The following is a 288,358-nucleotide window of genomic DNA, read 5'->3' on the forward strand; positions in this document are numbered from 1 at the left end:
GATTGCTTCAAAAGTCCTCTCATTTTTTGCATGTGGAATGGCATGTTCATTTTGAACATGACCGTGTGTGTGTGTGTGTGTGTGTGTGTGTGTGTGTGTGTGTGTGTGTGTGTGTGTGTGTGTGTGTAGGGGGGGCTGCGTTCGGCCCTGTGTTGTGTAGGAGGGGTGTGATCGCAGTGAGCGCGAGCATGACGCTCAGAGCTGCTGGACAGCGTTCAGTTCCTCTGCGGAGCAGTCTGTCCTCTTGTGCGCTGAAAGTGGTGCGCAGACAGACACGTTACAGTGACCTGACTCATGTGTGTGGCAGGCTTCCCCCAACGCTGCCCAGGAACTGTGTCATCATCGCCATCGTCGTGGTCGTGCAACACACAGGATCCAGAGAAAATGAGTCCTGAAGCCGTTGGCCACCATTTTGAAAAAACAAAACCCTGGCAGCTCGTGCAAAACGATGGCTGGCATGCGAGAAAAACTCATAACTGTGACGTGTTTCAGTTGTTTTTCACTTCAGATGAACCCACTTTTATAAATCTGTGGTTTCTATTGTTAATGTTACATCATCTAATTATAAGATATCATCAAGTAATGGTATAAAAGCACTCAACTTATTTAAAATATTTTAATTAATATTTCAATGGAGTACCACTCTATTTCAAGGGTTAATTTCCTCATTTCCAAGGCTTTTTTCCCCAATAATTTGCTAATATATAACTGTTTAGTCTTAAAGCATTTCCTGGAAACGGGTTTTGGTAGAAATGGAGACTTTGTTTTCCAGTTGAAAATACTTTCTCATTATAGAGTTTTTAAGAGAGAACGTATGTGCTGATGTGCAGTTTCGACACGCATTCAGTGTGTTTGTGAATTACAGATCAGCAACTAAGCACATTAAGTTACCAAGTGGACCCTCAGTCAGTTAAAGGATTTCAAGAATCTCAGTTATTGGGTTTTTGCTGCTTGTGAAACCCAAACAATGTGTGGGCACACTATATTTTACATTCTCCTTATAATTAACCAAATTACATAAAGTTTAAGGTTAAATATATAGTCTTTTATACCATATTGTTCAGATATCCTCATCCCTTATTTACAGCCTTTTAAGTTTTATTTTTATTACATTTCTTTCCCTTTTTAAACACTTATTTTCATATTTTTCTGGTGGACAAATGCTCCAATGTAGACATTATGATTGGAGTCAGACAATCCGTCCCTGAAAATATTTGAGAACTTGGAAAGGAAGGGATCTGACTTGGCAACCCCTCCCCCCTCCCTCCCTCCCTCCCTCCCCCCTCCCCGGCCGCCTCGAGAGAGTCCAGTATATTAATGCAGGCTTTTGTCCTCTTGTGGTCACTCTAACACAATCTGAAAATGGAGGATGAAAGTCTTTCCTCATTGTCAAGACTGCACGCTCAGGAGATTTGCACGAGGGTGTAGAAAAGCCTTGAGAGGCGTGGAAAATGGAATAAGTTCCAAATGTTAAGGCGGATAGAAAGATACACAAAATGGTGAAAGTCTTATGAGCAAAATAAGAGTAACTACACCTTAAAATGCTACCTTTATTTGTCTGTTTTCCCATTGTCATGTTTTTTATTGGTTTATCTCTACTTTGTAGGTGATCTTTCCAGAGGAAATAAACCCATGGCCCTAAAGATATTAAAGTGGAAATCAACACAATGTCTTGGACACCTGTGCAGCCCCTGATTATGTCAAATACTTTAAAAATCCCCAAAAAAACTTTAAAAAGCACTCCGTTTTTTTATTTTATTTTTACGAGGTATTATTCACACTCAAGGAAAACCTCTGATATTACCTAACAGTCCTTTACAAAAATATGATTTTGTGTGAAGTGCTCCTCATGCTGACCCGTCATCCGTCACACTGTGAATCACACAAACATCTGGAGGTCAAAACAGACTGAAGGCAGGATGTGTGATGTTAAAAAAGAACTTTTAAAGTGCATAAATTAATTATTTCTAAGCTTTCAGCACCAAGAATTATTCACAGTCTGTCAGGTTTTTTTTCCTAAAAAATGTGATTGTTTTCCCAAACACTGGAGGCTGCTATCCATTCTTGTTTTTATTGAAATATGTGTGAAAACTCTTGACAGCATGGTGACACGATTGCAGTTGTTTTTGTCTTTTGAGTAGTGACAGTATCAAGTGACAGCATCTTGGAAAAAGTTTTGTTTTTTTTCCACAGGAGACAAGTCGATAGATCGGAACTAGATTGTTAGTCTGGCGAGTTTCCCCGGCTTATTGTGAGAAAAATTTCAGAACTCAATGCTAGATTGGATGACCTGTTCAGATGAACGGATTTGGCATTACAAGCCAAGTGAAGCCTTCGTCCAAAATACAAAAGCTCGAAAACAAGGTGAGAAAAACAGGACACTGTGATAAATGTTCAGAATGTTCAGAATGTTTAGTCAGTCAAAGTAACAAAACACAAATCAGTTAAAACTTTTTTCAATCACCATGAAAACATGACTATTATGCACTGTTATCCAGTTTTAGTGCTAACTAAGTATTTAAACTGTTTCAATGGCCCACTAAAATAAAATAAATTGACCAAATCAAACGTGATATATATTTGATGGGCCTACCGGTAGTGTCCTTCATATAAGAACTTGTATGCATTGTATTGCCTGCATTAAGTGATTATGGCCACTTGGGGGCAGCAGAAACAAGCTGTAAACACAACACAGAGTCGATATGGCTAACGTGTTAGCTAAAACTTCCTCATTTATACATCCAGCAGTTACGGAGCAACATTAACCCGTTAAAAAGATGCTAAAACTCCTTGAAGAGCTGCGCTAGCGAACGCTAACTGTCAGATGATACTTCTCTGTGGGCGCGTTACTTCCTTGATTAACGTAGCTATTTGATCCATTGTTAAAATACAAATATTTATTATCGCAAGTTGAATAAATGTTTATGTGATAATAGCATCTTTCACATTATTCTAAACGCATACGCTTTTGTTGACAGAAAAAGGTGAACATTCCCAGTTGTCAAAATGTCGATAGTACCACTAGGTGGCGCCAAACATACATCCATGTTTAAATGATACTGTAATTTCATTCCGATTGTAAAACTAAAATAGAAAGAATTTCAAAAGAATGAGAAACAGGCTCATCGCCAAGTAGGTTTTCACACAAATATTATGACATCATGATAGTTAGCTGGTTAGCTTCTCTCTGTGTCTTTTACACACACACGCACGCACACACACACACTCACACACACACACACACACACACGCACACACACACACACCCCTGGTCTGACAGAACTATTTGTGATAATGCCCCTTCTGAATCACCGCACCAGTTAACTGATATGCTTCTAAAATTATGAATATTCACAGTTATGCTAACAGGCTATCTTCTCTCCTGCAGTCCCAGTGTTACTTCTGACTCACACGAATGCCTTTGTACAACTTCGTCACACACACACACACACACACTCGGTAACACACAGCTCTCACTTCCTTGTCACTGGCCCGGAGTGCCATCGCTACGGCGCTTTTTGCAGCAGGCATCAAAACGGACACCTGTCATCAGTCAGCAGGCCCCTGTGCCCACTGTTGCCCCCTGTGGATACTTATAGCCCACTGCAATTATGTTGTTCCATTAGTCATCCCACGCATGCACTGATGGGCTGCTGGCTATACTTAGCCAACGTCATGGTCACTCGTTCTGCAAAATGAGAGATTTACAGTCTGACGCTTGTGGCTTTGGCGTCAAAAAGAGATGAATAACAAAGTACACAGGTGTTGACTTGTTGTGTTTAAGACAACGTTTGTTTGTGAGGAAACAACCACTGGTTATTAATGTGTGGTCAACTGTTGCTGTGCATGTTTATGTCAGAGAAAGTTGCTTCATAAGGTTAAAGCTGCTATCTATTTAGGAAGTATACTAAAAGCAGCAGAAAGGCAGAATTGAGTACACTTTTCTCCAGCAAATTTCTCCAGCTTATTGGGGTCCTGTCAAGGCCGCTACTTTAACAGATCACATGCATAACAGCACCACAGAAACCCTCTTTGAGAAAACCCACGAAGTTACAGGAGCTCGTTGACCTGCGTCCAGTCAGGAGAGGCAGCGGGACGTTGGCTCTTTATGGAGGATGATTATGAAACGCAGCTGGAGAGCCTCCATACCAGCTGCTGAGTGATGTTGATCCGCTTGTTGAGGTGCACCTGTCGTACACCGAGCTTGTACACCAACTCTGCGTCTTTGCTCCGGTTTAAAAACGCCTCTGTTGCCCGTTGCCTCTGCAGAGAGTTACCGACTCCAGTACGTTGACGTTAAGGACTGCAAAAGCACTAGTGAGGTTTGGGGTTCACTTTCCTTTCTGTCATAGTTAGAGGTGAAACTGTGTGTCCGTGTGTTCGACAGACAGTTTGAACGTTAATTGAGTCATTTCCTTCAGTGTACAGCTGAGTTACGTTTGCAGCCACAAAAGTAAAATAAGAGAAATACACACTGGCAGTAAAGTACAACCTGTTGAATGTAAAGAGTACTGTAAACATATAAGGGCTATAAAACAATACGACACTTTATCTTCTTTCAATAGAATCCTATTGTGCTGAAATCACATGTCCAGATATCGTCATACTCTAAATTGATGATGACAAGCACGTACTAACACAAATCTCGAACACAAACGAAAGCTTATAAGAATATCAACATTTAAAAAGATGAATTAAAAGAAGTGTGAATTTGCGGTGCTCGTCAAAACTCTCCAGATGGAAATAGCGTATGTAGGATGTGTCGAGGAGCAAAGTGCACGACGTCGCAGTCTGTTTTCTCATTACATGTCTGTTGGCTGGAGGTTACATTCGTGGAGGAACACGTTGTGAAGACTCTTGTGTTGCATCTTGGGTGACGAAGCAGAGGCTGGAGACGGTGTGTGTGTGTGTGTGTGTGTGTGTGGCTGCATCGGCTCGGTGTCGAGGGGGTGGAGGATTTGGTTTCCTCCTCATCCTTCCTGTCTCAGGAGCCTTCTGCAACTGTCTCCACTTCTTTAGTTGTGTTTTGTGTTGCTGTGGATAACTGGCGGAATGTAATGAGCAGTGCAGATGATTTATATCACTCAGCCGGAAATTGAGTTTGCGTGAACACATGAACCGTAAACATCAGCGGCGTCATTTCTCGTCTCGGTATTTGCAAACTAACGATCAGAAATGATCTTAGAAGAGATTCATTTCTCCTCTGGTTGTGTCCTCAAGAGACCAGAATGCATTGCGCCTAGAATATGTGTCGTGTAAAGTGTAACGGGCAGTCTTTCTTCACTGGAACCCATATTATCATTATGGCTACAACTACCTACACAAAATACTGCACACAAGCTCATGTGCACGTGGAGGCTGCTGAAAGTAATTCTGGGAAATGTAGGAAATGCCTGACTGGAAAATTCCAGCAACATGTAAAATACATTTGACTGTCAAACTGATGTGTTTTGTGGCATTTATAAAGGTTAACACGAAACACTTTTCAAGGAGCACTTAAGTTCAAATATAAAAAAGTGAAACAAAACATAGGCACCATCTTGCCATGGGCGCGACGCCTTGCTGAGGACCATCCACTCCACTTCATTCACCACCGTCAGGGAAGATCTGGAGGTGGCACCAAGTGTTGAGAGTTTTCTATTGAGGTTGAAACCGTCGATCCCATGATCCTTTGGGGGTGGCGTTGTGCCTATCTGTAACCAGATGGGGCACTGGTCTGGAGGTGGGCCGATCTGTACACCACGATACTGTCCATCTGCACCAGACTGAGCTTCCCGGTGAGCAGCTGCTCGCTGTCACTGATCTCCTTCATCCTACACTCTTCTCCCAAAATCCTTGCGTTTTTATCCTCCTCCTCTTCAGCCTCATTCAGGTCCATTTAACTTCCGCTTCACCTCACGCCCCTTTGTTTGTCTTTTATCTCTTCTACTCTCTCTAAAATAAAAATGTATGTCTGTCGGATGAACAGATGCGTGACACTTGGGTGTGATGAGTGACGTCTGGTGATGTTTTCTTATTCTTTAGGCTGCACCAATCCTTTCCAACACCTCGAACATGTACAGGAAAATGCAGTTCGACACTGATACCTATAGCACCTGCTCTGTTTTCTCAGATCTGCTGAAAAAACAAATTGTATTCTGTGAGCGCTTGAGTCACTCCATCGATCCGTCATCACTCGCTCAGCCACCATGTCGGTCCGCCCTTCTGTCCATGTTTTGCATCTCTTTTTCCAAATCTCTCTTCTGCAAAAACAAGAAGAAGGTGTAAACTATAGTCAGGTTCTCTGTAGCAGTCGGTCAACATTTGCACAATGAGATCTGATGTTCGCTTTCCAAAATACCCATTCAGCAGCCTGCTGATTTGTGTTTTTGTGCACTAGAAAGTGCTCCAGATCTGCCCTGCACGAGCCAATTCCCCCCTCTACTGAGCACGCCTCCCAGAAGATGCAACGTAATTTAAGGGGGGGGGGGTTTCCGGGACTCCTCTTCCTCTACTCCCTTCATCCTCCTTCAGACAAGTCTTGGCCTAACTGTCTTTTCATCTCCTTGTCAGTCCTCAGCAGCATCAGACTCCCTGGTCTTTGCTGCTGGGTTGCTGCCGCCCTCAGGTGCAAAAAACACCGAGTTATAGATATACAGTGCGTGTCTCCTTTCTGCTTATTACACTTCCAGTCTGCCAGCTCGAACTTCAGCGCTGCAGGCGTGAACGCTGGAGTTGTGATTTCCTTACCCAGCTTTAATTTCCAGTCCGGGCTTTTCTCTACTCTTTTCATCATGTTGTCTTTTATCTGTTTCTCTCTCTCTCTGTGGCTCTCCTTCTCTGAGGGAATTACATAAGTCTTTCTGTGTGTGTGTGTGTGTGTGGGCAGCGTTGCATTTTATGTAAGGCGGACCTGGAAATGGCTAGCGAAACACAAGGGTCTTGCTCTCTGTTTTTATTTGTTTCCTCTCGCTCTCTCAGCGCGTCTTACAGCCTTGTATGGTTGTGTGTGTGTGTGTGTGTGTGTGTGTGTGTGTGTGTGTGTGTGTGTGTGTGTGTGTGTGTGTGTGTGTGTGTGTGTGTGTGTGTGTGTGTGTGTGTGTGTGTGTGTGTGTGTGTGTGTTGGGTCATCGGACTGTGGATGTGCGTGGTGGTTGGCTCCAGATACACAATGAGGTGACCCTGCAGGCCCACACTCACACACTCACACTCGCAGCTTCTTCTTCTTTTTTTAAAGCACACCTTGAAATAACCAAAGAAACATTTGACTCCTAACATGAAGATGATGATGCTTGTTGACTTGTAGTCAAGTGTTTTGAAGGGAGGAAGTCTGAAGTGAGTCTTTGAGGGTTAAACAGTCGTATTGTGCTTTATATTTATTTGCATTCGACAGTTTTCTCTTCGTGTCTTCGTGTTCAATCTACAAAGTCAGCATTAGAGCAGCTAATCTAAGTATTGTAATACATATTATAAATACATATGTTGTATTTCTTCTAACATAGCCCTTGAATGGTTTTGGTTGCTTATCACAGACCAAACAGACTTGTTCAAGCAACACAGTGAAGATGACAAAGCCTCCGTCCTTCCTCTAAACTGACAGTGGACGTGTCAGTCGTCCTGATCAGGTATTTCTCTAACCCGACCTGTGAATAATTGCCCGTTGGCTTTGGGAGAAATGCTACGTTACCCCAGTTTGTGCCTCCAGTCAGAGGTAACCATCAGACAAACTCACTATTCAATCCATTCCTTACATATCGTCTCTTATATTTGTGGTCCTTATTTTGTTGTAAAGTATGGCCTGTCACAGTTGCTAAGCTATAATTGGACAGCTGCTCTTTTAGGGTTTAGCGAACTGTAAGTTTTCTCGTTTTTCAACAGAATTAAAAAGTTCTCACAGCTGCCAGAACAAACCTGTGATTGTTGCATAGCACCGACCCCCTCCTTTGATCGATGTCTGCTGTACTTGATTTCTAACCCCTCTAATGCTATTTACCGCTCACCGCTAATGGTTCCCTGGGAGGAGGGGAGCGTTATGTGATAAGTTTGCAGGAGGTGATGAAAAAATGATGGGAGAAATTCAAATGTGTTATTGAATGAGAACAATATTCAAATGCTTCCTCTAATATCACTGAAACAGGCATCTGACTTCAGTCATTGCTCATGAATGTACTTTGGTGCTCTGATGTGAGGAAAAACAAACGACATCACTTTTGTTATTTTTTCATTTTCATATTGAAAAGCTTCCTCGAAATAACACACCTCTGTACCCCGGAAAAACCTGTCACCTTTTTAAGATGGTGTGTGTGTGTGTGTGTGTGTGTGTGTGTGTGTGTGTGTGTGTGTTTCACTGAGTGGGAATGCCTGGTAGGATGTGTAGGCCCATGTTGCTATGGCAATCATCTGCTGCTACGCTCACAAGCGTTCGCCGGCAACCCACACAGTGTGACATCCAGCGCCCATCTGAGAGAGGGGGGGGGGGAGAGAGAAGGAGAGCGAGGGAGGGGGAGGGAGAGAGGGAGAGAGAGGGAGGGAGAGAGAAGGAGAGCGAGGGAGGGGGAGGGAGAGAGGGAGGGAGAGAGAGGAGAGAGAGATAGAGGTTGAGGTTTAAATTCCTTTTCTTAAGGAGACACCAGATCACTGTCACATCATCAATTCAAAAAGATAAATAAATACAATAAGGGCCAAAAAATAAGGAAAACACAGAGTTCACACTGAATGATTGTAAAGGTGCATTTTATTCCAGTCTTTTTCAAACACATCGATTTTTCTGAAATATGTTGTGTTTTCGGTTGTGACAGTGAAGACAGAACAACAACAACAACACGTTGATTAGAGATTGAACAGAAGGATGTAAAGCTGCTGAAATATCCTTTTGGAGCTGTGAAGTGAAGTTTGGTGACGGATGAGTTGGTTCAAACCTTCAGACTGCAGGTGAAGCTTAGCTGAGAGGTTAAGATGACGATCATGAACCACAACGTCCTCTCACTCATGTTGGAGTTTTGCCGATAAATCCAGTGCGATATATATCGAACAGATGGGATATTGATCGAAGTAATAAAGGCACGATGTAGCGCTTGCGACATGTGTATGTTCACCTTCACACTCACACAACTCTTCACAGTATAAGTACACTCGCGTAGTGCGTAGGTTTCACTTCAGCTTTAAGGGCCACGGTCTGGGCACAGGTCTAAAGGAAAATCTGTGCAAACTGCTCTCATATAATAAATATAAAGACTTTACTCATTGCCGCTGAACTCATTGACAAAAACATACAAAAAGAAAATCTGTATGTATGACAAAGACCTTGTGGACATACATCTAGTCGTTGCAAAGCTAATCTTGTGATTTATTTTGTCGAAACGGATGTTCAAACGAATTATCTGCTGTTTTCTTTTTAATAATAACCTTGTACTTCCTGTGTTCCAGATGCAGGAGATGGGCAGCACCCATCGAGGCCCTCAGCGGGTCTTCAGCGTCCTGGATCGCCTGCTGCTCACACATCCCGTGTGGCTGCAGCTGTCACTCAACAAGGACTCCGCCCTCTACGTCCTGCTGAGGGAGCCTGTCGGGGTGCGGACTAGTCGGGTTATTTCAATCACAGGACCTCATGAGTTAAAGGAACACAGGAAAACAATTTGGGGCACATTGATATATTTCAAGAAACTAAAGAAAATCATAAAACTGTGGGATTTAACTAATTAAGCTTCAATTTCCCCAAAGGTGAAAGTACACTTTTGCTCATCCTAAACCAAAGACATGGACATGTGTCATTTTAACAAAGACACCAATCGTTTTGGTTTCATATGGCTTCTCTGAGGCTTTGACTGCACACTGATAGCTGAATATTCATGATGTATCTTGCTTATTATTTTGTACATTACGTTGCTATTTGCACCATCTGTGCCTCCTCCGGAATAATCTGTGAAAAAGAAAATGTATTTTTAACGTGACTGCGCTTTATTCCTCTTTCCTTGTGGTGGTTGTTGGCGCTTCCAGACCTTTTTGGTGCGTAAATGCAGCTCCAGCCAGAGGAAGGTGCTGTGTTTGAGTGTGACGGCGGACAAAAGTGCCTCCTCCGTTAAGGAGTGCTTCATCTGTGAGGACGACTCCAGTGAGTATGAAAAGAAAGCTAGATCAGCGCGTGTCATCCACGCAACAGCTGCGGCTCACACACTCTCCGGGTGAAATGGTGTAGGACAGAGACGAAGGGTTCTCCGCATTATTTTTCCTGCTAGGTTTGAACAAGTGTCCCACTGCCTTCCACAGCTGTCAGTCACACTCTGTCTCTTCCACAACCAGCATTCGCCTTGGAGAACTCGGCGCTCACCTTCCCTGACCTGTGTCGACTGGTGGCCTTCTACTGTATCAGCAGGTGATGCATTGTGGGAACTGAAAACACAGCATGGCCAAAAAGCATGTGGACAGCTGGGGGGCTGTTTTGCATGGTTTCCCCCCCGAGTTCCAATGAGGGGAATTCCTGATAACATAACAGTTTAGAGAAGGCCGTTTGTTGCTACGTGGCAACGCCCCTCTGAACAAATCGAGGTCCATACAAATAGTTTTCCCAGTTTCCTCTTCTTTTGATTGGCTCTGACCTTTTCCGACATTTTTCCGATGAACTGTAACGTCGTCTTATACTCTCTGGGCTGAATGGCAGCAAACCTCTTCAGCCAGGTCCCAAAATATTGTATAAAACCTCCCCAGAAGAGTGGAGATGTCGCGCGTGGGTGTCCACATACTTCTGGCCATGCAAATGCACCTGATGTCACTCAGCCAAGACCTTCTGGACATCTGGCACGTGTCCTCGGGGGGTTTCATTTCATTTCTTTTTCGTGTCGCTTCTACCCTCGTCTGCAGAGATGTGTTGCCCTTCCCGCTGCAGCTACCAGAGGCCATCGCTAAAGCCACAACACACAGGCAGCTGGAGGCCATCTCACACATGGGACAAGGTACGGTGAAGGCCTCTCGTCCGAGTACAGACATCCATGCCGCTCCTCAGGATGAATTGTAATACCTTTGGTGACCCCCTGACTTTTCATCTGGCATTAGCAGCAGGTGCTAGCCTCGCAGCAATGCTAGCATGCCTGTTGACTCACTTTACCCACCAACTAACCAACTGAACTATACCTGAGTGACCCGTCTTCTGGAGTGTCTTCTTAGCAACACATAAGCATAAAAAACAAAAACTGCTCCTTAATGTTATGTAGTGTTGTTACTTACATCTTGCAAAAGAGATTTTTAATCTCAATGGGACTACCTGGTTAAATAAACGTTTAAAAAAAAAAGAAATTCGAACGGTACCGAACCGTGAGCCTCGTACCGAACGGTTCAATACGAATACGCGTATCGTTACACCGCTAATATTTATATATTCTTTGTGTCGCTAACTATCAAACTAAAGTTCAGCATCCTTAACATACCGCCTTGCAGCATTGGATACTGTGAGCATGCATTGAGCTTGCTCTGTAGTGGCTTCTCCTCAGCAAAGTGTTTCAAATGTTTAAAAAAAGAGTAAAAGGATTAAGTGACTATAGTAGTGACTGCCAGCTGGCATCTATTTTAACACGGTAACGTACTTATATGCACCAGCAGAGAACGAGGTGTGACTTCAAGTGGCAAATGACACGAGTAAGACACAGCATGTGTCACGGACTGCAGCTCAGAGACAAAAGACTCTTTCTCACCGTGGTTGTGCAAAAGCAGTGTGCTCCAGTCAGACAAACCTACATTATACATTATAGCACATATTGTATCGCTTTTCTGTTTCTATGTAACACGAGTGACTCATTCCCACATTGATTTTTAAATATGTGCGCAACTGCTGCACACAAAAAAGATCAAATTAAGCTACAGTCATTGAACGTGTAACTGCAAAACGTTGGTATCCAAACTCTCTTCTTCTCCCTGGAGTAGAGTTCTGGAGAACACCGACGGCTTCGGAGATCAAAAACGGACCGGTGTACCCGGTGGCGTCAACCGGCGTCAGCCAGGGCCAGACGTCGGCGGCCCAGGACCTGCGTCTGGCCCTGTGCAGACCGGGCAAACTCTGCTTCATCAACCCGCTCTTCCTGCAGCTGGAGGTCAGCATGGTAAGTAGCGACGGTGCTATGGTTACGTGAGCTCTCGGAGATTTAAAGACTTAAATGTACCTGAATCTATAGAATCAGAACCTTAATAGGAATGTCAGCCACGTTTCTTGTAGGCCTGAAAACGTCACTCTTTTAAAGTTAAGTCCATTACAACGGCTCTGAATCCATCCTCCTATATGACAGCTAATGGAACTACACTTCACTTTATACCCTTTGAAAAACAAACAGATCAGAAAGCCACTGCCTCTTGCGAGATGAAGGACCGAATCGACTTTTTTTTCCTTTTCTGCAGCAGCCACAACTCATGTACCACAGTGCCGCCAATAAACGGCACCGCTTCAAGCGCAGCATGCGGCTCCGGCTCTCTGAGTCCTCCATGAATCTGTCCCTGGAGGGGGTCGGCTCCTACTCGCCTCCCTCGTCACTGGAGCTTCCGGGCGGGTCGGAGAGGCTGCAGAAGGCCGGCAGCAACCCACAGAGAAAGGTTCACCCTGGGGCGAGCGTCCTGAGGAGAACCACCGCCGTATCACCGGGTTCTGCGGACGAAGAGGACACGATGTCTGTCTATGTGCCACAAGTAATACGTGTTTACATCTTTGTTTCTCAGACCGTTCCCTCACTTCTATGTGGGACTGTGAGTTTTAGAATGTTGAAGAAAAGCATCTCTACAGCAGCATTTTCATGTTTTGTATTGATATTAACAACCATCAATGTCTCAAATTAAACATGCTTTCTTATTTCTTTTTAAATAAACTGACACACTTCTGTCCCAATCAAGACATCTGCAAATCTGGAGGGGCCCCCACAGGCCCGGCAGTCCATCCGGGCAGAGGACCAAGGCATCGAGGTGGCGGTTCTGGCCCTGGAGCGCCGCCCGGCTCCGTCCCTCGCCGAGCTCGACAGCAGCAGCTCCTTCAGCAGCATGGACGAGGACACCGACTCGGACTCCGATCCAGAGAGCACGGCCCAGGCCCAGGCTCACGACTACCAGCGTCCGCCGCTCGTGCGCTCTCGAGGCCGCGGCGGGCTGCACCGCATGAGCGAGGCGTTCGTCTGTTTCTTCGCTCCGGACAAGCGGCTGACGCGACTGGTGGAGGAGCTGTCCAGGGACAAGCGCTCCATCTTTGGCGGCATGGTCCAGGACTTCCTCCAGGCACAGAGAGAGGTGCTCAAATCCCTGGCTTCCTCTTCCTCTTCCTCTTCCCGTGTGACCCCTGTGCAGCTCCTGCAGGGTCTGCGCTTCTTTCTGTCTCAGGCAAAGTGCTGCCTGCTGGACAGCGGAGAGCTGGAGCCTCCCATCGAGACGCTGGTGCCCGAGAACGAGAAAGGTAAGCAAAACACGAACCCGGTGAACGTGTCAATACACAATACAGCTGACATCAATTTGAATGATAGCATGGACATGTTTTTCTTAAGAGTGCATACGTCTTGTGAGGCAGTGAAGTAACTTAATTCCCGTTTTCTTGCACTTAGTAAAGTAAATGAGTAATTGCAGGTCAAGAAGAGATGGCCCACCATATCTCAACGATATATAGTGCAGCCTTAGGCCTCAAACAATCTGATTGGTTGATCCAACTTCCTGTCATGAGGAAGGTTCATGTTGATGCAGCAGAACTAAACTCGGACAGATTTAATTATACCCTGAATCTGTAGAAGTGAAATGTAAAGCAAGCATCTCCTACAAGGTATACCTTATTAGAAAGTGTTTTATATTTCGTAAATGTGGAACTGTGCACATAAAAGTCATTCTCCACAATTGAAACCGAAGAAATAACAATTGTATTTCATCTGCAAATAGAATTTAGCCGACTGTGCCGGATTACATTCGGAACTCAATCTTCTCAACCTCGTGACAATTTCTGGTTTGCGTGATTAAGTTTGTCACATCGAGAACGAGGAGACGGTGCAGAGTGCACCGGGGGACAGCAGGAGGCAGAGAAATGTGAAGAAAATAAGCCGTACTGTTAGAAAACACTGATTCAATAGAGCACGGTGCCAGAGGACGCAGGTCTATGGGAACAGACAGCCTTTTTCTCATAAATGGTGGGCTGCCCAGGCTCCACTGAAAGGCACTGTCAACACAAAGTAGTTTGCGTGGGGGGGGGAGCTCATATTGTCTCTGGTGTTTAGAAAACAGCATTAGGAAAGCCCTTCACTGACGCGGCTGCACTCACATCCATCACATTCAAAGCGCGATTCTTCTGGTTATTGTAAAGGCATCGCAGGGTGCTAACTGGGAGGATTCTGGTTAGATCTTTTGACACAGTCCTGTGCGTAGGTTTGTCTTTTTTGGACTCCTTTGAGTGCGGCCGAGTGTGTGTGTGTTCGCAGGTGTGTTTATGCGTGAATGTGTCACGATGGATGGTTGCCTGGCAGTGCAGAGGCTTCGGGGGAAGAGCGGTCGGCCGCTGCCTTCCTTCCTTCCTCCCATCCTTCCGTCCTGCGCTCTGTTTTCTGATTTATCTCGCATTGCGTCGGTGGGAGGCATTTGCATTTTTTCTTTTTTTTTTTCTTCTCCCCCTCGTTTATCATAAAAAGATATCACAGTCCCACGCTCACTTGAAGAGCAGCACGATTCAGGGGAGGGTGGGAGGGAGGGATTGAAATAGGCAGGATACTTTGAAACTGTAATCAGTTACAGAGATCTATGGGTAATAGCTGGAAAAAGACCGTTTTATTCCTCAGAACTAGCCGGTAACTAACGAGGCTGTAATCGCATTACATGGCATCTGTTACTCTGAAGAGCTGGTAAAAGAGAGAGGGATGCTGGGAGGAGAGGGAGGTGGAGAAACATGGAGAGCATGGAGGGTGTGAATGATTAATCATAAGGGAGAATGATATAGTAAGGTAGCTGGGGGACGGAGGGGGAGGGGGGCGATGTTGGGGGATTATACAGGAGGGAAACATGAGAGAGGGAGAGGAGGATATTGATGACGAGTGGAAAACAGTGTGCACTGGAGAATTATTACCCACTTAGTCAGGACTGCCCACTGACTGCAGGAGAATCACTGTGTGTGTGTGTTTACACGTGTGAGAGCATGCATGTGTAACGAAACCCCAGATTGTTTTGCATTACACATCACTGTTGTCAGGCCAAAAATGAAACTGTATCTCCAGAATGTTAGCTTTACAGGTGCTAGGAAAACATAAACAAGGGGTTAAAAAGAGGCCCTGGAAATGTATTTTTGCCTTTGGCTCCCAGCATGTAAATAAATATGTGAACCTGTGGGTCTCTCTCTGATGAAGAGTCACCGTGTATGAAAGAGTACTGTAGGAATGTATTCTGCTGTTGGGGTTTGACTTTTTTTATTCCTGTCTTGAGAAACTGACACAACCGTTCCACATTGAGCTGCCTGTTTAGAGTAACTAGCTCTAGACTAACTAGCTCTAGAGTAACTAGCTTTAGAGTAACTATCTTTAGAGTAACTAGCTTCAGAGTAACTAGCTTTAGAGTAGCTTTAGAGTAACTATCTTTAGAGTAACTAGCTTCAGAGTAACTAGCTTTAGAGTAGCTTTAGAGTAACTAGCTCTAGAGTAACTAGCTCTAGAGTAACTAGCTCTAGAGTAACTAGCTCTAGAGTAACTAGCTTTAGAGTAACTAGCTCTAGACTAACTCGCTTTAGAGTAACTAGCTCTAGAGTAACTAGCTTTAGAGTAACTAGCTTTAGAGTAACTAGCTCTAGAGTAACTAGCTTTAGAGTAACTAGCTCTAGAGTAACTAGCTCTAGAGTAACTAGCTTTAGAGTAACTAGCTCTAGAGTAACTAGCTCTAGAGTAACTAGCTTTAGAGTAACTAGCTTTAGAGTAACTAGCTCTAGACTAACTCGCTCTAGAGTAACTAGCTTTAGAGTAACTAGCTCTAGAGTAACTAGCTTTAGAGTAACTAGCTCTAGAGTAACTAGCTTTAGAGTAACTAGCTTTAGATTAACTAGCTTTAGATTAACTAGCTTTAGATTAACTAGCTCTAGAGTAACTAGCTCTAGAGTAACTAGCTCTAGAGTAACTAGCTTTAGAGTAACTAGCTCTAGAGTAACTAGCTTTAGAGTAACTAGCTTTAGAGTAACTAGCTCTAGAGTAACTAGCTCTAGAGTAACTAGCTTTAGAGTAACTAGCTTTAGAGTAACTAGCTTTAGATTAACTAGCTTTAGAGTAACTAGCTCTAGAGTAACTAGCTCTAGAGTAACTAGCTCTAGAGTAACTAGCTCTAGAGTAACTAGCTTTAGAGTAACTAGCTTTAGAGTAACTAGCTCTAGAGTAACTAGCTCTAGAGTAACTAGCTCTAGAGTAACTAGCTTTAGAGTAACTAGCTTTAGATTAACTAGCTTTAGATTAACTAGCTCTAGAGTAACTAGCTCTAGAGTAACTAGCTTTAGAGTAACTAGCTCTAGAGTAACTAGCTCTAGAGTAACTATCTCTAGAGTAACTAGCTCTAGAGTAACTAGCTCTAGAGTAACTAGCTCTAGAGTAACTATCTCTAGAGTAACTAGCTTTAGAGTAACTAGCTCTAGAGTAACTAGCTTTAGAGTAACTAGCTTTAGAGTAACTAGCTTTTGACACATTCTATGTTGTGTGAACGTTGCTATCCTCCAGAAATGAAATGTCCTGATGAAAAGAATGAAAAGAAAAATGTCTTCGGTATTTATTTAAACATTTTTCGACAAGAGGAAGAAAGCGCCTCCATTTCCATTGTTGACACTTTCATTCAGTTAAATAATTCAACAGCACTAACAGCATACCTGTCTGGGCCTCTTGCCAGCGCCTCTAGACATGTTTCTCCACCTGCAAATGACAAAAGAAATAAAACTCTGTCTACAGGGGGAAAAAAACAGCCTCACAGGAGTACAAAAGCAATGTCTCAGGCTCAGCCAAACGATGAACCCCTCTGTCCTCAGACCTGGCGCTGGAGCGGGCCATGTTCTCCTGCGTGCTCCGGCCCCTGAGGTCCCACCTGGAGAAAGCTCTGGTGGCGTCGCACAACCAGGACGGCACCAGCCAGCGCCTCACCCAGAACATGATCCGCCTGAAGGGGGACGGCGCCATGGAGCAGCTCGGCGTGCGGACGGGCGTCCCCGACAGCCGCGAGGTGGAGAGGGTGAAGCAGAAGCTGCTGCTGATGCAGAGGACGCACTCCCCCATCGACAAGGTGCTGCTGCTGCTGCAGGTGTGCAAGTGTGTGCACAAGGCCATGGGGTCCTTACACGGTGAGAACATTCACACTATTTCACTGGATTTTAAAGGCTCTAAAGTAAACAAGTAGTCCTAAAAAAACGACTCTGATTTCAAGAAAGCTTCCTTGAAAAAAAGGAATGGAGGTCAACACAATCTTTGCAAAGGCGAGAGTGTCTTTTCACTCTCAAGAGCTCCACACTTCAGGCGTACTGTATCTCTGTGAGCTGCAGCACGACCTGTCTGCCTCTCAGCACCACCGGCTGCAAAAGGATGCATCATCGGGGTAGTAAGGCTGAATATTGGCTGTTTTATATTTTTACCCAAAAAAACAACTTTTTTCTCCTTTTCTGTCCATACAAATTGCTATGATATGTACATAATATTATCCAAATGATAAGTAACTTACGTCCTGTTGTTGTCTTTGCAGGACAGGAAGTGAGCTGGGAAGACTTCCTGCCGTCGTTGTCCTACGTGATTGTGGAGTGCAACAGGCCTCACATCCTGATAGAGGTGGAGTACATGATGGAGCTGCTGGAGCCCTCCTGGCTCGGAGGAGAGGGTACGACCTCGGCTCTTAATGGAGTAACGATTGACCTTTTACTATTCACACATTGGAGTCTCATAACATATGGGACAACCTGTATTCAGGTAGATAGGATACACCCCCCTCTAATTCAGCATGTGTTGACTTGAGTTATGTGACTTAAGCTTGAGAGTCGACTACTCTTGGCCAGTAACTTGGCTGCAACTCAAGATTCTTTTCACGATCAATAAATCTGCCATTTATTTTCTCCATTCATTGATCAATATTGTGTTAAATGTCCGAAAATAGTGACAAATGCCCACAAAATGTCACTACACCCAAGTGGACATACATATTTAAATTGCTTGTTTGATCAACACAACAGCCCAAAAAACCAAACATATTTAATTATATATAAAGTACGATCATAGAAGACTAAGAAAACCAGCAAATACAATTGTTTCCGAAGGAAAATTACTGAATTTATTATTGATTCATTTTATGTGCATCGACAAGTAAATAAATTCAGCTCTAGATGTTAATTACTTGCGACTAATTACATTTAGGTCATTTCATATTTTACTATCTGTATTTTCTTACATTCTTACTGGTAAGAAAACGCACCAGTATTAAACCAATATGTTGCTCTGCCTGCTCATGAATCTGCTCTGAAAGTCCTGCTCTGAACTGTTACTTCAGACTATTTGTTATCTACAGTGACTCGAAGTTGTGTCCTCTTTTTATTGTTTGCTTTTGGCTCCAGGTGGGTACTACCTGACCAGCGTGTACGCCAGCCTGTGTCTGATCCAGAGCCTGGACAGGGAGCAGCAGCTCTCAGGCTGCCTGACCCCGGAGGCCCAGGAGGCTCTGAAGGAGTGGAGCTGCAGACGGAGCCGAGAGGCCCGGAGACAAAAGGAGAGCCAGCAGAGCCAGGTCGGTGCAGTGCCAGATGGTTGTTTTTCTTTATTGGAGTAGCACAACACAGAAACACTTGTAGTGTTACGGCATGTGTGGGTTTGCACAGTAATCTACTTTATAGCTGTCACACATAGCTGCCCTGTGCGAAGAGCTGATTGATGTGCGGAGCGTAGGAACTCCTGCTTGTTATGCAGTGAAACAGTTCTATGGGATGTTCTCCAAAAAATCTATTTAAAATGTTTTACGTTTTGATGTTTCAGTGATTTACTATTTGCTTTCTCAACGCTCTCAGTACTTTGGATTATGAGAGTATTCACAGAAGAGAGAGAGAGGTCCCATGCTTTGTGATGCTGGAGGGGTAGAGTGATTCAGAGCTTCCTAAAATATAGACTGGAACCTATTTTGTGTGTGGATCGAAACAACGAGTAATAAAAAGTGATTGACAGCAGGGGCACCGTACAATCCTTTATTGCAGACGTTGCACAGGTAACATAATATCTCGGACTTTTGGAACCACAAAGTTCAGTCTATCACCTTAAATCCTAAAAAAAGAAATCAACTTAAACCAGGAAGACACTGCATGATGTAAAGGGAGATCATATCTGGGACTCAACCATGATCTGACTGATTTTCAAGAGTCTGTGTAGGTCAGGTCACCATTGGTTGGCTCTTAACTCGTGTCTCATCTCTCATCTTCTGATGGACCAATCAGGGTCACAATAATAAGATGAAATGCGGACAGATTTATTCCGAAATTCCAAAAAGACACTACGAATAATTGACAAACTGTTTCCACATTTCGTGATTCAAACCTGAACCTGTGTCGTGTTTCATTGAACGGCCACAAAAAGGCAGAACGCAAACGAGGCGATAATCCCCCGAAAGAGATCAGACTTTACATTAATTACACTGATGGCGATGCAGGACATCAGATTACCGTATTCTACAGCTGTGACAGCGACAGGTGGGCCAGAAACGGGCAACAGCGACCCGTATTTGACTCAAAGTTGATCTCAGGTATTACTGAAGTCGAGGGCAGCACTCAAATATTCCTGAGGTCGAGCAAATGGTGGAAGCGTGTAGTTCATCCGTCAGAAATGAAACGACACATGGGTTTCCCTCCTCTCTGCGTTTCCAAATTCATCTGTCATTAGTCGTGAGCATTTTTAGAGGTAATCCGCTGATCTGGCTTACGACGGGGCACTAATACACCGACTTTCACCTACACTCTATTACTACACTACTATTGTCACCCTCCCGGCCCCAGATCTGGTAAAACAGTCCACCAGATGCCATGGTGGGGTGGTGGGGGGGGGGGGGGGGGGAGGGAAGGCATTGTCATCCACAACGCTTCTGTCTCGTCACGTGGTGCCTCTCCTGGCTTCAAATAGCCGATCTAACTCACCCGGCAGCCAGTTTTTCCACTGACACAGGCGGGATCAGTGAGCCAAGTGCTATGAAGAAGTGGGCGGTCAGATAACATGAAATTTATTGAGCTGCATCTACCCATCGAAGCAGGCAAACACAATATGCACACGGACAGCGAGGAGCTCAGTGACTCTGTAAGTTTTTGATGATGGCAGACCTGTTGATTGTGTGTCTTTCTTTGTCTTTTTAGAGCATATTTGGCTGCTTGTGCATCTGTGTGTGTGTGTGTGTGTGTGTTTGGGGGGGGGGGGTAGTTGTGTGTTGTGTGTGCAGGTAGGATGTGTGTGTGTGTCTGTGCGTGGCTGAGCAAGCTGGTTTCTCAAGCTTGGATGTTTGGTGAAAGGATTATGTTGAGCAGGTTTTCACTGTGTGTGTTCTGAGGAGCGCTGTGAGGGCGTCTGTAGGTGGCTGAATCTGGCGTTATATCATCGCTCAGGTTAGGTGAAGTGTTTGAAGAGTGGCAATTGTTGAGAGGGACTCGTTAGTTGCGTGTTTGAGCGCTTTCTGTTCTTTTTTGAAAAGTTTGGATGCAAGTGTCGGGGAAAAAACTTCACCAGAACACCAGAGGGAGCGAGCTTAATGGATGATATGTGGTGAGCTCGGATCGTGGACGCGCTCCACTGGATTGATATTGGGAGTTTGTCAATGAAGCTGTAATATTGCAACAGAGAAAAAAGAGCAATTTCCCGAACACGACTGTTCATACGAAGCTCTCGGACCTGCTGGTTGTGTGTGTGGGAAGCAGGAGCTTTCTTTTTAGAGAGAGAATGTCTTTTATGAGCACCATTCATCACGGTGGATTATCAGCCTGTGTGCTCGCACAGCTCTCGCTCGCTCTCCTCCCCCTCTTTTGCCCTCACTCCATAAGCCCCTTGACCTCTGTTTTGCATGAATACAGTATATATTCACTCTTGTTTTCCCCTCTCTCTCCTCCCTCCTTCCCTCCAGAGGTGCGTTCGGATACTGTTCCAGGACGGGGAGCAGAGCGCCGTGCGGACGTTGCAGTGGAGAGCCGGGGAGACGAGCGAGGCCCTGGCGCAGCAGTGCGCCGCCACTTTCGGAGTGTCCGACCCGCAGCAATACATCCTGTACTGGCGCAGCGGCGGCGAGATGAGGGCCCTGCCGCCTCAGGCCCAGCCCCAGGACCTGGCCAGCCACAGCGAGGGGGGGCCCTCGCTCTCCTACCTGAGGACCGACCACGACTTCAGCAAGATGCGGCGGCTCACCAGAGGTGGCGCCGTGGACCTGAGCGAGTCGGTGTGTGAGGAGTGAGTGGGAGGAAGGAGGAGGAGGAGGAGATGGATGGTTGCTCTCGCTTTCTCTCTCTCTTTCTCTCTCTCTGGTTCTGTCTCTTTTTTTCTCCGGGCGGTGTGTTGTGTCTCGTCGTGGGTTCAGGACTCGTTTTTGAAAAAAACCCCAACCCTTCTCCAGACTAGGAGCAGACCTTTAACGGTAAACTCTTTCCTGAAAAAAATGGACCAACAATGCCGAGCACAGCAGGACCAACGGTTGTACTATGTACCGCTCAGTGTGGCTGCTGGTGTAAAGCAGTGTACTACTATTTGTGACATGGAAAATGTGTAATAAATGGATTTTGTTTTGTTATTTGAAACGTGAACCCAGAGTTATACCGCGATAGGGATTACATCATTAAAAAACGTGTGGAGGCTCAAATCCAAAGACAAATTCTGTGAGACTACTGTTGCCTGGAAACGAAAATCACTTCCTGTACGCACACCGAGAAGGCGAATAGTCCACCGTGGTGATGTAACCCTTTCACAGTATAGTTCTGGGCAACAATCTAAAAAGACACTTGGATGTTTTATTACTTCACTTTTATGTTGGATGGATACCACGTTGTTAAAAGGCTTTTTTTTCGGTGCTCCCTGGAATACAGTTAGACAAAAAAAGGGTGAGATGCGTTATAGCCGAGACCAAACCTCAATACCAAAGTGACAAAGAAGCACAGATAAAGAGAGGCCATCTTGTCATACAACAGGTGTTTACCTTGAAAGAAATGTCAAGCTCGAGGGAAGCTTTTAAATCAGCTGTTTATTTTTAGAGTCGACCACGGAGACAATTTCATTTTTTTTGCTTATTTTAGTGCAGACTCTCCTCCCCGCTCGCGTATTCTATTAAGTGTTTTTTTGGCAGGTGGAGTAATGAGCGAGTAGGAGGGAAGTGGCAAGAAAAGCATCGGGCTCTCTTGTTTTTTAAAACCCGAGTGAGAAACAACATCACATCGACGCGCCGAGACAACCTGCGACAGATTTACTGAATGACTCGCGAATGTATTAAAAACAACGTGTCAGACTTTAACCCCTTCACAACTGCATTCATTTCACCTTTCAACTCGCCGCTTTTTTTTGAGTTCTACTGTTCCTCTTGGCCGTACTGTAAAATAACGTCACAACCGGTCTGACCAATAAACCAGGACCTCTCGGTGACTGGTAGAATGTAAATGTCAAAGGTCACCAGCTTCTGGTGGCCCCTGCTGCAAGTCATCACTATCAACTGACTGTTCTACTCCGTGTCATTATCAGTTATCACGTTGTGTATTTTAAAACTAACTTTTAATTGTTCAACTCGTCGGGTAGATATCAAACCTAAGTATGGATTTTCAACATATCGGGAGTTTTTAAATCAGCTGAGGGGGTTCATTTTGAGAACTATGACTCTGTGTTTTGAACATTATTGCATGCTTTTTCATTTAACGTGAAGGTTCTGCGAATGTGGTGCGCGTGAAGCATGTGTTCATTGTGAGAGCTCACTATTTATTTTTCTTGTGTGAAAAAACACATGACTGTATTTTGTCAGGTAACTCCGTATCGCAATAAAAAAAAAATTGCAATATCTGTTGACAGTGTTGCATTCAGTTTGGTTCTGTTTGATTGTGATTGGATGTCTTAAAGGAATTCAACCACCAGATGGAAGCAAACACCCTTTTACTCCTGCTGTTAAACCACCAGCACCCTCAGATGTGCGGTTTATTCAAGAGCGACGACATTCTAACCTCATTTTTTATTTTTGGACTTTATTGCAGCTTTTAACAAATCAAAGAAAGAACTGCTCACTTTTCACAAAAGCCTTCATTTTGCATGTTTGATCAAATTTATTTGAAAGTTGGTGAAGCAATCCTTAAATCTGACGAATCAAATACTGATATTGCCCAAATGCAAAGAAAATATCAAGACAGAGAATATCTTAATAAGCTAAGTATTGATTACAATGAGCTAGCAAGCTACTTTGTTTCTCAGGTTTATGATTATTTACCATTTAAAATATTTCACATTTTCTACATCAGTCAGTGGCGTTTCCCAGCATTGCAGTAGCCTTTTAAAAAGCACAATATTGGGTTTCACTTTTTCGTTGGATGTAACAAAATATTTTCAGTCTGGGGATTGATTTTCTGTTACAAAACCTCAACTCAGCAGCAGCTAACAGTTATTTATATTATTAAATATTTTTGAGATGAAGTAATGAAGTCTATGACATGTCAGAAAACTCAAACATGTCCACTTTTAAATGATATAAAGAAAGGAAAACTTGGCCATCAAAGACAATTGTCACTTTTTTGTCAGTCGATTAATCGAAATATTGTTCCAGCACTAGCAGGAATGAAGGAGCGCCATTTCCCGTGAAGTACATTGAGTACAATATGTTTCATCCAGCATGCCAGGCTATAAGAGGTGAGAAGTTGATATAAAAGCTGAAATATCTGGGTGATGCTGTCATTTTTTATCTGATTCCACCTCCCAGTTTTTGCAGCACTCCCAGGCCTTTCTCCTCGTAGTCTGCCCGGCTCAGCCAGAAGGAGTCCTTGTCTTTCATGATGTTGGCGAGCACCGCGCCGCCCAGGAACACCATGTGTTTACGCCGGGGAGGGTCCTCGATGCGGATCCGAAACTTCTACACAGGTGAGGGAAAAGGAGAGGTGAGTTCTCTCTATGAGTGTATGTGTCTCTCTCTGTTTGTTAGTTGGAGCACCAGACTGCTCCCAAGGTCCACTTACTTTCAGTATTGGTCTTAATGACCATGTGATGTGCTCAAAAGCTCCAGAACAAGCGAGTAAGTGGACCTCAGGCTGAGATTGTTTTGTCAAATGCAATTTCCATTACAAAAAGAGTAAAAGAGCTCTATTGTCAATGCTATTTAACATGTATTGAATGACTGGAACATGTTTTAACATTGTTGTTATGATTTTATGCAAAGGTATTGAAGAGATTTTTAAAGTTCTAAACGATAACCTTATCCAACATTGTGTTGCTGCTGTGTTTTAATAAACAGATTATCTCCCCAGCTGTATCCCGACTGCATCATTCTCCAGTAGAGCAGACATGTTGTCAGTGGATGCTAAAGTTCTTACTGATAGCTTCTTAGTGTCTCCGTCCAGCACCCTCTCCAGGTAGAGCTGCTTCATCTCTCTCTCTAGTCTGGAGGGAAGTCCCGGGTACATGGTGGACCCTCCTGACAGAACAATGTGCTTATAGAAGTCTGCCCTGCACAGAGAAGAAGAAAGACAATGACTTGTCTACATCCCCCGTGTGTCTTCTTCAGGGCGTCAGTACTGACGGCAGTGAGGAGACTCAGACCTGAGGTCGATGTCTGCAGCCTGGATGGTGTTAAACAGCAGCTCCGCCACTCCTGCTCCCTCCACGTTAATGAGGTGAGGCTGGAAGAGAGCCTCAGGGGCCCCGAACCTCTCTCCACCCACCTTCACCTGCCGGCCGTCAGGGAGCTGCACAACAGAAAGGAACCAACTTTAGAAAGAACAACATGGCAGCAGCGTGCCGCAATGTCTTTTCTTACACAGCATCAAAACATGTTTAAATTATTCTTATAGTGGCATTACATTCATTTTTTTATATTTGGGAAAATACACTTATTAATCTATTTTCTTGCCAAGAGTTCGATAAGAAAACTCATACCACTCCCATGTTTGTATGCTAACTAAATAGAGCTAAGTTAGCATAAACCACCCCATAACGCCACAAATTATTGTTTTTACACTTACAATACTTTTACTTTTTGAGCAGATTAAACAAACAAGACATAACTTGTTGGTATTCTTTTTTTACTTTTGGTGCCTGGCTAGCCATTTCCCCCTCTTTCCAGTATTTATGCTAAGCTAAGCTAACCAACTGCTGGCTTTAGCTTCATATTTACCGCACAGGTGTAAGAGTGGTACCGATCTTCTCGTCTAACCCTCAGCAAGAATTTCCCAAAATGCTGAACCCTTCCTTCGACTTAAACTAAAATGTCTTTCCTGGGATTCAGTTCGTCACCATACCGTGAACGTCTCCACCAGGTAGGTGGTCTCCAAAGCCAGGCGCTGCTCCTGCTCGATGTTGTATCCCACATAGCAGAGCTCCTCCTTCAACAAACGCACAGTCTCAAAGTCGGCCGTGTGGTTGAAGGCGTAACCTCGGAGGAGCAGGAGCTGATGGCGGGAAGACAAAAAGGTGAGTGGTTTTGTCGTTTGTCTGTTATGCATATTTTTTCCCCTCATTTCTTCATGTGCAATATGGAGCTGGGAGTCTCCCGGCTCACCTTGATGAGGTACCGCGTGATGTCCCGTCCTGCGATGTCCAGCCGGCGTGTGAGGTGGGGTAAAGAAAAGCCCTCATACACGGGACAGATGTGGGTGACACCGTCCCCCGAGTCGAGGACCACACCGGTCAGCAAACCTGTAGACGGGAACAATTCCCAAAAGATTATTTAATGAAACATTTCCAATAATCCTGGAGGTCTGACAGAACAGAAAAGTTAGAAATTAGACTTCTTGAGTCTTGTTTTTAAACGCTGAAACACACGATTATTACAGTTTGCTCCCAGAAACAACAATTTAAGATCAAAAAGTGAAAATGAAAGAACGATTCGAACGATTCAAACGACTACATATTGATATATGATTGGACTTGATGTCTTACCCTGAGCATACAGAGTGAGCACGGCCTGAATTGCCACATAAATGCCGTGGAACTGGTACGTCTCAAACATGACCTCCGTGATCTTCTCCCGGTTCTTGGTGGGGTTCATGGGCGGCTCGGTCAGCAGGATCTTCAGGAAGAAACAAATGCAATACAAACTGAGGGAGTTCAAGCATACGTTTTTAATTCTAGGATACAGAAAGAGAGGATAATGCTGTGATACCGAGCACAACAATGTAGAATTCCATTACAATGCAGGCTTCTTGCAAACCTCCGTAAAAGCTGCACACAACATTTCGCAGCTCTAACATTTTGCAAGGAAACGCGTGCAGCTTGTATTGTTAGAAATGTTAATAGAGTACAACATCTGCCCAGTTGTGTTCTACCTTGCATTCTGGCGGGTTGACGTCCAGGCGGTCGGGGCCGAAGGTGTAGTCCCACAGGTGGAGCATGTCTTCCCAGCTGCGCACCATGCCGTTCTCCATCGGGTAGGACACCTCCAGCATGGAGCGGCACTCGCTGGCCTCATCACCCACCATCAGGTCCTGGTGGGAGAGAGCGGGAGGAGGTCAGCAACGGGATGAGAGCTGAGCTTTCTGTTAAATGTCTGTTTGTTTACATTTTTAGGAATACAGGATTAGGGTTATTTTTTCTTATGAATAGGGGGAAGTTGTAATGTGTGCACTCTACAGTTAGTCTGCAACTGTGTTGGTCTTGCTTTGTGTTAAAAAGGACGAGGACTTGGTATTGTTTCTAAAATGTCATTCCTGATACCTTAATTTAGGCACAGATGCAAAAACAATACTTTTTACAACACCATATATTGGGGAATATATACATCAATGTATTGTCTTAACACTTGCAACCTTAAAAACATTTTTGTCAGAATATAGAATTTAAATCAGGTGACATATGATCAAAGGATAATCAGACTAAGAATCAAACTGATGATAACTTTTGATACTGTCTTGGGGGAAAAGGAAGTTGACCAAAAAAGACAGACAACTATCTTGTGGACAGTGATGTCTTTGTTTTGACTCTGCTGTGGATTATGAAATGAAGCCAACGTGGCCTTTGCACTCCTGCTCCACAAGATGTCCCGTGAGGATTACGAGGAGTATAAATCTGAGTGCTCGGCACGGCCTCAGGTTACGTGAGAATATGAATTTAACTGTGTCTTACGGGCAGCTAACAGGTGTACCGATCTAAGACACGGTGATACGTTTGAGCTGCGAGGTAAGAGGAGCTAGAGGAGAGGAGGTAGGTCAGGTGTTTAATTAACTTAACAAGTCTTATAGCGTGTGTTCAGACTTACCAGGCAGGCATTCCCTTCGCTTTGACCAGAATACAACCACATAGAGTTGGTGTTAATAAGTGACAAAGAACGGGGAACATATGCAAAGCAAGACATTAGAGTGATCCCACCTTTATCTCAATGTTGCCCACTTTGGTGTTGGATCGTATGATCGGTCGACCCACCATGGCAGGGAAGATGTGGTCGGGGAAGTTGGATCCAGCGAAGCCACACTTGACAAACTGGGGAGGGGTGTGAGAGTGAAACAAACGTGGACTTTTTTGTGAATAAAGTTCTCGTTTATTTCGTGTGTTAACTCACATTAATTGTACTCCGACACTAAAGGCTTTTGGAATGGATGATTTCCATTCATAAATCAATTACATTCAGTTTAATCCGGCTTAATCTGTCTGTCCCAGAGTGTGTTATTATGATGCATTCACCAGATTATTCATCAGAACATGTAAATGCAATTTCATTACATTTTTAAAAGCATGTGCAATAAGTCATTTGGCATAAGTATATTGTTGCATTGCTTTTAAATGGCCTGCTGCTTCTCTGCATGTCATGACTACACCTCGTACCGTAGTGTCTCAACTTGTCTTTATGGACACATTCCTTAGCCTGAAGGGGTGAAATGCATTCCAAAGAGAGGCAAACGAATTAGGTCACAAGTTTCTGACTGCAGGTACGGTTCATTACTCACGTTTGTCCTCACATATGTCAGTATCTTCATGCCACAATACAGTATTTAAGAGCCACTCCGGATGTTTTATATCTCAAATCTCTCGTCCTGCTTTTCATCCAGTTGTTGCTCAGTTCAAAGCATCACATCCATTTATGGCTGTGTGTGCACATACAGAGAGTGACAAGTCTAGACAGATGTGGAATCAGGCTACAGTATGCACACAGATTCACACCCTTCAGATGTCAACCATTGCATATGATCCAGAAGTAAACGTTTACCCTCTTAGAGCAGCTACTTTTAAATAAAACAGATGTTTAACACAGCTGGTGTAGGTTTGCATGAGACATTTTTGAAGAAAACACTTTGAATATCAGCTAAAAAGTTACTGCAAAAGAAAAAAGACAATAACCAGTTATGTTGATAGACTGTTGGGTAACGGCATGGTACAAAACAGACACTACTTGACTTACCCCTGTCCCATTGTCACAGACCACCACTTTTCTCCCCTCGCTGTCCATGCTTAAACCAATACAGCTCAAGATACTCCCTCCTGTCAGGACAGGAGTTTCACCAACAAATGACAAATCCAAGACTGTAATGCATGAATTTAGCAGTGACTACAACTGACAGGTAAGCAGAAGTCTTCTTGCTACTGCTTCCTGCGTGGGCGGGATCGCTGAATGGGTGGACACCCATTTTCTGTGATCTGGAAAGAGGGGAAGGACTTAAACTTCACTCTTTTGTAGGCAAACAGGTAGCTTTCTTTTGAATGAGGTAACTCATTTTTAAAGTTGCAACAACAAAAAAATAACATTTGGTCCATTTATTATGTAAATATCTATACTCTGCCTACTACTGGTGAGATGTTACTAACGTTACATCTGTTCACTGTTATTGAATCGTCCATGCACTTTTAAACTTTTGTCACTGAATGATACTTTCTGTATTTTGAATAGCTTCACAGAAAATAGCAGTAGTCTAATAATAATCCTCCCTTAAGTTCCTTCAGCATCACGTTAGTTTTGTGCCTCCTAAAAATAGAATAACGGTTCCTCAGAGACACTGGATGGCGTCGTTCTGCCCCCGTGTTTTCTACCGTTAACACTCGTTGCGCTACAAAACGAGCAAGAAGTGATGTCACTTCCGGCCAGAGATGAGAGAGGGTAATATAACTGATATATTAAAGAAAAGCTTTGGTGAAGAGTGTTGGAAGCCTCTTTTGGAGTTTTTGGAGTCAACAAGTCTAGTGAATAGAATTTGAGAATTATATTTATTTTATTTTGTTTTATTTTGTGTTTGTTTGTTTGGTTTTCGTATTCGAGAATTACTTTCCTTAGTCCACACTCCAGATTAGTGGGAGGCGGTAATGCACCTAAAAGTTGTTGCCAACCGCCATTAAAAACAAAAGAAGAAGAAAAATTCACTTCCGGTCACCATCTTTGTTTGCTTTAGGAAACAGTTGCAACTCCGGAACAGGTAAAAACATTCAAAATTGACCCACAGAAATTATATTTTTTCGTTTAAGCTGGGTAGAAGTCTTTTGGGAACCTGGAATGTCCTCAAAACATTAGTAGGTGTTTGTTTTGTGTGACTTGTATTATTTAATTGAAAAACATGCCAGTGATTTAAAGGTTTGTCTGTGAAGCTTTTAGTTGTCCCTTATGTTAATTAGATAACAACATGGTCAACAACCCTTCCAATTTCATACTAAAATTTACACTTAATATACACAACAGGGGGCACACTCTGGACCTAATCATCACCAAAGGTGTAAACATTTCCAAGGTTGCTGTGACTGATTTTATTTCTTACACTGTTTCTTTAATTGTTTTTAAATCTCCTTTTCTTTTGCCTTATGTTTTGATGCTTTTAATGGTTTTATGTGAAGCACTTTGAATTACCTTGTTGTTGAAATGTGCTATACAAATAAACTTGCCTTGCCTTAATCTCAAACTTTTCCTGTGAAACGTAAATCAATGTAAGGATTGTTTCAACAATAACAATAACTACATAATCCCTTAAAATGTTCGGCAGTTGGGGCATGTAAATTAGCTTATATTGACTAAATATGAAACATTTCTGCTCGGTGTTCAATCGCGGAAAACCGGATTGTTGGATGAATTCATGTTGCACTTTTGTCTTTTATCATTGGTGCTTTAAAAAGCTGATTTGAGGAATCTTCCTCTGTTAAAGTGAAGACAACATTGTACTGAATGGACTTGTACGTGGCCCATAACTCAAGTCTTGTCACACATCATTGCTGTACTGTAACACAGTTTTGAACTCACAAATACAGCGAGTCAGTACAACTTTGGATAAAAATAGGTTCATTTATTGACATAAAACATTTACAAAATACATCTTTTCATTTCAGTAATGCGTTTTGAGAAATGATTGTTGTAAAAAAGACAGCAAACAGGCCGTTGAGTGTGTGTTTGTGACAGGACACAATCTTATCCTGCCCATGCAGGTGTCACTGTTCTCAAATGTAATAGGCACATTGAGTTAAGACTGACTCGTGCTTTACAGTCTCGCTGTCTCGTCTTTTTCTGTTTTCAGCTCCTGCAGGAATTCATCAGAGCAGCTCAGGAGCGTTTACAAAAAAAACAAAAAACTACATATTTTAAATGGTAAACAAACACGGACTGAACAGGTAAAACACAGCTGGTAACAAAATGGTTTTGTATTTTAAGCAGCGCGTTTGCATCATTACTTCCATAAAGTCTTTCCAAACTTATGCTGTTAATTGGTTTTCCGTTGTAAAAGAGTGATGCCCTTAGTTTTTAAGGCAGTGAAATGTGTTTAATTGGTCTGTCACTATGTTTACATGCCATTATAACAAGATGGTTAAAGTTGATATTGTTTCGTAATAGTGCCATTAGATAGGTACATTTTGGAGATGTATTCAAACTGTATTGCTGTAGTGTGATGATAATAAAGTTATGCATCTAAATGTAGTGACATATATTAAAAGCCTACCCAAGGCATTGTTGATTGTGTCCTCACAATTTCCATACAAATGAGTTATGTAGCTTAGATACTGACTATTAGAAAATAATCTATCCAAACCAAAAGTATCAAAAACCTGAAATGTTATTACTCACATTATCTAAAGACCATGCTCAGCAGTAAACTAGTTCATTTAACAGTTGAAGTCATGTGCCATGGTGCTTTTTTTTTAAGTGCTGGTTGTTTTTGCACGTCATTGCCTCACAATGTCCACTCACAGCCTCCTCCTCCTCCCACTGAGAACACCTCAGTGTTTCCAAACAGCCTCGGCCAGTTTAAATGTCTTTATCTGGGTCTGATGATGGACGCCGCTCTCGCCCCTCCGCAGGGAACGAGAGTCTCGACCCTCTCAAGACTCGAACTCGCTGTCGCTGCTGACGGAGATCTCTGGGGTGGAGGCTCCAGTTCCTTGCCGCTCGTCTGTGCTACAGTCGCTGGCCTCCGGGCTGCCCAGGTGGCGAGGAGACGGAGGCAACAAGTGGCCGTGATGGCGGCGGTCCTGGAGGGAGCCGTTAAGGGAGCTCCCAGAGGGCAAGAGGGAGGAATCCTGCTGCATTCTGGGTGGAGGGAGAGATGAGAGACATGAGTTCGGGCTCAACGGATGGATGTGCTGGAGCTGCTCTTCAGGCAGATGTTAATACTCATTGCATACATTGGAATTAACCATATGTAAACGTTGACATACCTGTTTTTTGCGGCCGCAGCGCGGTCTCTTTGGCGGCGGTTCTTGAACCAGTTGCCGACCTGTGTGGGTGTGAGTCCCGTGGCCTGGGCCAAGTGGCGCTTCCTGGACGGGTTGGGGTACGGGTCTTGAAGGTACCACTCTCTCAACAAACTGCGGGTCCTTTCCTGGAGAACACATAGAAATATATGGAATATTTAGGCTGCCATTCATTAATCTCATGTTATATTATCTCCTGTTAAGTAGACAACACAACGTACAATCTATTAGCATGGAATAGCACTTTGATAAGACACCAGGTGGTGTTTTAATATCCTATTACACCACAATAATCTCATGATGCTCCGTATAATCACATTAGACTTGATTTATTAGTACAGTAGATTATTGGAAGTATACATAACAATTTATAGCCACCAAATTGGATCATGTTAAGGGGCTTAATAGGCTGTCGGGGAGGCTATCCCTCCCGAGGGTTGGAATTACAGATTACCATACTTCCCCCCCAATGTCACATGAGGGCGATCACACACATAAACACACAACTTAATCTTTGAATCCTTAAAGTTAATTTCTCTCTCGTGACATTTAACAGAGTATCATAACAGTTATCATAACTTAAAGACAATCTATTTGCTTCCAAAAGAACCACTCATGCTGAAATTCAGTGTTTGTGTATATTTCTGCATGTCTGCAGGCGAGGAGCTGAAGAGTTCAACATGGAGTGAATGTCTGTGTTGGCTCCTGGATAGCAGATAGATAGGCTCGTTCAGATTATTGCTCATACTGTGGTTTAATATTTTAAATGTTAGCTGCTAATTACAAATAAGATTAAACTCTAATGGAACCTGCAGAAATCTGGCCTTTCAAGGTGCACACAGTAAATTATGCTGAAGCGTCAATTTTAAATCAAAAACAGGTCAAATAATAGGCTGTGTGACATCATATAAAGTTGGTATAAGATATGACGAAACTAATTAAATGAACATGATGTATTCACCGATAGATTTACAAGTTGCGCTGGAATCAGTGCTAAAACTACTGATTTGGCATCTTTAGGAGCCGTAATCTAACCTTGTTTGTCAGTATGTGAAAGCCTGGATATGCTGGTCAGAAAGTATTCACCAGACTTGTACGAGACTTCTGATCTTGCAACAGGCCACCAGGTCTAAAGTTGTGTAAAGTCACAGCAGAAGGCAGAGGGATAACCAAAGCTCTGGATATTATCATCTTAACAGCTCAAAGACCAGGCTGCTCCATGCAGCAGGTTAAAAGTCACCTGTAGAGAGCTGCTGGTGGTCAAGTTTACAATGTTAAGATGCACTTTCCTACGGTCTGAATGCATGTTATATATAATTATATATAATGATGCAATCGATATAGTTTTCGTCCTAAGACGAGGGGACACGTGGGTTGTACCGCGGGGCACAAACTCCATCGCCCTGTCACCAGCAGCCGTGTGGGTGAAATTCTAGAACGCGTATCATTGTGTTTACCTTAAAGCAATGCGTCTTCTGCTCGCCGTCCCAGATGGTGCGGGGCAGGGGGAACTTTTTCCGGATCCGGTACTTCTCCACCGGGCCCAGCGGCCGCCCGCGGAGCCTCTCCGCCTCTCGGTAGTGCGCGTCCAGCCACAGGTCCTGGAGCTTGGCGTGCGACTCGCGCGTGAACCGGTGACTCTGGAGGATCTGGTAAAGACCCTCGAAGTTTCCCCCGTGGAAGGCGACCAGCGCTCGCGCTCGCATCACGGACTCGTGTCGGTTGAGCGCCTCCCCGGCGGAGCCAGGGACGGCCGCGGGCAGCGACCAGAGGAACCTGCCGAGGCGCTCGATGTCCCCGGTCTCCTCCAAGTTCTCACACACCCGAGCGACCTGGTCCGACGTGAACATCGGCAGTGGGAACATCTCGGCTATGTGCCTTCTCTCTCCCCCCCCCCCCCCTCCCCAGCAGTTCGCCGAAGAAGATATGAAATGTGCGCATGAAGTGTTGTGTCCAACCGTGCGTAACGCTCCGTGCGCTCGCTGCCTCTTTTTTTTCTCCAAGATGATGGCAAGATTTTTGACACTGGCAGCATCTGTCCGCCGCCTCTCTTAAAGTAGCCGAGTCTTTCCCGGTATTTGGGCAAATGTTTCAGAGACGCTGGTGCGCAACGGTGGCCGCAAGCTAAATAAAGAAAGAGGACAAGGAGTCGACCCGTATTTATAGCGAGATACAATTAGCATCTCTGTAGTTGTTTTGAGAAGGATTATGCGTCCGGGCCATTAGCCTCTTAGTGGGGGGTAGTGTGTACAGAGGAGAGGTGACTGGCTGATCAGCTTGTTTGGCTTATAGCCTGAGGATACATTGACTGCCGGGATGACTGCAGCGAGCAAACAAGCGGGGATATGTTATTTGATGACGGATCTGGTGGAGATGGAGACAGCCATGGACAGGAGATGATGAGGGGAGAGTAGACGTGGAGAGAAAACCACTCCACGGTTTTTTTTTGACAGCAGGCAAACCCAAGAAGATGTAAGGAGAATGCCAAGAAGTGAGGGTATTCATACTTTTAGGAATGAGTGGACACTTTAAAGTCGTAGTGAGGAATGGTTAAGCCTGAACGTTGATGGCACAATTACATCGTGGGGTCATGGTCATGAAAATGTGCCTGGACATTTGATCGCGAGGACACGTTGGGACACAAAGATGCACCCCGACCAGCTAATACCCATGTAATTAAAAGAGATACGGTTCCATCGTTCATCCTCCGCGACCTCTTGTTAGGACAAGGCATAATAAAAACGCCCGAGGCATCGATGTATGGAGCAACTCCGGGATAAGGAATTAATGATCTGCTGCCCGGTTCAACCCCTCTGATCTCAGCTCATTAATCAGGTTTAGGATCATTTACTTATTAATCAGGTTTAGGATCCTGTCAGCATCTGTCAACAGTAATACAAACACGTTACACTTCATTTGCACACCATAGCTGAGAGGAAATGTGTATATATATACATATACATATATACATATATACATATATATATATATATATATATATATATATATATATATATATATATATATATATATATATATATATATATATATTAGCAATTTAACTTAAAGCCTAAAAGAAACGGCGCTGAAGGCAGACATAGATTAATCCCTGGAGTGCATATGAGGCTTTGGATAAAGGTTGCAGTCAGGTGAAGGATCGTCTGGTTTAATATAAAGTGAAGTGGCTTAAAATTCGTCTACAAATCTGTCTAGAATACAGATAATATCTATGAGCATCAGGTTGTGTTGTTGGGATCAATACTAAACAATACATTTTAATAATTCCTCCAACAAAACCAGTTTGTCATCTTAAATACTTCTTTAGTGCTTTAACGTTTCAATAATCTATTGTAGAAGCAAATGATCCATCTATTATTGCAGACATAGAAATACAGACAATTTAAAAGAAAATGCAATTGAGACAATATGAATCATACATTTTCTTTCTTAATTTGGAAATAAATGTATTAAAACATAAATTCCATATGAGCATCAAGTAAATAGTGATTCTCAACATTGTAGTTATGACTGAGGCTTCATCATCTCTTCTGCATTATAATATATATAGATATATATTATTCATTTCACAATAATATAAGACAGAGAAAAGTAGAACATTCTCTTGTTTGAGCAGCTGAGATGAGCAAATATGTAGATAAATGACTCTAAGCAGTGAATCAATTATCAGAATCAACACTCGTTAACTTACAGTCAACTAGATGCTGTTCAGTGGAGTTTAGGGTCTAGAAAGCGTATAGAATGACTCTATAAGCAGCAATCATTTGATACGTGTTAGAGCCTAAATCTATAGCTTAACATACCAGGTGGGATTGGTAAACTAATGCAAAGGGGGTTAGGTGTGATTTTATGTGTGTGTGTGTGTGTGTGTGTGTGTGTGTACGTATGTGTGTCCGCCACACTCTTTGGCACAGAAGGGGAGAAATGAGCTCAGTGAAGATCATGCTCACAAGTTAATCTAACCCCTCCAAGTTTCAGACACTTTGCGCCCCTGCCCACCACCACCATACTTACGTACACGCGCACACACACACACACACACACACACACACACACACACACACACACACACACACACACACACACACACACACACACACACACACACACACACACACACACACACACACACACACACACACACACACCTTCAGTACAAGAAACACTTTGAGAGCAGACTGAACCAAAATCTGCTTAAGCGCTCCCGATCCGTTGGAGCGGGATGAATGATAAGATGGTGGTGGACTGAACCGATTACATACGTGTTTGTAGAAGGGGGGGGGGGGGGGGGGGGTCATATATATACATCACATCTTATACTTTAAATCTTTGTAACGTAGAACATCTTGACATCACCAATCATGCTTTTGTCACTACTGCTCTCAATTATTATTGAGAATGTACGTATAGTGATTTAATGTGTTTCATTTATATCCGATATATTTTTCCTTTATGTCACACCGTGGCCATGTTTTTTGGACAGCTGTAATTATACTTGTCTGTAACAATTTCAGACACTTATTTTGAAATTTACACCAAAAATGTAAATACTGTTGTACTTTAAAATGTCATTTTATTCACACTAGTGTTAAATAGCTGCTATGAACGTTTTGGAGAGGCATCCTTAAAGGGAAGCACTTAGGAAGTTCAACTTTATCTCTTCATATAATAGTCCTGAGAGTTCCTCTGAACCGCTGCCAAAGATAACCCATCTCCATCCAACAGCCCACAAACAATAAAATGCTAATTCTCACTGTCACTTCACAGAAGGGTTTATCTGTTATCTGCTTGCCTTCAAGTGTTTGGGTTAGAACTGGAAAGCCCAAATTTCTTGTAGATGTGACGGTGTTTTGCTGTTTCCTCCTTCAGGTGGTGAACCGCCCGAAGGACACGGCACACCTGATCCAGAGGCCCGGACTGAGCCGACGCCTTTACCCCTAAACTACTGGTGCATTCGGGTTGCTCCTCGTCAACTCATCGGGTGAGAGACTCTTCATGTTTACGACCAGTTATTTCATTATAAAGTAATAATAACGATAAAGAATGCAGAAAGATGTCAGAAAGACATTTTTATCTTCAGTAGATCTAAACCTTTAGTGCCATTGAATTTGTGTTGTTTGGTCACTGTTTAACTGTGTTTTAAGTTAAGAACAAACTGGAGAATGTGTAAAACTTGTTAGTAACTACAAATGAATGTACACACACACACACACACACTGCCTCATTGGCTGGACCTATAGATGGTGGAACCCCACTTGGCATAATTAATTAGAGGATTAACCAGAAGCCTCCTGCTTAAAAAAAATGACCTGTTGATTTTGCCAACGGCGGGGGGGGGGTGGGGGGGGGGGGCATGCTGTGTGTGTGTGTGTGTGTGTGTGTGTGTGTGGAATGGGGGCTATTACCATGCTGTATAAATCCACACCAAGCACAATTAACAAGCAATTGGGAGGAGAAGTAATTAGTATTATCTGCTTATCACTGTCGACCCCTATTCTCAGGAAAATGGGTTAAAAAACTCACACACACATACACACTCACACACACACACACACACACACACTAATTCCCTCCAGGCAAATGTGTAAGGGCTAATTACAAGCTCATTTGCAACTCAATAGCAGTATCCTCCCAGACAGGTCTATCCCCCGTGCTCTCCCCCCCCCCCCCGCCCTCAACATACTGTGTGTTAGCTTTACCTCTCAGCCCGCACTCGCCAAACAAACGCCAAAAAATGAGAGAGAGAGAGAGAGAGAGAGAGAGAGAGAGAGAGAGAGAGAGAGAGAGAGAGCTCCTGATTCAATAGACACAGGTGATACATGGGGGATTTCATAAATTTCAATTTAATGCATTTGAATATATATATATTATTAGTCTTGTAATTTGTACATTTCTGCATTTACAGAAACCTTTCCATGAGCACCCTAGATCAATATGAGATGGATATTCACAAGAAGGAAAAATAAACTGGGCTTCCCTCGGGAGAAGCTCCACACGCACTTTGGTTTCGCGGTCACGACTCAGTATGTTTTGGGGAACAGCTGGGAAACATGTTGACTTACAAACTTAAAACTTTTAAAGTTCTTATCAGTAAAATTGATTGATACTTCTCACTTTTCGACATGGACTAGCATGAGGCCGGGGAATCGAACCTCCGACCCTCTGATTGAAGGACGACACCGCCGCAGTCGCTTCGCTCCATCATCACCCGTAACAGGTGTTAACTGGAGTTGTTTAGGAACCCTGAAGGATTTAATTTGGGACTTATTCTTTCCTAATGCTATAATGCTCATTAATTCCTACTTTGGTGACTCCCACTGATCCTCTCTGGTCGGCCCGGCCCGGCCCAGAAAGAAGCATTGGGAAGGACGCTTCGTCTTTTCGAGGGACGTTAAAGAGGAAGAAGGCGGGAACGCGGGGTTGTAAGATGAGGGTACACATCTGTCATGACCCACAGAGCGGCGTGTTGGAAGAAACAATCACTCCTGTTCAGGCACTTTGGACTGTTTTCGCCTGTTCGGTGGCAGAACTAGCGCTCTGACAGCGCTGTCAATCACTAGGTCCGCAAAAGGGAAGAAAATCCTCAGTAGAAGTGCAATGGCACACAAAATTCGTACGCACAATGGGGCTTTTTTGGGGTCTGTTTTCAGTACAGCTGACAAAAGATTCAATTTATACATTTTTGCCAAAGCTAGATTGAACAGCATTTCAGTTGTGTAGCATTTACAGTAATATGTCTTCATGCTAAAGAAGCGTTTTTGCTACTACCGTCACAGTCATCTGTTTTTACAGTTACTATAAAACAGGATTTGAATAAACATTTTGTCTTCTTGTACACACTAGAAGTGACAAAAGGCCGTAAGTTATTTATTTGTATCGTGTGCAGCTTTAAAGCAGCTCATTTACTTTGTGTCGTACATTCTGGCACAATACACTCAAAAGTCAAGTATCAGTCTGCGTACTGACTCCTTAGAGTACACCAAGTATTCTTAAAGTATACAAAGTATCTGTTGCTGTTCCAGCCTTCTACACATACTCAAACTTCAAATGAGTCGCATGAAACTAGGACACAGGCCTAACGTTAGTATTCACTAACAGTTCAATTAGTCCGCTGCATGTCGGTCAACTCTCATCCAGTTGGTGTCAATATTTCGCTATTATTCACCAATTCTCCCGTTCCTGTTCAACAGCATCTGCAAAGATGTCCTACAAACTCTAACAAGCAAAGAAAGACACTTAAACAGCAGTGAAAGCAGTCACCCTCACTACTGGCTTATATTGATTTTGTCATGTCGTGTGATCCTTCGCTACGAGGGCTGAAAACTGAATCCGTCATATAAATCCCACTTAATCTCCCGTGTTACAACTGCTTTATTAAGTATCTTCACTGGAGTCAGTGTCAAAGCCAGGTGGGTCGATACCAGAGCAGCTTCTACGCAGTAAAATCAGCTCATTTGAATCTTTAGTGCTACTTTTTAATCGACTTTTTCTGAATCAGAATGTTTGATTTGTCTTCATTTGGCTCATGTGACAGCAGGGGTGGGAGACTAAGAGCTTGGTGAGAGGGATTACCTATGTCTGTTCGGCCTCCTCCCCCCTCCGACAGTGTCACGTCTCATTACTTCTGTCCTCCAGCGCGGACAGTCTGGCTTTAGCGGGATGCATTTAAGATGCGGGCAGCCTGGGCGTCCAAGAACACCGGGTTTAGAGGCACGGTGATATGCGCCGCCCTTTGCCCGAGAGGCTTTTGTTTTTCTTCTTCTCTCTCCAGTAAGCAGACAGGTAGACGTCTCCCAAAGCTGGCATTGACCGCAGTTAAGCCTTTACTTGTTAAAGTGACACTGTGACACTGAGGGAGAGTAGAGAGGAGTTCATAGAAGAAGACATTGTCGAATATTAGAGCAGGAGAAATGCTGATATGGATGTAAAAAACACGTGGTTGTAGCTTAGAAATGAAACATCTTAGTGTTTATTCTTCTTACTTTTTATTGGACAAGACATTTGAGGATGTCAAAGGCATCTTTTTTACTTTTTATTGATTGATTGATAGTGAAAATAATAAACTGGAACTACTTCAACAGTTCTCCCACTTTGTGATTTTAAAGAGAAGAAGAAGCTTTCATCCTGCAACGTTTCTAACGCTGAAACAGTTCGTCGGGTCAAATGTGACTCCTTACTTTCGGACTAGACGCGGCCGGCTCTTGCGCGACAAATACACACTCGTGTAGTTGCAATCTATTAGTAAGTCAGTATTCAGACACAATGCATTCTAAATCCCCCCTTTTCAGACACACAGTGAGCATGTTCAGTCAATAAGATCTCTTCGACCATTTCTCTAAACCTTTGGGCCTAATCACTTGCACATCCTTCCAGTCAAGTGGCTCATTACAAGACATCCCCGCTGTTAAGCCGAGAGGCGTAACTATCCTCTATGGTCCTCTGTTTTTCTCTCTTCAAACTGCAGTTAAACACGCTACAGTGGACAAACAACCAACTCGTTTGTAGCCACGTTTTTTGTTCATTTTGCGAATTCCTTTCATCGGCGTGGGTCATTGAATCTTTCATTTCTCCCCCATTCGCTGACCCAGAAGACCCCGCGTGTCTACAACGCCTGCACGTTGACCCCTTTACTCTCATGGCCCCCCCCCCCCCCCCCCTCATCTCGCCCTCCAGCTGGTTCCCTGCACTGCCAGAAGCCGAGAGCAGTTTTCCTGGCCCTTCGCAGGGCGGCTAATCTAGATGGCGGGAGGCCTCCCTCCTGCTAGCGGTGCACAAGAGAAGGCAGCCCTAATTGCTTATGTCGTAAAGCTCTCTGACCCAGATAAGCCTCCGCTCCCCAAATCTGTCGATATAACCCCACTTTACCTCACCAAACCTGCTTGTCCTGATCCACGCAGGCTAACGCCTCGAACGTTTCTGCACCTTCTGCCACATTACTAACACCCGGGACACGGGGAGATTGGGACGGGTTGATACCGACAGCTTATTGCTGCAGGGAGACAACGACTTAAAGTGGTATTCTTTCATTTGTGTATTTGTCGACAAAGAACATGCCATAACGTAGGCCTCGTGTATGAATCCAATGCAGTAGTCCGTCTGTTAATTTATGTATTTTGATACAAACCTTTTAAGAAAATGTAATTCTGTAGCTCAAAGGAAAGTGGGAAACAAACTTCCCGAACAATACAAAGCTTTTTATAGATGCATGGATACTCTTTTGGTGAGATCTTTGAAGAGGAAGGCTTGATGGATTCACCGGAAAGCAAAAGTCGCAGATATTCTACGCACTACTTTGTCAGGTGGAGGGTGATTATAGGTGCGCTCAATGAAAGCCAAAGCAGCGGCGGCGTTGCGTGCAGCTAGCTCTGGCAGCTAATGCTAAAGCTAAAGCTTAGCCACCAAACGCCACTGTGGCTCTGGACAAGTGGCGAATGTCACACGTGCCATGTTACACCACAAGTAAATGTCAAGCGTGTCAAGTGCTCGGTGAACGATACTCCTGCTGATATCTTGCAGTTTTTTCTGACAGAACTACAAATTCCATCATAACGTTATGCTCTTTAAGCCCTGTAGTTCGTACTGTAGCTCGTATGATTATGATAATATCAATAATACAAAGTATAATGACAGTTATGGGTCAAATAAAAATCACCCTGTAGGTTTAATAGAAATTCCAACAATACAAATCAGGCAAACAAAAAATAGAGAAGAAGAGACACGTGAGACATAAAGTACCACAGTATCACACAATATGCTGAAATTGATCTCACTCCAAAAATACCAAATGAAAATGATTTAAAGTGGTTCTAAAACTAAATATTCCAAACCAAACATCGTTTTTTTTGTCCCGCACCAAACACTATTTCGTGCTAGTTTTCCTGCTTAGGGTCATTTCAATAAAAATATAAAAATGTAACCAATTCCAGTTGAACTAAAACATTTTCACAATAAATATATCAGTGTTCTCCAAAAATCAACAATTACACATCGACTTAACACTTAAAAGGATTAGTGTACACTTTACAGTGCTGTTTATAAGAAGAGTGGTAGTTCATGTGTAATACCGCATGTACCACAGAATAACACGAGTATAACGTGTAAAATCAATCGTCTGATATCTTCTAGTGGTGCTGAGGGTTTCCACTGTTTGGTTTACATTGTGATTGTGCAGTTTTCTGTTTGATCCGCGCTACATTTCTACATGTAGCCCCACATCATGAAGTCTACTTCAGGAGAAAACCCCCAACTCCAGATGACCTGATACCAGCGTCTGTGCGTTTACAGCCCCGTGAGCGCCAAACAACACCGGTGTTGCGTAATCCCCGTGTTCTGCTGTAGTGCTTCAACTTCAATATCTGTATGATGCAACAGTGATCCCAACACTCAAGTGCCTGTTGCCACCTGGTGGTCGGACCGCATCATTGATTGGCACGACGTTCAACAGAAATAAAGTGATATAAGCGACACAAAAACTAACTCGGGAACCAAAAGGGAGAATTCTATATTTTTACAGTTTCATGATTGTGCCTTCATTTGAATGAACCAGTCAGACGGCTGTTCATTCTCATATCTCAGTCATTTTAAACCACATTCGCAGCACGCAGTTCTATCTTTAGGATAAAAACTATGAACTTGACGCGTCGGACACCAAAAAGGGACGAGTGAATGTGATTTCTGTCTTTGATCGGCTGTCGGTGAAACGTTGAGCGTCTAACTTCGTGTTGGTGAACTCTCAGGGTGTGAATATGTAGACTCGGTGTCTCACAGGGTCTATTTTTGTATCTGGACCGGCTCAAGAAAAAGTACCTCATATGCTTTGACATTAATGTCGATCAAATGGCATCTAGATTTTCGGATTTGCATTCGATTTCTAAAAAATCCGCGAGCCAGACTTCCAATCCTTTCTGACTTTCAGTCCCAACCAGCAGGACGTTCTCTGAAACCTCCAGAGAACCTTTCCCTGCTGCTCACTTCAAACAAACCCCGAGCGTCGGATTGGATTAAACTCCCACTGTGCCGTCATCACGAGAAATCAAAGAAAAGCGTGGCCGTGAAGCTAAATCTGGTTAAAATCACAAACACCGTCATTGTCATCAGAGGCCGGACGTGTGGTCCTCGTCACGTTTCAGCACCGTCGGTTGGAGGATGGGTATTTGGTTTTCAGGCCCTCTTTGAAGCTGCGGAACAGAACGCGGTTGCGTTTGTTCTCCTCGTCCTTCCTGGCGTGGAACTCCCCCTGGATCTTGAAGCCCCGGTGCACCACGAACGCCGAGCTCAGCACCGAGAACCTGTATCCGGCCACGTGGAGCTCGCAGGCCTGCGGGGAGACAAGAAGACACTTGTGGGGAGGGATGAGGGAGGAGGAGAGGAGGTGAGAATGATAGATGAGACAGAAGAGGTGAGGAAGACAAGTAGAAGCACGATGAGGAGAGAGGAGATGGAAAGAGGTGTCGAGATGTTGCCGCGGGAAGCACAGATTCAAATAAATCAGCAACAAAGTTGATTGTCCATTAAAGGGGCAATCTCAACATGTTTAAATCGCACAAACCTGGCTGATACGATTGAAGCCATATTGCTTGAAGCTCTCGTCATAGAGGGGCACAGTGTGGGGCCCGATGTAGAAAGGCTCCCAGGGGTCCGTCCAGGTGAGCGTGTGGGCGACTTCCATGGTGCCCGTCTCTCTGACGTGGCTGTTGACCCACTGCGAGTAGTTGGTGGGGGCCTGACAGCGGGGACACAGCTCCTCGTAGAACGGCCGGACCTCACCGACCTGGTAGAGCTGGACCAGCTCGGCCTTGTTGGCGGGCATCTTCCGGGCGTGGCGGATCTCGAAGGCGGGCAGCACGAACACCTCGGCGCCGGTCGACTCGCGCGTAAAGACCAAGGCCATGAACTGCTGGTGCAGGTCCGCGCTCGGCATCATGTCGATGTCGATTACCAGGATGTAGGAGGACTCGGTGCCACCCCGGGCGACGTTGCGCAGAAGGTTGTTGGGGTAGGAGACGTTCCCACTGATGGCATAGTTCTTGTCTTTGTCCCGGTGGGTCTCCAGTCTGGAGAACACCGAGGCGCAGTCATCAAGACCTGCAAAGTGCTCCCGGTCCTGGTCAGGGAAACTGGCCATCTCCCCGGACAGGCAGACCAGGTGGAAGTCCACCAGGGATTGGATCTGAGGGCAGAAGAAGTTGAGTGCGTAGACCAGAGCTGTGGCAAACTTGACATCTTGCCCGTGCGCAAATATGGCCACAGAGAGCAGGTTGTGCCACCTCTCCAGGAGGGATTCCAGGTGATGCAGGTTGTTGATGGTCGTGTGTGTGGCTAAAGCCAGGACGCTGGAGCCGGGGTCAGATCCCGGTTTGTGGTTCGTGGTGAAATCACTTTTGATCAAGTTCTTGTACACCCGGTACTGCCCGCTGTTGTCGAAGATCCCACCGGTAGACAGCGAGTACCTCAGACGCTCCTTCCGAGAGTTCTTCTCGGGGTGCCCATTCTTCTTGCCCCCGGAGCCTCCAAAGAGCTCAGAGTACAGGTACCGCTGCTGCTTACCGTAGAACTTGGATAAGAAGGACAGGTATATGAGCTGCAGGAGCGCCACGATCAGCAGAGCACTCAGCACCACTTTGAAGACGGAACATTTCTTGGAGAGATGCATTCCAGAGGAACTGCAAAACCGACCAAACTGGTGCACACAAAGCAAAGTCCGAACACCGGAGGAGCGAGGCTGGGCTATTTCTGTCCGAGCGTACCAGCTAACATTAGCCACATGCTAACGCTGCAGCCTGCTAGGCTGGAAATACAACGACCACTTGCATAATTTCTGCTGGTTTGCAGCACAACTGCCCCAGATGTTTTCACCACGGGCCTCGACGGCGCGAATAAAACGACGAATCTCATCCGGTTTTCGTGATCTCCATCAAAACACAACACGGTTGTTGCCGTTTCTGCTGCTGTGACGGCGGACGCATGTTGATACGTAACGACCGTAATGTCGGGAGTAAAGGCGCCACCGAATTTGGTCCCGGAGCACCGCTTGTTGAAGTGTTTATTAACAGGCACGAGTGGAAATAAAGAGCTGTTGTCACTACAGGGTTAGTGTCACGTGACAGTGAAGATGTAAAAGCTACAATGAGTGTGTCTGGAGTCCTATAAGATGCTGTTTGCTGAGTGTATGGAGTCCATAAGACGAGGTGGCCGAGTGGTTAAGGCGATGGACTGCTAATCCATTGTGCTCTGCACGCGTGGGTTCGAATCCCATCCTCGTCGACAGTTGGTTTTGAATTTTTCTTTTTTGCTAAATAATCACATGGGAGCGGACCGTACTCGTATATCTGTATATATACGTATGGCGTACTGTATCATCGTCATACAGAGTTCATATTAATCTTAGCAATAAAACAAACTCAATTAAAAGCGGGGTGTCCCAAAAATGTAGTAACATTTTCCACAAACCAACAAAAAGGGCAACATTGCAAGTTGCTGCTATCTGACACCCATTTAAATGCAAGCTTATTTAACCACATATGCCCATCATAGGGACACACAAATACAATCTGCAATTGTATTCAGTTTTTATCTTTAATTAAAGAATCCAAATTCACTTGTCATTCAAAACTCTGGCCAAAAATAGAACAAATGAAAAAATCACCAAGAAAACCACGAATGTTAATCATGCCTAATATATATATATGTATTTATATAACATATATAATACACTATTTTCATACTTAAACTTTCATGCATCAGTCAAACTCGGACTAACAAAGATGGAAATCTGTCCACCCTTCCTTAATTTGACTGCATTATTTGCCATTCATGGGTCACATTGTTATATTTATGCAATCTAAACATGTTATGTACCACACATGCATGGGATACTGCTTGAAGTTAAAGCGGTGATGTTTAGTTTTAAACACAGACGCCACACAAAAAGCACAATTGTGACATTCTTTTATTCATGAATCATCAACAAAAACATGTTTGTCTTAACTACAACGTGAACCGTGCAGACAGCACACATCAGGTCCTCGGCCGCAACAAATTAATTTAACCGAGCTCAAGCATGTGCTGCAGATCAGAAAGAATAGGACAACTTCCATTGTGTTTTCAGTGGCTTCATTCAATATTGTGGTGGTAGCTCTGACTTCTGGTCACTCACTGACTGACCTCACATTACGAATTCAAACCAGCCGTTCTGTATCCGGCTGACGTGTGGAGACAATTTGATGTGTCGGGAGTCGGGACACATTCATTTTGATGTATAGTGACATGTTAACGGTTTAACCTCTTGTTGATGCTCACAACAGATGTTTTTGAAAAGCTCAACCTACTTAAGAATCTTGTGAAATCAGCTTTTTTCCACCTAATTTTGAAGCTGTTAGTTCAAAATTGTAAGTCTAAATAATGCGTGTTGACTTAAAAATGCACTGTGATGTAGCTTTTAATTTAATAACCATGTGCACTCAGTATGTTTTAGGCATTTGACTCTTTTTTTTTTACTGTGAATCTTTAATCTTTAACATAGCACCTTTGGGATATCTTAATATGGGGAAATTATTTTCTGTAATCTGAGACAGTAAAATATGTATTTGCTCAGGTGTAAATGCGAGTAAGACTAAAACAAGCACTTGAAATGTAATTGTTTAATTTACGCCACAATATTTCAGAAATAAAAACGAAAAGGCAGATGTAAGACAAACAGCCTCGGTTGTTACACACACAACACCATGTATCGTGAGTTTGTGTCGGTTGCAAAGAACTTCAACACCAAGTGAAGTATGTTAAGCGGAAATTTAATCAAAACCAATGTTTTCCTGTGAAAAGTTCCAATTTTGAACCCTAGATTTCATCGTTCCAAACATTTTTTCAGTACTGCAGAAATCATAAAGGCCCTTCATCACAAACTACGACACTAAAACGCCGGCTCCGCTTTTAGACCCGCCCCCCTCGCTGTCCCTGGAAGACACTGCCGACTGGCCTTGAGCCTCTCCTTCACCCTCTCCCATCAGCCGGATGTTGTAGCGCTCCCTGTACTCCGTCAGCTCGCGGCCTTTCTTCTGCATCTGTGTGTTGATGGTCTCGATTATTTTGGAGATCTGAGGAGAAAACAAAAGGGGGCGGGGGGGGGGGGGGTGAGATCAGTGGATTAAAAGGTTACAAGTATGCACTACTTGAAGTTTAAATACATTTATAAACAATGCAGCACTCATTTTATAGATTTGGTTTTTCACTTTCTCATCCATCACCTGTTCTTTGTTGGTTTCCAGGGCTGGTAGAACTTCTTTTACCGTCCGCTCCACCAACACTCCTCCGATTAGACGAAAGCATTTCCTCGTAGGGTCGACTTCCCTCAGGGTGTCAATTACTAAGCTGAATGGAAAAATAAGGGAAGTTAAAAAAAACAACAAAACGACAACAGATCCACTCAGTGGATCAGTTTTTTCGTGATGTATTTGTGACTCAGCACACATTCTTATGTTGTTGCTTTGAGTTGAAGGCTGCAGATGTGGGAACATCTGCCACCAACCTGTGCTCGTTGATCTCCATCTCCAACTCTGCAGATTTAGATGCCATACCGCGCTGCTCCTGACGCATCCTCTGAAACGTTGCCACCACCTGTCACACAAAAAACACACCATCAGCAACATAAACAGATATTTGTTCATTTTAGTTTGAGTCAGTACTGTAGTGATGTCACCATTCCAGTTATGATCATCAATTAAACAAATTAAATATTTATACGTCGTCATGTATCTTTATAAATCAAGTACTTTGGATGTATAAAGTTAGGATTTCTACATTTCAGTATTACATAGTAATCTGACTACTTGACGTTAGAATAAGGTTTGATGGTGTCCAGTGATAAAAATAGGTTCTCACACTTCCTTCAACTGGAACACACCGACCCATTAGAGGCGTTACGTTAATGAAATATACATAAACCCAAATTCATTGTCAAACTCTTTATACATGTAAATACTATTGAAGGCTTCACACTGGCTCGCTCTTGTTGTCACGTTTGGTGGTGAGAAAGCAGAATGATGGGCGATGGGGAAGCTAACGTTAGCATTAGCCAACAGGGAGTCAGATTAGCGGCTCTATCTTCACTGGACTCGACTCAACAACAACAACAACGAGTGTACCGACTGAAGCAGCCCGAGGTGGAGGTTAAAGTACCTGCTCGGCTGACGGGCCGGACGGTTTTCCACCGGCGCTGTTGCTGGGTTTGCTGCCCGTGCTGCTACTGTTGGCTGCCATCTTGGAAGGGTGTTGCTCTGAAGGACCCCAGGCTACATGTATAGAGCTGTTCCGTGTGAGTGCCTGTGTGGAAATGAAGCCCAGCAGCCGGTAACGGTGGAGCTGATTTGAATTACTTCATACACTGCTGGGTACACTTGAACACTACTGAACCAAACACATGTGACACTAACACGGGCTAAACGTGACGTGCTGTCTGGGTCACTTGGACCAATGTTCATGGTCAGGTGCATTTTGGGAACTTGTGCAAAGACTTTGGCCTCTCTTCCAGTTTGGAAACAACAGATCAAGCTACAAAACAGGTAAGCTTACTATCCTGACAAGGGAGTGTATTGTTATGCTCTCTAACAGCTGTCCCTCTAAACAAGGGACCTATTTTGTGTTTTGTAGAGCTGCGCAATATTGCACAATGAATATATAACAAAATAACCGGTGCAGTTAATGGTCAACCATGGTTGTCCTTTGATCTTTGCATGCAGCGTCTGTGCTGTGGACATAACAACAACCTCTCCTCTCCCTGCAGGATGTCGACTTCACCTCACCCAGTGGCCGCAGTGTGTCAGGTGACGGTCACCCCGGACAAAGAGGCCAACTTCTCCGCCTGCAAGCAGCTGGTGGAGGAAGCCCAGGCGCGAGGCGCCAGCATGGTCTTCCTCCCCGAGGCCTTCGACTACATCGGATCCAGTCTGGAGGAGACGCTGTCGCTGTCTGAGAGCCTGACGGGGGACACAATCTCAAAATACACTCAGCTGGCCAGGTAGACAGAACCAGTCTAGGTTGAGTACATTTATTGTTGCAAAATGTAAATATGTATCTATAGTCAACTCTGAATCCATCAGCAGGCAGCTACTCTACTACTGTCTCATGTGGAGGATGTGAATAATTGCCATTTCTTCAGGCATTTTAACCCGTCCTCCTTCCAGGAAGTTGGAAGTGTGGCTGTCTCTCGGAGGATTTCATGAACGACAACATGACTGGGAGTCTGACAGACGAATCTACAACAGTCACGTCATAATTAATGATAAAGGTACCGCTCATTAAACAAGCTCTCTGTACGTTCTCTCACTCGCAACAAACGCACTCGTGAAAATCATTGTCACATTGTCGTTACACCCACAGGTGACATCGTCTCAGTTTACAGGAAGTCCCATTTGTTCAATGTGGAGCTGCCAGACAAAGGTGTGTCCCTTAAAGAAAGCGCCTTCACCATCCCGGGACCCTCCCTCGTGTCTCCGGTCCAAACTCCCATCGGCAAGGTGTCATTTTATGAGATAAGAATCGTCACAGAGTGGATCTTTAAATGCACAATCTGTTTGTGTTCTGTGTCTTTGTTCTGACTATTTATATTTTGTGGCCACAGGTTGGCCTGGGCATCTGCTATGACCTGAGATTCCCGGAGTTATCGCTGGCTCTGCGACGGCACGGGGCAGATATTCTGACGTATCCATCAGCCTTCACTGAAGCAACAGGAGCTGCTCACTGGGAGGTGGGATGAGTTCACTCACGCTTGCAATGAAAGGACAATAAACCCAAGCAAACATGAATCCCGTGTCTTTTATTCCCAGGTGTTGCTCCGTGCGAGGGCCATCGAGAACCAGTGTTTCGTCCTGGCGGCGGCGCAGGTCGGCCGGCACACCGAGAAGCGGCGGTCGTACGGCCACGCGTTGGCGGTGGACCCGTGGGGGGAGGTGCTGGCCGACTGCGGGGGGGAGAAGCCGGGCGTGGTGCTGGTGGAGATCGACCCGGAGAAGGTCAGCAGCACCAGGAGGAACATGCCGGTCCAACAGCACCGCAGAGACACTGGTTTCTATCACAGTCTGGAGAAGACTTGACCACGAGAGAAGTGAAGAGCCCATCAGGAGCACTTCAAGTGACTGAGCTTATTATCGGTATATGGTTCAAAATCAGCCTTCTCCTTTTTTACTGCTTACTCAGCTGTTCTGGTTTAACTTTTAATCGTTTTCTCATCACTGCAGTAGATAATCTCACCAAATGAGTATAAAAAGTAGATGTTACTCATATTGGCCACTAGGTGGTGCTGGTGGGTCGTAACGATATTAGAAACAGGAGGAAATGGTGGTAAATTACAGATATATGTTGTACTGAATGGATATGTTCATATTATTTAGATTAAGTCCTGTAAAAAAAACATCACCTACACTTTGTTTGTCTTCTGTTTCCAGTAACAAAATAAATCGTTAAATTGTGAAAATGCATCACTGACTCTGAATGATATCAGATTATGAGTGAAATTAAGTTTTTAATCTCTCTAATGGGGGCCCAAAAAAAGAGTTGAGATTTCTGTATTTAGCCTAAAATCAATCAATACCCTTAATACTTAAACCCTCGATTCTAAAATATGAAGAAATTAATGAAAGGACAATAATAGGCAAAACATGGATATTAAGTAAATACCTTGCATATGTAAATATAGAAAAAAAACATGTATACAACTACTTTAAAATTGCACTTAAGTACAACTTTGAGGTACTTGTATACATGATTTTTGTGAGTATTTCCATTTTACTTCCTGTCCAGTGAAAACCACGTGTCCACAAATGTGTTGATTTTGAATATTTGTGATAAATATAAGGATGAAATGTTTCTTTATGTGTTGAGAAAATTCTTCTACTTCTTAAGCTAAATAAACTATGAAAACCTGGATCAGCTGGAAAATACATCGTCACAAAACAGGTCACATTTTTTTTAGTTACTTTGTTCTCACGGGACAGTGACGCTGCAAACATATGGTGATCTCACAGAATATGACAGATTAAACTACCCTTTGTACATAAATTATAAATGAGCACTACTATAATAATCTACAGCACCACAGACATTAATGCAGCAAAAATAGTAATCATATATAATAGAAAAACACTGACGGAGAACATTTTAATGCACAATAAGTACACATTTGATACTTTAAGCACATTTAGCAGATAATACTTGCATATTTTAGTACTTTTACCCAAGGATATGAGTACTTCCTCCACCAGAACCATGCAGTAACACTGTCCCCGTTATGATTCATCCCCTCCCGTTTGATTTGCAGTGACTGGATGAATTATTGATCATATTTCTGCCTGTTTTACCATCACACAGACTGGGTGGGAGCTGCTGCTGTTAGGATGTGAGGATGGGAAACAGGAAGTGAACGTCACTGACACAGGAATGGGACTGAAAAAAGAAAACACCATCATGATGAGGAGAATGTCAAATCCACTCGTGTAAAGGAAACACAAATACCCCCGTTTCAACCCGACAAAAGGATGAACTGTCGTGTCCGAGCTGTAATTGATGCATCACGAAGGTAACGTGCGTTCTTCTTTAACGGTTATGACGGTTAGCTGTGTGTTTCACCGCCCGAGGCCGTGTATCCATCCGATGCCGTGCAGTTTGAGTGATATTTAAATAGGGATTTACCGTAAAATGTGCATATTTTGTGGATATAACTTGTCGTTTGTGTGGTTCTCAGGCCTTTGGCTGCTTGTCGAAGGGAAACTGAGGCTACACAAACCAACGTTGCATGCAAAACGGTCCTATTTTCACCGTTAAATGTAAATGTGACAGTCGGCTAACGGCTGTGCGCGTTCCGCAAAGGACTAATGGGAACTAATGTTGCCATGCTCACTGTGTCGTGGTTGTTTTCCATCATTAGATAAGCACACTAGTCTCGTGCTTGTGAACTCCTCTCTTCCACAAACTCATCCTCAACACATTCATATTTATTCTGGTATTTTTTGTAACAATGAGACTTCAAAGCAACACTTAACATAAGTTATTTTTTTTTATATATATATATATATATATATATAATGCAATTTACAATCTTAAGTTATTTCTGAGGCAAAAAGTTAGTTATTTAAATTTAATTTAGTTGGTTTTCTTAGTCTTTTACGCTGACTATCTGGACATTTTCTTGGATTAATTAAGCAATTAAAATACAATATAAAATATCAGTTGTAATGGCTGTTTTTCACCATGTTTGAGACCAAACAATTAATTGAGAAAATGTGTTTATTTCATGTTTATTTGTAAAGGGACGAGTATATTCACACGTGCCACATGGCACAGCATGTTATTGCATGTCTTTAGACTGCGAAATAATACAAAAGTTAGTTGTAACTCTGGTATTTTGTGCATTAAATAAAATTACATTTAGATATGAAGTTACTTCTGCTGAGGTCTGATAAGGAAATGACAATTGACTCTAAATTTAAAAAAACTGAGTCCTTTGAGTCAATGCGATGAGTTATGACCCTAAACATGACGTATCCACTTTAATATTCATTACATTACATTTCACACAGCCCCATCGTCAAACTAGGACCGTACCTGTCGACAAGATGTCACACTTAAAGTAGTGAAATGTTAAACTTAAGTTAATGTTTCCCCACTTTTACCTATTGGCTCCATCACTGTTCAGTCAATCAGTTTATGTTTAAACCACTCGTGTCCTCTGTTAGCCTCACACAGGCGGGTCAAACCAAAGGCCCTCCTCATTTGATTTGCTCTGATTGTTGATTTAATCAGCGCTGCTGATTGTGTTAACGTCTGTCTGGAGTGTTTCGTCTCGGTTAAGCACGACCTTAGTTTAATTCACGGACGGACGGTCGCGACGCCTCATTTAAGTGTTTACCTCCTTCCCCTCCATGAGATCATGTGAAGCACTTGTCTTGACAACAATTACAGCGTGATGAGATACCTTTACTAACATGTCGAAAGGTTTACTTGAATAGCTGCATTTCCGTTACTGCATGGCTGCAGGCCTGACATGTATTATTCATAATTCAGCATTACTTTTGTAAGAGTAGGAGCTTCCCCTGTCTTCTGTGAGGCTTGTTGTGTTTTAATATTTTATTGTTTTTAACTTCAGTGTCTCCCCTTTAGAGACAGCAGCATATATTGACTGATATTCAGTTTCCCTGTGTGTTGTTTTCTCAGACTGACACCACTACATGGCTGCACATCTCCAAGAGTTAGTCAGGGCCCACGTGTTGTTGAAGTGCTGTTAATTGTGATGACTGAGCGCTCCCTGTAGTGTTGGAGAGCTGGTGTACGCTGGATGTTTTTGATCCATATATCGATCGCCATGTTGTCTTTTTGAAGGCTGGGTGTCGACGTCAACAGGAGGAGGTGTCAGCCTGCCCGCTGAGTCAAGTCCCGGCAACGGTCGCCTGGGCAACACCTCCATAGTGACCAGCCGGAGGAAGATAACGGCCCTCGTTGCTCAACTTAGTTGCGTAACATCAGTGGTCCCCGCAACGTTTTGTTCACCTCGCTGTTGATTATGCTGCTGTTATCGACCGACACACACACACACACACACAGATACCTACACACACACACCCACACACACCCCCAGCTTATCCACGTCCTCAAACAGCATAATGAAATCTGGCTGGTAGGATAGTAGCTCCTCAATAATCAACATCCTCTGGTCTCGCTGGCGTAATTACTGTTTTGATTACTGTTGCAAACATGTGAAGGGAAACATGAATTAGTGTTCTGCAGGCTTTTCATAATTATAGCTTTCTGTTCAGAGAAGTAGCACAAAAGATGACGAGTGTAATTAGAGCAGCCGTCGTTAAGAGGCTCAGAAGCTTCATATCGGAGCTGTCTGTCTGTCTGCAGGAGCGAGTCCTAAAACCTGGAAGTGTAGTGTTTTTAGTATTTAGTATTTTTGCCCCTCCGGTTCCCTCGTCTCAATGTCGATGTTGTTTTGGGGATTAAATGCCTGACATAAGGTCTGTAGGTAACACACGCTTTAGAGATTTTAACGTTCTAACATCTACAACATAAAATACATTCCCACTTGTGAATTTTGTGGTGTTACCGTCATAACAAAGTGTCTGGATTCATTTGTTAGAGGAGAGCGACTTTCACCGCAACACCCGATGAATCTGAATTAGAGCTTGAACTCTGAATTGTTTTTATTTTTTGAGAAATCCACTTCCTAAATCAGTCTAGCTGTCTCCAACGTTTCTTTTCCTTCACTTCCTTTTCATGGTGCTGCAGGAGAAAGAAGAAGTATGCAGTCTAATCCATTCAGGTCGATATGAAGGGAGTTTATAAATCCTCTATTGCTCTATATCTTCACAGAGATATGGAGCCGCCCGTCACACTGTAAAGGATTAGTGAAGATCAGTCTGGCGGCGGCACGTTAAATGTCTATCTTCCTCCTAAACTCTCCTCTTTGTTACGTTGAGACGGATATTCTATAAATCTTCTCTGTCCGGATCCTTCGGGTCACAGATTCTGGTGTAGTTTCCGCCTCCTCCACAGGGGGGCGGTGTTTGATCACAGCTGAGGTGCTGAGTGTTGCTCTGCTCTGTTTGGTCCATCACTTTTAGTACCATAACCATCCTCCCATGCTGAAAACATATCTTCAAACTTTAGATTGGCTTTCACACTATTGATGAAACACAGCTGGACTGTGTTCTCGTTCCGCTCCTTGGATCTCTGCTGAAGTGGTCCAGATGTTCGTTCTCGATCACTCCACCTCATCGCCGACAGTCCGCGTTCATCTTAAACTCTGATGGATGTCCTGAGTCCCTTCCCTCTCATTCCGTCCACACCTTGTTCCCTTTTGTTCAATTCATCTTCCATCACCGGTTATAAAACAATACTGTGATAATTTATCTTGTAAGAAAATAGACTAAACTTGCTCGTTTGGTTTCCCAGTGAAGACACCAGTTGCCTCATTGTCCAAATATAACTGGACAGAAATGCGACGGATGAAATGACCGACCGTGTGATCAGAAGTTCAGGTTTTTGTTTGTTTTTCTTGAGAGGAAGCTCTGGAAACTGGTTGTGTTTCGATGTTTTTTTGCTGGACCATAAATGGATGTACGACTATAACCTCTCCATCACGGCCTCACTGAGCGCCCGTCTGTCAGTATGCGCGTTACCATCCCACCCTGACCCACTCCACCTTGCAGACTCTCTAATCCAGCATCCTCACAACACGGTGTGTGTGTGTGTGTGTGTGTGTGTGTATATCTCCACCACTCCCCTCCCTCCCTCCTTCCCTCCCTCCTTATCATCCAGGGCACCGGTGCGTTGCTAAATGGAGTCGGAGCAGCTGTACCACAGAGGCTACTGCAGGAACAGCTACAACAGCATCGCCAGCGCCAGCAGCGACGAGGAGCTGCTGGATGGAGCCGGCGCCATCATGGACTTCCACACCACCGAGGACGACAACCTGCTGGATGGGGACGCTGCCTCCCCAGGTAGGGAGAACAGGACACCTCCAAATACCCCCCCCCAAAGCTGTTTGATTGGTCCTGGACCTTTGTGTGCTTCTCCTCCGTGACCCGGGCCTCACTAAAACAAACCAGATACCTTTCCCTGAACTCTCAGTGAGCTTCCCACCGATTCTCCCCGTTGCTGCGTCTTCACCGCCGATGTCAAGACGCATCAAGTGTGTGTTCTCTCGTGTGTGTGTGTGTGTGTGTGTTGCTGTCGCTCTGCCATCTGCCCCACCCTCCACCCCATCATCTCCATCCACGCCCATCAGCTGCTCTAAGTGCCGTCTTGTCACACCCTACAGACAACGTCAATGGTTATAAAACTATTCAATGATATTTAAATGGTAAATGAATATGGCTGTAGGCAGCCAAAGGCTCTTTGCGTTGTCCAGTTAAACATCAATCAACGAATTGCTTTATAACCAGTTTTAAGGCTCTCTAAGGACAGTTTGTTTTTTAGAATTTAAAGTTCTTTTTGTGTTTTGCACACCTTACTTTTCTAATGTTTCCATCCACTAGCTTGAACCTGGTCACCTTTTAAACGTTCTTGCTTCCTGTTTCCTGCAGTCTGTCTTTTGATCCGCCTCCACTTTATTGTGTGCTTTGGCTTCTACTCGTTGTTCTTCCTCTTCCTTTGTCCTTTGTCGTCAGGTAGCAATGATATTCATTCATTCATTCATAGTTAGACGGCTACTACGACTGATCTCTGCCGTGCCTTCATCCTCCCCTGGCTACCATCCACGCTACATTACAGTCATTCCTGTCATTCCACTGCAGTCACCTGTTTCTCATTCATTCACAAACTCCGTGGCGCTCTTTGACGGATATATCTGGTGTCCCATCGACATCCGATCTGCAGCTTCCTGTTTGTTCCTCCTCGTCTTGAGTGAAAAAAATGCTGATTCCTCTCTTTTCGGTTTTGGCTTGCGTCTGATTGGACAGAAAGCACAAAGGTTGTGTCGGAGGGTGGCGACTGAGCTTGGCTCTTCAAATGTTGAAGGAATCTGATAACAGCTGTTAACCAGGTTGTAACAAAGGCCAGCAATCCTTTACAGCCACTACTGTATCTGGCTGCACCTTTATTTGTGTGTGACACCCGTACGTGCTCCGACATTCCCACGCACCAGTTTGGCTTCCAGCCCGTGTGAGCTATAGCGCTTCAGGAAATCTCTGGTGGCCTGGTTTCTCCCTTGAAGCTGGTGTGCCGCCTGTTTTCTACCTCCCCGGGGCTATTTCTGTGTGCAGTAGTGAGAGGGACTGGGTTAACTGGAGAGTTTGTAAAGCCCTCCTCCGGGTGAGCACGGGGTCTGTGCTCCTGTGGAGACTGTTTTCTAAAAGTTTTTTTGTTTGCGTGGAGGAAGTAAAGCTTTGGGAACTACGGGTCCTTGAACTGAAAGAGATTCAGTGTTCTGTTTCCTTTTAACTCGCCGGATTACATAAACTCTGGAGATTTTTCTGCTTCAAGCTTCATGTTGTTTTTCCGCCGGTTTGACGTCCTGACTGGGACTTGTGGAGCGGTGACGGTAACAAACTATGGCTGACATCACCGGTGTCAGGAGCCCTGCTGAAAGGTAAGGGGGCATGGAGGTCTCGCATATGACGGACTGCTTTTATTTCTATTATAGTGAAAACAAACGGCGTGTGAATAATCCGGGTCCCGTTCTTTAGACCTGGAAGCTGCATTGTTTCATATAATAACACATGATCGCACCATGTTTACAAAACACCCTCTGTCTCGCTTTTGATTATTTAACCCTTGAAATCCACTTCAGTTCAGATGGGTTGGAAAGTAGAAATTGAAGACACCATTTTTCACACAAAGGGGAAAAACCCAAAGTCTCATTTTAGCATCTTATGAGATAAAGAAAGCAGCAAAGTCAACTGATTGGCTTATATTTGCAGCTCTATTTCTTTATTATCCACAGTAGAACTTCCAGTACTTCTTACTTTAACCCCCCCTTCACTTGCTCAGAATAGAATATTCTATTATAGAGCTTGCCCTATCAAACACACACCCCTCTGGCCCAGCAGCATGGTCTCTCCCATCTGATCTCCCCTAGTAACCGACCGGACTGGTGTGCTCGTCTTTCCGTTTGAGAGTGTGTGTGTGTGTGTGTGTGTGTGTGTGGTGACATCACCAGTCAGCTGCTGCAGTGGAGGGAGAGTGTGTGTGAGAGAGAGAGAGAGAGAAAGAAAGAAGGGGAGGGAGAGAGGACACACACACTCGCTCACTCACAGCCCCTCTTATCTTCCTCTGGTAAACATGGCAGCGGCGGCAGCGACTGACACACAGTGCGTAGTGAAGCCTAGCTTAGCTTAGCTTAGCCTAGCCTAGCCTCAGCTGTCAACATGGAAGAGGAGGACGCAGCGGCCGACCCCTATCTGCCCTACGACGGGGGAGGGGACGCCATCCCCCTGCAGGAGATCCCTAAAAGAGGTACGCCACGTCCTCTTCTTCTCCTTCTTTCCTCCCTCTTCCCCTCCGTTTCCCTCCTTTCCTCACACTGCTGTGATGACGGATGCCATCCTCCTCCTCCTCCTTCTCCTTGGACAGTGAGTGCATGTCGCCATACGGTGGCTTCACCATGTTATTGGTGTCTGAAATCAGGGTGCCAGTATGGATTTGAAAGCTATCGACTGCATGTTTCTTGGGAGCAAAACAGCCACCTGCTCAGCTCACCATTCACCTCTCTGTAGATGATCAACCGTGTGTGTGTGCGCACGTCAGCCAGAGAGCCTGTAAGCAGCAGCGACTGAAGGCAGACACCATGGGCATCCATTTTAATTCCCCCCCCCCCCCCACACACACACACAGAGAGAGAGAGGCACAGTCAAGGCTTTGGAACTGGATGTTCGTAGCCGTGTCTCGTTGAGGAGTCGGACACCTGTTTGCCAGATTCAGGCCGTCGCCTTACGTCACATCACCCATAACGAGGTCCTCGGGGGGTGACGGCAAATCTGAGTTCTCGCACCGCGTGTGTGTCCTTGTTTTTCTCTCCCGTGTGGCCTTCTGGGAGTTTTTTTTCACTTGCCTGTGCGTATGTTCCTACAGGCCTTGTTAGATTTCTTACGGTGAGCGAGCAGAGACAAAAGGCCCCCAGTGAGTCCACTTTGTGCAAAGGGATGTCCCTGAATCCAAGCTTCTCTCCTTGCAGACGCGTGCAGACGCACAGCGTCGTGCGTAGTTTAGAGTCCAGCTTGTGATCCTCTCCTTTCTTCGTCACAAGAGGACCACATCCAACCGTACATCCACCCCATTATATATATATACCTGTTATAGCCCAGATATGTTTCTGTGACAGTTTCCTGCTTTAATAACCCGTAAACCTCGTCATAGTGTTCGTACAATTTAAGGTCATTTACCTTAAACACTGTCCTGAAACCAACACCTCGTATGTAAACAAACGCAGCTGGGCTTTTTTCAGACTTTGATTCCACCAGTCTGGTCAACAGGCCCAGCGTCGGTCTATAACCGGGGCTTCCCGTCCTGTAAGGAGGGTTGTGGGGGTCAGTTTATGATTCTGATCACATGACTGCTGAGCAGACCAACCCAACTCCAACCGGGGCTGATCCAGGTCGGCCCAGCCAGCTGCCTTTTTTGTTTTAAAGCTCTCTGATCAGATTTACTCAGCAGCAGTAGAGTAGGTCCAACACAAAGGAACGCTGGGAACCTAGAATGTCTCCACCCGTTAGACACAGAATCCACCCTCATTGATCATAGTAACACGGGAAGGCTGCGTCGTCGTCATTTAGAGAAGCGCTGTTCTTGACCTGCGTGTGCACTGACGTGGCTTTTTCTCCCCGATGAACAGAATCGCCGCGTCGCTGCTCTAATGGGAAAGAAACCGAAGCCTCATCTTCACACTCGTGTCTCTCTGTCGGTGTAGCGCGATGCTGGCTAAAGCGCTCGTACGCAGTCGCTTTTGGGGGTGTTCTGTTTTCCTCTGCGTCACCCTGATGGGTGCCAGTAGTTCTGCATCATCAGGACGGTCTGATATATATGTCATCAATCAAAACTCCACCTTTTTTCCTACTGGAAGCTGAAAATGTTCCTTTCTAAATAATCCTAAAATGTTGCAGCAGTTCCTGCAGTGTTGAGCTGCAGTGTTGTCGTGCTGTGTCAAACCAATGAAATTATACATTACAAGCACTCACTTTGTAGCACGAATATGTTCACTGGCACCAGACTTTGCAGATGTTTTTGTTTTTGTGTCTGCATTCCTGCTTCTCCTTTATGTATAGTGTGCTTCCTAGTGGATATCCTGTTGGGTTTTCCATCAACTTTGTTCCACTTTCGACATCAAGACGCTGACTTTATGATGGGTTGTGATTCTTTAATTAGTGAACGAGTGAAATCTGTGACACACATGAAGGAATTTGTTACACACGCACCTTAAAGGTGCACCAAGAACACCGTAAAGTCTTCAAGCATTCATTTTGAATCAACCAGCGAGGCAACTGTTGTCATTTTTGTGCATTGAGAAATGCCTAATATATCAGTAAAACTTCTGCTATGGAGTCCTTTCTACTAGCAACAAAATGTTCAGCTAAAATATGAATAAATAAGTGTTTCCCTCAATAAACCAGAATCCAAAGCAGCCACAAGACGTGTCGCACATTTCTTAAGGGAGTAGGTTTATTCTGACTGAAACGACTCCCTCTCTTGTGCTTACGATGCAGATGTGCAAACTGATGACTCGAAGGAAAGTCGGTCTTACAACCACGTAAACATTTCCTTTGAAATAGTTTGTTTGGGGGAGTTTTTTTTGCCCGCAGATGTCCAGTCTGACTGTTGATATGTTCAAAAAAGGTCACATCTCAGTCCTGTCCGAAAATACAGACCTCCATATCAGACTTCCCTTCTCACACACACACACACACACACACACACACACACACACACACACACACACACACACACACACACACACACACACACACACACACACACACACACACACACTATCCCTTTCACTGCTGCTGACTGTACAACAGTTGCGTACACACACTCCCTTCCTCCTCTCTGCACAGGATACGTATCTGCCGGTCAGATGAAAAGCAACACTTGGCCATTTTGTCCCTGCGTCTTCACGGAATTCTCACCGAACTTATTTCTCCTCTTCGACATCCCGTCGAACATCAAAGCCCCCCCCGATGAGAGCTAATAAGCTGCACTTTCTTTTTCAAAGGCCGTGTCATGGCCCACATTCGTAGTGTGGGAAATGGGGTTTATCTTCTGTTTATGTAAGTTATTGAGGATAAAAGCAATGAAAACTAAGATGGATGTGATCTGATACGAAGCTCATTTATTATATATGGTAATGGCTTTTGTATTGTTGTAACAGCTGCAGTGTAGGGATGCTGGGAGAAGATGCATTGGTGTCATTGTATGATCCGTTTTAAGGGATTTTTAATGTTAAATCGGAGGGTTAACGTGTATGAATGAGGCCTTGTTCGCCGGTCATGCCTCTGCTCCAGTAGTTATGCTCAGGAGATTATGAATGCGTTGTGGACTGGAATGTGTACGTGTGCTGCACACATTTCTGCTTTCATATCTCAATGAGAGCCGCTGAGTTTGAGCACGTTGAGGTGCTTTTGTTTCAGATCACACCCGTCACAAAATGACGTGCAGGGAGCGAAATTATCATTTTAACTTTTACCATTTTTTGTTTGCGTTCTCTGCGCTTAAGTGGTTTTTGGCAGGAAAGCAACAAGTCATTCAATGGTTCCTTTTTTTGTTTTTGTACTCTACGGTTATCTTTATCTGATAAAATAGTAGAATTTCTACCCTCGGTCACATCCTCTGCTGTCAGCATCGGTGTCTTATCACAGGATGTTGGAAAACTCAGCAGCGACACGTCGGACTGATGTGTGACGGGCCGTGCGGCATTGAGAGAATGAACGAGTGAAGTCGAGATGGACCGTTAGAAACTAACCGTGTAAGAGCGCTTGAGGTCGGTTTCAAAGAGCGAACCGGAAATATTTGTTTCAGGGAAACAAAATTAGTTTGTCTTCCGGTAATTTCAATTGCAGTTGTTCTAAGAATAACTCAACACTGTCACACAGCGACATAAGATTTGTTTCTAGCTCGTATCTCTTATTCATGTGGTAAATGTTCTGCTATCTCTTGGTAAACGTCATCCTCCGACGTCTGATCCCTCCAAGTGATAAACTGCCCATGTATTCCCCTTTAAGGTATACATATACGTTAAATAACAGCTTTTTACCATATTTGTATGACTGGATACTTTGTTTGTTAGGTGCGTTCACAGAGCAGCGTTCGTCACTAGTTAGCTTCTGTTAACACATCGTAGTTACACCTGTTTTCATATTAAAGAATCTGATATTTGTGAATGTGCACAGACTGGATCAACAAGTTGTGATGCGTCACATAATCCTTTGGACAATTGCAGTATTTTCCGACTGTTGCTCTCTTGTCGTCTCTTTTGTCCGTGTTGCACACTGAACTGCCTTTGTGTTGCAGATAAAGACGTCTCGCATATTTGCGTCGTCACAAGTGGGAGGATTTCAAATGTCAAATGATCAAACATGTGCAAGTTAAAGTTGATGATGATGATTTTGGTTATCCCCCTTTGTTGTCTCAGAGCTATAACATGGAGACATTTTCTGATCATGCAGCCAGGAAAGCCCCGCAAATCCTGAGAGGTTTTCCGGACAACGGGCAGAGATAATTCTTCTTTTTCCTCGCTCTGTTATATATTGTGTGTGTGTGTGTGCTGATGTTAGTCTTATGTTTTGCTCACCCTTTTATTGAATCCGTGCATCCAGCCGGACCAGATCCGATCAACCAGAGACATTTAGTGTCTCATGCTGTTGTTATGAGCATTGGATAATAATCTATTCATAGTATCTGGACAGCGTTTGCATTGTGTGCTTTGTCGTTACATGCGATACGCAGCCTATGCTGTGACTAATCGTACTCATGTCGAAGTCGTTACTGAACTAACTGCCTTTAACCCAATAACTACGGGCAGTCATGTTGTCTGGCGGCCTAGAGGCCGATAATGAGACCTCCAGGTTCTTTCTTTAGGGCGTCAAGAACAGCTGTTCAGGTTGAGCAGCTTACTTCACCACGAAGGCTCCTGCGTAGGTGTGAATGTGGATAAAAGTTGACCCCCCCCGTACATTTCAGGGTGTGGTTTACTCATCCAAATGTTCTGGCGGTGCAGATAAATGTCAAGTCCCTCGCTGTGTTAGGTTCCACATGAGGGGATGGACTGCAGGCCTTGTGGGGTTTGTCTCAGAGGAGCTGTTTTCATTGTCTCTCAGCGGTGACTGTGTTGAATCGCGTTGGCGCTACATTTTTATACCATGAGCTTACTCTCATCTTTCCTCCTCAGGGTCTAACTACGTCATGTCTAACGGGGGCGGGGCGCCCAGCAGCACCACCCACCTGCTGGACTTCCTAGAGGAGCCCATCCCGGGTGTGGGGACCTACGACGACTTCCACACCATCGACTGGGTCCGTGAGAAGTGCAAGGACCGCGAGAGGCACCGGAAGGTGAGGAGACCGAGGCCCGGCTGACGATATTTAACCTCAAGGGTCTCAGTATGCTTCAAACCAGCTCGTGTGTACGACGTAAAAAAAAAGCCACATTGGCGAAAAAACATCCTCTGCTGAACAGGAAGTGATGTATGACACACTTCTTGTGGAGCAACAGTTTGTTTGGGTTGCACAAATGGTGGGTAACTGGGTAATTATGCAGCATCAGCAGTTTTAGAGGAGGGGAATAGTTCAATCAACCAACAGAAAATCCAAAGATGCATCATTTAATATCTATAAAATTAAGAAATGTTGGTTTTCACTCGCATCTCTCAGTCTTCATCAGCATGAACTTATGAATGAATCAGAAAACAGACTGTCGGCCTCCTGCCCTTCATGTCCAGGTCACAACCTCTCTGTCAATACTTTTATCCAAATATTGACTCACAGCTACAGCCCGCGCGCTCTCCTGGAAATGATAGCTCTGAGAATTTGAATGTTATTTGAACACTGAATACTCAAGCATTGTTTTACCTGCTTGACAGGAATTTTATCGTTTTATTGAAGCAACAGTGGAAACGCAGCCACCGCAGCAGATAACTGAATTGTTTATCATTGGGGAGAAGTTAAAAACCTTTGACCTACTTGCATTACTGCCACCTTAAGTCATTTAATCATGCTCATCCTAAGATTATGAATGTCGTTTTCTGTGTTGTTTATGTATTGCATTTAGCTTTTGTTTGCTAACTGCGTGTGTGTGTGTGTGTGTGTGTTTTAGATCAACAGCAAGAAGAAGGACTCGGCATGGGAGTTCACAAAGAGCCTGTACGACGCCTGGTCCGGGTGGCTGGTGGTGACGCTCACTGGCTTGGCCTCAGGTAACACACACATGCACACAAACAACACAAACACACGCCGTCTTCTGCTCTGCTGGTGACTCGCTCATGCTTTGCCTCGGGCAGCTCGCGCTCAGTCTCTCTCTCCGTCTTTTGCTCTCATTTAACCGCCGACGGAAGCATTTCCTGTCTCCTCAAAGCAGCAACGATCCTCACAGATAACAGGCTCATATAAAACAATGGTAGCATAACCAGCAAGCTAACTCCCTCTTTTTTTTCCTCTTCTCCCACGTCCGCTCTCCTCCCTGCCTTCACCTCTTCACCCCTCCTTTCCTCCCCGGTTCCCTTCTCCCGTCGCCAGGTGCTTTGGCCGGCCTGATTGACATTGCTGCCGATTGGTTGAACGACCTGAAGGAGGGCGTGTGCCTGAGCGCCATGTGGTTCAACCACGAGCAGTGCTGCTGGACGTCCAATGAGACCACCTTCGCTGAGCGGGACAAGTGCCCCCAGTGGAAGAGCTGGGCTGAGCTAATACTGGGGCAGGCCGAGGTAGACCAACACGTTAGGGACATCATCGCCCGCTAACGCAGCCTCAAAACGTCCTCCGTGTTTACAGTCAAATGTACATCACATGAGTTTCAAGGAGTTGACTCCTCTACTTCCTCTCCTCTCTGCAGGGCCCCGGCTCGTACATCATGAACTACTTCATGTACACCTACTGGGCTCTGTCCTTCGCCTTCCTGGCTGTCTGTCTGGTCAAGGTGTTCGCTCCCTACGCCTGCGGCTCGGGGATCCCTGAGGTGAGGAAAACCCCCTTTTTCAGGTACACTTGAAAGACGCTTGCAGCTGCATGCAGGGACCTTGTTTACACCTCTTGTGGGAAACTCCAACATCCAAGAGAGTCGGCTTTCAAGCAACATTTCAAACATTACATTTGTTTGACAGATATTCATTTGGTAAAAGATACTTCCTCTTTAAGTCACACAGCCCAAAAATACTTTCAACCACAAAGCAAACTCCTGAGGTTCGCCGGCTCTTTCCCGTCTCTCTGCTTCAGAGCGAGGGAACGAGCTCGTGCACATTATAGATGTTCTGTTTCATCTCTCGGGTTTTCTCATTTTCTCGTGTCCAATCAATTCGCTCTGGGTGTCAGAAACGCAAAGAAGCACATGAGATAGAAAGCCGATAAATTTCTGCAGCTGACTCCGTGAAAGCGGTCTAATTAGTTCCATGCACTCTCTGGGGTCCCCGAGGCGTGTCTTCATTCGTATGGGGTTTCCCTTTAATGTCGTCAAGTGGCTTAAAAATGTTCACTCGGTGGGCAGCAGGGAGATGTGACCGGTTTGGAAAAGAAGCCGTTGTGAGTGGAAAATCAAACCTACCCTTGTAGCTAGACTTCAATTTGAATCGTTACCTCTTCCTGTCTCCCCAGATCAAAACCATCCTGAGTGGGTTCATCATCCGGGGCTACCTGGGCAAGTGGACCCTGTTGATCAAGACCATCACTCTGGTTCTGGCCGTGGCGTCCGGCCTCAGCCTGGGGAAGGAGGGCCCCCTGGTCCACGTGGCCTGCTGCTGTGGGAACATCTTCTCCTACCTGTTCCCCAAGTACAGCAAGAACGAGGCCAAGAAACGAGAGGTGGGACAGAAGGAAATTGAAGTCGATGTTTTTAGCTGTAACGTTAAATTGTCTGACAGTCTTTGATGTATTCATTATTAAGATATGTGTGTGTTTTTAAACCCCATCACATCAGCTGAGGTGCGTTTGTTTTCTTCTCTCAGGTTCTCTCGGCTGCGTCGGCGGCCGGGGTGTCCGTTGCTTTTGGAGCCCCGATTGGAGGAGTGCTCTTCAGCTTGGAGGAGGTACGCTTCACGTCGACTGTTGAACTGATCAAGCGTCTCTCCATGCTCCAAAATCACAACATAACGCTCACTCTAAATGGCAGGATGACGATTTAAAGTGATCCTCTCGCTCTCTCGTGTCCAGGTGAGCTACTACTTCCCCCTCAAGACGCTGTGGCGCTCCTTCTTCGCCGCCCTGGTGGCGGCCTTCGTCCTGCGCTCCATCAACCCGTTTGGGAACAGCCGCCTGGTGCTGTTCTACGTGGAGTACCACACGCCGTGGTACCTGTTTGAGCTCATCCCTTTCATCCTCCTGGGAGTGTTCGGAGGCCTCTGGGGCGCCTTCTTCATCCGAGCCAACATCGCTTGGTGCCGGCGGCGCAAGTCGACGCGCTTCGGCAAGTATTTCAGACTGGGGATATGCCAGCTGTTTGCACTCGCGTCAGTATGTGATTGGAGGTCCAGGTTGAAGGCACAGCATGCTAACAGCCTCACACATTATAACGTGCTGCATTGTCCGTGTCTTTAGGCAAGTACCCGGTGTTGGAGGTGATCTTGGTGGCGGCCATCACGGCCATAGTTGCTTTCCCGAACCCGTACACCCGTCAGAACACCAGCGAGCTGATAAAGGAGCTATTCACCGACTGCGGCCCGCTGGAGTCCTCGCAGCTCTGCCAGTACCGCAGCCAGATGAACGGCAGCAAGGCCTTCACCGACAACCCCAACCGGCCGGCAGGGCCCGGCGTCTACGGCGCCATTTGGCAGCTGTGCCTGGCGCTCATCTTTAAAATCATCATGACCATATTCACCTTTGGACTCAAGGTGATGGCTGGATGTTTTGTTCCTAACGGGGGGGGGCACAGATGTCTTTATCAACACTAACACCACTTCCTGTTTCTCGTCCGTAGGTGCCGGCGGGTTTGTTCATCCCCAGCATGGCCATCGGGGCGATCGCAGGGCGAATCGTCGGCATCGGCGTGGAGCAGCTGGCCTACTATCACCACGACTGGTTCATGTTCAAAGAGTGGTGCGAGGTGGGAGCCGACTGCGTCACTCCGGGGCTCTACGCCATGGTGGGGGCCGCGGCATGTCTGGGTGAGTCAGCGGATTACAAAGCGATGGTGTATACAAAAGTGAAATTTCTTCTTCAGACTCTTTTTGTCTCGAGGTATGTTCATGTCTCGCTCTCTTCAGGCGGTGTGACCCGTATGACCGTCTCCCTGGTCGTCATCGTCTTCGAGCTGACCGGCGGGTTGGAGTACATCGTCCCCCTCATGGCCGCCGTCATGACCAGCAAATGGGTGGGCGACGCGTTTGGCCGCGAGGGGATCTACGAGGCCCACATCCGTCTGAACGGGTACCCGTTCCTGGACGCCAAGGAGGAATTCACGCACATCACGCTGGCCAGGGAGGTGATGAGGCCTCGACGCAGCGACCCGCCGTTAGCGGTGCTGACGCAGGACGACCTGACGGTGGAGGAGCTGCAGAGCACCATCAATGAAACCAGTTATAATGGTTTCCCTGTGATCGTGTCCAAGGAGTCCCAGAGGCTGGTGGGCTTCGCTCTGCGCAGGGACATCAATATCGCTATCGGTAACTGAACTTCTTTCTCCGCACAGCACCGGTCCTCGGTAAGGGACGGCCTTCTGATCCTGATGTCTTTTCTCGTCTACAGAAAATGCTCGTCGCAAGCAGGAGGGCATCATGTTGAACTCCAGGGTGTACTTCACCCAGCACGCGCCCACCCTGCCGGCCGACAGCCCCCGGCCCCTCAAACTGCGCTCCATCCTGGACATGAGTCCCTTCACGGTCACCGACCACACCCCCATGGAGATCGTGGTGGACATCTTCAGAAAGATGGGGCTGCGCCAGTGTCTGGTCACTCACAACGGGTAAGTAGGAAGTTAAAATCCTCCAAAGAGGAAGGATGTGCTGTAAGAACGGAAGGTAAATCCTTCTCACGTCCTTTTGTCTTCTGGCTATGATTGACCCGTCTGAGGTCGACAAACTTTGCACCGACATGTACACACTGACCGGTGTTGCATGGGCTCTAAAAACCCCTGTATTTCCCCTGTAATCTGCATGGCCTGGCCTAACCGCTGTGCTGCACCTCCCTTACCCCCCCACACTGAGCTGCCGAGACTAACGAACTACATAACAGGTGTCACGTTGGGGAATACAGTCAATAACGTCTGCCGACGTGTGCTCTCATTCTGAGACGTGATAAAGACACCTGCTGATGAGATGTAGGAGTTACAAGACGGATTGTGTTCAATTCTCCTTTATTTACAGATCACTTCTCTCAGTTTGCTGTGACAATCAGTTTGTTTTCATTTACGTCCTTATGTTGAACTATTGTTATTAACTTTTTAAAGGATAAGGCGCGCGTTATTAATCAGATTATACGACCAAAACCAAGAATGGAAGAAGGAAAAAGTTATGTTTTTGATTGACAGACGACACTTACTAGTGTTATGTGATTTATTGACATTAAGAAAAATATCACCAGGCTAATTTTTCTACATTTCAATAAATCCAAATTTCGTGCAATGTTTCCAGAAAATCTGCAAAATAACACACAAATGAAAAGTGCATCCTGTTGTGTGAATATTGGGAATCCCGTGCATCGAGATAAATGACTGTAGAAGAATAGGACGCAACAAAATGACTTTAATACTTCAAACTTAATACCTTCAGATTAAAGACATATTAGTTTAATAGATGAGTCATAAACGATCCACCACTATACATGCAAAGTTCATTTATAACACAAAGTTTTGTTGTTTTTGTGTCAGTTGAGTTACATTTTTTAATTTTGAGTTCTATTTAATTTACGTTAAGTTGCAACCTGTTCTGTATGTTTGTGTGCTGCTGCTGTCTGTTCTCTCCCGGTCTCTCTTCTGTTTGTTGTTTTCCTTTATTTGTTGTTTTTTTGGGCAGTTTACCGAGTAACGAGTGTGTGTTACAGGATTGTTTTGGGCATCATCACAAAGAAGAATATATTAGAGCATCTGGAGGAGCTCAAGCAGCACAAGGAGCCCCTGGTGACTAACCCCGCCCCTTTACACATGTGACCCCTCCCACACTTTCGCACCTGTCTCGTAGGCTCCGCCTCTTAAGAGGGCTGCATGAAACTGTTGACAGTTCCCGGCTACACATTTAGCCGTCCTCCTCTTCTTCTTTCACCTGCTGTTTGCTCTCTGTTGTCCATGGGTTGGTTTGGTGTGGATTCACCTCTAATGCAGTCGCTCATCGTAGAGAAACATCTGTAGATGGACGCTCTCTGGCCTCCATCTTCATCGCCGGCAGCAGTCTTCACCAGTCGTCCTATGTAGAAGTGCTTCCTTGTGTTTTTCTGGGTCCTGCAATGTCGGACCTCTCTGGGAACTGTCACCCACATCACTCCAGAGCCCCTTTCAGACGTGTGCCTCGTTACGGAAACATGCTGGCAATCCAACACTTTGACGTGAACGTTGTGACAGCGCTCTCCACGAGCATTGTTCCTGCTGCCATGTCTGAAACGGGCTCAGTAGAGTAGAGCAGCTTTGCAACTCGCCCCCATTAAAGTGCATCTGTAGCTTCTGCTGCTTAGTGTTGTGTGAGCTGCGTCATGCTAGCACCTTTTTAATAAGATGTCCACCGAGCTGCGTCTCGTTTTTCTCATTAGATGTGGTGTCATTGTGTTTTATCCTCTGTAGACTCAGCGGTAGATGTAACATGCATGTCTGCAGTTGTGTGTTTCCCCATCTTCCTCTCACAACAGTAGTCGATCATTTCATTTTGAGAATTCACCCTCAATTTTCTACCTTCGTTATTGACTGCTTTTTCTTCCTTTGTTTTTAAACGCCCTCTCCCCTCGGCCGCTCCGTTTCGCCCTGGTTCTCCACAGATTGACGGCATCTGACTCGTCTCCTTTTACACCCACTTGGCGAGTAGCTGGCGGACCACCGTTGTCTTACTGTCTTTAGAGGGTGGTGTTGTGTTCCTAGGAGGGAGGGAGAGAGGGAGCAGACCTCTAGTGACACGATTCATTCCCGGGTTTCCCTCATCCTGTCGTGGTCGTGAGCGCTGTGGTGCAGTGACGTCCTGTTGACTGGTGCTGGTGGTGAGCTGGCTAGTGATAACCTTAATGAAGGAATTACTAATCCCGTGCTTTAACCTGCCAATGTTTCCTCTTAACCAGCCGTGTCCTCCTCAAGAGAGAGTGAACAGATGTATCTTCCCATAGGAAACGTTGATGCTCTCTGCAGGCGAGGGACACAACAGACACACAGGTTTGCGAGCCAATTAAGCCCATCAAAAAGATATCGCAAATTAGTGAAAAGGATTAAAATACATAAAAACATGAATTGGCTACAAAAACAAGAAACTAAGATGGTGTTTGAGTAGATTTACCTTATTTATTCTGAAACGCACAGCTCACTCTCCAGGATTTGACAATAAAAACCGCTCTGGACTCTGCTGGCTAACGAGCAACGTTGCGTTCACTGACCCGTCACACTCTGATCTGCACCCGGCATCCCGAGCGCTTTACGACTGCTCTCGTTTATTTCTCTGGTTTTTAAAAAATAAGTGAGACAGTCGTAGATCTCAGCAGCTCACCCCGGGTCTGATGTGTGTGTCGGCTCTCCGGTGTGTTTTTGATTTCTCCTGTTGCTCGAGTAGCTGTAGCTCTAATCCCCCTTACAGGTCATCTCAACTCCTCTCCCTCTGACCTGGCTTCAAAGGGTTATTTTCTCACTTTGTTTGCACTTTATTCTCTTGTTTTTAGGGTTCAAATGAAGCTGAAAGTCTCGTGAACAATACATGCACATATGACAGTCTTAAAACAAAGCCTCCTGAGCTTTTTGTTGGACTCTGCTCTCCTCTGGCTCTGCAGCAGCTTCAGACGCTCCTCTTCACTTGACCTCAGACTACGTTTCCAGCTGCGTTCAAGAGCACAAGAATCCTGTTTAAACAGCTGGCGAAGTCAAAGCCATTTTACATTTACGCAGCCTGCGATGTGCTCTTGAATCAGCAGGATGAACGTTGAGTATTTAGAGGCGTGTCACCAGCTCTTTGTTAGCGGTCGATCAGGTAAATGTGCTTTACAGGAGAAGAAGAAGGAGGCGGCTCCGTCAGCTGAGTCAGAAATCTCGTTGCATAAGAAACACAAAAGTAGCAGATTGATAAGTTCTAATACAATTAAAAGTGGTACATCCTTAAAGATGAAATATCCGTCCTCTTCAAAGGTTTCTGACTCCTGTGACGAGGTCGTCTCCTCTTCTCCTTCTCAGAGGTTCTAACTCTTCTCCACGTCCTGTTCACTACTTCCTGTCTCCTTGTAGGATCCAGGTTTTCCTTCCTGTCAGCCTTTTTGGACCGATAACAGAACGGTTGTGGCAGCGTGTGACATGGCACCCTTCCCTCTGGTAGTTTGGTGCTGCTTCACACCTGCTTTCACTCCTTTTCCTCCCTCCCTCCTCTCCTGCTGCTCACTTTTGTTTCCTCAGGGACTCGTGTTTTTGTTGGCTTTCCGATCGATCAATGTCCAGAAATGTATTTTATGATTCCAATAAAAATCTCGCCATTTGACCAAAACCTGCCAACAAAAGCATGACGTTTTCTCTCCTTCACTCCAAAGCACCGGCACCTCCTCACTCCTCTAACCCTCCTCCTTTCTCTCCTTCCTCCCTCCTTTGTCTCCCTCTGCAGGCGGCTTCTTGGTATTATCACAAAAAAAGATATCCTCCGTCACATGGCTCAAATGGCAAACCTAGATCCCGAGTCCATCATGTTCAACTGATCCGCTCCTTCCAGGACGGCCGGGGGGGAGGAGGAGGGGACGACAGCGAGGAGGAGGTGCACCTCCTGGACGGCTCCAATCTCTGACATTCGGACCCCGTTTAGTCTTTTTAGTTTCCAGCTCTGTAGACCCTGGACAATGCGGACTGACTGGCCCCCAGAGACTTACCGGCCGTGCGCGATAACAGACCTAATATGAGACTTTTATTATCGTGATTCTGGCTGCTGAGGACACACGGAGTTCACGGGTTGACGGCAAACACATGAGGAATGCACTTTTTACACACAACACACACGTACAGAACCACACAAGAAACACACTTTCGCACTTGCAGACACCTCCGACATGCATGCGCTCTCTTCACATACACACAACCTGTAAAGAGACACCCATTTGCACTCTTCATGTGCCTCACCCTTGTCTCCGCTGAGGTCGTGGTAGACGTCGCCTGGCAGGGGTCAAAGGTCAGAATGAACCGCCGATGAGGGACGCGATGAGGGACCTTGGAACCTCCAGGCGTCTGTTCAAGTAAACTCACTTTCCTCTTCCCCAGACCCGTCCGTCCTCCAGAGGAATACATTGTTTACCTGTGATTTAAATGTGTGAGTGTGTGTGAGAGAACACGTCTGTTTGTTTGTGTGTGTGTGTCGCTTAGCGCCACTACATTCCAGCCAGGTTACCATTGGAAGTGAGAGGACGTGCACCTGCTCCTCACCTCGTCCCTACAAAATGTGGCAGAAAGCCATGATCGCATGGCTGCTTCTCCCGATGCACGTTGGTGTATATGGGAAGGCTTTAACAAGGGTGTGTGGGTACGTGTGTGTGTGTGTGTGTGTGGGTACGTGTGTGGGTACATGTGTGTGTGTGTGGGTGTGTGGGTATGTGTGTGGGTACGTGTGTGTGTGTTGGGGGTCAGAAATCGATGGGTACTGTATTTCAAGAACAAAAATGTTCCCTGTCAGAAGGAAAACAAATGGAAAAATGAAGACCCTTGTGAGCATGTGATTTCCTTTCTGAGCCAGCTTCAGGTGTGTGTGTGTGTGTGTGTGTGTATGCGTGCGTGCGTGTCATTCTTGTTGAGTCATTCAGTGTGAAGGCAGGTCGCGTGTGTACGTAAAGGAAACAAAAAAAGAAAGTGTCCGTTGAGTTCTCTGTTACAGGAAACTAAATATATCAACTTTCGTTTTTCTCCTCAAAGTCTGACTCTTGCTATCTTTTAGACCTTTGATCTTCCTGTAATCAATGAAGTTTTTATGGCTTGAAGGAAAACAAAACTGGAAATCTGCACTGGTTTGAGTGAGTGGTGGTGGTGACTTCTTTCTCTGAAATCTGTCCACGTCTTCGGGTAATAACGTGTCTTATTTTCAAGCAAGAACTAGTGTTTGTCATATATTCTATTCCCCCTTTACTTTATCAGAGGAAACACTCCAGCTATCAGAAAACATGGTTTTCCACTCACTGAAAAACAAACTGTAAAGAGATATTGTATCTTACCGCACGTTGATTAAATGGCATTTCCCAACAGTTGATAGTGTTTGATTTGAGCCACAGTGTGAGCCGGATGAGTTTAAACAGACATTAATAACACTTTGCTTTAAAATGACAAGATACAGGAAATCAAAACCAATATAAGAGGTCACTAAATGTTCAAACAAAAACACATTGCGATTTTGAAAGTTTGAAAGCTAACAATTATTAGATTTATTGGTCAATTACTCAAGTCCAAGTTTGGATAAATGCCCCAAATTAACGTCTCTTAAGTTGCAAACATCCAGCTACATCTGCACGCTGCTTTCAGTCTCGCTACGTCTCCTGAGTGCCTGGCAAAGGTTTTCACACCTGTATTTGAATCCCCAAAAACTGAAAAAGAAACGCCTGCTACTCGCACATGCATTCCCCTCTTTGTCCTCAGAACACGGAACGTGTCGCGGCCGGTTTTTTAGTGCAAACGATGAAGGGAATTGAAGTGATTGAGAGATGATGAAGCATGTGTGTGTGTGTGTGTGTGTGTGTGTGGAAGGTCGGGTTCATCCTGTGTACTTGTTTCCGTCATGTTTCTACAGGCAGCAGAACATTTGTTAACGAGTGGTGTTGCCTAACATTGTATTTCATACTGATCTCGATGTTTTCTCCTTTTCTTTCTTTAATTTATGGGTAGTGTCGATAGAGTTGTGCATTATGATGAAGAATTTTATGTATGACTACATTGATTGTTTGATTGTACATTTAAAACAAAAATATGTGAAGATTAAATTTTTGGTTTAAATTAAAAGGAACAAAACGTGGCAGAGGGTGGTGGTGTGTGTGTGTGTGTGTGTGTGTGTGTGTGTGTGTGTGTGTGTGTGTGTGTGTGTGTGTGTGTGTGTGTGTGTGTGTGTGTGTGTGTGTGTGTGTGTGTGTGTGTGTGTGTGTGTGTGTGTGTGTGTGTGTGTGTGTGTGTGTGTGTGTGTGTGTGTGTGTGTGGTGGGGGGGGGGGGAACTGGCGACATCTAGTGGTGAGGTTGCAGATTGCAACTAACTGAGACTTCTCTGGGCGGAGCGTGTCCATTCTAGGCTACCGTAGAAACATGGCGGACGTATGTGGATGTCAACGGCTCATTCTAAGGTAACAAAAACACGATTCTTATTTCAGGTGATTACACACTAAAGAAATATTCCATCTCTGCCAATAGATTCCTCTAAATACACACTACCTTTAATTGTTTGTTTTTCTTGGGTATTACAATTTTACAATATTGGCGGCAACAAGATATTCCTATAATGTAAGGAATATCATGGTTTTTTTTGTGTCTTTTCTCCAAAACAATTTCCACTCAAGATCCACTTACTTGCTTGTTTCTGGAGCTTTTGACTGCATCTTGTGGTCTTCATCAGCAGATTAAAGTTCGCTGCTCTTTCCAAGATCCAGAATAAAATGTCATGCTGAACAGTTAAGCTCAACATGAACAAGAAGTCTTGGAACGCTCCATAACTGACTAAACTTCATCTGCTGAGGAAGACCGTGTGATACGCTCAAAAGCTCCGGAAAACAAGTGAGTGAGTGGACTTTTAGTGGAGTCCTGCATAAACTCTGCTTAACAAAATATGAATAAAACTATATGAGGAAACACTTGATCAAAACTAATTAGTAAGCAAAGAATCTGACTGGTTTAGATATATTTATTTTTTTGATGTTTTGGAGACTATAAAATGGACACTTCCAGAAAAAGTTCATCTTTAAAGGAACAGTTGACCAATTTTAGACATGAAGACCAGTTTACCCATCCCGTTTTTAAAAGTGGGCACATGGAGTTCAAAAGTAGTAGGATTCTGTATTTTTTAAGGTTAACACTTTTCAGAGACTAAAAGTCAAGGAAACTAGTTCTCCTGCTTTGAATTCGAAGATTTATTCTCCAATCTGCATTTCTCAAGTCCCACAGCTTTATGTAAACGTGTTCGTTTACCACTGAAGTGCATCTTTAACGCAGATAGCATCCTGCACCAGTAGGTGGCACCAAAGGTCTACCGTTCCTTCAAATCAACAAGCCTTTATCTGCTTTACTCCTTCCTGTTTGCCGTTTATGATCCTGTTTCTAAAGGAAATACTTCACACGTTAAGGAAGAATAGTCCCGCACGATGAGCTTCTCTGTTGTAAGGTGTTTCTATAGTTTTGTCCACCTTCTGTTCTCATGAACACAATAGTTGTCTTTATTAGTTAACAGTGGCTTTACTGTTGGCACCCAGGGGTGGGAGTGAGTTAGGAGAGGTGACGGGGTCCGCCACTTCCCAAACACAGACCAGCCTTTGTAAAATGAAGTCCTCAGAGTCTGACACCTGTTGTAGTGTCAGGTTTGACGTTTTACCCGCATGTCCGAAGTAAGATTGTACATCTTTAGGACCCTTTTCAGAGGAGACGTTTCAGTCCATTTTAACCCTTTCCTCTGTCACCTTAGTGTCTCATGAGAATACGAGCTGAAACAACGTAAGCCTCGTTAGCTGTAGCCTACATACGCCTCGATTTAACATTTTGCCTTTTACCAATTAGTATTAGTGGTGTTATGGACGTAGTACCTCGGGAATAATTATATACTCGTTAGTTAAAATCACACTTAATCAAGAGATGTTTATCATGCGTGAGTTATTTGCGTTTTTTTAAAGGCTGAAAGTGTTTTAAAGCAGCTGATTTTCACCTCCTGCAGTATCTTTGCCTTTAAGATTTAGAGATTTCTCTTGTATACAAATGTATTGAGTGCAGTTACTCGGATTCATTCCAACTCAAATGTTGTTAAGCATCTGTCAGAGTACAAGTTTAACAAGGAAAAAGTAGTTCAATTCCACAATTAAATAAACTTTTACAGAAGGATGAGACATGAAGTAATAGTAGATGTACTTGTGTTTATAGCTGGGTGATACTACTACTACGACTAAAATCTAAATAACAAATAATTAATTGAGATACAGCAGACATTTCTGACCAGGTTTTAAATGTGAGACTGATGGATGAAACACAACTGACTCAAACGGTTGAAACAATGTGTTTTTTTTAACACAACACAGCATTTTATTCCACTACAAAAAAAGAAGCCATCTCAAGCGGACCAGAAGAAGCAGAACAGCATCCAGTTCATCTCCTCCACCAGACTGGACCGTTAGCCAAGCAGAGAAAGAGAGAGTCCTTTAGTCCCGCTGCCTGTCCACCTACACATGCAGCACAAATGCAACTCTACTGTGAAGCCTCTGCAGAAGCAAGACAAACAAATACCTAAAACTGCACATGGCGGAGAAAAAGAAAGCTACTACAAGACAAAAGATCTGTTTTTTTAAACCGCTGAAGCTAGCTGAGAACTAAATCACACCACAATGGGTAATAACAATAATACTAAAAGGAAACGGACAACAACTCTACCCAGAGGTGTGTTTGACCCAATCAGGAGATATACTGTACACACAGATTCACCTGGCTTACTTGTTTTTTGGTAGAGATACAGTAGGCCGTACAATCATGAAATGGTGACCAAACTTTTAGTTTTTTTTCCAGTCCAGCGTGCATCTGTCTGTGAGCAGGATGTTGCACAACAGCGGATCAGCTGTAACAGTAGCTGGAAGTGAATTCTTTGAGCGGATGAAGGAAGCTTTCATGAAGAGCAGCTTGAGGCAGATTTCTGGTGTCATAATCATAAAAACCCGAGAACTTTAAGAAACTAAAAGCTGAAGAATCATTTCCCCCGTTTGAGTCGAGTACCCTCGTTCTTTAAATAATAGTCTGAGCTATGAAATGCCCCTTTACAAACGGCTGCTTATTACATTATAATATTATTGATTACCTCTCGAGTACATTCAAGCACGATGGTCTAGAGTGAACGAGCTGCTCGAGGCTCTGAACACCGTATGATTTATTCTGAGCAGCCTGAAAAGGTTTCTGTTCCGCTTCGGAAAAAGATGACTAAAAATGTGATTGTTTCTCTCCAAAATGTGAAATAAAAAATGTTTGGTTGACCTTTTTTTTTGTTGTCTTCAAGTGGAAATGCATAGCAGGATAAGCTCGTGGCTCCTCCGGGGTCGGGTGGTCTCGTCACACGTGGCTCTCGTAAAACACCTGGCAGGGAGGGGGGGGGGGATTATTTGCTTCTGTCGGGTGCAGCCTGCTCGACGTCCGGCTCCTCCTCCTCCTCCGTCGCCTCCTCCTCCTCCTCCTCAGTCGCCTCCTCGGGCTGCTGCTCCTCATTGTCGAGGGGAGCGAGCGGTGGCGGGGGGGAGGAGGAGGGTGGAGGAGGCGAGCAGGGAGGCGGCGAGCAGGGAGGAGGAGAGCAGGGAGGAGGAGAGCAGGGCGGAGCCTCTGGCGGAGCCGGGGCCTCGATGCTGCAGTAGTTGGTGATGGCGAGCTGCGGGTGCACAGACACCTGGATGGCGATGTGCTGCGGCTGCTCCTGGACCGAGGAGTTGTCCGAGTCGGCGGCGGGGGACTCGCTGCGCTCCCTCTCCCTCCCCTGCCCGAGCTCCCTCTCCTGCAGGAGGGTGAAGACGTCCCTCCCCCCGATGGCCCGGCTCACCGTGTCGCGGAACCCCTCGGGCCCCTGCCTCACGAAGGTGTGCCTCATCTCCTCCACCCCCACCACCTCCAGGATCTCGTCCATGAAGGTGCGGCAGTTCATGATGAGCGGCGGCAGCGGGATGCTGCGCGCCAGCTCCTCGATGTACCGCGCGAACTCCATGGTCTTGAACTGCGTCACCTTGGCCAGCTCCAGCGTCTTGGCCGAGGTGATGATGGGGATGCGCTTGGCGATCTCGAAGGCCTTCTGCAGCTTCTCGGCGCCCTCGGTGCGGAAGAACTCGTTGATGGCTTTCTCCGTCTTCTTCAGGTGGCTGCTCATCATGCAGAGGCGCGTGATGTTCAGCGCCATGATGATGGTGAAGGTGACCAGGCAGACCACCATGTAGTACACGCCCATGTCGCCTTTGGTGATGACCACGCGCAGGGTCACCGTGCAGTTGGAGCTGCCGTGCACGTTGGACGCCATGCAGGTGTACTTCCCGCGGTCCGCGAACTCGATGCCGGTGATGTTGAGGACGCCGGGGTCCAGCAGCTCCCACTTCTCCCCTACAGAGAGAGACGGAGGAAGGACATGAGCACAGAGAACCCTGAGTAAGATTAAAGGAACTAAAACAAATCCATTACTTGTGGTACCAGGCGGTAAAAAAAGAACTGCTGACCTGCTTTTAAAACCATTTTTATTCACAGATGCTACAGAATCCACTAAACACTAACTCGCTTACAGTATAAATCGTGTGTGTGTGTGTGTGTGTGTGTGTGTGTGTGTGTGTGTGTGTGTGTGTGTGTGTGTGTGTGTGTGTGTGTGTGTGTGTGTGTGTGTGTGTGTGTGTGTGTGTGTGTGTGTGTGTGTGTGTGCGTGTGCGCAGACTGACTGCCATGTGTTTGGTGAGTATGCCATTGTTTGCTTTGGTTATCAGCTCTTATCAAAGTGATGAGGTGGTGATTTTGACCGATTAGGTGATTCAAATGAATGGTCCGACATGTTGGGGTACGGGCTTATTTACTTTCTGGTGGGGGGTTAGATAGATAAGGAGATTGAGGCCGTTCTCGTGTCTGTCTGTTAAAAGATAAAGCTGAGGGCGGCAGATGGGATGGTTAGCTTAGCTTAGCACAGAGGCTAGAAACGGGGAAAACTGTAAATAGTCGTTTTTACACTTTGGTTTGTGAACGGAATATACACATTTTGGTACCTTCGAACGAAGCCATGCCAGCCGTTTCCCCTTGTTCAGTCTTTATGCTAAGCTAAGCTAACGGGGCTGCTGGCTGTAATGAGTAAAGATGGACAGATTTCACAGAAGGCGTCTGTAAATCTGTAGTCTGGAAGAGGCCGTAACATTTTTCTACCGCCTTCTACGCTGCTCGCACGATCAATTCTCCACATGGACGTTCAGGAAATGCAGCCCGGCCGAACAACAACAACCGTCACGCCGGTCCGCCTTTTCCTGTGAGAGCGAGATTTTCTAATTTTACCTCCGCCACCGGATCATGTGACGTAACTGATGTGCTGCCCAATACTACGAGCTAGTTTGAAGACAGACATCTGCAGAGAAAACAAGCGAGGGCAGGCTTGTTTACTGCTGTGGGTGAAAGTCTCCCCTTCCCTAATTCTATTCCTGTGAGAGGCCGCGTGGTGGTGCAGACGCTGCTCTGGGTTTGTAGGTCATAACAACAATGCAGGTTTCAACAGGCCAGCTCAGGAGAAGCTGCTTCTCTTAAGGTCAATCACGAATATTCAAAACGAACATGAGGACTAAAGATTTTATAAAAAACGGCGTACATCAGGCTGGAACCAGGACTAAAATCATCACCGTACACAAGGTCTTCAGTTCCTGTCTTTTCGTATCTCGCTTCCCTTTTGTCATTATCATGATCCCTTGAATACACAACATAATATCTCTTTCCCCTGCAGAAGAAGATGGCTTCTCAGGACCTGACATGAATGTATAAGATGTGATAGCTGCATTCATGACCCAGCACAATGACTGTGAAGACACTCGACCAGGAGTGCACCACCGCCCTATTTTCCAGTGACGCACCCATATTTTCCATATTTATGTGAGCATCCTTCTCACATTATCTTCCTATTGTATACATTAGGTCTGCCAGTAATCCCACTGACATCAAACATGTGGTGTGGGTGATATGTAACATGATATACATTCATAGACCAGACAATCTGTTTTCCTTACCACCTCTGAGACACTGTTCCCTGAGGGAAACCAACTGTAGTGTGCATGTCAGCGTGTTCTGACTACTAACTAACTTGCTCCGATAGCACATAAATGTCTAATTGTTAACCCTCACAGTAAATAATAAACCTGTCTTGCGTCTCACCGTTTATCTCCGTGTCCAGACGCTCTCCATGGGAGTTGAACCACTGAACACTGGGGAGAGGCTCTCCGGTGACGTTGCAATCAATCACGGCGCAGCTCCCCTCGCGGGCAATTATCTGGTTGACTTTAGTGAACACAACCGGGACAAATCCGCCGTCCGTCCCGTTGATGTTCTCCGTGTTGTTTCCGGCCCCGTCCCCCGATAGTAGGGCCCCAGTAGCGTGGGAGGCCACGAGGGACGCCAGGACCAGAAGAACGTATCCACCGGTCTGGTGCATTTTCTCCGACTGTCGGCGTGTCATTCCTCCTGGGTCTCCATCCATAATAGCTAACTGGCTATCTCTTGGTGGTAGAAGGCAGTTTGGTATTCAGCTCTGTGGCTCGAAACATCTCTCTAGAAAACAAGAGAGCGGTATTAATCATGGTGCAGGATAAAAACAACCCGTTCACTTGATGCTCTGCAGCTGGATAAGCCACCGATAAGGAATGTTTTTATAACTAGTCGTAAACACAGGATTGCACCTAATCATCATTAATACCCATTTAGCCTATAAGGGAGAAAAAGTCTCCAATTGAGTTGTTTTGTGTCACCAAAAGGTCCAAATCCATATATATTTAATTTGCAATGATATAAAAACAGAAGCAATGAGTCCTCGCATGTTTTCCTTGTAAAGTTATTGTATTGATTACTGATTTAAGTTAAGTTCTTTTGCACACAGTTATTGCAATAATTCCCACCCCTTCCCGTTAAAGCTGTCAGGTATTAGACTACACCTCATTAAAAACAGCTTACATTTGAAGCCACCCACGTCTTAGTCAGCACAAAACAGACTGGCAAATGTCCTTTTATATTTGCCGAACAAACAGATCATTCATAGTTGGCAAACATTAATATAATGTATTAATCAAGGTTTAGTCAAGATAATCTAGATAATACGTGTTCACACTGCAACATAACGGAGCTGTGTGGGCTCCGTCTACTTTCTGGTTCGTTTCGTTGCACAGACGACAGATGGCATCGATAGCTATTTGGTGTCAGTAAATTGTTGTAACGACTTATTAGTTTATCGTACATATTAGTCGTATGTGAGATTGCTTTAAAGATTCCCTCGCCTCGAACGGCACCGTTTAATAAAAAGACATCACAAAACAAGGGCGTGGGACACGGCTATGTGCTGGAGTTTATATCACGGGACCCTAAAGAACAGAGGTTGCACTTTTAATATTTAGCGGCACAACTAAACATTATTTAACGTTTAGCTACACGTAAAGATAAATATTACCGCGGATATAGTGTATATAATAATCGGTATCATCGGTAGGGAGCGTTAAAAAAACACACTTTATCCCGAGAAACGCAGTAACGTCCTTAGCGCGAGACCAACGGTCCAGCAAACGGCCGGTTTAGTGTCGACGTTAGCGGCTCAACCGTCGACTAGAACCAGTTAAATGTCACAACATCCCGGTGGATTAAATAACGGGTTTCATACTCACATCATGGTCCGTCGCCGTTAACGTTTAGTGGGGAACACCAGAGTCGATCCGTCGTCAGCTGTTGTTACTCCGCATCTCCATCCTCCCCCTACCGCTAGTCCACCTCTGTGTAACCAGCAACGCGGCTGCGCTTCAGAACAGACCGGGGTGGCAACATCGCCCAGTTGCTTGGGTTGCATTGCCAGGCTAATTATACTATTACGACAGTTAATTAGAATCTCAAAAATAGTTCAACATCCATGTAAATACTACAGTAGAGTACATTTCAAGAGGAAATACTTGTAGTTTGTCCTCTGAACAGATAGTTAAAGGAGCTGTATTTAACATTCTGAACATTAATATAGCAGCAAACTGCAGGCCAGTGACATGTTGAGAGCCGTTTAGAGGCAATCGAAATGCTCCCAATTACATATAGACGACTACTAAAGTTTGTTTTCCTCTCAAACAGGTTTAAAGCTGCATTCGTTTACTTTTTGGCCACTTGGTGGCAGCAGAACAAGCCGTAAACACAATGCTGAAACGTTACGCACATTAAAACATTCATTTCGTCATGTTCCTGGCCAGCTGACCACTATAAGTCCAACATTCACTTTGTTTAGTAACTTTTACTGTTTAAGTCCTGAGGGTATTATCTGTGTGGGTGATCATGTCCTGTGGGGTTGTCATCATGCAACCTCTGTCCCACTACTAAGTGCAGCTTTAAAATCGCCCAAATCTCCGAGAGATTTTATGCCTAAATGGCTCTTACAAAGACTGGGGCTAACTGTAGCACTTTCGGGTTGTTATGTATCTTAATTTGTCACCCATCTGTATTCATGTAGTGTGTTTGTGCAGCCTGGCCTTGAGGCCGCCCGGGAGGATCTGGGGCCGCTTCCCAGTGTGCCATCGAACCACTATAAAGACCGAGGGGGCTTGAAACGCTGCTCACGTAAAAGGTAAAAGTGCATTTCATTTTCAAATAATGACAGAAACACAATTCCCATTGAAACAAAACCCATTCCTGGAAGAAATGAAGGCAGAACTAAAGCGCCTCTAAATAAAGGCTGAGTCGGGGTTATCGCGCCACTTGTTCGTGTGCCAGAGTTGATAGCTCACTGACCTTGAAGCCACAGTTAGTCTGAAATTGACACTCTGTACCAAGGCCTCAGCAAACAGTCAATAAATAAGTCAATAATGCTCCGTCTATGTACGGAAATATAGAGGGAACGTTTGTGTGCTGCTGTTTATCAAAGATCATTTGCTTTCACTGTTCTTTCCATTTTATGAGATCTTCTTCTCTTCACAGTTAAGTGTTGCAAAATCCAGATTATTTTTTTTTTAAGCCAGTCCTCTGACCCGGTTATTCCTTCACGGATGAATGCTTCAGCTTTACACAAAGGGCCACAGATTAACACACCGGGGAGAAAGTCTGTACAAAAGGAAAAGGAAACACACAGACCCGATTGTTGTCAGCAGGTACTGTTACAGTTCATCATCGCTAAGCACGCAGGTTTGTTTTTCTTCAGGTCATCATGAAACAGAGAGGGTTGACTTCAATCATAACTCCAGGAATAACCCTTGTGTCCGTCTCTCAATACAGCTATTCTTGATGTTAAGTATTGTTAGAGTTTTGAAGAAAAGCATCCCAGCTAAAAGATCAATTCGTCCGGTCGAATGCAGGAAGAGTTCGTGATGATCAGGACTGTCAATCATCCCTTAGTACTGCCTTTTTGAAATTACACCTTTCATAAACACGCCTGTTGAGCCTCGCTAGATTACATTAAAGCGGCATTTGATCGCAAACATTGTGCGATAATAGGAGAAAAAGAAGAAAACACATCACGCTTAAACGAAAGAAGTTGCTGTACAATCTATCACTGATGGGGTGGGAGATTTCATTTTGTGTAACTGTAATTAACATCTTTTTAAGAGTTCCTGTGGAGCAGCAGTCACAAAAACACTCAAGACAATATGATTTGTTTTGTAAAGTTGACTTCTTTTGTACATGTAAAACACAAAGACATCCTCACTGTAGTGCAAATCATAGGATTTTTCTTCTTTTGTAAAACTCAATCCTTGCTACAAATGGCCTTCAATGATCCAAGTACAGTTCCTCCTCTTGACTATATAGACATAATCAGAGGTTACACAATATCAACAAATATTCAAGCTTAATAATATTTGAAAATAGAAGTCTTTAACAATAAGTTAAAAAAATGCAGCATCTTCCAGGGAGAAGTAGATCTTTGATCACAAAGCCTCTTTGATGAGAGACGAGAGTCTTCTGAAAGCCTGTTGAAGTGACCGTGAGAGATTAGAGTCGTTATAGATTGTGCGTGTGTGTGTGTGTGTGTGTGTGTGTGTGTACCTCGTCCATCTGCTCTGGTGTGGAGAGAGAAAAGGACGCTCTGACGTAGGGACAAGGGTCACTACTGTTGATCATGAAGACGCCTCCAGGAACCAGCAGTACCTTTTAACACACACACACACACACACACACACACACACACACACACACACACACACACACACACACACACACACACACACACACACACACACACGGAGTCTTAAAAACTGCTGTGAGGAGGAAACTGCAGAACCGTGGAAAAGCCTGATTGTACCCACTCTTGTTTATCCTCGGCTAATCAGCTACCCGCTAGCAGGGATTTACGTGTGTGTGTGAGAGTGTGTGTGTGTGTGTGTAGGAAATCACTCCGTTGCTAAACCCACTCACAATGGCACAATGGCCACTTTAAATACACCATCCTACTGTTAAGGCCACAACTTCTGGACACAGGGAGAAATCGCCCCCCCCCCCCCTGCAGCCATGCTGTCTCAATCGCCTCCAAAACACAACAGCAGGTTAAAGTAAAAATCAAATGGATTTATTATCCAAGAAGCATAAAAACAGATACAAACTGTTACAAACCGAATCACACAATTATTAACAAAACAAAGCTACATATAAAATCAAATGTCAGATCCAATCCGAGCCACCCAGAAGGCTGGTCTGCCTCCTCGGTGGCCAGCAGAAGATCTGAAAACCCCCCAGAGTTTCAAACCCTTTGTCCCCTCAAAGTTGCATTCCTCAGCTCATCGATCAGCTCACTGATTGGCTGAAGTCCAACAAGCCCCACCTGGGCCTATGCCCCATTGTCCTAAACTTCACACCTCTCCCTGCCACTTTCACACCACCCCCACTCCAGCACATTCCTCAAACCCCATCTCACAGACACTGAATGCATGAAATAAAACTTAAAACCCTCACACTACACGCTATTCAGACACAAAACCAGCCTGATGCGAGACAGAGAAATGCATTCTGGGACAGAGTTAATTGGGTTTTGTTCCATGTGAGGGTTTAGACTGAAACACAATCGGAACAGAACGTGTGCTGACCTCTTTCTCCAAAGCTTTCTGCATGATGAGCTGTTGGGTGTCGGCTATGCCCTTCAGTTTGATCCACAGGAACATACCTGCCGACGGGGTGTGCCACTCTGCTACATCTATTAACACGCACACACACACAATAGGAGAAAAAGAAGAAAAGCCTGGGTGTGTGCTTGTCTGAGTTCACATCAGGATTTCCCTTCTTTGGTCTTTGTTGTCTGCTCATCTGTAAAAATGATCATCGCTGTAACTACATCTGGACTATTACGGTAGTTTACACTTTCACAAATGTAGTGGTTGCTGTTACAAGTGACATAAAGCAACACGTCAATGTGGAAATGACTTAACGTGTCGTTCCTATAATGGTGCCGGCTACAAGAAAACTGTACCGATGTCCGTCTTTACAACACACAAACTCTAACAGTCATGTTTACATCAAGTGTGTGTGTTGCTTTTTTGACTTTCTCCACAAACCTTTGAGCCACTTGTCTGCAGAGCTGATCATGGCGTCGCGTTGTTTCCTGTAAAACTCAATCACTCTGTGAGAGGAAACAGAAGCTGAGAGTGAATGACTTGTGTTGTTGGCACTGTGGGCGTTATCAAACTGATCTTCATTTAACAAGTCAAACCAGTCACGCAAGGATGCGACATACCCGTCGATGTGTTGGAGGAAACCCTCTTGGCCCCAGCTGTGCAGCAACTGAGACACCATGAGCTGGAAGGAGGAAGCACGCAGGTTGTCATGTAATGACTGAAGAAGCCACATTATTTGACTGTAAAATGACCCTTTCTATCAGCACAGTGCAGTTGGAGCACGACACACCTTTCTTTCTTGATAGAGCATATAAATGTGTGTGTTGTTGAGGATTGACTCACAGCAGATCCGAATTAATCTCCCTCGTCTTCCTCATTTAAAACTCCTCTGCAGCTGCTGCTGATCCAGACGCAACGCAACGTCTTGTTTGGCTTCAGCCGTAGCGTGACCTGATGTGTGCTCGCTGCTGCACGACGAAGCAATGTAATAATAATCTTATTTTGTGTTTTTGTGTTGTTTTGAGACGCCAAGTTGATGAAGGATTCCACACAGAAAGCATCAAAGATGTTAGCCATCCAACGCTACGTAGACAACGGAGTTTAAAATGAATAAAAGTAAACGAATAAACGGCAGTTGCTCAACACGGGAGTGCAAGATGTTGACGGAGCAGTGGGGGTGTGGGATTAATGTCTCATTCACCTGCGTGAAGGTACTCGTGTGCATTGTCGAGGCCTGGATGTGCAGCACCACCCGGTCCACCAGCGGTTTGGGACCGGTTACCAAACCGATCCTCAGCCTGGAACACACAGACACACAGGGAAGCAGTCAGAGACACACAGACACGCTGGTGCAGTTCTGCATAATGTGGCTCAAAGTTAAGATTTACCTCAACCAGAGCCAACGCGTAAAACTGAAAAAAACAGTCCCCGACCACAAGTACACCAAAGGCAGAGGAGAGAGGTGTCACACAGACGCTCACCCTGAAGACAGGATCTTGGAGAAGGAGTCTGTCCTGATGATCCTCCCGTCGACGTCCATGGAGAGAAACGTGGGAGCCCACGGCTGCCAAACAATAACAATATTAATCAAAACACAGTGGATCAGTTTGGATCGTTAACGAGGTGAGTGAACTTTGTACCTTGTCAAACTGCAGGAAGTAGTAGGGGTCGTCCTCGATGATGAGCACGTCGTACTGCCTGGCCAGCTATTAAACAGACGGGGGGACGTTAGTGGAAACCAGCCTCATAACAAGCTCGAATTAGCAGGGTCAGCATAAATGAAGAGAAAAATGATTCATAAATCATATGCAGTGTGTGCATCTAGGGCTGAATGAGTCTTTGTTTTGTGACTTTGCAGAGAGAGGGGGGGGGGACAAACCTCGTACACTTCCTGCTTCCTCTGAGTGGTCATGGAGGACCCGGTGGGGTTTCCTCCGTTGGGGATGGTGTAGAGGACCTTGGGGGCGGTGCTGCCGGGCTTTTGGACCTCTGAGGGGTCCCACCGAAACAGAACCTCCTTCAGGGCTGCGGGTATCATGCCGTGCTGATCGCTGGGAACGTTGATCAAGTTGCAACCGAGCGGCTGGAGCTACAGAGGAACGAAGAAGGTGAGAGGGTCACGGAAGGTTGAGTAACTCTCTCTGTGTGTGTGTGTGTGTGTGTGTGTGTGTGTGTGTGTGTGTGTGTGTGTGTGTGTGTGTGTGTGTGTGTGTGTGTGTGTGTGTGTGTGTGTGTGTGTGTGTGTGTGTGTGTGTGTGTGTGTGTGTGTGTGTGTGTGTGTGTGTGTGTAAAAAGAAAGCGCTCTCACTGCTGCCAGTGTGCCTGAATACGTGGGTGCATCCAGCAGAACGTTGTCTCCGGGGTTCACCAGCATCTCAAACACCTAAAACACAAAAGCATCCGAAAGCACTTTCAAAATCATGTTTATAAGCAATTTTAAAAAAAAGTATGTTTTAACAGAATATAACGTCTTCATAAGATCCTTTTGTTGTTAACATTTGTCCCTGGCTACACAAACAGCATGAGGCAGTAAAGGGCAGCGCCGCAGCTGGTGGAGTCGGCACCTTGCAGAGTCCTTCCTGGCTCCCCGTGGTCACACACATGTCCATCTGGGTCGGCGGGTTGTGGAGGTCCTCCTGCAGGCTCTTCATCCACGTCAGCAGCTCGGGTACTCTACGTAGGAATGGAGATTACGCTCGCATCTCTCTCACTGAATTGAATCTGCAGGTGGAGCGAGTCAGTCGAGGCTTTGGAGTTCACAGAGGTTGTAAAAAAAAAAGATAACGGCTGTTTGTAGAATGATAACCTTTACGATGTTTACAGATCATAAAGCCCTCTGAGGCAAATTTCATGATTTTGGGCGATACAAAATAAATTGAACACACTGTTCTGGTGTAGCTCAAAGTGTCTCTGTACCGAGGGTTCCTTGTGTTGATGCCTCACCCATTAGATGTAGAGTACTGCAGGGCCCTCTTCATCGTCGTCTCGTCGAAGGTGAGCGTCGCTCCGTCCTTCATCTTGATGGATGCCGACTGGAAGGGGAAGGTGTTGGGGTTGGGCGCTCCTCCGGCCAGAGAGATCAGGGACGGAGGCGACCGTTGCTGCAGCTCGGCTTCATGCGGGTGGAGAAATAGATGAGACGGGGAAAAATGGAATACACGTTTAGGCAGTTAATGTATTTATTAATTGTGTTTTAGATGACTGCATCTCTGTGTGTGCAATCAAAATATGGCTCAGTTTTCACCTCCTACTGTGTGTCAACTGGCTTGTGCTAAATACATTGACATGTGTTAGACCAGGGGTCTCAAACTCCCGGCCCACGGGCCAAATCCGGCCCGCCACGTCATTTGATGTGGCCCGCGAATCCGCCAGCAAAAAAAAAGAATTCTTTTTTTTTGTTTTTTAAGTTAGACTAATAATAATAAAAATATCCCCATCGTCGAAATTATGAGATAGAAAGTCGAAGTTATTAGACAGAAAGTCATAACTATGATAGAAAGTCATAATTCTGAGATAGAAAGTCAAAAAGATGAGATTGAAAGTCAAAAAAATTAGATTGACTGTCAAAATTATGAGATTGAAAGTTAAAATTATGAGATTGAAAGTCAAAAAGATGAGATTGAAAGTCAAAAAAATGAGATTGAAAGTCAAAATTATGAAATAGAAAGTCAAATTATGAGATACTTAAACAGTTAGAAGCAGCTCTTTGGCTGGTTACTGTACATTTGACATGGAAATGTATTGTGAGCACATTGAAGACAACTTTAAACTGTGAATGCAGAGAGTTATTTAACAATATGTTTCGAGTAGTTACATTTACAACCGGCCCTTTGTGGGCGACCATGATGCTGATGTGGCCCGGAGTGAAGATGAGTTTGAGAGCCCTGTGTTAGACATTATGCATCACCAGTGGCGGCTGGTCAATAGAGGGCCATGGGGCATGGCCCCACCATGAGCCACACAAAAAAGGAAAAAAATAAAAATAAAATTATAATAATCATAAATTATACAAATTGTCAATATTTGTGTTTTTGAACTATGGAATGTACCCAGTAATGTGTGTAAAATATGATATCTGCGCAAAATATATTCTTTTCCTGCTCGTCCTCTCCGCCTGTGTGCACGACACTCTGAGAACGCGCAGCTTGGGGGGCCTGATCGTTTTGGCCCAAAAGAGACGGGTCTATGAAGCAGTTTAGCCAATTGCTGATTCAAGATATAAATGAGTGACATACAATTTAGCCAATCAGCGCCCTCAAATAGATTCAGCTGTGGGCCAGAACGATCTGGCCCATAGCTGCGCGTGTCAGAAGAAGTCTCTACAGGCGCCCGCGCCAGCGCGAGCACTCCTCCTCCAACCCCCCTTTGAGAGGAGAACTTTGGCGGAGATTCTGCAGCCAAAGAGCTGATATCAGATCAGCCTGACCTCACAATCAGACAGCAGACTCGCGGGAAAGGGAAGCAGTACATGCAAAGCTTCTGTACTAGCTGTACACCAGACAGGTTTGGCTAGCTGGATGACGTCATGCTAATCATTTATTTAGCTTTTTAAAACAACGGGGACGGATCCAGCACGGACAGTTACGGGAGTGAGGGATGAGGAGGTAAGGAAACATGAGAACACCAGGACACACATGAGAACTCTGTCAAGCTACATATTATTAGACAAAGTGAACATCTTTTATTCTACATAGTTGTCCTCAGTCTCATCTGCTTAACTTGGTCATGGAGGCATCACCATTTAATAGAGATGTTAAATTAACAGTGAAAACTCATCATAGCTTAATTTAACATCAGTATTCATAATTACACTTCATGTTTACTTCTCCTGATCTTTACCTCCTATAACAAGGTCCATAGGGGCATCTCAATAAATGAACATGTTATATTATATTATATTATATAAGTGTTATTTACTGATTGTTTTCGTGTTGGAATACATGTTAAATATTTAACTGCCAAGTAATAATGAGTGTTTGATACTTACATTTTTTTTGCATTAAATCATACTGGGATGTTTGCTGAAATTGATAGGATGGCCCTACATAGAACAATTTCCACCTGCCGCCACTGTGCATCACTAAAGACTTACATTCACTGACATGGTAATGGCGTTCAGGCAGAAAGCTGCATGCACCGCACTCGTAATAAAGAAAAAAACTTACTCAGCATCCGGATAGGTGAGGGCTTTCTAGCTGCGCTCACAGCGGTGAGAAACCGAGCGTAATTCATGATTCCTGCGAAATTATAAAAATCATAAACATTTAACCCTCACATATCAATTCATAAACTGTTTGTTTATTATAAAACGTTGCAATTTATTAAATAAAAACGTATAAAGGTTACTCAACTGTAATCCCGACTTTGAGAAGATAAGAGCAGCAGCACCGTAACGTTTGATAAATGTACAATAAACTGTGTTAAAGTGAGACACGAGCACATGAATATACTGAACGATTTTCCGAGTTTAACTCGACCACATTCAACTGAGTAACTGACCTTGCGTATCTCGGCTGAAGCGCCCCGGTGGCTTCTGGGTAACGTATTTCTTGAAACGCCAAGATTTCCACAGTAGTCATCTACGGCGTTCGTAACGTGAACTACATTACCCAATATGTTTATCAAAAAACACATTTATAGCTAGCAATTCATTTACTTCGCTGACATTTTGTACATTTTCTTGTTGAAGTCGATGTCGCATAACTCGTTTGATTCATTCACAATAAAGAAAACCGATTTATAACCGCCGGTTATATAATGTATTTGTTCTCCACTAGATGGCAGTCAATCGAATGTAACGGCTCAAAATGACCGGACGTGACGAAGCGGAAGAACTCCCGTGTTGTTTTCTTAGCTTAGTCGAGCTAACTAGCTACTCATGACAAACCGTGTAACGACAGCTTCATTTACAGTTTGTGTCGCGTCTATTTATTTCAACGCGAATCTTTTTATTCGATGTGAGTTTTGTTCAGGCGTTGGGGGCATGCTAGAGAACGTGAGCGCTCTCTCGGCTAAATATGGTAACGTAAAGCTAACGGCCATGTTCAAATCAACCTGTATCATTTACTAAATATATAGACAATAAATCAGCCGTTATGGCTTTGCTAACACACCAGATACAGCACATTTACATGTACTTAAATCCACGTGTTCCTTCTTTATCAACGCTGCATTAAGAAGTGTTAAGATAACAGGTGTGTTTCTCTCCTCAGGTAAATAACGTTGAGATGTCTGCTGCCACGTGAAGCTGCAGACGGACGGTCCTGTTCTTGGCTTTTACATCCCCGTCGTCGTTTCAATGGGGAAAAGGAAAGACATGATTCACCCCAGGTTCCTTGGTGAGTATATTCCTCCATTCATGTTATAATGTTGAAGCTGTTTTATGTGTTGGTACAACTTTATTGTCATTTTGAAGGTTGTAGTTGCTGTTTTATTGTATTGCAGTTATGCTGAGAGGTGTTTCTAATAGTTTGTCCACCCCGTATGTATCAGGTTAGAGGGTAGGCTGAATAACAAACACCTCTCACCTGTATAATACAGTTTAACATCATCACTAACTGCACAACATACAGTTGAGTCAACACCTGTTTAAACTGCAGAATTACTGGTTCTCTCATACGTTTGAAAGATCCACTCTGAGAAAAAACACATATGTTTGATGCATGTATTACAGTATCACATCATCCAGTGTTTATTGTATTCATGTGTTGCTTTCCTCTCGTCCTCTGCAGGTGAAGGCGGCTCCAGCCTGCACAGCGTTCACAAGCGGAAACACAAGAAGCACAAGAAGCACAAGAGGAAGCACCACAGCTTCCCCGAGCTCCCGGAGCCCGTCGTGGTTCCTCGTCCTCCTCCACAGCTCCGCCTCAAGATCAAACTGGGAGGACAGATGCTGGGGACCAAGAGGTGAGGCGGGACGCTGGAGGTGGTCCGTTTGGTAGTGAACCTTCGTGTCGGCGCTCATTTCCATCTAAACCAACAATCACTCGCTTCTGTTTCCCGTCTATGACAGCGTTCCCACCTTCACCGTGCATCCCGGTGTGGCTTGTCCCCCCTCTCCCTTGATGATTATTAATAATGTCGATGATGATGATGACGACGATGATGAGGACGATGAAGACGACGATGAGCCCTCTGTGCCTTTGGAGCAGTATCGGGCCTGGCTGGGTAAGTTACAATAGTTTAATACTGAGATACTTTACACTGAAGCTTGATGACAAGTTATATTCTGTTATTGCGATTTTGATTCATGGGTCAAACTATTAGTGAATGCATAGTTGTCAAGCTGTTACACTGAAAGAAAATAAGACTACAAAACCAAATGTGCCAGAGAAAATGAATGTTTTATCCAAATTAATATGCAAAACTATTTCTGTATCTGACATAGTTCGTCCTGATCAGGAGTAGTGTTCCCTTCTCCTGGTCTTAAAGGCTTCATTAAATCTAAAAGAAGCAAGTTTCTAAATGTAGTTGGAGCTGATGTAAACAATCGATAACGTTATCTGCTCTCACCCCTTGTTCATTTAGTTTGCACTGTCTCAACAAGTTGAGTCAGTTCATACTGGATTTTTTATTTCCAACACAACAATCTGAGACATACAACTCTCTGTACCAGTCATGTCCACACGGAGGTAACTTTATTTCATCTTAAGTGGTCACATGGCAAAACAGTTGGAAAACACTGTGTGGAAGTGAATGGCGCCCTACAACAGTAGGGAGAATACATCTAAGAGCATTAACTATATCACAACTTAAACACGGTCTAAAACACCTCTAACATGGATGGCATGAATAGTTGTACATATTTACATGAATGAAGACAACGTCCCCTGAATGCTAAATATAATTTTTAATGGATAAGTGAATATTCTCCTTCATTCAAATCAAGAATGCAAGTTAACTTCATATTCGTGTTTTTTAATGTAGCATGGTCGAGACAATGTTCTGGCCGTGGTTAAACGACACATTCATGTTTGTTCTGTATCAGATGAAGACAGTAACCTGGCCACATCCCCTATGCCAGACATAGACTCAGACTGCATGCTGGGGGTTCCTAAGGACGAGGAGGAGCGGTGGCTGGACGCTCTGGAGAAGGGCGAGCTCGACGACAACGGGGAGCTGAAGAAGGAGTTGGACGAGTCTCTGCTCACGGCCAGACAGGTGAGGAAGCAGGAAACGTGTACTTCGGTCCACCATATTGTCGCTATAATCGTATATCCCTGAGCGTTTGTGTTTGTGTACAGAAAGCCCTGCTACACAAGCAGCAGAGCCAGCCTCTCCTGGAGCTGCCCATGGGCTACAAGGAGAAAGAGATGACCGCAGAGATGATGCAGAAGCGGGAGGAACGAGCCCGGAAGAGGCGCCTGCAGGCGGCCAAGAAGGCGGAAGACAGCAAGAACCAGACGATAGAGAGACTGACGAAAACCAGCAAGGCCAAGATCAAAAGCATGCGAGAGAGGAAGTCCAAGCTGAATCAGTGTCCCATGATCCGGTACAGCGACTGCGTCCAGGGCATTGCCGTCTCCTTTCCCTCGGGGGTCCCCCCGCCGGCACCAACGGCTCCCCGTCCTCCACCGGCAGCCCCGGTGAGCTGCGGGGTCAGCGGCTGCACCAACCTCAAGAAGTACTGCTGCTCAAAGACCGGGGTTCCTCTCTGCAGCCTCCAGTGTTACAAGAGGAACCTGCTGCTCGAACTTTAAAGGGACGAATGAATTACAAATGTAGCTTTGTTACTGCGCCGAGATGTGATGACGGTGGGTACCGTCCACGTGGTCGTATTGATAAAATGTACACTGTACAGATGTGTGTAATTTGGACTTTACATTGTCATATTCATAATAATGGTTTTCCAAGCAGAGACGCTGGCTACACAATTGAATTATGTGCATTATTAAATGTTCAGAACTAGAAACCTTGGTACCAAAGAAATTATGACTTCTATTTGTGCAGTGTCTGTTTGAAGACATCAAATTAATATTTTTGTGAAGTTGGGAGAAAGAGTACTGTTATCTCCACTTCCATGGTTTATTTATCATTTTGTCAACAATGTAAAATGATGTTTAGAGATGCGTGAAGGTTGTTACAGAACAAAAGAGAAACTATTCCTTCTTTAATCTCAATTTTGTAACAAATGACTCAAATTACATACAAAACTGTGCATCTTAAATTGGGTAACAAATTGTGACAATATCAACACAACCTTATTTGTCCGGTCTACATGGAGACTCGTGCGTAGTTTTAATTGGTCCAGCTTAGTGAACTTTACAGCCGCTAACTGCTCTAAGCAGAGGTTTACGCCAAAGTGTCTTGAGTGTTCATGACCTGAGTGGCTTTCCATCTACACACAGACTCTTGCACACATCTATTGTGAGCAATGAGGCCAAAAAAAAGCAGTTGCTATTTGCGACAACCATTGTAAAAATTCCTGTTCTCGGGTTCTTTCAAGAAGCACCTCAGTTTTGATTTGTTCTCTTGAGAGTGGAAGAGAAGAAGAAACATTGTAGTGTGAGAGTCCATTGTCACGGATGTAGTAATCACAAGGCCAGGCCAAAGGAGAGTCTGAAGGCCATCTCTACGGGAACTTCTGCCACCGAGTCATGGAAACACACGTAGAACTCCTGAGGGACGGGCTCGAGCAGCATCCGTCTGGACAAACACGATTGGCACATGAGGAAAAGGCTCGGACATGGCAGAGAACGCTGCAGTTTGTGGATAAAAATAGTGAAAGCTGACGTACCCGATGACCCAGTAAGTCATGGTGGGAGCAGGCTTCCTCTGGTCCGTCCAGTTCTCGGGTTTACACTGAAACAGGACCCCGTGTTCCTTTACGGGACCCAGACCCCAACCACCGCCCTGAGGCCGGTCTGCAGCCCGACGGCCCTGCAGGTGGAAACAACACGACGCAATCAGTTGATTCATTAAAAGCATCGATGTAGAGAAGGTTCTTTCTCCATGAATGTTGACGGAGGAGATTGGCTGCTTCTCAAAGCATAGCCGACCTCAGGAACATTTTGACGATACTATTTTATATTTTTGAATCACATACTATACTATGACTTTATGACAAATGTCATAAATATACCATCTGTATGAAATGAAACATTTGAAATTATTACATGCCATAATTTTTTTTTAATTAACCAGAAGACGTGTTATAACTGAGTTTTGTGATCATTTGCACCTCTACAGACCAGGGTTCGATTCCCCGACAGGGAGTATTAATTTCACCAAGAAGCAACTTTACCATTAACCATGTTTCTTTTATCAGTTCTCCATGTTGCAGAAGTAAAACTAAAACTGCAAGACATAGGAAGTAGTATGTTGAATTCCTCCAACTACCAGTCACTTCCATGTCTGTCGAAAAAATTAAATAACATGTCTTAATTAGCATATGAATATAGCCAAAACGTGTTTTGCTAGCTCAAACTGACATTGACCTTTGTCCACCAAATTCTAATTGGTTCACCGTTGAGTCAAAGAGGACCTTTGTGCCAAATATCCCTCATGACGAGATTCTACTTTCTACGTTAGAATGGGGTAGACGTTCTTAGGGACAGACAAAGGGACGGATGAAACATAATAAAAAAATGTGTAGCTGTAGTCATCTCAGCGTGTATGTCATAGTCCTATGTTGTCCATATAATTGACATGGTTGTCTCTATAAACTTTGCCCTTCCTAGTTAGTATAGTGGACAGTATCGCCGCCTGTCACGCGTAGGCGGAAGACCAGGGTTCGATTCCCCGACGGGGAGAATTTATTGCCCGAGGAGCCACTGACGCTGTTATTCTTGAGCACATTAGCATTTCTCATGGTTGCAGAAGTAAAAAGATGCAGATAAGGCTCTGAAAGACTGTTTTGACTCTACTGTGTGGGAAGTAGTCAGTAAGAGCCGACATATAATTAGCCAAAATATCATCTCGTTTCCTCACTCCCTTTTTGGAAAAATGGACTTCCTTCAAGCATCATGTTAAATCGTACATCATATCCAAATCACAGATATCCAAAGCAGTTGAACCAACATACTCTGACAACAGTATCCAACAGTGAAAGAATATATGAAAGCCATTCAGAAGCTTCGGGGAGCAGAAGGATGAATAAATCGTGATTTTAACAATGAAGAAAACATTAAAAACTTGCAGTGCAGAGAGTAGTTCGAAAATGTGTAACAAAAATCCTAAACTAATGCTATACTATGACGGTTTTTGACTTTTTGCGACGTGCTATACTGTGACCGTTTTAGACTTTTTTTGACATGCTATACTATGACCGTTTGAGACTTTTTACGATGTGCTATACGATGACTTTTTTGGACATGCTATACTATGACCGTTTTTGACTTTTTTGGACATGCTATACTATGACCGTTTGAGACTTTTTTGGACGTGCTATACTATGACCGTTTGAGACTTTTTTTTGACATGCTATACTATGACCGTTTGAGACTTTTTTGGACATGCTATACTATGACCGTTTGAGACTTTTTTGGACATGCTATACTATGACCGTTTGAGACTTTTTTCGACATGCTATACTATGACCGTTTTTGACTTTTTTCGACGTGCTATACTGTGACCGTTTTTTGACATTTTTCGACGTGCTATACTATGACCGTTTTAGACATTTTTCGACATGCTATACTATGACCGTTTTTGACATTTTTCGACATGCTATACTATGACCGTTTTAGACTTTTTGGACGTGCTGTACTATGACCGTTTTAGATTTTTTTGACATGCTATACTATGACCGTTTTTGACTTATTTCGACATGCTATACTATGACCGTTTGAGACATTTTTTGACATGCTATATGATGACTTTTTTGGACATGCTATACTATGACCGTTTGAGACTTTTTTGGACATGCTATACGATGACTTTTTTGGACATGCTATACTATGACCGTTTTTGACTTTTTTGGACATGCTATACTATGACCGTTTTAGACATTTTTGGACGTGCTATACTATGACCGTTTGAGACTTTTTTTGACGTGCTATACGATGACTTTTTTGGACATGCTATACTGACCGTTTTTTACATTTTTCGACTGTCAGAACATTTGACCGTTTTAGACTTTTTTGGACATGCTATACTATGACCGTTTGAGACTTTTTTCGACGTGCTATACGATGACTTTTTTGGACATGCTATACTATGACCGTTTTTGACTTTTTTGGACATGCTATACTATGACCGTTTTAGACTTTTTTGGACGTGCTATACTATGACCGTTTGAGACTTTTTTTTGACATGCTATACTATGACCGTTTGAGACTTTTTTGGACGTGCTATACTATGACCGTTTGAGACTTTTTTTGACATGCTATACGATGAGTTTTTGGACATGCTATACTATGACCGTTTTTGACTTTTTTCGACATGCTATACTATGACCGTTTTCGACATTTTTCGACATGCTATACTTTGACCGTTTTAGACTTTTTTGGACATGCTATACTATGACCGTTTGAGACTTTTTTCGACATGCTATACTATGACCGTTTTTGACTTTTTTCGACGTGCTATACTGTGACCGTTTTTTGACATTTTTCGACGTGCTATACTATGACCGTTTTAGACATTTTTCGACATGCTATACTATGACCGTTTTTGACATTTTTCGACATGCTATACTATGACCGTTTGAGACTTTTTTGGACATGCTATACGATGAGTTTTTGGACATGCTATACTATGACCGTTTGAGACTTTTTTCGACATGCTATACTATGACCGTTTGAGACTTTTTTGGACGTGCTATACTATGACCGTTTGAGACTTTTTTTTGACATGCTATACTATGACCGTTTTTGACTTATTTCGACATGCTATACTATGACCGTTTGAGACATTTTTTGACATGCTATATGATGACTTTTTTGGACATGCTATACTATGACCGTTTGAGACTTTTTTGGACATGCTATACGATGACTTTTTTGGACATGCTATACTATGACCGTTTTTGACTTTTTTGGACATGCTATACTATGACCGTTTTAGACATTTTTGGACGTGCTATACTATGACCGTTTGAGACTTTTTTTGACGTGCTATACGATGACTTTTTTGGACATGCTATACTGACCGTTTTTGACATTTTTCGACTGTCAGAACATTTGACCGTTTTAGACTTTTTTGGACATGCTATACTATGACCGTTTTAGACTTTTTTTTGACATGCTATACTATGACCGTTTGAGACTTTTTTGGACGTGCTATACTATGACCGTTTGAGACTTTTTTGGACATGCTATACTATGACCGTTTTAGACATTTTTGGACGTGCTATACTATGACCGTTTGAGACTTTTTTTGACGTGCTATACGATGACTTTTTTGGACATGCTATACTGACCGTTTTTTACATTTTTCGACTGTCAGAACATTTGACCGTTTTAGACTTTTTTGGACATGCTATACTATGACCGTTTGAGACTTTTTTCGACGTGCTATACGATGACTTTTTTGGACATGCTATACTATGACCGTTTTTGACTTTTTTGGACATGCTATACTATGACCGTTTTAGACTTTTTTGGACGTGCTATACTATGACCGTTTGAGACTTTTTTTTGACATGCTATACTATGACCGTTTGAGACTTTTTTGGACGTGCTATACTATGACCGTTTGAGACTTTTTTTGACATGCTATACGATGAGTTTTTGGACATGCTATACTATGACCGTTTTTGACTTTTTTCGACATGCTATACTATGACCGTTTTCGACATTTTTCGACATGCTATACTTTGACCGTTTTAGACTTTTTTGGACATGCTATACTATGACCGTTTGAGACTTTTTTCGACATGCTATACTATGACCGTTTTTGACTTTTTTCGACGTGCTATACTGTGACCGTTTTTTGACATTTTTCGACGTGCTATACTATGACCGTTTTAGACATTTTTCGACATGCTATACTATGACCGTTTTTGACATTTTTCGACATGCTATACTATGACCGTTTGAGACTTTTTTGGACATGCTATACGATGAGTTTTTGGACATGCTATACTATGACCGTTTGAGACTTTTTTCGACATGCTATACTATGACCGTTTGAGACTTTTTTGGACGTGCTATACTATGACCGTTTGAGACTTTTTTTTGACATGCTATACTATGACCGTTTGAGACTTTTTTGGACATGCTATACTATGACCGTTTGAGACTTTTTTGGACATGCTATACTATGACCGTTTTTGACTTTTTTCGACGTGCTATACTATGACCGTTTTAGACTTTTTTGGACGTGCTGTACTATGACCGTTTTAGATTTTTTTGACATGCTATACTATGACCGTTTTGGACTTATTTCGACATGCTATACTATGACCGTTTGAGACATTTTTTGACATGCTATATGATGACTTTTTTGGACATGCTATACTATGACCGTTTGAGACTTTTTTGGACATGCTATACGATGACTTTTTTGGACATGCTATACTATGACCGTTTTTGACTTTTTTGGACATGCTATACTATGACCGTTTTAGACATTTTTGGACGTGCTATACTATGACCGTTTGAGACTTTTTTTGACGTGCTATACGATGACTTTTTTGGACATGCTATACTGACCGTTTTTGACATTTTTCGACTGTCAGAACATTTGACCGTTTTAGACTTTTTTGGACATGCTATACTATGACCGTTTGAGACTTTTTTTTGACATGCTATACTATGACCGTTTGAGACTTTTTTGGACGTGCTATACTATGACCGTTTGAGACTTTTTTTGACATGCTATACGATGAGTTTTTGGACATGCTATACTATGACCGTTTTTGACTTTTTTCGACATGCTATACTATGACCGTTTTCGACATTTTTCGACATGCTATACTTTGACCGTTTTAGACTTTTTTGGACATGCTATACTATGACCGTTTGAGACTTTTTTCGACATGCTATACTATGACCGTTTTTGACTTTTTTCGACGTGCTATACTGTGACCGTTTTTTGACATTTTTCGACGTGCTATACTATGACCGTTTTAGACATTTTTCGACATGCTATACTATGACCGTTTTTGACATTTTTCGACATGCTATACTATGACCGTTTGAGAATTTTTTGGACGTTCTATACTATGACCGTTTGAGACTTTTTTTGACATGCTATACTATGACCGTTTTTGACATTTTTCGACATGCTATACTATGACCGTTTGAGACTTTTTTGGACGTGCTATACTATGACCGTTTTTGACTTATTTCGACATGCTATACTATGACCGTTTGAGACATTTTTTGACATGCTATATGATGACTTTTTTGGACATGCTATACTATGACCGTTTGAGACTTTTTTGGACATGCTATACGATGACTTTTTTGGACATGCTATACTATGACCGTTTTTGACTTTTTTGGACATGCTATACTATGACCGTTTTAGACATTTTTGGACGTGCTATACTATGACCGTTTGAGACTTTTTTTGACGTGCTATACGATGACTTTTTTGGACATGCTATACTGACCGTTTTTTACATTTTTCGACTGTCAGAACATTTGACCGTTTTAGACTTTTTTGGACATGCTATACTATGACCGTTTGAGACTTTTTTCGACGTGCTATACGATGACTTTTTTGGACATGCTATACTATGACCGTTTTTGACTTTTTTGGACATGCTATACTATGACCGTTTTAGACTTTTTTGGACGTGCTATACTATGACCGTTTGAGACTTTTTTTTGACATGCTATACTATGACCGTTTGAGACTTTTTTGGACGTGCTATACTATGACCGTTTGAGACTTTTTTTGACATGCTATACGATGAGTTTTTGGACATGCTATACTATGACCGTATTTGACTTTTTTCGACATGCTATACTATGACCGTTTTCGACATTTTTCGACATGCTATACTTTGACCGTTTTTGACTTTTTTGGACATGCTATACTATGACCGTTTGAGACTTTTTTCGACATGCTATACTATGACCGTTTTTGACTTTTTTCGACGTGCTATACTGTGACCGTTTTTTGACATTTTTCGACGTGCTATACTATGACCGTTTTAGACATTTTTCGACATGCTATACTATGACCGTTTTTGACATTTTTCGACATGCTATACTATGACCGTTTGAGAATTTTTTGGACGTTCTATACTATGACCGTTTGAGACTTTTTTTGACATGCTATACTATGACCGTTTTTGACATTTTTCGACATGCTATACTATGACCGTTTGAGACTTTTTTGGACGTGCTATACTATGACCGTTTTTGACTTTTTTCGACATGCTATACTATGACCGTTTTAGACATTTTTCGACATGCTATACTATGACCGTTTTTGACTTTTTTGGACATGCTATACTATGACCGTTTGAGACTTTTTTGGACGTGCTATACTATGACCGTTTGAGACTTTTTTTGACATGCTATACGATGAGTTGTTGGACATGCTATACTATGACCGTTTTAGACTTTTTTCGACATGCTATACTATGACCGTTTTAGACATTTTTCGACATGCTATACTTTGACCGTTTTAGACTTTTTTGGACATGCTATACTATGACCGTTTGAGACTTTTTTCGACATGCTATACTATGACCGTTTTTGACTTTTTTCGACGTGCTATACTGTGACCTTTTTTTGACATTTTTCGACGTGCTATACTATGACCGTTTTAGACATTTTTCGACATGCTATACTATGACCGTTTTTGTCATTTTTCGACATGCTATACTATGACCGTTTTAGACTTTTTTGGACGTGCTGTACTATGACCGTTTTAGATTTTTTTGACATGCTATACTATGACCGTTTTTGACTTATTTCGACATGCTATACTATGACCGTTTGAGACTTTTTTTGACATGCTATACGATGACTTTTTTGGACATGCTATACTATGACCGTTTGAGACTTTTTTGGACATGCTATACTATGACCGTTTGAGACTTTTTTCGACGTGCTATACGATTACTTTTTTGGACATGCTATACTGACCGTTTTTGACTTTTTTCGACGTGCTATACTTTGACCGTTTTAGACTTTTTTGGACATGCTATACTATGACCGTTTGAGACTTTTTTGGACGTGCTATACGATGAGTTTTTAGACATGCTATACTATGACCGTTTGAGACTTTTTTGGACATGCTATACGATGAGTTTTTGGACATGCTATACTATGACCGTTTGAGACTTTTTTCGACATGCTATACTATGACCGTTTGAGACTTTTTTGGACGTGCTATACTATGACCGTTTGAGACTTTTTTGGACGTGCTATACTATGACCGTTTGAGACTTTTTTTGACATGCTATACTATGACCGTTTGAGACTTTTTTGGACATGCTATACTATGACCGTTTGAGACTTTTTTGGACATGCTATACTATGACCGTTTTTGACTTTTTTCGACGTGCTATACTATGACCGTTTTAGATTTTTTTGGACGTGCTGTACTATGACCGTTTTAGATTTTTTTGACATGCTATACTATGACCGTTTTTGACTTATTTCGACATGCTATACTATGACCGTTTGAGACATTTTTTGACATGCTATATGATGACTTTTTTGGACATGCTATACTATGACCGTTTGAGACTTTTTTGGACATGCTATACGATGACTTTTTTGGACATGCTATACTATGACCGTTTTTGACTTTTTTGGACATGCTATACTATGACCGTTTTAGACATTTTTGGACGTGCTATACTATGACCGTTTGAGACTTTTTTTGACGTGCTATACGATGACTTTTTTGGACATGCTATACTGACCGTTTTTGACATTTTTCGACTGTCAGAACATTTGACCGTTTTAGACTTTTTTGGACATGCTATACTATGACCGTTTGAGACTTTTTTTTGACATGCTATACTATGACCGTTTGAGACTTTTTTGGACGTGCTATACTATGACCGTTTGAGACTTTTTTTGACATGCTATACGATGAGTTTTTGGACATGCTATACTATGACCGTTTTTGACTTTTTTCGACATGCTATACTATGACCGTTTTCGACATTTTTCGACATGCTATACTTTGACCGTTTTAGACTTTTTTGGACATGCTATACTATGACCGTTTGAGACTTTTTTCGACATGCTATACTATGACCGTTTTTGACTTTTTTCGACGTGCTATACTGTGACCGTTTTTTGACATTTTTCGACGTGCTATACTATGACCGTTTTAGACATTTTTCGACATGCTATACTATGACCGTTTTTGACTTTTTTGGACATGCTATACTATGACCGTTTGAGACTTTTTTGGACGTGCTATACTATGACCGTTTGAGACTTTTTTTGACATGCTATACGATGAGTTGTTGGACATGCTATACTATGACCGTTTTAGACTTTTTTCGACATGCTATACTATGACCGTTTTAGACATTTTTCGACATGCTATACTTTGACCGTTTTAGACTTTTTTGGACATGCTATACTATGACCGTTTGAGACTTTTTTCGACATGCTATACTATGACCGTTTTTGACTTTTTTCGACGTGCTATACTGTGACCTTTTTTTGACATTTTTCGACGTGCTATACTATGACCGTTTTAGACATTTTTCGACATGCTATACTATGACCGTTTTTGTCATTTTTCGACATGCTATACTATGACCGTTTTAGACTTTTTTGGACGTGCTGTACTATGACCGTTTTAGATTTTTTTGACATGCTATACTATGACCGTTTTTGACTTATTTCGACATGCTATACTATGACCGTTTGAGACTTTTTTTGACATGCTATACGATGACTTTTTTGGACATGCTATACTATGACCGTTTGAGACTTTTTTGGACATGCTATACTATGACCGTTTGAGACTTTTTTCGACGTGCTATACGATTACTTTTTTGGACATGCTATACTATGACCGTTTTTGACTTTTTTGGACATGCTATACTATGACCGTTTGAGACTTTTTTTGACATGCTATACAATGAGTTTTTGGACATGCTATACTGACTGTTTTTGACTTTTTTCGACGTGCTATACTTTGACCGTTTTAGACTTTTTTGGACATGCTATACTATGACCGTTTGAGACTTTTTTGGACGTGCTATACGATGAGTTTTTAGACATGCTATACTATGACCGTTTGAGACTTTTTTGGACATGCTATACGATGAGTTTTTGGACATGCTATACTATGACCGTTTGAGACTTTTTTCGACATGCTATACTATGACCGTTTGAGACTTTTTTGGACGTGCTATACTATGACCGTTTGAGACTTTTTTTTGACATGCTATACTATGACCGTTTGAGACTTTTTTGGACGTGCTATACTATGACCGTTTGAGACTTTTTTTGACATGCTATACTATGACCGTTTGAGACTTTTTTGGACATGCTATACTATGACCGTTTGAGACTTTTTTGGACATGCTATACTATGACCGTTTTTGACTTTTTTCGACGTGCTATACTGTGACCGTTTTTTGACATTTTTCGACGTGCTATACTATGACCGTTTTAGACATTTTTCGACATGCTATACTATGACCGTTTTTGACATTTTTCGACATGCTATACTATGACCGTTTTAGACTTTTTTGGACGTGCTGTACTATGACCGTTTTAGATTTTTTTGACATGCTATACTATGACCGTTTTTGACTTATTTCGACATGCTATACTATGACCGTTTGAGACATTTTTTGACATGCTATATGATGACTTTTTTGGACATGCTATACTATGACCGTTTGAGACTTTTTTGGACATGCTATACGATGACTTTTTTGGACATGCTATACTATGACCGTTTTTGACTTTTTTGGACATGCTATACTATGACCGTTTTAGACATTTTTGGACGTGCTATACTATGACCGTTTGAGACTTTTTTGACATGCTATACGATGAGTTTTTGGACATGCTATACTGACCGTTTTTGACATTTTTCGACTGTCAGAACATTTGACCGTTTTAGACTTTTTTGGACATGCTATACTATGACCGTTTGAGACTTTTTTCGACGTGCTATACGATGACTTTTTTGGACATGCTATACTATGACCGTTTTTGACTTTTTTGGACATGCTATACTATGACCGTTTTAGACTTTTTTGGACGTGCTATACTATGACCGTTTGAGACTTTTTTTTGACATGCTATACTATGACCGTTTGAGACTTTTTTGGACGTGCTATACTATGACCGTTTGAGACTTTTTTTGACATGCTATACGATGAGTTTTTGGACATGCTATACTATGACCGTTTTTGACTTTTTTCGACATGCTATACTATGACCGTTTTAGACATTTTTCGACATGCTATACTATGACCGTTTTTGACTTTTTTGGACATGCTATACTATGACCGTTTGAGACTTTTTTGGACGTGCTATACTATGACCGTTTGAGACTTTTTTTGACATGCTATACGATGAGTTTTTGGACATGCTATACTATGACCGTTTTTGACATTTTTCGACATGCTATACTATGACCGTTTTCGACATTTTTCGACATGCTATACTTTGACCGTTTTAGACTTTTTTGGACATGCTATACTATGACCGTTTGAGACTTTTTTCGACATGCTATACTATGACCGTTTTTGACTTTTTTCGACGTGCTATACTGTGACCGTTTTTTGACATTTTTCGACGTGCTATACTATGACCGTTTTAGACATTTTTCGACATGCTATACTATGACCGTTTTTGACATTTTTCGACATGCTATACTATGACCGTTTGAGAATTTTTTGGACGTTCTATACTATGACCGTTTGAGACATTTTTCGACATGCTATACTATGACCGTTTTTGACTTTTTTGGACATGCTATACTATGACCGTTTGAGACTTTTTTGGACGTGCTATACTATGACCGTTTGAGACTTTTTTTTGACATGCTATACGATGAGTTGTTGGACATGCTATACTATGACCGTTTGAGACATTTTTTGACATGCTATACTATGACCGTTTGAGACTTTTTTGGACATGCTATACTATGACCGTTTGAGACTTTTTTCGACATGCTATACTATGACCGTTTTTGACTTTTTTCGACGTGCTATACTGTGACCGTTTTTTGACATTTTTCGACGTGCTATACTATGACCGTTTTAGACATTTTTCGACATGCTATACTATGACCGTTTTTGACATTTTTCGACATGCTATACTATGACCGTTTTAGACTTTTTTGGACGTGCTGTACTATGACCGTTTTAGATTTTTTTGACATGCTATACTATGACCGTTTTTGACTTATTTCGACATGCTATACTATGACCGTTTGAGACATTTTTTGACATGCTATATGATGACTTTTTTGGACATGCTATACTATGACCGTTTGAGACTTTTTTGGACATGCTATACTATGACCGTTTGAGACTTTTTTCGACGTGCTATACGATTACTTTTTTGGACATGCTATACTATGACCGTTTTTGACTTTTTTGGACATGCTATACTATGACCGTTTGAGACTTTTTTTGACATGCTATACAATGAGTTTTTGGACATGCTATACTGACCGTTTTTGACTTTTTTCGACATGCTATACTATGACCGTTTTTTGACATTTTTCGACGTGCTATACTTTGACCGTTTTAGACTTTTTTGGACATGCTATACTATGACCGTTTGAGACTTTTTTGGACGTGCTATACGATGAGTTTTTAGACATGCTATACTATGACCGTTTGAGACTTTTTTGGACATGCTATACGATGAGTTTTTGGACATGCTATACTATGACCGTTTGAGACTTTTTTTGACATGCTATACTATGAGTTTTTGGACATGCTATACTCACCGTTTTTGACATTTTTCGACTGTCAGAACATTTGACCGTTTTAGACTTTTTTGGACATGCTATACTATGACCGTTTGAGACTTTTTTCGACGTGCTATACGATGACTTTTTTGGACATGCTATACTATGACCGTTTTTGACTTTTTTGGACATGCTATAATATGACCGTTTTAGACTTTTTTGGACGTGCTATACTATGACCGTTTGAGACTTTTTTTTGACATGCTATACTATGACCGTTTGAGACTTTTTTGGACGTGCTATACTATGACCGTTTGAGACTTTTTTTGACATGCTATACGATGAGTTTTTGGACATGCTATACTATGACCGTTTTTGACTTTTTTCGACATGCTATACTATGACCGTTTTAGACATTTTTCGACATGCTATACTATGACCGTTTTTGACTTTTTTGGACATGCTATACTATGACCGTTTGAGACTTTTTTGGACGTGCTATACTATGACCGTTTGAGACTTTTTTTGACATGCTATACGATGAGTTTTTGGACATGCTATACTATGACCGTTTTTGACATTTTTCGACATGCTATACTATGACCGTTTTCGACATTTTTCGACATGCTATACTTTGACCGTTTTAGACTTTTTTGGACATGCTATACTATGACCGTTTGAGACTTTTTTTCGACATGCTATACTATGACCGTTTTTGACTTTTTTCGACGTGCTATACTCTGACCGTTTTTTGACATTTTTCGACGTGCTATACTATGACCGTTTTAGACATTTTTCGACATGCTATACTATGACCGTTTTTGACATTTTTCGACATGCTATACTATGACCGTTTGAGAATTTTTTGGACGTTCTATACTATGACCGTTTGAGACTTTTTTTGACATGCTATACTATGACCGTTTTTGACATTTTTCGACATGCTATACTATGACCGTTTGAGACTTTTTTGGACGTGCTATACTATGACCGTTTTTGACTTTTTTCGACATGCTATACGATGAGTTGTTGGACATGCTATACTATGACCGTTTTAGACATTTTTCGACATGCTATACTATGACCGTTTTAGACATTTTTCGACATGCTATACTTTGACCGTTTTAGACTTTTTTGGACATGCTATACTATGACCGTTTGAGACTTTTTTCGACATGCTATACTATGACCGTTTTTGACTTTTTTCGACATGCTATACTGTGACCGTTTTTTGACATTTTTCGACGTGCTATACTATGACCGTTTTAGACATTTTTCGACATGCTATACTATGACCGTTTTTGACTTATTTCGACATGCTATACTATGACCGTTTGAGACTTTTTTTGACATGCTATACGATGACTTTTTTGGACATGCTATACTATGACCGTTTGAGACTTTTTTGGACATGCTATACTATGACCGTTTGAGACTTTTTTCGACGTGCTATACGATTACTTTTTTGGACATGCTATACTATGACCGTTTTTGACTTTTTTGGACATGCTATACTATGACCGTTTGAGACTTTTTTTGACATGCTATACAATGAGTTTTTGGACATGCTATACTGACCGTTTTTGACTTTTTTCGACATGCTATACTATGACCGTTTTTGACATTTTTCGACATGCTATACTTTGACCGTTTTAGACTTTTTTGGACATGCTATACTATGACCGTTTGAGACTTTTTTGGACGTGCTATACTATGACCGTTTTAGACATTTTTCGACGTGCTATACTATGACCGTTTTTTGATATTTTTCGACGTGCTATACTATGACCGTTTTTTGACATTTTTCGACGTGCTATACTTTGACCGTTTTAGACTTTTTTGGACATGCTATACTATGACCGTTTGAGACTTTTTTGGACGTGCTATACGATGAGTTTTTAGACATGCTATACTATGACCGTTTGAGACTTTTTTGGACATGCTATACGATGAGTTTTTGGACATGCTATACTATGACCGTTTGAGACTTTTTTCGACATGCTATACTATGACCGTTTTTGACATTTTTCGACGTGCTATACTATGACCGTTTTTTGACATTTTTCGACGTGCTATACTATGACCGTTTTTGACTTTTTGCGATGTGCTATACGATGACTTTTTTGGACATGCTATACTATGACCGTTTGAGACTTTTCTCGACGTGCTATACTATGACCGTTTTTGACATTTTTCGACATGCTATACTATGACCATTTTAGACTTTTTTGGACATGCTATACTATGACCGTTTGAGACTTTTTTCGACGTGCTATACGATGACTTTTTTGGACATGCTATACTATGACCGTTTTTGACTTTCTTGGACATGCTATACTATGACCGTTTTAGACTTTTTTGGACGTGCTATACTATGACCGTTTGAGACTTTTTTTGACATGCTATACTATGACCGTTTTTTGACATTTTTCGACGTGCTATACTATGACCGTTTGAGACTTTTTTTGACATGCTATACGATGAGTTTTTGGACATGCTATACTATGACCGTTTTAGACTTTTTCCGACATGCTATACTATGACCGTTTTAGACATTTTTTGACATGCTATACTTTGACCGTTTTAGACTTTTTTGGACATGCTATACTATGACCGTTTGAGACTTTTTTCGACATGCTATAATATGACCGTTTTACTTTTTTGGACATGCTATACTATGACCGTTTTTGACTTTTTTGGACATGCTATACTATGACCGTTTTTGACTTTTTTGGACGTGCTATACTATGACCGCTTGAGACTTTTTTTGACATGCTATACGATGAGTTTTTGGACATGCTATACTATGACCGTTTTTGAATTTTTTCGACATGCTATACTATGACCGTTTTAGACATTTTTCGACATGCTATACTTTGACCGTTTTAGACTTTTTTGGACATGCTATACTATGACCGTTTGAGACTTTTTTGGACGTGCTATACTATGACCGTTTGAGACTTTTTTGACATGCTATACGATGAGTTTTTGGACATGCTATACTATGACCGTTTTTGACATTTTTCGACATGCTATACTATGACCGTTTTAGACATTTTTCGACATGCAATACTATGACCGTTTTTGACTTTTTTGGACATGCTATACTATGACCGTTTGAGACTTTTTTGGACGTGCTATACGATGAGTTTTTAGACATGCTATACTATGACCGTTTGAGACTTTTTTGGACATGCTATACGATGAGTTTTTGGACATGCTATACTATGACCGTTTGAGACTTTTTTCGACATGCTATACTATGACCGTTTTTGACTTTTTTCGACGTGCTATACTATGACCGTTTTTTTACATTTTTCGACGTGCTATATACTATGACCGTTTTAGACATTTTTCGACATGCTATACTATGACCGTTTGAGACTTTTTTCGATGTGCTATACGATGACTTTTTTGGACATGCTATACTATGACCGTTTTTGACTTTTTTGGACATGCTATACTGTGACCGTTTGAGAGTTTTTTGGAAATGCTATACTATGACCGTTTTAGACTTTTTTGGACGTGCTGTACTATGACCGTTTTAGATTTTTTTGACATGCTATACTATGACCGTTTGAGACTTTTTTGGACATGCTATACTATGACCGTTTGAGACTTTTTTCGACGTGCTATACGATTACTTTTTTGGACATGCTATACTATGACCGTTTTTGACTTTTTTGGACATGCTATACTATGACCGTTTGAGACTTTTTTTGACATGCTATACAATGAGTTTTTGGACATGCTATACTGACCGTTTTTGACTTTTTTCGACATGCTATACTATGACCGTTTTTGACATTTTTCGACATGCTATACTTTGACCGTTTTAGACTTTTTTGGACATGCTATACTATGACCGTTTGAGACTTTTTTGGACGTGCTATACTATGACCGTTTTAGACATTTTTCGACGTGCTATACTATGACCGTTTTTTGATATTTTTCGACGTGCTATACTATGACCGTTTTTTGACATTTTTCGACGTGCTATACTTTGACCGTTTTAGACTTTTTTGGACATGCTATACTATGACCGTTTGAGACTTTTTTGGACGTGCTATACGATGAGTTTTTAGACATGCTATACTATGACCGTTTGAGACTTTTTTGGACATGCTATACGATGAGTTTTTGGACATGCTATACTATGACCGTTTGAGACTTTTTTCGACATGCTATACTATGACCGTTTTTGACATTTTTCGACGTGCTATACTATGACCGTTTTTTGACATTTTTCGACGTGCTATACTATGACCGTTTTTGACTTTTTGCGATGTGCTATACGATGACTTTTTTGGACATGCTATACTATGACCGTTTGAGACTTTTCTCGACGTGCTATACTATGACCGTTTTTGACATTTTTCGACATGCTATACTATGACCATTTTAGACTTTTTTGGACATGCTATACTATGACCGTTTGAGACTTTTTTCGACGTGCTATACGATGACTTTTTTGGACATGCTATACTATGACCGTTTTTGACTTTCTTGGACATGCTATACTATGACCGTTTTAGACTTTTTTGGACGTGCTATACTATGACCGTTTGAGACTTTTTTTGACATGCTATACTATGACCGTTTTTTGACATTTTTCGACGTGCTATACTATGACCGTTTGAGACTTTTTTTGACATGCTATACGATGAGTTTTTGGACATGCTATACTATGACCGTTTTAGACTTTTTCCGACATGCTATACTATGACCGTTTTAGACATTTTTTGACATGCTATACTTTGACCGTTTTAGACTTTTTTGGACATGCTATACTATGACCGTTTGAGACTTTTTTCGACATGCTATACTATGACCGTTTTTTGACATTTTTCGACGTGCTATACTTTGACCGTTTTAGACTTTTTTGGACATGCTATACTATGACCGTTTGAGACTTTTTTGGACGTGCTATACGATGAGTTTTTAGACATGCTATACTATGACCGTTTGAGACTTTTTTGGACATGCTATACGATGAGTTTTTGGACATGCTATACTATGACCGTTTGAGACTTTTTTTGACATGCTATACTATGAGTTTTTGGACATGCTATACTGACCGTTTTTGACATTTTTCGACTGTCAGAACATTTGACCGTTTTAGACTTTTTTGGACATGCTATACTATGACCGTTTGAGACTTTTTTCGACGTGCTATACGATGACTTTTTTGGACATGCTATACTATGACCGTTTTTGACTTTTTTGGACATGCTATAATATGACCGTTTTAGACTTTTTTGGACGTGCTATACTATGACCGTTTGAGACTTTTTTTTGACATGCTATACTATGACCGTTTGAGACTTTTTTGGACGTGCTATACTATGACCGTTTGAGACTTTTTTTGACATGCTATACGATGAGTTTTTGGACATGCTATACTATGACCGTTTTTGACTTTTTTCGACATGCTATACTATGACCGTTTTAGACATTTTTCGACATGCTATACTATGACCGTTTTTGACTTTTTTGGACATGCTATACTATGACCGTTTGAGACTTTTTTGGACGTGCTATACTATGACCGTTTGAGACTTTTTTTGACATGCTATACGATGAGTTTTTGGACATGCTATACTATGACCGTTTTTGACATTTTTCGACATGCTATACTATGACCGTTTTCGACATTTTTCGACATGCTATACTTTGACCGTTTTAGACTTTTTTGGACATGCTATACTATGACCGTTTGAGACTTTTTTCGACATGCTATACTATGACCGTTTTTGACTTTTTTCGACGTGCTATACTGTGACCGTTTTTTGACATTTTTCGACGTGCTATACTATGACCGTTTTAGACATTTTTCGACATGCTATACTATGACCGTTTTTGACATTTTTCGACATGCTATACTATGACCGTTTGAGAATTTTTTGGACGTTCTATACTATGACCGTTTGAGACTTTTTTTGACATGCTATACTATGACCGTTTTTGACATTTTTCGACATGCTATACTATGACCGTTTGAGACTTTTTTGGACGTGCTATACTATGACCGTTTTTGACTTTTTTCGACATGCTATACGATGAGTTGTTGGACATGCTATACTATGACCGTTTTAGACATTTTTCGACATGCTATACTATGACCGTTTTAGACATTTTTCGACATGCTATACTTTGACCGTTTTAGACTTTTTTGGACATGCTATACTATGACCGTTTGAGACTTTTTTCGACATGCTATACTATGACCGTTTTTGACTTTTTTCGACATGCTATACTGTGACCGTTTTTTGACATTTTTCGACGTGCTATACTATGACCGTTTTAGACATTTTTCGACATGCTATACTATGACCGTTTTTGACTTATTTCGACATGCTATACTATGACCGTTTGAGACTTTTTTTGACATGCTATACGATGACTTTTTTGGACATGCTATACTATGACCGTTTGAGACTTTTTTGGACATGCTATACTATGACCGTTTGAGACTTTTTTCGACGTGCTATACGATTACTTTTTTGGACATGCTATACTATGACCGTTTTTGACTTTTTTGGACATGCTATACTATGACCGTTTGAGACTTTTTTTGACATGCTATACAATGAGTTTTTGGACATGCTATACTGACCGTTTTTGACTTTTTTCGACATGCTATACTATGACCGTTTTTGACATTTTTCGACATGCTATACTTTGACCGTTTTAGACTTTTTTGGACATGCTATACTATGACCGTTTGAGACTTTTTTGGACGTGCTATACTATGACCGTTTTAGACATTTTTCGACGTGCTATACTATGACCGTTTTTTGATATTTTTCGACGTGCTATACTATGACCGTTTTTTGACATTTTTCGACGTGCTATACTTTGACCGTTTTAGACTTTTTTGGACATGCTATACTATGACCGTTTGAGACTTTTTTGGACGTGCTATACGATGAGTTTTTAGACATGCTATACTATGACCGTTTGAGACTTTTTTGGACATGCTATACGATGAGTTTTTGGACATGCTATACTATGACCGTTTGAGACTTTTTTCGACATGCTATACTATGACCGTTTTTGACATTTTTCGACGTGCTATACTATGACCGTTTTTTGACATTTTTCGACGTGCTATACTATGACCGTTTTTGACTTTTTGCGATGTGCTATACGATGACTTTTTTGGACATGCTATACTATGACCGTTTGAGACTTTTCTCGACGTGCTATACTATGACCGTTTTTGACATTTTTCGACATGCTATACTATGACCATTTTAGACTTTTTTGGACATGCTATACTATGACCGTTTGAGACTTTTTTCGACGTGCTATACGATGACTTTTTTGGACATGCTATACTATGACCGTTTTAGACTTTTTTGGACGTGCTATACTATGACCGTTTGAGACTTTTTTTGACATGCTATACTATGACCGTTTTTTGACATTTTTCGACGTGCTATACTATGACCGTTTGAGACTTTTTTTGACATGCTATACGATGAGTTTTTGGACATGCTATACTATGACCGTTTTAGACTTTTTCCGACATGCTATACTATGACCGTTTTAGACATTTTTTGACATGCTATACTTTGACCGTTTTAGACTTTTTTGGACATGCTATACTATGACCGTTTGAGACTTTTTTCGACATGCTATAATATGACCGTTTTACTTTTTTGGACATGCTATACTATGACCGTTTTTGACTTTTTTGGACATGCTATACTATGACCGTTTTTGACTTTTTTGGACGTGCTATACTATGACCGCTTGAGACTTTTTTTGACATGCTATACGATGAGTTTTTGGACATGCTATACTATGACCGTTTGAGGCTTTTTTTTGACATGCTATACTATGACCGTTTGAGACTTTTTTGGACGTGCTATACTATGACCGTTTGAGACTTTTTTTGACATGCTATACGATGAGTTTTTGGACATGCTATACTATGACCGTTTTTGACTTTTTTCGACATGCTATACTATGACCGTTTTAGACATTTTTCGACATGCTATACTATGACCGTTTTTGACTTTTTTGGACATGCTATACTATGACCGTTTGAGACTTTTTTGGACGTGCTATACTATGACCGTTTGAGACTTATTTTGACATGCTATACGATGAGTTTTTGGACATGCTATACTATGACCGTTTTTGACATTTTTCGACATGCTATACTATGACCGTTTTCGACATTTTTCGACATGCTATACTTTGACCGTTTTAGACTTTTTTGGACATGCTATACTATGACCGTTTGAGACTTTTTTCGACATGCTATACTATGACCGTTTTTGACTTTTTTCGACGTGCTATACTGTGACCGTTTTTTGACGTTTTTCGACGTGCTATACTATGACCGTTTTAGACATTTTTCGACATGCTATACTATGACCGTTTTTGACATTTTTCGACATGCTATACTATGACCGTTTGAGAATTTTTTGGACGTGCTATACTATGACCGTTTTTGACTTTTTTCGACATGCTATACGATGAGTTGTTGGACATGCTATACTATGACCGTTTTAGACATTTTTCGACATGCTATACTATGACCGTTTTAGACATTTTTCGACATGCTATACTTTGACCGTTTTAGACTTTTTTGGACATGCTATACTATGACCGTTTGAGACTTTTTTCGACATGCTATACTATGACCGTTTTTGACTTTTTTCGACATGCTATACTGTGACCGTTTTTTGACATTTTTCGACGTGCTATACTATGACCGTTTTAGACATTTTTCGACATGCTATACTATGACCGTTTTTGACTTATTTCGACATGCTATACTATGACCGTTTGAGACTTTTTTTGACATGCTATACGATGACTTTTTTGGACATGCTATACTATGACCGTTTGAGACTTTTTTGGACATGCTATACTATGACCGTTTGAGACTTTTTTCGACGTGCTATACGATTACTTTTTTGGACATGCTATACTATGACCGTTTTTGACTTTTTTGGACATGCTATACTATGACCGTTTGAGACTTTTTTTGACATGCTATACAATGAGTTTTTGGACATGCTATACTGACCGTTTTTGACTTTTTTCGACATGCTATACTATGACCGTTTTTGACATTTTTCGACATGCTATACTTTGACCGTTTTAGACTTTTTTGGACATGCTATACTATGACCGTTTGAGACTTTTTTGGACGTGCTATACTATGACCGTTTTAGACATTTTTCGACGTGCTATACTATGACCGTTTTTTGATATTTTTCGACGTGCTATACTATGACCGTTTTTTGACATTTTTCGACGTGCTATACTTTGACCGTTTTAGACTTTTTTGGACATGCTATACTATGACCGTTTGAGACTTTTTTGGACGTGCTATACGATGAGTTTTTAGACATGCTATACTATGACCGTTTGAGACTTTTTTGGACATGCTATACGATGAGTTTTTGGACATGCTATACTATGACCGTTTGAGACTTTTTTCGACATGCTATACTATGACCGTTTTTGACATTTTTCGACGTGCTATACTATGACCGTTTTTTGACATTTTTCGACGTGCTATACTATGACCGTTTTTGACTTTTTGCGATGTGCTATACGATGACTTTTTTGGACATGCTATACTATGACCGTTTGAGACTTTTCTCGACGTGCTATACTATGACCGTTTTTGACATTTTTCGACATGCTATACTATGACCATTTTAGACTTTTTTGGACATGCTATACTATGACCGTTTGAGACTTTTTTCGACGTGCTATACGATGACTTTTTTGGACATGCTATACTATGACCGTTTTTGACTTTCTTGGACATGCTATACTATGACCGTTTTAGACATTTTTCGACGTGCTATACTATGACCGTTTTTTGATATTTTTCGACGTGCTATACTATGACCGTTTTTTGATATTTTTCGACGTGCTATACTATGACCGTTTTTTGACATTTTTCGACGTGCTATACTTTGACCGTTTTAGACTTTTTTGGACATGCTATACTATGACCGTTTGAGACTTTTTTGGACGTGCTATACGATGAGTTTTTAGACATGCTATACTATGACCGTTTGAGACTTTTTTGGACATGCTATACGATGAGTTTTTGGACATGCTATACTATGACCGTTTGAGACTTTTTTCGACATGCTATACTATGACCGTTTTTGACATTTTTCGACGTGCTATACTATGACCGTTTTTTGACATTTTTCGACGTGCTATACTATGACCGTTTTTGACTTTTTGCGATGTGCTATACGATGACTTTTTTGGACATGCTATACTATGACCGTTTGAGACTTTTCTCGACGTGCTATACTATGACCGTTTTTGACATTTTTCGACATGCTATACTATGACCATTTTAGACTTTTTTGGACATGCTATACTATGACCGTTTGAGACTTTTTTCGACGTGCTATACGATGACTTTTTTGGACATGCTATACTATGACCGTTTTTGACTTTCTTGGACATGCTATACTATGACCGTTTTAGACTTTTTTGGACGTGCTATACTATGACCGTTTGAGACTTTTTTTGACATGCTATACTATGACCGTTTTTTGACATTTTTCGACGTGCTATACTATGACCGTTTGAGACTTTTTTTGACATGCTATACGATGAGTTTTTGGACATGCTATACTATGACCGTTTTAGACTTTTTCCGACATGCTATACTATGACCGTTTTAGACATTTTTTGACATGCTATACTTTGACCGTTTTAGACTTTTTTGGACATGCTATACTATGACCGTTTGAGACTTTTTTCGACATGCTATACTATGACCGTTTTTTGACATTTTTCGACGTGCTATACTTTGACCGTTTTAGACTTTTTTGGACATGCTATACTATGACCGTTTGAGACTTTTTTGGACGTGCTATACGATGAGTTTTTAGACATGCTATACTATGACCGTTTGAGACTTTTTTGGACATGCTATACGATGAGTTTTTGGACATGCTATACTATGACCGTTTGAGACTTTTTTTGACATGCTATACTATGAGTTTTTGGACATGCTATACTGACCGTTTTTGACATTTTTCGACTGTCAGAACATTTGACCGTTTTAGACTTTTTTGGACATGCTATACTATGACCGTTTGAGACTTTTTTCGACGTGCTATACGATGACTTTTTTGGACATGCTATACTATGACCGTTTTTGACTTTTTTGGACATGCTATAATATGACCGTTTTAGACTTTTTTGGACGTGCTATACTATGACCGTTTGAGACTTTTTTTTGACATGCTATACTATGACCGTTTGAGACTTTTTTGGACGTGCTATACTATGACCGTTTGAGACTTTTTTTGACATGCTATACGATGAGTTTTTGGACATGCTATACTATGACCGTTTTTGACTTTTTTCGACATGCTATACTATGACCGTTTTAGACATTTTTCGACATGCTATACTATGACCGTTTTTGACTTTTTTGGACATGCTATACTATGACCGTTTGAGACTTTTTTGGACGTGCTATACTATGACCGTTTGAGACTTTTTTTGACATGCTATACGATGAGTTTTTGGACATGCTATACTATGACCGTTTTTGACATTTTTCGACATGCTATACTATGACCGTTTTCGACATTTTTCGACATGCTATACTTTGACCGTTTTAGACTTTTTTGGACATGCTATACTATGACCGTTTGAGACTTTTTTCGACATGCTATACTATGACCGTTTTTGACTTTTTTCGACGTGCTATACTGTGACCGTTTTTTGACATTTTTCGACGTGCTATACTATGACCGTTTTAGACATTTTTCGACATGCTATACTATGACCGTTTTTGACATTTTTCGACATGCTATACTATGACCGTTTGAGAATTTTTTGGACGTTCTATACTATGACCGTTTGAGACTTTTTTTGACATGCTATACTATGACCGTTTTTGACATTTTTCGACATGCTATACTATGACCGTTTGAGACTTTTTTGGACGTGCTATACTATGACCGTTTTTGACTTTTTTCGACATGCTATACGATGAGTTGTTGGACATGCTATACTATGACCGTTTTAGACATTTTTCGACATGCTATACTATGACCGTTTTAGACATTTTTCGACATGCTATACTTTGACCGTTTTAGACTTTTTTGGACATGCTATACTATGACCGTTTGAGACTTTTTTCGACATGCTATACTATGACCGTTTTTGACTTTTTTCGACATGCTATACTGTGACCGTTTTTTGACATTTTTCGACGTGCTATACTATGACCGTTTTAGACATTTTTCGACATGCTATACTATGACCGTTTTTGACTTATTTCGACATGCTATACTATGACCGTTTGAGACTTTTTTTGACATGCTATACGATGACTTTTTTGGACATGCTATACTATGACCGTTTGAGACTTTTTTGGACATGCTATACTATGACCGTTTGAGACTTTTTTCGACGTGCTATACGATTACTTTTTTGGACATGCTATACTATGACCGTTTTTGACTTTTTTGGACATGCTATACTATGACCGTTTGAGACTTTTTTTGACATGCTATACAATGAGTTTTTGGACATGCTATACTGACCGTTTTTGACTTTTTTCGACATGCTATACTATGACCGTTTTTGACATTTTTCGACATGCTATACTTTGACCGTTTTAGACTTTTTTGGACATGCTATACTATGACCGTTTGAGACTTTTTTGGACGTGCTATACTATGACCGTTTTAGACATTTTTCGACGTGCTATACTATGACCGTTTTTTGATATTTTTCGACGTGCTATACTATGACCGTTTTTTGACATTTTTCGACGTGCTATACTTTGACCGTTTTAGACTTTTTTGGACATGCTATACTATGACCGTTTGAGACTTTTTTGGACGTGCTATACGATGAGTTTTTAGACATGCTATACTATGACCGTTTGAGACTTTTTTGGACATGCTATACGATGAGTTTTTGGACATGCTATACTATGACCGTTTGAGACTTTTTTCGACATGCTATACTATGACCGTTTTTGACATTTTTCGACGTGCTATACTATGACCGTTTTTTGACATTTTTCGACGTGCTATACTATGACCGTTTTTGACTTTTTGCGATGTGCTATACGATGACTTTTTTGGACATGCTATACTATGACCGTTTGAGACTTTTCTCGACGTGCTATACTATGACCGTTTTTGACATTTTTCGACATGCTATACTATGACCATTTTAGACTTTTTTGGACATGCTATACTATGACCGTTTGAGACTTTTTTCGACGTGCTATACGATGACTTTTTTGGACATGCTATACTATGACCGTTTTAGACTTTTTTGGACGTGCTATACTATGACCGTTTGAGACTTTTTTTGACATGCTATACTATGACCGTTTTTTGACATTTTTCGACGTGCTATACTATGACCGTTTGAGACTTTTTTTGACATGCTATACGATGAGTTTTTGGACATGCTATACTATGACCGTTTTAGACTTTTTCCGACATGCTATACTATGACCGTTTTAGACATTTTTTGACATGCTATACTTTGACCGTTTTAGACTTTTTTGGACATGCTATACTATGACCGTTTGAGACTTTTTTCGACATGCTATAATATGACCGTTTTACTTTTTTGGACATGCTATACTATGACCGTTTTTGACTTTTTTGGACATGCTATACTATGACCGTTTTTGACTTTTTTGGACGTGCTATACTATGACCGCTTGAGACTTTTTTTGACATGCTATACGATGAGTTTTTGGACATGCTATACTATGACCGTTTGAGGCTTTTTTTTGACATGCTATACTATGACTGTTTGAGACTTTTTTGGACGTGCTATACTATGACCGTTTGAGACTTTTTTTGACATGCTATACGATGAGTTTTTGGACATGCTATACTATGACCGTTTTTGACTTTTTTCGACATGCTATACTATGACCGTTTTAGACATTTTTCGACATGCTATACTATGACCGTTTTTGACTTTTTTGGACATGCTATACTATGACCGTTTGAGACTTTTTTGGACGTGCTATACTATGACCGTTTGAGACTTATTTTGACATGCTATACGATGAGTTTTTGGACATGCTATACTATGACCGTTTTTGACATTTTTCGACATGCTATACTATGACCGTTTTCGACATTTTTCGACATGCTATACTTTGACCGTTTTAGACTTTTTTGGACATGCTATACTATGACCGTTTGAGACTTTTTTCGACATGCTATACTATGACCGTTTTTGACTTTTTTCGACGTGCTATACTGTGACCGTTTTTTGACGTTTTTCGACGTGCTATACTATGACCGTTTTAGACATTTTTCGACATGCTATACTATGACCGTTTTTGACATTTTTCGACATGCTATACTATGACCGTTTGAGAATTTTTTGGACGTGCTATACTATGACCGTTTTTGACTTTTTTCGACATGCTATACGATGAGTTGTTGGACATGCTATACTATGACCGTTTTAGACATTTTTCGACATGCTATACTATGACCGTTTTAGACATTTTTCGACATGCTATACTTTGACCGTTTTAGACTTTTTTGGACATGCTATACTATGACCGTTTGAGACTTTTTTCGACATGCTATACTATGACCGTTTTTGACTTTTTTCGACATGCTATACTGTGACCGTTTTTTGACATTTTTCGACGTGCTATACTATGACCGTTTTAGACATTTTTCGACATGCTATACTATGACCGTTTTTGACTTATTTCGACATGCTATACTATGACCGTTTGAGACTTTTTTTGACATGCTATACGATGACTTTTTTGGACATGCTATACTATGACCGTTTGAGACTTTTTTGGACATGCTATACTATGACCGTTTGAGACTTTTTTCGACGTGCTATACGATTACTTTTTTGGACATGCTATACTATGACCGTTTTTGACTTTTTTGGACATGCTATACTATGACCGTTTGAGACTTTTTTTGACATGCTATACAATGAGTTTTTGGACATGCTATACTGACCGTTTTTGACTTTTTTCGACATGCTATACTATGACCGTTTTTGACATTTTTCGACATGCTATACTTTGACCGTTTTAGACTTTTTTGGACATGCTATACTATGACCGTTTGAGACTTTTTTGGACGTGCTATACTATGACCGTTTTAGACATTTTTCGACGTGCTATACTATGACCGTTTTTTGATATTTTTCGACGTGCTATACTATGACCGTTTTTTGACATTTTTCGACGTGCTATACTTTGACCGTTTTAGACTTTTTTGGACATGCTATACTATGACCGTTTGAGACTTTTTTGGACGTGCTATACGATGAGTTTTTAGACATGCTATACTATGACCGTTTGAGACTTTTTTGGACATGCTATACGATGAGTTTTTGGACATGCTATACTATGACCGTTTGAGACTTTTTTCGACATGCTATACTATGACCGTTTTTGACATTTTTCGACGTGCTATACTATGACCGTTTTTTGACATTTTTCGACGTGCTATACTATGACCGTTTTTGACTTTTTGCGATGTGCTATACGATGACTTTTTTGGACATGCTATACTATGACCGTTTGAGACTTTTCTCGACGTGCTATACTATGACCGTTTTTGACATTTTTCGACATGCTATACTATGACCATTTTAGACTTTTTTGGACATGCTATACTATGACCGTTTGAGACTTTTTTCGACGTGCTATACGATGACTTTTTTGGACATGCTATACTATGACCGTTTTTGACTTTCTTGGACATGCTATACTATGACCGTTTTAGACTTTTTTGGACGTGCTATACTATGACCGTTTGAGACTTTTTTTGACATGCTATACTATGACCTTTTTTTGACATTTTTCGACGTGCTATACTATGACCGTTTGAGACTTTTTTTGACATGCTATACGATGAGTTTTTGGACATGCTATACTATGACCGTTTTAGACTTTTTCCGACATGCTATACTATGACCGTTTTAGACATTTTTTGACATGCTATACTTTGACCGTTTTAGACTTTTTTGGACATGCTATACTATGACCGTTTGAGACTTTTTTCGACATGCTATAATATGACCGTTTTACTTTTTTGGACATGCTATACTATGACCGTTTTTGACTTTTTTGGACATGCTATACTATGACCGTTTTTGACTTTTTTGGACGTGCTATACTATGACCGCTTGAGACTTTTTTTGACATGCTATACGATGAGTTTTTGGACATGCTATACTATGACCGTTTTTGAATTTTTTCGACATGCTATACTATGACCGTTTTAGACATTTTTCGACATGCTATACTTTGACCGTTTTAGACTTTTTTGGACATGCTATACTATGACCGTTTGAGACTTTTTTGGACGTGCTATACTATGACCGTTTGAGACTTTTTTGACATGCTATACGATGAGTTTTTGGACATGCTATACTATGACCGTTTTTGACATTTTTCGACATGCTATACTATGACCGTTTTAGACATTTTTCGACATGCAATACTATGACCATTTTTGACTTTTTTGGACATGCTATACTATGACCGTTTGAGACTTTTTTGGACGTGCTATACGATGAGTTTTTAGACATGCTATACTATGACCGTTTGAGACTTTTTTGGACATGCTATACGATGAGTTTTTGGACATGCTATACTATGACCGTTTTTGACTTTTTTCGACGTGCTATACTATGACCGTTTTTTTACATTTTTCGACGTGCTATATACTATGACCGTTTTAGACATTTTTCGACATGCTATACTATGACCGTTTGAGACTTTTTTCGATGTGCTATACGATGACTTTTTTGGACATGCTATACTATGACCGTTTTTGACTTTTTTGGACATGCTATACTGTGACCGTTTGAGAGTTTTTTGGAAATGCTATACTATGACCGTTTTAGACTTTTTTGGACGTGCTGTACTATGACCGTTTTAGATTTTTTTGACATGCTATACTATGACCGTTTTTGACTTATTTCGACATGCTATACTATGACCGTTTGAGACTTTTTTTGACATGCTATACGATGACTTTTTTGGACATGCTATACTATGACCGTTTGAGACTTTTTTGGACATGCTATACTATGACCGTTTGAGACTTTTTTCGACGTGCTATACGATTACTTTTTTGGACATGCTATACTATGACCGTTTTTGACTTTTTTGGACATGCTATACTATGACCGTTTGAGACTTTTTTTGACATGCTATACAATGAGTTTTTGGACATGCTATACTGACCGTTTTTGACTTTTTTCGACATGCTATACTATGACCGTTTTTGACATTTTTCGACATGCTATACTTTGACCGTTTTAGACTTTTTTGGACATGCTATACTATGACCGTTTGAGACTTTTTTGGACGTGCTATACTATGACCGTTTTAGACATTTTTCGACGTGCTATACTATGACCGTTTTTTGATATTTTTCGACGTGCTATACTATGACCGTTTTTTGACATTTTTCGACGTGCTATACTTTGACCGTTTTAGACTTTTTTGGACATGCTATACTATGACCGTTTGAGACTTTTTTGGACGTGCTATACGATGAGTTTTTAGACATGCTATACTATGACCGTTTGAGACTTTTTTGGACATGCTATACGATGAGTTTTTGGACATGCTATACTATGACCGTTTGAGACTTTTTTCGACATGCTATACTATGACCGTTTTTGACATTTTTCGACGTGCTATACTATGACCGTTTTTTGACATTTTTCGACGTGCTATACTATGACCGTTTTTGACTTTTTGCGATGTGCTATACGATGACTTTTTTGGACATGCTATACTATGACCGTTTGAGACTTTTCTCGACGTGCTATACTATGACCGTTTTTGACATTTTTCGACATGCTATACTATGACCATTTTAGACTTTTTTGGACATGCTATACTATGACCGTTTGAGACTTTTTTCGACGTGCTATACGATGACTTTTTTGGACATGCTATACTATGACCGTTTTTGACTTTCTTGGACATGCTATACTATGACCGTTTTAGACTTTTTTGGACGTGCTATACTATGACCGTTTGAGACTTTTTTTGACATGCTATACTATGACCGTTTTTTGACATTTTTCGACGTGCTATACTATGACCGTTTGAGACTTTTTTTGACATGCTATACGATGAGTTTTTGGACATGCTATACTATGACCGTTTTAGACTTTTTCCGACATGCTATACTATGACCGTTTTAGACATTTTTTGACATGCTATACTTTGACCGTTTTAGACTTTTTTGGACATGCTATACTATGACCGTTTGAGACTTTTTTCGACATGCTATACTATGACCGTTTTTTGACATTTTTCGACGTGCTATACTTTGACCGTTTTAGACTTTTTTGGACATGCTATACTATGACCGTTTGAGACTTTTTTGGACGTGCTATACGATGAGTTTTTAGACATGCTATACTATGACCGTTTGAGACTTTTTTGGACATGCTATACGATGAGTTTTTGGACATGCTATACTATGACCGTTTGAGACTTTTTTTGACATGCTATACTATGAGTTTTTGGACATGCTATACTGACCGTTTTTGACATTTTTCGACTGTCAGAACATTTGACCGTTTTAGACTTTTTTGGACATGCTATACTATGACCGTTTGAGACTTTTTTCGACGTGCTATACGATGACTTTTTTGGACATGCTATACTATGACCGTTTTTGACTTTTTTGGACATGCTATAATATGACCGTTTTAGACTTTTTTGGACGTGCTATACTATGACCGTTTGAGACTTTTTTTTGACATGCTATACTATGACCGTTTGAGACTTTTTTGGACGTGCTATACTATGACCGTTTGAGACTTTTTTTGACATGCTATACGATGAGTTTTTGGACATGCTATACTATGACCGTTTTTGACTTTTTTCGACATGCTATACTATGACCGTTTTAGACATTTTTCGACATGCTATACTATGACCGTTTTTGACTTTTTTGGACATGCTATACTATGACCGTTTGAGACTTTTTTGGACGTGCTATACTATGACCGTTTGAGACTTTTTTTGACATGCTATACGATGAGTTTTTGGACATGCTATACTATGACCGTTTTTGACATTTTTCGACATGCTATACTATGACCGTTTTCGACATTTTTCGACATGCTATACTTTGACCGTTTTAGACTTTTTTGGACATGCTATACTATGACCGTTTGAGACTTTTTTCGACATGCTATACTATGACCGTTTTTGACTTTTTTCGACGTGCTATACTGTGACCGTTTTTTGACATTTTTCGACGTGCTATACTATGACCGTTTTAGACATTTTTCGACATGCTATACTATGACCGTTTTTGACATTTTTCGACATGCTATACTATGACCGTTTGAGAATTTTTTGGACGTTCTATACTATGACCGTTTGAGACTTTTTTTGACATGCTATACTATGACCGTTTTTGACATTTTTCGACATGCTATACTATGACCGTTTGAGACTTTTTTGGACGTGCTATACTATGACCGTTTTTGACTTTTTTCGACATGCTATACGATGAGTTGTTGGACATGCTATACTATGACCGTTTTAGACATTTTTCGACATGCTATACTATGACCGTTTTAGACATTTTTCGACATGCTATACTTTGACCGTTTTAGACTTTTTTGGACATGCTATACTATGACCGTTTGAGACTTTTTTCGACATGCTATACTATGACCGTTTTTGACTTTTTTCGACATGCTATACTGTGACCGTTTTTTGACATTTTTCGACGTGCTATACTGTGACCGTTTTAGACATTTTTCGACATGCTATACTATGACCGTTTTTGACTTATTTCGACATGCTATACTATGACCGTTTGAGACTTTTTTTGACATGCTATACGATGACTTTTTTGGACATGCTATACTATGACCGTTTGAGACTTTTTTGGACATGCTATACTATGACCGTTTGAGACTTTTTTCGACGTGCTATACGATTACTTTTTTGGACATGCTATACTATGACCGTTTTTGACTTTTTTGGACATGCTATACTATGACCGTTTGAGACTTTTTTTGACATGCTATACAATGAGTTTTTGGACATGCTATACTGACCGTTTTTGACTTTTTTCGACATGCTATACTATGACCGTTTTTGACATTTTTCGACATGCTATACTTTGACCGTTTTAGACTTTTTTGGACATGCTATACTATGACCGTTTGAGACTTTTTTGGACGTGCTATACTATGACCGTTTTAGACATTTTTCGACGTGCTATACTATGACCGTTTTTTGATATTTTTCGACGTGCTATACTATGACCGTTTTTTGACATTTTTCGACGTGCTATACTTTGACCGTTTTAGACTTTTTTGGACATGCTATACTATGACCGTTTGAGACTTTTTTGGACGTGCTATACGATGAGTTTTTAGACATGCTATACTATGACCGTTTGAGACTTTTTTGGACATGCTATACGATGAGTTTTTGGACATGCTATACTATGACCGTTTGAGACTTTTTTCGACATGCTATACTATGACCGTTTTTGACATTTTTCGACGTGCTATACTATGACCGTTTTTTGACATTTTTCGACGTGCTATACTATGACCGTTTTTGACTTTTTGCGATGTGCTATACGATGACTTTTTTGGACATGCTATACTATGACCGTTTGAGACTTTTCTCGACGTGCTATACTATGACCGTTTTTGACATTTTTCGACATGCTATACTATGACCATTTTAGACTTTTTTGGACATGCTATACTATGACCGTTTGAGACTTTTTTCGACGTGCTATACGATGACTTTTTTGGACATGCTATACTATGACCGTTTTAGACTTTTTTGGACGTGCTATACTATGACCGTTTGAGACTTTTTTTGACATGCTATACTATGACCGTTTTTTGACATTTTTCGACGTGCTATACTATGACCGTTTGAGACTTTTTTTGACATGCTATACGATGAGTTTTTGGACATGCTATACTATGACCGTTTTAGACTTTTTCCGACATGCTATACTATGACCGTTTTAGACATTTTTTGACATGCTATACTTTGACCGTTTTAGACTTTTTTGGACATGCTATACTATGACCGTTTGAGACTTTTTTCGACATGCTATAATATGACCGTTTTACTTTTTTGGACATGCTATACTATGACCGTTTTTGACTTTTTTGGACATGCTATACTATGACCGTTTTTGACTTTTTTGGACGTGCTATACTATGACCGCTTGAGACTTTTTTTTGACATGCTATACGATGAGTTTTTGGACATGCTATACTATGACCGTTTTTGACTTTTTTCGACATGCTATACTATGACCGTTTTAGACATTTTTCGACATGCTATACTTTGACCGTTTTAGACTTTTTTGGACATGCTATACTATGACCGTTTGAGACTTTTTTGGACGTGCTATACTATGACCGTTTGAGACTTTTTTGACATGCTATACGATGAGTTTTTGGACATGCTATACTATGACCGTTTTTGACATTTTTCGACATGCTATACTATGACCGTTTTAGACATTTTTCGACATGCAATACTATGACCGTTTTTGACTTTTTTGGACATGCTATACTATGACCGTTTGAGACTTTTTTGGACGTGCTATACGATGAGTTTTTAGACATGCTATACTATGACCGTTTGAGACTTTTTTGGACATGCTATACGATGAGTTTTTGGACATGCTATACTATGACCGTTTGAGACTTTTTTCGACATGCTATACTATGACCGTTTTTGACTTTTTTCGACGTGCTATACTATGACCGTTTTTTTACATTTTTCGACGTGCTATATACTATGACCGTTTTAGACATTTTTCGACATGCTATACTATGACCGTTTGAGACTTTTTTCGATGTGCTATACGATGACTTTTTTGGACATGCTATACTATGACCGTTTTTGACTTTTTTGGACATGCTATACTGTGACCGTTTGAGAGTTTTTTGGAAATGCTATACTATGACCGTTTTTAACTTTTTTGGACATGCTATACTATGACCGTTTGAGACTTTTTTCGACGTGCTATACGATGACTTTTTTGGACATGCTATACTATGACCGTTTTTGACATTTTTCGACATGCTATACTATGACCATTTTAGACTTTTTTGGACATGCTATACTATGACCGTTTGAGACTTTTTTCGACGTGCTATACGATGACTTTTTTGGACATGCTATACTATGACCGTTTTAGACTTTTTTGGACGTGCTATACTATGACCGTTTGAGACTTTTTTTGACATGCTATACTATGACCGTTTTTTGACATTTTTCGACGTGCTATACTATGACCGTTTGAGACTTTTTTTGACATGCTATACGATGAGTTTTTGGACATGCTATACTATGACCGTTTTAGACTTTTTCCGACATGCTATACTATGACCGTTTTAGACATTTTTTGACATGCTATACTTTGACCGTTTTAGACTTTTTTGGACATGCTATACTATGACCGTTTGAGACTTTTTTCGACATGCTATAATATGACCGTTTTACTTTTTTGGACATGCTATACTATGACCGTTTTTGACTTTTTTGGACATGCTATACTATGACCGTTTTTGACTTTTTTGGACGTGCTATACTATGACCGCTTGAGACTTTTTTTTGACATGCTATACGATGAGTTTTTGGACATGCTATACTATGACCGTTTTTGACTTTTTTCGACATGCTATACTATGACCGTTTTAGACATTTTTCGACATGCTATACTTTGACCGTTTTAGACTTTTTTGGACATGCTATACTATGACCGTTTGAGACTTTTTTGGACGTGCTATACTATGACCGTTTGAGACTTTTTTGACATGCTATACGATGAGTTTTTGGACATGCTATACTATGACCGTTTTTGACATTTTTCGACATGCTATACTATGACCGTTTTAGACATTTTTCGACATGCAATACTATGACCGTTTTTGACTTTTTTGGACATGCTATACTATGACCGTTTGAGACTTTTTTGGACGTGCTATACGATGAGTTTTTAGACATGCTATACTATGACCGTTTGAGACTTTTTTGGACATGCTATACGATGAGTTTTTGGACATGCTATACTATGACCGTTTGAGACTTTTTTCGACATGCTATACTATGACCGTTTTTGACTTTTTTCGACGTGCTATACTATGACCGTTTTTTTACATTTTTCGACGTGCTATATACTATGACCGTTTTAGACATTTTTCGACATGCTATACTATGACCGTTTGAGACTTTTTTCGATGTGCTATACGATGACTTTTTTGGACATGCTATACTATGACCGTTTTTGACTTTTTTGGACATGCTATACTGTGACCGTTTGAGAGTTTTTTGGAAATGCTATACTATGACCGTTTTTAACTTTTTTGGACATGCTATACTATGACCGTTTGAGACTTTTTTCGACGTGCTATACGATGACTTTTTTGGACATGCTATACTATGACCGTTTTTGACATTTTTGGACATGCTATACTATGACCGTTTTAGTTTTTTGGACATGCTATACTATGACCGTTTTTGACTTTTTTGGACATGCTATACTATGACCGTTTTAGACTTTTTTGGACGTGCTGTACTATGACCGTTTTAGATTTTTTTGACATGCTATACTATGACCGTTTTTGACTTATTTCGACATGCTATACTATGACCGTTTGAGACTTTTTTTGACATGCTATACGATGACTTTTTTGGACATGCTATACTATGACCGTTTGAGACTTTTTTGGACATGCTATACTATGACCGTTTGAGACTTTTTTCGACGTGCTATACGATTACTTTTTTGGACATGCTATACTATGACCGTTTTTGACTTTTTTGGACATGCTATACTATGACCGTTTGAGACTTTTTTTGACATGCTATACAATGAGTTTTTGGACATGCTATACTGACCGTTTTTGACTTTTTTCGACATGCTATACTATGACCGTTTTTGACATTTTTCGACATGCTATACTTTGACCGTTTTAGACTTTTTTGGACATGCTATACTATGACCGTTTGAGACTTTTTTGGACGTGCTATACTATGACCGTTTTAGACATTTTTCGACGTGCTATACTATGACCGTTTTTTGATATTTTTCGACGTGCTATACTATGACCGTTTTTTGACATTTTTCGACGTGCTATACTTTGACCGTTTTAGACTTTTTTGGACATGCTATACTATGACCGTTTGAGACTTTTTTGGACGTGCTATACGATGAGTTTTTAGACATGCTATACTATGACCGTTTGAGACTTTTTTGGACATGCTATACGATGAGTTTTTGGACATGCTATACTATGACCGTTTGAGACTTTTTTCGACATGCTATACTATGACCGTTTTTGACATTTTTCGACGTGCTATACTATGACCGTTTTTTGACATTTTTCGACGTGCTATACTATGACCGTTTTTGACTTTTTGCGATGTGCTATACGATGACTTTTTTGGACATGCTATACTATGACCGTTTGAGACTTTTCTCGACGTGCTATACTATGACCGTTTTTGACATTTTTCGACATGCTATACTATGACCATTTTAGACTTTTTTGGACATGCTATACTATGACCGTTTGAGACTTTTTTCGACGTGCTATACGATGACTTTTTTGGACATGCTATACTATGACCGTTTTTGACTTTCTTGGACATGCTATACTATGACCGTTTTAGACTTTTTTGGACGTGCTATACTATGACCGTTTGAGACTTTTTTTGACATGCTATACTATGACCGTTTTTTGACATTTTTCGACGTGCTATACTATGACCGTTTGAGACTTTTTTTGACATGCTATACGATGAGTTTTTGGACATGCTATACTATGACCGTTTTAGACTTTTTCCGACATGCTATACTATGACCGTTTTAGACATTTTTTGACATGCTATACTTTGACCGTTTTAGACTTTTTTGGACATGCTATACTATGACCGTTTGAGACTTTTTTCGACATGCTATACTATGACCGTTTTACTTTTTTGGACATGCTATACTATGACCGTTTTTGACTTTTTTGGACATGCTATACTATGACCGTTTTTGACTTTTTTCGACATGCTATACTATGACCGTTTTAGACATTTTTCGACATGCTATACTTTGACCGTTTTAGACTTTTTTGGACATGCTATACTATGACCGTTTGAGACTTTTTTGGACGTGCTATACTATGACCGTTTGAGACTTTTTTGACATGCTATACGATGAGTTTTTGGACATGCTATACTATGACCGTTTTTGACATTTTTCGACATGCTATACTATGACCGTTTTAGACATTTTTCGACATGCAATACTATGACCGTTTTTGACTTTTTTGGACATGCTATACTATGACCGTTTGAGACTTTTTTGGACGTGCTATACGATGAGTTTTTAGACATGCTATACTATGACCGTTTGAGACTTTTTTGGACATGCTATACGATGAGTTTTTGGACATGCTATACTATGACCGTTTGAGACTTTTTTCGACATGCTATACTATGACCGTTTTTGACTTTTTTCGACGTGCTATACTATGACCGTTTTTTTACATTTTTCGACGTGCTATATACTATGACCGTTTTAGACATTTTTCGACATGCTATACTATGACCGTTTGAGACTTTTTTCGATGTGCTATACGATGACTTTTTTGGACATGCTATACTATGACCGTTTTTGACTTTTTTGGACATGCTATACTGTGACCGTTTGAGAGTTTTTTGGAAATGCTATACTATGACCGTTTTTAACTTTTTTGGACATGCTATACTATGACCGTTTGAGACTTTTTTCGACGTGCTATACGATGACTTTTTTGGACATGCTATACTATGACCGTTTTTGACATTTTTCGACATGCTATACTATGACCGTTTTAGTTTTTTGGACAAGCTATACTATGACCGTTTTTGACTTTTTTGGACATGCTATACTATGACCGTTTTAGACTTTTTTGGACGTGCTATACTATGACCGCTTGAGACGTTTTTTGACATGCTATACGATGAGTTTTTGGACATGCTATACTATGACCGTTTTTGACTTTTTTCAACATGCTATACTATGACCGTTTTAGACATTTTTCGACATGCTATACTTTGACCGTTTTAGACTTTTTTGGACATGCTATACTATGACCGTTTGAGACTTTTTTGGACGTGCTATACGATGAGTTTTTAGACATGCTATACTATGACCGTTTGAGACTTTTTTGGACATGCTATACGATGAGTTTTTGGACATGCTATACTATGACCGTTTGAGACTTTTTTCGACATGCTATACTATGACCGTTTTTGACTTTTTTCGACGTGCTATACTATGACCGTTTTTTGACATTTTTCGACGTGCTATATACTATGACCGTTTTAGACATTTTTCGACATGCTATACTATGACCGTTTGAGACTTTTTTCGATGTGCTATACGATGACTTTTTTGGACATGCTATACTATGACCGTTTTTGACTTTTTTGGACATGCTATACTGTGACCGTTTGAGACTTTTTTGGAAATGCTATACTATGACCGTTTTTAACTTTTTTGGACATGCTATACTATGACCGTTTGAGACTTTTTTCGACGTGCTATACGATGACTTTTTTGGACATGCTATACTATGACCGTTTTTGACATTTTTCGACATGCTATACTATGACCGTTTTAGTTTTTTGGACATGCTATACTATGACCGTTTTTCACTTTTTTGGACATGCTATACTATGACCGCTTGAGACTTTTTTTGACATGCTATACGATGAGTTTTTGGACATGCTATACTATGACCGTTTTTGACTTTTTTCGACATGCTATACTATGACCGTTTTAGACATTTTTCGACATGCTATACTTTGACCGTTTTAGACTTTTTTGGACATGCTATACTATGACCGTTTGAGACTTTTTTGGACGTGCTATACGATGAGTTTTTAGACATGCTATACTATGACCGTTTGAGACTTTTTTGGACATGCTATACTGTGACCGTTTTAGACTTTTTCGACATGCTATACTATGACCGTTTTTGACATTTTTCGACGTGCTATACTATGACCGTTTTTTGACATTTTTCGACGTGCTATACTATGACCGTTTTAGAAATTTTTCGACATGCTATACTATGACCGTTTTTGACATTTTTGGACATGCTATACTATGACCGTTTTACTTTTTTGGACATGCTATACTATGACCGTTTGAGACTTTTTTCGACGTGCTATACGATGACTTTTTTGGACATGCTATACTATGACCGTTTTTGACATTTTTCGACATGCTATACTATGACCGTTTTACTTTTTTGGACATGCTATACTATGACCGTTTTTGACTTTTTTGGACATGCTATACTATGACCGTTTTAGACTTTTTTGGACGTGCTATACTATGACCGCTTGAGACTTTTTTTGACATGCTATACGATGAGTTTTTGGACATGCTATACTATGACCGTTTTAGACATTTTTCGACATGCTATACTATGACCGTTTTTGACTTTTTTGGACATGCTATACTATGACCGTTTGAGACTTTTTTGGACGTGCTATACGATGAGTTTTTAGACATGCTATACTATGACCGTTTGAGACTTTTTTGGACATGCTATACGATGAGTTTTTGGACATGCTATACTATGACCGTTTGAGACTTTTTTCGACATGCTATACTATGACCGTTTTTGACTTTTTTCGACGTGCTATACTATGACCGTTTTTTGACATTTTTCGACGTGCTATATACTATGACCGTTTTAGACATTTTTCGACATGCTATACTATGACCGTTTGAGACTTTTTTCGACGTGCTATACGATGACTTTTTTGGACATGCTATACTATGACCGTTTTTGACTTTTTTGGACATGCTATACTGTGACCGTTTGAGACTTTTTTGGAAATGCTTTACTATGACCGTTTTTAACTTTTTTGGACATGCTATACTATGACCGTTTGAGACTTTTTTCGAAGTGCTATACGATGACTTTTTTGGACATGCTATACTATGACCGTTTTAGACTTTTTTGGACATGCTATACTGTGACCGTTTTAGACTTTTTTCGACATGCTATAGTATGACCGTTTTTGACTTTTTTCGACATGCTATACTATGACCGTTTGAGACTATTTCCAACATGCTGTACTATGACCGTTTGAGACTATTTCCAACATGCTGTACTCCTCCCGAGCAATGGAGGATCTCAGGGAGATTGACATTAATAAATATTGTCAGATGCAGTCCTAATGCTTGTATGTCATTGTCCTATGTTGTCCATATAAAAGACACCGCTGTCTTTTTGGACATTGTCCCTCCTCGTTAGTATAGTGGACAGTATCTCCGCCTGTCACGCGGAAGACCGGGGTTCGATTCCCCGACGGGGAGAATTTATTGCCTGAGGAGCCACTGACGCTGTTATTCTTGAGCACATTAGCATTTCTCATGGTTGCAGAAGTATAAGTATATATCCAGGATATAAGAGAGTGAACCTTTATACTGCAGTGATCAACAGATTATCTTCTTCTATGAGGAGAAGTTGTCATTTAGCACATTGACCTTCCTTGTTATTATGGTGGGCAGTATTTCTGTTGATTGAGCAGAAGACCAAGGTTCAATTCCCCAACGGGGAGAATTCATTGCACTTTACAATTAATAAATATTGTTAATTGCTATGTTGTCCATATAAAAGACATGGCTGTCTTTTTGGACATTGTCCCTCCTCATTAGTATGGTGGACAGTGTCTCCGCCTGAACAATGGAGGATCTCAGGGAGATTAACATTCATACATATTGTTAGATGTAGTCAAAATGCTTGTATGTCATTGTCCTATGTTGTCCATATAAAAGACATGGCTGTCTTTTTGGACATTGTCCCTCCTCGTTAGTATAGTGGACAGTGTCTCCGCCTGAACAATGGAGGATCTCAGGGAGATTGACATTAATAAATATTGTCAGATGCAGTCCTAATGCTTGTATGTCATTGTCCTATGTTGTCCATATAAAATACATGTCTGTCTTCATGGACATTGTCCCTCCTCGTTAGTATAGTGGACAGTATCTCCGCCTGTCACGCGGAAGACCGGGGTTCGATTCCCCGACGGGGAGAATTTATTGCCTGAGGAGCCACTGACGCTGTTATTCTTGAGCAGATTAGCATTTCTCATGGTTGCAGAAGTAAAGCTAAAACCACAAGAGAAAAGAATCAGAATCAGCTTTATTAGAAGTAGGTCTAACCTTATCTTTTTGTCGATGATTAATGTGTTTGTAGGGTATGTTAGGAATTTAAGTTGTAAATTGAATATCTTGTCTTTTGGTTTGGCAAAACAAGATACTTGTATCTACTATCTATATTTTTATACTTGTAAAAAGATGCAGATGAGGCTCTGAAAGACTGTTTTGACTCTACTGTGTGGGAAGTATTCAGTGATGCCCATGGGGAGGACACTGACAGTCTCACTCACTGCATAACTTCTTCCTAGATCCAAGATGGCGCCGCAGATGGCTGCTTCGGTGTTTTGCTGCTCATTGTTTTATGTTGTTTTTGTTATTAATACTGTTTCCTGCTGCGATTCCCAGAGCTCTTTTACCAGAGATGAGCTCATGAACATCAGGGGAACAACTCCAGCGGACTTACTTCCAACTTTTCTTTTAACTTCCGTTGAATTACTGGACATTCTCGTCAAAGGTGCGCTCACCTTAACTCATGCAGTGAGGCGCCGTAGGAGAGGAAAACGGGCCGGCGTGCTTGTACGTCTCCGCTCACATGGATTTCGTACACCGCTACCGGGCATATTTCTTTCAAACGTCCGCTCACTGTGCAACAAACTGGACGAACTTCAGCTACTGGTGGGGAAAGTCAGAGACTTTTCTTCATCTTCCGTTTTGTGCTTCACGGAGACCTGGCTCTGTGGAATGATACCGGACTCTGCGCTCCAGCTGGCAGGCTTCCAGCTGTTCAGAGCGGACCGCGACACAGAGCTCTCCGGCAAATCGAAAGGTGGAGGAATCTGTTTTTATACCAACAGTGGCTGGTGTAACGATGTGACAGTGATTCTACAGCACTGTTCTCCGGATCTGGAATCCTTCACGATAAACTGTAAACCATTTTACTCCCCCCGCGAGTTCACTTCATTCATTCTGATCGGTGTTTACATGCCGCCGCAGAGTAACGTGCAGGCAGCACAGCGGTCACTTGCCGATCAGATACGGTGCGTGGAGCGGACCTACCCGGACTCTCTAGTTATTGTCCTCGAAGACCCCCCCACTCCATGAACGACCTCCGCCTGGCAAACGAGCTGAATGAGTTCTGCTGTCGCTTTGAAAGACAATGGGACAATCCTGACTCCATCCCCCACAGCTCCATCAACCAGCCCCAGACCACCAGCCCCCCCTCCCCCAGCTCAGCAGGGGCCCATGCCTTTGTATCACCCACCCCAGCGCCCCCCTCCCCAGTAACGACTCTCTCTATTCTGGAGAGAGATGTAAATAGGCTTTTTAAAAAACAGAACCCCCACAAAGCAGCAGGTCTGGACTCTGTCTCCCCCTCCACCCTAAAGCATTGTGCTGATCAGCTGTCTCCGGTGTTTACAGACATTTTCAACACCTCCCCGGAGACATGCCACATTCCAGCCTGCTTCAAGGTCTCCACCATCATCCCTGTCCCTAAAAAACCAAGGATCACAGGACTTAATGACTACAGACCCATCGCCCTGACCGCTGTGGTCATGAAGTCTTTTGAGCGCCTTGTCCTGTCCCACCTTACAACCCTCAACGACCCACTTCTGGACCCCCTGCAGTTTGCTTACAGAGCCAACAGATCTGTGGATGACGCAGTCAACTTGGCCCTTCACTTCATCCTCCAGCATCTGGACTCCCCAGGACATTTGAATTCATTGTTATTCATCTTAATGACTTACCGTTCAACGTAGTGTCCACCCAGCGAATAGATCCGGAAAATGCGGGCTGTCGATGCTCTTTCCAGGCTCCGACTGACTGACAAACACCGGAGAAAATCTTTCTCTCGCAAAACGGCACAACAGCGCTGCTGGTGGCCAAAGATATATTACATCCGTACTGGTTTAGGACTACCATTGAAAATGAATGGGAAACGGTTTAGGGAGTTTTAGCTAAAGAATCCCCGGGTGCCGCGCGGAAGATCGGGGTTCGATTCCCCGACGGGGAGAATTTATTGCCCTCCTCGTTAGTATAGTGGACAGTGTCTCCGCCTGAACAATGGAGCAAGTCCTAATGCTTGTATGTCATGGAGGATGTCAGCCATGTCTTTTATATGGACAACATAGGACAATGACATACAATGCCTGTATGTCATTTTCCTATGTTGTCCATATTAAAAATATGTCTGTCCCACTAGACAGTGTCCTTCCTCGTTCGTATAGTGGACAGTGTCTCCGCCTGAACAATGGAGGATCTCAGGGAGATTGACATGAATAAATATTGTCAGATGTAGTCCTAATGCTTGTATGTCATTGTCCTATGTTGTCCATATGAAAGACATGGCTGTCTTTTTGGACATTGTCCCTCCTCGTTAGTAGAGTGGACAGTGTCTCCGCCTGAGCAATGGAGGATCTCAGGGAGATTGACATTAATAAATATTGTCAGATGCAGTCCTAATGCTTGTATGTCATTGTCCTATGTTGTCCATATAAAAGACATGGCTGTCTTTTTGGACATTGTCCCTCCTCGTTAGTAGAGTGGACAGTGTCTCCGCCTGAGCAATGGAGGATCTCAGGGAGATTGACGTTAATAAATATTGTCAGATGCAGTCCTAATGCTTGTATGTCATTGTCCTATGTTGTCCATATAAAAGACATCGCTGTCTTTTTGGACATTGTCCCTCCTCGTTAGTATAGTGGACAGTATCTCCGCCTGTCACGCGGAAGACCGGGGTTCGATTCCCCGACGGGGAGAATTTATTGCCTGAGGAGCCACTGACGCTGTTATTCTTGAGCACATTAGCATTTCTTTTGGTTGCAGAAGTAAAGCTAAAACCACAAGACAAAAGAAGGACTTATTAGCTTTTGTCAAGTTGAGGATCAGTGTGTTTGAATGGTATGTTCGGAATTTACGTTATAGTTCAACAAGGTTCACCTGATCTACGTAAACACAATCAGGTCCTGGATAGCACAAAGCTGGAGAAGCACAGCCACCTGCCTCAAACAGCACACTGCATGCAGAACACCAGGGTTGGATTCCCCGACGGGTATTGTATCGAGTTATTGCTCGAGAAGCAATCATAAATAATTGATCGTTGTACCACAAGTTTTGGCCTGGCTTTAACTACACTGAAAATTCTTCTTTTGACTTGAGACTCACAGAAGCTGGTCTTGGTGTGACTTCAGGTTGCCTTAAATTCAACACGTCTACTTTACTATCTCAAGCTGTTTAGCATGATTAGTGTTAACTGTGTCGTCAGGTGAGATAAGGGATGAGGTTGAGACCATATTCATTTCACTCCGACTCACCCTGGCTGGCAGGCTCTGCTGGAATGCGGCCCGTATGGAGAGGCAGCAGTGGTGGAAGTTGCGGATGAGCTGTGGGTGGATGGAGCCGCTGAGCTGAGCCACCTCTCTGTGAGTCGGAGCGATGAAGATCCCCTGAACCGTTTCCATCAAGACATAGTGGAACAAGGTGTTCTCTGCACCTGAAGTCAGTCTGTCACAATAAGAAAATGTAGGTTTTTAGTTCTAGCCACCATTAATTATACATGCAGTTAGGATGAAAGAAAATTATTATTTCCCATCACCCACTTCATGGTGTTGTACATCTCCTCTGTCTCCCTTTCAGTCAGGGTCTTCTTTAGGGTGCCAAGGTAGAATGGGTTTGGGTGCTTCATTCTGGGAATCTGATGTCGAAGCATGCAAAAAGCATAAGACAAAACATGACAATACCATCTATCCATCTTTCCGCTTTCGGTTATCTGGGGCCGGGTCAGCAGACTTTGCAGCAACGCTTTCTTGCTCCTCCTGGGAAACCCTGAGGCGTTCCCAGGCCAGACGAGATATGTAATCTCTCCAGCGTGTTCTCGGTCTACTCCGGGGCCTCTTACCAGTTTGACGGAAAACTTCTAAAGGGAGACGTCCAGGAGACATCATGATCAGATGCCCGAACCACCACAGCACTCCCAACCCGAAGGGTGCAATCCACCATTTTCCGGCAGAGAACCACAGCCTCAGACTTGGAGATACTGATTTTCATCCCGACCGCTTCACACTCGGCTGCAAACCGCCACAATGCGTGCTGAATGTCACGTTCTGAAGGAGCCAATAGAACGACATCATCTGCCAAAAGCAGGGATGCAATTCTGAGGTCCCCAAAACAGACACTGTCCTCCCCCAGGCGAAGCCTTGAAATCCTGTCCATGAAAATCACAAACAGGATTGGTGACAAGGGACAGCCCTGGTAGAGGCCAGCACGCACTGGCAACGTGCTTGACTTTGTGCCAAGTATCTGGACACAGCTCTCACTTTGGTCATACCGTATGGCTCGTAGCAACGACCCAGGTACCCCGTATTCCCGCAGTACCCTCAAGAGGACTCCCAGAGGGACATGGTCGTAAGCCTTCTCCAAGCCCACAAAACACATGGAGACTGGATGGGCAAACTGTCATGACCCCTCCAACAGACCTGTAAAGATAAAGAGCTGGTCCACTGTTTTACGGCCAGGACAGAATCCGCATTGCTCCTCCTGAAGCTGAGTTTCGACAATCGGTCAGAGCCTCCTTTCCAGCACCCTGGAATTAACTTTCTGAGGGAGGCTGAGCAGTGTGATACCTCGATAATTTGAGCACACTCTCCGGTCACCCTTTTGTAAAAATGGGAACCACCACCCCGGTCTGTCACTCCACAGGCACTGTCCCCGACCTCCACTGGACACTGAAGAGACGTATCAGCCAAGACAGCCCAACAGTGTCCAGAGCCTTCAGCATCTCAGGGAGAATCTCATCCACCCCCAGGGCCTTGCCACTGAGGAGCTTTTTGACCACCTCAACCAGGCATATGGATGGGTCTTCCCCCCGAGTCTTCAAGCTCGGCCTCCTCCACGGAGGACGTTTTGGTCGGGTTCAGGAGTTCCTCAGTGTTCTTTCCACCGCTCGACAATATCCCCAGTCCGGGTTCGCAGTTCTCCTCCCCTGCTGAACACAGCCTGAGACAAGCCCTGCTTTCCCTTTCTGAGTCGTCTAACGGTTTGCCAGAACAACCGAAAGTCCTTCTCCATGGTCTCCACGAACTCCTCCCACACCTGGGTTTTTGCCTCGGCAACCGCCACAGCTGCAGCTCTTCTGGCCAACCGGTACCTGTCTGTTGTTTCCAGAGACCCCTGGGCCAGCAAGTCCCAAAGGCCTCCTTCTTCAACTTGACAGCCTCCTTCAACTCTGGGGTCTACCAGCGAGTTCTCTGGTTGCCGCCATGACAGGCACCGATTACCTTTTCGACCACAGCTTCTAGCAATGGAGGCCCTGAACATGGCCCACTCGGAATCCATGTCCACAGCCTCCCCCGGGATGCACGAGAAATTCTTCCGGAGGTGGGAGTTAAAGACCTCGCGGACAGGGGCCTCAGCCAGACGTTCCCAGTTCACCTTGACCACACGCACAACAGTGAGAGACCTATCCTCAGCAACTCGCAGAGAGGCAACCCTCTTGTTCCCCGGGGAAAACTCCAACACAGCAGCGCTCAGCCGGAGGCTCACGAGTATCTCCAGACCTTATTACGTTTTCTAGATAACCTGCTAATTAACAGTTTAACAAAGAAAATAACCAAACAGGACCAAATATTAGAATTGATAAAAGACGACAAGTGTACCTTGAAGAGGCCTCCGCTGCCTCCACTCCCATCCGACCCTCCAGATCCCAGCGAGTCCCGACGCCCCCCCAGCTTCTTCCTCCCTGAGTCTGGGGTGGAATGTGGACTGAGGCCTGGAGCGATTGATGAAACACACCCTGACCCAGCATCCATCTGTCCCTCACTCCCACTGTCAGACAGGCTCCTCTGGGGGCTGGACCTCCGGGCCTTCTCCCCAAACAGACTACGGCCTCTGGACCCGGAGGCGGAGCCTTTGACAGCCCCTGCTAGTTTGCTGAAGACGGGGGAGGAAGAGGCCAGGCTGTCCAGGCGGTCGCGGGCTGTGGCAGCAGGAAGGAACCAGTCAGCACAGGACAGGCAGGGAGCAGGCGGAGCATTGAGACGCTCCTCAATACCTGCTTCCAACACCTCCAGTTGCAGCAGGGTGGCCTTCACCTGGATTCAGGATATAAGAGAGTGAACCTTTATACTGCAGTGATCAACAGATTATCTTCTTCTATGAGGAGAAGTTGTCATTTAGCACATTGACCTTCCTTGTTATTATGGTGGGCAGTATTTCTGTTGATTGAGCAGAAGACCAAGGTTCAATTCCCCGACGTGGGAGAATTCATTGCACTTTACAATTAATAAATATTGTTAATTGCTATGTTGTCCATATAAAAGACATGGCTGTCTTTTTGGACATTGTCCCTCCTCATTAGTATGGTGGACAGTGTCTCCGCCTGAACAATGGAGGATCTCAGGGAGATTAACATTCATACATATTGTTAGATGTAGTCAAAATGCTTGTATGTCATTGTCCTATGTTGTCCATATAAAAGACATGGCTGTCTTTTTGGACATTGTCCCTCCTCGTTAGTATAGTGGACAGTGTCTCCGCCTGAACCTGTAATATGACTCACTAATAAATATTGTCAGATGCAGTCCGAATGCTTGTATGTCATTGTCCTATGTTGTCCATATAAAAGACATGGCTGTCTTTTTGGACATTGTCCCTCCTCATTAGTATGGTGGACAGTGTCTCCGCCTGAACAATGGAGGATCTCAGGGAGATTAACATTCATACATATTGTTAGATGTAGTCAAAATGCTTGTATGTCATTGTCCTATGTTGTCCATATAAAAGACATGGCTGTCTTTTTGGACATTGTCCCTCCTCGTTAGTATAGTGGACAGTGTCTCCGCCTGAACCTGTAATATGACTCACTAATAAATATTGTCAGATGCAGTCCGAATGCTTGTATGTCATTGTCCTATGTTGTCCATATAAAAGACATGGCTGTCTTTTTGGACATTGTCCCTACTCATTAGTATGGTGGATAGTGTCTCCGCCTGAACAATGGAGGATCTCAGGGAGATTAACATTCATACATATTGTTAGATGTAGTCAAAATGCTTGTATGTCATTGTCCTATGTTGTCCATATAAAAGACATGGCTGTCTTTTTGGACATTGTCCCTCCTCGTTAGTATAGTGGACAGTGTCTCCGCCTGAACAATGGAGGATCTCAGGGAGATTGACATTAATAAATATTGTCAGATGCAGTCCTAATGCTTGTATGTCATTGTCCTATGTTGTCCATATAAAATACATGTCTGTCTTCATGGATATTGTCCCTCCTCGTTAGTATAGTGGACAGTATCTCCGCCTGTCACGCGGAAGACCGGGGTTCGATTCCCCGACGGGGAGAATTTATTGTTCCAGGAGCCACTGACGCGGAATTCTTGGCACATAAGCATTTCTCCCAGTTGCGGAAGTAAAGCCCACAAGGAAAAAGAAGTAGGACATACTAGCTTTTGTTCAAGTAGAGGATCAGTGTGTTTGTATGGTATGTTAGGAATTTTCTGTAAAGTTGACTGAAGTTCACCTGATCTACGTAAACACAATCGGGTCCTGTAGAGCCCAAAGCTGCAGAAGCACAGCCACCTGCCTCCAACAGCACACACTGCATGAAGTGCCTCTGAGGTGGAGAGATAAAGAAATACAAGCAAAGATAACCAAATAATACTATGAATAGATACTGGCCAGTGACGACAAGAACAAAGTTAAAAACAACCACCAATCAGTGATTCGTCTCCATACCAATCCCACTATGAGGAGGAAGTGACGTCCTTGAGGCTGGCTGTAGCCCGGCACCGTGCTGCTGCCGTTAGCTCTCTGCTGGGGAAACACCTCCCTCCAGATGACCAGCTGACCCACCCGCTGCTCAGACGCCAGCGGCAGCAGGCAGTAGTGCTGGCAGTACAGGCACACATCCAGCAGGTCCTCTTTAGGCAGGTGGTTGGCAATCAGGTAGGACTGGACGGTGAGCATGTGGATGATGTAGTAAAAACGTTAAAATACATTTTCAAAATACAAAGATGAAAGGCCATATTCTGTCAGCTGGGTCTTCTATTGTTGTCTAAGACAGTGTGGTACCATCAGGGGAGGATATAAATAGGATACGGCTGGCGGCACTGAGGCCTGTGTGTGTGTGTGTGTGTGTGTGTGTGTGTATGCATGCATTTCTCTTGATTGAGATTCCTACCTTGTAGAACAAACAGGAGCCAAGAATTACATACAGACGCCTCAGGCCAAAAAAGTCCTCGGACTGTGAAAGGACAAAGATACAAATACAAGACAGTAAACATATACACGGAAGGAGGGTGCTGACATTGTTTTAAGTTTGATCAATAAATTGTGAATGAATGTCTGTATTCAACTGGTTGTCATCTCTATTATTTTAGGAATAAAACTTGATAACAATGAACTAAAGAAATAAGAATACTTAACAAAGCTTGCCATGATGATAATTTGAAAACTCAAGTTGTTAAATGACCATCGACTTTACTTAACTAGCTCCTGCATCAATAATCCTGCGCTCTAATTTTGTCTCAGCTGTTTAACCAGACACCCCCCCCCCCCCCCCCCCACACACACACACACACGTCTAAAGATAGTCTGACCTTCTTCTTCGGGGGTCACAACGCAACATGAACCACTGATGTGACTCTTTAGCCGAACAACAGCTTATTTGTAATTGGCTATTTTCTTTCAAGACAATTGTCCATCACTAACAGGTGACATACTTTGAAAAAGTAAATCCATGCTTCAAGACAGTGTTTTCTCACCATTTCTCCAAAATCAGAAGACTCAAAATCAGAGAGAACAGTATCCACCTCCATCTGGTGACAGAGAAAATGAAATATAAGCTTAACAGCATTTCATTTTTATCATGACATGACATGTTCTCGAGAGCCTTTGCTCCTGCATTCATTCCATATATTCATGGCCAACTTTCATTTTATGTAATGTTCAACAGTGGACACTAGAGGGCGCCATAGCTTCAATTGTTGACGAAATGTGGACAAGATGATATTCAAATATCTGTTATTACCATACTTATGCTCCAAGACTAATATTGATCTATAAATGATGTTATTGTCCCAGTCTTTACACACACACACACACACACATACACACATACACACAGACACACACACACACACACACACACACACACACACACACACACACACACACACACACCTTGATTTCCGGAGGCAGCGTCAGCCATCGGACCGCCGGCAGTCCGTCAAGAAAAATGGTCCCAGAGACATCGGGGGCCGGAGCTGAGGAGCCGTCCCTCAAGCGAGACGGCTGGATGAGCTGCTGGAAGAACAGGCAGAAGAAGTGGTCCAACCGAGGAGCATGGTCCACCTCACAGAACGCACTGCGGAGGACACAAAGAAGACTTAAAAAATAGGCATAATGACAACTAGAACGAGAGAAGAATGATTCAATTTCAAGAATGAAGAAATGGAAGAAGGGAAAGATATTTGAGAGAAAAGAAAAGGGAGTTAAGAGAGTGAGAAATGAAGGCTTTGTGTAAAATCCAGCTGGAAAACCTTTGCTTTGAATTGGTGAAACACATTATCTTTTATTTTTCAGAAATATAAGTTTCAACCAGCTCTCTCAGCAGGAGCACAGGGAAGCAAAGAGCGACTCACTTGTCTAAGGCGCCGTACATCACTTTGAGAGTCCGGACCACGTCTCCCACCACCGTCTGCAAATACAGCAGTGGAACCCTGGAGCGAAACGGAAAAATGTCAAACACAGACGTGAATAAACTTCAGCAGATCTTATCAAATGACGGCTCCTGGGTGTTTCTGAAAAATCAATCTCTGTGCTTTTTAAGCATGAATGGGAATATTTGTCAACCGAGACAATGATTGATCAGGTTGACTTGATGACTAAAAGTGAAACGTTTGGGTAATATGACTCATCTCATGAACAACCACATGCTCCTTAAAAAAGGTATTCATCCTGCCAACAAAGGATGAAAAGAAGCAGATGTGAACGTTGAAATAGTTTTTACAGATTGTGCTCTTAAATACGTTTCCTCCTCGACAAATAATAGTTAATTTCTCGGGCACACGTCCTGCTCAGAGAAGTTATCACCGCACCAACATCGGCACCTTGATTGTTAAAAATGATCTATTGACAATTTGTTTTTTCGGGTGATGTCTGCGTTGTCTGTTTCTCTGCAAATGTGGTGGAGGCTACCGCACAGTGTAATGATAATAAGTGCAGCATGCGTGTTTGATGCTGCCTCCCTCTACCTCTCAGCAGGAAGACCGATGACCAACAGGTTGTTGCTTTCCTTCCAGTAGCCCACATGGACCAGCTGCTTCCCGAGCAGGAGAGAAGAACTAAAGGGGAGACAAAAGAACAAAGTGACAAATGGAACAAAACAACGAGGACGTTAACGTACAGTAAATACAACCTCACTGTTACATTCTTAACATCCAGTCGCCAAACCTTTTATTTCCAGGCTTGTGTTGATATTCAAAACATCCAGCGGGGGAACTGGCAGAAAAGTTAGGAATTTGAGGGAGCTACAATAAAAATATTTTGGGAATTTATCATCACCACATTCATTTTGATTCCTCATATTTTCTTTCTTTACTTACATAAAAGGCCAATTATAAAAAACAATATCTGCCTTTACACGGCACCCTTTCTTGTGCCAGTACTTTGTTAATAGCAGAGGGAGGAAGAGATGAAAAAAGGATGGAAACATTCCCGTAACTCTGCACTGAAAGAACCAGCACTACGTCTGACAGAGTCAAAGGGTTTAGAGACAATGTGGACTTGATTTTGAGAAAAGATAACAGTTTACAGTATCAATGGTGTCGTATATACAACTAATATGGTCTATTCAAGCTATTATATGGAAGTATAGGAGCATCGTCATGGCCGCAAATCTGTTAGAAATCACTGTTTTACATGGATGTAGATTGAATATCTTTTGGTTTTGGACATTTGGACATTTGGACAAAACAAGACATTTGGCGACATCCCCTTAGGCTCACAGATCTTGAAATAGGATTCTTTCATTATTTCTTTATGTTTTCAGGAAGAACAGTCAGATTTGATAAAGAACCAGTTGGAATCAAAGCATCTGGTTGGTAACTAAATTGGTGATTAAATCCTCCACAAGTAACTTCCCTTACCTGAGTATTTGCCCTCCTGTGACGTTCTCCAGCATGTCACACAGAGTGAGGAAGATGCCTCTCACTCCTTTCAGCTGGCCGGACGCCTCAGACACGGGGTACTGGTACAAGATCTCCTCCTGCAGACACAAACACACACACATATGAATATCTGGTTAACTGTGTCATGACAATGATGTATCCAGCAGAAGGAAACCACTCTGGTGAGTCTCTCAACAGAAAAATATCACATCAAAATGTGAAATATCTGCTGTCGGATGCTGCAGTCACCAAAATGTGTCTCCTCTGAATTATGGAAAGCAAGACCAACACATGAACCACTGGATGTTTATTCTGTCACCTCATCAGTGATTCAGTTGTACTGCCAAACCCATTTTCACACAAAGATGCCACTTTCAAGAAGATGATTGTACACGTTTGACTTTCCAGAGTAAAGAGAAGCAGATTCAGGAAATACAGGAATTTGACTGAAGCTCACAGAAACTCTCAGCTGCTCTTCTGGAAACTACTGCACGCACTTTCAAATAGTGTTCAACCAAACTACATTGTGATTGGTCTTTATCCCCGGACGAAACACAAGCACTTCACAAGAGACAAAGGAGTGCTCCGGGCAGATTCAGTGAATCTTTGGGGATATTAGTATTCGTCCCAGCATGCTGGAAACTTTAAAGGAAACAGGGCGGATAAGAGCCGCTGAGAGGATCAGAGGAGGTGGTGAGTGAGGGGATAAAAAATATGAATGAACGGGTCCTCGTAGGCTTGCCAACCAGGACAAAGAAACAAGACGAACAACCAGTTACATCTCGTCTGTACACACACAAGGAAAAAAAGGCTCGGATCACAAAATCCTCACACAGCCGAGACTCAAAAATACCACCGCTGAACCTCTCCAACTTCTGCTACCCAGCACTCAAAGACCAAAGAAAATCAAAGTCGACGTTCATACACGACACTGTCATTTAGAAAATAAATGACAGACAACACAGCACTCTGCACCGCTGTTAAGGTCAAGGAAGAAAGAAAATCTGGCGAGCAGACACACAAAATGGAACTGCAGATGGTGAAATACAACCATAAAGAAAATATTAACCTGCCTATCGACGTCCACGGGGAAAATGTGGTTACAGTGGAGGAGGTGCCAGGAAATGAGTGTCGTTTGCAAGAAAACACGCACTGTGGGATTAACACTTGAATACAAGTGAATATAAAAAAAAGATATGAAACTTCACAATAAAAAAAAAGGATGTATTATTTTGTTAATAAACTGCCGCACTACAGCCAAAGGGATGTGTGGATTCAGTCGAGAACAAGAGCATAAAGTTCACAGCATTAAAGTGACAGAACATTTATTGACAGGTTTGCTCGGGGCAGAGCGCCTTAACTTCTCCCCGTTCTCTCTGTTTTTTCGGTCAGCAGGCGTTGGAAACCGTCCAGAGCAGTAGTTTACTGAGAGAGTCTGACTCACGTCAGATCAATTCAAGGGAAGCTTTCCATTCCTGGACTTGGGGATTTCCTGCACACCTCAGGTCATTCTTAACACTCAATTATCCGAACCCTTCAATGTTTCAAATACAGCTTTTTTTTTACGGCTGCTAAGTCATGATCAGGTTTCTCAGAGACCCACTATCTTTTCAAAGGGATGGAAAAACATGTGGCCATCCAGGGTTTAGATCTCAGTTCTAGTTTTGTTAAATTTAATGGCAATATTTAGCTTTTGTTTTCCCAGCACCGACTGCACAAGAGGCTTGCTCCTTTCAAAGCTCCCTCCTCGTTGCTCTTTAATAACAGCCTGTTTCCACCGAGGAACTCTGTGAACCTTTCTACATTTTGCCTGTTTAAATGCAAAGAAAGCAGTTACACTCTTGCTCCTGGTTTATCTGACCCTTACCCCTGATCACGGACACCAAGTTACTTATTTACACGACGTTATCTTTTATTTAAAAACAAAAAGTGAACGTCCCTGGGTGGGCTTGAACCACCAACCTTTCGGTTAACAGCCGAACGCGCTAACCAATTGCGCCACAGAGACAGGTCCGACACAAGAACTACAGCTAGTATCATTTGTTCATATGCTCTGTGAGAACGGGGGATAGGTCTACGGAAACATTTTACAGATTTGAGACGGCTCTGCAGCACCTTGCTGGTGGGGCTCGGTATAAACTTCTACAAATTATGACGTGCACTATAAGAGAAGCTATAAATCATTTATAACTTGCAGGCGCTTTGGAGCAGGGTTTCCAGCATTGAATGTCGCTGACTGATCAAATACTTTTCCACAGCAAACACAGCGTTTTGTTTAAAAGCTCTTTGTTTTAAGTCCAACATTAACCATAAAGGAGTCAAAGAGGAGATTTATGACCTCAGACTGCATTTCTAGCGTTTTAAATGTCTCTCTCTCTGCTGCTCGACATCTAACTTCAATCTCAAGGCACTATTGTTGTCGCTTTATTGCGGCAAGTGAAATTGCGTGCAGTGGTCACTTTTTGATGTGTAAACCGACTAATAAGCACAGACTTTGTGGGGCTTAAGATGCAATAGAGACGCAGAAAGCAGTGCGGTGAAGCCTGGACTTAATTTCCAGAGACTTTTGGTCAAAATGGCTCAGATGAGGTTTAAATACCCACACGTGTTTCATCACACATTTTACACAAACTCACCTCTTCCTGCGGTGATGCCGAGTCCAGTTTCAGTGAGAGGTACATGACAACGTGCGGGATGTGTCCTATGGACATCTGAAGTTCGGCGGTGTCCTCTCCCCACAGCAGACGCACCAGCTGGCTGACTGGAGGAGACGAGGCCTTCGTCTTACGGCCCGATGAAGTGTCGCTCGCACTGCCGCCGTCGCCCTGAGCCACCGTCTCCAACGTCAGCCTCACCTGGAGGACGAGAGGAGGAAAATAAGGACATTTATTCTGTTATGTCATTTCATTGCATCAGCCTGCCTACCAGTCTAAAATCAGCCACTATGGACCCACATGTTTATACTTGGCAAGACATTTTAACAGTGCTCATGTGTCTGTCGAAGGAAAATAGAGGTGTGCTCGTGTGCCGTGCTGCCAAAAACTTCAATCATTACACATTGATTCAGGAAAAGGCTGAAAAGCGAATAGCAGGACGGTGACTGTCAGAGAGAAAGTGACAGCAACAGCCAGACCTCACCGCAGCATAACAAATAACAGGGATCCATGTGTGTGTGTGTGTTTGACTAATTATAACCAGACGTCTGCAACTCAAAGACACAGTGGCAGGACAACGAGACAGCCCATCTTCTCTCGTTCATGCAGTATCTATTTTTATTACTTTCCATACGCCACTTCTCCATTCTATACTTCCATCCCAAGAAAGTCCCCGTAGTAGAGAAAGTGTGTCGGCAAAGAACTCACACATTCAGATACCAAACATCACAAATGACCCAGTATACTCCGACTACATCCCACGCATTATCATTGTTTAAACTTGCACATAATTGATGCAAACACATTTCTCTATCAACAAAACAATGTACATTGTAGACACGCTACTGTGGCATACCGATACACATTGTGCTGACTGGGCTGAAACCTGTCAGTGATTCAAGGATATCAGAACCAGAGTCCAGATGTGGAAAAAGAGCAGCAATGCACAATCCACGTAATGAGGTCAGCATCTCTAATCTGAACCAGCAACCATCACTGCATTTGGGTTTGTGCAGGTTTTATTTCCAGAAGGAATAACGCCACGTAACCCTGACACAAGGGGAATGTCCTATAAAGACAATACAGTAGGTCTGAGGAGTTTTCTCTTATGGAGACATTTAGAGGATAAAACAGCAGAACGAAGGCAGAACTGTGGAGGTCCAGGTCCTAACCCGAGCATTGTTGCGAGTCTGTAACTAACCTAAGAAAAGCCGTTTGGTACGCTCCAAGAAATAAATGAGGTGTTGTGGTCATTACTTTCCAACAAACGTGGGTAGTCCTCGATCATACGGTGCCTACCAAATATGTTAAAGAGGAAAGAAGGGATCGTATTCCCCGGTCAAAAAATGTTGAAACTGTATTTTTCTAATCCAGCGATCACTCCCAGAACCCTCCAAGGTCTGTCAGCAGTAACCACAGGCCACCCGCCGCCCCGGCAGGCGCCTGCATCTGGGCTGCCCGCCATTTTAGCCGATGTTAGGGGTATTATTAAAGAAGAGCAGAGCAGTGGTGGAACAACCATGTGATGTACCTTTCAAATTGGTGACTCCGACTTGTTCACTCAAGAGGTAAATATTTTTGAATTCACGCAGGATGCGAGAAAAGGCTTCGATTAGATTGAGCTGAGGGAATCAGATTCAGACGAGGAGAAAAACGGGTGAAAACTTTCAAATGGGCAAAGGCCTAAATTTGAGAAGTCACTGGGTAAAGAGGCTGAGTTGTCTAACTGCAGCACTTTCTCTCATCATAAATAACAAGGATGTGGTTAGACTGGAGTGTGCTCTCACTGGAATTCCAGGCCGTTGATGTCAGTCATTATAGGTGGACACACGCACTCGAGCACACGAGTGAGGGAGTAACTGAGGCTTGTTCGGCTACGAGGGTTAGCAGAGGGCATGGTGGACTAACGTTGATACTGATATTTGTTCCTCAGAACATAATAAGTACCGTCTGCGTAACATCTGGGAGGGCTGGCACACAGACAAACCATCCTCCAACACACACACACACACACACACAAAACAATCATTCTGTCACCAACACAACTCTATTTCCAGTTTTCTGAGAGAGGAAACTTGTATTTTCCCACAAAAACAAAATCTTCCGTCGCTCTTTCCCTAGAATGTAATTTAGTTTCCGACTACATCTTCTAATCAGCTGAGCTTCCAAATCCCACAACAGCTTCCTGTGGCCCCGAAAAAAAAGTCACACCGCAGTCGCGTCTATCCGCCGTGTTCGCCGTCCACCCAGACGCACTCTGTCATTTGCAAATTCCTGCTCTTTGATGGTCTGCTTTTTGGGTGAAAATGCACGACTGAGGCACAGACTATGGATTTTTTTTTGAAGGATCATTACTCTAATTTTAAACAGCAGTGACTTCTGCTTGCTATTCACATTTTAGCAGCTTAGAAGAAGTCAAAGTAACTTAACGTCTATTTGTACCGTCCTGGTTTGTGACGAGCCCGGATCCTAAAAGACGTAAATGCGGCGTTACAAATTTTTAAAACAGGAGCTCCCAGTATTGATCAATATCGATACTAAAGGAAACCACTAACACTGACCTGTGTTGGTCCTGGGATGCAGGACAGAACCCTCTGGATGTTTTCAGAGGTCACGTCCACATCGTCCACCGCTATAAGCACGTCACCTGAACACGCAGAACAGACACATCGATAGCTCAACTAGGCCAAACACAATATAGCAAATAAGTAATGCTAGTAAATATTATTAGTGTATATTTAACAATGTACTTACATTCAATTTGGGTTCGTAAAAAAAAAAAAAAAAAAAATCACAGAAAGCTTATATAGTCAGTGACATTACTTAGAATAATTAGATTGATTGTATGACTGGCGATGTGCTGCTGACCCGTGCACCTGGCGAGTAGACCCACTAAAAGGCCATTTAAGAGCTTCACCTGACCCACATCTCAGTAACAGAGCTATCTCAGGTATTTAACCACTTTAATTGTTCGAGCATGGAGCCGGGCTGCATAACAGCTTCTCTAAGCAGTAACTCATGTGGGCAGTCGTTTGTGGCGAGTTCCTCCGTCTGCTAGTGAAAGCCGTCCGATCGTTGGATAGAAGAAAATAAATCACTTCAGAGAAACCCAGCGTTCAAACGGACAGATTAGCATTTTTACAGAACCAGACCGGCACTTAAGAGTTTCATTCACTCTACGAAACTGTGTGCTGAAAGTTACACTTAGACGGAATATACTTTTTTGTATTGTAGGGCTTCACGTGCCTTTTCAAAACTGTATAGAAAATACTGTGACGTATTTAAAATGGCCGCTGACACAAGTAAAGAAACTGATATTTTGTCGATTTGAATTATAGTAAATACGAGCTAATTGTTGGATTTATAGTCTTACCGATCAGAATTTGGCCACATTTGATGGCCGGGCTGTTGGGTATTAGTCCATGAACAGTCAGTCTCTCCTCCTGGCTGATCACTGCAGTGTTTCCTCTGCTCCAGGACGGGCGATGCACCACCCCCAGCAGAGCTTCCAGAAGGCCTCCGCCGTCAGACAGAGGTGTTGAGGAACCTCCAAGACGTTTAGGGTTGAGGTAGACGCACACTTCCTTCAGCTGCTGCTGCTGAACCGTCACCCCCTGCCTTTGACCCGGCTGGTTCTTAAGGATGGATGCCGGAGGAGATGAAGTCGAGTTGTCTTTACCTCCATCCTTCCCTCCTCCTCTGCGCTGAGATGGCCGGCGTTTTCTCCTCAGGATCCTGGCCAACCTCGTCAGCGCGGGCTCACCTTTCGTCCTCGACCCGCATCGCTGCTTCTTGTTTTGCTCGGTGATGATCTCGGCCTCCTCCTCGCTGAAGCGAACGTGATTGGTGGACACACCTTGGCTGGCGGCGGCGGCTTGGGCCAACGCGGCCTCCTCTTCGCCCTCACTCAGCTCCAGGTAGAAGAGCTCACCATTCTTCTGGATGTCATCAAGCCATTCTGGTTCCAGGTCACTGAGAGAATCAAAAATAGACAGCTGGTGTCAAAGGCACAGTGGTACAAGACTAGGAGGAGAGGACACAGTGGTATCAGACTAGGAAGAGAGGTGCACTGACAATCAATATAAAGATACGTGACTAGATATCATTTGACATTTTGGTTATCTTGAGATAGTGATACGGCTGACATGTACAATAAATGCCTCTACTTGCCATCGTATCCACATTAATAATCATTTATTATTTAGCACAGTTTAAGCTTTTGGGGCATCTTTTGTACCAAACTTGTATCCCAATACTGAGTCAAATACAGTTTTTTTCTTTTGTTATTTACTTTTACAGTATCAGTTATTGCATGTGTTTATAAGCCTACAGTAAAAACTACTATATGTTGTTTTTTTAAAGCGTAATGACATGGTTGACCAAAAGGGTGGGACTACAAAGGAGATATTTTTGGTTTCTCTCTTTTTAAACCTGCGGTAGCAGCTTGGACGTGATATCCATAAATCTACTGAGGATGTCAAGCAGCATACAATTATTTAAGAAGGTTTATCTCCCAAATTGAGAACACTCCCTAAAAAGCTATGAAAAGCACAAGGAGAGAGAGTGGATGGGATGACACTGCCTGACAAGCACTTATATTTAAAAACGTATTGAATGTGTAATAAACTGGATGAATCTAAAGCGTTTTATATCTGCAATGTACACCATCATAGTGACTGTTTTAAGTGTCAAGTTACAGCACAAACTTTTCCAGTTCGAATTTATCTCACGCACAACCTTCAGTACCTCCACGTGGTCTCACATTACCACGTGCGGAGAGGGTTTGTTTGTTTACTAGTCGCGCGGAGTCAAACTATCTTCTTACTCAGAGTAGTCAGAGCTGTTGACACTCGATGATGTGGAGTCGCGGTCGGTGTCATGCTCGCCACCATCTTCTTCCTCCCGACCGCTACACAGAGTTTCTTCGGTACACGTGCGCGCGTTCGCAAAGGCCATTTTGTTCACGCGACGTGTTTTTTATTTCCGGAGTTCGTAGCTAAAAGTTTAACTTCAAAAAAGCATTCAAAGAAACGGCCGGCAACACTCGCTCGCCATGTTGGAAGAAGCGCAGATGACCGTGTGGTCGCGTGACGAGAACGGGTCCATCTGATTGGTGGACGGCGCAGTTGCCCATAACAACGCAGAAACTTTGGGTGACTCGTCTTGCTCTCGTCCACGTTAAATAATGCAGCAACCACACAGACAACACCACATACCCGCTCATATTATAGTTGCAGGGACATTTTATTAAAGTTTAACCGTTTGGAAATAAACACCGACATGATATTGGACCATTGGGTGCCTTCGTCCACTGAATTTCAAAATAAAAGCACATTTACACTTTTGTTTTGTTGCCCCCTTTCTCTCCACCTCCCTGCAGACTTGCACGAGGCTTTTTTTAAATCCCCTCCGGTATTTAGCAAACTTCTGCACCTCTGACCAAACACCAGCATGCTTTAAAATAAAGGTACTCCTACTTTACTGACCTGTAAAGGAGAACGCTGCGGATAGAGTCAAAATCCTCTAAGTTTTTAGAAAATGAACCTCCGTCTGCAGAAATGTTAAACATAATTTGTGTGTGTCATGTTTTCTCCGGGCCAACAAACACTGCAGTAACTTAAATTGTCCAGTTTATACAATTGCAATTTAAAACTCCAAGAGGGTCCAAAAAGAAAAGCTTTTAAAAAACACAAGTTGTCCACATAATTCCTCTCCTCTGCTCCGCATGAAGCTTCTGAATGTTTCTCCAGGCACAGCCGAGTGGAATTTGTCCTAGCGGCCTTCTTGGCAGGTGGACTAAAAACACGCCTACTACCAACAAAAAAAGCTCAGCTGACAAACCCACATGTGTAGGCTACTTCTATTTCTAAAAGACTCAAGTGTGGGGGAATAACGTTACTTAACCGCGTAGTTTCCATCGGTTTTACATCCTGGAGAGAGTTTAAAGTAAAGTAAGTGGTTCCACTTTTGAATGTTGCCATACGATGTTTAATAATGGAGTCAATGCAGGAAGTACCAATACCAGATTATAAAAATACTCAATCAAAAGTATATAAATCCTGCATTCAAAATCATGAGTTAAAGTAGTTTTACTTAGTTAAAAAAGTACTCACTAAATGCAGAATACCTCTTTCAGGGAGTTATGTCATTACCAAAACATATCCCCAAATCTATCCTACAGCTGGAGTAACTTTTTAGCTTTTAATTATTACTGATTCAAGACATATTTAAGAAATATTCATAAGATATTAAGACTGTTAGCTCCTTTTAGCTACTTTAGGGTTGTTTATTCTATTAACTAGCAACTATCGAGAATAATAAATAGATTCATAATATATTAATTCATAAATGGAGTGGAGCAAAACACACAAAGTGTCTCCCACTGAAATGAAGTTTAAAGTACCAGACATTACAAAATCAAAATATACAAGAGCTATGTACACAACTAACCCACCAGTGAAGTGATGCTAGATTTATTATTCAGGATTGCAGTACCACTCTGATCATACTCCTTCCCTCAGTGTCCCCAGAGGAGACAATGAACGGTCATCAAAGACAGACAGCATATGAACTAAATCATGACTGTCCACCCGCTTCACGCTCAGGAAAGAGTATCACCATCTCATCATCATGGTTAGCGAGACCAAACATTTTTGAAACACATTTCTCAAGTCAAAAACTATAGAAATGATCCCTGAAAGTATAGTCTTAACCTGACCTATGACCTTGCTCTACTAGTAGTATGACGGACACGAGCTTCTCTGTCATGGTGCTGATAATTAACAATAGCCATCAGATGTTTTATACTGAGAACATGATCACAAATGATCACAAATAACATCCAAATAGGAGCAGACAACACCGAATAAAAGCCACACAATGCACATAAATATATTTTTGTTAAGAAGATATAGCAACATTTAAAACGCACAACTATAACCTAAATTTATCAATATACATAATATACATTTTAACACTGTTCTGATGACAGTACAGAGAACAACGTATACTTGAGAACTGTTCCCACGATAAAAGCTTGTATAAACTATTAAATGATCTCCACAATATATTTATTTATTTACCCACAATGCCCTCTGGTGGCAAATCCCTCCTCAGAGTCAAAGTGTGAGTGTAAAAACACGCCCACTACCAACAAAAAGCTCAGCTGACAAACCTAAACACGTGTAGCCTACTTCTATTTCTAAAAGACTCAAGCGTGGAGGAATAACGTTACTTCACCGCACAATCCAGAGAAGTAATCACGCACTATAACGTGATTTCAATCAGTTTTACGAACAATATCCTGGAGAGAATGTTCAAGCATTTAAGATGTCATTATTCAAGCTAAAAAAAAGTTTCTACAGCTGTAAGATAAATGTTGTGGGGAGATGTATTTGTAATGTAGTCTTAAAGTATTAATAGTATTATAGTAAAAGTATTAAATCGCACAAAACTAATCAAGCAAAATGTCTATAATTCTGATTAAAGTAAAGTAAGTGGTTCCACTTTTGAATGTTGCCATAAGATGTTTAATAATAGAGTCAATGCAGGAAGTACCAATACCATATTATAAAAATACTGCATTCAAAATCATGCGTTAAAGTACTCATACTTAGTTTAAAAAGTACTCACTCAATACAGAATACCTCTTTCAGGGAGTTATGTCATTACCAAAACATATCCCCACAACATTTATCCTACAGCTGGAGTAACTTTGTATCTCTGTATACTGATTCAAGACATATTTAAGAAATATTCATATGAGATTAAGTTCATTTTAGCTACTTCGGGTTGTTTATTCTATTGACTAGCAACTATAGAGAATAATAGATTAATAACATTGTAATTAATAAATGGAGTGGAGCAAATTGCACAAAGTATCTCCCTATTTAATGACATTTTAAGAACCATACATTTAAAAATTAAAAAATATACAACAGCTATCCCCACAACTGATTCTAAGTGATGCTCAATTTATTATTGACAGTATTGCAGTACCACTCTGATCATACTCCTTCCCTCAGTGTCCCCAGAGGAGACAATGAACGGTCATCAAAGACAGACAGCATATGAACTAAATCATGACTGTCCGCCCGCTTCACGCTCAGGAAAGAGTATCACCATCTCATCATCATGGTTAGCGAGACCAAACATTTTAGAAACACATTTCTCAAGTCAAAAACTATAGAAATGATCCCTGAAAGTATAGTCTTAACCTGACCTATAACCTTGCTCTACTACTAGTATGCCGGACACGAGCTTCTCTGTCATGGTGCTGATAGTTAACCAATGGCCACCAGATGTTTTATACTCAGAAAATGATCACAAATAACATCCAAATAGGAGCAGACAACACCGAATAAAAGCCACACAATGCACATAAATATATTTTTGTTAAGAAGATATAGCAACATTTGAAACGCACAATTGTAACTTAACAGCATTTGCCACCGGAAATACATTTTAACCCTGTTTTGCTGACATTAAAGAGAACAGCGTATACATGAGATTTGTTCCCATGATAAAAGCTTGTATAAACTATTAAATGATCTCTACAATATATTTATTTAGAATACCCACAATGCTCTCTGGTGGCATGTCCCTCCTCAGAGCCTCTCATTGGCTGCTGTGATCCTGCATGGCAGCGTGTTAGCCTCGCATGCTAACAACAACAAGGGGATCGCCGTTGTTTTTAAAGCCCGTATTTTATCATCAATATATGTACATTATCTAAATACTGGTGTCACATTGAGCAAATACACTTCATGTGAAACGAATGTCACATCGGAAGAGACGAGAAAATTCCACTTTAACGTTAAGAAGTGCTAGCAAGTAGGCTTAGTGTGCACCACTGTTTGGCATCCGACCTCAAACGAGCTTACACGGTAGTTCCTTTTACATGACAAAATAAAGGCGGCATGAGGAAACAGTTAATAAATCGTTGCAAAACGTTTTAATGACTAAATAATAGCATAGTCTCACCACAACAACATATTTCAAATTATGAAGATTTGCTTTTAAAATATGTTCTGTTCATTTTTCACAAAACAATTAACTGTTTTGGTAAATTAACGTTACATGCTGGGAGCAGAGACACAAAGCAAATACCATATGGATTATTTTCAACCTTTTTGGGCATGAGTTTAGGTAGAAAAACAGAACAGGTTGTCTTAAAAGTCCAACAGTGTTTAGGGCATTCGTCGATTAAATTAGCCTCTTCATTTTAAAATCATTAATAAGTGGCACCAGGTGGATTGACCCAATAATGTGTTTATTACAAAGTTTAGCTGCAACATTTTTAAAACAGTCAAACTGAATCAGTCTATGAACAGAATGAAGAACCCGTGCCACGTGGTATTCCTCAATTAGTAGGACCACCAACACAGGTGTGCTAACCTAGCTAACGCTAACTTAGCGTTCATTTACATAGCGTTAGCTAAGCTAGCAGTCCACCACAGCTGTGACGTCGCAAGCATTACGTAATTTAAACGATAACTGAACAACCGTGTCAACTCTAAGTATATTATTGCTTTAACTTACGCTATTTCACTGCTTTAAATGAATTGTTTGAGTAGTTGTACATGTCAAATAATAATTAACGGCATTTACTCACCACCCGTAACATAATTACATAAAATGACCGTCACTTAATCGAGCCCCATTGCGCATGCGCGGTTTAGACAGGAAGAGAACGTTCACAAAGGTCAAGTTAAAATTGTAATTGTATTATTTTCTTTCTGTGCTGTTTTTGTTCAGACAGTTAATTGTTTGGTGTTACTTTCAAAAATACATGAAGATGCAGTATTGGAAAATAATAAGAATTATATTTGATGCATTTACTTTGGAGTATACTTTTAAATCGCAGTTTTTCTTTCTTATGCAACACAGAGTAACTGTTCTAATCCTTACATTTGGCCTGTTTCGTCCTTTCTTGTTTTATTAAGACTGTTTGATATTAATATGTTTTTATCGTTGTTTTTGTGTGGACCCCAGGATGACCCCAGCACTTTGTGGAAGTTAATCAGGATCCAAATTATGAATAAAGAATGAATGAATAACAGCAGCATGTGGTATAGTAACGTGTTTAGCCTATGTATGTGTTACAGAACATATTTCTGTCCGGAGTATTGGCATGCGATGTCTGGCTGCCTGAATGGACCCTTATTATTCCTCCAAACTCATAAATTCATCTTCTTGTCCCCGCCCCCCTCCAATTTGTTTACTCTGACGTCATCCACATGCGTCGCTCACATGGAACACCGGAAGCGACACAATAGGCATGTTTTCTCTCTTTTGGCATTTGAATCACCAATATACTGACTATAATGTGTCGTTTGGTGGATTTCAGAAAGAAAACACACGCATATGAACACATAATTTACCGTTAGTCACAAATAACTATTTTTTCTTTTCTTTTAGGTGATGCATCTGAGGTCAGTGTTGCGGAGGAGAGCAGCTCCAGACTGAGATGGCTCATAGTGGATCAGATGCGTGTGAGACGCAGCTGAATGGAGTCTCAGAGGAGATGGATCTGCTTCGAATAGACGTGGAGACTGATGTGCTGGAAGACAGGCCAGGGAGAGAAGCTGCACCGTTTTCTGTAGGTTTGTTCACTATTCCTTCATTTTTTTAATACATCTCTTCAAGCTTGCAAGGGTTTCCAGAGTAGCAGAGTAACTATCCATGATTTGATTGATTCATTATTTTGTTAATTACACAATTATTAATTCTGTAAAATGTATTTCAAGAACACAAACATGAATTTCACGTTGCCAGAGTCATTTCAACCATAACAATAACACTAAATGGAGTATTGCTTCTCTCAGGGCAACAGCATAAAATCTGGCGAAAACATGGAAACAGTAAGACAAAATAGAAAAACAACTAATGTGTGCAGGTGCATCAAAAACCTGAATGCAATAAATCAGCCGAGTGTCTGATATCCCCTAATGATCTAAGATCTTCTAAATTAGTATACAACTTCACATCTCTTATTTTAGAAATAATCCTGTTTTTAGATCACTTTGACTGAAACAATGCATGATTCTGTGTGATTGCAAAAGGTAAAAGTGTAGTTTGTCTTAAAATACTGTAAATGTCTGCATTGGCTTTTTAACAGAGGAACGTGTTGAGGAAGCAGCGACACTGGGAGAGGCAGCTGGCAGCGAAGAAGAGCAAGAGGAAAGAAGAGAAGCAGAGGAGGAAGCTCAACCGTGAGCAGGAGTCAGGTACAGAACGAGTGAAGAGAGTCAAACACTCATTTTGCTTTCACATGGAGATCGAAAGGGGAAAATAAGTTACACTCCAGCGCCTCTATAACCAGAACACCTGTGTTTTTTATTGTCATACAGCTGCCAGCGCAGATAATCCTCAGTTTACCAAACGGGTCATGAAAGCGATCGCCAGAGAACGTTTAACCGAGGCTCAGTCCACAGGGCTCAAAGTCTGTGTCGACCTGAGTATGACCGACAGCATGTCTGACAAGGTAGGGGCCTCAAAACACCATCATTGACTCTCAATAAAGCCCGTTTATAAGAATTTTAGAGCACTAAACAGCTGGTTCTGTTTCAAATAACAGTTGTACTGATCCCCACAGAGATGCAGTCACAGGTCTGCATTCATTTAAAAACCTCTACTGTGCATGTTTGCGTGGTTCAGGAGGTAAGTCGCCTGGCTGGCCAGTTAAGAAGGCTGTACGGGTCGAACAAGAATGCGACTCGGCCGTTTCACCTTCTCCTGACGGACCTGAGGGAGGACAGCCGGCTCTACAGAGAGTGCCTTCGAATGAACGAAGGCTTCCTCAACTACGCGGTGATTATTGTTGTTCACGCTCTGAATTCTCTGGTGAATATTTCAAGGGAAGGATAAAGCAGGAAATCCCTCTAATAGTTGTTGTTTTGCTTTATTAAAAGCTTTGAAGTTAACCTGCAGACATGTATTGTAAGTGCTTTTTTATTCTGAAACTGAATACATAAGATTGTACATACTCTGGACCGGGAATAGTTTGAATATTTAGCAAGAGATTATTTTTTTATTCCCTTTTGCATGTTTATTTCAGATGGATATAACAGAAGAAAGCTGTCTGGACCTTTTTCCTCCAGAAACTGTCATCTACCTCACACCAGATGCTGCAGAAGGTTTGATGAACTTCTCAAAAGTTGATATAAATATATATTTTAAAGTGGGGTGAGAGGTCTATACAGTGGCTATTCTAAAGTTGTTTGCATACTTAATATGTTTTTCTTTCCGAAGAGATAACTTCTGTAGAGGGTTCGCAACTCAACAAAAAAATATTTCAATTTAAATGCATCTTTTGGCCAGCAGGGGTCACATTCTGACCACATTCATGTGTCCATAACTGATCACCACTATAAATACAACTATGAGGACTTTAGTAACCGATGTCTTTGTGCATAAACACAGTAAGACAGAGAGGGAATGAAAGCTTCGGTGAAAGCTAAAAAAACATGGAAAATCAGACCAAAAAAACTGTTTTCAAAACAAAGCTACATAATGCAACATATATTCACATCATGTCCACATTCAGTGTCTTTTCCTGTTTGATTTCCTTTGACACAGTTTTTTTCAAATCTTTTTTTATTCCAGCGTTAGAAACAGTCGACGCTGACAAGGTGTACGTCCTCGGTGGCCTCGTGGATGAAAGCGTCCAGAAGGTATTCTACATGAAGACGGATTAAAACTGCACAACACAGACGTCGCATCGCAGCAACTCATTCAAATTCGACTGATTAGACGCTAGTTTTCTCTTCTTTTTTTAAATCGGTATACAACCCTCATTTCAGTTCAGGTCAAATAAAATCCATTCGCTGAGATGACATCGGTGCATGTGGGATATGTCGTTTATTTTCTCCCGTGTCTCTTCTGCAGAAGTTGAGCTTCTTGAGAGCCAGAGAACTGAGCGTTCACTCGGCGAGGCTGCCCATAGACGAGTACATGGTGAAGAAAAACAATGCCAAGAACTTCCACTCCAAGATCCTGGCTGTCAATCAAGGTGAGGAATTATTTTTAGTTTTCCAGACAACTGAAGCAGTTCTGTGTCCATTAATGATCGAGTCTCTCTCTTTGTCCACAGTGTTTGACATCTTACTGACTTTCTGCAACACCGGCAGCTGGACAGAAGCCCTGCAGGCCGGCTTCCCCCAGGGGAAGGGTTATGTTGTTGCGCCAGAGGATTGCCCGCCACTTCCTGTCTCTCAGTCAGAAACCTAGCATGTGGATTCATTTTCATTCATGCTTTGTACAGAACTCTTTTTCCATCCATCTCAAATACCTAAGGGGAGTTGCTACAATGTGATAAGTGCCTGTTTTTAAAAAATAGAAAACTTTTGTTCAACATTTCTTGGTATTGTTTACATTGAAACAAAAAAAGTCATATTTTGTTTGACGCTGAATTCCAGAATTTTATAAAACGGAGGAACTTTTGTACTTTTTAACGTTCTCAGGGGTCTTTTTTGTTTTTGTTCATTAGTGAACGGCAGCATTGTGAACAATGACATTGTCTCATCAGTTTTCATTTTTGTGAACCCTTTTCTGAAAGCTGCTTGTTGACTAAATGATTTGCAAGCGGCAGCCTGTGCTGGTCTTTGTACATCAACTGTTGTATATTTAGGATGTCTACTGTAATCCCTTGTTTTATCTTCTTGTATGTTTTACTGTAAAGCAGCGCCGTTGCACTTTTTATCGATTATTCAGATTGCTGATAAACTTGCTGGACTAACACGTCTGCGGTTCATTCTTCAAAGGGTTTTGGTTCACGTGACGGTCACGGCCTGAAAGGAGGGAGACGGAGCTGGAGAACGACCATGAAGGCACGTTTTCCAAAGAGCGTTGGATTTATCTCTGTATCCCCAATTTACATTCCTCGTTGGCTAATTAGTTTGAAATGTCTGATCGCTTAATTAAAGGGGAGATTTTAATAACACAGATAGAAAAGTAATATTGAGACCGACTTGTCATCCAAGGCACAGAACCTCTCTTCCGTGTTATTTCACTTTGTTTTCAATACATTGACGGTTTAATATCCATATTTTATTGTACAGGTTTAAAACATTACTCGTTGAAAACGTGTCCACAGGGAAAGTGTCTTCCACTGATTTACGTCAGAAAGCTCTTTATCCACGGCTGTTTGTTTTAGTTCTTGAGCCTGAAGGTTGGTGGTTTGTTTTGTTGGAACAGATGTTAATGCTCGGCCTGTTGCATGGGACAATTTTGTCAAACATTTAGTTCTTGTGTAAATATTAACACATCTGTAAACGACTGATACTTTGCACTGAATTCCTTCTATTCGCATTTGAAGAGGGGATTATTTCCCAATTCAATCTTAAGCACATAACATATCAGTCAGGAGATGAACTTACAGTTCTTCTGCAGATAAATAACACTTCCCTCTGGCTCTCGAGACGGACACCAGCAAGTGTTATAAATATCTGGAAGAAGTGCCGCCTCTCTATTGAAACCATCGATGGGAAATGTTGCTCTGGTGGGAATAAAGGGGAGCTACCAAGGAAAGAAAATAATTTATATCTTGAAAGACGTAATACAGTATGTGACTGTGAGAACGTCGTGTTTCCTGAGAGCCGGGGGCCAGAAGGTATCATCACATATTTTCCTATCAAAGCAACAGCTGACTGGGGAGTCAGAGCTCTGGTTTTCTCAGGAAAGAACTTGGCCCAGCGAGGGACGACGATAATTGATAACGGCTTTGCTGTTGTCTGGAAATCAACCAGCATGCAGCTGACCCTTAATATCAGTGGGTGATGATGCCAATTACTGGTTTCACTGATAACGGCTGAACAGTGCAGGCTGTATCGCCTCACTTGATTCACATCGTTTCACATCGTAAAAGTTTGTTTCTATTGATATAATGTGACTTTGTTATTCATGTTGATTGCAGGCCAAAGCAGCAACCTGCTTGGGGGCAAATATGATTTATCTGTTCCAACAAGAATTGCAACAGAAGGTGTCAGTGATGATAGATTTGACACTTTACTTCTCCTTCTTCTAAGAAAGCATGATAGCAAGACAGACAGACAGCGAGACAGAGAGACAGACACAAACCGAGACAGACAGACACAAAAAGAGACAGCAAGAGTGACTATCGGTCTGAAAGCGAGACAGACAGACAGAGAGACAGACACAAACAGAGACAGACAGACAGACAGACAGACAGACATGAAAACAACATTGTTGGTCATTCGGTCCACCACTTTGGTCCAGACTGACTGCACCGCTGTAGACTCTTGGTTCGTTTGTCCTTTAGATCTACTATTGACTGTGATGTCTCACTGCAACTGGAAACCATTTCACTGGCTGCTTTCAAATGTTATTTTAAATAAAATGCCAAGATGTCTTTTTACAATCGCATATATTTATTTCAGTTTTTCATTCCTTCATCTAGAGCAGAGGTCTTCAACAGGGGGTCCGCGGAGGTACTGCAGGGGGCCCGCGAAATTTTTGGTTGATGAGACAATTAAAAAAGAAAAAAAAAAGAAAAATGTTTTTCTCTAAACATGAATGTGTCCATTATCTTAATAGTTCAGTATTGTATGAAAGATATGAAAGTCAGTGTTGTACATTAAGATGTCAGCCTTAAGGAAATACATACAGTCTGATGTATACACACAAAAATACAAAAATATTTGTGATATAAAAAAATATAATGTAGTTCACATTTACTATTATTTTTACTAACCTTCACATAATCTGCCAGCTTGAATTACATCCCAAGCAATGCTTTTACAGAGAGTTTGACAGTTTGCGAAAAAAAAAACACTTCTCATTAACCGTGGATTGAATCTTAAGGCAGTATTTGACGTACATAACACCAGAGCACCTCAAACATGCACCCTGTTCACCCTGATGAATATTCTGGCTAAGGACACTTCCCTGACTTCACAAACTGTCTCCTATATGTGCCAACGCTCAATTATGGCTGCTGGAGTATTAGACGTTTCACACTTTTACATCTTGCCGTCACTTTTAGCTCCCAGTGTGCAAAGCCACGAAACAAGTGATGTGAAAAAAATCGCACCTCTGCAGGAACTGCACCATCCATACCCTTACTTTGGGAAAGTGTGCCAAATTACAACTTGGATACTTTAGTTTAATTGCAGCGATGATGAACAGTTTTATTATGATGATGTTGGCGCTACTTTGGCCAACGCTGTGGCTGATGTTGTGCTAGATTTGCGGCTGGTGGCCCTCATCTTATCAGCACGGCGCACCCTCTGCCTGTAGAGAAAACATATCACGTTTAACATATGATTGGAAAATGTCATTCATCTGAAACAGTGGTTGGTTTACAGCCTTTCTTTTGGCTTGTGACCCCTTAAAAAGAAGCTATGTCTACTTGTGACCCCTTAAAAAGAAGCTACGTCTACTTGTGACCCCTTAAAAAGAAGCTATGTCTGCTTGTGACCCCTTAAAAAGAAGCTATGTCTACTTGTGACCCCTTAAAAAGAAGCTATGTCTGCTTGTGACCCCTTAAAAAGAAGCTATGTCTACTTGTGACCCCTTAAAAAGAAGCTACGTCTACTTGTGACCCCTTAAAAAGAAGCTACGTCTACTTGTGACCCCTTAAAAAGAAGCTATGTCTGCTTGTGACCCCTTAAAAAGAAGCTATGTCTGCTTGTGACCCCTTAAAAAGAAGCTACGTCTACTTGTGACCCCTTAAAAAGAAGCTACGTCTACTTGTGACCCCTTAAAAAGAAGCTACGTCTACTTGTGACCCCTTAAAAAGAAGCTATGTCTGCTTGTGACCCCTTAAAAAGAAGCCATGTCTACTTGTGACCCCTTAAAAAGAGGTTATGTCTATTTGTGACCCCTTAAAAATATGCTATATCTACTTGTGCGGAAATGTTTTTTAAAGCTTAAAACTGCTTATTAGAAGCCTCTAGCTCAGGGGTCTTCAACTAAAATTCCAAAAGGTCCAGATTGAGAAAATCTCCTCGGGCAAAGGTCCAAAACATTACAATAATATCTAACTCGTGCTATATATATATATATATATATATATATATATATATATATATATATATATATATATATATATATTTATATATTTATATATTGAAGAAGCCTAGTAGTAACAACGTCTCTGTGTAGTCAACAACTGTCAAACCAAATAAAGAAAGTACACATCAATTATATTTTAACAACTATTATTCTCAGTTTTTAAATTGAACTGGATGGATTATAAATAATACATAGAAATACATGAATAAATGTTCTTCTCATTTCAAGTAAAATAAGAGCTGGATTATAGAATAACTGACATAACAGAAAGCTTTTGAAAAATGTGCATTAAAATAAAGTAATTTATTTTAGAAACATTCATTTCACTGAATTGTCCTGCAGCTTTGAATTCACTTCATTCATTCAGAAGTGTGAAGTGATGTCAATGAAAAAGTCACAATATAATATTTTTGTCTTCTAAAAAGACAATTCAGTGAGCATGGACTTTAACTGTGGTTATTAAACCACTTGTTTCAGCTCTATTCTCTCTGGTAACATCATTGTTGGGACAGTGAATTCATGCGTTAGGATTCTGATCATTTTGGGCTCATATGTTTATTTTCTGTGTCTTCATTTAGATGTGAGTGGGTACGTTTGTTCAAAGGAGTTGTGCTTTGTCTCGTAGTGCGCTTCATTTGCCGCTTTTATCAATAGTTACGGTTTCTGAACATGTGAGAGATGCTGGTTTTAACTGCCTGCGGGAAGAATTAACATAGACTGTTCATTCATGCTTGTAAATTATATTCTCTCTGAACACGTTTCTCTTTTTGGAGAACGTCATGTGAGATAACCTCTCTGATTAGCGCCATTTTCCTGCTCTTGTTTCTATTTCCTCGTCTCTCCCCCGTGTGTCACGGTGTGTGTAAACCTCGCTCAGTCAGGAAACTGCTGCATCACGTGATGTGATTTACAACGCATTGGTTGGTGTCTCCTGCACCGTTGAACAAGTACCGTAACGGCTGTATAAGATGCGCCGCTTAAAAGTAAAAACTCGCTGCCTAATATGTATGATTCCGAAAATATCGATTTTAGGTCCTGGGTCCGGATCCGGACCGCGGTCCGCCAGTCAGAGACCCCTGCTCTAGCTGCTCGAAGTAGTTGCAGGATAAATGACATGTCACTTCCTCCGTCTTCCATACACACTGACAGTGATGTCACACTTATGTTGTTCAACCTTCCCCTGCACTTTATTTGGCAAGCTTTCTCTCATCTAATTACATCACTTCACGCTGTGTTGAACAATTGGCGGATGAAAGTGCACCATGTGAAGAAGAAAAGCTTTGCACTTACGCTTCTTTTCCTTGCAGGATTAATTGGGCAAATTTTCCATTGGGGTCAAGACACCGTGAGCTCCCGTCTTTCAGAATGACACTAAAGGAGAAAGAGAAAGCTTTAAATGAAAAACAACTCCATAAACGCACACTGCTATTGGAAAGTCAACAATTATCAGCAAAAACGACTATGTGGTCTGTTTGTTGCTATACTTACATGACTTCTTTCTTGCTGCAGTATGGACGAGGCTCATTCACGTCTACATGAGCGATGCGCGAGCGCAACACGGCCTGGCTTGTTTTTACACATCGGCATTTCAGAATTGCTGAAAAATAATTAAAACAGTGTAAATAATCTATGGACAGCTAAAGTTCACCTTTCATATTTTACTGTTGTTTGAAGTCCAGCAAAATAAACACAGAGAGGGAGATGTTTTAAGTCAAAGTTGACCTCAATAAAAGTCTAAATGCACAAATAAAAGCTTTTCATTTAAAAAAAAAATAGCAGACTTACTTTTTGAAGTGCAAATGGTAATGCAGGCCAGGAGAATGATGCAGCGGATTGCAGTATTCATCGTTGTCTTAAATGGTGGAGGTTCGTGAGTTATCTTCAAAGGCTTTTCAGTGCGGTGATATCTCTTGTCAGATTTGATGAATCTCCTGTGTGTATTCTTCTCCGACTGTGCAGGAATATGAGCCCCATGTTTTCTGCTCCTCATTTTTATACCCTTGCAGTTGTGATGACACGGTTTCCAGAGAAAATCAGAAGGCCCTATTGCCTCACGCTGAAACGGAGCCAGCTTTTGTTATCTGATCATTTTTCCTCTGCATCAACTGTGGATGTCACCTTTCACTGCCTTCCTGTCGTCTTCGTTGTCAATGCTGCAGGTTTTCGCATGATTGGAACTCACTTTGCATGGCATCGCTCATCAGTCACTGTTGAAAAACTGCCCTTGGACAAGAATCTCTCTTTTCCTCGGAACTCAAAATGTTTATTATTTTAAAACCATGTTTATGGGAATTTCATTGTAATTGTCCATTTACATTCATTGTTTTGTGTATGTATATGTACTACATTAGCAGTTTATACTTATGTATCTACCCATACAAAATAAACCTAATCAAATACTTCTATTTAGAAATACGTAGAGGTAATTAGCCATGTCGGTTATATATTTGGCAACAGTTTTGATTTAATGCTGTTATAGTAATAGTGGAGACCATATTTAACAACTAAGCAAACTCCATCTGCTGAGGAAGACTGCAAGATGTAGACCTCTTGTAAAGATACGTTCTTGTCTAACTACTCCCTATTTTCCTTTGGCCTACATTCGGGTGTAACGTAACAGGTTGGAGTTATTGTGTCTTGCAACATGCTGACATGTTGGGAAACACGTCTTGACATAAAAAAAAGAAGACTTCCAAGTAACTGGCAGTAGCGTAAAGGAGGATGTGTGTGGGGGTATGAATCATGTTGCAGTTCCGCCTAGAGTTCAGCTAGGAGTTAATCATTCAAGTTGCTTTATCTTTGCTCTTCAGAAGCCCCCAAACATGTGATAATCAAGGAGATGTGTAGCAAAATATCAAGATTTAGCTCCACCTCACACCTCGATGGTGATAATGATTGTAGAAGAAGAGTACAACACACAGCACAACCACAGCGATTTAACATTTTGCCATTTGGATTTTTTCCAATTTAATTTCAAAACTTGGGAAGCTCTGTAATGTTTGAAAACATAGCACTGAACATATTTCAAATAAATGAACTATAAAATAAGATGTTGCTGCTTCCTTGGCTTCAGGAGTTTAAACACCATGTGTGCTACAAGAGTCAGCATAATATTACCGCTCTACCATAAAGAATGTTTTCAAGAGAGACGAACAAGCTAATGGTTGAGTTGTTTCTAAACTTCTCACAACAGGGGCCTTCTCCAAATTCCCCTGAATTTGGCCCCATATATGCACCTGTAGTCAGCCTAAGTGCCCCCCCCCCCCCCCCCAAAGTGTTGCTGTATTTGGTCCACGTTCCCTGTAGTCAACCAGACTGCTCCCCAAATACAAATGTGGTCTGGCCAAGTGCCCTAAACTGCCACTATAAGGAGGATTTGTCTCACCAGAGACCAACTCCCTCCTCACCAGAAACACTGCGCCTGCATCCAGTCTGGTGTTCAACCTCACCACTCATATCTTCTTCTCCACATTGGCTTCCTTTGTCCAGATCAAGGCCTCGAGGGAGTTATTTCCACCTCTGAGCCATGATCAAACCCTACACTATGAAGCCATTAAAGTTGTTTCTGCCTCTGGACCATTGAACACCCTGTCTTTTTCTAAAAAAAACAACAAAAAACGATGAATATGGTCTTGGTTTTGAAAAGAAAAAATGGAAAAACATTGTTGAACCTGGAAAAAGCACGTGTGTCAACTTGAAGAGGTATTTATTACTATTTTCTGAGCTTTCAACCACATCATGTAAACATAATAAAACACTAAAATACTGGTTTACCACATCAGACCACAACATTCATACAAAATGTAAAAAACATGAACAACATTTTTACTTGCCTTAGTGTTAATAAGTGGATAGAATATGTTTATCATCGTCTGTACAAGTCTGTCACTGTACGTGTTTGTAAAGGTTCATTGCATTGGCAGGCTGAAAGCTGCCGCTTCGTTGCAGTCAGTGCACCAGTATGGTTTTTAGTCTAAGTAGGACATCTAATGGTTTGAAGTGGTAATGCCACAGGATGTCTTGTGTTATTTCCTGTCGTCTGTTTTTTGTTTGTTCCATTTTGCTGTGATGTGAAATCACAACACATTGACAGACTATTGACAGATTGTTATTGACATAATTGTTACTATTTGTGTAATTGGGTGTGGCAAATGCAAATACTGAAACATGAGAACTGAACATGAGTGAAAGTGAAACCAAAATAAACCTACTTCAGAGTCACCTGTGCCCGGCGAGGCACGGTTGCATGCTAAGAAGTGCCTTACTTATCAAGTTTGTAAGGTCAGAATTGACTTAAAATGGGTGAATACCAGCATCCGTTGTTCTTTGAAGCGAAAGATCTGACAGACAGAGAGAAGGAGAAAGTCAGGAGGCACTTTCAGAAAAAAAGAGATTCAGGTGGAGGTGATTGTGGGATGATTGAAAAAGCGGAAGGCAACACCTATAAAATCAGTTTCAAGGAAAAAGAAGGTAAGGAATCCCATTTACTGAAATGGAATTATAGTTAGAATATACTTGCAGTAACTTTAAATGTAGGATTTTGTTTTTTACAGACCAGGAAAGGGTTTTGCAGAGGAAGTTTCACACCATCTACCTTCCTTGTGGGGAAGTAAGCCTGACAGTGAGCCGAACCATTTCACCACAGACCACCGATCAGCCGTCCTCTAGTCACTCACAGGTGATTTAATATTGCTCTCGAGACACTTTAACTGACTCCTTCATGATTGCAGGAACGTCACAGCCAAATAATCTGGATAGACCAGTTTAGGGGAATTCCTGAGCAGGAACAACATCTCATAACAGAAAGTTAACATGATACATTTTTATATATTATAAAATATCATCTATGTTTTTATCACTTACATTACTACAAATTAATTGATTTGTTTGATATTGCTTTTCTTCGACAGACATTCACAAAAGCAAACACAAAAGGCCTTGAGAAGATTTTCAAGCTAGATATTTTCCTCCTGTACTTCCTGAGAGACAACCAGAAAGCAAATAAAGTCTTACAGAAGCAACTCTCTGCTATTGGCTGCACGGTGGAGTTGGATTTTGTCGAAGAGGAGGCAGTGGTTAGGGGGGATATTGAGAAGGGCCCTGGAGGAGCCTTCGGGACGGCAGAGAAATGGGAGATACAGGTGGATCGGGTCTTCATCGGTCTTACCGAGAGCTACCTCTGCTACACTGTGGTTGAGCAAAAAAAAGTCCAAATCCTACTGCAGGACCCCTCCTTTGTGACAGACGATATCAAAGTGTACAGAGAGAGCGGTTATGTTGTGGTTGTGGGAGAGGTTGAGGCTGTGAATGAGAGGATTTCAATCCTGGAAAAGAGCCTGCCAACCCGGAAGGAATTGCCAATTGCGGAGAAGCGGTTCAAACTGGTGGAAGAAGAGTTCCGTCGAGAAATGCTTGCGCATTGCCCAAAAGTAAAAATCCACATAGGACGCGCTATGATCACCTTGGACGGCCCTGACATGGAGGTGCAATCAGGAGCTACGAAACTTGATGAACTAATCAAAAAGGTAAAGGAAAAGAGAGTTAAACTCTGCGCAGCTTTAATGGACTTTATAACGTCCAGTGATGTCATCTCCAAGTACGAGGATCGCTTCCAGCAGAGCCTCAGAAGTCCCGTTTCCCTAGAGCCGGGGTCCGACCTGGTCCTGTCCAGCTTGTCCTCTGATGCCCTGGATGAGGCAGAGGCAGCGATGCAGAGAGACCTTACTGTGGACGATGTGCCGCTGCAGGGAGCTGCAGCTGTACCTCCAGACCTAAACATCGTGAAGGACATGCTCAACAAAGCCAAGAACAAGGCCAACTCTCCAGAGCTCAGAGTGGACGTCAGCTTCATCCCAGAAGTCGGTGGAACCGCAACCGCCAAAGTACGACTGGTGGGCTACAGGGAAAATGTGAACAAGCTCAAAGAGGTGCTGCATGACTACCAGATGAACCAAGTCGAGACCCAAGAGATGCTGAACCTACCGCAACCTGAACTGCTTGACTGTTTTCATACATTTTTAAGCCTGATTGGCATGAAGCAGACCAAGGTGACCTTAAAGACCTCCCCATTCCCACACCCATGTGTGCTCGTGTCTGGTCCCCGTTCTCTGGTCCAGGAGACCAAGCAGGCCCTAATCTCAGCTCTAGCCAGTCTGATGTCAGACACGTTGGTTCTAGATGGACCAGGGGCTCAACGGTACTTCCAATCAAAGGGTAGAGTGGGCAAGGAGCTGGTAGAGAGCTCCTGTCAGGTTATAATCAGGGAACATCAAAGTGTGTACTCTCCGATTGTGGAAACTATACCACGAAGCATCAGCAGCCCCAACATCTTTGCCAGCAGCACCAGCCTCTTCCCCAGCGGCACCAGCCACTTCCCCAGCAGCCCCAACATCTTCCCCAGCAGCACCATGACTTTAGCACCCCAACCAATCTCCAGATTGCGCAGCAGCACTGTTGGGAGTATTGCAGTAAACCAGACAAGTCTGGAGATCCGGCTTGGCAGTTTGGTGGATGAGCAGGTACGACAATTTCTGTTCTACTTCATATTAAATCATACAGGAGCAATGCAGTCACTCACATTGTTTTTTTCCCTCTTCTTTCCACAGGTGAATGTGTTAGTGGTGCCCATGCTCAATGGGAAGCTAACTTCTACTAAAATTGGTAAATGCCTGTTGAGGAAAGCCGGGAATGCGATCAAGTCAAAGTTTGACTCGATGGCAGCGAATGGTACTCTCGTCCCTGGTGATGTTCTGCAGGTCGGTGCGCCTCCATCTCTGGGCTGCACCAAGCTCTTCTTCATTGAGTGCTTGCCGTGGGATGGAGTCAGAGGGCGGAGTGTGCAGGTAAAGTGAAATACATCAGAAGTTTTGAAAATACTATGGGTGAGGGCAAAAGATGAGTTGAAATTCAAGGTTCACTTACTGACATAAAACCGATGGGAGATGTTAAAACCCAATAAGTGGCTTAACAACTTTACTTTTAGTTGAAGTTTAACTCAGAAGTTTACAAAACTGAAATCTTCTGTATGTTAGCTTACGTCACACCTTTTAGAAAGCATTGTACAATGTAGGGGTGACTTTTGAAAACACAAAAGGAAATGTCTGATTTTTGTTTTCCAGGTGCTTAGCGATGGGCTGAAGAGGTGTTTGGACCTTTGTGTACAGCAGGGCTTGTGCTCAGTGGCCTTCCCTGTTATCGGGCCTGGAATTGCTTTGAAATACCCGCTGAGAGAAGCCATTCAAGTGCTGACTGACAACATTCGCCAGTTTGGATTAACTGCATCCTCTGGGTCTCTCGCCACCATCCACATCGTCATTAAACCAGACTACCCTGACTCTGAAGAGGTGACTATTTCATTTATTTAAAAGGGACCATGTACAGTTTAAACATAAATGTCTCCATTCGATGCACTGTACCAGATTATAGTTTAAGCTCATTTGCATCTGCAGTCCCTTGGCAGGTCAAACAAGGACAGAACAACAACACAGTAAAAGGAAAATACATAATATAGAGATAAACTACAAAAAAACATACAGGACACCCAATAAAACACTACACACAAATAGCACATCAAAAATGAATGTGTGTCAATAAAATGAAATCATAAAAGACAACAAGAATTGAGGTCAGTGTGTGCAGTTTTTAAAAGACTTTTCAAGTTGGCTTTAAAAGTGCTAATAGTGCTGCAGCTCCTCACAGCTTCAGGCAGGGTGTTCCACTGGTGTGTTGCTTTTACAGAGAAGGCTGATTGACCAAAAGTAGTGCGGCGAAATGGTATTGTACAGTCTCGTGTAGAGGATATTCTCGCTGATCTAATAGAAGTTGCTGAGCGAGTATATACAAAGTCACGGAGTGGAGGAGGGGCCAAACCATTTAAAAGTCTATAGACCAGGCACAAATTTGAGAACAATCTAAAATTGTTAAAGCTCAGTATATGCTTCTCCAATACCCTACAATGGTGAAAGTGCAACGCCTTTTTGTCCAGAATTTTTATTGTTTGCTTATATAAAGACTCGAGAGGTCTTATGGCTGTTTCACCAGCCTGCCCCCAACATGTAATGCAGTAGGACATGTGAGAAAGGATCATAGCATGCATAAATATCTTTGCTGCATTTGGAGAGAGACAGTTTCTGATGTGTCTAAAATTTGCTAGATTGTATTTGATGGTTTTAACCATTTTTTTTACATGTTTATTAAATGTAAAATTTTGATCTAGTATCACACCAAGATACTTAAAATCAGTGACTATTTCTAGCCTTTCTCCGTTGATAAGAATGTTCGCATCAGGAGGTTGTCTGATGGTTTTGTAAAAAAACATCCCTTTTGTCTTATTTACGTTTAGAGTCAGACATGATTGATGGAGCCAGTGTGTGATCCTTTCCAGCACAATTGTTAGCTTGGCAGCTGCTAACTCAGCTGTTTTTGCATGTGTATATACACAACAGTGTCATCTGCATACATTTGCAGTTCAACATCATGACACTGTTGAGGTAGATCATTAATATATAGACTGAATAATAAGGGAGCTAACACTGACCCTTGTGGAACACCCATTGTGCACTTCAGGTTGCTTGACAGTGAGTCACAAATTTTAACACATTGCTTCCTATTTGATAAATAAGAAGACATCCAAGCCAGTGCTCTCGGTGAAAAGTTGAACGCAGAAAGTTTAGATATTAACACATTGTGATTGACTGTCAAAAGCTTTGCGTAGATCTAAGAATACAGCACCAACTACTCCTCCTTTATCGAGCATTGATTTGATTTGCTCTATGAAGTGCATGGTAGCAGTTTCGGTGGAATGATTTGTTCTAAAGCCAAACTGCATACGATGTAGACCACGGGTGCTTGTACTAAGAAAAGTTGTGAGTTGTTCAATGACAACTTTCTCTGCAATCTTTGACAGTACTGGCAGTATACTTATCGGTCTATAGTTACTGGCGTCAAGGCGGTCTCCAGATTTAAAGATAGGTGTGACAATGGCACATTTCCAGTCATCAGGGAAAGAGCTGTCAACAGCTGTCAACACTCAACTATCAACACTCAACAACTGGTTCGTACTATGCGTGCATGTATGATTTATTGATGGAAGTGCTTAATGCTGCCGCTTTTATTTACAGTGCTACCATGAGGTCCACAGGCACCTCAGCTCAAATATGAATCAGGGAGGCCAAGGTAAACTGCTTAGAATACTAATTCCACCATTTACATTTATCAGTGTAATCAGACATCTATGGAATATATTGTGTCCGTTCTTCCCCTTAGCGATCTTCAGGTCCCTCACCAGTGACCTCGATGACATCACAATGACAGTGGGAGGCGGGGTTAAACTGCAGCTTGTGTTCGGTGACATCACTAATGAGACGACAGATGCTGTGGTGAACACGACCGACTTCGTTGATTTTCAGAAGGGTGAGCGAGAGCCGAAGACACGGCTGAGCAGTATATCAGCATTGTATTAAAGAAATGTGTACTCACCGGTTCACAGAAGACCGCTGTCACAGCCTCCATGTCCAGTTCTGTGGTCCTCATGGAGCTGGTAGCCAGCAGAGCCAGGTAGCCTAGAGGCTTCTCCTCAGGTGTGTCTGTCGACGTAAAGCTAATGTGACAGACAATGCCAAAGAGATACACAACAGCTTGAATAAGTCACGGAAAGCAACCTGACGCTGCTAGCAACCAGTTTTTCAATATAGCGTTTAGCCAAGAAGGGCTTTGGTGTCACTTAAAGTTAGCTTACCCCATAATATTGTGATATGTACCGGCAACTTGAGTAAATTAAGTTTACATTGTGGTTAAGTTTACATTCCACCACTGATTATAAATATGGTCTTTATTCTCCAGATGGTGTGTGCAAAGACATCCTAACCGTAGCCGGACCAGCGGTGGAGGCTGAACTGAGAGCAGGTGAGAAAAGAGGACCAGCTAGACATTTACAAGCAACACAAACAGCTTCTTACTCATCTCGTCTGTTGTGTCTTGTGTAGCGCAAAGGATCCGAGGAGACGTTTTTGTTTCCCAGTCTGGATCGTTCCCCTGTTCAGCCATTTTTCATGTCTGTGGTGAAAAGGACGTAGTCCTCATTGAACAGCTGGTGTGTCGCATCGTTGGTTATTGTGAAACGTTTGAGTTCAAGTCTGTCGCCATTCCTGCCATCTGTGCTGGTGAGTATTTTTGTAAGACGTTATAGAGGTTTCGTTAATAAAAAACACACACTGAATGTAAATGTCTGTCCGTTAAAAATGCAATTATTTTTGCAGGAGTTGGTGGGTTGGACCCTGGTGTCGTGGCAGGTGCCATCCTCCAAGGGGTCATGGCGGCCACTTCGTCCACTCCTCTTCAATGTCTCACTAACATCCGCATCGTCCTGATTCAAATTAAAGTCTTCTTGGCCTTTAAAGAGGAAGCAATGCAAACGTTTCCCACTCCTGTAATCAACAGAGGTGATTCACAGCTTTCTTCTTTTATGGTTGCTTAGAAATCGGTCTTTTTTAAAATCACAATTATATCATTTTGTTGGAATTTCCACTGATTGCTGTCGTTTGACCCACCCTGCAGTGTCAGTACCTCAGTTGCCTCGTGTACAACAGCAGCCTCCTTTGTCTAAGAGCGCAGCTACAAGCATCAACTTCACCAGCTCTGCAAGTCAGCAGTCCGTCTTCTGGTTCCTGGGTCTCTCCAGAAAGAATGTTGACGATGCCATGACAAAGGTGATGGATCTGTATCACGCTCAGTGCTCCACTAACACCTTTGAGAAGGAGGAGCTGGCAGGCTTCACCCAGGACAACATGAAGGCTCTGAAGCAGCTGGTGGACACCGAGGGTCTGTACATGCAGAAGGACCAGTCCGGCCGGGGCACCTTGACAGTGAGCGGGTTAAAAGATGGGGTCAACATGGTGATGCAGATGGTTAACGCCTCCCTGCACGGCAACCTCAGAAGAGAGGTGAGAGTCAGGGAGGAGGAGGATCTGTTCGCCCGTGTGACTTGGTGCATCTTGGGTCATGGCGGTAACTGGGAGAGACTCCCCAAGACAGCCAATCACAACCTGGAAAACAATGATGTGGCCGGAGGGATAGTGGACGCACAGAGCGTCCAGTGGTCCGTGGATCTACGGAGGACGGAGGCCACAAGTCCATTAAATGGACAGACGGCGATGCTGAAACGACTTGAGCATCTCTCAGGTGAGATGTTCCTTTTGATTTCTTTGCAACTGAGAAAACATTGTAGTGTTATACATTTATTTAAAGAAACAAAGCACATTTACTCTGATCATTTTTTTTGTCAGACTTCTCCTTCCCTCTGTACTGGGACAACATGGCTGCCAGTGAAGCTTTCAAGAAGGTTCCACTGCAGCCGTCCTCGGCAGAGTACCGAACAGTGAAGGAGGCCTTCAAACGAACGGTCCAGAAGACTGTGATGAAGGTGGGCAGCTCAATGGCTTCCATCTATATCAATGGATCTTTTACTTAAAATTTTTATTTCCATATAATGAACACAATGCATTTGAAAAGTTATTTACATCCTTCCAAGGTCAATTTTGCAGCTCATTATTTTCTTGTTTTTGACAGATCGAGCGCTTGCAGGTTGTCCATCTGCGACGCGTCTATGAAGCGCAGAAGCAGCACATCTCTGATAAGAACAAGCACCAGGGTGGAGCGGGTGAAAGGCTTCTGTACCACGGGACGACTCAGGACAATTGTGACTCCATCATGAAAACTGGGTTCAACAGGAGCTTTTCTGGGCAGAACGGTAAAGATCTGCTACTCGTCTTTGTTTCAGCAGAGTAGGCTCAGAATGTGGCTGCAAACATGTCCTCCACTTCTTTCTATTCATTCAGAGCAAATCACTGCTGAGGCATCACTTCCTACTGTATGACGCAGAGAACCTCTTTATAGGAGATTAAAGGAGAACATGTTTGTTGACCTATGGACTAATTAGTAGTTGGTGACAGAGAGTCCGGTTTTGGTGTACAGTTGGAATTTTCTGCCAAACCAAACCTTTATCTATGACGTGGCACTTTTTTTTTTTCAGCTATGAGGACTTGTTAATTGTCTATTTCCTCTTATTTTCAGCGACCGCATTCGGTCAGGGAACCTACTTTGCCGTGGACGCCAGCTACTCAGCCCAGCCCACCTACTCCAAGCCAGCTGCTGACGGTTCCCAGTTAATGTTTGTGGCGCGAGTCGTGACCGGCGTCTGCACTCTGGGTCACAGCAGCATGAGGTTTCCTCCCGCTCGCAGTGACCAGCAGTCCAGCGACCGCTACGACAGTGTGGTGGACAACACAGCCAACCCCAGCATGTATGTAGTGTTCCATGATAACCAAGCGTACCCAGACTACCTCATCACCTTCAAGTGAGGGAAAAGTGATGAATCTTACACTGTGCAAGTTAGAGAAGTGTCCGCAGAATGAAGTAAAAGATAAGCTTTGATATTTAGATATGTTTGTGTATGTTTAATTAAAGTTATGGTTTCACAGAGTATGTTTGAGGGTTAGTATGTATCCAGGAACGAGGATGTTTCACTTTTGCACTTTTGTTTTCTATGTTACTAAATGTACTATTGCTGGCTTTGGAGACAGTTTTGAATTTGTTTTTTGGAATCATTGCTTTAGTGATAAGATTGATATAGTTCAGAGTCATTGATTGTATAATACTCTTTAATTGTATAATTGTAGCCTTTGCTGCTCATGAAGTTAAGATGGAATGATGCTAACCAAGTATGAGCACTGACTCACATAGACACACATCTGGGGAATATATTGTCACAAAATTATGCAGTTATTAATATTTTATTTGGTTGATATTTGCATATGTTCTTGTACAAAGAAAAATGGGAAGAAACAGAATTTATAGCTTGATATTAAAAAGGCGGAAAGAGCAGAAACTTTAATCAATGGAAGATGGATCATTTATTATTGTCAGAAATCTCTGTTTACCACTTCACTCTAGAGTAAAATATGGAAGGTCTTTATTGTCCTTATCAGGAGTATTGAATGATTAAATGAGGGAGTGACGTCAAACACAGCTGTACTCAGTGTACTGGTGTATTTTTGAGTTAAAATTAATAAACTAAAAAGAAAGAAAGTAGTAATCATCAATGTACTTTTTTCCACCACAAATAAAGAGAATATCAATTCAGCTTTTGGATCGATTCTTTGCAGTATTTGGCGGCATCTAACAACTGGAACTTCTCTTGTGATTATACACAAAAGAAAATATGCCAATAGAGCCCCCTAAATGCCACACACTGTTCCTTTAACTGCCAAAATAGTCAATATGATTGCACTTTAAAAAAAAAAAAAATCTGTATTTTGTAGATCAAAGATCTTTTTTCTTATGACGAAAACTTCTTCACATTCTTATCATAAATGCTAAAGCGACACCTGTTAAGCTGTTGTAAACCTACCGTTGCGTAACTATGTTATAGGTTTATATCTTTTTAGTGAGTCGAACGTTGTCCGGCGTCAGCGATCCTTCAGGGCTCGATGGTGACGGACGCCGTGCCGTAGACCTGCCTGAGAGCAGGACAGTCCAGAGAAGCGATCAGCCTGCTGCTGCCGGCCCTTTGCGGGATGAAAAACTCGCTCCAGGTCAGAGAGGAGCCTCCTGTGATCAGACTGAAACCAGCAGAGTTAAGAGTTGGAGGCCACATGGACGGCGCAGGTTTTTGGTGTCATATCATAGATAGTCAAGACGTCAAAACTACTGTGTAAAGATGCAGTAAGACTTTATTATAAGGGTACAAAAACATGGCTGATTTCTTTGGTCTTGTGAACACAACATTGACTTATCATCAATTAATGAAAGGTTAGTTGCTTCATACAGTAATTTAAATTATGGATTGTAAGAATCTCTGCAGCCTATCATGTAAAATGTTGCGCTACAGAACCCACGCATAGATTTGAGCAGATGAATGAAGGCTGTGACGTTAAAAAAATAAATGGAGCTTTCATGTGAAAATGTGAGTGATTTTCCCTTCAGCTGCAGCTCTGTGTGGCTAACACATTAAATGAGTTTTTACTAAGATTACGCCTGATTCTTCTGGGCTGAACTCACCTGTAATACTTGGACATGGGCAGCATGATCCCGGGTCCCTCCATACGAATGTAGACGCCCTCCAGGCTGAAGGTGAAGGGGTTCGTAAACTCCACAGTCGCCGTCATCTCTTCGTTCACTTTACCGCCGTCGGACACCTTAAGAAAAAACCAAAACTTTACAAATCCATTTGCAAAAAAGGTTTTAAAGCGGAAAGAAAGTAGAAACTTGGAGAAAGAAACTTTTTGCGTGATATATAATGCAGGATGCCAACGAATTGGGATTTGTTTTTTTTAACGTGTCGACAGAATAAAAGCAACAGACCGTGACGGTGAGTTTGGGATTGTGCAGGGTGACGACTTTCATGGCCGTGACGATCTGGCCGGTCTCCTTGACCTTCCCAGTGGCGATGAAGTGGAGGTTGGCCTGTTCCACGAGACTCTGCATGTATTTCTTTGACTCGACCGTCACCGACTCCTTCACACCTGGAGAACACAAAGACACAACTCTGCTCTCTCTGCATTGACCTAAATAAAGAAATGAATAAACGCTTTTCTCACTTTTGTTGGGTTCAATGGTCACGGTGGGATTCCTGAACAGGAACTCGAATCTGGTGACTCCGGTGTAATACACCACGCTGCCGCTGATGTAGGCGTCCACGGTGCGGCTCTGGTCGCTGCTGTTTATGAACTCCAGGCTCAGCTCGAAGTCGTCGCCCACGCTGACCTCCAGGGTGGGCAGGACCAGGTCCACGTCAGCCACGGGAAGGTCGGACTTCTCTCGTTGACAGCCGTACTCCTCCGCTTTCTCCAGGACGGTCCGCTCCTCTGTGCTGCCTAGAGTGGAGGATTGAAACACATTTGTTTGTTTGCACATTTCTTTAACTTAAAAGGATATCAATGTATTTATCAACAGGTTTTGCCTTCTGGATATCTGAAAAAAGTCGGCCTGTTTGGAGATCCCTCTCGCAGGACGGACAGAAGTGCAATAGATGTCATGTGTACAGAATGAACATAACACAATTACAACATATTTAATCCATTTGACAGATATGATACATATGAGCTGCAGCAGAGAAAAACACTCAAAACACCGATTTGTCTCTCGATTCTGACCTTCGGGAAACTTGTATTGGTCGGTGATGTCGCGACGGGTCATGCCTCCTGGAGTCTTGGTCAAAACCGTGCGGCCTATATGAGTCCGGTTCACCTTGACGGGCTCCATGGCCCCGTCTTTACTGCGGCTGTAAAACACCACGTCGCTGTTGACCTGTCGGGAGACACACAGAAACACTGGCTCTCAGCAACTACAGACACAATAAGAAACTTTTCAAGAGAATCCCACTGGAACAATGTCATGAAAAGACTCACCTCTGCAAACACAAAGGCAGCATCAAATGGGAAGCATATCTGCCCATGTTTTATGGCCTGGACTGATGCAGGGCCACATCTGTACATGCCTTTATGGATAACGGAGAATAAGATTAATAATCTGTGATTTCTGGGAATAATTGTTAATACAACTCTTAATAACTCATAACCTGTTTGTATAAAGCCAGCAATTATTTTATACCATTATTATTATTATTACTACTACTTACCATCGCTGGTCTCCTGTGGTGTTGCATCCACAACCTGCCAGCCTCCAAAGCTAGTCGGGAGGTCTGGTCTGGACATGTAGCACTCATTCCAGCAGTGATAGTTCCTGATAAAAACATTATTTCAAATATCATTATAAACATTCGTATTAAACAAGTCCTGTTTTGTTGTGATCTAAACTTGTGTGTTGCTATTGGAGGCCTTTAAATAGAAAGGAAAACAGAAAAAAAGCTCGAGATATCTTGAGGTTTGGCTCTGTGGATGGCCCTAAGAGTGGAGTGCTCAGCATGTAAAGGGTTCATCTTCTGAGGAGCATGAACATGCTGAAAAAAAATCCCATAGCAAACTGGTGATTGTTTTTTATATTCCCTTTAAGCACATGGAAATGTTGGCCTGATGCTGACGTTAAAGAAAAAGTCAGGGAGTCACCAAAACCAGTAGGATTCATCCTCTGGGGACCATGAATATTCATGAATCTAAGTCTCACCACAATATCTCTGCATTATGGCGAGCTGCATAGAAGATGTTTTACCAGACAGAGTCTTTGGTGCGGTTGCGGTCAACCCTGCCGTTGTCATCCAGGATGATGTCGGTCCTCAGGTTTCCATCGTTGTCGTGAGCGGAGAAGAAGTTGGTGACGACCCGCGATGGGATTCCCAGACAGCGCAGGACTGGAGGCAAAACATTTAACAAGCAAAGACAGAAATCAAGGAGCGAATAAACTAAAACAGAAGTCATGATTAGAGTACACCTGGGGCGGCTGTGGCTCAGTGCAAATCATTTGCAAAGCACTTTGAATTGTTTTGTTTGAAAGGTGCTGTATGAATACAACTTGATTGATTGATGAAGCCAGACACTGAGCCCCGATTGGATTGGAGAGGATAAATAAATATATTTTCTTCTGCTACTTGTATCCCAGTAAAGAGCTCACAGGTGTTGAAGACGGCGGCGTAGACCCAGCACTGAGCGTAGCAGACGGGCATCTTGCTGCTGGCGTAGGTGAGCAGGATGTCCGTGCTGCCGGTCCAGGAAGTGGGCGCCACCCCGTAGGTGTAGTCGCCGCTCCAGTTCCCCACCAGCACGCCCTCGTCGTCACGAGAGTTCAGCTGAGTGCGACAGCGAGCAGATTTTAGACATTTGTTATCATTTTGAAATGCTGGGATAGTCTGAATAGGCTATTCTGCTAACGTCCAGCAGATAAAGAATGACTATATAATGAGAGAAAACATTGAGGTAACAGCGTGTCATATTTCAAGCTGGTGTCAACACTTAAGCGCAGGATATTATTCACTCTATCAGCAATATTGTGTGTTTTACTGCACAGTAATGTTCTGTGTGTATTGATGCATCATTTAACTGCATATCTTATGCATCTGTAAACCAGTTTCCTGTGTTTTAGTGGATGCCCATGAATAGTTTCTCACCTGAGCAGAAGCCTTTCTGGTCACCCTGATGGGGTCTCCTCTGTTGGGGATGGGCATGTCAGCCCGGTCCATGATGTACAGACAGGCATCCAGGACTCCGTAGTTAAACTAGGACAAAATAATTATGAGATCGAAGTCTTCTTGAAATGTTTTTGTTTTTTTCTTCTACCTGTCCATAGTTCCAGTTTCTCTCAGCGACGTCGTCGTTGGCGCCGTGGTAGATGATCCCCATCTCAGTCATCACACACTCCTGCCTCTCAGTCTCATCATCCAGAAACACAGAATCATCTGAGGAAAAAAAAAGATTTTCATGGACTGGAAAGTGAGACAAAAGCTAATAAAACGTGGTCAAGAAGCCGAAACCGACCCGACGCCCAGGGATTGAAGAGGATGTAGAGGTCTCGGCTGTTGTCCCGTCTGGTCCTGCGGATGCCGAAGGGCGTCATCACAGCGATGTACATGTGGTACTTCCCCACGATGCAGTTTGCCGCGGGGGTGACGCCCATGGTGACCGTGTTGTCGGCGGTGGCTGTGATGCGGCCTGCCCAGGAGCTTTGACGCTCCTTGGTGGTGAAGACAGGCATATAGGTGCCCTTGCTGTACTGAGGGCTGGAGCCTGAAAGAACAGGGACACTTATGCAAATTACAAGACGTCAACATGCGAGAATGTGAACCGGACGGACCACAAGATCCAGAATTAAAGGAGTTTATAAATGCTGGGTGTACGATATCACTTTTAAAAGCATCATAATTACAGTATGCTCAGCTCACCGATGACAAACTCCGCAGCGAACTTGTCTGAAGCGGGTTTGTAGGGACGGTTGAACTCGATCTTGACCTGGAACTCTTGTCCTCGACGCACGATGAGAGTGTCAGAGTTGAACAACATGGTGTGGTGCTGCATCTTGTTGCTCTCATCCGGCCTCCTCATCATGTCCACGCCCATAATGTCCACATACTCTGAATGGACACAGAGAGGAAGAGAAAGACGGAGACAGAAAACATGTAGATGGAAATCATTGTTTTCTAGCCAAGCGGTAGATTGAGACTTTTTGTTAAATCCTATCTTCCTCTGCTCTCGAAGTGTGTCAGCAGTTGTGAGTTTCATCAGTATACCACAGTGATGTGTATGTGAGTCATCCCTACTTATTCGTGATTGTTTGCAGTCATATCACAAAATTCCAGTCACTGCATTCATAAACTCCTGTCACATCTGGATATCTCTCACTGAGCAGCTTTCTCACAGTAACACCGGGTGGGGAGTAGTGACAAGCTGCAGGAAGTGAGAAGAATTTATCCTATTTGGACATCATTCGTGTGTCAATCATGTGCAAAAACTACAGGAAACTGTGTCAATGTCGGGAAAAAGACTATCTTTTTCAACCAAGAGGTGACATCTGTCTTCTGCCCTTAAAAGGAGAAGACTTAGTATGCGAGACACCCCAGGCAACAAAAAAAAAAAGATCATTTATGGTAAATTTTGAGATATTTGGCTTTTTTGCGTCTTTTTTCAGTCTAGTGGAAATAAAATAAGAATACAAATTCTTCATACTTAAACATACAATTTCACAACACTTGTAATACAAAAACTGTCTGTCTTAATATATGTAATCAACTGGGATTCCATTGTGATATCTATTGGTTCATGGTTTCAAACTAGAACTTGCATATTCACTTTAATGACTCCACTCGTGACGTTTTGCAGGGCTCTTCCTCACCAGTCATGGGTGGAAATCCTCTCGGGCCCGGCAGACCAAAGGGCTCAAACTCCGGTATGTCCGTTGACTCGGAGTTTGAGCTGGAGAGGGGAACTGCACTGCGGCCGCGGTTCGTCATCTTGGGAGGGGGTCCGCTGGGAGCAGGGGGGGCGAGAGTGGAGATCGGGGCGCCACCTTGATCAGACATGACGGCGATAGTTCAGGGTGGAGGATCCGTCGCAGGACTGGAAGAGGAGAGCGGATGGAAAACACACATTTTTTTACTCTTATGCCACTAGTTAGTGTCTTCAGAGTTTTTTAAGGCCACCGTGCTCCGTTTGTCTCGCATGGTCGGAGAACTGTTGTAAAACCCGTCTGCTTTGCATCTGTGGAAGAACTGGAAACACGCCTGACCTTTTATTCAACACGGACATATTTAAATATTGGAAAGGCCGTTAAAGCAAAGTGCACGAAACTATCAAAGCTTGTGAATAATGAAATAACAGTGTGGAAAACTTCTACATCACATGTGGTTTCTGTGTGTGTGTTTGTGGGTTGGGTGGAGGGGAGTTTACGGTCACTCCTCTTCCTGTGAGAAAAAAAGGATATTTAAGAATTGACCTTGAAAATTGTCAACATTATTTGACATAAAAGACCAAACAATTCATCACTTAGTTGAGAAACACAATATGAATGATTTGCATGTAAACAATAGTTTACATGCGCAGAAAATGTAGCACATATGATTATTATTATTATTATTATTATTATTATATGTGTGTGCCTAAAGGCATCATTACAACCCCTCCCCATTTATTATTATTTGCTTTATGTCTTCTTATTTCTTATTTGATATTTGTTTGTTTTTTTAAATTTAATTTGCCACGTTTATTTATTTTTATAATGTTTTGCTCGATAATTAACATAATTGTTAAGTGCGGCCCAAGAAGTGTGAATGTGATATTGATCAAAAACACAAACGTTGCTGTTGACTTACATCTACAGTAGAAGTGATAATAGGTAAAAAAGAAGACTGTTAAAGTTCAAACAAGTTATTTCTAAAACCAAAGAAATCATATTAAGTTGAAAACAATCAACAAACTGACGACTATAAAACTTTAGTGTGAACACAGCAAACTGATGTCAACAAAGAACCGTCAGTTTACTCAGAATGACTCAATAAATCCACAAAACAAGAAACAGAACGAAAATGACATCAACCCTTCAAGTTACTGCCATGACGATTATGTAAGCATGATGTAAGCATTAAATACACAACAGCTGTTTTCGTAAGGTGCGAGCAGAAAGTGCATGAGTCATCATTTAACACAGAGAAAGCTCTGTTTTCACCTCAAGCACCGGTGGCACAGAGAGACATGCTTACCTTCTGCTTACCATCTTTTGTCAGCTCTGGTTACTTTTCAGATTCATTTCCATAAAAACACATGAGCTTATTGTAAAATGTAGCATATTTGACACATTGTCACATTTCAGGTGTTTATGAGGTAGTTTAAACTCGCTCCACCGCCGGCCAGCTGTGGAAAAAGTCAAATGTGACTTGTAAATTGATTCATCAGTGTCTACAATACAATAATATTAGTCACAGGGGCCATGCCTCTCCAGCACAAGTACTTTTACTTCTGTAAAGTACTTCTTTCACCACTGTTACATCACATATAAAGTCCAAGGTTTAGCAATTGCTGATTTCAGAGAACCAAGTCCGAGATAACCGACAAGATTCACCTTCAATAAAGTCAAGCGGATTTAGTGTGAGCATTGGTGGAAGAAATACTCCGGTAATTAAATGAAATAACATCACTTTACCAGTTCTGGGACACGTTTCATATACATGCACACACATGTTTTTAACACAACGTGGCAAATGCTGACACGAGAGGAACATCCACACGTTGACCAGCAGGACTGAGCCTCTTTGTGCTCACCATTAAACTCTCTGCCGTACTTTCCCCGGCAAAAGAGTTGATGAACCAGGTTTTACATGCATCATAAACTTTTTGGACACAAACCCTTTTGTTCTATTGTTGGTGTTACCACTACAGTCACTATAATATTCAGGTAAAAGCCTCTTGACTGTTAAGTCCACTGTCACCACTGCTAGTATTCAGGTAGTAACATCTGGATTGTTAGGAGCTAAAGCAGCCATTACATTCAATTTAAATGACAGAAACGTGCATCAATGTTAAAAAAATCCCAATAATGCACAAGAGGCTTTGTTTGAGTTTGCGCAACAACAAACGCGGAATGTTTCAAATGACTTTCACATGTGGCATCACTTATTTGCATCTTCACATCTGGACGGTATAAACAAAACAAAATGACCGAGCTGCTGAGGAATTCTTTGGTGCGATTAAATTGTTGCACCCCAGTGAAGTTCTTAACAAATGCAAACTTTGTGTCTGTAAAGTAAGGTGTTACGTACAGGTACAGAGTGGACTCACCTCAGATGAAGTTGGAGAGAGAAGCTGCTGTTGGTTGGCGTCGGTCTGCTGCTGCTCCGTCTTGGGAAACTTCTGCTTTTATACCCTACCCTAAAGGAAGAGCCATCCATGAGAGACTGTGTGTGTGTGTGTGTGTGTGTGTGTGTGTGTGTGTGTGTGTGTGTGTGTGTGTGTGTGTGTGTGTGCAAGACCTCTGTTGGTGCTGTTGAGGGTGTAACCGTCAGTCCAACTTCGGAGCAGGATGTGGAATCTACCATCTCTGTACAAACCACAGCTGGGTGAAGCTCAGACACTTTGACGTTTCAGCTCTGCCGCCTTCTGATTGGTCAGCGTTTGTCATGCATGCAGGTTTAATGCGACGACAACTATCTTCATCATATTACTGATGATACAGAGGACACACATCTTCATTTTGTTTGTTTGTTGCATTTTCATTCGCCATGCCAGCGGTACTGCATTGATTACCAAGACATTTTGCACAGTCGTGGTCCCCAGAGGAAGAATTGCAATAACTGAACATTCATTCCTACTTTACAAGAGTCTTCCATGACTTTTACTGAAGGTTGAGAAGCTGAAGAAAGAAAAATGGACTCTTACCTGGTAGAAGGTGTGTAATGTCTTTATTTAGTGTTGCTAATAATTCATGTTTATCTCTTTGTATGGTTGTGGGTTCACAAGAAACGCTCTGACAGCTCTATTTTAAAATTGTTCATCTTTCTCATTTCAGGGTTTGATTGAAATATTATTTTAATTCTGTCCCTCTTGTTTCGAGCCCCCAGCGTGTGGTCGGTGTGCTGGGAGTCCACTCTGTTTGTGGTGGCATATTTACAGATGTGATGCTTTTATCTGGGGTGTTGGTTTTCGTTACACAGGTAGGACACTCCCACTGCTCCACCATTTTACTGTTACTACGGCTATTACTGCTGCGGGTACTAACCCGCATATTGCTGTTACACTACCGACCTCCTCTCACTGCTGCTGCTACTTCACTGTTGTACTTCCTCTGATACTACTACTTTACTTCTAAGAACGTGTTCTGCTTTTACTCTAGCATGTACAGTTTTCTTCTACACACAGACACGTGTGTTGAAGTGTATTAAAGAGAAATGAGCCAGCACATTGCGTGCGCACAAGACGTCCTTTTCAGTCGTTCATTTAATCGTCTGCTGCTACCATGAGAAAGTACTACTCAAAACATTAGCATGGAATGAAGTTTAATTTCGATCTCAAGCACAAAAGATGCAAGCTTCTAATGTCGTGAAATGATTGGATGCACAAGCTTTACTTTAAAACTGATTCAAAGTCAGCGACAGATGTGGAAGCACAGCTAAAAAACACCCACGGAATAAAATGACAGAGGAAACACTGTACTGTGTGTTTCCCATTTCCACCACTTAGCTTCTTGATTGACCAGTGAATTCCAGGGGCAAACTAATCAGCAAATACCAATGCAAACGAGAACCACTGTGAGCTTCAGTGTTGCTGGTGGAATTTTTTGGGGCTGTTTTTTTATTCATGATATGGAGTCTTTTAGAGCTCATGGCTCATATTTGGAGGGAAGTGCTGCCTCTGCTGCAGGGAGTCCAATAAAAAGTAATTCATTTGACATTCACAAAAGGCAGCACACGTGTGCAAAGACATCAGTCATGGTAATATTCACCCGACACTTTACAGACCTCAAAACAGCTCTACTGGGGTTAATGGCGCCAAATCAATACGGCTGATTCAGTCCTTTCCATGAAGCAGGGTTTGTTTTTATTAACCCGGACCGGTGCTGCTGAGGGAAAGGGTGAATCATAAAGGACGTGATCTAATGTGCTGTTGTGTGTTTTCATGGGACTGGCCATGAGAACATGTTGCACCATGTGTGCAGCCAGGGAACACCACACAGCCAAGCTGCAGTGACAGCAGGCAGACGGGATGAAAGGGCATTTTATATGAATTTATGATGGTTTACAACAGTAGACGTTTGATTGAACGCTCCAGAACAATTGCTAAATGGAGCTTGTGGTGACAGCTCCCGTTTCCAAGGTCAAGAATAGACTTTTAAAAGAATAATATTTGTAAAGTGTTGCTGTTACTTTCAGACATTTTGATCCCGAAGTTAGTTCTGCGTGTTGAAACTAAAGATTTGGTGAAAACGATCTTTCACAAATATCATAATTTGCACTTTGTATGAACTAACTTGTCCGCGGTCTGCTCACTCTTGTCCATTGCATACATTTGACAGCCTAACTGGAGGCAGAGTGCGCTCCGGCTCACTCTGCAGGGTAAAGGAAACAGAAGTGCCACACATTTACCGCAGGGCAGCGGCTCGCAGTAATGAGCTCTGCAGCTCTCGTGACGAAGCCTGCACGTGTGCCTCAGCGTGCATACGCATGTTCTCCACGTGCAAACATGGATTCATCTTCGCAACTGTGCGCAACATGCACCTGTGCATTGGTGCGTGTCATGCGAGCATGTGCACTTCAACGTGTCAGAGAAGCCGTCGTTTGACTTCCTGTCGTCTTGAATGAGAGGGCGTTACAAAACCGCAGGTTGTTCACGTGACGCGACACGTCTTCCAGTTGCTGAGCTCAGTCGGTGTGGCGTTTCATTTCACTACGAGGGTGTTCCTGTTTTCTGTCACAATGACGGTGACTAAAGCCTTCCTGTAAAAAGAGGAAGAGGAAGGACAAGAGGAAGAACGCAAACGTAGTGGTGATGGAGACGACAGATGAGAACTGTGGTCCAGTCATCGTCACGAATGGTGGTGAGTTTATCGTAGAGCTCTTACACTCTTTGTCTGCTTCAGTATTATTACATTAAAATAAGCTTGTATCGAGGCACCTTAGTGTGTGAAGTGAATAATACAAATATATACTTTCTGACAGCAAATGCAGTTTAATGTTGAGGTATTTTATGATAATTGAATGAGTAAGTACACAATCTAATTATGGTCATTGAAGTAAAACAATAAAAATATGGTTTAAAGTGCCGTTTTAAGTGTAAAGCAGAGACGAGATGACTGATTACTGTCACACTTCTGTGCTTTGTGTCATTCAGTTTATCCGGTACGGTGCACAGAGGAAGTACTTCTGCCTTTCATCACAGATGAGAGTCAGCAGGCGGCCATGGACTCACGGCTCCCTCCCGACTCGCACGGCGGCCCCTCGGCTCTCCCGGAGCTCAGGCTGGTCCTCCTGGGCAGGAAAGGAGCAGGGAAGAGCGCGGCAGGCAACACCATCCTGGGGGCGGCGGGAGGCTTCGAGAGCGGGAAGCCCACGGAGGAGTGCGTGAAACGGCGAGCCGACGTGGCAGGGAGGAGAGTCACGGTGGTGGACACGCCAGGTTGGGAGTGGTACTACCCGCTCAACAGCACCCCGAACTGGGTGAGGAGAGAGACTTTACGGAGCGTGTCGCTTTGCCCTTCCGGACCCCACGCCGTGCTCCTGGTGGTGCGATCCTGCGCCTCGGTAACGGAGGACTACATCAGCGAGATCGAGGAGCACCTGGAGCCGCTGGGAAAAGGAGTCTGGGAGCACACCATGCTGCTGTTCACCAGGGGGGACGAGCTGGGCCTGGTGTCCATGGAGCAGCGCATCTTGACGAGCGGCCCGGGACTCCAGAGACTCCTCCAGAAGTGCGGGAACAGATACCATGTCGTGAATAACTGGAGCAAAGGAGATGGGACGCAGGTCAGAGAGCTGATGAGGAAGCTGGAGGAGATGGTGGAGGGCAAGAAGGATGGAAGCGGTCATTTGGAGATGGAGAACACGGTGCTGGTGGGTCTGGAAGCAGACGGGAAGAGGAGAGCGAGGGAGAGGAGGAAGAAACAGAGGCAGATGGAGGCGCAGATGCAGAGAGGGACCATCAAAGCTGCCCTAACGAGTGAGTTCAGTCTTTGTAAAAGTCCTCTCAAATACACAAAACCATATCACAATCAGACAGTGAAAACCTGCTGAATGTATTCTTATTGGAAAATATGAATCAATGCTTGAAGCTGCACTAATACGTCGTTTTATATGTGGATCAGTGGATCAGATGACTGGGTGTGAAATGTGTCAATCTTAATGTCAAACCGACAAATAATTACCGTCTGACTCTCAGCACTATGAAGTGTTTTAAGGTGTTACGATTCATAGTTTGGGTTTTTCCGGCCAACAACCGCTCAGCGTCATTTCCAGCAGAAGCAGTCAGCTGTTTTCAGGACCAAAAAAACGCTGATAAACCCAATGTACATATGTGAATATTGGACCAGAATTCATTAGTTTGCAATGAATATTGAGTCTGAAAGTAATGTGTAGGTAACTTGTTTGCTTACAAATTAGCAAATCAAACTTATAAAGCCAACAAGCTCGTAGTGTCTGTTGGCTTGTTTTCATGTTTTTCTGGCCCCTAGCTGCTTAACTTCTTTCATTTTTAATTAGTATGAGCACACACAAAATATGTTCCATCATTAATCTGTACCTTTCTCCCTTGCAGGCGATGGTCTCCAGGGCTCCGAGTTAGACGCCCACCAGTCGTTCTCCAGGGCTTCCAGACGTCTACCCGAGGTCAGACTGGTTCTCCTGGGCGAGCGCGAGACAGGAAAGAGCTCTGCGGGAAACACCATCCTGGGCGCAATGGTCTTCTTCCAGGCCGGGGCGGTGACGGAGGAGTGCGTCCGTCAGCAAGCGGAAGTGGGCATGCGGCTGGTGACGGTGGTGGACACTCCGGGCTGGGAGGGAGGCGTAGCGGGTGCCACACCCGAGAGGGTGAAGAGGGAGATCGTCAGCAGCGTGGCCTTGTGTCCTCCGGGGCCCCACGCGCTCCTGCTGACCCTGAGGGTGGACACACTGGTGCAGGCCACGCACGTGAGGGAACATCTGGAGCTCCTCGGCGATGGTGTGTGGAGACACACGATACTGCTGTTCACGCACGGGGATCAGCTTCGAGAGGGGGTGGACATCGAGCAGCACGTCCAGGGCGGGGGCAGGGACCTCCAGTGGCTGCTGGACAAGTGCCGGGGCCGGTACCACGTCATAAGCAGCGCAGACGGAGGAGGAAGAGGAAACGGAGGCTCCAGCGAGGTGACGGAGCTCCTGCAGAAGGTGGAAAAGACGGCAGCGATGAACAGGTGCGAGGCTTTCTCCGGCCTGGTGCAGGAGGTCAGGGATCTGAGCCGGCACAGGAACGAGAAGTTCAACCAGCGCCTGAAGGACATGGGAGAGAAAATGTTTCGTCAGGAGGACGAGTTGAAGAATATGCGAGAGAGGGAGATGAAAAGGATCAGGTGGTTTTTTGAGAGGAAGAAGAAGGTGAAGTCACCCGGGAAGGCCGACGTTCAAAGGGAAGAGGAGGAGGAAGAGGACAGGAGGATGGGCGAAAGGAAGAGTGATATTGGGGAGCTGGAGGAGAGGATGCGATGGCTGACAGAGGATAAGGAGAGAGAAATTCAGGATCTGAGCACAGAAAATGAGAGAATCGGCGCGGCGCTAAACCAGAGTCGAGGAGAAAGGCACAAGGCGACGCTCAACCTGGAGCTAAAGGAGAGAGAGATCGAGGAACTGACGGAAAGAATTGACGAGCAGCAACTGAAGCTGCTGGACCTTGAACGTGCCGTTGTAGAACATGAACATGAGAGAAAACAGAGGGAAGACACCGTTAAAGCGAGGAAACAAGAGTGGATGAGTGAGGTTCAGAAACTGGAAGAAAACACAGAGTTGCAGAAAAAAGAGAAAGCCGAGTGGATGGAAAAAGTTGCTTCTTTAAAAGCAGAAATGGACGAGACGAAAAGACGCCACGATGACGTCGAGATAAAAGAACAAGAAAAAAACAGGAAGATGGCAGAGATGGAAATAAAACTACTTGAAAAAGACAAAGAGCGAGAAGAAATGAGAGAGAAGGCATCAGAGGAAAAGCAGATATCGCTCGACAACGCAAAACAATATGAGAAAGATATGCAGAGGAAAGTTGAAGAAATAAAATTACAACATGATGAAGAGACGGAGAGAAAAATGCGCGAGACAGAGACGGAAATAAAAGGCCTAAAAGTGCAACATCAGGAAGAGATGGCCAGAAGAATCTGTGAAATAGAAACAATGAAAGTTCAACATCAAGAAGAACTTGATCAGAGGTTGAAAGACAATAAAGAAGATGTAGAAAGAGTCAAACAACAGCATCACAATGAAATAAAGGACACACAACAAGAACAACTCAGAGAGATTGCTGAGCTGAAAGAGCAGTTTGAAAAAGAAACGGAGGAACAAATGCAAGTAAAAAAGAGAGAGATAGCAGAGTTAGAGCAAAGGTATCGCGTCCAAACAGAAGGAAATATGCTGGAAAATGAAAAAGAGAAGGAAATGATTCATCTTGATTGCAAAACAGACATGGCAAAGAAGATGCAAGAGAGAGAAAAAGAGATAGAAGTGTTAAAACTGCAGCATCAGGAACAAATGGCAAGAAAAATGAAAGAAATGGAAGAACTAATGGAGACGAGGAGTGCTGTACACCAGGAGGAAATAGATAGAACAGTGAAAGAGAAGGAGGAAGATGTGGAAAGGGCCCAACAACAGTACGGCGATAAAATAAGGGACACGGAGCAAGAAAGACAAAGAGAAATTCAAGAGCTGAAGCAACAGTTTGCAGAAGAAACTGAGAAACAATTGCAGGAAAGACAAAGAGAGATAAGAGAGTTGGAGCAAAAGCACGCAGCCCAAACGGAAGAAAAGGTGCTAGGAAATGAAAAAGAGAAGGAAGTGATGAAAGAATATCACGAGAGATACATTTTGCAAAAAGTGCAGGAGAGAGGCGGACTAATGGAGGATTTAGAACGTCAGCACATGAATGAAATGAGAGAACTAATGCAAGAAAGTGACGAGGAGAAGGAAAGGCTTGTTATGAATCTCAAGAAAGAGATGGAGCACAAACTGGAGGAAAAGGAAAAAGAAACGGAGGAGATGAAACTGAACGTGAGAGGAATGAAGGAAAAGCTGCAACAAAAGGAAGAGAAAGAAATCGATTTCAGGCAAGACGTGGAGCAAAGACTGGAGGAGAGAGAGCGAGAAACAGAAGTGAGAAAAGCACATTCAAAAGAACTTGAGCAACAACTGAAAGATCATTTAAATCACAAGAAACAGGTGGAGCAAAAACTCAAAGAACAAGAACGAGTGATAGAAAAATTGAACCAGCATATAAAGGACATTGACGAAATCCTGCAGAGGAAAGACGAAGAGAGAGGAGAAAGTATTCTGAATCAAAAGAAAGAGGCAGAGCAGCGACTGCAGGACAGAGAGCGAGAGATGGAGGAGACAAAACTCGAGCTTTTAAACGACACAGAGAGCAAACTGAGAGAAAAGGAAACCGAGATTGAAAGTGTCAAACAACAGGCCGACTCCAGGGAGAGAAGATGGAGGGAAGAGCAGGGGAAGAAGGACGAGACGGGAGAAAACGAGTTAAAGCGACTGTTAGAAATCATTGGCAATAAAACAAAAGGAATAGCACGAGCACAATGTCTTCTCGCAGAGAGAGACGGTGAGATCGATGAGGCAAAGAAGACATGTGCAAACTACTTGGAAGAAATTGAAGAGCTGAAAGAGAGCCATAAAAACCAAACCGCCAGTATCATGGAGATACAGCAGCATCACGCAGAGCAGGAGAGGAAAATAGATGCGGAAATTGTGGAAAAACTTCAGGAGAAAGAAGAAGAGCTGAGGCTGAGAGACAGAGAAAACAAGAGAGAGATCATCCAGCTGAGGCTGACAATCGAGCACACGAAGTCCGAGCTGAAGGAGCTCACGGACAAGATGGAGAAGGCGATGACGAGCATGATCCGGGAGTACGAAAGGGAGATCGCCAGAAGGAACGAGAGCGTGGAATCCATCGCGAAGGAGAGGGATCGCGAGACAAGTCGCTCAGAGGAAGCCTCGGAGAAATACGAGGGAAGCCGGCGGAAAGTCGAGGAGCTGCTGGAGCAAAACGAGAAGATGAGAAAGGAGGCGGAACACCTCGAAGTAAAGTGCGAGGAGCTGAAGAGGGAGAGCGAAGAAGAAGTTCGGAAACATCTCAGGGGATGTGAAGAGCAGGCGCAAGGTATTCTTAAAGAGAGAGACGCGGAGGTCGGGGGATTGAAGGAGGACAATAACAAACTGCAAGTAGAGATAGAGAGGATGAAAGAGGGGCAGGGTGAGGCAGAAAGGCAGTTCAATGAAATGAGAGTGCTCACAACGAAGGATGAGGAATTCTTGAAAAGCAAAATAGGAGAAAGGGAGCAGCTTCTGAGCAGAAGAGGAAATGAACTTGATGCAAAAGAGACAGAGCTGGTTGAAAAAGAGGTAACGTTGGAAAGTAAGGAAGAGGAACTTAGCAAATGGGTAGCAAGTCTAGAAAAGCAACAGAAAGAGCAGGAGGACACCGACAAACACGAGCAAGAAGTGAGCATGAGAGCACAACATGTAGAGAAAAAGGAAAGGGAGCTAGAGAGCTTGCTTGGAGCTCTGGAGGGCCGACAGAAAGAGCTGAATTATCACGGGCAAGATCTCCAGGAGAAGGCGGAAGGGCTGAAAGACCACGGGAAGGAGCTGAAAGACAGGGAGCGCTACTTAAGAAATGAAGAGCAGGAGCTGCTCAGCTGGAAGTCAGAGTTGCAGATGCAGAACGAGCGCGTGAACTCCACGACGCAGCAGCTGGATGAGATGGGGAGGGACCTGGCTCTGCTGAAGGAAGAGCTTCACACCAAAGAGAGAAACGTAAAGGTGTCGCTGAGGAAACTGGGCAAGTGGGAACAGGATCTGAAAGAGCGTGAGGAAGGGTTGCACAAAAGAGAGGGGGGGGATTTGGAGAATGGACGGCGTGACGTTGACGACAATGTGGGAGACCACGAGAGGGATCCCTTCGATCAGACGGCTGCGGTTGAGAGCTCAGAGGACGACTTGCCCTTAATGTACCGGGAGGTTAGCGAGAGGAGGGAAAAGGGAAGAGGAAGAGAGTCAGACAGAGGAGACAAGGAAAGGGAGGATCAGAGGATGGAAACAGCATCGTCAGCTGCAGAGAGAAATAACTGTCACCTTGAAACACTAAAGGAGACAGAGACGGCTGAGGGAACGGAAGGGAGGAGAGGAGGCGAGACGAGGAGGCAAAAGGCCAGAGAGGACATTCAAGATTTCACCTTTTTACCAGCAAGTCAGGGTCACAGACGCTCGAACCTTGCTGGGTCGGACTTGAGGGTGGTGGTGTTAGGGGAGTCCTGGTCGTCTCGCTGCCCCGTTGGAGTCACCCTCCTGTGCGGGGAGGCGTCCGAACCGGACGCGTCTACGTTCAGGCCCTGGAGAGGTCAGGTCGCCGGACGCCGACTCGCCGTCGCAGAACCGCTGGGCCTGAGGTGGCGAGACGGACCCGACCCGGCCGACGCGGTGCAGAAGACAAGCGTCCTCGACAGCGTCTCCTGGTGTCGCCCAGGACCACACGTGGTCCTCCTGCTCATGCCGGCCTACATGACCTGCACGCAGAGGTACAGGAGGGCGGTCGAGGAGCACGTGGGCTTGCTCGGGGAAGGCGTTTGGCGGCGCACGCTGGTGCTGTTCACGTGGGGGGAAACGTTAGGGGAGAGCGCCGAGCAGCACATCCTGAGGAACGGGGAGCTGACGGGGCTGGTGGAGCGATGCGGGGGAAGGTACCATGTGCTGCGCAACAAGAGAAGCGACGCTTCGATCGAGGGGTTGTTGGAGAAGATGGAGGATGTGGTGGCTTTGAACAGCGGAGAACTGTGATGACACTGTATGAATGTATCATATAAAGAATAGCGTCTTATCTTGTTAGGTGAATATATTTGAATAAATTAAAAACGTGGTGCAAGAAGTACTCAGATTCTTTATTTACAGTCTGTCAAACTACAAATATCACAAAGAATTTATTTTTATTTTAGGAGTGTATGTTTACGTGTTTTTTATGTGTAATATTCAAGTCAAATGAATGTAGTAGAGTGAAAAGTACAATGATTCCCTCTGAAATGTAGTGGAGTAGAAGTATAAAGCAGCAGAAAATGGAAATACTCCAGCAAAGATGAAGTACTTCAAAATAGTACCTATGTACAGTACATTAGAATAACTGAATTTAAGATCCTGCTTTCTGAATGATTCATATAAATCACTTATTTAATGCTTTTAAAGAAAAAAAAAAAAATCATATAAAATTCTGCACGAGCTGCAGAATGCAGCTGGATTCCTCCGGCGGACCTCAGCTGAGCTGCACTCGGGAAAGAAAGACTTCCATCCTCTCTCCACAAGATGGGGACCTTGTGTCAGCGTAGAGACGACTCTCTGAGCGCCGCAGTAGTTGAAAGTCAATGATGACAAGGAGTTGATGGTGAAAGTATGGTGACGCTAGTCAAGTGGTGGTGGGGGTTTAACCGTGTTTTACAATTTTCTGTGTAAATGGCTACTTTTAAAAAGGGAACGCGTACACAAAGCCTGACTAGCGGGCCCGCGCTCCATCCTCACTGGAGGCATTTCAGGAGAACCAAACCGTCTCGCAATTATAACCGCGGGGAGCCTCCCGCGCGCTGAGAGGACCCCTGCTTTGACAAGTAAATTATGACTCTTGATGAGAGGAGTACGGCTTTCTCAGAATGCAATTTTTGACAGCCGGGGAAAAATGCGGGTGGATACATACAACAACTTCCATCATCCGCGGGGCCAGATGCAACAGCCGAAAACACTCGCGTGCAATCATCAGGCTAATAATTATGGAGTGCGAGTGCTGGTCTGTATCTAACATGCCAGCAATGTTTTTTTAATCTGTCCTTTCTATGCGAGCTGCCTTTAGAGGCGAGATGAGAAGGTGTGTCAAGAAGGATCCCCTGCTTCTTTGATTATCCCTGCAGAGTGCGACTGTTTTCAAAGCGTCTGGGGAGAAATTGAGGGAAAAAAAAAAAAAGTTGCCAAATTGCAGTTGACGCAGACATAATTTTCGTACATTTTAGCATAATGTTTTAAACATATCCAACACAAAATGTATTCGGCGACGCCCGTTTTCTTTTCTAAAGCCTTAAACTTGCCATCGCGTAGCTCATTTATAGTATCGCAACACTTGATTTATTGATTATAAGCTTGGATTGATTAGAGTGCATGATGGTTTTCTGCTAAATTCAAAAGACATGGTTATTAGTGGTTTGGTTTTAGGCTGTTTGAAGTTTTAACCTCGGCAACGCTGCAAGACAAACAACTTTTTGAGTGCATCATTAGAAATGCATGTTGCACAGCCAAATGACGACAGAGCGGTAGATACCCAGTCCTGACATACGATATATAGCAAAGAAAGCTTTGCTCTAAATTGTAGAGAGGTAAAAAATACCAAATATCTCGTCTGTACAGCACACTGTACAGCATATGAAGCTACAGCGAGCAGCCGGTTAGCGTAGCTGAGCAAAGTGAAACCATAGATTGTTGTTCTTACTCTATGGTTTTTATACAGATTAAACAACCAATATATAAATGTTAATTCGTGAGCTGTAGAGGTGCTGCGTTTTGTTTCCTTTGGACAGAGCGACCTTGCCGTTTCCCCGTTTCCAGTCTTTGTGCTAAGCTAGGCTAACATGCTGCTGGTTGTAGATTCATGTTTAGCTAATGGGCCTGTTTTGAGAGTGGCATTAAACAAATAATTGGACATTTTGGAATATCTTACTAGTTTTCTTGCTGAGAGTTGGATTAGATTGATAGTTGGATTAGATTGATACCACTCTTGTGGGTTAGCTAAATATGAAGCAATGCAGCCGGCTAGCATAGCCTAGCATACAAGATCGGGAAACAGCTAGCATGATTCTGTCGAAAAGTAACAAAATACACCGAACAGCAACTCTGAGGCCCAATGATTCACACATATCTCATTCTGCACAAAAACCAGCGGTTGAACTAGTGACTGTATAAGAGTATTTCCTAAAAAGTCTTTAAAATGATGCATTCGTCACTCAGGATATAGTACATTTTTATTTCACGAGTGTCGCCTAAAAATACATGGTGTCCTAACGTTTGAATGTTTTGCTTGTTGTTGGAACAAGAAATTACAGGTTATGCAGATGGTTTTTTTAAGCACTGCCATGTCTATTTAATAAAAACACATTCCTTAACCTGAGCTGAATGAACTGAATATCAAAAAGTTTATTGACAGCGAGGTCAGAGAGGTTTAGGCGCGAGGATTTAACAAGTATACACATGCAAAATGTGATTTGTTTTTCCGGTAAGCTTTGATCCCAGCTGCCATCATTCAAGGCCATTCAGGAAACAAAAATCACCACCACTGTGAGGTCAAAGGTGAATCCTTGCTCCACATCAGCAAACAGTGAATGATGAAACCACTCTTGGGCACTCATTTCGGTTTTAGCCGACATTAGTTCAGATTAAGGCAACATGGTAACCCTAATTTATCTTTATTTGGAGCCTTTTAGGGTCCCGAATGAGGCTTTTTGGGAAATATGGATGGGAGCACATTAACATGCTCTACAATAGACAGGAACAGCACAGTCAATCATGTCTACAAACGTTGGAAACAAAATTACTGGGCTGTGTTAAAATAGAAGTTAATGGTTGGACTGATATTTCTATTACGGTCTGTGCACTCTCATTTGAATAATGGCGCTTCCAACATTGTTTTTTTCTTTACAGTACTTGACCCAGGAGGGAAATAAATGTGATTCCGCTTTAACACCTCCATTAATATTCAAGTGGCTTTAATACTCTAGGTTTATTTCTGACACGCCGTAATTAGCGTGGCAGCGGTGCTAGTTCACGATAAATCACGTTCCGATTGTGCGTTTGGATATTGCTGGGAAAAAAAACAACTATTGGTCTCATTCCAACAAAACACACATAGCTATTGTGAAGAGGGAATACCTAGAAGTCAGCATTTACAAAAAAAACAAGAATGATTTCGTCATTAAATACATTATTATTTTGTTAACTGCGTTTCAGAATGACTCATTGTAACACAAAATCTGACTTTCTTGCATCCATGTTGTCATTTTAAGTACGTTTCAATCAAAGTGTATTTGTACGAAACCATTTATTTTTCTCACTGTGTTGATTTTGATCTTTTATGCTTAATAACAGAAGAGAACCTGCTCCATCAATTCTGTCTTGAATTTTTCAAGTTTCTTTGTAGTTTTCACTTTCTAATAGACATTTTTGGGCTGCCAGGGTGAGGAAAATCCCCCTCCAGCATGACCAATACTTTGTCTGTTTAACTCACCAATAAGGCCCCTAAAATTAACAGATTTGACCACTTTACAGTACAACTTCATGCTAATAAGTTGTTGATAAATGATCCTTGTTCAGCTGTGGTCAAATAGACTTTTAAAAAGGGACTACCTGATGAATTTAGAACATTACCATTAAATTTTTTTTTTTTTTTGCAGAGGTCACCACTCAGGAAATAGCAGGCAAAGGCCGAAGTGGCATCTGGTGTGTTGGACAGGTAGGTATCTGCATTGTAACGGTCAATGCCGGTCCCTCGAGGGCGAGGATTTATATTGAACCTGATGGGCCGCGCGGAGTTCCAGATCTGGCCGCACTGCGGCCGCCCCCCCACGGGGTACATTTAGACAACGTTAGCCTTTCAGAATTAGATAGCTCGCTCTGACAAGTTACATAAACCACCCGTGGCCCCACACCGGCCTTCTGAAATCTGTACCCAAAATAGTTTTAGTGCAAGGGAGGGCCACAAGAGCGCAACATGCTCCTGCTGTGGCAAAGATGTGGCCGGATGTCTGCAAGAACAGACGCGTAAACGTTTGACTTTGATGTGTGAAATGAAGAAATCTGAGTTTTTAAATAACCGAGTGTTGAAGATTTTCAACAGAAAATACTTGATTCTGGCATTTTTTGTCGTCAGTTGTGTGCTCTACTTTCTCGCCTCCCCCTGCCCACTCCTCTCCCAAAGAGGGAGGGGAGAAAGATCGAGGAAGAGGAGACGAGGCTGCAGATGATGAATCCCCCTCTGGACTGCATTCTTTCCAGCCGAGTGCATCCAGTGGGCCGGAGCCAGGTCCTGGAATCTAGCTAATGAGACACACGCCCCCCCCGAGGGCCCTGCGGCGTCCTATTGGCTGAGAGGCTGGCAGCGGACGAGACCATTGGCTGATGGAGTCCTGTGCAAGCAGCTGTCAGAGCGTGTTGCAAATCAAAACTTGCAGCGTTCTTATCCGGCATGGCACACAGTAAAGAAGCTAAATGAGCGGAGTGAAATGTATACTCAAGATAACATTTGCTAAATTATAAGAAAAAACAAACCTGTTTGAAGATTTTTTTTTTAACAAATATTTGATGGGAGTTTTTGCATATTTTCTGGGCGCATTATTTTATTTTATTTTTTATTTTTTTTCTTTCAGCAAAATTATTACTCATACAATTGAATACACCAGATTTAAACACACGGTTACCTATCGATGTTATTTATTCAGTGAGGTATCTGACAATGAATGAGACATGTTGTGTATCTTGCAGCATAAATAAAATATAGTATTTTTTAAGAAGCGCAAAAGGCGGAACCTCTCATCTGGAATGTTCTACAAATATGTTAGTTTGACCGGGATAAACTGGCCGTGACCCAATCTGGACATTTAGTGCAGAGAGAAACATATTCATGAGCCTTGACCGATGTTTTAAATGTTTATAGAATCGGGGGAATTGCATCTGAAATACTATTCTGCCTGAAGGAGGACAAAGTGCAAGGCAAGTTCAAGACATTAGAAAAGTACCACAGTCAAGAAAACGGATGTGAAAAAGTCCCATCTTTGACATTTTGCTTCTCTGTCCTCGGAGCTGTGAGGCGAGTTCATCTGCAGGTCAGGACGCAAAGGGGAAGGAAGGGGAGGAAGACCATTTCAGGTCGGAAGTGAGCGTCCTCTGATCAGCTCATGGTGGCAGATGCCTGAAGGCCGAAGAAGGGCAGAAAAAAAAAAATGGCTACATCCTGGAGGGAAATAAAAGATGTGACCTCAGAATGTGGGGTAGAAAGCCGGGATGGATTCTCAGACAATTTGTCCCTGAGCATGGACATGTAAAAGGCCTGCAAGACCTTCTACATGTCCCTGAGCATGGACATGTAAAAGGCCTGCAAGACCTTCTACATGGGAGCAAGACATCCACACTGAAGGAGACACTAAATGACTTGGCTGTGTCGTTTGTAGTCATTCTGTGTGTCTTTGTGGTTGTTTGGAGTCTCTTTGAGGTCATTATGAGTCTCTGTTGACGTTTTGAGTCATCTTGCGTGTCTTTGTGTTCTTCTTGCGTCCCTCTGGAGTCGTTTCTGGTCTAACTTTGATGAACAAAATCAACCATTTGATAACCACAGAGCCCGTTCAATAATAGAGAAAGAGGAACATGTTGATGCAGGATAGTGCAGATCTGGAGTCAGATGTGAGTCAGCGCCTCTCTCCCTCCCTTCCTCTCTCTCCTCCGTTTCAAAGTTTGTCAATTCGCATCACTTCAAGCTCCGTTTGCTTTGCCCCTTCAAAACGTCCGGCTTTCCTCATCATTTGGACAGCCGTGGAGTCAAGCGTGTGCCATTTTATTCACCCAATTAATCAAAGCTGCATCACACAACGCCATATGAGATGTGGTCTGAGCGCCCAGCGGCCAGAAGTTCACGGAGGACGAGCGCTCTCTAGCGGCGACCACAGCACGTACTGTGCTCTGCTCATTATTTAACGCATGCAGATGTAAGTACACTCTGTACAGATGCGTGAATGCACACCCTTGGGCAATGTTTATTGTCCTGTGTTTTGCATCGTGCCTCGTTTAGATGCAGGATTTCTTTCCCTGCTCTTTGCTTTATTTCGTCCTGTGTACAGACACACGGCGCTCCCAGCAGATCCTAGATCACCTCATCTACATTATAGAAGACAAACTAGCAGGGAATTACATGGCTGTGCAAACGTATTACCCCACATACATAAACACACTTTCTAGCTCAATTATGACAACTGCACACACACACACACGTGGAATATTCGATTGGAATACAGTTACACTCTATACCTTTCGCTGGCCGTCCAGGCTGCACCTTTGGGTGGAAAAAGCTAATTCAGAGAGCCGTCTGGCACCTTGTAACTGTTTTCTTTCACCTTTCCTCCGGGTTTATATGCACGGAGCGGTTGTTCCATTTCAGCTTTATCTCGATTACCCTTATGAAAGTTTGATGGGCCGGCAGAGAGCGGGAGTCACAGCTCCAGATGGAGGTGAGGAGCAGATTAAAGATTAATCGTGTGTGTGTGTGTGTGTGTGTGTACGTACATAATATGCGTGTCTAGAGAAATAAATATACAAGCGGCAGCCAAAATACCCAGAAGGATTGATATTACAGCTTTCTTGTTTATACAATCTTTGTATAATCTTTGTAAAGATTAAAAACGTCACTTTTCTTTATTCCTCAAAGACCAGGAGGCTTTTCTTCTAGCAGAACACTCTACTGTTCAACTACACAAAGTTCATGACTTGAATTACAGCATACCAAGTAGGATTTAATCAGTTTTTCTTTGGGGCAAAACAGTGACCTCACTGTAGTCCTCATCAGGAGTTTATTATTATAAATGCTGCCTAGCTTAATTTGAAGGCACCAAAAATGTTTCAGTCAATCCACGTTTTTCAAATAAACACTAATTTCTATCATTTTAAATAAAACGCTTTCTTGATATTTGGATCCGTACAAGGCCAGTGTAAGGAGGGCATGACGAGTCATATTTAACACGACGAGTACATGACCTCATGATAAAAGAAGCAATCTTGTGACGTTGATATCACTGCTTCAACATTTGCAGCAGCCAGTGCGTCTTTTATCACGTTGCAGCATTGCTCTGACTCACATTGTGATTGTGCCCAAAGCCATTAATGCATACGCACATTCTAATCTGTCAAATTAGTTTAGCTGTGAGAGAGTCACATGTACCAGATTAGTCAATTTTATTCACATGTAAACCGGAGCTGTACTATTCTCCTTTCAATATACTTTGTTTGCATCTTACACACAGATTTGTCTTGGTGGTAGAACCTGTTGCTTATAAAAGTTGCACAACCGCCAATGTCATCACGTCTATATACAGAGGGAGGTGAAGACACAGTTCATCCTGTATAGTTTCAACACACCGCATGTGTGTGTGTGTGTGTGTTCTGCTGCAAAGCCCCCAGAGCCCGAGAGCGAGGTAAATCGTTCAACCTCTGCAAGTAAGTAGGCCCACATCATAAAAAATGCATACAGTGGCATGTGGTGTGCCAAGCTAAGTTAGAGGCAATGCAGCTACCGCGCACACGCACACACACACAATTTCAATTTTTTTTAAAGGCCGAGGTCAACAGTTCACATCACACAGGAGAAGCCCCTCAACATCTGCTTCTGTTGCCATGGCAACTGGCTGCTGCTGCCTGACAGATGTAGAGAGAAGGAATAAGAGAGCGAGAGGCTTTTTTTAACTGCACATTATGGAACCACAGAATAGTTGTATATGCTAATGCTCAAGAAATGTATTCATATGTGATTTCTATGATATTCTACAATAGCGCTGGGCGACCAAAATACTCATCGTGACTTAGATCATGATATAGGAAATTTTATATCTGAATAGCGAGATATATCTATAGCCTGTGTTCTTGTAGTTCAACAAATAAATAAAGTCTTTATAAAATAACCACTCTGTAAAGCCTATCTTTGTATACTCCTCGCCTATATCTCTTCGAAAAAGTAGCAAATGTAACATGAAACAAAAACAGCTGATCAACGCAATTTACAGAACAAGTGGCAAACATTACAACGTCCATAAGAATGTAAACATACACGATCTCACTCAACCGCATGTAAGGTAGCCTACATATCCTGAACCATTGTCACATTACAGTCATTCAGCAGACGCTTGCATCCAAAGCGACTTACAATTCAGATGCTATCACACCGTAGGCATGATTGTGTATGCACCACTGGAAAGTAAATTTAATAAAAAAATAACCAGTGGACATAAAATAAAAGTACTATAGAGGGGATGATATAACAGCTATAGGCCTGATGAGACTCCTGCATACACACAGCATCATAATGTGGATGTTATGTGTTATATAGTTATATTCATGTTATTTTTAAACTCTGTTGAATCTCTTTTCCGCTCGACTTTTTTGACAAGAAATATCAGCATATCTCCGCTGGCAAACAAATTGAGCTATTACCCAAATTAATACTTAAATTAGCCGTGGGGAGTTATTTTTTTTTTTACTTGCCCTCACAAACTGCGTTGGGATTTAAAATTAATTTCCCTAAATCTGTTTTCAAATTAGCAAGAGCGTTAACGCAGGTCTATCGGAAAAATATTTTTCTCACCATCACATTAATTTAATTGCACGTTTAATCGTACGCACTGGAGATTGGAATAATAACAATAATAATAATGGGGATGATAAAAAAAAGGCACCAATTAACATGCTCATTTTGCGGTTCGGATTGTGCGATGAATTATTCATGAAATCAGAATTAACCAGAAGGAGAATGAAGGGATCAGCTTGCCCGCTGAGGAGGGATCGGTTTAAAGACACGAGTCACTGCTGACGACGCACAGTCACCCTGCTACTGCTTGGTGGATACAGCTGCTCAAACCAGGTACCTTTACTCTTACGAATATATCTACCTTATACTGATACCGTTGTGTATTTCTGCATTGTATTTTTCAAAATAAAAATATTTTTGAATCTTAAAAATAGCCGATTTACAATGTTATTATTACATTTTTATATATGAAAATGATATGTTGAAAAATACCTTAATTAGCTTTGAAAGAAATTGTAGAAAATATTAAATTTGTCAGAATTACATATTTCATTGCATGTTATTTGTTCATATTTTATTAATTGCAAAAAAAGTAAACCTTTTTAGAAGCTTATCGAGTGAGATTTAAATTTAAAATGTTCCTTCACATGCACACAACAAAAAAAGAAAAGAAAAAAAAGAAGAAAAAAAAAAGTGAGAAAATGAAAAGGGTTGAAAAGAAATAGATTATTCATCATACAGAAAAACTTGAAGTGATTGACAACTCCACTCAACATGGGGAGATCTTCCCTGAAATCGACAGACTCAGGGACCCAGAATCCTCAGCGTGAGCCGGGTCCCCGTGTGCGGTGCAGTCACAGTTCACAGGCATCTCGACCTAAATGCGATGTGACGGGAGAACCGGCACTGCAACAAACGGGAATATAGTATCAGCGAAGGCTGACCGAGCTGTGAACCGCGGCCCTAACGCAGAGCAAATTAGCATCAGCAAAAACAGCGCCGCCGCTTTTCACATCGCTTATGTGGCAGCAAATGCATCAAGCGTCGTCGGGTCATTTCAGCCTCCCAGATGTTTGGCAAAACGGGGCGACGTTTAGCCCTCGAACTCTGACCCCCGGACTGGACCAGCTGCCGAGGCGCTGCCGTTTTGTGCCCTGCGGGCAAACATCCCCGAGGCCTGAGCTTTCAGTCCCACCACGTCATCCATCATGAGATCTCTTTCTGGATGTCTTCGGCTTAACTGAGTGGTCTAATGACGCCACTCTGCCCAGCCAGCTGAAAACACAGAGGGGAGAGGCTGCCTTTCTATGAACGCAGTAAAAAAAGGGGCTTCTCCCTGCAGCCCTGCTCTTTCAGGTAATGGATTCTGGTTGTTGACTGTGATGTACAGCTGTCGTATCAAAGCGTCCGTTTCTCTGACTTACCGTCATCATAGAGCACAAACCCAGATATAGCACTCAGATGAATACACGTTGTTATTTTTAGAGAACAAATTATAGAAATCAAAACCAATAATAGGAAAAGACACACAGATAACGACAGATGGAGGTGAGATATAGTCAGTCCCCCCCCCCCCACAGCCCATTAGGTCAGAGCAGAGCAGGGAGTGCAGCTCTTAGGCGGGCAGCGTAACACTGGCTGAGGGAAGGACCGCAGAGGTTCTTAAAAGCCCGTGTTGGCTGTGTGTGTGAGGCGAGACGTCATTTCCTCTCACTGCCTGAGGGCACCGACGCAGCGATATAAAAGCACGCAGCGCCTCAGCAGCTGCTGACGGGCAGCAGGTAGACGACGAGGACGAAGACGCACACAGAGTCATTGATGGGAGCTGATGGGGTCTATCGCACCAACTGTGTTTCAAATAAACAGTTTTCAAGCAATTATATCTTTTGATTGCAATTAATAATAAAAGCTTTCCCATGAAGGTTGTTCCTGTGACCAATAAAATGAAACTATGTCTACTAGCGACCCATCGTCCATTAGATTGAGTTTCCTTTACCGCTAGTGATATGAATACAAACGTCTAATATACGTATTGACGGCTTAGACTTGTCTTTTTGGTTGCTGTGGTCATCTGAAACCTGAAAGAGAAATGTAACAGCAGCTAAAAACAGTTTGTTTTTACCAGCAGTGGTTAAACGTCTCCCCTTGCTGCAGTACATCAGTACACCGTGACACCAGTCAGTGTTATCGGGTGCGTCAGAGCACAGTTCTGACCACACCCAACAGAGTTGCTCCTTCACCCGAAGGTCTCTCGGAGCTACTGTTTGAGATGATAGAGAAGAGAGAGAACACTAGTGTCCTTTAACACAAACTCTTTATCCTTTCAAATCGTTGTTTCTTTATCTGCACATCTGCATTCTCTGAGGTGAGCGGACACCTGGGAACCAGAGGAGCCAGACTCCGGTCCGGGGTGTGATTTAACCCCGGTTTCTCGTGCCCGGGACTTCTTTTCACACGTCGATCGCAATTGTGAAGGCGACCCCCGGGGTCAAGCATGTGGAGACATACCCTCACCCAACTCGGGGAGGCAACACAGAGCATGCTGTATGGGTCACATCTCCCCCCCCGAGGGAGTGCAGACACATAATAATAATAATAATAATAATAATAATAATAATAATAATAATAATAATAATAATACACACGCAGGCTAGGGCTGGGCGATATGGCCTAAAAAAAAAATCTCCGATTTTTTTACAAAAAATCCGATTCACGATTTAAATCGATTTTTTTCCCCCAAAATTTTTTGCAGATGACAGAAGCTGTTGAAAACAATTTTTTCTTTTATTTTGTGATGATTTTCCCAAGTAGGTTGATAAAAATAAAGTGCAAACAAAACCTGAACATTGTAGAAAGGTGCCTGTAGTATACAAAAAGTATTTGGTCACTCTTTTGTTTGCCTGAATCATTTAAATATAAAATTAAATTAAACATAACATTAAATGGCATTAAATAGTAGCCTTCCATTGTAAACAACTGTGCAAATGTAACTTTTTACAGTAAGCTTTTCTAACTGAATACACTGATACAAACACAGCATGAAATAAAATGTATATGACCCTTTAACATTCACATTTTCAAAAGTGCAACATCTGATCTAACATCAACATAACATATTTTGCACAGTAAATAAGTGCATGTAAACAAAATCAAGTGCATTCACAACATAACCAACAGTATTAAACAGTAGTGCATGTTTTTTCTAAATATTTTTTGCCAGGAAGACAAGCCTGTCTACTACCTCTGGCTTCAGGCATGCACGGTGGCATGTAACAATGCCCCCCCCCACACACTGAAAAGCCTCTCAGAGGGGGCACTTGTAGCTGGCACAGAGAGGTATTTCTTTGCTAAAGTACTTAGCCTTGGAAAGTTAAGTTGGTGACGCTTCCACCAGTCAAGTGGATCGGTGTCTGGGTCAACCTGCTGGACCACAGGTCAGTTGTTGCGGAGTAGAATGACATCCCCTCCAGCTCCGCAGAGATCCTTTGGCGTGTACTATTGTACAGCCGAGGCAAGGCAACGTCAGAAAAATGTTTACGGCTTGGTAGCACGTACCTGGGGTCCAAAGCTTTGAGACGGTGAATAAACCCCGGCTTTTCCACGGTGTATATGGGCACCATATCTTTTGCGATATACATCGCGACTGCATCCGTGATGGCTTTCCACCGGGCACTCTTCTTCTCATGCGGAGTACAGTTGGTGAATGTCTCCAAAATGCTGGGTTGTTTTTGTGAGGTGGCGGCGGCAGCAGTGAAGCTGCTGGCCGCCATTGTTTTAGTTTGTAAACAATGCGCGCGCACTCTACTACGGGAAAAAGGGGTGGGGGCGATTTTCTCGATTTTCAATAAAACACATCGCCTTAAAGCACACATTCGAATTAATCGATTAAATCGATTTATCGCCCAGCCCTAACGCAGGCACACTTTAACGCCAACACTCCATGAGGGCAGATGGATGTGAACACATGAAGACGCAAGTGTATCGTATCCGCACATTTTCAAATTAGATTAAATAAGATCATATAGGGGAGTGCATGTAACACACACACACACACACGATTAAAAGTACATCTGACAGAGTATCTGAGCCATATGGCAATTGATGATGTACAGTACGTGTGTGACATCAGAGAAACACACAACTGGATGGATGTGTTAGAAAAACACATCTGCCGTTGTAACGGATTCAAAACCTCTCTCTCTCTCACACACACGTTGTCGGAGCATAACACACACACACACACACAGCACAGTAGGTGTCTGCAGGCAGACTTGACGGAGAATGCAGGGAGAGCCCAAACATGCCAGACGGGATCAGAATCCGCTGCTCTGTGGCCTGACCCCGGGTTAGAGGAGCTGGACAGGAAGGGTGGCAGACCTTAGTGTCGGCACTGTGGGGGGGGATGCCAGGGGAGGTGAGGATCTCACACACACACACACACACAGCCGACAGACACACACACACACACACACTTATAGAATGTACAAGGGCAGGAATAAACACATGAGACGGGTTCTTCTTACTGCATCCGAGTCACTGTCACCGCGCTTATACACCTCGTTTCTAGCAGCAGCAGCAGGCAGCAGGCAGCTGTTTAAAACAATAAAAAAAACACTGTACACAACCTGTCTGGCACCAAACAGCAGACAGACAAAGTTAGCTAATAGCTGGTGAACACGGTGAAGCATTCAGCAGCTGGAGAGCGAGATATTTCCCTCAGGAGTCGACGAAAACCAAACCGGAGGCGAGAAAACTGGACTCTATTCATCCGTTTGACAGAAACACAACTCGAACAAATGCCGCTCGGTGTCTGCTTGATGTGTAAACAGTGCTATATCTACTTTATAAGGTGAACATCTGTCAGTGGTGTAAGTACAGAGAGGCTTGTCTCCCCGTGCAGGTAATGCAGCTTTTAGTGCGTTTCAGCTGAGGTGCATTATGGGTCTTCAAAACAGCATCCGCAGAGCTCCGAAGCCCTTTACAAAGAGCAGATATCAATGAATCATCAAATACTGTCTCGAGTTGTGTTCACATGCGAATCGTCACGCGGCGAGTCTTTGGGGTTGAGTTTAGGTCTATTTCAGTGGAGCTTGATAGAACACTCGGCATACCCAGCATCAATAATACAGAGGTCAACATGCCATACACCGGCTACGAGGCTACATCCTTTTAGTCTCGTCGGTCCAAATGGATTGCCATGTTTCTGCCACACCGCTGAATTATTTAAAGGCGGTAATTAGGCGCGTGTGGCTGCTGTGTGCGTCTGGAGAGCAAAATAACGGTCAGAACATTCTCCCCCACCACAACAGATGAAAAACATCATTCACACTGTGTGCAGGTCTGTGTGTGTCTTTCACTTCCTGTCCCATCATGTTTGTCTAAGCAGAGTGCGTCCCGAAGCTGTTGCGGTATCACTGTCCCAGTGGCATATGCATTTTAACGTCACCTCTACCAGCACCACATTTGTGTTTATGAACATAATCTGGATGCGTGTCACCAGAACAATGGGTTTTGTGGAGCTCCGTGACCTGGATAGCGAGAGGAGCGCCCGCTCGTTTCCCCGAAGCTTCACGCTCACGTGCGGGTTCGCTGCTGCTGTTCGAGCGCAATCTCCTGACGGGAAAGGAGCGGCTGCATTGGAAACATGACCTCGTTAATGGTGTTGCTGAGCGCTTCTTTTTTTTTTTTACAGCTTTACACACAACCAGAGTGTGAGTTCACACAGCGGCTGAACCAGTAAAACTCCGAGGTCACGGCCAAGTCCAGGAGGTTGGTGTGGGGGAAGGAACCAAAAGACGGCCTTTTTCTTGTGACTGCCGCAGCTCTGAAGCGCGACATGGTCTCGTCACTTATTGCGTCCACACACTGGGATTGTAACGTCCCTGGTACACTTATGGTCCGGAACCTACAGTATCAGCAGCTCCACCGCATTAAGGCCAAAGCATCTGTGTTATTTCAACAAACTGTCGGATTAGTGGACGTATTACAGTCGAGCGGCGGTTGATGTTAGAGAAGAGTCAGCAGCAGGCCTTGATGGAAGATATTACAACAAACAGATGGACTAAACCCCCTTCAGCTTTGAGGAGAAACGTGCTGCCTCTTGAGAGTTAAGAGCTGAACATAAATTAAACGGGACATGTTTGCCATAAGCTTTACGTCGGGAAACAATATACACACACATACCGTCTCTTTTCCCGTCTCTCCTCCTTTCCTCTCCACCTTCGACATGCTGACCTTTAAGGCCTCCCTCTTTTGCATTTTCTCACTATCTCAGTCCTTTTATCTCTTTCTCTCCTTCCCTCTGGTCGTTTCTGCTGAACTGTGAGGATTGAAGGGATGTGGGAAAAAAAAAAAAAGAAGCTGTGGATCATGGGAAGGTGTGACGGCGGGATGTCTGTCGGGACCTCGGGGATGAAAGAGCACGGCCCCGTGAAAGAAGAGGAGCGGTTGTAAAAACAACCTTCCGTCCTCCTTCTCAACGATGATTGAAGGAGTAACACCTTCGATCATCGTTGAGAGACTCTAGACGTCCAGTGGCAGCAGCAGCTCAGCTGTTGGGTCATCGCCAGGTGCAACAATATGTGCTTTCTGCCGTATGAAGAACCACGTACACATGACGTACAGATTAATCTGGTCACAAGAGGCCTTCGCCATGTCGCATGCTCAACATGGCGACTCAATGCTGGTTTGACACCGATTATTCATGCGAGGCACAAAAATGTCTTTAACTTAAGATGCGTGATCTCAGGGAGCTTCAGCCTTTTCTCTACTCGCAATTCATCCATCTCCCTGTCGTTTGATCTGATCATACCCATCAGTGGCAGAACCCTGCTTCTTCCCCCCCTCCTCCTCCTTCATCCAACTCTAAACCCCCGCCCGTCCATCACCTCAAACCTCGCCCTAAACAAGGCCCTGGTACAGCGCAGCGATACTGTGGGAGGTCGCCGTGCGGTCACTGCCCAAAGACTGGTCGCATTGTGACTCCAAGCTGCAGAATGTGCATTAGCGCGCTGCCGCCTGGCTGAGCATGAGGCAGAGAGAGAGAGAAGAAAGAGGTAGGAGGAGCTAAGGGATGGAGTAAAAGGCAAAAGGATGGGGAAGCAAAGAGGGAGGAGGACCGGAGGAGGATAAGAGGAGAGAGGAAAGTGAGAACATCAGCACACTTACACAAGCAGAGTCCAGAGGCCCCGGGGGGCACAGGGTCCCTGTAAGGTGGCTCATCAAATATGGAGGCAGATCAAGGTTGTGTGTTCGCTCCGGTATCGACTCCTCATCGTCTCCTTCTCTCCGTTTTTCTTCTCAATTCACTTTCTCACTTTTGTCTCTTCTTGGAGCTACTACTCATTGAAAACAACTTTCCCACGCTGAACCACAAAAGCTTATTACACACCCGGTTTTCTGTTCCTAAAAAAGACAGCTGGATTTCAAACAAACTGGTTCCTGGTTTGATTCTGGCCAACAACCTTTGTTGGCGTCCCTCTTACCATCTCCCCTTGGCTTCAGTCCATCTGCACAAACTATCAATCAATGATAAAATGCAAACATATCTTAAAGAATAAGAAAAAAATAGAAGAAAAAAAGACTGTTCTCCATGTGCACTGTTAGATAAAAACAGATGGGACGTGATTGGATGGTGTGACGGACCAATGGGAGAGCCCGTCGTGATGCTGCTGGCGCATGATCTCACTTTCATCCTCGCCCTAAGCAGGTTTAAATAGCACCGATCGGCCCGTTGCTAATCTGCTCTGCACAAACTGGATGTGCTGTAACTAATGCATGCGCGCATGCACACACACACACACACACACACACACTCACTCACTCACTCACTCACTCAATTGTCAGATGAAAGAGGTCACGTCGGGGGTCGTCATCCAGGGACTTGTGCAGAAAGTCAAACATGAAAGAGCTCTACCCCGAAGGCTCTGGACAACCGCCATGACATGTGACCGAGGTTACAGGAAGCCACAGCGGGGCCGTGCACTCACTATTAACCCATATACACTCTCACACACACACACACACACACACACACACAGGGACTGTATACACACACACACGGTTTACTTGTACTCACTCTTTCTGCACACACACACATGTGTTTGTCATCAAAGTAGCAGTGCGTGGCTGTGTTGTGATGAAGGCGAAGGCTCTGGGGGGGTTGGAGCTCACAGCGGGTCCATGGCCCGTCCTTGACCCTCCGCTGGACCTTCGACAGCTTTGAGTGACGGAGAATTAAGCAATGTTTGTCACAAATAGAAGAACTGAATGGAAATGTACAGCTGCTGTTTTAATAGCATTGGACATGAACTAAATAATGAAACAGATGTTCAGAATGTCAGTAAGACGATGATGAAGGTGATGAGAATGGTGTAGATTATCGTAAGTAAACTAATTGACAACCACAAACCCACGATGAAGTAGATTTAAGTGAGCCTCACTCCGGGTCAAGCGGTCAATAGCAGTGATCGGGGAGTCGCCCCGCAGAGACATGGAGAACACGACTGTTTAAATTCAAAACGGTCAACACAAACACACGAGGGGGCGTATGAGGAGACAGCTGTGGACTCGGGAGGGTGGAAGTATCCATTTCTGTCGTGCCTGCAGCCACTCATCTGCCCTCATCTGTCACAAGCCGTTACATTAACTCAGAGCCAACAGGTGTTGCTGGATATGCCGGACACGGCAGCCAACAACTGCATGCTAATGAAGGCTGTATTCATGCAGGGGTTGTGTCCCATATGTTTATTTGAACACCCGCAGCCCGTTTGCTAAATTAGTCAAAAGTGAGGTCACTTCTTTTGAATGCACTTTAAAGTGAAATTCTACTTACTGTTTGTGGACACCAAATAAACAGTATTGGAGGTGCTCAACCATGACTCAACAGTAATAGGTTTCTGTAATCAGAAACAAACAAACAGATCTGCCTTTGTTACCTGCCTATGATACTAAATATGCTGGTGGAGAGTCCTATTAGAGAGCTATAGAGGCCTTTTCAGTGACGTTTTTCGGTGGAACAATGGTGGGGCAACAACGTTTTGGACAGATGCAAAATCAGAAAATGACATTATTTTACAAAATGCGCAATTTCACAATGCAAAGATTAACACAGGTGACAATTCAACTTCACACATCACCTGTTCTCCTCTACTCTCCGGTCAGTATGCGCTGTCAACAGGTGGAAAGAAAGAAGCTCGTTGTTGACCCGGTAGCGTCTCCTCCGAATAACACACGTGGGGGAGGCAAAAACAAAAGCGTCACCTCTGACAAACTTAACTGTTAGCCATGACGTCATCGGACCAGGCAAACAGCCAATCAGAGTGCAGCGTGACAACAAGCAATCAGCTCTGCGCATGCGTGTTGTTGCTCTCCCACACTGGGCACTTAGCCCCCGCCTAAAAGTTGTGCATTAATCCATAATTATATTAATTTATAAATGACTCAGCACCACGAAAACCACACTTTTTTTGTCCTGATGCCAGTAGGGGGCGCTAGCGTCGCCTCCGGGCTTTTTATTGAGACATAAAACAATACCAAAAAAAAGGATTAGGCCAAGTTATGTACGGGCTAGTGGAAGATGTAACAATTGGTAAATAAAAGGTTTATGTTTTTGTCTTTGGCTACAGCCTATAGAGCTGAACTTTGATACACCAGTCAAGCTGTATACCGTGAACTGCTTTGAGCAGCATTTACAGCCGTGCACGTCTCTATGGTTTCATTTTGCAGGACTTACGCAAATAAAAAAATAAAAATGCAATTAAATGAACAAGGGCACATCTTAATCTGTAGAGCTACAAATAAATGGTTGGGCTGTAAATACTTTCCTCAAAAATGTTTCTCAATAAAAGCACACAATGAAATGAAAACAAATTTAATTACCAGTCCTTAAAAATGAACTTGAACAGCACATCAGAAAATGTATTTAATTTCCACATTGTTGAGGTTATTATGAAGCACACACAGGTGTGATGGCCCCACTACATGTAGTTATCAAGCCGTGCCGGTGGGAAAGCGCATAACTTTGCGCATAACTTGTGTTTCGTCCTCCAGGGTCTGTCCGAGCTCCACGAGGCCTGCCTTTATGGCCAGCTGGCTACGGTGCAGCTCCTGCTGGAGTCCAGGCAGGAGTGGGTGAACAGCAGCGATCTGCAGGGTCACCAAAGTAAAACGATATAAAAAGAGAAGCTTAGAATAAAAACTGCAGCGAGCAACAGTGAAACTATGATGAGTGAGATGATGGTGAACGTTTATAGCTGCTGTTGGAAGGGATAATGATGGTAATGATGATAATTATGACAAAAGAAATGGTGCTGATGATGATACAGCAACAAGCTGAGAGTGTTTTTCATCTTCATTTCTGTTATTACCAGCACCACAGATTCAGGGACAACCCCGCTGCACCTGGCCGCCTCCGAAGGCCTCCTGGACTGCACGGAGACCCTCATGCGGGCCGGAGCAGATGTGTTGGCCCAGGACAGCATGGGACACACTCCTCTGGACGTGGCCCGCATCTGGTGCCGCAAGAAGGTGGCAAGGTAACGCGCTATAAAAGAACAGTTCACACAGAAATGAAGGTTCCGTGAAGCTGTTTCGGTTACAATTGTCGAGACTTCTTGTGGTATCAGGACATTGTGGAGGTCCAGCACAGAGGACACCCCCAGGGGCGGAGCACCTCCCCCTGGACAGAGGTGGCCATGCACCTGTCTGAAGTGCTGGAGCCCGGACACCACTGATCATCGCACTCTGAGACCGGGAATTAGTAGATGTGTGTAAGAAATTTATTAAAAAACTGCTGTTGAAATATGTCATGTATTTATTGCATCCAAACCTTGTGGGAGGATGAAAGAGCAGGAAAGGATTATACTTTAGTAAAAGTTCTGCTGCGCCAAGACAATGAAAAATGCCACATGAACGGAGGGGTGAGTGAGGGGTGAGAAAACCTCAGTGAACTGGGTCACCTGTCTCAGATGGATCCCTGCACTTTCACTGGTCCCCCCAGGGAGCTGACTCGGGATCCAGGTGAGGGCTTGTCAGCAGCATGGTTGTGACTGCGAGCTGTGGCCTGTCAGCTTAAGGTGTGTGTGTGTCGCAGTTTTGTCTTTTTTCCTTTAGTTCACACCTCAGCAAGTGTCACCACAGCCTCAACCTGGTGTGAGCCAGCCACATGGGACTTAAATAACATAAAGCCATCCAACTATGGCTGTCTAGCACACATGACTGTGTGGAGTTCAGGGTTGGACAACAAAAAAAAAAAAAATCCATCGCACTGAAAAATAAATATTACCATTAAATGGGTGAATTAAAGTGATTTATTTCCTTTAACACCAACCTGTGAAAATAACCAGTTATTCCAACAAAATCTTTTATTAAACATGTGTGTGCATACCAGCCTACAAAGAATTGCACTCCGTAATTGGTAAAAAGAATTTCGGCCTCTTTAATAGCACTTTCATCAAACCACTTTGAGCAGCTTTTGTCCCCGACACACGAAAGCTTACCAGAGTCATTGCACAGGTTCGATCTCCATTCGTGTTTTCTAGTCGTCTGATGTTAAAACTCAACGATCAATGTACAAAAATCTGTTTGTTATGATTGTGATTTTTATGTTGATCTTTTTAAACCAGTCCAGCCAGGTTGCACTACAGTGCTGGTGATTAATGACTGTCGAGACATGAAACACAAACGTCTCAACGTAGAGGACCGTTTTGTGTGGACACGTGTAAGTGATCCGGACCGGGAGGTATCGCGCTCATTTAAGGGCATTTCAATTATAAAAGTAAGCGCTTTTTAACCCCTTTTACGAGGCTGTGATGCGACAGGGCAGAGTATTTACATCACGTCTTGTAATTAAAACGTCTCCATCGATCTGAAGCCGATTCATTACAACTTACCATCAGACTGAACTCTCTGATTTAAAGTCATCTTTAAAAGTTCTGTGGTCTCTAACCGTATTCATCAAAGTGCTCACTAGTCGTATGTCGGCTAAACGACGGCAGCTGTCACAACCCAAAAAGAAAAAAAATGATAATGACGTATCTGCCAAAGTCCCAACAGGTGGAGATGGTGGTTGACTTCAGACGTACGAAATTAAATACCAAAGTTTAAAAAGGAAGAGTTCAACGTGACGAAAGGAAAGATCCCTACGAAGAGGTCTCTTGGAGATTATGTTCGCAGTAAAGACAGACGGACAGAAAAACAAAGAGACGCGAACGTGGCCCGCGTCCAGCAGTGAGCTCAGCTCTGTTCATTGGTCCGACTTCTTTATCTGCTCTTCTTCCTCTTTGGCCACCGTTTAGTTTTTAGTCCCATCCAGAAACACATGTCAAAAGTCCTTCCTGCTTCCCCCTTAATCTCCAACACTCACTCACACACACCCCCTCCCTCCCCATGACCTCCAACCCCCGAGTTCGAGCTCCTCAGTACATTTTCTGTCGGCTGGGCAGCACTGCCTCCTTGAGGAAAGAGAACACGAGGAGGATCCCGGACCTCTTCCCCCTCTTGCCCTTGGTGAAGTAATTAGACACCACATCGTCTAAAAAGAAAAGAAAACGGGCGTTATACTGTTTATATTCTCTACCGACACCTGGAAGGCAGGAAATGCATCAAAATAAGGCAAGACTGGCACTAATGTAAGATAAATGTATGTATAACCTGTGTTTAATATAAAGATCAAATTACAGTGTACTTTAAACCTTATAAATATCTTCTGAGGATGTTTATCATAAGCGTAAGGGATCTAAGCTACCGATCAAAAACAACACACAGCCGAAGATACAAAACAAAGCTCACCTCCTTGTTGCATGGTGGACGGGAGCACGTTTTCCCCCGCCGATAGTGACACAAAGAAGCTGAAGGGGATCACCCACAGGCAGATGGTGAAGTACGCCAGCACCTTGATGCCAAACAAAGCATCAGAGCAATTCAAATGGAAGAAAATCTTTCCGGGCAGTGCAAGGCGTCATAAATCTGAGATGACATTACCTCCGAGAATGGATAATACTCTTGTGCAAAGTACTGGAAGGCCATGTAATGGTTCACCACCACCAACACTGGAGAGTGAAGAACAAACAATGTTGGAAAAGGTAAAACAGAAGAAGAATTAAATATGTGCGTCATACTGACCGCAGGAGAGGATGAAGTTCGGGGAGCTCAGCAGTATGTAAGGGAACGTCTGCAGGAGGCCGAAGTACACCAAGTTGGTGAAGAGGCCGAGTCCGACCATCAGCACGGGGAAGCCTTCAAAGAGATAGAGACTCGCCAGCACACCTGTCGAGACCTGGACACATTCACACAGACAGTGAATCAGATCACAGGCGTTGTTTAATACATATCTTACTACAGTGTGCTCTTCAAAACAATCAGTCTACTCACCATTATCATGTACTTTATTATTCGACTGGTGGCTACTGTGTATTCTTCTATTAGTTCTGCCAAGTAGTACAGGCCAGCAGCTGGGCGAGGACAAAAACAATGTTAGAATGAATTAACCAAACAGGAAAAATAGCAGAAACACTTCATCCGCCACTTTTGCTGGAAATCAACAAATATTTAGGTGTCAAAATAAGCGATTTGTTCATTTCAATTAGTGTGGTAGAGATTATTTCTATTCCAGAATATGCTGGACATTGCATCGTTATGTTTATTACTAAGAGGATAGTGGTACCACTTTTAGTACCACAAAGGGCCCCAACAGAACACCATTTAAATAGCTTACTTTGAGGAATATTAACACAACTTTCTTTCAATCTTTATGTATAGATCAAAGAATAAATAAAGAACAGTGTGAGTAAGACCAGAGATTCAAGGCCAAACACAGCCCAAAATGACTGTACATGTCAAAACATCTACGCCAGGTGACAGCTCCCAGAGCAGAGGCTCATGGGAGAGTCTGAGAGAGTCATCACGCAAAGTCAATCTACACTTTCCAAAAGAGAGAGAGAAGAGCGACAGCAAACTGCCTCGCTCTTTTGACTTTTGAACGTGTTTCAAGTGCTTTTTCTTTTAACCTTAATCATATCTATCGATAAGAGGTGGAAAGATATGGCATGATGTATAAAGTAAGGCACTCACGGGTCACACCTGCTCTTTCACCTAGTTTTGATAACAGTGTCACATTGTTGCAATGCTACAAAAGCAGCTTATGTGGAAAGCTACTAAATAAGGCAGTTGTTGGTAATAAAAGCCGGTAATCCATTGATTAAATGCTGTAAAATATCTAATTTTCAGAGAAGCCAAATGTGCCGTATTAATGTTAATAAGTTTGCTCTTTGCGATGGACTGATGTAATGCTTTAGTCATGCTGTAACCGACTTATAAAGCATTGGCAAATGCTTGATTTATGCAGGTAAGTCCAGTTTGCGTTATTAGAAAGTGCTACCATCATTGCACCTAATGGTAGTTTGTGTGTGCAGGCGGATTCAGCTCAGCAAATATGGACATGATTGTTCCTTGATCCAGTCTCTAGAGAGCAGACAGAGACCTGACCAGCACGATGAGTGTGACCGACACTGACCGAGCTCGACAGTCACACCTGACAGCTGCAGCAGGTGTTTACGTGGCCAGGCGACTAACTGACAACGTGGCTCCTAAAAAATAAAAGTTTTGGAGCAAACTCAACATGTTGTTGGTGCTGCTTGTAACAGACATTGTGACTAAACTAAAGTTATTTGCTGAGGCATTAACTGATTGATTAACTCCAGTTTGAATCGATAAGAAGACTGGAGCGAGAGAGAGAGAGAATGTTAAATGCTAGCTCAATATTAGCAAACATAGCAGTGTCTCAAGAAAACTATTTAAAATCCATAAATGCTCAACTCTAAACACAATACCTTATAGTACTTTTACTTAATGCTATACAGCCGGAACATACGTAACGTTATCATCTTTAAAGAGTACAATAATCTAAACAGCATCTTGTATTCGTTGCACATCATAACTGCCAGTGCTAGATAGTTAGCTAGCAAAACATGCTATCAGCACCTCGGTGGACTAACAATCTTATTACTTATTTCTGAGGCAAACTTACTGCTGCATTGTATTATTAACACATTCGTCAAAGCTAGTAGACTCGCTGCTTTGTGAAATGGAGCCCCGCTACCGTTACATAGTGCCACTTCACCTGCCGACTTGGTCCGCTAGCATTAGCAAGCTATCAGTAGCTAGCTAGCACTTGCAGGGATTTCCCAGCATGCACTTACCTATTGCTAGAGTGACGAAGGATATCTGGATGACTAGCGACAGCCAGCTGAGTAAATAAATAAACCACATCTCTCTGCATATGAAACAACACACACACACAAATGTGGGAAAAAATAATACAGAAAACAGCTAGCTGGCTGCTAACTAGCGCTAGTGCACCATGTAACGTTAGAGCTCAAAGTTCCTCCCCCCGGTGTTTTGAGTCCAGGCTGAGGAGAGGAGAGAAGAAGGCCCTCACGGAGGGGAAGGTTTGGTTATAGCGCCCTCTGTGGTTGGAGGAGAGAAGTGCAGTAGCGGCACAATTACGATATTAGGCTCCTAAGAAATACATTGTAGATTGCTACATTTACTATTATTATTCAACTGTGAGTGCATATATTTACAGTTTGCCTCTAATTCACCAATCTTTATGAAACCATCATTTATATGGGAAACATACTGTAAACACACTATTTTAAAGACTTTACAGTGCAATACTTACATAAAGATGCACAGTTTGGGCGTTAATGCCAAAGTTCACACAGTATCATAATTGTCTCTCGTTAACACGCCCTTTATTTTCAGTATACTTGAATATCGAGTATCAGAACCTCCTGTGTCGCTTTCAGTACCTGTATGTCTCTATCGCCTGCTTTCTGTCTCTCTCTCTCTCTCTCTCTCTCTCACACACACACACACACACACACACACACACACACACACACACACACACACACACACACACACACACACTGGCTTGCATTGATTCACTAACACTGAGGGGACAGAATACATTACTGCATTCCAAAAAGCTAACACCTTTGAGGCCGAGGAGGAAAACAATAAAACATGTATGCAGGAGAGTGAAAAGGCGGACCTTCAAGTAAAAGGAGCTAAATAAAGTAAATATATAATGTGAAACAGTGTGAAGACACTAAAATGGTGTCGGAGTCAAAGGTGAGAGTAATTTCATCTTTTTCAAATGCTTTTAACAAAGGGAGATAGGGAGATAGTGTGGTGTCAGGGTGTGGGGTCTGTATTCATTCATGCATGCTGACATATATACATTATCTGTGTAGAGGTCAGAAAACAGAAGGCGACCTGCCGCATTTAAAGATACTTTCTGGAGGAAGCGTCCAGGTCACCTGAGGCTCTTATCTCAACAACACCTCTGGGTTTCGGGTGTGAGAGCTTTAATGTGCCGAAATAAATGGCGGCCTCCATTCTTCCGCTGGCTCGAGCTCTAAGAGACAGACACCTCGGGAGAGAAGTGAGTATTCATATAATATAGTGTTTTTTTATGGCTCTGGCTATTTTTCATCTATATTCTGCAGCATGAAAAAAAAATCCTGTAACATGCACTGAGATCAGATGAAACCCAGGCACCCAAAAAGAACGATGTTGGACGTTAAACATGGCTGAATGAGTTTCATTCCCTTTGACACGCAACAAGTACTGAAGCAGACCTGGGTTAAATGGCGTTTTCATGGTTTTTCTGAAACCCTGCTGTGTGATTTTAGTCTTCTTTGCAATGTACACCTCCATCTCTTGTACTCCCAGGAGAATAAAACAAGCATTAAGAACTGATTTCTGACATTATTTTCTTCACAACTCAAGGCTTTATTTGAACTTTTCAACAGAGGACAAGATCAACTGACATTTCATTGTGAATGACAACAAAAGCAATGCATTCATGTATTAATTCAAAACATCTGGAAGGATATAATTGGTTCCTCTGAGGTTAAAATAAAAAAGGCCTTCAGTTAATCACTTACAAATAGAAAAAGAAGGAAAGAGTTCTCAGAAAGCTCTCAGTTTTCCTGGCTGATGATCAGCGCTGACGCTCTGATGCGAGAGTCTCTCTTCTCTCTGTTCTGTTTCAGCCTCCGGAGCACAGGGGCACTGCCGCTCTCGCCCGCCCAGGGAGCGTCTCCTGCTGCTGGGACACACTGTGGACCCGGCTGGGGGTCTGACCAAGAGATTACCAGAAGTTAGTCTCGCATCCAGACACTTTGTTCTGATTATAAATACTTACAAATACAAAAATGCTCTTTGCGTGCAGATCAAATGTTGAGCCTGGAAGTGATGTGGTGGTTACTTTTAACTCTTTATCTTTCCTTTAAAATTCATTACAGCGTATTTGCAAGAAAATACCAATGCAATTAAAAAATAAAGAATGAAATAATTAAAAAAATTGTAAAACAATGAAAGTAAAAGACAGGCGACAGTCTTTCCTTGTTAGTGACCTCTTAAAGGAACACTCCAACATTTTGGAGCATTCTCTTGCTTGCTGTTAAATCGTCTGTTTTGCATTATATGCGGCCCTTTGAGAGTCAAAATATGCTGTCAAAAGACCACAATCTGTTGTTTGACCACTCGCATGGACACACAAGAAACTATAACAATATCAACCTGAACCCCCTTTAGCAGAAATAAAGGACAAAGAGACGCCACACACGGTACCATCACTGTGAACGTAGAGGAGTGGCAGCGTACCCCGTGTTTGGTCCTGGTTCTCCCCCATCGCTCTCCTCCTCCTCTGGAGCACCTGCAGGAGCTCCGCTTCCCCACCATTTCGGCCAAGTCCTCGTCTGGACGGCGCTCTGCGGAGCTGCTGACGTTTCATGTTGTCCTGGTGTGTAGAAAAGGTCAAAGATGCGTTTTTTTAAACGCAGTGGCTTGAGTTGCCATTTGTCACTCTGGTGTTTTTGCTTTCAGTTGGTGATTACCAGCATTCCTTTCAACTCCACGACAGCGGATTTTCTGTTTTCACTCCTCTGATCCTGCAAGAAGATTTGGGAATAATTTGGAACTGCTATATAATAAAAAAACAAAAAAAAGGAGCAAATGTGAATGAGGAGAACTGACCTTCCATGAGCTGTCGTCCTCCTGTGAGCAGAGAAGTCGTTAGTTATCAGAGTTTATCATTTATTACTTTGTTTTTTTGTTCCTATACAAGTTCCTCTGTTCATTTAAAAAGCCCCAAAAGATGCGAACACACCTTACAATCAACAGGGAATGTAAACAAAGTCTTTGAGAATCTGTCCACCTGTGTTCTCTTCATGGGCCTCAGGACGATGCCTCTCTTTATTCTCTCCATCATTTCATCCACCGCTTTGGTCTGCATGTCCAACAACGGTGCCGCTTCTTAAAGATTAGAGATGGAAGACATATTTAAACCTGTTTCAAGCCTTTAGGACTGAGAGCTCATTGTTATGGAGTGCGTGCATCTAATTTGTGTTCAAATGAGGTAAAAGTAAAGTACAGGGTTTTGAGAAACGAGGTCAAATTAAAACATTCAGGATAAATCTCGTCTTCAGGGGGAAAAGTATGTTTTTTGGAAGAGTGACTCACTGTTTTGATCAGCTTTAGTGGCGCTTTCTTTTCTCCTGATTCTCAGGAAATCAAGTGAACTTGGCACAGAGCGAAAGAGGGAGAGGTGGGGGTCGCATTACGTGGTGACATGTTGTTTTACAATTCATAAATATTAAAAGGTCTCTGTCATTAGGGTGTAAAAAGCCTCTGATACAGTATTTAAACTGGCTTTAATTAAACATACTTGGTGACAGCAGTGTGTGGTGGAGGAAGAGGAGGAGGAGGAGGAGGTGGAGCAGGAGCAGCTTCCTCCTCTGGTTTTTCCGGCCTGCTCAGTGTTTCTTGTAGCTGTTTCACTACAAAAGGAAGATTGTCAGTTTCATAAGCCAAGAGAGCGTTCGCCCGCTAATATTCGCTAATATTCGCCCGAGATATTGACCCGCTTTACCCCAAACAAGCGGCTCAGTCAAGGAGAAAGACTCCAAGCTCATTGCGGCAGAGATTTGTTTTTTTAGGAAGCATCTGAGTACACAGCTTGTAGTGTCTGTGACGTCATTTGTAGAAAGGATGTTTTGAAGCATAGGAGTCAGGAAATCCACATCTGTGCGGCAAGATGGAGCTGAGGTGGGTTCTTAATCATGTCTCCAATTAAGCTTTAGTCTCTTGAACAACAACATTAGGAGCTTGCTTTTGACCCTTTCCTGCAGCTACCATTGAGCATGTTTGCCAAGAAATGTCCCTCCCCCCTCCCCCCTCGCTACCTTCCTCCTGGAGCTGCACGACGCAGCCGTTAGCTCCACGCAGCTGCGTCTCCAAGGCCTTCTTCTCCTCCACGCTCCCCTCCAGCTGTTCCCTCAGGTTCTGCAGCTCAGAGAGGACGGCGCTCTGGTCCACGGCGCTCTGACTCCGTCTTACCTGAAAGACATGGGATGAAAGAAACAGGGTGCATGATGAAGAACATAAATGGACCCTTTCGCTCTGGCTTTTATCTATACCGTCCACACACACACACCTGGTCCTGGTAGCAGCGCTGTATATCACACAGGGCCAGGCTGATGTTGGAGATCTGCTCCAGCGCCTGCTGCAGCTGCAGGCCGGTCTCCGAGCTCTGCGGCAGCGTTTCGCTCTCGCCGCGGGCCGCAAACATCTGACGAGACAAAACAAAGTGAGATCTGAATAGCTGGTTGTTAATTTTCTGTCACAATGCAGAGAGTGTTTTCAAACCGGTGTGTCACTGAGCAATGACTTCCTCATCAGCTGCATGGAAGAATAGAAACAAAGCAATGCAAAACTAAAAAATGTCGAGCTTTGCCTTGATTCACTGAGGAAATCAGATTCTTTCCTGTACGGTGTGACACATAAATACACCAGCTATAGTTCATTTACAGGTAATAAATGACCAGAGTGATGCAAACAAACATTTTGCTCTTCTGGATGTGCTCACGTGATGTTGTTAATGTTGATCAGTTAGGTTGGATTAGATGACGTTATTAATCCACAAAGGCAATGCACATCAAGTCACAGCAGAGCACATGTGAAAGACACACTGCCACAATGCAACACAAACACACAATGTAAAACGTATTCAAAGAGGACATTAAAGCAGCTCAGGAGCGCGTCGAGCCACCGAGTAAACAGGTGTTAAATACCAGCGATAGAAGGCCGACAATAAGAGATGCGCATGAAAATTGGACCAATAAAAGAGGTTTCATTTTTTAATTATTATTTTGTGTCCAGAAACTGGCACATTGTGAATATATTGGCTCCCGGGAGAAATATCAGAATGAGCCCTGAAAGCCTCTCCTGTGTAATCTGTGTGTGTCATTTGCAGAAGCAATACAAAAGGAGGGAAAGGATCTCAATGTATGACACTTTATGAGAGCAGGTCCGGGATCAGAGAACAGGAAGTGTGAGGGGGGGCAAATATCAGTTTTCATTTGTGTGTTGTTGTTTTTTTAAGGACAGACTGAAGCAGCGATGGTTTAGTGAGCTCTGTTTCAGCACGAGGCCCCCGCTCTAATCTCGGGTCTCCCCTTCAGCAGAGAGCAATTTTCACACAGCAATTAGCACAATTATTTCATACACACAAACACACAGCTACAACCAGACACGGCTACACAAACAGACAAAGACGCAGACACAAAACAACCCCCCCCCCCCCCCCTCCAAATTGTTTCCTGTTTTGAGGCCCTGCGTCATTATACCACCATGCATCACAGAGGAGAGGTGTGAATGGTTGGTGTTTTCAAAACACATGAAAACAGACAAATAGTCGTGCATACAAGAGGCATTCAGCACAGGGGGGTCTTTTAACATGAATTGAGAAAAAAAGGGGAGGGGGGGGGGGATTGTGTGAACAGTTGGGGGTCCTTTTCACAGGTAAGGACCCCTGCGAGGCGGCCCATTGTGAGGCTGTCCGGTAAATGGAGGACGCTGCGCACAAAGGCGACAATTGCTATATGCTCGGCAAAATATAAAGGTGTCAGGCAAAGACAGGTTGTGCTTAAAGACCACTATTCTCCTTCAGCTGCAGTGATGACCACTAATTACGGGGAAGGGAGGGGCTAAATGGGAAGGGAAGGGAACAGAGAGATGGTTTTTTGAAAGAAAAGGCCTTCATTATAGGCGCAGCTGGGGCAGCAAAACACGGTGCTGTGTGTGGGGGTGTTTGTGTGTGTGTGTTTGGGTATTTGGCTTTTAAGTGAATCTGTGTTTTTACAGCTCGTATACGAGTGTGTGTCCGCTTTTGTCTTGTGTGTGTGAACGCTTTGCCCCACACAGAGAGCCTGGATGTGACCAAAGTGTCATCGGTGTGAAAACAGAGAATGGAGACCCCCCTCTCCTGTCCCGCCACGTCATCTGACAGCGGAGGTGTGTGTGTGTGTGTGTGTCTCCCTCCCCCGCCTGTCCGAATGTCCGTCTGTTCGCCGTAGCCGCCCGAAGGTCAACGTTCTAACACTCATGTTCCCTTCCTGTGGCACGACCTGTCACCCTCAGTGTCTGTAGGTGTGAATGTATGACAAAATGTTTTGTGCATTGCAGAAAACACACACACACACACACACACACACACACACACACATACGGGAATGCCACGCGCTCACACCTGGTGGGCGAAGACTTCAGCGTGCTGCCGGAGGCCCTGCTCCAGCTCCAGCTTCTGAGACATTTCTGTGAACTCCTCTGTGACAAGCTGGGAGACTGTGCATGCACACACACACACACACACACACACACACACACACACACACACACACACACACAAATTAACAGGTATATTCAATGGCATTCATGATGTTTTTGATTAAAAATTAAAAATTAAATGGACTGAAATGCTTAATTTCTCAATCAATGAGTCAATCTGAAGAAAAATGTATCAAATATGACACCAAATGAATCACGTTATGTCACTTATGAAGCAGAAAATGCCATTTATTTGCTCATTCAAGTCTTTCAATTATGAGGCTGCTTTTTTCTACAAAATAACATTCCAGACGTTGTTTTGGGATGGCAGCAGAAATCTCACAGATATTTCAAAACCTGCAGCAGATAGAACCACATCGAACGTTAAAAGGATCCTTTTGGACTGTAGGCGGGACAAATCATTAAGAGGGGATAAAGGAACATTATTCACTATTTACGTTTTAGAATAAATAATTATTTACTTGTTGCTATTTGGAAAAATAATATTGATAGATTAATGATGAAAATATGTATTAGCTGCAGTCCAAATTGAATGAGGACTCACCGCGTTTGATTTTATTCATGGACTTGTTCTGTTTGCTCATTTTCCTCAGGAGGGCCTCTTTCTCCTCGACCTCCAGAGCGAGCTGAGAGAAAAGGTCTGTGATAAGACTCCAGGTACACACACACGTACACACACACACACACACACACACACACACACACACACACACACACACACACACACACACACACACACACACACACACACACACACAGACACACACACTGATGTACCTGCTCTCTAAATTGGACCTGCTCTCTGGTCAGATCCTCCACTTGTTGCTCCAGCTGCAGCTTCTCAGCCAACAGACCGTCCACTGACGCCTGCAGCTCTGACACACACACACACACACACACACACACACACTAAACACTGACTTCCAAAAAATAATCCATATCCTTAATCTGTGTTCAGCTCGCCCGTAACACTAATCTGATTATGCATTATTTTTGAACACCGAAAAATACTTCAAGAAAAACATATTTTATTACAGAAGTGCTTCTTGTTTATTGTTGCTTCATTATTGGTAATATTTGGCTATTTGGTTTGCAATGCAAACACAACAATCAGCCAGTTATCCCAGTTTGACTTCTCGTTTTGAATTCTGTCTAACCTGCGATCAGAGCTTGATTCTCCACCGGCAGCGTCTCTTCGCCGCAGTCGTCTACCTCATCACAGTCAACCGCAGAGTCCGCCTCCAGCTCAAAGGCCACGGCAGCCGAGTTTTCAGGCAGCTCGGGGATGAGCGGCATCGCCATCTGGCTCGTCCTCTTCAGCACTTTGTTCTCTTTGCTCACCTATCAACAGAGGAGATGATGGTGCGTCTGGAGGTTTGTGTTATGTGTATTTTTAAACTACAGGTATGAAAATGACTCCGGTTAGATTACATCATTTTACAGTACGTGCTTCTCACTTCAGCCTCTTCCCGTTGTCGTGATGAGGAAAATAAAGGAAGTAAGGCAATGAAAAGGCAACATAGAGAAGGGAAGGAAAGGAAACTACACCAAAGAAAACAAAAGGAGAGGAATGTAGAAAAGAAAAGCGAAGGAAAGTAAAGGAATGAAAAGGAAAACATTCAGGAAAGGAAAGGACATAGGAGAGAAAAGGACCAAGAGTAAAAAGACATACTTTGACAGCGAGCGCCTCAGCACTCTCCCTGCAGGAGCGCTCAATCTGGAACTGCATCTCCAGTACATTTATCTCTTTCAAGAGCTGATTGGAGACTAGAAATGAAAGGAGACGAGTTGTTACAGAGCAAGGAGACGTCTGACTTAAATTGCACAGAATCAGCCAGACACCTTTTTTATGTCATACTGCCTACAGATGTGAATTAGAGTGTGATGCGTTCTGGGATAGGATGCTGAATGTGGACAAGAAGGTGAAATAAAGGAACACATGATGCTCACCTTCCTCTAGTTCGGACAGTCTCTGGTTGGCTTCATCCCTCTGAATTTCCAGGATCTCACACTTACAATAAAACGTCAACAAACAAACAGACAAGCAAACCAGGAGAAAGAGAAGACAACAAATTGGTGTGTTTGATTTTATTCACTTTTTGTTTTTGCACATTAGACAGCAGCTTTAATTAACCTCATCATTTACCACCTGAATGTCTTCCTCATCTTCAGACGATGAACCCGTCTCTCCGTCAGACTCTGTGGGGACAAGAAGATCTTTATCAAAAGGGCATCAGAGAAAGAAAAGACGCTCAGCTGGGAGGCTCACATCCTCACATCCTCACATCCTGTCTGTCTGCAAGAGGAACTACAGAGGCCGGCCGAGGAGGAGCAATACAGGAAGTGAAATCACAGAAGGATCATAAAAACACGTTTCACTTTCTGTGGCCCCCAACTCAAAAGTTTACACTGTTTCCGTGCGGATTAAACTAATTAGATATAAAGGTGTTCATTTGTGAGCTTTAGAGGTGCTAGGACAGAGCCAGGCTAGCTGTTTCCCCCTGTTTCCAGCCTTTGTGCTAAGCTAAGCTAACCCAGCTGATGTTGCTGTATTGATCCTCTCAATACTCTGAGAGAAAGTCAATGTCAAACTATTGCTGAAGTATGAAACCATGCTCTACAACTGAAGTGTGAAAACGACATGTTGCGGTTGTGGTGGGGTTACGTGTGGGACTACTTCTTGGAAGTCACTCCGCCTGCACAGGAAAGTGTCCCGCACATATGCACCAGTCTTTATGTTAAGCTAAGCTAACCGGCTGCTGCTGTAGCTTTACGTTTGATAGACGTTTCCACTTGGGGGAGGGGTATTGATATTCTCATCTAACTCTCGTCAGGAAAATGAATTATTCCCCAAAATTTCGAACGGTAACTTTGGCTGTGATTCTATTCAAGCATTGTGAAATGTCACCGATCAAAGAGTCTGTTGAAATAATCCAAAAAGATGACTGAAACAACATCCACCATTTAAAAAAAACTAGCTTTTATTGAATTGTTGAATGAACAGCTGCACAAAATGGAAGCATTTTATTGTTCATGAAAGGTAATTTTGAACTTTTTGTACATTTAAGAAATAAAACCCCTTAATAATCTTACTCCACGAGTCCACAATAAATAACATGACTTAATACCGTGAATTCTTATTGAAACAGCAAAGCTCATCATGTGACTAGAACAAAACCTCAGCACCAGTTTACATCCACATCATCGAGTCTTACCTGCTGCTCTGTCCTCACCTTGTGCCCACATCCCGCCGTCTGCACAGTTATCAAGCTTTTAGCTCCTCGGTATTAAAAATAAGAAATTAAGCTTCACATTCAAGCACAAACGAAAACCTGCTTTCTGTCTGAGCGGCAGTCGGCTTGCTATTTAGGAAGCAAGTGGGAATCACGACTGAAACCCTCCCCCACCGCCTCGATTTGAAAAAGAGGAACTTTTTCCGTACACTGGCCAAAAGGCATCTTAATCATTACTAATATGGATTTATACCCAAATAAACCAGTTTTTTATGTATGTTTGATGACTAAAAATATGTTATTTCTACATAAATATTCATAATACGAGCTGTTTGAACTTTCCCCCCCTTTTTCATGCAGTGAAAAGAGGAAAATGTAGCCTCTGTCCATGCGTCTCTAAGGGACGACACTGTCTCTCTACTACAAGATCAATGTCACTCAAGCAGCCGGAGCAAAGGAGAAGCTGCTTCTATTCCTCTATTAGCATCCGTGCTAAGAGTTCATGACCTCTCAATCAGACCTGCCATGGGAACCAAGTTAAGTCAGATGGAGTACAGTATCTTAAAGGATAAGGTTATTCCATATTATTTTAAGTGTCTACAAATCCCATGGAAAGAGTCTGTCACTCAGGGCTTGCCCGCATTGGTTCCTATTAAATATGTAAATCTGTAAAAACAGCTCACATATGTATTTTATATTTTTAAAACAGGCTCTTTTTTCTAACGCAGCTGGTCACTTTCGTTTTTTTTATCCAACATAACTCCAAAAGAAGCAATTGGTGCGTTTGTCAGGGACTATTTTCAGCTGTGGATTAACACACATTTGGCTCTCTAAGTATTTAAAGCAACAGGACTGTATATGTGGGTTTTGACTAAAGTGCCATGCATGCTTGTTGCAGTGAAGGAACAAGTCATGAATCAACATCAATGTGCACAGGGTGCTTGATGTCAGCTCAATAAAATAAAATAAAATATTCGTTAAACATTGTGTTGAAACACCTTGAACAGCCTCTTTTGAAATTCTAAATGTAAATTTGAATACACAAAGACGGGACAATGAACAGACAATAACTGTCTATTCATTGCTGGTGAAAATATGTCTAATCTAAAATAATCAAAAGACCCCATTCAGATGTTTGCTTTTAAATCCCCTGCTGCATGCTCATGTTAAGCTGGAGCATGAAACACTGCTGGGTTTCACGCCAGTGACGTCCTTGTAATTTAATGAGTCTTTCCTCCCTCAGTGTGTTGCTCTCTTTACAGGCACCACCTGAGCACCCAAACCTCCTCCAGCCTGTCACCCCGACCTTTACTAATGATTCTTCACCATGTTAATAAAGGTGAAATTGTCACTTAAGATTAGCCGTTGTCTGGTGTTTCTTGCAGCGGGCGACATTGTCTGAAAAATCCTCATTAAAACTGGCTTTTTTAAAATCCTATTGAGAAATGTAATATTTTCTGTAGTAATTTTCCCGAGAAGGTGCTGTTTTTTCTTACAGTATGACAGGCTTTTTATTCAATGTATTTTATAATTTTCTTTAATAAAATGTAAATGTCTCTGAAATTAGCCTACATGTATATGGAGACCAACACTCAGGTAATTTCCTCAGTATTTTTTCTGGGGCTTCGGAATTCTTTTAGCAACCTGTTGGGACTTCAAACCCTATAATTTAAAACTACTGGTAACACTTTATTGTGTAAGTCCTGCTGTTTAGCATTTATAAGCAGTAAACATATGGTTTAGGACACAAAAATAAAAAATACAGCATTTCTCACCAGAATATTATTCCTGACTGTTGACTTAAAAAAGTATCTGATATCTTATAATATATATATTAGGCTGCAACAATCACGTTACAGTCATAAACGTATTTCGTCAAAATAAAAGTCTCAGATAATAAAAACTCACAATTCGACTGACAAACAACAGTGTCAACAGCGTGTCTCACATAACTGATAATATATTTATTTATTCGATAGTCGTTATTATGTGTTTACAACGAGGTGCGTCACAAAAAGATTCTGTCAGAAGTGGGATTCGAACCCACGCCTCCAGGGGAGACTGCGACCTGAACGCAGCGCCTTAGACCGCTCGGCCATCCTGACATGAATATCACTCTAATTACATGTTTACTTAAACGTTTTAGCTACAAGTACTTTTGAGGCTTTGTGATTGGCTCAGACAAACAAAATCCACACATGCCTTTCATACTGAAAATCTCAAACCTGGCAACCCCACCCTCCCTCATCTGCATGCACAAATACCCGCGTGGATCCAAAACTAAACAGCGGTTTAATGAAGCTGCAACGTCGGGTTTAGGTTTTACGACACGACAGCAGCATCTGGTTGTTTGACGCTTGTGATTATCTGCTAAAATCTGCACGTGTAAAATGAGCAGCAACAGCAAAAATCCAGTAAAAGATTATGAGAGAGAGAGAGAGAGACACACACAGACACTCACACAAACAAACACACGTTCACCTGCTCCGGCTCTGGCGTACTCAGCACTAATGACTGTGTGATTGGATTATCCGGGCTTTTACCACAGCTGCAGCTGGCAGAGAAGCAACCCTGCAAAGGCCAAACTGGGGTCAACAAGAGGTCTCGACCTTTGCATAAGACGAGGCCTTGGTCGGGGCAGCAGAAGAGAGGCGGGGAAAAGAGGATGGTGTGGGGGTATTTGTTTTTTAGCAGAATGGTGACAGACAGGATCCGTGTTTCTGAATCCAGAGAGGAGGATGCTGGAAAGAGAGGAGGGAGGGAGGATGGATGGTGTTTGGAGGAGGGAGACGGGATGCGCTGTGACAGAAGAGCCTCGCAGTCACTGGCGGCCTCCCGGTGACTCCACTGAACAAAAAACACAGCTCCATCCACTCTTTTTCTATCTCACACTTTTTCTCCCTTCTCTATCATTTAAAAAAATGTGTCCGAGCCATTAGGATTTGTCCAAACAAACCTCGAAAACAGAGGGATATCATTTTCCATGACCCCAAACTATCCTTTAACCATCTGCCAGGAGCCAGCAATGGTTTTTGTAAGCGCTTAAGGGGTATTTAATATGTGTGCCACGATTACACTTCATATTACGTCACCGTGTTGTCACAGATTTAAATTTGTACTTGCAAACAGATGGCACAGCAGTGTCTGATTCACTCAAGACACTCATGATGTCTCTCTGCTGGACTGATTAAAATCCTCACCATATATTTTATAATATATATTATAGTAATAGACACAAACACGTAGTGCCATTAATTAATCATATCATATGTTAAAGGTGGAAGATATGGGGCAATTTGATTGCCTCTCAAAGGCTCTCAACAAGGCTCCGGCTAAGTCGGCGGCTCGCAGCTAACAGCGCTAACAGTGCTAACAGTGCAAACCACAGCTAACAGCACTGACAGAGCTAACCACAGCTAACAGCGCTAACAGTGCAAACCACAGCTAACAGTGCTGACAGAGCTAACCACAGCTAACAGCGCTAACAGTGCAAACCACAGCTAACAGCGCTAACAGTGCAAACCACAGCTAAGAGCGCTGACAGAGCTAACCACAGCTAACAGCGCTAACAGTGCAAACCACAGCTAAGAGCGCTGACAGAGCTAACCACAGCTAACAGTGCTAACAGTGCAAACCACAGCTAACAGCGCTAACAGTGCAAACCACAGCTAACAGCGCTGACAGAGCTAAGTGTTTACCTAAAGGGGAAGCGGAGGTTGGGCGCTACGCCTCCGCGTTGACGCTGTCGCTCTGTGTCCCTGTGTTTGCTGCTATGTCAATGCTCTGAATCCTGTGTATTGCTCCTTTAACCTGGTGTACATTGTTTACATCGACTTTCTATTTTTAATTTTATTCTTATATTAGTTTGTTTACCTCCTGTTGTTTATTTCGGTTACTTTTTATACTTATCTGCACATCTATTTCCCCACTTGGAATCAATACAGGTGCATCTTAAAGTGCATTCACGTTGTTACGAGTCGCTATGCGCTGACGTGGCAGACTTGTGGATATCTGAGGCTGCAGCTGTCAATGAATGAGTCCACAGCTGAGAATAGCAGCCTGTGAGTCAATTCCCTGCAGGGAGTTTGTCTCTGCATTAGTTTAGACTCAAGAGGATGATGACCGAGCCCGTTAGAGTGAGTAAATGACAATACTCGCACATTACACACGCAGATTCACACACTGATCCACTGAACTGAGGAAGAATGTTCACAAATGTCTGCTGGCATGTTGTGACAGATTATCCTGCAAACGCTTCAGACTCGTTGAAATTGAATAATTAATGTGTATGTTTTGTAACTGATTATCCTGTAAAGGGCAGAGTATTGTATGAAAACAAATGTATTGTGCATCAGTCTCACTTTGTTTTACAGTGGCGAGTCAAACCTGCAAACTCCTTTTTCCAAAATGTGTGAAAATGTATGAATAGAAGTCCCTAAAGCCTGCTCTGAATACATTTTGAGAAGTTTCAGATCAAATATCGCCTGATACTGGCAAACAAGTGTTGAATACTGTTGTCTTTTATTTATCCACCCCCTGCTTTTCATCCCTGAACCACAAATACATTTTGCATTTAAAATAAATAAATAATTAATAAAATGATTGTGTGATTTTTTTGTGTGCTTATTGTGTTTTTCTCAAATCCCCTCGTCAGAGATGAATCGCATGAATAATTTAGACTCTATTTAATTGAGGGAATGTTGTCGTGCAGCTGCTTTTGTGTTGAGACAAAATTAAACAACAGCAGATTTGAGAAGTTTCTTTTTTATTTTATTCAAAGGATAGATTGTCGAAAATCGAAAAATAGTATTGTTTCAGTATCTTTTATAATATCAATCCTGGCATTGGAACATGTTACCAACACTCAGCCCTTTTGGATTTCGTTTGAAATAGATGGCTGTACATTAAATAGAAAAATCACTCTAAAGTCCCTGCAGACTTATTGTAGTTTGTATTGTTTGTCACCTTTATAAACAACTCTGCTGTGTTTGGTGTATTGATCTAGTCTTGTTGAGTACATGTGTTTTTATAAAAGCCTCACTTGGGACAAGCAATGTAAATTAGCTAAGGCTTAATCGCTGCAGAAAAATCTAAACTCATCAAGGCCGTATAGTTGCTGTGATTTCCTTCAACAGGAAAACAAACGTACTCACCAAGTTGCAGCTGGTGGTTTTTCCCCCCTGAGCTCTGTAGGTGTCACTCTAACTCTGTGGTCTGCCACCTGTTGCTCGGCCACGTTTCTTCAACAGCTTCATCCTTCAGTGCTGAGCTCCACATCTTTATAACTGCAGGGTGAGACACTTCACTTGGGATTTGAATACAAAAATAAAACAAATACCAACAAAAAGGTCAAATCTAATTATAATCAAACGGCACATTGTTTCCACAATAATGTTTTTTTTTTACTTGTGCTTATTATTTCCTGTTTTCTCAAGCACCTGAGAGTTTTTTTTAAAATACTAATGTTTCAGTGCTCATGCCAAACTAAAATCCAAAAGTCTATAAGAAGACAAACACGGCACTGTAGCCACTGGACAGCCAACAAAATACCAGACACACTGTCAGCGTCTCCTGTAACGGCAGCTACATCACCGTCTCACTGTGATGATGTCAGAGGGGAAGCCGTCTGCTGGACCCCGGCACAACATGGCACAGACGGGCCCTACCGCCGTCTCCGGGTCACGAAGGGAGAGGAAGCAGGGTGTCTGGTCATGGTGGGCACACAGTGGCACTGTCTTCAGCTGGACACACACACACACACACACACACACACACACACACACATACATGCATTCATTCATACACAGCAGCTGATGGATAGAGGCATCCGTCTGTCTGAGAATTAACAGCATAATTTTCTTTGTCACAAAGAAAAGGATTTCATTACCTCTCGCTCTTAAATCACAACCTGCCACATACGTTCAGTCACCTCGCCTTGATTGCTGCTTATTTTCTCCTCGATAAGCGTCAGAGACAATTTGTTCTTATCAGTGTGGAACATCATTTGACATCAATTACCTGATTGCTGTAAACACGCTCTTATTTCTCGTGAATACTGGTTTTAAACATGCAATCACATCGTTTCTGTTTTAGGTGACAATGGTCTCCAATTTATATCCTCATTTTTTGCTGGAAATGGAGACATTTGAATGACATACGAGACTTTAAGCTTTAAGTTTAATCAGTAAGGAGATTATAAATATGCTTCTAAAGACACGTTTCAAAAGGCAAAGGTGAAGACCAGGGCTGTCCACATATATATATACGTACGCAAGCTGGAATAAGAACAAATATATGATTAAAACATGTTTGTTTTAATGCTGACAGTAAGCCGGTCACATCTCTCACATTCATTTCTCTCTCATCTTTCCAGATGTCTCTCAGCATAACGCAGTCTCCTCTCTTATTAAAGTGACACTCTCAGTCCTTAAAGCAGAAGAAGAACAGTCATGTGTCAAAAAAAATGTACAAATTGAAAAGGGAGAAACGGGATGACACCAGGCATGAAAAACATCCAAGGCCACACCCATTTCTCCCCCTCTATTCCTTTTTTTTTCCAGCATACCTCTTCCTAAAAATAAGAGTATTTAACATTTGTTCTCCCTCAAACTCCCTTCTTAAAACTATTTATTCCTCAATATTTCCATCCTGCCACTCCAGACTTCTTCTTCTCATCTTCCTCGCCATTTCTCCTCCCACTCCCAAAACTTCCTATCCATCCCTTTTTCCCCCCCTCCTCAGTCTTTCATCTTTTTTCCTACCTCTCTCCTTCCTCCTCCTCCTCCTCCTCTTCCTCCTCTCTGTGCAGCTGGTGGGGCCCTTCCATTAGTCCTGACATGCAGATGCACTGATTCTGTAAAGGTCGTGAACCCTCGCAGCGGGCTTCGCCAGGGCTTAGTCCTACACACTCGCACATCTGCGTGCCCCGGGATGCCCACTGCATGCATAACTCCCCCTTTACGCAACACACACACACACACTGAGCAGCGCAGACACACACTCATATCTGCAGAGAATACTGTACATACATACTGTAGAGCAACGTGCACGCTCAGACTCTCACACACAACTCGGGCTTGCTTTCATCATTCTGACAAGTCTACACCCCTCCCTCAATAACACCAACTGACTGCACAGCTGCTGTGGTTGTAAGTGTGTGTGTGTGTGTGTGTGTGTGTGTGTGTGTGTGTGTGTGTGTGTGTGTGTGTGTGTGTGTGTGTGTGTGTGTGTGTGTGTGTGTGTGAGTCATATGTGGTGTGGGAGAAATCCTGCTTAATTGGACTGCTGCAGGCTTGGGAAAGACCCACAGTCACTCTCTCTTTCTCACCCTTCTCTCCCTCTCTCTCTCTCTCTCTCTCTTTGTGTTTTTGGTCGTCCACCTGTACTCTTTATAGTCTTTATAATCCCGTGTTTCTATCATCAACAGCGGTGGTTGTACAGTAAACTGCACAGCTGCAGTAATTGCAGGTGTGCTTTGGAAATCCACTCAAACGTAACAACAACAAAAAAGCTCAGAGCCAAATTACTGATCATCGTTCACAACATCAGCAAACACGCGTTTATATTCAGCCTCGGTCATCAGGTGTGCACTCCTGTGTCCTTTCACAAGCTTATAGGATCAGATGAAAACAGAAAAAATCAATGCTGCGCTGCAGTTCAGTTTTAGAATCAATATGATCAACCACAGTGTTTTCACAACACTAGGACTGAAGAAGCAGAATAAACCTGGTTTCAGTTTGATGAAGCCTTGAAAGAAAGTAATAATGCTGAATGTGGAATTTCAACATCATGTTGCTGTAATGTTCAGATGGTTTGCATTCAAAATAGCTCAATCTCAATGTAGTCTTTATGAAACCACATTTTGCATTACTTAAGGGTATTTAATGTAATGCGATTATCTTTTTAATTTCAATCATTTTGTAAGGTCTCGAAATAACATTAGTATCTTTTACTGGACATTTGATGAGTAAAAAGTACATTAAAATACGATAAAAACAAGAATGTAAAGCATTTTTGTTGTTGTTGATAATTCTGCCTGATTATTTTTAGTAGGAAAATATTGTGAAGCGTGTGCACATTTTTCATCACATTTTAAGTACTTTCTGCTGTTTGCAGCACAATTATTTCTATTACATTTTACAGCAAGTACGTTTGTGGAGAAGCAATCAAGTTCAAATTGAATGAACAACAATGAAAGCAAAACTGCATCTTCCAATGCCGATACTACATCTTTTACATTTACCGGCACGCAGACAGGTCTGCAATTCTTTTTTTATTGACAATTAACTGCAACAATCATCTAAATGCTGTTCGATAAGACGTCTTGTAAAAGAGGGTCTATGGGGGTCGAACATATGGACCCAGTGGTCCATCTGAGCTCCTGCTGTTTGTGAATAAATCCTGCCGACTCTGCAGATTTCCACACTGAAAACGACTTTCCCTCCACAGTCCCCCCCCCCCCCTTTTTTTTTACTACCAGAATGTCTTCATCTCATTTGACCACTGTCTTCATCCACTGAACATCTCCCCTTCCGCAGCCCTCCTCTGTCATCTCAGCCACCTCTCCCCTCCTCTAGTTTCCTTCTCTTCCTCCCCTTCCACGACTCCCTCCTCCCGCTCCGTCGCCGCTCACTGTAACTGGCAACTTTGCTTCTGTACCCTTTTGTGGCGGGGACAAAGGGGGCCGATGCCCTCTCGCAGGCTATGTTACAGGCTGTCACATGAGGCGGACACTCTGGGACGGCCCAGCGTTATCTGCTGTGACAACTCAGATTACTTCCACAGCCTCCCATCTGATCAGCACATCCAATTCAATTAGTGGCAATTAGTCCTGGTCCTCCCCCCCTGTGTCTCTGCAAAAAAGCACAGTTGCCGAGCTCAACCTGTCAAGCTGGCTGGTGAACAACTTTGGAGCAACTTGTAGCTCCCCCTCCTTCATCCCCCAATTGCCCCCCCCCCCCCCGCTCCACACACCCACACAATAACTGATTCACATTCATACTCATATTCACCGTCAGAACACATATTCAAAGTGACACATCACACAAGAACCACAGTTTTCTGCACACAAGCTCCCACACATCGGGAGCAACACAGAGGGACGGACATGAAGGCAACGCACGATCTGCACCTAAAAAAAAAAGTGTACAAACTAGATTAAAGCAGCTATAATCAATATTTGTAGAATAATAAAGGATCAAATGACTCTATGTAATGTGAATGTGTCGTGTAATTGTTGCTGGTAGCGATGAAAACACAGATTTATCGCATAACTTTGCAGTTCCTGTCACCTTTGTGCAGCATTTTAGCATCTTTCAGCTCATTGTTTTGGTTTTCTGGCCCACAGCTTTACGGTTTTGGATCACATTCTCTGCTGTCTTAGCATCACCTGCAGCAGGCAGATCATTTTAGCATGAAAGCCCTAGAAAGCACTGTTTGCTAGCTGCTATGAACCAAACGGCAGACGGACAAAGTTAGCAACTGTCGCTGGTAAATATAGTGGAGCTTTAAGCGGCTGAAGAAACACATTTCCTTCAGGAGTTGGTGGTGACCAAAACAGAGCAAAAAGAGAGCGAGTACTGGACTTCCATTCGCTAAGCGCTCTATTTCAAATAAATGCTGATGTTGCTCTTTATCTCTTCAACTGTGCATAGTTGAAAATGTAAATTCTAATGGTTTTTAGAGGCATAAAGAGATCAATTGTAAAGTCATTCAAAAAAGTCACAAAAATAGATTTGTGCAGCGGGAATAAGTTTCTTTTCAGCTGTCATCTCCTATTAATCATCTTGTGACCCCTCGGGTTCATCTGGAGACCCGTTGTGAGGGTCCAGACCCACAGGTTGGGGTTAAATTGACACAGACAAATAACACATTCAAAACAACCACAAAAATGGAGAGAATATGGCAGAAACAAAGTCTGCACCGATGCCCTCTTCGTGGAGCCCCTTTGTGTGCCGCCAACCCCTTCTTCCCCCACGCTCACCCCTTTCCTCACCCGCCCTCACCCCCCCCTCCCCCTTTACTGTGGGCCCGCGCACACCTGGCCTTCGCAAATTAGGGCCCTGGAAAACCAGCGAGCGGAGAGAAAAGCGGGATGCATGGTGGAACGAGGGGAGGGGAAGGGGGCGTTTGGTCGGCGGGGTCTCTCAGCATTCCGATGGAGCAAAAAGTTAATGACGGCTCTATTGTGTTGTGAGAAAGCTGGCCGGAGGAGAAGCGTTATAGGGAATCACGGCCTGTGCCAGTGAGCAGTGACAAAAGGGGGCCGGCCATAAGCATGCATTGAGATTTTACCATATTCATATCGCTTACACGGTCGCTCTGGGACCGGTCTACTTTCTGTTCCCAGAGTCAGAACTAAACATGGAGAAGCAGCGTTCAGTTTTTCTGCTCCACATATCTGGAACAAAGTCCCAGAAAGCTGCAGGTCTGCTGAGACCCTCAGCTCATTTAAATCAAGATTGAAGACTTTTCTGTTTGCTGCTGCCTTTAATTGAACCACATTCAATTAATATATTCATCAATTTCCTGCATTTCTGCATTTTACTACTGTATTTTATTTCTTACACTGTTCTTAATTGCTGTTAAATCTCCTTTTCTTTTGCCTTATGTTTTGATGCTTTTAATGGTTTTAAAAGGACTGCACAATATATCGCCATTTCCTCTGGGACCGAGTTCGTGCAAGGCGTACACTATAAAACGCAGATCGGCAGAGATCTTTTCCAGACGTGGTTTGTGTGCGAGTAATTGCAGAATTGCGGCAGTGTATGGTTGACTGCGTGCAGCGTAATGTCTCAGGGAGACATCTATTATTGTTTCAATGTATGTTTTAAATCTCCTTTACTTTTTACGACAGAATTTTATTTCTTACACTGTTTCTTTAATTGTTTTTAAATCTCCTTTTCTTTTGCCCTATGTTTTGATGCTTTTCATGGTTTTATGTAAAGCACTTTGAATTACCTTGTTGTTGAAATGTGCGATACAAATAAACTTGCCTTGCCTCCTTAATTGGTGATCACACCCAGATGGATGGTCCCTTAATTTGCAGTTCCCAATAAAAGCCAGGCAGCTCGAGGGAGAAGGGGCAGCAGGGAGAGTTGAGCTGTGGAGGCGAGGGGGGATCCTTGATTTGTTGGTTATAGATACAAGAGCAGTAAAGGCTTCGGGCCCGACAGTTTGACGAGGCTTTTGTTCACACGTCCGTTGAAAAGCAGAGAGAGGGGGGCGGGGGCCCTCCTCCTCCTCCTCCTCTCTTCCGCTTCCCCGATAATCCTGTTGTGAGCCCCTGCTCCGGCGCTCTCACTCGCTCCCTCTGTTTTCGGTCTGGCCCGGAAACGCTCTGCACGAGTGTGTGCGGGCGAGGAAATGATCTCTTGTGTGCATCTGTGTCTTCTTCCCTTTTTCATTGAGTAAACAGGTTGCCGCAGTCCGACTGGATGGAGTCTGAATGGAGGCAAAGAACGACGTGAAGTTCTCGAGGTTATAGGTTACCGTCCGGGTAGGAACCTCTGTTCATGTGTGGTCGTTTCTTTGGCTCCATTGGGGAGGACACAAATAGGGTGGTGGACCGGGTCGAGGTGGAGACCCCCTGTTACTAATGAGGGCAACCTGCAGTGACCCCAGGGGTGCAGAGGGTCAAGATGAGCCTGACGGGATGATCCGAGTGTGAAAGCAAGATTTGAAAATGAGACATTTTATTTTCTGGACAGCAGGAAAGTAAAACTCATTTTGATTTATGGTACAATACATAAGATCAGAATGCAGCTGATGCAGCATTACCATACGACAATGTCTCACCACTCACTTTTCCTCCGTTAATATTCAGTTTAGTTGTGTTATGTTGGCCTCAAACCCGTTCTGTCCCTGACGGGCCTGTTAGCTTTCGTCTTTTAGCGCGCTACCTTTATAATGTTTGCAGCAATTCGAATGCATACTCAAGTTTCTGGTTTTAAAACGAGTCCGCTCAGCGCATTGAGCATCGTGGAGTTAGCCTTATTAATTAAACTACAGCTGATTAAATCTGCGTCGCCGGTTCGCCGTGTCTTGGAGTACGCGATGATGATAGAATAGAAGGAGGCTTCTGCACACAACCTTGCATTCATGAGCGGAGATGGCACTCTTCTGTGCATTAGCGCTGTGCATTACTCCTGAAGTGAAGGGAGAGGAGGAAATTGAAAGAGGAATTCATCAAGGTTCGTCTGACTCAAGGGGAGACCAAGCTTTCTAGACTGTGGTTGACGGTGAAAGATCAGTGCTTTAGAGTCCGGGCGCATTGTGCTCCAGGAGACAATCGAAGGTGCCACCTCATGTCCCTGAGGTGTGATCCCTTTCTAACAACCCACTGACCTAATTGAGGAAGATAAGCGCAGCAATGGCCGCCCCCACATAAGCAGCTTTATACCAAAGGCCAAAGTCAATCTGCAGATTCAGAGCGCGACACAAAACAACACTGGAACGTTCTCCGTGCACTCGCTGCTTGTTTCATATCATCTGAATGCACGCTAAACGGTCATAAACGCAGAGGTGAGGAGACGATGCAAACATGTCGCGTCAAAGCAGAAGATAAGGAGGGAAAGCGTCCTTGAATACAACAGAAATGTGTAAATTGAAAAGGATAGTGAGGAAGGAGTCATAGTCGGGAGTGGAAAGGGGGAGGCCTCTCTTCCTGTTACACCATCGCTCGAGTTTATTGTGCCGAAGGCTAAAATACAATTTGTAATCTTAACTTCAGGCGTCTGAGCTTCTTTGTATGCCGAGGCGGGATTCATTCAGCTCTGTGAAAAGGTTGAGAAATTGAAAACTGCAACAGTGCAATGAAGTGTTGTCGAGAGAGAATGTGTGTGTGTGTCTGTGTGTGTGTCACAATGCCACAGAAATACAATGATGGTTCCCCTGCATTTCTCTGGTCCACATGTTTGACTCGTGTTTGGCCTTGACTGGTGTTTGCAGATGGGACAGAAAATATGCTTTTGTTATATAAAATAGGCTGAAAATATTTTTCATCCTCTGATAATGCAACCTTGTTTGCTTTGCAGGAAATAAATAAAAAAATACCTTTTTTAAAACCGTAGCAATATTTAGCTCTTCTAGAGCTTTCGATCCCGTCTCATGATCTTCATCAGACGCGAGCACTTTTACGGTGAGATCGTTTTGTCAGCTGCTGTCTTTATGTTTCCATATTACCCTCTTTCATAGTCGGACATTATTTTATAAAATAAATCCTTCAGGCCGGTCTCTCACCCTCTCTCTCTCTGGAAGATGTTCGGGTCGGTTTGGTTCTCACAGGAATGCAGCTGTGAAACTTTTTAAGCCCGACTCTTGTGTGAACCGTGTCAAAACAAGCAGACATCACTTAGTCCACGAGAGCTGAGAGAGGCAGGCGGGTTCGGGGCCTCCGCTGAGCTGTCCGGCCCTTAAGGTCACCTGACAATTAACCTCTGACCGGGCATGCGTATCCCCGCCCGAATTTCTGAACGCGTCTTTCACTGTTTGGTTTTGCACTTCCTCTACGTTTCTCTGCATATCCACGATACACCAATAATCTCTTAACCTTTTCATTCAACTTGTATTTCCTGCTTTGTGATTTGCTTTCCAGGGAACTTTTGTGGGTGTCGATGTACAAAATCGAAACTGTAAAAGGTTCAATAGCGACAAACTCAGCTACCAGTCCGTGATTTTACCCGTTCGGTTTCCTCCTTTAACCCCCGTCTTCGTCTGTCCGTCAAACTAATCCAAACCCTCTCTCTCCTCTTACCCCAGCCCCCTATGACCCTTGCTCCCACGCACCTCTTTGAATGTCACATGACCGTGCAGGTGTGGAGGGGTCTCTGCCCCGGCCAACCCCCAATTAGTGACCCTAATTAGTGGAGGGGCCCCCCTGATGGGCCGCTGAGCTGCTTTATAGGAGGAGGAGGAGGAGGAGGAGGAGGAGGGGGGGATGAAAAGGTGGGGGTGGCAGGAAAGTGATGCATTCCTAAAGGTCTGTGGACCCTCCACAATCACACACAAACACATACGGGGGCTGTTAAAAGAAAACACAGAGCCAACATGGAGCTGAGAGTTCATTTGTTGATGCACAACAAACAGCTGTGAAGTGCTGATGTGGAATTGATCTGCTGCTCAGTCTTAAACATGAGACGAGTGACGCATCAGGTGCACATGACAGACAACACCTCATGCATCCTTTCAGGGTTCTCTCTGATTTGATTGTTTGGTATTGAAATACAAATAAATCTGTTAATATTTCACTTATCTTAAGCATTTTACTTAAAGTCTGACTATTTAACATTCATGATTGATTTATTTAATGTTTATAACACACTATAATGTAGTTGTGTGCAGCTATAAGGCCATTTTTAAGTGTCTATTAAGACACATTCAACTATATTGTAATTCATGAGCTGTTTATACATAAAATGAAATGTTCTCATCTTTTACTGTGTGCTAAAACAAGTGTTTTACATCAATTCCCTAAATATATACATATGTTTGATGACGTCTTGAACTCTACAGCGTAGACATGACTACATCCAATCAAATGGGGTTTAACCTCATGCATCATGTAACACTGCACTTGACTTTGAGTGTCAGGCAAAGAAATCATGTTTTTAAAGATCAGTTGCTGCAGGTTTCCAGTGGCAGGACCAACGGCTGCAGCGTTGGTATGAATCATGGTGTTACCCACGTATTCACAGTTTACTACAAAACTGATGAATATAATGCAACATGTAAGACACACCTAAATATGGATTATCTATGGATCTATATTAACTATTGATTAGCATGAGGGCTTATGCAAACACTTTGTAGCATGAACTGAATTTGTTCTGTTTATTCTACTTAATTGTATTGAATTTAAAAAACAACAGGAAATGTATGATTGTGTAATTGGATACCAATTACAGGGGAAATAGGGGAAAGGTTCTGTGTCTGTTATTATAGAGTTTCAGTCAGTTGCGTTGACTTTTTAATTTTAATTTTAAATTTCCAAAGGAATTACTGTTCGTTGATTATTAAGTTTATTGAGAATTGTATGCTTGGCTGTAGACTTGATGTGCACCGACTAAACGACTAGAAATTAAATGGACATAAAGAATTGGAAATGTACCAATTCATTTATATTTCTTATATAATTAAATTACATTTCCCTTCCCAGGAACATTCTTATAGAGTTATATACATTTCAAATCCTTCCTGGAAATATTTAAAAAACAATACCACTACAAATTCTACTGAATGATTTATTAATATCATTCCATGACCACCGAGTTCTCTGTTCAGCATTGTTTTCCCTGTTCAGCTGCACACACACAGCAAAAGGCATAACCTTAAATCTATTAGTTAATATGGCCGCTAATGAGAGATTACCAATTAAAACCCCCAATAAAAACCCAATTAGTGGGCTTGTGTTTCCCACCATAGTGTCTTCCTCTGCTGTAGGGCAGCTCCTCCTGTCCGACCCTCCCCACCTCTGAAACAGGCCACCCATCTGGTCTCCTTTCTGCCGGCCCTCTCGCCTTTTCCTCGCTCAAATAAAAAGGTGCCAATCACTATAATTGGCACCCTGCAGATCAATTGTCCGAGCGCAGAGGAGTGCCCCTCGCTGAAGGCTGGGGGAGAGACGTTACTTTTAAAGCTATAAACTTGTTCTCGACTCGCCGGTTATTCGTAATCGACACATTATTTGCAGAGTTTGGCTGAAAATCATCAAAGTGTGATTTTGCTGAAACATTTAAGTTTTAAATCAGTGAAACTGTTTTTTTTTTTTTTTTTGAATCATTTGAACAAAGACATTTGAACACCACGCAGCCAGCATCCCTCCTGCGTCAGCGGGTAACGTGCAACACCGACAGGTTGCTGCACTCAGAACCTTTACTTCATGAAAAGTAGCAATACGAGGGTGTAAAACAACTTTGTTGCAAGTAAAAGTCCCGCATTAAGAAAAGTAAAGGCAACAGTACCATTTCAGAATCAAGCATTTTATTTTATTATAATTAGTGATGCATTAATGTGTTCATCACTTTAATGTTGCAGCTGGTAAACATGCTGCTAACTACCAACTACTTTATGGGTAGCTTGTAAAGTCTTATCTTAACCAATAATACCTACAAATATATTCATTGATTCTATTTTGTATTAATAATCTGAATCTGCAAAGCAATTAAAGTTATTAAATAAAAGTAAAGGACAATATTTGCCTCTTTGTGTCACTTTATATGTCAATCAAACTTAGCTTCACCAGCATTCCAAAACGTTCTTACACAAAACTTTCCCTCTAATTAAATATTTCTTGTAAATATGAGATTCATTACTTACAGACATTAGGCTGAATAGCCTGAGTCATCTCACATATTCTCATATTCCAATTAATATCCCAAGGGCACATCAATTCAGTCTTTGTTTGCCACCAACCAAACCAAAACAGAATTAAACGTGCAAAGATTTTAAAAGCCTCCGCAGAGAAAGCTGAAATGTCCACTGACTTGATGTTTTTGCCTCGCTGATGGGAAGGACAAGGACGCCAAGGCTTTGAATAAGGCGTGGAGCGAGCTAAGGCCCGCCCCAAATCCACAGTGTGAATAAAAGGAGCTCAGACATGCAGCTGTCAGTCATGATCATTAGATTCCGTTGACAGAAACTCATACTTTCACCAAACAGTCGGATTCATCTCAGAGTTTTCAGGGCCTTGACGCAGGTGAGAAAATGAAGAAAACAGAACACAGGAGGCAAATTACATAGACATATATTTATATGCATATGAATAAAAATACATATACATATTGTACAATATCTTGGCCGAGCTTGAAAACAGCTCTGTCAGGCCAGAACCAGAAGTAAGCCTCTTTAAATAAGTGCAAAATGTTAATGAGACAAAGAATGGTAAAGCATAATATAAAGTCTTTTTTCAGAATCTTCAGTCGCATTTTGTTTTTCCTGTTAAAATCACATGGAGCGGACATGGAGATAACTTGTGCAAAGACCCATTTATATATAATCATATATAAATTTATATCTATGTACATAGCGTTTGTTCATCATAAGTAGTAGCTGGTGCCATTAAGTAGCTTTTACTGCTTAAAGGAAAGACGTTATGACCTATGCAGGACCTTGGCTGTGCATAAAGAAAGAAAAAAAAGAAACATAAATCAAGCAGAGGTCATTTTTAAAATAAAGGAACATTTCCACACAATCTCAAAGGACGAAGTGCAAGATGTCACACATCGCACACAACAAAAGCAACGTTTCCACTCAGCTGGAACGAGAAGAAACCGCCGGAAAAAAAGAAGCCGAAGAAGAACCGACGTAAAGATAAAAACAAAAGGCTTTGTTTAACAGGCTAGGCTTCAAGGCTTCACAAAGCTCCTGTCTGCTGAAAGACGAGTGGCATTTCACTTCTCCCTCAAGCTCCGCCTATAGCTGCTATTCATAGCCTCTAAATGACCGCGCGCACAATACAGTAACTGCAGAATTACATTACGAAACACCACCGCACAGGGACAGAACATGGAGTCAGTGCCGATTCTGAATGTCGAGGGAAATGCTGTTGGCTCGGTATATTCCTCTCCTGTCACATCGACAATTAACCGAAAATGGGATCAATTGAGAAAGATTTTACAGCAGTTTTAGAGCTCTTTTGTCTATTTTGTGCAGCTCTAAATCATGCAACATAACCGTTTAATACTCCAGAAAAAAGGGGGGAAACATAGACTGTGTTTTGCTTTCGATGCACAACAGGAAAGCAACTTGGCAACGAATGAAAACATCCCCACAGCGAGTAAAGAAAAAAGAAAGAGGGTTTGTGAAAAGGGTACAGCGGCCTTACACGAGAAGCAACTCCTGACCTCTCAGCTCCATCTCTCTGCTTAATATTTGATGCCGCAGCGTGTGAATTATGGATGGTGCTTATAGAAAATAATACAGTGTTCAACAACAGCATAGGTGCACCGCTGCAAAGAGCCGTGAGTGGATAACAGGGTTTTTTTGTAGCACTGGTGGGGCCTGAACAACAACAACAAATCACCTGCTACCAGCCGGTGCGACACGGGTGCAAAAAGGCCCGGTGAGCCGCCAGACTTTTCATAGGCCAAGGTCAGAAACCTTTCCGTGCGTTGACCTGCAGCTGGGAACATGCTCGGCGGCCTCAGCTGGAGCCCGGCCTGGACTAGCGAGTGGCTTTTTAAATTGGTGTCACCAGAGTGTCCGGTTTTAAAAAAAAGAAGAAGAATAGGTGTCGAGTCACCTTCAAGCGAGCGTGGGAGGAAAAAGGGAAAACATATTACAGCTCACAATGAGAGGCAAGCTAGAAATGAATAGACACACGTGGGGGAATAAGAGGTGGAAACGAAGGGCAGCAAACAGACGACAGACAGAAGTTGTGAAAAGGGACCAGAGCTCATCTGACACACACAGATTGAGGGCAAACTGTGGAGAATCGCAGGTGAGTTTTGATTTTCTTTGAAAAATGGCATCATATGGGGGGGGGGGGGGGGGGATATTACAGCAGTTTCTTTCCTGCTTCAGCCTCTCCTTCATGTGTATTTTCTCAACCACAGAGAAAAGCGTGTCTCTCAAAGTGGCACTTTTTTCAGATCCAGAAGTCAATTAATGGTTCAAAGCAATCTATTCATGCAAATGCATGTATCTGAAAAATTATTTTAATAACTGAAGGGGTTAAATTCTGAAAAATACCATTCTAATAATAAACTGACTCCAAACTCTGACTTCTAGCAAAGCTGGGAGGTTCTTCAGTCTGTTCTCAATAGGGAGTAAATGGGGGGGGGGGGGGGGGTACAGGAGGATGAATAAAAACCTACAAACATAAAGTGCTTTCAATGAGGGGCAAGCAGAGAAAATATTTTAACAGGAGGGCGAGCCAAGAGTCATAAAACATCAGGAAGGGTAAACAACAAATACCAATGAAAGAGAAATAAATTATCGTTACAACTTTTCACGTGATGCTGCATCCTATGTGCACACAGGTGAGAGTTTCCTGTAAAAAATACAGTTCTTTGTGATTACAGATACGGATGATTGTTGCAAACCATAAATTGGGCAACTTATGAATAAGAGAAATGAGTGTTGGGGGTAAAACAGCAGCAAATCCTACAAAGTGTCACGGCTCATTGCCAACTAGGGCTGCAACCAACGATCGTTTCCATTGTCGATGAATCGTTTAGTCTGTCAAATGTTAAAAAATACAAAAAGTTAAAATCACAATTTGTCAGATGCTGTGGCGAGTTACTGCCATGTATGACAAAGAAAAACAGAAAATTGTCCGTTTTTTTAAAGCTGGAACTGGAATGTTTGGTAGTTTATGAAAATAGTCAAATTTTCCTTCAATGGACGAATCGATGAATCGACAAACCGTTGCAGCTCTAGACTCAACGTTGGGTTCTGGAATTAAGAAATAAATCTCCAAAAACCTGGCCAGATGTTTCAAAACTCTTCACATCGAGTCTTTTTTAACAGGAAAGTCTCTGAAAGACATTTCAGTGAATCAAAGATTGAAAAGCGAATCTGGGTTCAAAGGTCATGTCTCCGTGTGGAGGACACACGGGTGGCACCGCCAAAGCTTCATCCACAAAGGCTTTGGCAGAGTCTCACCGGCATTCTTCTCTTCTTCTGTTATGTTATGTGATGTTTGCACCATTTGTCCAGATTCTACCACAGATTATTTCATACACAAACAACCAAATAAAGAATTTACAGAAGCTACTGCTGGACACCAAACAGACTGATATTAAATGCCACGATTCTTTTTTTTTTTTTTTCCCCAGTGTTGTGATAGCACATTAACTAAAAATCAAACATGGCCACTTGTACTGAAATGTGTACAAACTGCTGTCTTTGAAACGCCTCTCTCCTCATTCAGACTCTGATTCAATCTGAACTGTATATGTCAAGTATTTTTTTGTTTCCTGAACAGTAAATGAAGGCCTGTATAGAGAGAAAACCACACACACACACACACACACACACAGGACAAAAAGTGAAGAGTCACTTGAAACCACTGCGAAGAGAGTGGTGATAAAAACAACCGTTTGTCAGGTTTCGCGCAAAACAAACACACACACACACACACAGCATCTTTGCAAAAAATCACAAGTTTTTTTCTTTTTTTTGATGTGGGAGAGTCTCTTTTTCACCATTTTGTGTTCCCAACTGTGGCACAAAATGGTGCCACACGGAACCTGGACTCTTCCTTTTTCCACATTTCTCATGATCCAGGTTCCCCCCCCCCCCCCCCCACTGCTCAAATGTCAAACAGGCTGCAGAGCGAAGATCTGAGGAGAAACGCTCCATCAAAGTCCCAGCCCCCCTGGTGTCCTAAAAGAGGGACACGTTACTTAAGAAACCGTCTTCTTCCCTCCCAGATCTGCCTCCTTCCTGTCCAGCCGCATGTACGGCTCGAAAGCGGAAGAGCCGCAGCCGTAGACGGACGTCAGTTCATGATGGGCGCCCCCCAGCAGCGGCATGGAGAAGCAGAGGGAGTGCGGGAGGCCCAGCCGCGGTGAGGGCGGGGTGCCGCCCAGCGAGGGCAGCGACAGCCCGAAAGTCCCCCCTACTAGGGAGTTGGGAGGAGTGCTGCTGCTGATCCCCGGAGAGGTGGAGGAGCATCCGCCCGGGCTGCTCAGCAGGGAGCCGTTTGCCAGATGCGGGGGCCCCAGGAGGGAGTTCGGCGGCGGGACGGGGCCCGAGAGGAGGCGGCCCTGCTCCAGGAGGCGCAGGATGTTGCAGGTGGCCAACGACTCGTTTGAGGAGGACGAGCATTTGTCGGAATCCTTGGTGGTGTCCTTCTTCTGCTTGGTCCGCCGGTTTTGGAACCAAACCTTGACCTGAAACAACCAGGAGGAAAGAGTCACTCAGTTGTGTCCCAATCAAACACTTCGTCGGCGGCAGAATCGGTGAAATCAGAAGCAAAACTTTACAAAGGCGTGTCATCACGGAACACAGAAGTTCTTTATGTTTTATGTTCTTGTGAAGTTATTTAAATCATATACCACAAGGCTTCCACTGCTCAAAGTGACACATAACTCATGAACTAGTCACATCGTCTTCTTCTATTTGACATTATAACGTGTGCAGATCACCGATGTTTCACTCACGCGAACACTAACCCGTCCCGACATCATCCTCTTTACGTGCCCAAAAGTTAATAGTTTGCACAGGCTGCACACACACACACACACGTGCCGATGACATCTTTGTGACCTCTTGCTTTGATGCATATCTCTGCTGCAGCGTGCTCCGAGCACGTCATCAAATAGTGAAATAATGCCCGTCCTGATTTCCTGAAGCTCAAGTATAACGTCTCCAAATGTCTTGATTTGTTCCACATTTGTTCAAAAAAGTTATTAGAGCATTCATAAAGCCTTCCTTCTCCTGCTGTAATGTTAGAGATGTGCTGCACTCGTTCACAGACGGAATCAGCAGGGGTTTGAATCTGGTCCATGACTTTTCTTGGATGTCACCCCGCAGTCACTCGAATCGCATTCGGCCGGGAAAATAACAAAGCGTCTGGCGTTTGCTTTTTGTTCTTTTAGGAATCAGATTTGATTTTGTCACAGCTGGCAAAAGCAAGTTGGCTGCATAGTGCGAGGACAGAAGAGTCACATCACTTTGTTCGGTCTTGGGAGTGTGTGTTTTCACGTCAGTTGAAGGATTACACGGTCCTCCGTATGTTTGGAAAATCACACCATCCATGGCCTCGCACACTCACACACACTTCACTCTGCCAGAAGCTGATGAAACAAGTCAATTCAGATCGAGAGAGTGATTAAGGACAAAGGCAAATACGAGATAATTGCTAATATGTCTTACTGATTTATCTAATCAACTGATTAGATAAATCAGAGCCTCGCAGGTTTTCTTCCCGGCCATCAGCCAATCGGACTAAAGCTCCCGTTCTGAGGATGATGCTCTCGCTTTAGGCCACCGCGGACTAAAGAGGAAAGAGTTTGTTTCTCTACGCAACCAAACATTTCAACTGAAAGCACAAAGCAGCAAGTGTCCGTCTGTCTGCGTCCCTTCCTATCTCTTTCTCTATTCCGAGTGTTTGGACAATCCCCGCACTGTGCTGCCTCCTCTCCGCTGCATCTGCACAGCTTTACGTCATCTACGCTCCAGACAAGTGGCCAGACAACGTCTGTCTGGGCCGTCAATACACAGCGGGGCCATTCACCGTACGCAGACACACAAACACAACTTGTCATGTGGAAAACACAGATTTCCTACAATACGTGGTACCAAACTCAGTCCCTTTTTGTGTGTTTCCTGTGTCCATTTACCACTACAATAATGCTTAATGCACAAAATTTCTTCTAGTTTCAATTTGAGACTAGTTGCACAAGCAGGTGTAACTTCTTAACGGGGAAGTTAGACTTACCAGGTTTCCTCAGAGGTCGCAACACCTTTTCTTTTCTACCTCTAACCTCCCCTCTGAGTTATAGAAAACCAACGAGGCAACAACAATATGCAGAAGACCGCTACAAGAAGCATCTTTTAAAGGTTTTCACAGCCGTCACTGAACTGTGCTCCGGGCTGTTTGGTGTCAGAGAGAAACGACAGCAGACAGAACATGAGAGCAAGTGTGACGCTGATCTCGGATGACTTGAACACCTGTTATACAAGTACACTAACTAACAATGTGTTTCGGCAGGTAAATCAGTAAAGGTCGCTGCTGAAGTGGCTGTTCACTTTCTGACACAGTCTTTCATCTTTTCTTGTGTTGCTCCCTGCTGGCCTCCAGACTTCTCTTTCAGTGCGAGTCGATAGAATTACAGCCACACATCTAAACTTTAGCAAACTGGGATATATTCCTCTAAAATGTCTCTATTCTAAGATCAGCTGCATTGTTTTAGTTTAGTTCTTGAGCCAAAAAGTGGAAGTTTTAGACACTGAAATTAAACAGAGTTTATGTTGATTGTCAACTTCACAACCAAACTGGATTCCAGCTCAAGTTGCTTAACTCCCCCCCCCCCCCCCCCCCCCATCCTCCTGCAAACAGATCTACAATGACCCGAGTGAGGCAGGTGTTTTCTGGATGAAAAACTTTAAGAGCCTGCTCAACTCTATGTGAACTGCTCTGAGGGCGTTAACATGAAAGTGACTCACACAAAAACAGTCCAACATACACACACACATGTTCAAATCCAAACTCCGTTCATCTCTAACTCACCAGGGTCTGAGTGGTAAAGTGGTGGTCGTCCAAAAGGGGAATTTATATTAGAAACCACACCCCAATGTATTTAAGAATTCATATTTTTATATCTTGGATCATTTTAAATTTACAAAAATCTGACAAAATTGTAATTTCACAACAGACTTTAAAGCAGAACTACATCAAATCAAAATCCTCAAACAACTGTGACAAAAAAGGACAACAAATGCAAACATCTGCCCACATCTGGGCATCGTTCCCAAGCTTTGCATGAGAGATTAACCATGTTTCCATCACTGCGCTCTCTCCCATTCGCTGCAGGATTAAAACCAGTTTAACAAAGCCCGGACACCATTAAACCCGTAGCTTCTCCACGGAAGAATAGAGTACAATGGCAGCGTATACGTCAGCTGCACTCAACTCAGGGGGACCGTGGAAGAGCTTAAAGTGACCACACAGGAGGGTGTCCCAAAAGTCTCCTGAAGTCACACTGTCGAAGCAGGCAGGACATGTCCAGGAATGTGTGAAAGCTTTTGTCTTTTTTGTGCAACAAAAAAAAAGCAATAGGAAGTAGTTTGACACATTTTTAGATGGTGGAATTCTGCTAATTGTAAACAAAACAGGAGAAATAACCTCCAACATGTTCATTTAATTACCCAGAAGTACATCTTAAAGGAAGTTTACGATGAAAATGTGGATTACATGTTGTCCTCTTTACACAGAAAATACAGGAAACTAGCAGTAAAAGTTAGACTCGCGCATGATTCACAAATAATATGAATGACCCTTCTCCACATGCAGGAAACATACCTTCACAATAAGAGCATCCCTGAACATCCATCTGTGTGATCGGTGGCCATCCATGAGCAAACTAAAGATGAAGATGGCGAACTGAGGGGCTTTCGTGTTTCAGTTCAAGGTTTCAGTGCGTGTGTGTGCGCGCGCGCCCCCTTCCCTCCCGCAGCGTTTCCCTGTAGCGGGGAGCCACCTGCCGGGACGAAGGGAGAGCTCCGGGCCGGTAACGGGTCGCTCAGTAACGCGTTACCGCGGTAGGATTACTACTAAAGAGACAAAGATAAGCTTCTTCTGCACACGGCTGCACCTTAATACTCAAACATCAGAGAGGGTGAACTCATAGCCGCGTTCCTTCCTCTGCTTTCAGAGAGGTTTAAAGTGGATTTGAATGGAGGAAAGCGTCTGGTGTTCTTCTTCTGCAGGTGGAGCTACTTTGAAATATTTGCGTCTGATCGAGCAATGGTGTTGAATATGAACTCGGCGCAGTTTAAACGATGAGCAGTTGTTTGTTTTTTTCGCCAGATGATAAAACGACCGGGTTGTACACATTTGAATTGATTTGTTTTATTATATTCGCCCGTTCATTGAACGCTGGCCGAGCCTTTATCAAGAGAAAACGTTTTGGAGAAGAAATAGTGCGCAATGGTCAGTGTTTCATTGTACATAAATGTCCTCTCCAAGACAAAAGGAATACCATAAAAGTTTCGCCAAAATCGCATGAAATACTTTTGGAAAGGCAAAGTTTAAAAACATCCTTCAGGTTTTATGTTTGATCCAAGTTCTTCGTCTTGGCGAGACACTTTTGAAGACACATTAATCCAATTATTTCTAACAATCACAGAATAATCTAAACTTGTCTTTAAAATAATCCACTTTTGCTGTAATTCTGTTGAAGTCTGGATGATTTTGCGTGTGTGTTTCCAATGTCTGCTGCCTCATTGCGTGATCAGTTTGAATACCTGACCAAACTAATTGGAGTTACTCCATGGGTCAATGCCCAAATCCCCAAACATTGTTAAAAAACACTTAACGATCCAATCCCGCATATGACTGTAATTAGTATTTGTGTTTCAGTCACAGATAGAGAGGCCTGTCACGTTCAGGAAGGAGTTCATAAAAAAAGGTGTTTGCTTTAATCACGTTTTCGCTGCTATTGTTTCGGAAACCAAAGGAAAGTCCACTTGTTTGATTTGAATGGAAAACAAAGGGAAAACATTTCTGTTTCAGATTTCTTTGGGTTAGAATCTTACTTTAAGATTCCATGATTGGGTGCAAGAGTTGTAGTTTGGCACAATAATAAAACAATGAAATTGAAAGCTCATTATTATTTGCAGCTTATTTTGTGAATACAACGGGTTAATTAAAAAAGGTAACAAAACGAAACTGCTGATTATCGAAATAGCATCAGGTCAGCATACAAGTCAATGTTTCGATTGCAATTCCTGAATATAATCGGAATGAAGGTGACAACTTTTGAGAAAACACCAAAAACTCAACTTTGTATCTAAGCTCATTCAAGTTATTCCCGTTTCAAATTCCTTCTGTTGCATTGAAATCAGGCGCACCGCCCCTTTTGCAAACCCCAAAACACAACGAACTGGAAATACATGTACGGTTTTTCAACTCCCAAAAGAAACCACGTCGCATTAAAAACTTGGAAAACCTGTAGAACAGCAGCGAAGGGACAAGGAGCGTTATAGAAATATTACAATTAAATAGGCTGAGAGGACACTGAATGTCCCGTCTATAATGTACAATAGATATATAGACATATAGATAGATTCATAAACAAAGGAAAATATATGTTTTTAAAAGCCTAGAGAAGCTGTTTGCTAAAAGAGCTGCTTTAGTGGTCTATAAATTGAATGGAAATCAAATTACTTCATGACAAACCCGGGAAAACCTTGAGTAGCGAACTAAGAAGCACCAAACACTTTAAGTCACCGGAAAACAAGGAAACAACAACTCACTTTAAAAGGGACCTATTTAACTTTTGAGAGAGCTCAATCTTTCATTTTGTGATTTTTTGCGTGATTGGCCTTGAATGTTGCATTTGCTTAAATATGCAAACGCCACGAATAGGAAGAAGATAATAGGAAGAAAGAAGAGTAACGCAAACTAAAAGCATTTCGATCACGCGTAAAAGCCGTTTCAATAGCACATAGCATTAAGGAAACGCGATGGGTTCAGCGTTTCACGCCAGCATTGTGGACACTTTTATTATTTACATTTTGTTCTCACTTGAAGGTCAGGCAGTTTTCTTTCAGCCAATCCGCTGCGGCGCAGCGTCTCCTCGGCAGCAGCAGGAAGCTGAGGCCCTCCCATTAACACCCCTAGTGTCAGCACTAATGAGGGACACAGTGGCTGCTCTGTGCTCCCAAAAACCACACACACACACACGTACACACACGCGCACACAGACACACAACTATATGTTTGAGTTGGTATGAATGTTAGTGTACTCCATGCGTAAAGCTCCTGCAACAAGTGTTTTCTAAGAGGTGGTTAGTCTGCAGTGCACCAAAGGCCTCCTGGTTCACACATTGTTGACATCAAAACAAATGGGCTCAGTTTGACCTACTTTAAATTGAATTCTTGGTTTCACTTTTCGAGTTAAAAAAAAAATGTATTTATGAAAAGGGGCCATCTGCTGACGTTTTGGGTTATTTTACTTATGGACAGATGTAGGCGAGGCAGCGCGCACGCATCCAATGCGCGCACATTACTATACCTTCGATCTGTATTTGAAGTATAAGCGCAATGTTGCTGACAACGTATCGACAGCTTTTAGGGAAGAACAAAAAAAACACTCCAAGAGCAGCAGCTCGTCATTCTTGTGCCCAGACTGTGTACAATAATACACAGATCGTACGATGTATGTTTATCGCATGTTTCCTCTTAAAAATAATCGGACATTTCACCGCTTATTATTATTACTATTCTATAAATCTGCAGCGTGTTGATAAAGATACATCTCTATTGGTTATAGGTTGATCGTCAAGTTAAGATCCCATTTGTTGAAAACTACAACGTTTGCGCAGTAGCCTATAATAATATTTTCGATGTGTGCAAAAAAAAAAAAGGAATTAGATGCATAAACACCTGCTGTTCACTGAAATATCACTGAATAAGTCCAGCCTTATCAACGGGACAGGAAATGACTGTTAGTGTATTCAATAAGTGCAGCGTTGCAGTAATATAGGCTGTCGTCTGTGAATAAGTGTGTAACTGATGACACACATAATAAACACAGAGGGGTTGGGCTCGCGGCGCTGCAGGAAGGTTTGAATGAAGCGCGCGGGGATGATAGAATATCAGCAGTGTGTTTAGAGAGGAGCTCCGGATGCACCGAGGGCCCGATCTACCGGACAGCAACGCGTTTCCTTTAACGTTACACGAACACACGAAGCTGCACAAGGAAACACGTTACATTGTTTTTTGGGGTGCTGCGCTGGAAGCAAAGAGATTTTTTTTTTTTTTTTGTTCACTTCAGTAGCCTCGGAGTTAAATGAGTGTGCTTCTGGCTTTCGGCGTATATTTTGTCAAGATAGGAACGAAATGTGACCGTTACGCATGATGTCACACATGCAATATTGTACGCAGTTATTAATTAATAATCATTTTTAATGTAAATGTGGACACCATTTTTTTTTCTGAAAGCCGTAAAGGCCATTGCGGCTTCAACCCCATTTAAGACCCTTGGCGCGTGCCCAAACCCCTGTGGCGTATTTATGGGTGACTTTTCTGATCATCTTAAAATAATATAACGTAACGTAACATAAAAACACATGCATCATAAAAACATATATATTTGTATGATGGCTCTGTTCGATGTTATATTGTGCGCTGTCCTTTGTTGATGTTCTTTTAATATTTCTCCTTGTGTGAAGCAAATTCTCCCATCAGGGCTAAAGAGGTTTCATTCATTCAAAATCTTTGTTTTGGTTTGTAAACATCTTCAGCCTGGCTTCGCCCCGGATGTGACCGTTTCACAAGGCAGCTGAGCGGCGTTCTGGGCGGGGCCGCTCTACTCTTCAACTCTGATTGGCCGAGGAGCCAATTGAAGGCCCCAAACACCTGTCGCCCAATCAATAGGCAAGGCAAAACTAATTCGAAATGACCCATTGACCTGGGCCAAAGACTAACATATGCTACCAAAAACATCATACAGGTATTAACTAGCAGCTGGCGGCTAGGCTAGTTAGCTCAGTTGATGACACATTGTATCTAAAGTTTATTAAAGCATCATTATCATTTTCCTAGAGCCTTACCTGTGTCTCGGAGAGATTCAGCTGCCTCGCGAGCTCGGTGCGCTCGCGGCCCACGACATACTGGCACCTTTGGAACTCGAGCTCGAGCCGGTACAGCTGCTCGGCCGTGAAGGAGGTCCGCGTGCGCTTCGGCCGGTCCAGGTCGAGGCCCTTCGGCAGCACGATCTCGCGGATGGTGCCTTTGGCGTCTGTTCGGAATAAAACGGAAACCAAAACAAAAGTCTTTAGACAACATAAACCAAACAGCTGCTTAAATTCAACCGCAGTGAGTTCTCCACTGAGACTATTATTGTTCACTATGAAGAGAAAATGGATGTCTTTGCGATATACATCCTACTTGTGTGTGTGTGTGTGCTCTGTGGTCAAAGACCCTTTTGTCACGATGTAGCCTATACTCACAAATGTGGTGAAAATAACACTTTTCCGTCATTGCGCTTAAATCAATGGCTCATAATAAAGGCAAACTTGAACAGTTCGTCCACATCACGGTGTATAGGCCTACTCAAACTCTCATGTTAGCTGTTGAGATTTCCCCCCATGAAATAACCCCCCTCCAAACACACGCACACACACACACACACACACACACACGCACTGCCTGCGTAATTTCTACACGCGTAATGTTGGTCAGCACGTGGCTGCGTCAGTTACTACTCAACATGAAGCTATCTTGTGTTTTCATTGGGCCTAACTGGCGAATTCAAATCGTCGAAACAACGCCACTGCAGCTAGAACGCTTTCATGGAAATTGGAAATATGTTTAGAAATAGATGGGGATGAAAATAAAGGCTGCGTACACGGAGAATGCTGCTCAGTTTTGCCCCCATTTCTCTACATCGGAGCGACGATGAGCACCGAGTGCTGTTCCACGAAGGGTGGCATAGATTTATTTCTCTGCATGACAAATTATTTGGAGCCCATCAAAAGCTTCACTCTCAACTGCTTCCAAAGTTATAGCCTGTGCGTCAGTATAACCACAACAACAAGGTGCGTGTTGATTTTGGGCACAAACTATCATTAATCAGGGTACTTTATCTTAAAGAAGTTTCAGGCATATTGGTGCTAACGTGTTTTTTTATGTTTGTATTTTATTTTATAATAAATGGTTTGTTTGTTCGCATTTTTTTGGATATACTGTGGCCGGGAATATTTGTCCTTATTTATCACATTGAATGGAAGACAAGGCGTCCTCTTTGTCCAAGGTTTTGAGGTCATAAAATATGCAATTCAATAAAATATGAAGAGCCCTGAATTAAATATGAAACAAAACTGATTGAGCCGAACAGACATATTGTTTCTATAGGAAGGCTACCCTCTAGCAGAGTACAACTCTAATTTACATTTATTTGATTTATTTTTGCTATAAAAGGACATTTGGACTTGCTGCAAAGCTGCTTGCATTCATGTACTTTTAAAGAGTCGTAATATAGCGGTACATCGTATGTACATAATAGATCGGCCCAGCCAACAGCAGGCGTAGAGGTTCAACCTTTATTTTAACTCGGAAATACGTAAAAAGAAGAGAATCGGTGCGTAAAAGGAAAATGGTGGGCAGTCAGTGCTCCCTGATCTGTATTAGACTGTGATTTCAATCACACAGTTATGTTGCTCCCTCAGTGTTCAGTTAGTCTGCAGGCCCACATAACAACACAGGCCTCCAGCTTTACGCATGATGACTTTGCGTAACGTCTCACCAGAGAGGCAACAAACCCTCCTAATATTCAGATAGTACAATTTACAGCTTTTTCTTCACGAGCTCCAGGGCAAAAAAAACAAACACAAGAGCTCAAATGGAAACTTTGGCGAGCAGAGGAGGAAACCAGCGACTACGCAGACACGCTGACCTCTCGGTGACCTCTCGGTGACCTCTCGGTGACCCCCCCAACCTTTCTGCGGAAAATCCCCCAGACTCAGCTTCAAAAACAAATCTGCGGGCGTCGTTCGCTACAAGAACAAAAAGTTAAATATCTCCCCCCCCCCCAAAAAAAACCGGCCCACACCCCGGATCCTTACAGGCCACGTCCTCCTCTGATGGGACATTAACCAGCGACTGTATGAACACCTATAGATCTCATGTGACAAACACAAGGAAGTCATGTGATCAGCAGTTGGGGTTTATTATGAAGCGGCCTCACAGGTGACAGCAGCTGCCACAGAACAATAGTAAGCTGCTTGTGAATATGCCACAGGACACCGCACGGCTCAACGTTCGATACAAGATACAACTAACCAGAACATCCACACAGCGAGGACTGATAGCCCGATACGTGGATTATGGCCAACAGCAAACAATTACACTATGCTGCAAAAAAAGTTAAACAAATCTTGCACAAAAATACCAGTTGAAATTCATTTTTTTATTTTTTTATTTACGGAATTCTTAGTGGAAGAGAACCTGCTGAGTTTTTGTTCTTGGAAATCATACAAAACACCCGCTTCATGCAAACTGCACAGTGATTCAAAACATGCCTCACATAATAATATAGTTTGAATTCTGTTTTTCCTCCTCACGGAGTCTTTCTGTTTACGTGCTGAAATAATTATTACGAAGGTCCTTAATGTTAAATAACATGAATTAACCGACAGACAGTCAGATGTATACGTGTTCTCCGCGTGTCACTGGACCTTTAAGCTTCCCTGTAAGCAAATAACACATTTAATGTGCAGTTTATTTTTCCATAATTTAACGTGCAAACGTAAAATCAAATACAAATGTTTGAGGCTATTTAGACTTGAAAATATAACTCCAATATCAGCTATAATTATACAGTTTTTGTTTTTAAAATTCACGAAAAATAAATGGCAACATATGCATTTTAAAAGTGTATTCCGACTGCTGTGATTTTACTTCATTTTCAGAATTGTTTTAAACGGTCACATAGAGGCTACAGGCCTCCAGCAGGAGGGCGTGGACACTCACGATAAATTAAATATTATTCTGATGGTCATTGACATAACGTTGGCACACAAAGACGATCAGCTACTGACAAGTAGTCTAACACACACACACACACACACACACACACACACACACACACATCTCTTTATAGCGGTTATCGATGAAGAGCTGAATGATGTTTTTTCTTCTTTTCAGCTCCTTTGTTGATAAAACGAAAGTTACGAATGTAACTACGGTTCTATGAATCCTTACTGACCGCCAGAGGCAGTGTGAAGCACTGCCTCTGGCGGTCAGTAAGGATGAAATAGAACCCAAACAGTCTACAGGAGTAAATGTCTCCTTATTATCGTCAACCGTTTTCCTTTGTTGTATTTTCTGCTTTCAGCTCTTGTTAAATATAATCATCCACTATATGTTGGAGAAAAATATGACCAATATATGAATTCACTGTTCATTCATTCACACGATTAATCTCGCGAAACAATTATATATTTGTCCAAGTGAACAAAGGAGGAGTTCACAGCTGACAATATGTTTTAAGTGCTTTAATTCTAGATTAGAATTAGTTGTATTCGAAATGACTCTCTGCGGGTGTGGTGTGGTTTGGTGTTACAATCATTTATGTATCACGGAAGTGAGAGTAGCCTATTGTCACCACAGCAGGAGCCTTGTTTGTGTGGTCCACCCTGCACCAGAGGTGTTGTATTGTTTAACATCAGTCCAAGTGTGAGACACGTTCAAGTTTAAATGTGCCAATATCAGCTTCCTTCAGTTCATCATATTTTACAGCAGTGTTTTTAAATGGGAGATGCACCAAACAACTCTACTATCAAGTTCCCTGTTTAGAAGATGTTGTCCCACACGTGAGATATTTACATGTGTCTTTTATAATGTGTTAATCCGGGGTGAATGGCCAAATTGTGGAATGAACAGTGACGTTAAAATAGCCCCAGTTTCCTGGAAACTCCCACAGATTCCCAGTTTGAGAATTCGTTTTGGCGCACAGAATGAATCAGTGTTTGTTTGGCTTTCGTTCACTCACCTCTTACTAGTATCCTCCGGCAGTAGTCGGGGTCCACTCCCAAAAGTTTGTCGTGCCCATCTTCGCTGGAGGACGTCGGGGTGGACGCAGATGTCCCCGGGGTGTCAGTGGTGCTCTGAACCGGGGACCGGCTCCCTATCTCGGCGCGGCACTTGGTCTCCATCCGGTCCGGACACAGCGGGTTGGGTCCACATCGGTGGTTGCCATCGCCCATAGTCGTGGCCTGATCGAACATCTACAAGTAGCCGAAGTTGCACTCTCTAAGATGATCTCTCCCTCCTCCTGGTCGCTGCTGCTCACCCTCGCCTTTCTACTTTCTTCTCCTCTTTGCAAGTGTTCTCCAGAGACGAGGAGAGCATGCCCCTCTATCCCTCCAGAAGAAGAGAAAAAGTAGATCCAGTTACAAAGGAACCATACGGTCCTGCAACGGAACCGAGGTGCGCTTCAGGTGTCGCGGCATGACGCACCGCCCGGAGTCCAAACAGAGTTATAGAGGGGGGGGGGGGGGGGGAGTCAGCTAAAGGAAGGGGGTTGAAATCTCGGGATCCTGCTCTAACTATAGTAGCCAAGAGGCGCAGAAGAAGTGCATGGTGCTGCTTGTAAGGTACAAGAGGGCAACCAGATCTGTGGAGGAGGTGCCACAGATACGCGCACACACTGCTCGCCCACGTAGAAATAAAGTGAGAGGCAAGAAGAAGAAGAAAAAAAAATAGCAGCGGTCACAGTTCAGCGGGCACAAGTTCTCCGGTGTGTGTGCGGAGCAGCAGCAGCCTGTTACTTCACCCCCCGGTCACATCGACTGCGGATCCGCGATTGCGTGTTGTTGGCGGTGACGTGGCCACGTAAAGGGGGTCGGTGGTCTTCTGCTTTTGGAGAGCCCACAGGACAAGATGTCTGTGTTGGAAACCCTTCAGGAGGGCGACTGTCGGGCGAGTGGGAAATGGTCACAAATATAGTCTGGAGCGCTCGTGTCTGTTGTTTTTCTTTTCTTTTTTATAATTTGCTTTGCAGCTGAAACATCACGTCTGCGCGGGGCGTCCTGAAACACCCTGCCCACACGAACCGGATCGGAGACGACGGTGTGAGGAGAGTATTTGTGGTGACACGGTGCACTTTACAGAGGCAGAAACCCCGTACGTCATTTCCTGCCCACGCAGGCTCGTCGCTGATTGGTCCGCCCGACAGGGCACGTTTTGACAAGAGGGCGAGCGGCTCTGCAAACCTGGATCGGGCACGGAGACATGAGACGATGTCTGTGTGCGCTTTGCGCTCTGCAGCGCTGCCCGGGCTTCCCCGCGGACTCTGTCTGACTCTGACGGCTTTTTTTTGCGGCTGAACTTCATAGCGCCGAAAACAGTGCGAGTGCAAAGAGAAACAGTAGTTTAACAACAGACTGAATCCCTTCTGACCCAGTGAGGCACAGCTTTTAATTACATTTACAGTTTATTCCCTTTAGCTTGCTCTCATTCACGGGCCTCAAATTCACAATATTAAAATAAATATCATCTTAAAAACAGAATTCAAGCAACTTAGGCTAAATGAATGCATAGTCCACAGGTCAGATATATATAGACACAGTTAGTGACTTGTTCTGTAATGCGGGGCGTTGCCACAAAGAGCAATGCAACCTAAATCTCCGGGTTTGGATGTCTGTTGTTGTTTTTGTCCCAATACGTGCTGTTTCAAAAGATGTGAACACAATCCTGGAGACAATTCAAGATCTGTAATATCAGCACACACTGTCACTTACTCGTACAAACAAGATGTGGGCCCTCAACAACTCAAACTGGTCACATGCTGATATCTATTTTGCGGGATGGACACAACACCAGTAACACATGCACATTATAATATCGTCCGAATAACTCACAACCTAAACATAACTCACAAACTAAAGCCTGGGGGAAAAAAAGCAGTCTGAACAAAAGTTAAACATTCAACAGGTGTCTTTGTTATTTTGTCCACCCCTTCTTCGCACACAGTTGCCTTCGAGTCTTGTTATTATGTCGATGGCACCCTGCACTAAGCTGTTCGAAGCACCGAATGATAAAGTAAAAAAATAAAAAGAGCATGAAGTCAGGTTTCGATCTGCTTTCCATTGCAGATAAAAAAAACATCTCATTTACTGTATATATGCTTCTTCCTCATACACCAGCCCATGTTCTGGTGTTGATGGTTCAGCCTGGTTTGTTGTGATTGTAAAATGATGGAAATAAATGAATAAAACAGAGCTGCAAGCATGACTGATGAACTGGGTGGAGTTTCCTCTTTACAGGTGAAACATCTCTGAAAAAACGCTGCGGAGAAGACGAAGCGGGAAAAAGGTTTTTTTTTGAGCGGGATTATATAATTATAGTTTTACCGTGTGTGTTTTTTCCTTATTTTTCTTATCCGAGGCCGTAATTACTGCACACAGCCATGGGTCGTTACTCCTTTCAGCTGGCCTAATCTCACAGAGGATGAATAGAAACTGTCAATCAGACGCTGCACTCAGCAGCGAGACAAGAGGGGACTGATTGCTGCTGCTGTGCTGCGACACACACACGCACACACACACACACACACACACACACACACACACACACACACACACACACACGCACACACAGGTTTTCTTCCTTCTTCTCTCCAGTGTCTTCATCCGCTCTGCCTTCACTGATGCGCGACTAAAACCCTAAAAAAAAAAGCAGATTTGTGCCACGTTTAACTTTTATGAAGACTGCTCATGTTTTGATTTCAGTCTTTCAGGCGAATTAGGACACATTTGTCGTGTCACTCTGAGATTATCGTATTTTAGGAATAACATGTGCTTTTGCTGCAAAATATGCCATACAGGATGTATGCTGCATATAGATCGTTTAAAACAGGAAGTTAGAGGTATGAACATATGTTTACATGTTAACCAACATTCTGTATTTCAGTTGCATAAAAATGATCGATTACCCGGTTGAGTTAAAATGAGCTTCATCTCGACCGGCTGCAACAATCAAATGATTTTTTCCTTGTTACTGTATCAATGATCCTGTGTCTGACTTTACACTTTATTGAGTTGAAAGCCGGACCTTCAGATGATCTTAATAGCATGTTGTTACTACTTTTACTTGATTGAATGAATTAAAGTCGAACGGTCAGTGTCCTCTTTGACCACTTCTTTATCTCTTTTAATTCCCATGCCATGACTTTTTTATTCCCCGTGTGCGGCTGGATTGCGGCCTTGTGGAGATGAATCTGATCAATCAGATCAATCAACAGAGATTACTGTAATCCCACAGGTCAGAGGGAGGACATGAGCCACTGAGAGTTCACACATCACACACAAGCTCCAGACAAATCTGTGCAGGAATGGCAATCATTTGGCCGCATATAGGAGTCCGTGGAAGTGTGAATTTGTAAAGATTCATTTCAGATGATTCGTTCAATGCAGCCAGCAGGAAAAGCAAAGTCTTTGGAAATGCTGCTGTAGCCTATGTGTCTATTTTTAATTGTTATTATTATGGCGCACACATGTGTTATTATTGAAATACATTAGTGGAAATGCGTTGGATTCGGTATAAAAGCTCTATAACAGCTGCTTAAAGTGGAGGCAGGCACGTGAGGGGTTTTTGTTGGTGGACCTGGAGAGAAAAATAAATCAAGATTCAGCTGCGTTTATGGAGCTTTGTTGAAATAAAACCTAAGAGGAGGGAATGTGAAATACGCATGAGCGTTGATGGACACGCAGCTTTACGCACCATGTATTGGAGTTTGTCATCCACATTAACAGACACACTGGCCTCGTCTTCATGATGATATCTCAGCGACTGAAGCCAAGTTAGAGTTCCGCCTCTTTCAGAGTCATACATATTTAAAGATAACATATCTTTATGTTTGTTCCCGTCATTCTCAGAAGGTCATGAACTTTATACGACTTTTGTTTACAAGATGTCCCGATCTAGTGAACGCGTAGAGCTGGAATCATGCTGCACACAACAGGCGCAATGTATCTGCTTTATAAAGTAGATTACACAATACGAATAGTACAAAAAGTACAAATAATACAAATAAGGAAGCATTTACGAAAACAAGCTTCATTCCGTTTCACAGAATGGCTAAAAAAAACAGGACCATCGTGCAGATTTTAACGAAATTTAGGCCGTTTTATAAACATATGAATTGTTCTTCGTCTATTAGTTTGAATTTATACTCACCGACTGTCAGTGAAATCTCCCGCATACGAACTACGATGTCAATCAACAAAATTCTGATTAAAAAAAGAAGTTTATTTCACACTTTCAACATGAAAAAGCATAGATTAATTTAAAAACAAATAAAATAAAATAAAGTAATATCAAGATGTGTAATTAGGGCTCACACGTTCTGATATATAAGGCGATACACAACATATTTAGCTTGTTGTGTTGTGTTAAAGGGACACACTGTAGATGATTTTAAATAAAGGTTTAGGATGAATAATTGTAACAACAGAAATATTATTTGTCAGCCTGACAAATAATATTTCTCTCTTTTAAGCTGCAGGGCTCAGATTTGACCAACATTCATCACCAATACACACCAGCATGTGCATTGTTTAGACGCTGCAACGAGCTCATTAACGCATGTTTACATGGATGCTATGACGAACTAAACAGGTGTTTGTAGCCAAATGAATAACCTACAAAAAGCTGTCACATCAACATTTTTATATTTTAAAGCATTTTAATAAAGTACACAGACTTGTGTTTATAAAATAAATCACAAACAGAGAGAGAGAAAGAACGAAGACAAAATAAATTCTTACAAAACGGATCCCCCGCAGCAGCGCATCTTCACCAGACTCTTCTAAAAAAGAATACAAATAATACAAATGAAAACGTGGTTTCTGCGGATGTCTGTGGTGATGTTTAGCTGAGTTAGTGTCGAGCAGCAGCGGAGCTGCTTTGTCCGAGTTTAGCTCAGAACTCAAAGTGTCCCAGAGCATCGCTCTCTGCTGAACTCTTCAAACGTTTGTTCAGTTCCTGTGAACCCAAACACGTGCAGTTTTCTGTGTTCGTGTCTTTCCAAACATACTTCAAACAACCAATAATGCTTTCTTTATTTTTAAATGTCTAATGGACATTTAACGTTTTCAAACTTAAGAAGTTTAGTATACGATTCGTGTTCCTGGTGCATTTAGTGTTTAATGTGCATGTTCAAAGGTTAGTTAAGATTTTTATAACCCTCAAAGTCCTCACGTTATTTATGAAGTAATACTACAAAGAAAATCAAGTTTAACATTTAAATTTGAAGCAGTTTTTCAGCACAAACTCACTTGTCACTTTTGCACTTTTGCCCCTAAATATTCATAATAATCTTGATAATGTGAACTAAAAGAGCAGCAGGTCATGCAGCAGCTAAAACGAACCTTCACTTCTTCTTTCTTCTTTACATCTGCACACACAGACTGTCCTATTCAACTGTTTTATTATTTGTGTTGTTGCCTGCATGTGTTATTTACTGCATGAATTATTTAGAATTAGTTGCTGCCAGTTTAACCAAAAATCTCACTGATTAAAAAGTTGTTTCCGTGTCATCATGGAAACGTTGTGAATTCTAATAAAAAATGCATTTTGTAGCTGAAATGTTCTCAGCTCAAACAGTTCTATGAATGGAAATATTCTGACACACATCCCATCAACCTTTATTATCCGTAAAATATAAAATATGCAATACATCCATGTTTGAAGCAAATGTTTTTGGACTTAAAGGGTTAATCACTAAGAAAGTTTAAAAAATATAAAAACAACATTGATGTTTTCTATGCAAATCAGTCTCTACAAGTATAAAACAAAGGAATCCACACTGAGTGAGATCACCGGTAATTAATCTCGATATTAGAAGAAAACATTTACAGATAGATTTCAGTCTCTCATACTTTTGATGAGCTAACCAAATAATGTTAATGTGTGTGATTTTACATATCATTTTGAATGAAATATCTAACTAATAAATATGAAAAAAAGAAACACAAGTAAAAAGTTACACATTGTACCTTCAGTCCAGCAGTGACTGCAGTAAAATGGCAACACAAGAGTAGCAGAGTCCTAAAACTATGCTGGATGTCACAAACAGGTGTTTTCTCGCAGCTGTGGGACGGATTTGGGTCTCTTTTGAAAGTTGACAGTCACGGTGAGTTTCTGCTCTTTAAACAGAACTGACTTCCTGCTGTGTTCTGCTGCACGTAGACCAGTTCATCTTGAAATAAACCCAAATTCTAAGAAGACTTTCACATCAATCTGAAAATGATGTTTTGTTGTTATTTTAATCTCACATGGAAATATATTTAGTGTGGCGGCGTAGTCCGCCACCAAGTGTTCCTGCTGTGAACTGACAGAAGACGCGAGCGGTAACAAAACTCAAACACACACACAACTTTATTCATTTTGGACATTTACAAAATACAAATCACACACACACAGAAGACAGATATCAACAAACAAACTGCTACATTCTTCAAACAGTTAACTATTGAGCGTTTCAGTGTTCCACTAAGAAAAAAACAAAGCACACTTTGACCTATTACTCGCAAGCAAACACCAAATAAATCCAATCGGTACGACACCGACAGCTTGTGGTTGAATATGTGGAGACATCACACACAGAATAACTTTCCTTTAAGGCCGATGTATTCAATGGGGCGTAAGAGATAAAAAAAAATCAAACAAAACGTTGATCCACAGAGGAAATGTCATGAATCTGTTTTAATTCCTTTACAAGTGATCGTGCCTTTCAACTCTGATCTGCACTCGTACCGTGACGAGAGCGATGGGACGGAGAGTCAGAGACTCTGTTAAAGGCATGCCGGTGGACGGGTTAACCCTGGAGAGACAACAAACAAGCAGCCGGTCCGTGTGTTAGTCTGGTGGGTACGGGTGTGTGTGTGTGTGTGTGTGTGTGTGTGGGGCGGGATGTGCAGGAGATGGTAAAACACCGGGTTTCTGAGATAAATGAGAAGTAGGACGGTGAAATGAAAGGCACTTAGCGTCACGTGTGTTTCTGAAAGGCTTCATGAATTCAAACAAAAGAAACACACAGATCCTGCTGAACCAGCTGCAGCTAGAAAAACACTAAAATACTTCAAATGCACAATTTAATGATTGTTTTCCTGATTAGTTGATTAATAGTTTGGTCTGTCCAATAGACATTACAGACAAATGTTAAAGGTGACGCGTTAAAATGTCTTGTTTTGTCTGATTAAAAGTCCAAAACCCAGAAATATCGAATTTGAATTCAGATTTGACATTTGCAAAGCTGGAACCAGAGAAAAGTTCTCATTTTGGCTTGAAAGATCAAAATAAATCACTAATTGATGATCAGAAACGCAGCAGATTCATTTCTTTGTAGCTTGACACGAATTAATCGACGAGTTATAACTGTTTAACATCCTTAACAGCGGCTTGTTTGGTCGTACATTTCTTTAATTCTATGGAAAGAGGCAAAACACAACATGTCAAAATATTTTGCAGCTCAACAACAAAGAAGTTTGGGAGCAGAGATTTAGACATCAGATTTTAGTGTCAGATCCTCAAAATAAAAGACAAAGTGTTTCTTTCTAGATGCAACATTTTACACAAACGCTTCATAATCATGCAGGGAGAGTGTGTGGGAGGCTGTGCCCGCCGTTGGATTTTCCCCTTAAATGGAGAAAATGTGACCACACTGCAGCAGCCTTCAGTCTGGAGGAGTTTTACAGACAGTGGTCTGCAGTGCCCCCTTCTGGTAAAACAGGGACATTACAGGCACAGCATTGCTAAGCAGTTATTAAACTCTTTTCCCTCTAAATGTGCAGATATATATATTCCCTCCCGTCGGTCATTTTTAAGCTACTTGATGAATAACAGAGCCCTTGTTTACTCCCTCGCCTGTAGATTCATGTGGGATTCAGTTTGCAGTTCAGGAAAAGGAGCGAACTGGAGCACAAGAGGCGGAGAAAAAGGATTCAAAGAACGCTGCTGCCCCCTGGAGCAGCAGTGAGGAAAACACAGAACACATCACGGTGACAAAAAGAAGGGAGGAAATGGACAAACCGCTCAGATGCTGTCGATGATGTGAAAGTCGCAGCGGAGGAATGTTTTTGGATGTAAATGTTCTCAGGACACAGACATCCATCATTTCCTCTGAGGTCCGACACTGAACACTGTGTGTAGGTCACGTGGCACTAAATCATGTGTGTGTTCTCTTTTCTTTCCTATTTGGTGTTAATTTTGGTGCGTGTACGCTTCTATGATGGCAAGTGTGCGTGCGTTGGTGGATCGGTGCACTGAGCTCCGGCTTCAGTCGAATCCCTGCCAGTCGCTCTGCTCAGAGTCGTACTCCAGCTCCACCCCGATGCAGCGGACTCCCTCCAGCAGCATGGGGGTGCCTTGGTGACGATCTAGAGAGGCGGCAGAGACGGAGAGAGAAATAAAGTCCGTGAACACGTGTTTCTTAAAAGGACAACTGTGAGTTTTCTTCGTGTAAAAAGCATTTGCGGGGACAAGGCGACGGTCACGACAACACATTCCATTTGAATTGGCTCTGGTTGGATTGGTTGAACGGCCACTTCATTTCAAATGAAAGGTCACAAAGACACGTCACAAACTGCAGGGACATAATCAACGCATCGTGTACACAGCTTAGGAGAAACAGCTGATCCTTTACCCCTCGACCCCCTCCGAACTGGAAGTATCCACCTTTGACCCCGAATATATTTACTCCGGCACTAATGGAAACACACGTATGCCCTCTTTACCCAATTCTCCATCCGCTGACGGGATAGCCAGCGTCTATTTCCGTCTCGCTGACACCGATTTAAGTGGAGAAAACGCAAATTCATTCCAGTCTCTTTTCTGCCTAACTAAATTTAGCTTTCTATTTTCATGGGCTGTTCGGGATTAACTTGTGATTTAGTGGCCGGTGCAGTCAAAGTGACTCAGACCCAGAGCACAGAGCCACCAGCAGGAGGCAGCAGCACACAAGTAAAAACTAAAAGGTTTAAGTTCAACTTTCCTTTTCTCACTTACAAGATCAGACAGTGAGAGCATTCCCATTGCCTCAACATGTCACAGCTAACGGCGCTAACAGCGCTAACGGTGCAACCGTCATATGAGAGCAGTGCAGAGCGGCAACCGTGCACGCTCACATGCATGAACACACACACACACACACACACACATTACTCAACTGTGATTTTTCACAATATTTGTCAGATTAACTGATTGTTAAAATGATCGTTAGTTGCAGGTTGACTACAAAGACACAATGGGAAGTACAACGTTGACTTTTAACAGCAAAAACTAATATTTTAATGTCGTGGCGTTTCCACTCAGGTTTTCGTGTGCAAATTGAAATTGTGCATAAAAACAGGTGGCTGGAAACACACGTCAACAGCTCATCTCCAAGCTAAGCAGCCTCACCCATGACTCTGGCATGAACTTTCACTTTCACACAGACGTCCTCGTTGGTCTCGCTCAGCAGCAGCACCTCCTCACACAGAACTCCCTCCTGCTGGGCCATGTACTCACATGTCACCTTCAGACCTCCTGGGAAACACAAAGAGAGAGAAGAAGAAGAAGAAGAAGAAGAGGGATCGTATGGACTTCATCTCACACACATAACACACACTCTGTATTTGTCTCTCTGCGTGAGGCGATGTTTTGAATGTGAACCACACTGATACCAGACAGACAATGTGGTCAAGAGAACACAGTGATGGGAAAATAAATGAACACAGCCGACTGATGAGTCAGCAGTCACGAATATATTAAAGAGGGGGCGGGTCCAGTTAAGACTCTCACACACACTCTAGTTTTCTGTCTCACAGCTGTTTTTCAAGTCGACCCCCCTCTGACAGCACGACGAGGGACAGGAAATTCAAGACAAATGCAGAAAAGTGTTTTTGAAAGCGAGTTTTGTTTTGGTGATTCCTCAGAGACGGATTGCTGAGCCGACGGCGTCTCAACTGTCCGTTCCTGTAATCCTCAGCCATCTGCTCCTCCACCCAGCCTGTAACAGCACTTGCAAAGTAGTTCACATCAGGTCTGCCTGCAAACACAATCAGACGCACACACTAAACTTGCCTTTGTGTCCTCCACTCTACACAAATGTTGCATCGTATGTCGCTTCAGGGACCGTTATTGTGATCAGGCACTTTGTGAGCTCTGTTTGCAGACTGCAGACAACATTCTCAGAGGAGAAGTTTGATGGCAAATTAGAACAAAGATCTGACAAAATGCAGCACACTGGAATAATAGTACTGCTGTGCCTTTTACGTTTCGCCTCATACATGAGATGAGATAGAACTGCATTCATCCCGAGGGAAATCTTCGTGCAGCAGCTGCAGTGCAAATGAGGAAATAGTCGCGGGTTTAAAGGTCAGAGATTGACAGATAAATCGTATTGCAGATACATTGGTATCAACGGATATGTGTCTAGCTGATAGCTGATAAAAAGTAGGTGAGAGGTGATTTAGAAACGATGTCCCTGTCACATAGTTTGAACACCAGAGAGCGCTGACAAGGGTCTGGAAACCTGTTATATCAGCCTTAAGAAACAGTATCTGTGAGGCGATATTAAAAAGTAATGGCATTGACAAACCTCATCTAACGAGTGCAGATTATTATGCTAATGTCGACGCTTCAACGCTGGTTTCCAAGACTTAATTTGCACTCCAGACTGCAAAAGGTCAGCTCCGAGTTGATGAAAGTCAGCGAAGCACCGGCCTTCATTTGCAGTTTTCATACGTAAAGCCACAAACTGGGTCGGTTTACCTCCAGCTGCTGTGCAGAGTCCAACAAAGCTGCAATATACACGTCAGCGTTCGCTCAAAGTCTGGTCTGCAATAACCGAAACCACTTCAACAACAACAAACTCCACCCAATGAATGGTGGTTCTTCAGGGGAGCTTGATAAATATGATGATAAAACTGTTAATCATGATATTTTGTGCTAATTGGGCAATACTGAGAGAAGATTAAGAGGAGATTCTTGTTTCTTCCTGACATTTCCGGCAGTGTTCTTCCTATTTTAAAGATCTTCTTTAAGATGCACACTCTGCTGTATGTTATTCCTGATCCTCTCATGACCTCACCCTCTGGTGCCGGCGTGATGTCGGTGATCCGGAGGTGTGGGCTGGGTACTGGTGACGGACACACATCCTTCCCCAGAGCTGGGACCTCGGGCAAGGTGAAGACTATTTCATAGCGGTGCTGCGTCTTCAGGAAGCCGACCTGCAGCGAGGGAGAGAGAGAGAGATGTCTGCTCAAAGGGAAAGAGTTAGTCTTTCTCTCTGCCTATAACATAGGGAGAGGGATTTATAGAGAGGGCAACAGGCTTTGGTTGACCACACAGGCAGCAATGAACGAGTGGAGCATCTCAAACGTTTGAACTTTGAATATCCTCGGGTTTGATCCTCGGGATCTGAGAACTAGCGACGGGCATCTTTTGCTATTTCCTGACATTTTACATGCTGTAAGTCCCAGCGCCGATACAATATACAAATAACATAAATCAAGAAGAAAGAAATTAAAATCAGGTTCCAAATGATTATATAACACTCCGTGGTGTCTCCTGTTGCCGCTGCACAGAGCACACCTTGTCAATTCCTACCATCCATATGCAAAATTTCAAAGGAGGCGAGAAGGAAGTGAGAGAGAGAGAGAGAGAGAGAGAGAGAGAGAGAGAGAACATTTGGCAAAGAGAAAGATTCATGAGGCTTTCTTCACAGAGAGGAGTGAAGAAAGCCTCACAGAGGAGTCAGGATGAAAGAGATGGAGACCGCAGGGAAGTGCATGCAAGGACCGATAAGCCGAACGCCCCTCCAGCTCGAGCAGCAAACTGCAGCTCCAGCCCCACACGACCTCCGGTCAAAGCAGCCGAGCGGAGGCTGCAAACAGCGTGACGTGAGGCGCGAGAGAGGGGGAAACACTGCCTGCAGAGAAAACAAAACTCAAACAACAATCATTCTGTGAGCGTGGTCCCACGCATGTCCAGACACCGAGATCTGCCGCTGAATAATTCATTCAATGTGGAATTTCATGTGGCAGATTTCGGCCCATATAGGGAAAGCTGCTTCAAAAGATTATGAGAACCAACACGAAACATTTTAGTTAGTAAGCAGGTTAAAGTCTAGTTTACGAGGGCACGACTGAGCGATGACAGCAACATGTCATTTCCAAAGATGTGCTGTGTGCAACACTGGGAGTCACAAAGGACTCATCTTTCATCCAGAACAATGGGGCAATTCTTTACTCGACTTGAGGGGAAATACCAGACATTTTATGAACTTATGTCCAGTTCACCAAGACGAGGCAGGCAGTGAACATGCAACAGTCTTTATTGGCTGGAAACCGTAGATCCTTACATGTTGAATGGGAGGAAAAACCTGACAATCCTCCACTGACAGTGTTTCCTGAAGGCAGCACACACATCCTTCAGAGTCAGTAACCCTCACTGTAATCTGGTTACTCAGTAATATGATAGAAGGTAATGTGCATGTAAACCTACAGAAAAAAGGTTAATAAACAACGACATCTCCCTGACAAACAAAAAGCAAAAAAAACATGCAATTGCTTTTGTCGTCCTAGGAAAATCTGCTAAACCCCCTAAACACACATAACACACATCATTTCAGCGACACTTCCTCAGCTGATCTCTGCAGCACTGACAGCTGCTCATTTCCATCTCCCGCTTCACCGTCTCCATCAGAAACATCGACACGGGCCGCGTCGCTTCTACGAGACACCGGCCTGCATCGACATGCAGACTTTGTCAAATTCTTAATCACCTACGTCGAAAACGTGTGTTCATACAGCTGTTGTATGCATGCGCACACTCAAACCCACACACTCCACCTCTTTTTGGTCTGTACAACTCCCCCGGACATTTCCACAGCAACACCACCCCCCACCCCCAAATCAGCTCCACCATGAGCCATGACGCCGGGCTGACAAGTACTCTGTGCCCACTCTCCGGCACGCTGAAAGAGCTTTGAGAAACACACTCTCACGAGCGGCCTGCGCTGCCAAGGCCACAGCCAAGTTTGGAGTCCATCCACACGCGCACACGCGGCGCTTTTAGGCAAAGTGATTTGGCAGTGAATTAGTTTCAACGCTTGGGAAGGATTCGCTACAGCGAGCGTGAACAGAACTTTCCTTTTGGGATTTTGGTACAACTGAGAAACAGTAGAAGAAGAAGAACCCGAGCGCTTTCTGGATGTTGTTGGTGTCTGTTAAGGCAGATAAGCAATCCAAGTTTAAGAAGAAAGAAGGAAAATATAAAATGGTGGAAAGTAATGTCTGAGGGGCTGAATTCATCAGCAAAAGTGAAAAGAGATAAAAAAAAAAGAGAACAAAGAACACTCAAGTTAATTATAGGACACTATCTGACTGCAGAAAATGTGAGCTCCTTGAGATTTTGTGTGCCAGCCACTCAAAGAACAAACCCATACATTTGAATCCATAAATCATGTGGTCGGTCCTCTTTTCTCAACCCTTTAAATCTGTGCTTTTGAATTGTTGGAGCTACGATTCATCTTAATATTTAGTGTCCTCATCAAACATCTACAATCATTGCAGCCACGCCAGCAGCTCCGTGAGCCTCGGCAATGATTCCAGCTAATTGCCAACATCGGCACAGCTCATCGGTTATTACAGTTCAACCTGAATGAGCATCTCTGCTACATTTCCTGGTAATTCATTCAATAGTCAACAAGACATTTCACTCAAAAACACAAACGAAATGAAAACATTTGAAGAGATCTCACTCGCCCACCGTAGCCATCAACTGTCGAGTTCAAACACACCTTCACCATGAAGTTGCCGTCATCCTCGGGAGTCACCATGACTATGGAGTCGTGCAGCTTCTCGTCGAAGTGAACGTGCGACGGGGGTCCGGCGGCGGGGGGTTCCTCCGAGAAGCGCACGCCTCCTCCTGCCTTCGCGCAACCTGAGTGAGAGGGAAGAAACCGCCGAAGGCCGGACGTGAACAGACACACTCACACGGGATGCTTTTAAAAAAAAAGGAGAAAGGACGCGTTACAGCGCCCAAGCCGACTCCTTCCAGTGACATTATGGAGTGTACAGCACTTTGCAGAGGCAATCACTCAAACCTGCTAAGGTAGTCGAAAAGCTCAGGTAGCTGCGATGGCCTGAAAAACACACACAAGCACTTATCTCTACACACACACAGTCCATCGTTTAGTGTTGCAGGACTGAAGGTCAGGCGAAGGGAAAAGAGAGTTCAAAAGGCCAAATAATAGAAGAAAAAAGGCATCTTTAATAATAAAGATGCCTTTTACATCAGTCATTGACTATGGTGGGCTTGCTAGCAAATACAATGTGCCATAAATCTTCACTTTTCAATGAAATTACACCACAGAGTCCTCTATGCCAGTCTCCACAGGATCCCAGTGTTTAAATAAAGGAGCTGAAGAAGTTTCTGCTTACAAGCTAAACATATGATTTCCCTTTAGGTTGCAGTGCTCTCCGATGACACTGACACACACACACACACACACACACACACTGATATTTATTGTTCTCCTGCCCAGGAATTCCCTCCCAGTGTGAGAGAATGGAAAAGTGTTTCTCCAAATAAACCTCCTCCTCCTCCTCCTCCTCCTCCTCCTCCTCCTCCTCCTCCTCCTCCTCCTCCTCCTCCTCCTCCTCCTCCTCCTCCTCCTCCTCCTCCTCCTCCTCCTCCTCCTCCTCCTCCTCCTCCTCCTCCTCCTCCTCCTCCTCCTCCTCCTCCTCCTCCTCCTCCTCCTCCTCCTCCCAGAAACAATCATTCTCTTTGACAACAAACAATTTGTCTGAATTTCTGCTCAAAGGGTCCTGGGTCTGATTATAAAGCACTCATTTCCCAGACGAGAGTAAAACATGTTCAGAAGAAGCGATATATATCATTTGCTGCATTAACATAACATTTGCATGGTTGTTGTCCTTTTTTGGGACTCATCCATCACTTAAACTTGAATACCATCCAGTTCCCAAAGAAACTCTTAAAAAATGGCTGTGGCAGCGTCTGTGCGTGCAAATTTGACTCTTGAGATTACTGAATAAATAAAATAGGATACACTTTATCCTTTCAGTTCTAGAGCTAGAATCACATGTCTAAGGCGACATCCACACGTCTACGTTTTCGTTTTAAAATGCATATCTGCATGAACAAAGTTCACAAAGAAACTGTAAACGAACAAAGTGATGAATGCCGTCCAGTGCGACAGGGACTTCAGCCATCCGGCAGAGCTACAAGTGTGAGAACAGACGACAACAGAACCGAGAGGAACCGAGTGAGAGACGTGTGTTTACCAAACTTCTTGAACCCATAATCGAGTAAAACGTTGATTTAAAAGTGTTGATTCTAAAGTAAATATGATGTGTGTGTGAGAGAGATGGAGCGAGACCTTAAGCCTTGTCACTAACTTTGTCAGTTTGAGTGTACAGAGAAAGATTATCGAGGAAGACATTAAGTATGATCTGCTGTATCTTCTGTAACTAAGCAATAAATCTACTTCCTGTTTAAACCGGCACCCACATGCCCAGTGCACGTGAAGAGTCATGCGATACTCATCTTCAGCCGTGGCGGTACGGACGGAAATCATTTCTAAAACGGTGCCGGAGCGCCAGTGTGGACGGAGACAAACGAAAACATCAATGTGGATGGAGCCTCAATCACAAACTCTCTCTCTCTCTCTGGGCAACATGTTTCTTTCAGCCATCCTTCCAATTGTTCTTGATTTATTCAAGAACTTCAAAAGGTGCTCCAATCAGCAATATGGCCACCCTGCCGGAGCTTTGCTTTGTCGGCAGTATTGCTGATTGCCAACTCTATCAACAGAGCATAGACTTGAGCAGCTTCTACCTAAAAACACAAATGCACGACTCACAGGGTGTTAAAACCAACAAACGAGGGATTATTTCGTTTTATTTAACACTGCCTTCAAAACAAGGCTGGTGCACAGCAGGTTTTCATTGTCGTTTTTCTCATTTAAAAACAGAGAGTTGGGTAGATGTTATTCTTCTTTTCCAATAAAAAGCCTCTCCCTCTCTTCCCTCAACCACAAGTACTCCTTTAAGTCAAACACATTTCTGTCAAAAGAGGATCGTTTGACTTTCTCTGCAAAGCCAAAACAAGTCAAGGTGAAATCTGTGCCATCTGATTGAATTATTAAGACAACAGAGCCTGATACTAATGCAACATTAATCCTGAAGATTAAACCGAAAGCAACATATTGAATTTCTTATTAAAAAAAACAAAAAACACACAGCACACAGCGCTTTCACTTAATTACACATCGCTGGAACAACCCTGCCTGACTCCGCTCAGGAGATCTCCTGTATGACGAGATGTTGTTCATATTATACATATTATAGTTTCAAATGTATTGTTGTTAATACTGAAGAAGAGCCACTTAAGTAGTCCACTGTGTATAATTGCACCAATGCCTTTAAATTGAATTCATGTGCTGAATAATGTCTTTGCGTTACGTGAAGCACGGGCCATTACTGCTCCACTGCCGTTCAACTTTCACATTGGAGATTAGAAGTCCTTGCTATCAGCAATCTGGGTCACAATAATGAGTTCAGGAGTTACATCATGTTCCATATGTGCAGCATGGTGTGTGTGTGTGTGTGTGTGTGTGTTGTTTAATATGTAAAGCTGTATCAACAAAAGATAGGGCAGTCTGCACAACACCTTGCCATATTAACAATATCCCGTGGTGGGAGTTCTGATTCAAGATATACAAGTGTAATATCACGAGTCTCCCCAATCCAGATAAAGGTTGACAAGATGCAGGGAAGTTAATATCTGAAGATGAGTTCTCTCTATGACAATATGCCTTCTATTCATATATTCAAGTTAAAGATTATTAACAATGGGTCTTTCCCAATTTAAGTTTTCCACCATTAGTGGTATTTATTTACGACTTCGGGGTTAAGTATTTAACATTTAACAAATAAGAACATTGCAACACTTTATCAACTGGGGACAGTTTAAAGACTGACGTTTATATCATTGTACATTTTATATCTTTGGGGTTTTCAACTGCTGATTTTCACTATTTTCTGAGCTCATTTTCGATAGTAACAATTGTTTTTTAATTTAATGCTAGATAATCTTTCCAACAGCTCAAAGTTAAGTATGTATGAGACACGCAAAATTGAATTATTCCCGATGCATATGTAAGTGTATATGACTGAATCAAGAGACCAAGACTCAAGCTGTCAGTTCAACATCGCATCATGACGGGACCTGTTATTTAAAGTCACCGCTCGGCTTTTAGTATGAACCCTAGAAGTGCACACAAAAGGGCTCCATTACTGTCATTACTTTCACATATTAGGCTTAATAATGGTGGGCTTTCATACTGTGTGCCAGGAGCAGTTAGAGTTGAGAAAGGCTGCATTATCCCCTTTCATTTGTAATAATGAGTCGAACTGAACTTCCTCTCCAAAGTGAGAATCCGTCGCAGAAATATAAACTGAGGCAAAACCATCAGTGGCATGAATGTAACACTCACACTTTAGCTCTGCTAACATGTGAAGCGTATTTACAGACCAAGCATACATGCCCCAAATCACACCTTAGTTGGCCTCAAAGCTGCAGTAGAGCTCTGGGCCAAGCCTCTGTGTCAGGCTCATGATCACAATACGGAGATCTGTTGCTTCATAGGAGGGTCGGGTAAGCTCAGACAGACAGACAGAGACACACACACACACACACACACACACACACACACACACACACACACACACACACACACACTTTCACTTACCCTCTCAGTAGTAGTAGCAGACCCATAATCAGACAGATGCATGTGCACACACAAATAAACATGCGCACGTGTACGTGCATGAGACCCCACTGAACTGGCTTATTTCAGATTAATCTCCATCTACTTCCGTCCACTAATCTGTCTGTCGGTGTATCTGCTGGATAGTACCGCCCTCTTCTCCGATCGCTTTCTCTTTTACCAAGATGTCGGTGCACTCCAAATAAAACCCACAACCTGCATGTTTGTACAGGAAAAGTGGCATGAATCCACACCACATTTAATTTCAATCAATGCATTGTTTGCAGGCCGAACTCGTTCGCTCCTCCCTAAAACACCATCGCCTGCAATTGATCAGCTCTGTTGTGTTCTTCCCAAAAAAGCACCATGGCCAGCCAAGCTTCCTTCCTGTTTTGATAACCCCGAGTCATCTTTCCTCCCACTGTGAATCTCAAGCCTCTCCGTCTGCTGAAAACATTAATAAATAAGCACACCTGGGACTCGAGAAGACAAATTAAGTTATCTTTTAAGTGCGCTGCTTGCCAGCCTCGCAGTTAGATCGAACAAATCCATCTTTGTCTGCATCTCTTCTCTTGCATCGCTTCTCTTCTGCTTCCACAGAGCCTGAGATTTCTTTGTCAGTATTTTTCAAAAGAAACACAAATATATGTTAGTGACGACAACCGTACAGTATAGCCGGATTTTAAACAGCTAAACAAATTAGCTTTACTGAATAACTACATTAGTGTCAATAAAGTCTGCCTATTGTTAAAGTGTCCTAAGGACACAAGACCAAGACTACACAATAAAAGCTCCAGAGCTCTTACTTGTAAGAACACATCTATCTTCCCAAAGGTGGCAACACTTTCCTACCTCTCCCCGCCAACAACAAACACTCTTCCTGTGACATTTCAGTCCACCCCAGACACATGAAAGACACCTACAGGAAGTCAAGAGAGAGGCTCGCTTTGCATCGCCATTCATTCAGTGACCTTGTCCAAGAGAACAAAGGCCTGCAGAGTGGTGCTTGAAGACAACAAATACCCCACTGGGGAGGAGATGAAGCATGATTCACGCTGGTAATTAAACCGCCAAGAGTCATCTACAGCTCTTTACCCGGTCGTGTTCTCTTTCAGTGTTTGTAACTGACTACTCTCCTGCTTTTGAGGAAATGAAATTGCTGGCCTTCTCAAAAAATCTGTCGCCTAAACTGCTGACACAGACTCGCCGGTATATCAACTCGCACGTTTCCCCAGAAACCCAGCCGCAAGAACTAATTGATTGTGGATTTAAACCCAATTGATTATCCGTCATGCAATGCCCCCAGGACGTCTTACAGGTATCTCAATCACAACACATTGATTCTGTCATCCTGGTTTTTCAATGCAGAGGAAAGATTACAGCTACAAAGCGGTATCTACCATTTGAAATGCTTTCCACCGCTTCTCAAAGAAAAACACTTTGTGCTACTGAAAGACTCGGGAGAAGTTGAAACGTCAGTGTACATAACGGCAATTACAGCAGGCAATGAAGGCAATAATAACAACTCACTCTTCTTTGCAGCGGCCATGTCACAGGAATTGGTCCGGTACCGACACACTTGGACACACACTGTCACAGCGTTGTCATCTCAGCAGTCCGACCTCAGAACAACCCTGCAAAAACCAGTTAGGATGGAGGAGACAATGAGCGAGAAGCATTTAGCAATAGGAAGAGAGCGGGAGACAGAAAGAAACGGGCGATGATTAGATCTACAACAGAGCGCTGGAAGACGAGGAGGACGGGAAAGGGTGAGCAGGCTCGGCCACGTTAAGCTTCCCGAGGTGTTTCTCTTTCTAGATGCGTGACCCCAGGTTAGCCTGTATTTCAGCTGAGAGCACAGCTGTGATCCAGGAGTGTGATCCAGGAGTGTGATCCAGGAGTGTGATCCAGGAGTACCACAGACTCCAAGCAGAGACCTCAATTAAAGGAAAACAACAGAGCAGTTTGAGAGGATTACCTCGGGGCTGCTGCTGCTGCTGCTGTCGGCTTCGCACAGATGGAAAATGTTCACCGCATCTCTGGGAGGTGCTTTGTATAAATATCGTAATAAAGGCAGGAAATAAAAGTCATCTACGGCCACAATGGTAGTCAAGAGAGCAGCTTTTCAGGCATTACGGATGTTACACAACAACCAACGCGTGTTCCGTCTGACACTATTCTCCAAAGCTGTGACTTTACATAGTGTCATATAACAGGCAAAAGCTTTACATGAACACAAATAACAGGAGTTTATCCTGGCATCGCCACACACCTGCGCTGAATCAGAACCAGAGCAGCCAGCAACTGAAGATTGAAGATTTTTTTTTTACCTCACACTTAATGCCAAGCTAGACCTGATCCCAGCACCGATAGCGTGACAGATGAGGCTCATGTATGCAGTCAGGTGACATCCATTTTATGTTTTTTGTAGTCTTGGTCAAGGCAATCGTAATTCAATCTGGACACATACTAAATATGATGGTGCTTATCTGACAACAGCCTTCGAAATGGTCTTTTTTTTTTAAATACCAACTGTGCCAAGTCTGACCTCCTTCTTAGAAATCTGTAATTCCTTTTGGTCTGACCATTTAATTGTTCTGTTTTACACCTTTTCTAACAGGAAGCACTCACATCTGGGAGAGCAGGATGAATCAGTTGCGGTTTGCACTTCCTATTTTTAAACGTAGTGAGGCTGGGGATGGAGATGCAGCTAGCCAGGATCCAGAGGTTTTGCTTTCCATGGGAGTGAAGGGTGTCACATCACGGAACAGAAAGATGTCACATCCACTAAGAATGAGTCGAATGATCCACTTTTAACATTAGGAAATATACCAGTGCCTGTTTTGGGTGCCTAAATGGGTCGCTATGATTAGAAAACCACTGGTGAGACACTAATGCACCTTTGGGAGCAGAAGGGTGACACCAGGATGTCTGATTGGAAGGAATCCGCTCTTCTGACGTTGCTGTTAGAATGTCAAGGTGTTCCCAGAGCTTTGCAGTACTTTGGTGAGTACAAAGGTATCATAATCCATAGATATGATGGCCACACTTACAAAAACATAACCTACCTTGTAATAAACCGGAATTATCCTTTAAATTGATCATTTTCTCCAAGCTCCCCCTGCAGTGCGGCCGAGTTGTTCATTTGCAAGACTGGTTCCTGCGACACTAATCTTCAAAGGGTGTGAGCACGGAACTTAATTTACATGCATGACCACCTTGTCTGAATCCTGAAGCACAACCAGGCGTTTGCCTCTGACAGCTCTCCCTCAGCTCTGTGCCACCGTTGACAAACTGACATTGCAGATGCCACAGAGAGCAGCAACAGGTACCCAATCTCCTGCATTGGATTTTGTTATTTGGGAAAGTGATTTGATCTTCTCCGTGGGAAACAGGCACATGCTGGAGTGACAGCAAACGTAACATTCACTATAAAGTTATCATGTTCAGCCTGTGGCTCTTTACCTCTGTTCAAGCTGTGTAACCAGACCTTAAACAATTATTTGATCTCATCTCAAATGTAAAGCTTTGCTTATTGTCTTCATCTTTTATGATGGGAAATGAAATATCTCTGAGTTTGGACTGGATAGTTTAACTCGGCCTCTGTTTTCTGGCAGTGTATAGACGTAAAATGAATATTAGCTCGCCACACTGTTAACCCTGAATACAGTATCTCTCATCCCATACCTTCCCACTCAATAAGCTGTGGACTCTGACTCACTGGACTGTTTCCCTCAACATATTTCTGTATTCAGTAGCAATGGTGCCTCCTTGTAGCCAACTAATGTCTTTCATTTGCATAAATGTAACCTATTTACAAGGCATTGTTCACTCTTAATTGTGCATGTATTATTAAAAAATAAAGTTGAAATGAATTAAAAAAAATGTACCTTTAAATCACGAACTAGCTCAGATTAACACATCATAACACAACAGGACTGTGACTGAAACGTAAATATAGCGCTACATTATGAGTTACTTTGGTCAAATTAACAGTGACGTTACCTAATCTCAAATCCATTGTTATTGTTCTTTAAAATAAAATAAAATAAGACAATCCTTTATTAGTCCCGCAGCTGGGACATTTACAGGATTACAGAAGCATCTACTTTTGGATATATATTTATATTGTACATAGTAGTTAAATGTTTATGCTTACCTCTGTTCTACTTTGTTGTCTCGAATGTCCTTGTTTTTATTTATTTTTTTCTTGTTTATTTGTATATTCTATGAGAGCAACGAGAAAACCGGAGTCAAATACCTTGTATGCGTATGCATAGATGGCCAATAAAGCTGATTCTGATTCTAATTCTGATTCTGATTCTAATCATACATAGCAGGAACAGTGTTTGGCACACACATAAACGCACTGTGCAGCTGGTAGGCTGCAGCAGCCAGACACACTGACTGATATTTCATTAACTGCTGCCGCAGGAACATAAACATATACACGTTAGCTGTCCCAACAGGTGAGTCCTGTCCATGCTCGGGGATGACAATTCCCCTGAAAAGTTGTCGCGTGAACACAAACTGTCAGATTTCTTTTTGGTTCTGTTTTCAAGCTTACCTTACTTTAATTCACTGTAGAGGCGGCACGCGCACATCTAACTGTACAGATAACCGAGATCTTCGTAAGTCTGGCTGTAGACGTGTTGCTGGGTCCGAGGGAAGTCCAGCTAGATCCACCAGCAGCTCACAACAACAAGACCTCTCTTTCCTCGTGCGTCTTTTCTCCGCCGCACTTTCTCGATTGTCAATTTCCGCATTTGATCACGTGGATTGGTCGTGGCTCCTCGCGTGCTGCTTGCTTACAGCTTACAAGCCGGTTTTTCACTGATTTAAAAATATATATAACAGACAGCCGAGACAACTGCACCGATCCTCTCTCTACTGTCTACTCAGTTTTGCTGAGAAGCGAAGATCAAAGCTGTTGCAATGCAGCCTATCTCTCCATCTGTAACCAGCAGTGATCTATTGTAGTTGAATGGCGCCATCTACTGGCGCTTTGTTGCCAGATATCAGACACAATTGTCAGCTCGTTACACCTCAGAAAGGTCTGGACCCTTTGTCTGGAACAAATTTAAACCAGTCGTTTCCTAAAATGTGGTTCATCCGTTTAGTCACAGGTTGCTCCTTGAACATCCCTGAGCTGTTAAAGTAATAATAATAAAAAAAAAATGCACTAACACAAAAAACATACACATAAACATACACAAATATGTATATATTTGTTTAAAGGGACCTGAGCGGTCAGAACAATACATCATTTATGAAAAATAAAGAAAAATACAAATCAGAAAACATAACAGGATTTGTTTGAACATCAGAACTTGTCCTCTACACTACACTCACAAACTCTCACGCTCACAGACACACACACGCACTCACTCTCTCTCACTCCCTTTGTTCAGACACTTTGCATTGCAATGCAAAAATGTGAGCATGCTCCTGGCTCAGGCTCGCTCTTTTCTTGGATGCTATGTTTCCTGCTGCAGAAAGCAAGTGGAGGTATTGCAGATATTGTTGCATATTTCTGTCCACTCATGAACACAGTAACACATTCAAAAGGCTTGAGGACTGTTGAAAGGTCTTCCAGCAGGATCCACTGGTCTGGTTTCAGATCCAGGTACCTTTTGCCTCTCTGTGTGACAGAGCTGTCGGACAGTGTAGCTGTTACAGGCCACCTTTGCTCAAGCAGTCGGCTTATCATATAGAATGTGCTATTCCACCTTGTGCTTATGTCTTGAACAAGGCTGTGCTCAGGTGTGGCCATTTGTTGTTGTTTCTCTCTGAGGTTACTGCTGGCTAGCTCGCTTTTCTTAAAATGTTCTACCAGACATCTTGCAGCCCGACAGCTTTTTCAATGCTTGAACGCAGCATTGATCACAAGTTGCAAAGTATGGCCAGTGCAACGGACAGAGGACCACCCATGCTTCTCCAGGATATTTGCCGCAGCCACAATATTAGCACCATTGTCATGGACTATGGCAATGATTTTGCAAGGAGGAATTTCAAATCTGGCCACTATCTGCTCCAACCACTCTGCAATGTTAGATGCAGTATGTCTGTCCTGCAGTGGCATGGTGGTGAGGCAGATTGCTGGTTAGCTCACAACAGTAACATACATCTAAGTCCAAGATTTACTATGCAGCTCTCGCAAATGTTTTTCTGGCCCTGCCCACGAGGATGACATCAGTTGCCCGGCTAGCTCAGTCGGTAGAGCATGAGACTCTTAATCTCAGGGTCGTGGGTTCGAGCCCCACGTTGGGCGTATATCTTTGTTACTAATTTAGTCATGTGCCAGGATAGTTTTTTCCGGTTTTCTTTGTCCTGAAGTTGTCTATTTCTTTTGGGGATTATGATATGTCACAGTTAAAACCAGCAATAATGGTTTGTGAAAAACACTGTAAGGCATGTTGCTAATGTTAGTCTCTCAGGTTAGCCCCGCCCATGAGGATGACATCAGTTACCTCAGTCGCAGCTCAAATGACACTAGCTGTAGGTACTCAATCAGGCCCGTCTCTGTGGCGCAATTGGTTAGCGCGTTCGGCTGTTAACCGAAAGGTTGGTGGTTCAAGCCCACCCAGGGACGAAATCAACTTTTTCTTTATGCCTAAAACAGCCATTGGTTGAACTCAAGCTCTTGTTACAAGTGCAGCATGTTGTGTGCTATTTAATTGATACATTTAAAATAGTATCAAAGTTTTAGACCAGATTTTTACCCTTGCAGTCTACAGTCTACATGTGTTTGGTTTACTTGGATAAGTAGTAAGTCCTTGAAGTGAGAGTTGTGTCCGTATACTCGGGATGTTTCTAGTGGGTATAGTGTTAGTCTCCAATGTTACTGATGTTAGTATCTCAGGTTAGCTCACAACAGTACCACAATAGTAACATACATCTAAGGCCAAGATTTACTATGCAGCCCTCGCAAATGTTTTTCTGGCCCTGCCCACAAAGATGAGATCGGTTGCCCGGCTAGCTCAGTCGGTAGAGCATGAGACTCTTAATCTCAGGGTCGTGGGTTCGAGCCCCACGTTGGGCGTGTTACTTTTTTAGTTATGACTATTTTAGCCTTAACTGTTTTAATTAAGTGCCCCTAAAACAATGAACTAATATTCTATGTGATATAGGGCTGCAACCAACGATTATTTTAATAATCGATTAATCGGGTGATAATATTTTTCCGATTAATCGGATAAAAAAAAACAACTAAAAAGCATTCATTTCCAACCCTTTATTCAAAAACAGAACTGATCTTCAGAAAGTGCACAAACATGTTGCTCCTTGAACATCCCTGAGCTGTTAAAGTAATAATTAAAAAACAAAAAAAACAAATGGACTCACACAAAAAACATACACATGTGTATGTATTTTTGTTTAAAGGGACCTGAACTGTCAGTACAATAAATAATTCATAAAAAATCAAGAAAAATTAACATGATTTGTTTGAACGTCATAACTTGTTCTCTACACTACACGCACAAACTGAATCATCACCGTGGTGCTCCCGTGCCATATTATGTCGCTTTTGCATATCTTGTGTAACACCCGTCCCATGTAGCTATATAATATTAGGTGAATCTGCTAGGTTGTAGTAGTACTATGGGCGGGGTCCTGGGTAAAGTTTTAATTATTATGCTAATGCTAACGGCTACTCGCAATTAGCAACACAACTGGTTTTACACTATAACATTTAGTCACAGCATAGCAAACAATAC

At 42.8% G+C, this 288,358-nt stretch overlaps 19 protein-coding genes across 24 annotated transcripts; 7 read left to right on the top strand and 12 right to left on the bottom strand.

The window, feature by feature from the left end:
• Nucleotides 1–9,405: 9,405 nt before the first annotated feature.
• On the top strand, nt 9,406–21,378 carry rin1b (Ras and Rab interactor 1b; the record flags this gene model as incomplete). The annotated part of the gene is made up of 11 exons (XM_079295431.1): nt 9,406–9,549; nt 9,976–10,090; nt 10,279–10,351; nt 10,837–10,928; nt 11,893–12,068; nt 12,361–12,645; nt 12,847–13,396; nt 16,961–17,269; nt 17,665–17,796; nt 18,524–18,693; nt 21,055–21,378. The coding sequence occupies 11 exons, from the start codon at nt 9,406–9,408 to the stop codon at nt 21,376–21,378; spliced, it is 2,370 nt and encodes a 789-aa protein (XP_079151557.1).
• A 1,661-nt stretch (nt 21,379–23,039) lies between these two features.
• On the bottom strand, nt 23,040–28,664 carry LOC306796271 (actin-related protein 2). The gene is made up of 9 exons (XM_079295123.1): nt 28,489–28,664; nt 27,462–27,572; nt 26,423–26,581; nt 26,037–26,166; nt 25,657–25,793; nt 25,397–25,546; nt 24,699–24,844; nt 24,473–24,605; nt 23,040–24,015 (listed from the first exon to the last, which is right to left on the bottom strand). Exons 1-9 carry the CDS (start codon nt 28,534–28,536, stop codon nt 23,845–23,847), a joined length of 1,185 nt encoding a protein of 394 aa, XP_079151249.1. The 5' UTR covers nt 28,537–28,664; the 3' UTR covers nt 23,040–23,844.
• A 2,712-nt stretch (nt 28,665–31,376) lies between these two features.
• six7 (SIX homeobox 7) lies at nt 31,377–33,613 on the bottom strand (the record flags this gene model as incomplete). Its single annotated transcript, XM_079295121.1, has 3 exons — nt 31,377–31,584; nt 31,713–31,876; nt 33,206–33,613. 3 exons carry the CDS (start codon nt 33,611–33,613, stop codon nt 31,377–31,379), a joined length of 780 nt encoding a protein of 259 aa, XP_079151247.1.
• A 7,795-nt stretch (nt 33,614–41,408) lies between these two features.
• Nucleotides 41,409–44,710, bottom strand: b4gat1 (beta-1,4-glucuronyltransferase 1). Of its 2 annotated transcripts, none has more exons than XM_079295130.1 (2): nt 43,315–44,710; nt 41,409–43,083 (listed from the first exon to the last, which is right to left on the bottom strand). In XM_079295130.1, exons 1-2 carry the CDS (start codon nt 44,416–44,418, stop codon nt 42,892–42,894), a joined length of 1,296 nt encoding a protein of 431 aa, XP_079151256.1. In that variant the 5' UTR covers nt 44,419–44,710; the 3' UTR covers nt 41,409–42,891. The 2 variants fall into 2 exon arrangements, with proteins under 2 accessions (XP_079151256.1, XP_079151255.1); XM_079295129.1 differs by having other exon boundaries at nt 41,409–43,104.
• A 988-nt stretch (nt 44,711–45,698) lies between these two features.
• On the bottom strand, nt 45,699–48,034 carry pfdn2 (prefoldin subunit 2). The gene is made up of 4 exons (XM_079296040.1): nt 47,940–48,034; nt 47,290–47,378; nt 47,009–47,132; nt 45,699–46,858 (listed from the first exon to the last, which is right to left on the bottom strand). Exons 1-4 carry the CDS (start codon nt 48,018–48,020, stop codon nt 46,667–46,669), a joined length of 486 nt encoding a protein of 161 aa, XP_079152166.1. The 5' UTR covers nt 48,021–48,034; the 3' UTR covers nt 45,699–46,666.
• A 128-nt stretch (nt 48,035–48,162) lies between these two features.
• On the top strand, nt 48,163–50,094 carry nit1 (nitrilase 1). The gene is made up of 6 exons (XM_079295135.1): nt 48,163–48,322; nt 48,544–48,777; nt 48,944–49,047; nt 49,140–49,276; nt 49,381–49,506; nt 49,586–50,094. The coding sequence occupies exons 1-6, from the start codon at nt 48,234–48,236 to the stop codon at nt 49,850–49,852; spliced, it is 957 nt and encodes a 318-aa protein (XP_079151261.1). The 5' UTR covers nt 48,163–48,233; the 3' UTR covers nt 49,853–50,094.
• A 1,129-nt stretch (nt 50,095–51,223) lies between these two features.
• On the top strand, nt 51,224–72,764 carry clcn3 (chloride channel 3). Of its 4 annotated transcripts, XM_079295087.1 has the most exons (15): nt 51,224–51,333; nt 55,074–55,255; nt 62,635–62,795; nt 63,556–63,655; nt 63,975–64,162; nt 64,291–64,413; nt 65,046–65,252; nt 65,396–65,476; nt 65,601–65,853; nt 65,985–66,277; nt 66,364–66,550; nt 66,650–67,048; nt 67,131–67,347; nt 68,424–68,499; nt 71,150–72,764. In XM_079295087.1, the coding sequence occupies exons 2-15, from the start codon at nt 55,093–55,095 to the stop codon at nt 71,324–71,326; spliced, it is 2,625 nt and encodes an 874-aa protein (XP_079151213.1). In that variant the 5' UTR covers nt 51,224–51,333; nt 55,074–55,092; the 3' UTR covers nt 71,327–72,764. The 4 variants fall into 4 exon arrangements, with proteins under 4 accessions (XP_079151213.1, XP_079151210.1, XP_079151212.1 ...); XM_079295084.1 differs by lacking the exon at nt 68,424–68,499; XM_079295086.1 differs by lacking the exons at nt 51,224–51,333; nt 55,074–55,255; nt 68,424–68,499 and adding an exon at nt 56,553–56,844.
• A 2,980-nt stretch (nt 72,765–75,744) lies between these two features.
• mfap3l (microfibril associated protein 3 like) lies at nt 75,745–81,203 on the bottom strand. The gene is given in 4 exon segments (XM_079295972.1): nt 75,745–76,876; nt 76,878–77,818; nt 79,607–79,999; nt 81,100–81,203. Coding segments are annotated over 3 exon segments (1,347 nt in total). The 5' UTR covers nt 79,929–79,999; nt 81,100–81,203; the 3' UTR covers nt 75,745–76,792.
• Nucleotides 81,204–83,108: 1,905 nt separating this feature from the next.
• On the bottom strand, nt 83,109–90,003 carry aadat (aminoadipate aminotransferase). The gene is made up of 14 exons (XM_079295935.1): nt 89,856–90,003; nt 89,670–89,741; nt 87,448–87,616; nt 87,069–87,177; nt 86,813–86,887; nt 86,384–86,593; nt 86,145–86,210; nt 85,986–86,068; nt 85,706–85,802; nt 85,125–85,186; nt 84,946–85,010; nt 84,481–84,587; nt 83,447–83,548; nt 83,109–83,370 (listed from the first exon to the last, which is right to left on the bottom strand). Exons 1-14 carry the CDS (start codon nt 89,944–89,946, stop codon nt 83,329–83,331), a joined length of 1,350 nt encoding a protein of 449 aa, XP_079152061.1. The 5' UTR covers nt 89,947–90,003; the 3' UTR covers nt 83,109–83,328.
• Nucleotides 90,004–90,332: 329 nt separating this feature from the next.
• ino80b (INO80 complex subunit B) lies at nt 90,333–94,032 on the top strand. 2 transcript variants are annotated; one of them, XM_079295525.1, is made up of 6 exons: nt 90,333–90,524; nt 90,717–90,842; nt 91,236–91,410; nt 91,517–91,671; nt 92,528–92,664; nt 92,748–94,032. In XM_079295525.1, the coding sequence occupies exons 2-6, from the start codon at nt 90,803–90,805 to the stop codon at nt 93,201–93,203; spliced, it is 963 nt and encodes a 320-aa protein (XP_079151651.1). In that variant the 5' UTR covers nt 90,333–90,524; nt 90,717–90,802; the 3' UTR covers nt 93,204–94,032. The 2 variants fall into 2 exon arrangements, with proteins under 2 accessions (XP_079151651.1, XP_079151650.1); XM_079295524.1 differs by having other exon boundaries at nt 92,492–92,664; nt 92,748–94,030.
• On the bottom strand, nt 94,009–154,976 carry intu (inturned planar cell polarity protein). Its single transcript, XM_079295526.1, has 17 exons — nt 154,745–154,976; nt 152,632–153,230; nt 151,820–151,905; nt 149,241–149,459; nt 146,584–146,702; nt 145,690–145,779; nt 145,078–145,155; nt 144,617–144,800; nt 144,199–144,252; nt 143,616–143,678; nt 143,171–143,386; nt 142,956–143,048; nt 141,089–141,523; nt 139,034–139,128; nt 138,749–138,938; nt 94,241–94,383; nt 94,009–94,149 (listed from the first exon to the last, which is right to left on the bottom strand). Exons 1-17 carry the CDS (start codon nt 154,825–154,827, stop codon nt 94,038–94,040), a joined length of 2,859 nt encoding a protein of 952 aa, XP_079151652.1. The 5' UTR covers nt 154,828–154,976; the 3' UTR covers nt 94,009–94,037.
• Nucleotides 154,977–159,703: 4,727 nt separating this feature from the next.
• Nucleotides 159,704–162,896, top strand: trmt10b (tRNA methyltransferase 10B). Its single transcript, XM_079295775.1, has 8 exons — nt 159,704–159,858; nt 160,378–160,486; nt 160,610–160,743; nt 160,917–161,069; nt 161,317–161,395; nt 161,865–161,932; nt 162,147–162,270; nt 162,352–162,896. Exons 1-8 carry the CDS (start codon nt 159,727–159,729, stop codon nt 162,486–162,488), a joined length of 936 nt encoding a protein of 311 aa, XP_079151901.1. The 5' UTR covers nt 159,704–159,726; the 3' UTR covers nt 162,489–162,896.
• A 16,173-nt stretch (nt 162,897–179,069) lies between these two features.
• f13a1b (coagulation factor XIII, A1 polypeptide b) lies at nt 179,070–187,790 on the bottom strand. Its single transcript, XM_079295306.1, has 16 exons — nt 187,696–187,790; nt 187,505–187,594; nt 185,067–185,290; nt 184,120–184,308; nt 183,716–183,964; nt 183,518–183,636; nt 183,349–183,456; nt 182,856–183,030; nt 182,457–182,595; nt 181,927–182,030; nt 181,697–181,785; nt 181,442–181,595; nt 180,887–181,162; nt 180,651–180,811; nt 180,348–180,484; nt 179,070–179,908 (listed from the first exon to the last, which is right to left on the bottom strand). The coding sequence occupies exons 3-16, from the start codon at nt 185,251–185,253 to the stop codon at nt 179,767–179,769; spliced, it is 2,229 nt and encodes a 742-aa protein (XP_079151432.1). The 5' UTR covers nt 185,254–185,290; nt 187,505–187,594; nt 187,696–187,790; the 3' UTR covers nt 179,070–179,766.
• A 2,401-nt stretch (nt 187,791–190,191) lies between these two features.
• Nucleotides 190,192–197,232, top strand: LOC306796796 (uncharacterized protein; the record flags this gene model as incomplete). Its single annotated transcript, XM_079295864.1, has 3 exons — nt 190,192–190,256; nt 190,550–191,374; nt 191,969–197,232. Exons 1-3 carry the CDS (start codon nt 190,208–190,210, stop codon nt 197,230–197,232), a joined length of 6,138 nt encoding a protein of 2,045 aa, XP_079151990.1. The 5' UTR covers nt 190,192–190,207.
• Nucleotides 197,233–215,044: 17,812 nt separating this feature from the next.
• Nucleotides 215,045–216,298, top strand: ankrd53 (ankyrin repeat domain 53; the record flags this gene model as incomplete). The annotated part of the gene is made up of 4 exons (XM_079295865.1): nt 215,045–215,062; nt 215,810–215,921; nt 216,062–216,083; nt 216,130–216,298. 4 exons carry the CDS (start codon nt 215,045–215,047, stop codon nt 216,296–216,298), a joined length of 321 nt encoding a protein of 106 aa, XP_079151991.1.
• A 752-nt stretch (nt 216,299–217,050) lies between these two features.
• On the bottom strand, nt 217,051–221,136 carry tex261 (testis expressed 261). The gene is made up of 6 exons (XM_079295725.1): nt 220,957–221,136; nt 219,131–219,210; nt 218,882–219,035; nt 218,741–218,808; nt 218,549–218,651; nt 217,051–218,291 (listed from the first exon to the last, which is right to left on the bottom strand). The coding sequence occupies exons 1-6, from the start codon at nt 221,024–221,026 to the stop codon at nt 218,176–218,178; spliced, it is 591 nt and encodes a 196-aa protein (XP_079151851.1). The 5' UTR covers nt 221,027–221,136; the 3' UTR covers nt 217,051–218,175.
• Nucleotides 221,137–222,654: 1,518 nt separating this feature from the next.
• Nucleotides 222,655–230,808, bottom strand: shtn2 (shootin 2). The gene is made up of 17 exons (XM_079296041.1): nt 230,671–230,808; nt 229,605–229,654; nt 229,406–229,466; nt 229,128–229,222; nt 228,613–228,796; nt 228,233–228,330; nt 228,000–228,081; nt 227,358–227,452; nt 225,264–225,398; nt 225,013–225,166; nt 224,496–224,607; nt 224,291–224,349; nt 223,986–224,083; nt 223,805–223,825; nt 223,666–223,719; nt 223,433–223,568; nt 222,655–222,905 (listed from the first exon to the last, which is right to left on the bottom strand). Exons 1-17 carry the CDS (start codon nt 230,699–230,701, stop codon nt 222,748–222,750), a joined length of 1,623 nt encoding a protein of 540 aa, XP_079152167.1. The 5' UTR covers nt 230,702–230,808; the 3' UTR covers nt 222,655–222,747.
• Nucleotides 230,809–251,033: 20,225 nt separating this feature from the next.
• vax2 (ventral anterior homeobox 2) lies at nt 251,034–263,088 on the bottom strand (the record flags this gene model as incomplete). Its single annotated transcript, XM_079295223.1, has 3 exons — nt 251,034–251,522; nt 258,913–259,100; nt 262,854–263,088. 3 exons carry the CDS (start codon nt 263,086–263,088, stop codon nt 251,034–251,036), a joined length of 912 nt encoding a protein of 303 aa, XP_079151349.1.
• Nucleotides 263,089–269,259: 6,171 nt separating this feature from the next.
• On the bottom strand, nt 269,260–285,507 carry adisspb (adipose secreted signaling protein b). The gene is made up of 6 exons (XM_079295937.1): nt 285,208–285,507; nt 282,171–282,274; nt 276,648–276,790; nt 273,936–274,074; nt 272,264–272,389; nt 269,260–271,242 (listed from the first exon to the last, which is right to left on the bottom strand). The coding sequence occupies exons 2-6, from the start codon at nt 282,187–282,189 to the stop codon at nt 271,142–271,144; spliced, it is 528 nt and encodes a 175-aa protein (XP_079152063.1). The 5' UTR covers nt 282,190–282,274; nt 285,208–285,507; the 3' UTR covers nt 269,260–271,141.
• Between the last annotated feature and the right edge of the window lie 2,851 nt (nt 285,508–288,358).

This window comes from Melanostigma gelatinosum (genome assembly GCF_949748355.1).
Source record: "Melanostigma gelatinosum genome assembly, chromosome: 23".
In the NCBI taxonomy this organism is placed as follows: domain Eukaryota; kingdom Metazoa; phylum Chordata; class Actinopteri; order Perciformes; family Zoarcidae; genus Melanostigma; species Melanostigma gelatinosum.

Excerpts from the sequence above, each read along its gene's own strand:
- LOC306796271 (XM_079295123.1), bottom strand. The coding sequence starts at position 28,536 with ATGGACAGCGAGGGGAGAAAAGTGGTGGTCTGTGACAATGGGACAGGG. Across the intron at positions 24,845-25,396 it reads ACCTGGTGGAGACGTTCACG|CTCCCTGACGGCCGGCAGGT; the intron begins GTATGGTGACGA and ends TCTGTTGTGCAG. Across the intron at positions 24,606-24,698 it reads GCTGCAGACATCGACCTCAG|GGCAGACTTCTATAAGCACA; the intron begins GTCTGAGTCTCC and ends TTCTCTGTGCAG.
- clcn3 (XM_079295087.1), top strand. The coding sequence starts at position 55,093 with ATGGAGTCGGAGCAGCTGTACCACAGAGGCTACTGCAGGAACAGCTAC. Across the intron at positions 62,796-63,555 it reads ACCGCGAGAGGCACCGGAAG|ATCAACAGCAAGAAGAAGGA; the intron begins GTGAGGAGACCG and ends TGTGTGTTTTAG. Across the intron at positions 64,163-64,290 it reads TAATACTGGGGCAGGCCGAG|GGCCCCGGCTCGTACATCAT; the intron begins GTAGACCAACAC and ends TCCTCTCTGCAG.
- f13a1b (XM_079295306.1), bottom strand. The coding sequence starts at position 185,253 with ATGTCTGATCAAGGTGGCGCCCCGATCTCCACTCTCGCCCCCCCTGCT. Across the intron at positions 181,596-181,696 it reads CTGCCTTTGTGTTTGCAGAG|GTCAACAGCGACGTGGTGTT; the intron begins GTGAGTCTTTTC and ends GTCTCCCGACAG. Across the intron at positions 179,909-180,347 it reads CCCATGTCCAAGTATTACAG|TCTGATCACAGGAGGCTCCT; the intron begins GTGAGTTCAGCC and ends TGCTGGTTTCAG.
- aadat (XM_079295935.1), bottom strand. The coding sequence starts at position 89,946 with ATGTGCTCGTGTCTCACTTTAACACAGTTTATTGTACATTTATCAAAC. Across the intron at positions 87,617-89,669 it reads CTCACCTATCCGGATGCTGA|CCGAGCTGCAGCAACGGTCG; the intron begins GTAAGTTTTTTT and ends ACCCGCATGAAG. Across the intron at positions 85,187-85,705 it reads ACACGAGTACCTTCACGCAG|CTCATGGTGTCTCAGTTGCT; the intron begins GTGAATGAGACA and ends TCCTCCTTCCAG.
- intu (XM_079295526.1), bottom strand. The coding sequence starts at position 154,827 with ATGTTTAACATTTCTGCAGACGGAGGTTCATTTTCTAAAAACTTAGAG. Across the intron at positions 153,231-154,744 it reads CGCAGCGTTCTCCTTTACAG|TGACCTGGAACCAGAATGGC; the intron begins GTCAGTAAAGTA and ends TGATTCTCTCAG. Across the intron at positions 139,129-141,088 it reads GCAGCGGAGGCCTCTTCAAG|ATTCCCAGAATGAAGCACCC; the intron begins GTACACTTGTCG and ends CTTCGACATCAG.
- nit1 (XM_079295135.1), top strand. The coding sequence starts at position 48,234 with ATGTTCATGGTCAGGTGCATTTTGGGAACTTGTGCAAAGACTTTGGCC. Across the intron at positions 48,778-48,943 it reads AAATACACTCAGCTGGCCAG|GAAGTTGGAAGTGTGGCTGT; the intron begins GTAGACAGAACC and ends TCCTCCTTCCAG. Across the intron at positions 49,048-49,139 it reads CGTCATAATTAATGATAAAG|GTGACATCGTCTCAGTTTAC; the intron begins GTACCGCTCATT and ends TTACACCCACAG.
- trmt10b (XM_079295775.1), top strand. The coding sequence starts at position 159,727 with ATGGCTCATAGTGGATCAGATGCGTGTGAGACGCAGCTGAATGGAGTC. Across the intron at positions 161,396-161,864 it reads CACACCAGATGCTGCAGAAG|CGTTAGAAACAGTCGACGCT; the intron begins GTTTGATGAACT and ends TTTTTATTCCAG. Across the intron at positions 162,271-162,351 it reads GATCCTGGCTGTCAATCAAG|TGTTTGACATCTTACTGACT; the intron begins GTGAGGAATTAT and ends CTTTGTCCACAG.
- pfdn2 (XM_079296040.1), bottom strand. The coding sequence starts at position 48,020 with ATGGCAGCCAACAGTAGCAGCACGGGCAGCAAACCCAGCAACAGCGCC. Across the intron at positions 47,379-47,939 it reads CCGGCCCGTCAGCCGAGCAG|GTGGTGGCAACGTTTCAGAG; the intron begins GTACTTTAACCT and ends TTTGTGTGACAG. Across the intron at positions 46,859-47,008 it reads TGGAAACCAACAAAGAACAG|ATCTCCAAAATAATCGAGAC; the intron begins GTGATGGATGAG and ends TTTTCTCCTCAG.
- ino80b (XM_079295524.1), top strand. The coding sequence starts at position 90,803 with ATGGGGAAAAGGAAAGACATGATTCACCCCAGGTTCCTTG. Across the intron at positions 90,843-91,235 it reads GATTCACCCCAGGTTCCTTG|GTGAAGGCGGCTCCAGCCTG; the intron begins GTGAGTATATTC and ends CGTCCTCTGCAG. Across the intron at positions 91,672-92,491 it reads GCAGTATCGGGCCTGGCTGG|ATGAAGACAGTAACCTGGCC; the intron begins GTAAGTTACAAT and ends GTTCTGTATCAG.
- shtn2 (XM_079296041.1), bottom strand. The coding sequence starts at position 230,701 with ATGTGGGCACAAGGTGAGGACAGAGCAGCAG. Across the intron at positions 224,608-225,012 it reads CGTGCAGCTCCAGGAGGAAG|TGAAACAGCTACAAGAAACA; the intron begins GTAGCGAGGGGG and ends TTCCTTTTGTAG. Across the intron at positions 224,084-224,290 it reads CACTAAAGCTGATCAAAACA|AAGCGGCACCGTTGTTGGAC; the intron begins GTGAGTCACTCT and ends CTAATCTTTAAG.
- b4gat1 (XM_079295129.1), bottom strand. The coding sequence starts at position 44,418 with ATGCATCTCTCCAAGAAATGTTCCGTCTTCAAAGTGGTGCTGAGTGCT. Across the intron at positions 43,105-43,314 it reads GCTTCAATCGTATCAGCCAG|TGTCTTCTTGTCTCCCCGCA; the intron begins GTTTGTGCGATT and ends CCTCCCCACAAG.
- adisspb (XM_079295937.1), bottom strand. Across the intron at positions 272,390-273,935 it reads CATCACGCCGGCACCAGAGG|GAGGTCTGAAGGTGACATGT; the intron begins GTGAGGTCATGA and ends TGTGTTTCCCAG. Across the intron at positions 271,243-272,263 it reads AGTTCATGCCAGAGTCATGG|ATCGTCACCAAGGCACCCCC; the intron begins GTGAGGCTGCTT and ends CCGCCTCTCTAG.
- tex261 (XM_079295725.1), bottom strand. The coding sequence starts at position 221,026 with ATGTGGTTTATTTATTTACTCAGCTGGCTGTCGCTAGTCATCCAGATA. Across the intron at positions 219,211-220,956 it reads CTTCGTCACTCTAGCAATAG|CTGCTGGCCTGTACTACTTG; the intron begins GTAAGTGCATGC and ends GTCCTCGCCCAG. Across the intron at positions 218,652-218,740 it reads AGTATTATCCATTCTCGGAG|GTGCTGGCGTACTTCACCAT; the intron begins GTAATGTCATCT and ends TTTGGCATCAAG.